A 209,241-nucleotide genomic window follows, 5' to 3' on the forward strand; every position below is an offset into this window, starting at 1 on the left:
GAACACGTACAGTACTGTAAGTTCCCTTTCCCTGTTGCAGGATTTGCAACGCACTATAGTAATTATTTGATTCCTAGAGAATGCAGAAGTACAAGTCAGTCCTGTCAAAACTAACACTTAAGTGTCTCCACCAAGTCTGGGCTCCTGCACCATTATTATAGCGCTCAAGAGAAGTCATGCTCTGTAATTGTGACAGGTTTAATTCTATGGTGATGACCTTGACTTACGGCTTCATTAAGCTTTATGTGAATCACTGTGTTCACATCACTTGTGTTCAATGCCTAAATGCTTTGGGAATTATTTGAGCATTTACCCTTACATATTCCTCTTTGTATAATAACAGTGATTAGTGGAGACTCTTGAGGTTAGAAATTCAAGGTAATTTGTGTTCCTTTGTGACTTTAAAGTCATTTCACTTAGCATTTAACTCGAGAATATGAGTGGAAGAATGTCATCCGCAAAAGAGAAAAAAGTATACAGCACTCAAAACATGAAAAAGCAGTCAATGGAAAATTCACTTATGCCAATGGTGTGAGACAATGTGTACATGTACAAGGTCAACACTGGGAAGAAGTTTAGAGATAATAATCCTTGACGAGGATTTGGCTGCTGTAGCCTGTGGGCACTGTAGATAGGTCAAATTGTTATATCAGGCAAAAAAGAATGAAGGTTATAAAATTGCTACAGAGAGCATGGGAAAGCAGACCAGGTAGAATATTATGGGAAGTAAAGATTGAAATAACAGTGATTATGTCTTCGTTAAAGTGGAAAAAACGATTAAGTCGTCACGCTTTTTCTGTAAAAACAAAATAAGTCAGTTAGCATTGTATGCATATCGCTTGTATGCATATTACAATGGTTTGCAATAAAAATTATTTAAATACTTCAAAAAGTTACTATAGTCAAAGTTTTAGGTCGATGTAGATAGCTGGTGAGACAGAGACAAGCTTTTTTTCTCAGAAAGAATGTGAAAGATATACATTACTTTGCAAAAGTCTTAGGCCACCATCCTACCATTAGATTTGTTGTTTTTGCAATTGTATAGTGATCAAATATAATTGTTTCTCAGTTTCTTTATTCAAATACAACCAGAAAATACAGGAACTGTGTATGGTGTATTAAAAACTGTATAAAAGTATAAGCTGAAGTGTCAAGTATTTAGGGTAAAATCCCCTTACACTTGAGCAATAGCAGGTAGCTGCAGAATCTCTTAAACCTAAAATTAAATCCTAATTTCTAATTCTAATCGAATGACTTCAGGGGCCTAAAATGCTATATAAAAACCATCCTACATTTGATCTTATGATCATTTATCAAAAATGCGTAAGTGTGATTCATAAACTGAACGTACGCGCAGAAAACATACCCCTTTCAAATCTACATATCGCAAATGAACTTGTGCCTAGCCGAGCAGTTTCAGATCTCTGCCTTTAAACGATGCCAATGTCATAGACATATAAAAGAGCGCTTGTCAATGTTTAAACCCAATTTTGAGCAGCAAGAATGGTTTATATTTCCAAAAATCTGCAGAAATCATACAAGCAAAAGTGTGTACGCCTGTTCAGACCCTAACGTGGCGCTAAGCACTTTTCCATATCAAATACAGTTTTTAAAAATAGTGACTTTGCCGTGGCAAATCTGTGCGTATGCACGCTTTATAAATGAGGCCCAAGGACTTCATTCTCCTCAAAAAAGCTCAAGATGTGTTTTGTGAAAAAAAAGGTCACACTAAATATTGACTGATGCCTGAAGACGACATTTAGTTCTGAAAATTGTTTTGTTTTTAATTTTGTGTATATATTTCCTGTATTTTCTGCTTGTATCTAAAAAAAAAGAGTGAAAAGTAAATATGGATGGACATTAAAACTTGGCTAAAAGAACAAAGCTGGTGGCATAAGACTTTTGCACAGTAGTGTCTGTTGTTATATATTTCAATATTTTATCATCATTCAAAATGATTTTTGCATTATTGTTTCGCATATCGTATATATACACCGTCACAAAAAAGTACAAAACTACAGAGAAACCAGTTTTGTACATTTACTGGTATACTAAACATAATACAATATTGTTTTGGTACATTACTGTACATTAATGACCAATTGTGTACCTTTAAAAGTACAAATAAATGTTTTGTACACTGAAAAAAATGATTCATTGAATTTACTCAATTTTTTAAGGTAAGTGGTTGCAATCAATTTATTTAAGCTACATTTAAACAAAAAAAGATTAGTAAAGTAAAATAAAATATAAAACTTTTGTTTAAATGTAGCTTAAATAAATTGATTGCAACCACTTACCTTAAAAAATTGAGTAAATTCAATGAATCATTTTTTTCAGTGTACCCCCGAAATTAACAGGTACACAAAAGGTCCTTAAAAGGTACACAACAGGTCATTAGGGTATAATATTGTACCCAAAAATTTGCAATTTTAAAATGACCTAATGTTGCGTTGTTGTTATGCAACCATGGGTTATAATAACCCAGCATTTGGGTTAAGACTGCCCTGATGCTTGGTTGTTTTAACCCAACTGCACACAGCGGTATGTTCTGTCCAATATTTACCCAACATGGGTCAAAAATAACTCAGCCATTTTAAGAGTGTACAACATTTCAATGTGTTGTATATCCATAAATGTACACAAAGGAACCTTTAAGGGGACCACTCCAGCGATAAAAAAAAGTACAGTTTTGTACCTGAGCAAGTTATCACATTTTTCTGTTAATATCATGCAGCTCACAACAGCAATTAATGCTCCAAAAAACCTTACATACCACACTATTTGCCCTTCATGACTATTGTGTAAACTAAAAACCAATGCATGACAAAAACCCAAAACACAACAGCCATGGCAAACAAATGTAAAATCTGTCTGTGTTAAATGGCTCCTTTTTGGGCTTTTACAACATCATAGCAGTTTTACTTTGAATAATATTGGCTTTTTCCCCAGATTGCTTTTTTGGGTTAGTGAGCAAATGACAGAGAAACTGAGATGGAGAAATGAGCGAAAACATAAACATAATAAAATAGCTATTTCAGTCTGAGGATGAGATCAATCACAATGTTGTCTTCTTATTTTTATTGGATGCTTTGGCTCATAATTTATCAACTGGTTATAAGAAAGTAAAGGCCAAAGAAATCACACAGAAAGACACGACTGTGAGATCCTATTTTGAGTAAAATACATACTTTAGCTGGTTTACTGCATTTCCAATGTTGTAGGAATGTTTGGAATAGTGCCTGACGTTTGAAGTTATAAATCTTCAACCACAAAAGTGACCCTGATAGTCTGTTCTGATTAAAGGTTTCAAACTAAATTTGTACCCGATTGATTAATTTACATGGCATGGGAACATCATATGTATTTGGAGTATTATGAACTACTTGCATTTATTATTCAATCATTACAAATCAAGGCACTACTGGTCTGAAAAACACAATTTTTTATTAAATTAAATTTTTATTTAAATTAATTTGACAAATATACAGAATTAAAGATATAAATATGATAAAATTTGGTGCCGATAACAATTTCACTGTTCAGTGCCCTAAAACACTTCATTTCTCTTGGTTAAGCTCCACTGAAATGTAAGCAGACCATTATGCACAATTTAAATCCCTAGAGATGGAGTATTTGATGCCGCCCACAACCCCACTTTTAGGGTTGAACTGCACTAGAGAACATTCAGCTCATAAATGTCACACATTTGTAGCACATTTGACCCCATTTTTTCTGATTATAGAAAAAAACGTCTAAACAACAGATGAGGCTTTTTGCAACAACAACACAGTGGTCTTATTTCTTCACATGGCTACCAAGATTCAGGACTATTGCACTCTCTAGTGTTTATTTGATTATAGCTTTTTCCATTAGACCCCATATGGTGAGATATTCTGCTACCCATACAAGCAGTCACTATAATCTGTGACTGAACTTGGATCTAAACATTTACCTAAGAGTTTTTAATAAAATAGAAAAGACAAGACTAATGACTCTGACTCAGTTGGAGTGCCTCTCCGTGTCCCTTTTGACTATGGATCCAGGTTCTTATTACACCCTCATCAACACTTGCACAATGTAAAGTGCTTTAAGGCTTCGCCCTGACACCATTCAATTTCCTTAAGGCAATATGCAATTATATCTGTGTGCTGGCGGTCAACATGACAAAACCATTTCTAGTAAAGATACCGATAATGATTTCTTCAACATGCAATTTTGAAGAATTTCTGATAGATTCATGGTATTCGCTATTAACTCTTTTATAGCCAGATGTGCAACTGTACAATGCTGATGCTACCAAGGACCTTTTTTACAACAGGTTTTTATATATTTTATGGGTCTCTTTCTAAGACTCTAGCTACAACCGGACCTCACGAATTGTCCGGCTTTTCTCAGGCTAAGCTTTGCAGGCTAAAGGTACAATCTGTAACAGCAACTGTTGCAGTTAACTACATGTGGATTTAAATATAGTTTCACAACAACACCTCCCATATGCCTCAAAATAACTCATTTTAACCGTTCAATGGGTGCAATTTCATTCATTATGATGAATACTATCATAAAGCTACAAAGGATGTGAAAATGTAACAACAAGTAAGGTGTGTGCAGTCATGTTTAAGTGTTGACTGAGTCACTGTCATTGTTTTTATATGCATTCAACCTTTCAAACCTGTACAAAGGTAAGAGCTTGTGTCACTTAACACAATATATTGATTTTCATTGTCAAAGGTGTGAAAAGACAACCTGGTCTCACTGTTAATAAGTAGTAATTATACGTAGGCTAACTTTCAAAATCACAAAATATACTTTTTTTGTACTTTTAAAAAGATGCTGAAGGGTACAACATATACGTATTTGCAACATTTAATCGTAGCATTTTCGACGTTTTTACAGCTACAAAATGTAAAACGTTTACAAATCTTTTATACCATAAAGATTGATAATTTCCCTTTAACCATTTTATCGATAATGTTACCACTCTACCCCAAACCCTTATTATACAAAAAATAAAAAATATGTAATTTATTGGACAGAAATATGTAAATTTTTGTAACAATATAGCATTTAAAATATATTTTATGCCGCTAATAAATCTACCCAAAAGAATTTATTAAAATCACGTACTGATAGAAATAAAACAAGTGTAAGCACCATTATTTTCTTTATTGCAAAATTTTAAAAGTAGTTAAAATGACAACGTGCTGCAGCTGCGGTCCTCTCTGGAGTTTTTAAAGTTGTTAATCCACAAAAACGTTAATCCAGCTTTTGTCTGTCAAGGCGGGCATTTCAAATTTCAAAAGTAAATCGAGTGAAAGATGGAAATCTGTCGCAAATCTGTGTCGTAGCATGCAAAAGCCAATGAGCGTTTGATATCACTGCCGTAAAGCAATGTGTCGTTAAGCTTTTTAAGGTGCAATATTTGAATTTAAATTCATAACGAACAAAAGATTTGACGTTTCAGTCACTGCTGAGAACTAGGATCAAGATCGCTGGATAAAGGGCTGAATTTGGATCTGTAAATAGATGTTAATAAAGTTAACATCTTTTGTGAATTTATGTTGTGTCTTGGATTAATTATTTTTGCATAAGAGAAGACTGCATATAGAAAACGCCTTTTGTGTGTCACGGCAAACAAACTAAATATTACATTATTAATTTTAAGGTTTTAAAGTGTAGTCTTGTTTTATATTGTGCATTTCTCTGAAAGCCATAAACATTTCATTAGATAAATAAGTAAAATGTCTTAAATTACGACATTAATATGAGTAAGACATGCCAATGCCCACGATTTTTATATTTATGAATAGGAATACAGACAAATGTGTATGTCTGTACAGCTGTTATAATACGTAAATAATATATTAGTCCTGTCAATAGCATCGATATTATACATTTTAGTGTGAGATCACGTTGGAAAAGACGAAATATATATGCAACTTTAAAACTTTAAATAAAATACTACCAATACTACTTGCATGATATATAAAACTAGTAAATCAAATAAAGCAGAAGAAAGTCAGCTGTACGTGTCAATCCTTTCTTATACATTGTTCAGAATGATGCAGTGTGGTCTAATATTATCTTATACCCTAAGAGATAATTTGTATTTTCCCTGTTAATTCGTACATCATTATGAAAATTACACTGAGCACAGCCTGCTTGTGGCTCATACCACTGCTACAGAGAAGGTGTGGCTCTACTTGCATTGCATGTTTCAACACATTAACTTAAATGAGCCTGGTGGTGAAAATAATTACAGCTTAATTCAGTGTTGGAATCCATATCAAATTGTGCATGGCCCTAATGTCACGCATTCACAGAACCGTAGTACACGCGCATGTTTACTGCTCTGTTGTACTCTTTAAGACCATTCAATTTGTATTTAATATATTCTTGTCAGTTTTTGTTGATTTGCATGACTGACTTGAAGCCCAACACAATGTAAGGCCTATATTATCTATTTTAGGTTTTTTATATCATTTGTCTTAGCAGCATACTGTATTCATTCAAAGAACATTGGGAAGTAAATCTACCCAGTGACATTTAGATAAAAGTATAAAACAATTATATAATCATGACAAGCACTCATAAGTGTGGCTTTAACTATAAACTGTACATGATTGTCTATAATCAAGCATTGGGTTTACTGCTTAATTATAAAGATTTGACTTGACAACATGATTAACGACCACATGATTAATGGCAGTATGGTTTGGTTTGTTTTTTAACAGTACCTTTATTATATGATGACTTTTGCCACAAACCCACAACCTGCATAAGTAGAAACCCTTCTCTGTAAATGTACTGTAATGTAGTTTCATTTTGGGTAATGTGATCACTCCTTTATCACTATAACTATAATTCATTATAACCTCATCTTAAAAGCTCTGCTTCAGAGACTGAATTTCCCTTAATATTTCTTTTGATACACATTTTGTATCTACATTTACATAAACCGAAAACATTAAATTGCTTTGACACTATTAGAGAAGACATGATTGAAACAGACTCATATTCCAAAGTTTATAACCAGATAATATAATTTTACTTTTTAATAAATGTGACCCTGGACCATACTGCAGCACGGGTGAATTGTAGCAATAGCCAAAAATATATTGCATGGGTCAAAATGATAGATTTATGCCAAAAATCATAAGGATATTAAGTTCTATTAAGATATTTTGTGAATTTCACACAATATATTAAAACCGTATTTATCATTAGTAATATGTTGCCATGGACTTTATTTGAACAACTTTAAAGGTGATTTTCTCAATATTTAGATTATTTTGCATCCTCAGATTCCAGATTTTTTAATAAATGTATCTTGGCCAAATATGGTCCTATCCCAACAAACCACACATGGAAAGCTTACTTATTCAGCATTCATGTGATGTATAAATCTGAATTTATATAAAAGACCCTTATGACTGGTTTTGTGGTCCATGGAGGGTCACAAATAAAGCTAATCACTTAAACTTTTAAATTCTTACTAAATGAAAGGAAACTGAACAATGTATTATCTGACCATGCATGGCAATACATCACCATCAAGTCAAATCCATAAGGAACCTTAACAACATTCCATCCTTCCACATATAGATAATTATTTTTAATAATAAGTTAATTTTAATACTTATTTATTTGCATATTTCATGAATAAAGTACACTGTTTCGCTTTATTTTTTTGTAAGGCATTACAGGCATTGCAATGTGTTTTTTATTCAATGTCTGGCATGTACACAATAATTTTCAATAAACAATAATACGTTTTTAAATAAATGTTTATGTTAAAGACAGCCAATATTAGGCCCTTTTAGATTAATGTAGACAAAAGATAGAACATTAAATCTTTCATTTTTGCCTAATTGAGGTTTTTTATGTATCTATTCCCAACTAGCTCCACAGGTTATTTAGCAACACTGTAATTTGCCAATTTACACTTAATCTATATTTTTGGTAACATGTTTGAAAAAACTGAAATCCCTAAGTAAAACATTTCAAATTCAAGTTGATATAAGTTATGATATAACTTATATTAATTTTTATAAAAATTGTGAAGCAGCTGTGGATCTCACTATTTTCTTAAGTTTAAATACCTTCTTTACATGAACACTTGCTGAATAAATGACAACTTTTCAAGTTTTAGGCTGTTTTAGCCTATTAATAAAAAACAGTGATGTTTTCAGACAGTTTTTTAAACTAAAATTAGTCCACTGTCTGTTAGCATTAATGTTAGTTTGTTGTTGTTTAAACATTCAGAATCAATAGGGGACAATATGAATTGAATTAATTGCCATTCAATCATACATTTTAATGCTTTTAAGTCTGTTTATAAAAACAATTGACTTGACAAAAATTACATGCTGTACCACAGCACGTCACAGTTGCATTTTAGCTGGATAAAACATTAAATTGAAAACAACAACAGTGTTTTACAAGAACATATATAAGAAGAACGAATACAAGAAGTCTTATAAATATACATTTACTAACCAGTATTCATTGGCATAAATGAACAGCCTTGGTTCTCAGTCAAATTCAAAAGGCGAATGTTTATACCCAGTGCAAAGACTGGGGGGCATACTGTTTATGAATAATAAACTAAATTAATATTATACTAAGCATATAAACATTTCAGTGTAAAATTAACAGTATTGTACTTTGATGTGAGCTGCAAAATCATAGCTGATCTTACATTGGAAAACATCACCATCTAGTGTTCATCAGTAACACATGGCTAATTTCTTTCAAAGCTTCCAAATGTGTTTGTTTACTGAAAATGTGTTTTAGATTCATAGAATGCATATGAAACTCTTAGAACATGTACATAACCCTAAGCCTTAAGTGGAACTCTATATAAATCTTAACCCTAACTATATTTACATATATACTGTAAAACAATCATGTAAATGCATTTAACAATTTTTTTAAGAAACTGCTGTAGCTTGCATATGATGAATGGCATACTTCAAAACTCACATGTGGCACCACCTAAAGATTTTAAAGTAGGACAAAATTAAAATGCATACTAAAAGTCAACAGGATTTTAATCTTCTAGCACAGGGGTCTCCAAGCTTTTTGTGAGCAAGGGCTATCACAATGGATAAAACAATCTGGGCTACCTTTTTGATATAGTATTCAAAACTTTTGACTTGATTTTATTTTATTTGTTGATATGTTTTATCATAAAAGAAGCCGAGCTAATTAAAATATTTAATAAATAAATGTTAAGATTGAGGCTATTAATAAAATAGTTACTGTAGGACTCCGTGTGGACAACCGTGAGTTGGAGACCACTGTAGCATGTTGACTTTAGGAAACTTTCATCTACACCAGGGGTGGGCATTCCTGGTCCTGGATGGCCACTGTCCTGCAAAGTTAAGCTCCAACCTTAATTAGACACACCTGAAAAATACCATCAAAGGCTGCAGGATACTTGAAAATTACATTCAGGTGTGTTTGATTAGGGTTGGAGCTAAATTCTGTCCATATACCCACAGTTGCGGTCTTGGCCACTCGACAGTACGTGTACGGGACAGGAAGTGTGTGTGCAAGACTGTCCCAAGTCCTAAAACTGGCAAAGTGCAATGCTCTTAACCCACACTATCTTGAATACCGCTTCAAGGCTAAGCATTCCCCATAATGCATCATGTTCTGGATGTAAATTGTGAGACTTTTGTCCAAACCTTGCGAGATGACAAAAACTTTTAATTGTTCGTTAATAAATGGATATTAGATATTTTGTTAGCAAAACGTTTTATTGGTGCAAACATGTATTTTGTAAAACTTCTGCAACTGCTTTTATTACATAATTAGAAACAACATTATGCTATATATATTATATAGAGACTACTGAATAAACAAAAAACTTTAATAAAGCTTCATGATCAAAATGAAGCGCTTTTTAGAGGTGCAAAGATAAGTGTAGATAATAATCTTTAAGTTCATGTGTTCATTTTATTTTAAAAATATATATATTTTAAGTAGCCTAAATAAAAACTAATATTTTTTGGTGCAAACTGCTGCCACTACCTGGATTGACATTTTTACACATGCTAAGTTTGTCCGATCGGGTGAATAATTTAACATGCACGATGGGGCTCTTTACATCCACTAGAACACTTGGGCAAAATACAGAAAAAACATCATGTAGTGGTCAAGTGCAAAGACTGCAAATGTGGGTATTTGGACAGCCTCTGCAGGACAGGGGCCCTCCAGGACAGGTCCATGAATGCCAATCCCTGATTTACACAGTAAAAAATTCCTTTTTTAAATTTAATCAATTTGAATTCACAATTAATTTCAAGTTTCTTGACAAGCGAGGAGTTATAAAAAATAAAGTTGAAATAACTTGTTGATTTGAATGTACAGTTTCACCAATTTCAAGGAATTTTGTAAGTGTTCTGTAGTAAATGAGTATTACAGAAAGTAATACAGTGAAGTTCTTACTGTGGTCTAAACATCACTTGCTTTGGCTCATCTTACTCAAGGCGAGTAATCTCTGTCTGATGACCCTGTTCTCCTTTATCATTCTCCCTATTGTCTTCAACACTTCCTGTTTGATTCGGGACTGAAACAGTCATGTCAATATACAAGTTTTTTATAATGAAAATTTCATGAACTCAGACTGTAGGCTACCAAACTCACCTTTTCATCTGTTGCTTGAGCATTTTCATGTGGAAATTCAAAATAATCAGACGAGGACTCTATAAAGAAGCATAAACAATACATGCAATAAACATTTTATGAAGTATGAAAGCTTTTTATGACTAAATGCATGCTCTGCGCGTGCACCTTCTTTACTATGACCAGTGTCTTTAACGCGCTGTGATTTCTCGCCGGTAGATGTCATCGGAGTATCTGTTGATTTCTCGACGGGCTTTCTGTTCGCCTTGGATGACCAATAAAACCTCAAAAGGTAGTTTGTTTTCGCTATTTTTGAACAACATGGCGTTATTTCAGGACTTTTGACGTTTGACACGGTTAGGGAACTCGACACACAAGTCACCCTTTTCATACTCTTGCTTAATCTGCAGATTCTCCCGCTAGGAGTTACTTTGTTGTCGGTTTGGGATTGGGACGACTGTGAGCCGAACCGCGGTATGTAAACAGATTTACGTGGAGTTGCCATTATTTATTTACGACACTTTACGAAAACTATTCAATTACTACAAGAGACAACGTACGTTTTATTTTAGTGTAATATTTTTACGTACTATATTGAATAAATTAAAGACCTCTGAATTAAAATTCGAGATCAACGTTCCCTTCAGACTCAAAATAAATGCACGCGCGCAATTCACACTCAGCGCAAAGGACCCCTGTGGACCCTTGATGGGTAGCCATTTATTTTGCGTGACAAAATTTAGCCTGTCATCACATCATATTAAATATTAAATATAGTCTTCTTCAGTGAAAGTGCTCACAACTTTGTTGCAATCGCAAACATTATATGTAAATGTAGATTAACATGAGTGGTGATCATTTACTGAAGAATTAATGAGCTTCCCTTCACGCCAAAAAAAGAAAAAAAGTATTATTTTTTTATTTATTTAATTTTTAATTCAGTAGTTGACAACTGGAAGAATACATTTATATGTTTTGTACTGTTCGCTTATTAAATAAAATCCCAGCAGAGTGTGCTGTTTTTCGCTGCAGTATTTACAACTGCAGAGTTTGGTGCGATAAACTGCAATTAACTGATATATTCAACTGATTAGTTTTTTTAGGTTATTATCATGAGAGACACTTATTGATGTGACGAGTGCAATGCATACACACAAGCATTAAAGGGGACATACCATGAAATGCTATAATTGGGTCCCCGGCCAGTGCTTTTATCAACCTACAAAATGTGAAAAAGATCAACCCAGTAACTTAGTTTTGGTAAACCATTCTCTGCAAGCATGTGCAAAATAGGTAATTGAAATTTGGCTCCCTGATGATGTCATAAGGGGATAATACAACCCCTTAATCTGCACTATCCAGCCACGGCACTGCCATTTAGTGCAGAGATCAGTTCATTTGCATTTTTGAGGAAACACCCAAAACTGGCACATTTTTGCTCACAACTACAAAGCGGTAATTTTAACATGATATAATAAATTATCTATATGCTATTTCGAGCTAAAACTTCACATATTTACCCTGGGGACACCAAAGATTTATATGACATCTTAAAAAAGTCCTTAATGTCCCCTTTAAACATTAGAAAAGTTGCAGAAAAAGGGGCATTTACTAAATGTAGTCATCTTAAAATCATAAAAGTCACACCTTCAATCATAATACTGTCATAGACAGCGTGTTCGGTATCAGACAAGCTAAAAATAGATTTGACCCCATTCTCAGTCAGTGTGCACACCAGAAGACTGCATTTCCTTTTGTGCTCAATAAGATGTTTATGTTTTTTATTAATATAGTTAAAGCAAACAAGAAACTTTTCTATTAAATCAAACTATTAAAGAGTTAATTGTGCTAACTTTGTGAAACAGGAAAAACGCAAGCCACTTCCAGCAATCAAGTTTATTCATTCCACATTTTACATTACAAATACTTTAAAATTAAGCATTCTGTTATAAATATTTAACTGCAAATAATTAGGACTACCAAAGCACGTGTATGACTAACCCAACTATAAAATGATATTATTTTTCTTTATATATATAACTCCGTATGGATTTAAAATATAAAAATTAAAACTTATAAATGACATAGCAAAAAAATTCTTCTTCTTATAAAAATCTATTGATAAATACACCTTCCCATACACATTTATAAACTATGTAAATTTAAATAAGCAGTTACATAGATAATTTTCTGTTATTTTTCTTATCCTTCTGTAGACATGAAGCACAATATAGTGATTAATAAAACTAGAAAACTAGTGTACTGATTTACTGATCAAAAACTAGAATCAAAATGACAAGTATTACATTCCAATTAAAAATATATCAGTAAATGGTTAAAACATTATTCACTAAATATTTACATTGGTTGTAATCACAGTAGCATGAAATCAAGTAGGAAAATATGTGAATACACAAAAAACACCTGTAATATATCAGTGGTATTTTCATCCTATATAAATCAGAGAAAGATGAAAGTTATAATGGCTGAAGGAGGTCTGTGAGGTGAGACAGGTTGAAATTCACGGATTTGCACTTGTCTGGTTCAAAGTATTGCACGAATCTCGCCATCTGTGTTTTGAAAGTGTGTTCAAGTAAACCCTGAATAAATATATGATTAATCACCCAAGTTTTGAACGCTTCATTTTTGTGTACTATAGTAGTACAAACAGTAAAGTGTGCACACTAGTGCATGGGTAAGGTTCATAAGACTGTGGCAAAATGTTCCTTAGACCACAATATGGGAGTGAGAGAGCGTTGCAATAAAACTGCTATGAAATCAAAATACTACTTAATTTACCTCATGCATACTTAAAAATGAAATAACCCTTGTTGCCTCTCAGGATTATACATAATAGTAAAGATTGATATTTTAACATGGAACATTCATCGTGATACAAGGTGCATCCTAACATTACCCTAATTTACATTTTATGCTTTACAGCCAATAATGAGGGAGGTATCATCATTCTCATTAATAATAGTAGTTAGGTACTGGATATGTATATATACTACACGTACCACACATTTTAAGGAGTTTTTGTCATGCTAGGCTAGATTTTTCCATTAAGACAGAAGAGAACACTGTTTGCATTTTGCAAATATTAAATCATTTGTTTCAACAATACAGTCACCTAAACATATGTGATAATTTAGGGATTTCAGCACATAAATACATAAAAGCATTATATTAGTTCTTCTCTTCCTTAAGGGATGCTTGCGCCATAACCGGATCGCTTAGTAACAAAAGATAGAAAATCTATATCCAACCAGTGAAAAACAAAACAAGTTATCACAAAAGGACTTTCCGATTGTGGAAAGAAAAGGTGATTTGAAAAACAATATTTAGAAAAGTAGTGCATAATGGTGTCTTTAACGTCCATGACAAAATAATCAGCTATAAAACAGTACAAAAATCAGCAGACCATGTATAAAATAATATTTTTCAAATTCTCTGAAATGTGCTCAGCTACTGCAATGCTCAGTTAGAACACCAATAAACCCATGGCAAAACCCATGCAGTAAAACACTATTAATGCAACACATGGCAAATTCTCATTAGTAAATACTACAATATTGAGTTAGCTTTTTACCACAAAATCCCTGACAAATAAGCTAAAGTTACCACCGTAACCTTTACAAGAAGTATTATATAATTCCTTGTCTACCAAACCAATGATGCTTGTATGCTTCCTATATCTTTTCCATTATAGGACAGTAGGATATCTCCAAGGCTCATCTTTGGATTGCCTGACCAAAAACCTGTGTATCAGACAGACTGCATTACTGGGTCTCTGCCCTCCTTAGTTGTTGCCCTTTAGGTCTTTGTGGCATACAGTATATGCATGATTACATCAAAGTAAGCATTTACTTTGTTTTATAGCATATAATCTATAAATATGCTTTAAGATTTTATAAGCGTATATCTTAAGCATCTGAATGTTGTTAGTGTTAGATACTGTATAGAGGTCTTTTCTCTAATCATAAATATGTTAAAAACCATCCATGTAAGCCACAGAGACAAAGTGAATGTATCATAGGATTTGTTGTCTCCTGCTACAAGTCACGATTCGGTGTATGTTGTTTAAATGAGTAACTTTGAATCCACATTTTCCATGCAACCATTTTGGATTAGTCAGTGAACTGCTGAACCTTGACTTGAAGTCATATGAATGTGGCTTGAATGTGCCTTCTCTTTGCGTTCGGACAGATTCAAGTGAAAACGTGACCCATTGAAAAGGACAATAAAGATAGAACAGTAATTCAGAGTCAAGTCTCAGTCTAAACATCTATATTTTTAAATCTAATGCATTCAAGTCTTCATGCGCACCAATGTAGCTTTTAAACAAAAATCAAGATTACAACATTTTCTTTTAGCATTCTCTTCTGCAAAAAAATTAAAAACTCAAGAATAAATACAATTTTAGACTTAAAAAAGAACTCTAAATAAAAAGGACTTAGCAAAATGAAAAGTGCATGTATACGAATAGCACAGCCTTGACCTCCCAGATCAATTCCAGCGGAAGGAGATGTGGCGAGGCCGATCTCCTCCCTCCTTCACCAGAGGCTTGTGAAACTCCCGTCCGGCGCGCGAGTGAATGGCTGCCCAGCAGTATTCACAGTAGTACTGGAGACAGGTGACGTTGGCGCAGAAGAAAGGGGCGAACTTGCCCCCGCAACGTGTGCCTTGACACTCATCGCACAGCTGGTCATCCAGTACATATGGCTTCACTTCCACCTGGAAAGGTAGAGACTTTCAGCGTTGCACATGTAATGATAGAATAAAAATTTATGTCAGCATTTGAGATTTCACGTGAAAAACGGTGATAGTGGAGTGCATTACTTGAGCTCCTACCCGTTTATCGATCTCTCCATGTTGAAGTTGCACAAAGCGAGCACTGATGGCAGCAATGTAGCTCTGCTGATTGGAGAAAGCCACCCGTCCAGCCCCTTTAGGATACTTTAGCTCAGGGTCAGTGTCAATGCCAGCATAGCACACCCCGCCGTAGAGTCGGTCCATAATCATCGCAAGCTCCACTGTCATGACATAATGCATCAATAAAAAAAACATGACATTAAAAACAAATGATGCTGCAACATGCCTGTATTTCTACCAGGCCGTAAATCTATTAAAAAACTATTTATTACTGTATTAACTATTTTTGTAACATCTGAAACCCAAAACCAACCAGCTCGTAAAGGTCGAGGAACACCTCCGACGAAGATAGTCTTCCTAGGGTCAAGAGGCTGAGAGCCATCCATCACAAAGTCACTGTCATTCAGATTCCAGGGCCGTATTTGAACCTAGTTATATGAAGGATAAAGCAAAACATTTTTTTTTTTTAAAGGTAAAATATCACTTGTGTTATTATAAATCCCCATCCCAATGAGTTGGTGCAAAAGTTTAGTTTCACCATTTTTGTATTTTTAGGTTATATATAACAGCACCTACTTTTGGAGTGCTCTACTGTTCTTTTATGATTCACACAAGAGTTTAAAAATAAATCACTCAGGTACAGCCAATATTCAGGCCTTACTGGTTTGTCTTTGATTGTTGGGCTAGATACACAGAGATAAAGCTTCCCATCCTCTTCCATACAGGCATCAATCAGGGCCTGAACGGAGCTCTCGTCTTGGAACAGAAGGAACGCATACCCTGAAAGAGAACAGGTTTGCTAAAGACATGCATGCAACTAGCGGTCACCTTTACCTGAAGCACTTGGAAAGGCACATGATAACGTCTTAACCAAGAGTTGAAATCAGCAAATCTGACTTGTGCATTTTTCACAATGGTAATAGGCTGCATTTACACTACATGTTTGAAGTATTTCAAATTCGTTCATGTGGCACAGATCGGATATGACCCACGAACGTGTGCAGATTCCGATATTCTCCAATCGGTTTCAGCCCTAATTCATATGTGGAAATAAATTGAATACATGCATTCGTGTCCACAATGTAATGGACAGATCAGATATTCCCATCTCAAGATGTGCCGTGGTCATTAAAGGGATAGTTCGGCCAAAAATGATATTAAACCCATGATTTACTCACCCCCAAGCTGTCCGAGTAGCATATGTCCATCGTTTTTCAGACAAACACATTTTCGGATATTTTAGAAAATGTTTTAGATCTTTCAGTTGATTAAATGTAATGCTACGGGGTCCACCTATAGTCCACGACCTTCAAGTCCAAAAAAAGTGCGTCCATGCTTCACAAATTAAATCCAAACGGCTCCAGGATGATAAACAAAGGTCTTCTGAGGGTAATCCGCACAGTGTTTTTGTAGAAATATCCATATTTAAAACTTTATTAATGAAAATAAATACGTTCCGGTAGCGCCGCCATCTTAGACTCCTCTGTATTCAGGAGAGAGTATTAGTGTAGTGAACGCACTTTTCTTAGTGACGTATGACAAATTCGGAGGGCGGGGGCACAGAGCAGCAGCAGAGTAACCTCCGTAGGCTGGATAAGCTCTCATCCTAAATGCGTACGCGACTAAGATGGCGGCGCTACCGGAAGGTAGTTATTTTCGTTAATAAAGTTTTAAATATGGATATTTCTACAACAACACCACGTGGATTACCCTCAGAAGACCTTTGTTTATCATCCTGGAGCCGTTTGGATTTAATTTGTGAAGGATGGACGCACTTTTTTTGGACTTGAAGGTCGTGGACTATGGGTGGACCCCGTAACATTACATTTAATCAACTGAAAGATCTAAAACATTTTCTAAAATATCCGAAAATGTGTTTGTCTGAAAAACGATGGACATATGCAACTCGGACAGCTTGGGGGTGAGTAAATCATGGGTTTAAAATAATTTTTGGCCGAACTATCCCTTTAAATACGTGACGCTAACAAATGACATCCACTCAGGTGGACACCACCCACGATCACATGACTGTTCTTCGCAGCACAATGGAGGAGTGTTAAGTGTAAATGCAGATATCGGATACGAGTCGCTTTTAAAAGATGATGTAATAAAACGGATACAGGCAACAAATCGGAATTGGACATCAAGATTTGCTGTATAAATGCAGCCTTGTTGCATCTACCCAAATGGCTCTCAAACTTACCTTTTGGAGGAAAGTAAGATTTGCTTTCTGCTTTATGTGGCCAGTCCACAAACAAATGTCCGAAACGCCGAAAACTGGCAGTAATTTCATCTGAAATTGGGCACATGCATGTATAAAATGTTATAAATGAAAATGCAACAGGAGAGCAATACTTCTTAATGTATGACTTAGTACCTTCGTCTATATCTGGGGGTAAACCACCAACAAAGACCTTGCGGGAGAAGCGCTCAATGCGTTCACCATTCTGATGAGGGAAACTGTGGGGTGATCCCAGCGCACTCAAGCTCTGATCAGACCGCTCATCTTCCCCAAAATTACGCTCATCCTCCATAGGAAACAAGGATGAGTGACCTGTCACACAATAGCCCCAAAATTCATTTATTAAAAAAAAACACAACTGGAGGTAGCTGCTATTAAAATCTAACCTTTAAAAAGACACATCTTTCTAGCTTTTATCTTGGAAAGTAGCAATTAACCTCCTTGTTCATTTGAATACAATGAGAAAGGGCGAAGTTTCTAAAAACAATACAAAAATCTTGCCTGGCAACCAACACAAAGACATGCTGTAACTTGAAAGGAAAATCACACAAAGAGGAGCAAAGCATAAACACGCTTCCGAGATCTTTACCTCGTCGTCTTCCGTAATTCCTCGCTGCATTTGAAACAAGACAAAATGCATTTGAGAAATGATAGCAATTTTTAAATACACCGTCCATCATGTAGCACTTTTTGCATTAAACTCTGTCAAGCTCATGAATGTTTAAGCATAAGCAGTGACCATAAAATGTAATGCTTAGACAAACAAACAGTGAAAGATCATGCACGGTTAAAAGGTTAGTGCAGTTTAAACCATTATTTAAATATATTTTTTGTTACGAATCTCATCAATAAGCTAAAAGGAGGGTATTATACGTTGAGACTGTGTGAACACAACCAAACCAGGTCTGTGAAAAAAGTACATGTACAAACTCATGTCAAACTCTCCAGTGTCTGGCCTAGATTAGGGGATATATTAGGAGAGCATCCCTATGTCCCTCTTCGTAAACTTTTATAGCCATGCTGTCTGAAAACATCATCCTATGGCATCAAGCACAAAGCTTTATTGCTAAGACGCATGTTATGATGAGACTGAAAATAGCAGCAGTTGGGCCTAACACTGATATTGGATTTCAAATCATATCCATTAACTGTATATCCAAAACAAACTGGAGTCTTGACAAATTTCCGATCTGCTGGTTAGGGAATCTTACGTCTGTGTTATGGAGATTAAAGTCATGCAATTCAGCTAATCCAATACATAAAACTATGTAGACCCGATGCAACATTCATTATGAAGCAAAACAACAAATCAAATGCCAAACGTTTTGTAACAGAAGTTAATATGCATGATTCAGAATGCAGAAGTGCAGCAGATATAAAAAGCAAAGCAAACAACAACCATTAGTCATTTTGGGAAAAAAATCATCACATGCATTAAAATACATGATCACAATTTAAATATACAATATTAGAGGGATAATTCACCCAAAAATGAAAATTCTGTAATAATTTTCCTCACTCTCATGATGGTATACATTTCTTTTTTCTGATGAACATGAGGAAAGATATTTTGAGGAATGTTTGTATCCAAACTGATCAGGAGCGCTATTAAATTCCATAGTAGGAAAAAAGAATACTACAAAGTGAAGGAGGATCATGAACGATTTGGTTACAAACATTCTTCAAAATATCTTCCTTTGTGTTCATCATAACAAAGAAATGTATACAGGTTTCTAACAATATGTGGGTGAGTAAATGATGACAGAATTTTCATTTGTGGGTAAACTATCCCTTAAGGTTTTGAATCAAGTTATAAATGTTCATTAGATTCATAGAAACCGAACTGAATTTTCTTAAGTGTAGGGGAGGTCCTTTTTTTTCAGAAACATTTTTCTTATGCTAGTTAAAAATCTGAAAATTAAATTGGTGTAAATAAATGTATGCCTTTGTGCATATGACCAAGCATAAAATGTTCATCCAATCTTTGCATTCAGTCCAGGTTTGTCTAGTCCGTGGAAGTGGACTACTAGTTAACTGTTGACACTGGTTGTTTTAAGCGGGTAAAATCATTTAAATCAGCTGTACACCAACTGTTAATCTTAAGGTAATACGATTTAATTTATGAAAGCAAAGCTTTGTTATTTGGGCAAGGATCAGTGGGATAGTTTTAATTAGCCATCGGTCTGGTGTTATTATGTAGATCTGGCAACCCGGCATGTTCCATTACGCCATGCAGACCAAACAGGAATGGAAGGCAAACAGTGACAACCCTTATATTCCTCTTGAACTGACAAAATATGGCACAAGCAAATAATTCTTAGAAACGACTATGAAGAAAAAACATTTGGATGAAGAAATGGTTAAAAGCAGAGGTCATGTGTTTTGGAGAATGTGTGGCTCTGGAGCGTGCTCTAAAGCTAGCTTCCTATTGGTAACCTCTCAAAAACTGAGTACCAACCTTTAACAACCCTACCATAGTTAAATTTTTCATTTTGAGCTTGATTGATTCAATTTGTTAAGCCTTTGTTAGAAACAGTGAATACCTTTCAACGAATCCTGCTCGGCTCTCATAATGTCAATCAGAGAGTTCTCTAGAGAGTGCATACTGAAACCATCAAAAGACCGACTACGCTCCTGCAAAAACAACAGAAGAGACCCGTGATTAGACCTTGTCATATCATCCTACAAGTATAACATGCATTGATGATGACAATTCACTTTAAGTTACATCACAGTTTGAATGAACAACATTAAAAGCACCAGTCAAAAGGCAAGTGATTTGCCACTCCCTCCCCTTTAAACTTCTACCTAAATGCACAAATTAACATAAAGAGACTGAACTGATCATCACTTGCCAATACACTGTCTTAATGCCTTGTCGGGTGGCCTAGCTTTCTTGTATGTCTATGCAACAAGCCCATTGTCAATGCTAGTTGCACTGGTCATATTATACTGGTGGTAAGACATAAAGTATGATGATATAAAACACTAAAGGATATCATTTTTGCTTTTTACATTACAAGCTGTCAATTGTAACCGTTGCATTCAAAGTAACTGTGAGAAAACATATCCAAATAGATGTCTTTAAAACCCCAGGCAACTGTGGCAAGGAACCAAATTCTCCAGAAGGTAAAGACAAAAAATAAATCTAGGAAAGAACCAGAGAAGCCAGTTTTATATGATGTAAACCAACAGCACCATTAGATAAAAGGATAAACCGATTACGGGTCCAAGAGATAAGGTAATTCCTAGTGTAACAACACCTTTTATAAGTTTGCTTGTAAAAAGACACTCATAAAAGAACACCGATGTCACCTGATTTGGTGTTTCATTTTAATGCATTGCACTATTGCATATAGCCAGGGTGGTGTTGTGAAACAACAAGCCTGTGCGTAGCGAGAAAAGGGCCTTCTAACACAATGCAAGGTTTGTTCTTGGTATTAGGCTACAAACTGAACAGGGGAGGACACACCAAGCATGTGAAACAACAGTGAGCTTTTTACAGCTAATACTGTTGACATTGTAATTCAAACAAGAACATAACCTCTTCGTGTATCAGTGCAATATAACTCAAACTAACTACACACCGCTAAATCATTCTGAATTTATAGTTCGACAGTAACTTTAACAGATAATATCCAAAGTAAAAAATATCCTTTAATGCTAGAATTAGTTGAATGATATATAGTGACCCTGGACTACAAAACTAGTCATAAGACTAGATTTATACATCATATGAAAAGCTAACTAAATAAGCCCTTTATTGATTTATTGTTTGTTAGGATAGGACAATATTTGGAGATACGACTAACTAAAAATCTGAATCAGAAATATTGAGAGAATCGCATTTAAAGTTGTCTTAATGAAGTCCTTAGTAACACATATTACTACTAATGATGAATACATTTATGATATTTACAGTAGGGAATTTACAATATCTTCATGGAAAATTATCTTTACTATCCTAATGATTTTTGGCATAAAATAATTTTTTTTTTACTTTTGACAGAGATACAATGTATTGTTGGCTTTTGCTACAAATATAGTATACCCATGCTACCGATGACTGGTTTTGTGGTCCAGGGTCACATATAAGGACTAAAGAATACAGTGGTCCAAATTTAGAAAGTCCCCAGTATTCATTTGACACGTTACAAACACTCATGACAACCCAATTATCCAGGATAAGTAAATACCCGACTTTCCAATTGCTCTCCTTGTTGCATGTGCTGTATTGTCATCCCCTAATTCTGACTCACTCATCCATGTCTTTTTATATCGGTGACATTCACAGCTTGCAGAAGTGGAGCAACAGCCCCGCGTTACTCATCCGAGCTCCGATTCAACACATTTATCTAACAAACCACATGAGCGCTTTGCCACTATCAGATTAGGTTCGGCCAAAGGGAGCAAAAATGCAACAGATTTGTTAATTCTCATCCCCACCTCATGAATAATAAAGCGATCTCTATTGTTACCTGAAATGGAAAGATGCTGTCATTACGGTTTATGTTGTCCTCCATCCAGGGTTTAGCATTGAAAGTGTTGTTACGGGGATACTTCTGTGTGGGGGTCTGACTGTTTGGGAAAGATTTCTTTAAAGGTGAGATCGAATTGAGAGGCGTTACCCCTCCATTCAGGCCTCGGCGATATTCCCGGCCCTGAGAGCCCCCCCATCCTCCGTATCCTCCACCTGGGCTCCATGAAGTTGAAGATGGGGTGGAGGAGGGGCTCTGATAGCTGCCCCAAGGTGAGGGAGGCTTGCTTAGGTTGTTCCCCAAATGGGGCAGCTGGTTGAAAGCAGCACTACGATGGGAAAACGGAGGTGGGTGGGGGCTGGCTGAGGACCTGCGATGCTGAGGGTGCTGGAAGTGGGGGTGAGGAGAAGGATGGTGCTGGGATAAAGGACTCATCTGGTGGGAGAAACTACCCCCAAATCCTGTACCGGTGTGATGAGAGAAACTTTGAAATAGCAGCGGAGCAGGAGCATTGTTAGTGGTAGCAGCCTGGTTGAAAAAGCCGACCTCTTCGATCAAAGTGGAGGGGTTCGGGGGGATAGCAGTGGACCAGCTGCTGAATCCAGTAAGGGATGATGATGAAGAGCTACTGGACTGTGCTAAAGTACCAATGCCGGATGTCTCTTGATAGTCAAACCCAGATAACACCGGAGACTCGAGTCGCAGACCCTCTTTTCCGTTGCCGTTCTCCATGGTCCCCTTCTCAAGTGGATTCTCCTCCGGCAAGGCGTTTTCCAACTCGGAAATAATTCCTGGCGTTTCTTGAGAGAGCTTCTGCTTATCTTGTCCTTCTTGACTCTCCTGCTGCGGCTGCTGAGACTTGGACGTGTCAGACTCCAAAATCTCATCTTGCACGTTCGAGTGGGTGGTCACTGCCGGGAAAAGCCAAGCAGACCCAACACTTCCACCATTGGTAGCGTTGTTGTTGTTGCTGCTGATGAAGGCCGGTGGGCTCGGTGGAGCCGTCTGGTGATGGATCGGATGCTGCAGGTGTGGATGAATTCTTACAGGGAAAACAGATTTGTTCGCCGCATTGTTTTTAACCAAGACCCCAAAGCCGTAATCCCCCATTTATGAATCCTAATCTCTAGTAAATCTTCACTCGTGTGTAATTTCCTCAGTTTCTCCTAATACCTTTGTTGAAAGAAAGGAAAATGCTTAGATATTAAAATATTAAACAGTTGAACTGGTTCTAGTCATTCTTATATGATTTTCTTTGTTCAATTTAACACTTAAACCAGTTCATCACTCACATTCACACATATGTATTATGCTAGGTTTATGCACTTTCATTTTTAATGAAATCATGAAGGGAGACGCTGCAACGAGAAACGCCATGATAAGTCAAAGGGAGTGCACGACATCGCATACATTTCTATTGTAAGCAAACCGTACCGTTTTTCAACACATCACGACATCAAGTCATTCTGAAACAGGCCACCATATCTAATAATTCATCACGACAGATGACGGATGACATTTACGCATTCATTTTAAAATCACTTCTTGCGTGAAAATGCAATTGACCTACCGGCGTTCTTCCTTATTTCAGCACTGACCTCCTCTCTCCCGACCATTTAAATACAGGAAAATGTTGATGACGTCTGTTGTGCGATATGGGTTGTGTCCCCCTCGATCCAAATCAAGGCTTATAAATTCTCCGATTTACACTGACGCGTCGATTAAATCCTACGATTGTGAGGCGAAATGCTGTGTATTTCTGTCTCACGTCTTATATCCGACGCTTAAATATGTCAGATGTCTCGGTTAAGCCACATTGACAGTGAAAACGCGTTCGTGGTCTGCTTGCTTAATGACACAGTGTATCGCATTCGGCGTTATAAGCGTTGGCAAGCATTACGCGTCATCGTCGGACAATATAACGTACACGCGACACATTTCGCCTGTCGTTGCTAAAGGTTTGTCAAAAACTAAACCGAGACATGATACAGGTTTTCTTACGTTTCCAAGTTGCAAGGACAGGCTGCAGATGACCATGGTTTGCGAGTGTTGCCACAGACCAGCCAATCCTGTTGAACTTCCGTCTTTAACCCCGCCCTTGTATAGTAGATTCTCCGCCCAGGCGTGAGTAAGCGCGGCATATGATTGGACGCGAGTTTCCAGTTCACACCCTTTTCTCAACCAGTTACTTTCCGAGAGAGCTGTACCTGCCCAGAATGTAAATAGCCTACCTTATAGGACCGGTTTTGAAATGTTAAATATTTACTGACATAGTTAAACGAAATAAAATACAAAACTAAAATACTAATAAATAATTGCATGATTAAAGTAATTAAATTACTTAAATAAAAAAGCATTCTTTATTTATGGCAGACATGTCTAAAGGAAGTCTGAGAGAAATGTGAGATAGTTATATTAACTTAATAATTAAAATGCCATAGCTTCCCTTGGTAGGTTGTAAAAGAAACATTTTCTTAAAGGTTTCAAAGAGAAACATCTGATGACAGAACACATTTTTCATTCGCTTTCATTCAGTCTGCTCGCTGCAACTACTTATGGTCTATATCTTTTTAATGATGGGTTTAGAGGCACAGGGAAGCCTTCAGTGGTCCAGTTGTAGTGATCCAGTTTTGTGCTCACTGCAGCCTGCAATCCCATTAAAGTAAGCCGCTGCTATTTTCAGCCTGTATTTCAGCTTCAGTGCTTGTTTATTCATGCCTGGACCAAATCAAAATCAATCAATTTCTCTGCAGCTCTGGATTATAAAACCTGAGCAGCATCTATTCAATGAATCCTAAGTTCTTTAGTTTGTGTGTATGTGTTTAGGTTGAGTGTTTTTACACTCAATGCCCATACACTCTTCAAAAGGTATTGGTTGTTTGCACTGATTTGGACATTTCTAGGTTAATTTAACCCAGCTGTCCCAACCATGTGTTTAAACAACCCAGCATTTTGGATTGAAACAACCCAGCATATTACAACCCAACTGCCTGGATTTGTCCCTGGGTTATTTTAATATTTTTTAGAGTATGCACAGAAAATAAGTGTTTGCCTTCTCTAATAAATATATTATATGCTTATACCTGTTTTGTTTGGAATAAATAATTAAATCTTTCTTCTATTATCAACAAAGCTCTCCGAATATAATAATTCTTCTTGCATGCAAGTCTCCTCCTTTTAATGTCATGCCATTAAAAAATGCAAATGGCAGCAGTCATAAACTGCCACACATGAATCTGCCTGTATTTAAAATGCATCTATCACTGACATCACTCTCTTTCTGTTTCCCAGAAACCAGGCAGATCCAGGACCTGAATAACCATTTGTGGTCTTTGCTTTCATCAGTCTGTCTGTGGGTCTGTCACAAGATCCTAAGCGCAAGGTCGTCTTTTACAGAAGGACGAGTACAGCGAGGGGGCTGCTCAGAGGGTTTAAAAGAAAGCCATCTTCACTTGTAGCCCACAATGTTGTTATGTCTGACACATAGCATTGTAAATGGTTTCTAGACATCCCGTAGGTGAAAACTGTTCAAGGATTTAAGAAAATTATGGTGACTTTAATTTCAATGTCACATGCAGTAAATGTGTAAGATTTCTTTACTTAAATAAATATCTAAATTCATGGTAGCAAAGATGCTTCTAAAAAAAGCAATTAAAATCTCATCTCTCCATGGCAACAGTATGACTGACACAGCTTTTGCTTTGGAATGATGGCTACAGAGTATATCACGCATGCATGTGCTCTCAAGGTTAAATATGTGAAGGACGTTAATTTAATGTTCATCACATTCCTCAGAATGTTAATGAAGCTCTGAAAAACTAAGATGGGATGTGGCTTGTTGCACACTCAATGAAGTAACATGCATCTTTACGTCAGTAAAACGTTTTGGTTAGAAAGATTCAAAAGCTCTTCTACCTCCCATTTTTCTCTTTAGGAGATCATTGGCATATATTCTTAAATGTATTCTCAAAAGCTTTTTCCACTACAAAGAACCTGAAAGGTTCTTCAGATATTAAAGGTGCCAAAAGAATGCATTGAAATATTATGTTAAATTGTTCTCTGATATTTACATGAAAGGTAAGTGACTATTTAGTACAAAAAATAGAAGCATTTTTATATCCATTTACAACCCAAGGATTTTGACCCCAGAATGAAATGGTCTATTACTTTATTTGAAAGAGTCATGAATTGTAATGTTGAGCTCTGCTCTGATTGGCTGTTTCTCAGAGCAGTTTATTTCAGTAGCTTTATGTGTGTGTAAACAGACCTTTGAGCAAAGATACAGAATTTGAGGAATAATCAATTGTTTGGAGATTGTTAATGAACGTTTCTGAGTGATAAGTTTATGTTTTTTCAGTATGGACCTTCAAAACCTTACTGTAACATCAATAGTAGAACTTCAGCCTAAATGCTAGCATATAGCATTAACTAGCATATAGCGCTAACTCGGAAGTCACAACTTTGTTTTTAGCATTGTAACAACATACTTAATTTAATGGGTAATTTAATGTTGCAGGCGTACATCTTGACTGTAATGTCACAGTCGGCCTTTTGCACAAGGTTTACATAAGAATGAGAAAACAATCGTGTTTAATCGTGTTTAAAGCTCTTATTTTTCATCTATGCCTAGGTACAGTATTACATTCTACGGCACCTTTAAAGAACTATGGAACCGTACAGCCAGCACCAGTCCTTATGGCATCAAGTAGCACCTTTATTTTTAGGTGTGTATTTAGGCCTTGCGACACAGAACTGATGGCTGAACAGTGAGCAGTGTTAGCAGAGGCATTGAGCTACAAGTACTGCAGTGTCATAAACCATGTGCAAACACTGCAACAGCTGGGAAAGGACACTTCCCTCCAGCTCCTTCACTCTGTTACACTAACAAAACACACACATGCACATTTTCTCACCCTCCCTTTCTGTCTTTCCCGACGTGTGGCTTACAGCTAGGTCGATGTCAATGTATGTAAAGGGACAGCTGGAAAGATGACCGTGCATTTCAGCAGCCAGTGCGGCAGGGAGATTCTGCCTCTCTCTGTCTCTCTCTCCTCCTTTGACCTTCCTCTGTGTCTTACATCGATTTCCCTGCAGTCCTTTATTAGGTTCTCTGTTTCCATTTAAATCTTCAAACTACTGTTTAGCATCAGATCTCATTCCCTCTCCCCAGCTCATTTTAAACTCTCCTCTATCTGTGTTAAAGGGGAGACGATATGGTGGTTGTTGACTGCTAGTGTTATGTGGCACATGCCCAGCCCATGTGACTTAGGGCTTTGGCCATGTGAGAACTTCTGCTTTGGCCTGGCAGCGGAGAGGAGAGTCACAGTGCAAGAGGATGAACACACACATGCACACACACGCACGCACACACGCATGCACGCACACACACACACACAGTGAGTGAAATGCATCAAGAAACACAGGAGTACAATGGCAGTTTTGTTTTCTGACTGAATATCCACTCCACAAGTCATGCACAGAGCAACAAAGATTTCCTTCCAAAATAGAAACAAGGCAACTACAACTACAGCTCTAAATAAGAACAATATTGTCTAAATGTGATAATATAAATCTAAAATAGTTTTTTTTTTATGTGAAACTTTAGACCGGGAAGGCAGTATATATAATTTTCAAGTTCACATTAATGTGTAATCAAATATGAAATAAAGCATTTTGGGGGAGGGGAGGGTATATTTGCCCGAACCCATAGTACTCCCCCCTTCTTACTGGGATAGATATACCAGCAGGGGGTGGGGTGGAGGAGGGATGCTGCAAAAGACACGTCAAGAGACAAATGTGAGGGACGGCCATATTGAGACCTCTTTGCACTGATTGGTTGGATTACATGACCGTGCTCCTTCCCAACTAAGCAGTAAATAGTAAAATAAACTTGAATTGTTTTATGTTTATTGACCTTTTATGCAGACACAACATATTGCAGAATAAACAACAGTTCTGCTTGTTTTAATCCCCCATATTGGTTTCCAAACTTTTCAAACTCATATAGGTATAATCTATCCCTTGCTTTGACCCATTTTTTTAATGAAAATATGAGAAAAACACATTTTACCTCTTTTATAATTAAGTTATTTTTATTTCCCTTATCATTTAATAAATAAAATCTAAATTTATTTTTAAAATATCAAAATAATTTATGGTATTTCATATAAAAATCATTGTCATTGCTAGTCAATAATTGGATTAAACTATTGTGTCTTTCACCACAACAGCAAAGTGACTTAGCTAGACCCACCTTATCCAAAGTGGGTCCCGAGTAAGTTCGAAAACCCCTGATCTAAGCCATATAAAAAAGAACATTAATAATAATAAAAATTATAATACAAATAATAATAATAATACAACAACAACAACAATTATTATTATTATTTTTATTATTATATAATATTATATTATTATTATTATTATAAGAAGGAAAAATAGTTAATTCTATTCTGCATTTACAGTTTACAGATCATGTTAAAAGGTTTGGAAAGACCTTATTAAACGGTAAATGGTAAATTAAATGGTTGTTGGTGCCAGACGGGCCGGACTGAGTATTTCACAGTCTGCTCAGTTACTGGGATTTTCACGCACAACCATTTCTAGGGTTTATAAAGAATGGTTTGAAAGGGGCAAAACATCCAGTATGCGGCAGTCCTGTGGGTGAAAATGCCTTGTTGATGCTACAGGTCAGAGGAGAATGGGCCGACTGATTCAAGCTGATAGAAGAGCAACTTTGACTGAAATAAACACTCTTTACAACCGAAGTATGCAGCAAAGCATTTGTGAAGCCACAACACGTACAACCTTGAGGCGGATGGGCTAGAACAGCAAAAGACCCCACCGGGTACCACTCATCTCCACAACAAATAGGAAAAAGAGGCTACAATTTGCACGAGCTTACCAAAATTGGACAGTTGAAGACTGGAAAGATGTTGCCTGGTCTGATGAGTCTCGATTTCTGTTTAGACATTACGATTGTAGAGTCAGAATTTGGCGTAAACAGAATGAGAACATGGATCCATCATGCCTTGTTCCAACTGTGCAGGCTGCTGGTGGTGGTGTAATGGTGTGAGTGATGTTTTCTTGGCACACTTTAGGCCCCTTAGTGCCAATTGGGTATTGTTTAAATGCCACGGCCTACCTGAGCATTGTTTCTGACCATGTCCATTCCTTTATGACCACCATGTACCCATCCTCTGATGGCTACTTCCAGCAGGATAATGCACCATGTCACAAAGCTTGAATCATTTCAAATTGGTTTCTTGAACATGACAATGAGTTCACTGTACTAAAATGGCCCCCACAGTCACCAGATCTCAACCCAATAGAGCATTTTTGGGATGTGGTGGAACGGGAGCTTCGTGCCCTGAATGCGCATCCCACAAATCTCCATCAACTGCAAGATGCCATCCTATCAATATGGGCCAATATTTCTTAAGAATGCTTTCAGCACCTTGTTGATTCATTGCCACATTGAAATTAAGGCAGTTCTGAAGGTGAAAGGAGGTCAAACACAGTATTAGTATGGTGTTCCTAATAATCCTTTAGGGGAGTGTACAGTATAATTGTATATATTGTATATAACAGTATATATAAGATTTGACACAAATGAAATTGAGGCTAATTGTTTAGTTGACAAACTAAAAACTATAACAAATATTTAGCAGATATAATTTAGTAGACAAAAATTGGGTGTAAAATCATATGTGAACCCAACCTATAGAATTAGAGGTTGCTATACAAGTAACACCTGCGCTCCTGTGGTCCATATGGTATAAAGTCTGTATGATAAAAGCACATCATTCTGAACATAAACTTAGCATAATTAAATATTCTGTCAATTATTTTTAAAGAAGGTATGCATATTATTTATTTACAATTAAACTGTGCCTTTTTCAAATGCACAATTCAGAGCTTCATTTAATTTACCAAACTGTCCTGCAACCTGCTTACTATTGTTTGCTTATTTTGTTTTGGTTACTCATTGAACTTGGTCATAATAATTCCTGGGAGTTAAATTACAATGATGACTAACTGCTTTCAAGGAATATGAATTATTGTAGTTGCAGAGGTTTATACAATCAATCAACCTCATCAGACCCTGAATGTCTTTCTATCCCTCTGGATGTTTTGTTAAACATGAGCACAAATCCTTCTCTAACCAGAGGAGACAAGCTATTTTACTTTTCTTTACACCTGAACGGGTTTCCCAGACTTCAGGCTAAACACACAACGGTCCCATACATCTATGTCCATATCAACCCAGGCCATGTTAGCAATGTATTAAACCCTGCAGATAAAACATGTGGAGTCCAAGTTAGATAAGACAGCAAACTAAAATCAAGATAATCCATGTGTGTGTGTGTGCGCGCGCGGGCGTGTGTGTATGCATGCGTGTGACATGGTGTTTTTGTTTTAGGAAGTGAAAAAGAAAGCAAGATTTGTGGTTTAGTTTTTAACTCTGTCTCAGAAAGTGCTGATATTGTCTCATTTCATTCAAGTGGAACTCAACAAGTGCTCTCATAACCACACACCTAAGCCTGAGGCTCTTATACTGGCTTAGGTTCCTCTGTTTTTCCAGTCTTGCTTAGACTAGCATGTGCTTGTGGCCTTCTTACATTGTTGGTGTCAGAAGTAGTGCAGAGAGGGAGAAGCATGCTTTGAGAGCATACTCAGCAAATTCTGGATTGAGATGTGACATGCACTGCATAAAATACTGTATAAGTGCACTTACAATCCTGAATGAAAATAAGGTGTCCCTCCCTGTAGTTCAATGAGCAGTGCATGATGCACTCAATATAAGAGTTTGATTCTCAGGAAATGCATGCATTGATAAAATATACTTCAACTCTGCTTTAAATTACTTTTATTAATAGTCAAGTCACATTTATCTAGCAGTTTATTTATATAAAAAGGTTTACATGAGAGACATAGAAAAGAAACCACAGGACTATGTGCTGTACAATACTTCAAACGGAGAAGCATGATCAAAGTGCAGATAGTTGTAGTTAAATTAATCTTAAATGCATACGTGACATGACAAATCCAACGTTTGAACATTTAAATTTGCCAGACAATTTTATTTAAAGCATTTGCTAAATTCATACAAAAAAATGAGTAGCTCAGACGCAAACGCCGCTAAATGTACCTCCATCAAAACATAGATAATGATATTAACCGAATGCTCTTGGCACATATTATGCATTCATCAAATACTTTTGCTTCAAATCTGCTTAATCCCTGCCTTAGGCCATTTAGAAATACCTCTTTGTTGGCAGAATCCTTTAAAAGTCTGATAAAATTTTTTATTTTCTAGTAAACATGTCAGATGCACTACAAGGTTTTTGAATCTGAGCTCTTTAAATGTTGCTTTACATTTATCTAATTTCATAAACAACATTAGTGTTCGTCTATAATCTGCTTTGTTTTAGTTGTTGCCTTTGTCAAAGTTTTCCTCTCAGAGATTCTTAACTGGGATCTTTACTTTAAATTTATTTGGCTATTTAAGTGGTGGACTCCTGCACAACAAACAAAAACACCACCTTGAAGTTCTGAACCTTTTGACCTTCAGATCTGAGAACAGTAGGATTTCAGCTGCTGCATGTTTTATCTCTAAACCACCTCCATTATTTATCAGACCTACATGATCACTTATTCATGGCCCACATAGATCCTGGAGGCTTTAGTTTCTATGACTGAAAGGCCTTTGATTTATGTCCTTTTTAGAGCTCTCTGTAGTATGTTTTAACAATACTCAGTTTTGCTGTGTGAGGGTGATTGTGTCGAGTATATGTGTAGTGCCATGATATTGGGTTAAAGTGACATAGCGGTCAGACCTGGATACTTAAAAGCACTGTCATGGCCAAACTAAAATACACTTGTAAAAAATGGTACAAGAAGGTACAAAAGTGGGTGGTACATTTTCATACCTAAAAGGTACATATATTGGTACCAAAATGGTACATACTCTCTCCAAGCTATCCTCCAACCCATACGATTGTTTTGGTCATTTGTCCAGTCCCCAAAAACAACCAATAGTATTACCACCTCCATCGGCAGCAGGTGAAGCTTAATATATTAGGGTATGAAATTATATTGGGGTATAATTTTGTAATGATGACGTTCTGAAATATGATTTTCAATTTAAACTGCCAGGATAAATAGTATTTTATTACACATTGCACATTACATTTTATGATAAATTGTATTTTATTACACATTACACTATTCAGGCATTTAGGGAAAATAATGTCACAACATTTTTTCAATAAGTACTTAAAATATTACAAGTGTACCTAAGTGTCTTTTACGTGTCACTCGCACGACAATGACTTAAAAATAGGGAATAAAAATGAGAAAACAATACATAAAATGACACAAAAAGAAATTTGTGCCATGAAGAACTATTTATAGAATTTCATGCCATGGACATGAATAAATTAATGAAATTCATGACTATAACACGACTTGCTGTGAAATCACTTTGACTTTGAGCATGCGAGTATTTGTCGGAAATTGCTGTGGGGAGCAGGTTATCAATATGATCTTTGTCCATTTGTGCTTAAGTAGAGAGAAAGGTCACGCAGTGACATACCGGTTTTGTACCGTTCACAACACTCCACATGATACGAAGTCGCAGGTCAGAGTTCACCAGACTTGAACTTGGCTATATGCAGTGAAATATCGTCACATGAGCTTGTGTTTCCGGTCTGACTCATTTGCTTGCGTATGAATGGAAGTCAATGAGGCGAAGAAAAGTCAAGTGTGACTGCAGCTAGATGGCGACTCTCATTCTGGCGTAATAATCAAGGACTTTGCTGCCGTAACATGGCTGCAGGAAGCGCAATGATATTACCCAGTGCCCAAAAATAGTCCCCTGATAGTGAAAGTTACCAAGGGGACTATTTTCAGGTGCTGCGTAATATCACTACACCTGCTGCAGCCATGTTACGGCAGCAAAGTCCTTGATTATTACGCCAGAACGAGAGTATAGTCCTAACCATATCTGCCTAAAAAAATCGCAACTTTTAATTTTCTGTCAGTCTTAGTTCACAATGTAACTACAGAAGAGTCAAGTTTTAAATAGGAAAAATTTCCAAACTCTTTGGTTTTTTTATAGCGCGATGCCAATGGTCTAATCAGATTCAATGGATTATGCTATAAGCTATGCTAAAAGTGCTAGCGCCAGACCCAGAGATCAGCTGAATGGATTCAAAAACGGTAAAAAATTGGAGTGTCCCTTAAATGCACAACCGAACAATGGTTGTTATTTTTGGAGGACAGTCTCACATATTAGGACGTTTTTAAAGGTTTGCACTATTGTTTGTCGCATTTTAAAATACTGGTTAAATTTAGGTACATTGAGACTCTTTTGACAGCCATCTCAAAGTCAAAAATGAAAGAAGGTCAAACATTGGTCTATCACTAGGGCGGTACCCTATAAAAATGTACACCTTTGCAGCTAAAGAGCTTATATTAGTACCTCAAAGGTACATATTGGTACAAAATGTATACATATCTGTTCTTAAATGGTAGATAGGACCTTTTAAATAGTACTGCCCCATGGTGACAGCTTAGCACCATTATTTGACCTTCTGACAGTGCATGTTTTTATCTTTAAGGACAGTAAAAGGTTTTCACATATACCATGATAATACCATGCTATATAAAGTATTTTTGATTAACATGTGATTGATAAATATGCAATCAAATGACCGGCATGTGTGGTGCCTCAAAAAATTTAAATTAAAAAGTGGTAAATAGTAAAAGACAGCATTGTCTGGAGCAATATGAAATCGTTTTAAACATGTTTATTATTGCGAACCTTGACTGATACAGGACCTTTTTGCTCAGTTACATGTAAACTTGGACTAATATAACAGATTGTATTTATAGAATGACACAGATGCCTGGTTTGTAACATAAATGAAGGGATATTTTGAGCAAACCAGGGCAAGCATTAAGCTGTTACTGTAGCTCTCGTGTAGGGAACATCTGTATTCTAAAATAGTATCCCATGTGTACTTCTTTTATACAGATGTACACAAGGGGGAGGGATGTTTCAGAAAGCACATTAGTTACAACTACTAAAAACACAAAAATGAGTTTCACTGAGCTTTGTATTTAGTTATTTGGTTGGAGTTATCGGTAAGAAACTATAGGCTACCTAATTAAAAACACATCAAGTATGGTCCAAAAAAGTATTTGGACACATAGAGTCTTAATGTCTTTTCATAGGAAGCAATCAGCATGAATATAAAAAATCTAGTAATAATACAATTTCCAAATGTATAATTTCCAAAGATCTTTGTAAGTTACAAATGTTTATGTAATATGTTTAAATAAATGAAATTTTTTAAAAGATATAGATATTTTTTGGTTGTCACAGTTACATATCGTGTTTTCATTTCAAAATCTGTTACCTCTCACATCTTTTAATACCTGTGTCAGATCTGTGAATCTGTCATGCCTGACGGAACCGTGGCTGCCATAGCAACAGAGTCTCATCTTATGCAGAATGGCGACAAGAGGACAAGTCTGATAAGCAGCCAAACAGCTGCCAGCACATGCAACACACAACCCCTCATTGCAGCCTTAAAGGGTGGCATGAGGCCTCTGTCACGTTCGCTGTTAAAAGCAAAGTGCTCAGACTCACACTGTTAATGCTAGAAAAACTGCCAAGAAAATGCTGGTCAAACTATCGGTTTATATAAAACTTTATTTACATTGTGTGACATACGGCATGCAAGGGAAAGTGATTTACTTTTATTTATGGAGTTTTATTTATGGATTTATTATGTGTGATGTCATATTGTAGCCTCTGTCACATTCTTTATTATACTTATGCAATGCTACTATATCGTTTTATAACAACAATAACTTTATTAAAATATTAGTTAAAATAAAAATGTGTATGTTGGAAAACAAATGCAAAATAATTCAATGGTAATAAAGGGCTATGTATTAATACTGCATTTATGTAGTTGCCCTTAAAGGGATAGTTCACCCAAAAATAAAAATTCTGTCATCATTTACTCACTTTCATGTTGTTACAATCCCGCATAAATTTCTTTGTTCTGATGAACATGAAGAAAGATATTTTGAGAAATGTTTGTAACCATATCTAAAGGCTACATACATTATCAAGCCTGTCTTATTTCAGAATATTAACAATTATAAAGTGGACTATTGTTCTAAATTAATCGTAAATTGTTGTAATATGCTTAAGACTTGCGAATGTAATGCTCAGTTAACTTAAATAAACCAGGCTTGATGACGTTTACAGCCTGCATGACCTCCAGGCTAGATCCTTCAGATCGAGGAACGGCCATATTAATCATGGTAGACAGCATCCTCTAGTGGTAGCTTACATAAGATTAGTACACTTGATCTAGGCCTATTACGTGCCCCCTTATAAAATGCTGCGTAAAAGCGTCCTAAATTTGAGCTTACTATAATTTCTTAAAAGCGTGGGCTGGGGACGTTTATGTGTCTTTGGTAATATTTAAAAAAATACATAGAAACATTCCTTTTTCTTTGTCAAACTGACAATAAAACAACCTTAAAAACTTTTTACTACCTTTCTATTAGAAATTTTTTCTCCAGATGTTCAATTCACTAATCACATACCCAGAATTTTACCAATACAAATCTCTGGTAACTTTTACTGTACCTAAATTAAGCACTAGTAAAATAATTAAAATACATTAAAATATTTAATGTAAGACCACTATCAATATTACTTTGTTATACAAAATATATCTGTCATATTGGTGTCATTTCCACCTGAACACTGTAATGTCCCTTTAAAAGGTTTGTGTGAAACATTGTTTAGTGTGTTTCTATGGAAATGTTCAGTGACATCACAGCACATGCTGGACTTGGAGGGAATTAAAATTTTCTTGAAAAACATTAAGGTAAATATTGCTTAATCAGTTAATATATTTATTGTACATCATTTCCAAACATGCTGTACCTTCAAGTGTGTTTTTATAAAGCTAAAATAATTAAGTTAAATAAGAGTTTTTTGAATACACAAAATGCCAAGAACTATTTCAATGCTTATTAGTGAAGCTATCTTCCATTTTGTCACAAAAGAAAACTAGAGAAATGTAATTTTACCACAGTCATTTCCACCACACTGCCCTCTGTAGTGGAAATTACAACATGTGGTGGAAATGACATTTATGGTTACAAAGGTTACAATTGATATGGATTGCAAGAGTAGATTTGTAATACTTTTTATATGAATATATTAGGATTCTTTTTATATTTATGATAATATTTTTACTTCTAAATTATATTACTTATACAGAAGTTAGGGACACACTTACATAATACCCAACCAGACCTAATCGTGCCCAAGCACAATTATTCCACCTCCCAATCCCAATCCCCCACTTTGCACACACCAACACTGTACTTTTATCAATCCATGCCCGAGCACGTTTTCGTCATTAGTATAGGTTTGTTTTTTAAGAAAACAGAAAGTAAGTTCTTACCTCTGCAAGCAGGCCAGGGCGCAATTAAGCAAATGGCGCCCGGGTATGGAGCGATTACACTAGTCAAATTAATCAGGCTTTGAGGGTCAAATACGCTTGTGCACGGTTTGGATAATATGAGTGCATCCTTGGTAACTTCAGTGTCAGTCAGTGGAGAAAAAGAGAAAAACGGATATGAGTGTGTGTTCTGAGGTTTGTAGCGTAGGAAATTGGTTGCTGATAAATGATGTTTTGTTGGTGAAATGTTTGCAAAGTCATCAACTGACTGAAAGGAAGTGGGTGAAGCCGGAACGGGACAGAGGAGACTCAAACTCAGCACTACACTAAAAATGACTTGTGAATTGAGTTTAATGACTGTGATGAGTTTAGGAATTTTTCTAAGAAATATCTCTACTGTTTCTCTAAATTCACATTATTTCATTTAGCTGACGCTTTTATCCAAAGCGACTTACAATTTCTATATATGTCAGAGGTGTGTGTCTTATCCACTGCACCATCACCATCCCACCATATTTCATTGTCATTTCCACAACACCCTGTCATTTCCATCCCCACACACATTTTTTAAAAAATATTTGAAAAGTGTTCATTACACACTGAAAATTTATCCACAATGCTTTACTTTTATAATATAATAAAAAAATCCAAGTAATTTATTTTCTTATAAGCTCATACCCAAACCAATGTTACATTTCAGAGTGTGACAGGTGAACGGGTCAGCCTTTGGTCCTAAGGGTAGTTAATTTATCCCATTGACAATGTATAATTATTGTACATTGTGGAAAAACTGGTAAAACTAGTTACATAAATGATCTTACAATTCTACAGTGGCATAAGGTATTCTGTTAACAGCTGTATGAGATGTGGTGGAAATGACATTTGTTCATTGCAGGTAATCTACGTTTGTCCTCTTACAGACCTTAAATCTATAAAAATTATTTAAATTTATGAGACTTAAATATTGCTGTGACTGACGAGTCTGGTTCTGGAAAGTCCAAATTTGTCAATGGCACACCAACTGGCTAAAGAGATCATGAGAATGAGGAAGAAGTTTTACTTTGTACGTTCTAAGATTGATGTGGACATAAATGCTGAAAAGAACAAAAAAACTTTGATCAAGAAAAGACACTGGAAACTATTCGGCAGGACTGTAATAAAGTTTTTTCTTATACTGTATCCTGGACACAGATTTAATGGCAATAATGATAATGTATTAAGCTTAATGGCTTTCTTTTAATTATATATATATATTTGGTTTGATATAAATAAGTTATCACTAAACACACTAAATTTATGATATTTGGAAATAGTCATTCAATCAACCAATGTCAGCTAAAGATGATAATGTGAACATCGAAAGGGTCCATGAAACAAAAATTCTTGGAGTGATTTTTGATGACAATGTCTGCTGGAAATCTCACATAAAATATATCCAAACTAAACTGTCTAGAAGTATTTCAATCTTGGCTAAAGCTAAGTACATTCTAAATTACAGATCACGCTACATTTTGTATTGTTCACTGGTGTTACCGTATTTAATGTATTGTGTAGAGGTTTGGGGAAACACATACCAAAATTCATTGCATAAATTATTTATACTACAAAAAAGAGCAATAAGAATACAGTAATTCATAACACAGGATATTTGGAGCATACCAACTCATTATTTTTACAGTCTAAAGCATTAAAACTAATTGATCTGGTTGAATTTCAAACAGCTGTATTTATGTTCAAGGCTAGAAAAAAGTTATTGCCGGGCAATATACAGATAAGGTTTTTTTTGAAAAAGAGGGAGGTTATGGGTTAAGGGTAATGTCACATTTTAAGTACAAGGAAAAGTTTTTGTTTATCTGTCAGTGGTGTCAAACTGTGGAATAAATTAAATAATGAATTAAAACAATGTACAAACATATTACATTTTAAAAAGATGTGTAAAGAAATTATATTTCAGAGGTATAAAGACACAGGGTGTTAATAATAATTTGAGTGTATTTGTAATAACTTATATGTGTATAAATAATATTGTGTATGTGTAATATTTGTATTTGAACATGAAGATTTACAGATTATATATTTTTAAAAAAGTAAAGTAGGGATTTAAAGGGGTAGGAGTACATAAGTTTTACTTCTTCCTACTCCCTTTGGACATGTGAATTGAGTTGTTTTATATCTATAAGTTTTTATTTTTTTGTTACCATGTGTTGTGTTTTCTCTTTTTTCTTTCTATTTTCTATTTTGTAATTGCATTTACATGTTCAAAACAAAATAAATAATAATAATAAAAAAATGTGCATGGAATGCAAATGTAATCTAAATGTATTGATCCGGCGCCACCTAGTGGTCAAAGGATATAAGAAAGTTGGTTTAAAAATGCTTCATATGTTCATATTTATGTTATATCGTCATAGATCTGATCTATTTTTATTCCTTGGGTTATAACGAGTACGACTATACCAAATATGCCATAGTCAACAATACTCCCTGTCCCCCATATTGATATAAAAATTCTTTATTAAACTCTTTATAGGCCATTTGTCTGATTTGTATGAAATAAATGTGGCATACAAATACCTTAATCTGACTTGCATTAGCAAGAAGATTAAATTATGGTTCATAAAGAAATAAAATTATGGTTCAGCTATGATAAAATCAAAACTTAACTAAAAAAAATGTGTGACATGCACCTCCCTAACTTAATAAATTAGAAAATACTTAGATGCAGCAAGAAAATAGCTCATATAACAGCACTTTTGCAAATCTCATTTTGCTTGATTAACATCATTTATTTATTCAATGTGAGGGAATCTCACCCAAACCATAGGTCAGGTTTATTTTTTCAGGATAATTTTTTAAAGAGGTGTGCAAACCAAACAGTAAACCTTTCTAATGGTGATTTCATTTGTGTTTTTGTGTCCTCAGTTTCATGTTACTGTTTGTGTAAGCTAAAGTAATTATGTGTGAATGTACAGCATCATGTTGCCACATCCAATTAATGTGGATTTGCATAATGATGACCTCACAATCTTTTGCTTGAGCTTCTCATTGCCATGAAACAATGATAAAGTTCACCTATCCAGCAGTAATTACCCCCACATAATGTCCTGCTGTAGACCTACTCCAGACTGCTGGCAGGGCATTTGCCATGATGACTTGTTTCCATGCAATTTGAGTTAACCAAGAAATGAGGTAACAGCATTGCTAATAGGGGTAAATGATGAGCATTGTAACTAGGCTTGCCTAAAAGGTCTGATTACCACATCTCACTATAGATTATTCATAAGGAGACAAAAGAAGGCTTGAAGAGAGCAGTGGAGATTGAGCACGTCTCTGTTTTGGGTCCCTAACTGCCCTTCAGCGTCACACGGGGCATTGTTAACCACAACCCTCTGTGTGTGTGTGAACGTCAAGTCCTTGGCAGTTTGATTTGAGTTCCTGTCCAAAGTTCTAGCGCTGTGGGTGACGCCAGCCTTGCCTCGGTCACACGGCCGCTCAGAGTCGCTTATTCTGTGTGAAAATTAGATTTTCATACCACACTTTGAAGGCAATGCTGGAGTGCCATGTAGCCTCTTAAAAGTATTTTCCAGCACACAGAGCACAAAAATGTAAAATATGGTCTTACTGAACATTGAAGAGTTTGCTAATTCTGCAGTACTACCGAATAGTATTTATGTATGCTTAAATGAAAAAAAATCGTTTTCCTTGCCCATAACTCAATTTGCATCAGTAGCGTCGTATGCAAAAATAAATGTGTCAAATATTTATTACAAATATTGACAAATCTAGCTTCCATGTCACTGAATGTATAAAATTAGACTACTTATTTAAAGGAGCTAGTCTAAATAAGGGACATTTTCTAAAACTAATTTGTGAGATGGATTTAGTCCATGCTTAAAATAGCAAATATTCACTGTGGGTCTCTATTTGTGGACACATTTTATATTTTTAAACCACGGATGCAGAAAATACCACTATATCTATGAAATTTGCATAGTGTTTAGAAGCTATTGCGTGATTGAAAGATGGAAATCCTTTAAATTTTTAACTGGAAATCTGTCCCTCCTATAATTTCACTCCATGTGGGCTCAGTCCTCTCCATTTTCAGCCACGGATGTAGGATACTGTATATCACAGCTGTGACAAACTATAATACGAGACAATATTAAATGCCATGATATCATAAAACACATTAAATGCGAAGCCCTGTGTCAAGGCTTCATGCAAGGTTGACTTTTGCCTGATTGAGTTTTTTTTTTTTTTTATAAAAAGGTCACCTTTATATGTAGTTTGAACATAATTATGTGCCACCTGTTTGTGCACAACAACCTGTAATAATAAAAATCTGCCCTTTTTTATTTTCATAAGAAAAGCTGTTGCCATTCTGCTCCGCTCACAACCATTACTTGGAGTGGGGGATAACAGTATTTCATGCTTTCTGACATATTAAAGGGACACTCCACTTGCTCTTTTTCCAGCTCCTCTAGAGTTAAACATTTGATTTGAACCGTTTTGGAATCCATTCAGCTGATCTCCAGGTCTGGCGGTACCACTTTTAGCATAGCTTAGCACAATCCATTGAATCTGATTAGACCATTAGCATCACGCCCTTAAAAAAAATGACAAAAGAGTTTCAATATTTTTCCTATTTAAAACATGACTCTTCTGTAGTTACAACGTGTACTAAGACGGAAAATAAATTTTCTAGGCTGGCTAGGAAATATACTATCATTTAAGTGCAATGATATTATGTAGTGCCTGAAAATAGTCCCCTGCTATTGAAAGTAACCAAGCGGACTACTTCAGGCACTGCGTAATATCATTGCGCCTCCTGCAGCCATGTTACTGACATATGTTTAATTGTTGTTTTTTGTGATAAGTTTCATTTTAGCTAGTAATTTGATGCTATAGAAACGGGACGTGTCGTTATGATTAACATTTGTGATAGACAGCTTGTGTGAGCGAACCGAGGGGCAACCTTCCGATCTCTCTGATGAAGCCAATATGGAAGTGATTTAAACTGCAATTCATCGACTGGCCACTAGAGGCTCCAAAAGGCAGTCAATTCTCATAGACCTCCATGTTAAAATGCTCCATTTTACAGTTGAAAATAATATGTTTACAGCCTGGTACAAAGTGTTTTTGGTCTGTATCAGATATGGGGACTTGTGACTTGGTGACTTGGATTCGAGTCGACTCGAGTCACTATTTTTGTGACTTGTGACTTGACTTGACAAAAAATGAAATACTTGAGACTTGACTCGGACTTGGAAGTTAAAGACTCGGGACTTGACTTGACTTGAGACACGATGACTTGAATGACTTGAGTGTTAATCACATCATGTTTTCAGTTTGAATATAAAATATATAAATTATTTTAAAAAATAAAGTCGACCGAGCTGGAGCGCAGGCTGAGAATGGCGTTGTCATGACTGAATCACGACACTATCATTCTTCATGCCCTCTCGTACCTTACGCACACCACGCCCACTTAGATCAGATATCAACATGTCAGCCGGAGGGGTATGGAGGGTCATCGCTTTTGGCTTCAACAAGATGGCAAAAGACGAACAGTGACAGTGCAAGACATGCAACATTAAAATCACAGGCAGCCAGACGGCAACCTCCAATTTCGTTCGTCATTTAAAGAGCCATTATGCCCAGTAAGTGCTTGTCAATTTGTTAATATCTGGTTAGTTGGTAGTTAGCTAATGTAATAATAGCTAATGTAGGCCTCATCATACCGTGTTGGGGACAAATGTGGGCAAAATAATTTTGATTTATTTTTTAAAATACTTATTTTTATTTTTTAATACTTCTTTTTCAAGTTTGCCACCTGAACACACATACAGAGAAAAATTACTTGATTCTACAATGTTAGGGGCGGTTCACATGTCGCGTCTTTTGCGCGCTCAAGTTCGTTATTTCAAATTTAGGCACGCGAACGAAAGAGGTGCGACGCGCTCGTTTTTTCTTGGCGCATGTTTGAGAGAGAGAGAGAGAGAGAGAGAGAGAGAGAGAGAGAGAGAGAGAGAGAGAGAGAGAGAGAGAGAGAGAGAGAGAGAGAGAGATAGAGAGAGAGCGAGAGAGAGAGAGAGAGTGTGTGTGAGAGAGAGAGGGGAGAGAAATGTAACAAAGTTTAATGTTGTAAGTAAACTGTGTTTGAGAGAGAGGGAGGTGTTCAGAGAGGGGTCTGTTGGATGTTAAGCTGTTATTTGTTTTATGGACTCAATGTGGAAAATTTAAAACACGGTTGGCAGAAGTGAAAAATAAATAATTTATGAAGTTACAATTTTGTTTGATTCCAAGATGTATTTTACTGAACATGAGTATTTACAATGCAAATCCAAATTATTGTAATTTACTGATAGTTACTTACTGTATATCTTGTCACTTTATTAAGATCAGATTCTGCAGGTAAAATCACAATAATAAGGTGACTTGACTTGGACTTGACTTGACCTACTACAGGACTTGACTCGACTTGACTTGACTTGACTTGACTTGACTTGACTTGACCTACTACAGGACTTGACTTGACATAGCCTGTGACTCGACTTGACTTGACTTGCTCAAGAAAAAAAATACTTGGGACTTACTTGAGACTTGAAGGTTCAGACTTGAGACTTACTTGAGACTTGCACATGTGTGACTTGGTCCCATCTCTGGTCTGTATAGATAATTTTGCCCTTCATGACAACTGTGAGGGGGATGATTTTTTTGTAACTCATCCGTTTAAATTATATTAAGCCTTAAAGTTCTGCATAATTAAGGGCGTGGCCACTTGAGTGACAGGTGAACTGCCACTGCTGTCACTAGAATTGACCTAGGCAGGCGTGGTTTCAGCAACCACCCACCCCTGCTTCACCCACGTCCCGCCTCTTTACCCATTTTCGGTTATCTGTCAGTGATGCACGATATGACTCAAGGCCAAGTTGGCGACGGCAGGCACTGCCTACTTTAAGCTTAAAAAATGCTCTTCACAAACCAATGGGTGACTTCACGGACGCTACGTCCATATTTCTCTGTTATTTCACACTGACAAAATGAGTTTTACTGTATTTAACTTACCTTATTTTAGCAAACCAGTAAAATTAGACATTCAAGGGGCGTGGTTGAATTGGGCGCGTGAGCGTTTGGGGAGAAGTTTGATAACGCGGCTCCACCTCCGGGCTCCACGGACAATTCTTTCTGTGCATGCTTCACGGACAATTCTTTCTGTGCATACTCTGGCTCTAAACTGATGTTTTTGCGAAAAATGGCAGCGCCCATGGTCGGACATTTTGCCTTCAATTCATTACAATGGAAAGAAGCGACGTTGCATCGTCCATCTTTTTTACAGTCTATGTGCTGAACAAATGCAAATTTTCAAAAAAGCAGTTGAGCGTGCGACAGTATTTCTGGGCAAAGTTTCGTAAAGTTTTTTTGTTACGTGACACTTCCCCTGGTAAAGCACACCCATACGTCAATCACAGTAGAGCCAGAACTTCATCACTTCACATGACAGCTTTGTTTATATCAAGAATCAACAATTACATGAAAGAAGAAGTGTGTTTTTGGATGTAAGGAGAAGAAAGCCTTGTTATGCTTACCAGGCCAGCCTTATGAAAACAATAAATATAGTTTGTATATCCAAGGTAGCAGCGGAGATTTGCGTTTGACAGACTCCGGGATTAGGTTTATAATTTAAATTTTCTTTACACAATTCATTTCTGCACGTTTATTATGAACAATGAAGTAAGGTGATTGTCGTAATAAAAATGTTTTTGGTAGAAAACAGTAAATTTGGAGGGACGCAGCTGCTCATTTGCATTTAAAGAGACACACTCAACAGCACTTCTTCCTGCATACCCATATATGGGCCTTTTCAACATCAACATGGTATAATAAATGATTTCGATATGAAACTTCACATTCTGGGGACAGCTGAGACAAATTTTACATCATAAAATTTAATAATATTATGTCTCCCTCCTTTATTATTATCCGATATCAGGCCGGGGTGGGTAATCGGGAGAACCGGGAGAATTCCCGGTGGGCCGCTTCATTTTTGGGCCGGTCGAGTGTTTTTTTTTTTTTTTTTTTTACATTTGTCACGTTAGTGAGTCTATCTTCTCTTAAATGACACTTCACACACTGCAGCGCGCAGCCTCTGCATGGGTTGTACCATGTGAGGGAGTTTTCCCCTCCCCTCCATTAGAGTTGTTTCGGTCCATAGCACGTCCAAGAAAACTTTTCTCCGGTAGGCTGGGCCGGCCCAACCGTAACAATACGCGTCTGAGAGGAGGAGGGCGTAAAAAACAGGTTGAAGAAAAAATCCATTGGAGGAGGATGCTGCTGCCAAATGTGCCAAACCTACAGATTTATTTTCAAGAGGACAAACAAAAGTGGCAACAGGTAACTTAAAGAGAAATAAGCCTAATAATGATTAGCATTAGCTACGTAATTATTCGGCTAATACCGTTGTCAAACTATTTACAAGCCAAACTTTTTTTTGTTAAAATATTACCCTTTTGTGTATACATGGCGATTCATAGACTTTGCAAATATTATGCAAGCAGCTTCTGAGCAGTCCCCGCTGAAAATGAGGAGGCCATGAGTAAACAATATGAATTAAAGTTATTTAACCCTCAGGTTGTGTTCAGAACCCTATAACACCTTTTGTTTTCCAGTCAAAAATGACCAGCCTAAAAAAGCTTATAAATCACTTGTTATGCCATTTACCCAATATTGTATTCAATATTTTTGTCAAATTGTTTTCTTTTTTAATTAGGACTTTTATATTTCTATTTGCATTAATCATTGGCCTCATAGCATTAGCAATGCTAATAATTTATCAACCTTTCCTTATGGAATACACTCTGGGTTATTTATATATTTTATATATTGGACAGAACACACTGCTGGGTTAAATTGACCCAGTGCTGGGTTGTTTAAACCCAACTGTTGGGTTATTATAATCCATGGTTGCATTAACAACAACCCAACATTGGGTTATTTTTAATCCAGCATGGGGTAATTTTTAACCCAGCATGTGTTCTGTCCAATATTTACCCATTATGGGTAAAAAGTAACCCAGCCTTTTTTAGAGTGTAGAGGAATATTTTTGTTAACTTCTTATCTTAAGTGAAATATTATTTAACTTTTACCTTATTTGTTGAACCATGATATTAATAAAAACTATAGTAAGAGCTGAACTGTTGCTTATTTATCCAATTCGAAAAAAGTGCTAATTTGGAATAACACTATGGAAAAAGTGGGCCGGTCTTGGGCCTGAAACTCCCGGGCTGAAAAGTGGCCCCACTCCGGCCCTGTCCGATATCAAATTTGAAGAAAAGATTTAAACTAAGGGTTAAAAACAAAGGTGTACATGGCATCGTACTGTAACATGCCAAAAATAAAATTGTGCTGACGTGGTATTAGTCATGAAATATGAAATATTAAACATTACAGACACATTCTGTAAACGTATATATTAAGTATAATATATTTCATATTATTCAAAGAAGATTAAATATATGAAGTATTTTATACTAGTAATAATAACAGAAATAACTCTGGAAGGCATACCTAGGCAGGAACTGTTGCTATATACATCCGTTCTGTGAAAAATATAGACATTTTGTACATAGTACATAATGTAGGAATTGTGTGGTAACCAAAACCAGCTAAGAATAAGCATGCTTAATGCATTTGGCTAATAATAAACGCTGAGGCTGAGACTAACCGTTGTGGAGTGACCACGTTTTGGGGTAGCACGTCCTGTACTGTAAAGCGCTGCACTCGCAGGGATCCACAGGGGAGCTAGTGTCCATGGATCCAGAACTTCTCCCTAATGCAGCCTGACAGCATGAGAGCCGAGCTTGTGCTCCCTGTGCCGAACTTTCTAATTGCCACTGTGACAGAAGGGCCAGCACAGAGTGCGTCTGTGTTCCCAGCAGGTCAGGCATGCTGGAGACGCTCTGTTGAAGACAGAATCATCACTCAGGTGGTACGGTCCACATTCACCGGCCCCACATAGAGCACAGCATTCATCAGCCTTTGGCTTCTGGGGAGGAGGAGAAACAGGAGGAGATGGAGGGCTGGACCAAAAGTGATGCGGATACAACAGAATCAGACTTGTGAGCGTCCTGAGGTTTGAGGTCTGAGAGTGACATTCTTATATAGATTTTTTTTCATTTAGCAGACGCTTTATCTATTTCTTCAAGACAATAGCAATAACATTTTAACCCAGAGGAAAATTGTGCTACTCAGATGTTGCTCTTTCATAGCTCAGGAGATATGATGGAGTTCTCGTTTAGGTATCAACTCAGTCGCTCACTGAGTATAAGTTATCAAAATTTTGGAAAAATAGGCAGTATTCTCTGTTCTCAGATGGTGGGGGCGTGTCCGCTGTCTGTGCTGAAACCACACCCACCCGCAAGAAAGCTGCCATCTCTCTTATTACCAACTTTCAACCTGAATGGATGCTCAAGACTGTTTTAGGGGTGGGGCCATGCTCGATGACGCACTTGAGACACCACTTTAGGCCCGCCTAAAAAATCCTGTACTCAGAAATGGTGAAAAACTGTTAAATTATCTAACTTTGCAATTCAGTATAGTCTACAGTCTTTGTGGCTTTACTGACGTGATGCGTGTGACAATCGTATGTGATTAAACCGTGCGGCCCCCTTTTTTTTTTTACTTATCATTTCCCTTTGATTTTAGGGTTCAGCTATGGTTAGGGTTGGGATTTGGGGTGGGTTTAGGTTTAATTTACAAAAATTTGGTCACTTGGTCAACACAATATGTTGCCCTGAGGACATCTCTCACAAAATCAGTTAGTACGTGCGGCTACATTGAAAATAACATATTTATTATTTTTGTTCAGGTGTGAATCAAACATTCAGGGGTGGTTTCCGGGACAGGGATCAGCTTAACCAGGACTATATAGGCCTTAGTTTAATTAGGAAATATAACTAATTTTAACAAAAATGCCTTAAAACATTACTGGCATGCTTTTGGAGCAAAACAATGGGCACTGATGTATTTTAAAGGGATATTATAAAATCTACACTTACTGCCGTCAGCTTATGGATGATATAAGTTTCCTCATGTTAACCAGTGCGCTCTCCTTCTAGATGCGTGCGTAACGTGCAGACCCATCATTCACGAAAGCCTTTACTGTTCACACAAAAGGTGTATAATAGTTTACAGATTCATTATAACAGCTCAAGTTTAAAACAAAATTAAATGAAAGCTTTTAATAAGTTCTCTACAGTGTCTTTGTAAGTATTTATGTATTTTTACCATGCATGAAAACACATTGCTCGCGTATCCTGTGCATTAGACGTGCCTCAGTCTCGTCATATTTCATTATTTCTATTGTTGCCATAAAAAGTCTCTCTCTCTTCGTCCCTCTCCTCCTTCGTGTCTAACAACTTTATCATAAGACGTCCCAAACTTGACAGTTTCCCTGATTTCAGCCAGTTAAGCATATTTATAATATATATGGAATGAATGAAACGAGTTGGCACGCATTTAGCGGCTGCAGTGCATAACAGAAGAGCAGTGCGTAGAAAAGACAGCAGCTGTCTTCTACTTGTCTATCAAAAACTAATTATAGTTTTTTATTTAAAATAAAAGCGATTACAAAGGAAATGTTTACTGTTCATTTTTTATGTATTTATTGTTTGGAAAAATCCCACTTAAAGAAACAGACCGCCATTACATTTTCCCCTTGCGCACCCCCTGGTGGCAGCTCGCGTACCACACTTTGGGAATCCCTGGATTAGACCATTAGCATCGCGCTAAAACATTACCAAAGAGTTTCAATGTTTTTCCTATTTAAAACTTGACTCTTCTGTAGTTACATCGTGTACTAAGACCGACGGGAAATTAAAAGTTGTGATTTTTTTAGGCAGATATGGCTAGGATGCTAAAAGTGGTGCCGCCAGACCCGGAGATCAGCTAAATGGATTTCAAAATGGTAAGAATCAAATGTTTAACTGTAGAGTAGCTGGAAAATTTTTAAAGAGTGCAGTGTCCCTTTAAGATATGTCAGTGCAAGTTGTTTTCAGTTTGGACAGCCCTTACATTTGTTTTAGTCTAGGACTAGTCTAATCCCTGTCTTGGAAACCGCTTCTCAGTGATCAGATTAATTAAACCACCACATTCAAACGAAGCCAGAAATGTGACCACATGGCATTTAAAATGTTGAATGTTGAAATGTTTTTGGATGTTCCTGCACAACAGTGAAGGACATAATTATTTTTGACATTTCTGCAAAATGCCAAAATGAAAAGTAATCAAATGGGTCTGAGACCCTTTGGTGTGTTCACATATGGGCCAGAAAAACAACGAACTGCGCTGAGACCCTTGAAAAGGACCAAGAGAAAACACCAATCTCACAAAATCCATTCAGGAGATATACAGTAACTGATATCCATGTTACCATGTGGTGTTAACAGTTATGTGTCTCGCCTGTTTGCTTGTGATTGCATCACCCAAGACATCTCTTAATACCAATTTGAACAGGGCCCTAGTGAGGGCAGATGTGTGTATATGTGTGTGTGTGTGTGTTTTTGCATAGTGATCCTTATGTTCCAGTGTAGATGGGAACAGAATTCTGAGCTCATGGCAAAAGGAACGCATTATAAAATCCTGGTTATGAAATCCTCAGCTACTGCCAGGGTGTAAAAACTCTCCTGTTGACAGATGGACAACGCATTCCTCTGGCCTGAGCCGCACGCCACCCCGGTGTTTGGAGACGAGTTTGCGTTTTTGCACATACATGCCTCATTTCTGTGAGTGGCCACTGAACACGTACACCTACTTAAGAGCCGTTTCGCTTCCAAAGTCAGTGAGCAGAGAATCAGGCTCAGCTATGTGAAATATGCCCAGCGGGGACAAGGATTGATTGGTACGAGCCGAAGGGTCTTGGATCCTCACCTTTCCGCCATACGCAACATTCTCCGCAGCCGGGCGGAGTGAAATACCAGCACTGTGTTTGACAGGGCTGCTCCTGTACTGGCCTTAGAGTCACCGGTTGTTCATATGCTATCTAGGTCACACACGTTTTCACACACATGCATACCATAAATAACACTGGCAGGGGTCTGAATTACAGTGTTACAGTAAGTTTGCGCCACTGCGCCAGCTACAGTAAACAGGGCACTCATCTGAGATGAACTTTAAAGAAAATGCAAAGTTTAGTGCATACACTGTCAGAAAAAAATTGTCAAAAAATGGTCCCAAGGCAGTACCCTTTAAAAGGTCCTAATATGTACCATTAAGGTACAGATATGTATGCATTTGCTACCAATATGTACTTTTGAGGTACTTATATGCAATCTTTGGTACCAATATATACATCTGTGGTACCAATATGAACTCTTAAGTACTTTCAAGCTACACACATTCCCATAACAAAAGCAGTGCATACTTTTAGGGCATAGTATAAGTAGGCGAATTGGGACACGGAGTTAGACACATAACTCATCCTTTGCTCAGAACACCTTAGCAACCACATAGCAACACGCTGACAACCACCCACAAACTTGCTAACACTGGGGTGCTGACTTTTGCATAAGCAAGCACCACAAAAAGCTACTATAATATCTGACTGTCATACAGTATGGTAGATAGATAGCATGAGAATATACATGCATGTTGCTGTTTTTACCACACAGACTTCCCGTTCATCATAAGAACATAACAGACTTTTCTTTGGTTTCTTTGGATCGGTACTCACTCACATTGGCCGTCTTTCCCATATTCCCGGGTGTCTCTGCGGTGTGTGGCTCTCTGGCTGTTTGAGTACTTATCCATGATGCTACAATTAAGGAGGTCGGAGATCTCGACCGCATTGTCAGAGAGGTCCTTGTATGCGCTAATTTGTTCCTCTCCGCCCTGTACGGGAGTTCATTTTATGTGAAAACATAGCTTAGAGACAATAGATATAATTAGGGGAAAGCAGAGCAGTATATGCAAATACTCTCCATCCAGAACTCGGCACATTGCACAAAAAAGGTCAGGACAACAGATGTCTGAGTCTCATCTTATAATGATTTCCCATGTTTAAAACTGAGGAAGGGGTAGAGAATAGGTGTTTTGTGCAACGGCACAAAGCCAGCACATGGATTGGTATAGGAAGTTGGAAAGGAGAGAGCGAGTTGTGGTAAACCTCACTGTTTGGTGTGAGAGAGCATGGGAAATGCGTGGGACCGAACACGTTCACGGTAAGTGGTTCTGGCCTGTCACTTTGGGGCTCATCCAAATATGCCTGTGTGACTGACACAGAAGGTCCTACACGCTGGTGTCTGATGGGCCACTCAGCGGACCCAAAGCAAGGAACGCCTGATTGACCGTTATAGCTTTCCAAAAACTCATCGCAGAATTCACGTAGGCATTGACTTGAACGTGGCTTTCTGTCTTTCGGGTGACTCTGTATCTTCCATATGGTGACTGACACCACCCAGCACCACCAGGAATCACTCCATATGGATTGTCTGCAACCTTAACCTACAGCTCAAGTGAGGAAGATTCACACCTAGGCAATACTTTGACAAAGGTCTTTTCATGATATATGCGCAGTGCTCTGCTCATTTTCAAACTTGACAGTGATTTTGTAAAGTAATGCCAGGAGGATGACAGGCAGTGAAACACACCTGGAAAACTTTATTTTGAGTATAAGCACAAAGCCATTAGGTTGCATCTCAAATGTAATGCAGCTGCTTTTTTTCCAGGCTGTCAATGACAAGCAGTGCTTACATATAGGGGAGACCTCATTATGAAACTAGTTTCAGACTTTTTAAGGCACCAACATGTCAAACCTGGTTCAAAATACAAATTTTGCAGTGGACATTAAGTTGTATATATATATATATAAAAATGGGTTATAAAAAACAAAAACAAGTACAGTGAAAATTTTAAAAGGGGTCATATTATGAGATTTTTTAAGATGTAAAATAAGTCTTTGGATTTCCCAGAGTGCTTATATGAAGTTTAAGCTTAAAATACGCCAGAGATATTCAATTATAGCATGTTAAATTGTGATTTTGTAGTACGGAGCAAAATATGCCGTATTTGAGTTGATGAAATGCAAACACTGATCACAATAATGGTGATTTGTTGCAATTGAAACTCAATTGTGCTGTCAGTAATTTTTTAATCTCTCTCTTTCTCTCTGCACTAAACGGCTGTGCCGTGGTTGGATAGTGCAGATTAAGGTGTGGTATTATTGTAATTTGTTTTGCTGCCAACCTATCAAAACAACCAAATTTTTCACATTCTTGCAAAAAATGGTTTACCAAAACTAAGTTACTGGGTTGATCTTTTTTATATTTTCTAGGTTGATAGAAGCACTGGGGACCCAATTATAGCACTTAAACATGGAAAAAGTCTGCTATTTTCATGCTATGACCCCTTTAAATTGTGCTTGCTTAGAAAGCATAGTTTAATTTGATCAAAAATAATATGTTTATATAACTTAAAGGGATAGTTCACCCCAAAATGAAAATGATGTCATAATTTTCTCGATGGAATTCAATGGGTGTGCTTACCATCATTTATCAAAATATCTTCTTTTGTGTTTATCAGAAAACCTAAATTCATGCATGTTTAAAAAAATCATGAGGATGAAAAAATGATGACAGATTTTTCATTTTGGGGTTAACCAACTCTTTAAAAGGTGTAAAATGTTACAGATACTTCAAATATTTAAGTTAGTAGATTTTTAAGTTTACACTATTTAATGTATTTAATTACATTGAGCATCAGAGTTTTAAAGTGTAAAAACTTGACATTTATACCACTTTTTACGTTTTTGGATATAGCCAATATGTCTAATGCAAACGAATTACTTTTGTTTTCTAGAGACAAAGAGTTTCAGAATAAATGGTCAAAATATATACCCCAGCTGTCACTGGGGCTGTACCCTTTCAAAAATTACAGCTTTATATTTAAGGTCAGTTTATATAAGTACATGAGAGGGACATATTTGTACCAAAGAGAGCTTATTACTAATACCTCAAAGATACATATTAGTATCTCAAGGGTACATAGCCTTTTGGTACCAAAAGTATACATGCAGAATCTGTACCCAATGGTACATATTTTCAAAGGGTACTGCCTGAGTGTCAGCTGGGTACATATATTGACAATTTATCTGAAGGCGTATAAAGCTGATTTAGTAAAACATCTTGTAATTGAAATGTGATGCCTTAGTTTGATGATAATGTTACTGTCATAAGTTTAAGAGGACAAGATGGTTTTGAAGAAAACCTGACTTGTGGAAATGGTTTAAGTGTAGCCACCAGGGGGCAAAATGATGTCAGTTACACACTACTACTACTACTACATTTACATTTTGTACCCCAGTGCCATTTCCCATCTGGTCTTCTACCCATTTGAATAGGTGATCAATCACAAAAGACATTTAAAGATCACCAAACACAATACTGCAAACTCAGTCGAATAACCTAAAAAGTAAATGTTTGTAAAAGTAAGTAAAAATATCCTTCACCTGATCAACCTGTTACATTCACAGAATTACAACCTGTGTCTTTCCGCTGAGTTTTACTGCCAGACTCAACACAATGTGGACTGTTTATAAAAATACCACACTTAAAGTCTAACAATAGCTAGCCAGGCCTCAGTCCAGACATTATGTGACTACTTATCACATCATATATTCATTTTTGGTCATTCATTAATTCAATTATTTAACTATTATTTCTCTCAGCTATGTGATGATGGGATTGAACACTGCTGATGGGGACTCCAAACCATCATAAATCAAAAATGATACCAATGAGTTACGACAAGCCATTAACAAAACGCTGAGTGTTTTTCGGAGTGGATAAACAAAATATAAATAGATCTTTTAGAGCACAACAACCAAATGCTTCATCAGAAATGTTTGGCATTACATCATTGCCTGTATGAGAGAAACTCTGGAGGTACGACTGCACTCTGAGCCAGCTATTATGGTTTGTACTAATGTTCTGGTTTAAAAATCCAAACATTCCCAAAGCTGTTATTAGCGCTCCGTTTTTCCTTTTACTCAGTAATTCTGTCTCTTTATCAGCAAAGTGCTTCTGTCTATAGAGAGAGAGAGAGAGAGAGATTTCACAAGGCATGCTACTGTGTTTTTGATGTGAATGGGAAATTAGTTTGTCATGTGTATTTGTATAGATGTGTTTATGCACACAAGAACAGGGATTGTTAATAAATAAATAAAGTGATATTTATGCAAATGGTCTTTGTTGGAACAAATTATGCCCATTTTTACAAGATGTAATATAAGTTTCAGGTGTGCCTAGAATTGTCTGTAAAGTTTCAGTGCAAAATATCCCATTGATAATTACAGCATGTCCAAAATGCCCCTATACGGGTGTGAGCAAAAAAGTGCTGTTTACATTTAAATGCAAATGAGCTACAGCTCCTCACTCCCTTTCGAACAGACAGTGAGCGCGTTTGGTTAAAATATATCTAATTCTTCTGAATACAGTCTAAGACAATAGCAGTGGCGGTTCGTGACTGCTCTTCCGAGGGGCGCACATTCAAAATAAGTGTTCGGCGTGTCATGTGTGTTGCTCGTGTTTGTTGTGTCATGTGAACCCACGTGTGCATCACGTGTTTTGTCAAAATAAGTGCCTGCTGCATATACGTCAAACAGTTAATAATAAAAGAGATGCTCACATTCACAAAATACATGCAAGACACTCCCTTAACCATAAACTCTGATTACGCATGAGATTATGTGAGTATCTGGCAAACACGACCGTCTCTTTTATCAAAAACCCTTTAGATGCATCTGCAGCAGGCACTTATTTTGACAAGACACGTGATGCACATAGGTTCACTCGACACGCAGAACCAGTGCCGCTGCTAGCCATTTTGGTGCCCTAAGCATAATTCCTTTAAAATGCCCCCCCGACCTTGAGATTTTTTTTTTTTTGCCAGTTTAACTTTTTATTACCAAACATATAAAATAATAGCAGAAAGTAAAATCTTCACAGCTTAAGTTAACAAACACTACACATTTGAAAGTGCAAACTTAAATAGAATAGCAAAATAAAAAATAAAAATAATCCAGACATGTTTTTCCCAAGTACAATGTCACTTTGAATAAATTACATTAAATAAACACCAATAAGTAAACAAGAATGCTCAATATTCTTAAATAAAACAAAGATTTAGAGAACTAAGTGTCACAGTAATGTTTGCTTCATATCATACATGGTGACATTTAATATTTTTATATATTTAACAGTCAGGAATTGTTAGCCTACCATGTGCACTGACTGCTAACATTAACTTATACTGAGAAAGTATTAACCATCACGTCAAAATAAACCACAAAATTAACTACTGCTCAATATCTAAAGAAACGTAGTAAAGAAAGTAACAGCTGCTGTCAGTTATTTGTAAAATGCATATACATGGGTAATGTTTTACAGTAAAATCTCAATTTAGCTTTATAAATTATAACAACATAGTTTGCTAAACATTAATGTCAGCACAGCAAGTTCGAGGCGCATTACGATTAGCAGCAGCTGCAGCACATGCGCATTTTATTCTATTCTATGTCTATTTCATATTTTAGGAGTGAATGATAAAACATGATGGATTTACCTGCAAGTGATGCACGGGCATCATCCCGCAGTTTCTTCTTTTTTCCGATCATGAGTCCTGCTGTCTTTTCGGGGCCATTTCCAATAGTTTACTGTCTGGCCGTTTCTCAATCCGAAGGCTGAAGCCTACGCGAGGTCGCATATGCAGGCTGCATACGTCATCAAGCCTGGTTTATTTCAGTTAACTGAACATTATATTAGCAAGTCATAAGCATATTACAACAATTTACGATGAACTAAGAATAATAGTCAATTTTATAATTGTTGATATTACGAAATAAAAACGTTTTGATGACGTATGCAGCCTGGAAATGCGACCTCTGGAGGCTGCAGCCTTCGGATTGAGAAACGGTCTCTGTCAAACTTCGTCAGGCGCCCGCGCGATCAACCTGCACGGACCATCAAAGGCTGGGGGGCATACTTTGCTAGACTAGAGCAATTAAATTATCTCGTTCCCCCTTTTTTGTTTCATATACATGTATAAAAAGTGCCAAATAATATTTCTACAGGCTAATGAAATTCTATCAGCATTATAATTTTTTTTCATTAGGCTATTATTTTGGTGCCCTCTCAGGACCTGGTGCCCTACGCACAGCGCGTGATGCGCGTTATGGGAGCGGCGGGGCTGCGCAGAACACATATTTTGAAATTACGAACCACACACATGACGGGCTACTTCCTTGACGAACTTGCATTGTGCGCCCTCTAAAAAAGAAATCACCGGCCGCCACTGGACAATAGTAGGCCTATATTTAGCCGCATTAGCGTTACACATTTGTGTAACATACATGCTAACCCACATTTAGAAAAACTTTGGGTAAAATTAACCAGTCTGTGTGCTGTGGGTGGGGCTTTGTTTGTGTGACATCACATTTACAAGAGAATAAAAACAGCATGTCTAATGAAACTGCTTTAATAGCAATAAAGAAAGATGGAGAGGGTGGATTTTTTTTTTCATTGTATGGTGGTTGTGTTCAAACACTGCCAAACACACATTTCTGTTCAAACACCTTGTCGAAGTGGATTTTGCATAAAATGTGCACTTTAAGCTACATATGTGTCCAGCTGTGATATATAGATTTGCTTGTAAAAGGGCATTTGTGCAATGTCAGGAAAGAATGGTCAAAAAATTGTCCCAAGCTGTCACTGGGGCATATAAGTACATCTTTGCATCTAAAGAGTTCATATATTTCCAAATGTATACATAATGTAGGATATTTTGAAAGGGCACTTCCACAGAGACTATTATTGACCATTTGTTTATTTGCATTTTCATTGATTGTTTTGCAAAAAATAGGAATTTTGATTATCAACAAAACTCACAATTAATCTGTACAAAAACAACCAAAATATCGTCTCTATACCTGACAAAAGTAAGAGCCTTGTAACAAAGACAAAAGAATGAAGAATAATACAGATGTGATCAACACTTGCTACAGGCACATCAACACATCTGACGATTGTGGTAAAAAACAGACCCTCTGATTAAGCTCGAAATAATGCTTTGATCCCAGCCCTAGCATTGAAGTACCCAGACTTCAAATGGAAGGAGTGCATGGTATTGAAATATTTTAAAGCTGAGCTTTTATACCCTCGTTTTAAAACACATGCCTAAACACTCAACTGTTTCACGCAACCTACTGTCACACCTAAGGAGCAAACCTCAGACATTGCTGTTAAGCAATGTTTTCATTTCCTATCTATCATCAAACGTTAGGAAAGAATGATGCTTAAGGACATAAAATAAATGCTAAACATCAATGTGTGCTATAAAAAGAAATGTCCTTGTGGAAATTTACAGAGGTCTCAGTGAGAAAGAACTAGTTGAACTATCTAAACACCAAGACACTGCAATATAATATGAATCATTTTCTTTTTTCCCGTAAAAGGCGCTGTAGTTTAAAATATAAAAGATGGCAGCTCATTCTTATGGTGATTTAGTGCAGTTTTAGAAGAAGACATTCTAAAATTTTGCTCTCCATCCTAAAAACCACAAATTGAGCACTGGACACTTATAACACTATGTTACTTTTTATAATTGGTACCAATGTCCTCATCTTTAACTGCACTGTGCTTTAAAGGCAGCTCCAATAATACAATTATTACTAAGCTTTTGTAGGAACAGAAAGAACATTCTGTTAAATCTTTTTAGTATTTTAGGACATTCAAAGTAACATAATGTGAAAGAAAGTGCATTTTTTACAGTACATCAAAACTTATTCAAACTACACCAGAGTCTCCGGTCAGGATGTGTGGCCTCTATATCCTGTTTAGAATGCAAACTCAATGTTCTACCAAACCAAAAGACTGGAACACAATAAAAGGTCATTTATGTTTATCATCAGAATATAAACAGTTGACAAAGTACATATTTTCCATTGTAAAGCATATCTTTGTAACACGGTGGAAACTGACCTGAATACAGCACCAGGCAAAAATGTTCCCTGTGAGAATTGGACACCTTATGTTTACGCTTTCATTGTAATCTAATGTAGTCATATTAATTTGCAATCGGAATTCAATTTGTTGTGGTTTCACCTATATATACAATTTTCATATATTTATTTCTTACATTATATATACGTTAGATATATAACGTAAGAAAAAAATATATATGAATATTGTAAATGTATTAATATAGGCCTATCAGTATAAGTGAGATAGTTATTTTAGATGTGCATGTAAAGTACTTTACAGTTCAGTATTCAACTGTAAAAATATAAATGTATTGCACTTATTTTTGACTTCATAAATAATGTTTAGACTTATTACAAAATAAAACCAACTAATATATATTTATTAAACTGGTGCAATTATACTGGTCTTTATAAGTACAACAGTATCCATAACAGAGAGTACGTAGGCTACATCCATGTGAAAATTTTGTACTTTTTTATTTTTACTGTTTTGCTTTAGTTTAACTAGCCTACTATTATTAAACTACAGTGTAAAAAGAAACAAATTGGATCAACTTGAAAAAATACTTTCAGTTGGTTATAACTTACACGTTTAATGTAAAAACACTTTAAATGAAAAACTTTAGTTGAAATAACTTACATTTTTTAGGTGTTACCAACTGAAGTAATTTGAAGTAAAGTTGATCCAATTTTTCACTTTTTAGTTTTTACACTATAGTTACTGTATTGAGAGACCATACATTTGTTTTTACCACGATGTAACTACAAATAATACAAAAAACATGGTAAATTTTCGGGGATTCGGTGATTTAATATGCCTGTATCTTACATTATTGCCCAAATTTAAATTATGACATATCTGACAGGTAACACTATAGCCTGCCATCCTAAAATGTGTTAAATTCCAGAAACAAAGTGCGACAAGTGATTTCATTTCCGAGTTCAACTCAATTGCGCTCTGCTATTTTTAGTGCCAGTTAAATATATGCTGGAATTCGCCTTCGCATTTCTCATGAGGAGCCAACCGCATGCATGTGGGAAATCAAAGGTTATTACAGCGATTCAGAGCTGCTGGAGAGAGAGAGAGAGAGAGAGAGAGAGAGAGAGAGAGAGAGAGAGAGAGAGAGAGAGAAACTGGACATTTGAGCTATCATGCCGCGCGTGGCGGGAGGTGCGGAGCGCTTGGCATGGTTAGCGCATGGCCGCGCTGCCCATTGAATGCCAATCATTTCTGAAGCTCGGGGTTGATAAACGGGTGCCGGCAAACGTCCCGGTCAGCTTCACCCGAAACCCATCGCCTGTGCACATCTGCCGCGGAAAGTTTCAAGCCTGTGTCCAATTACGACGTTTGGATTCGATGCATCACATCTAATTACTGCCGACGAGTTTTCAGCAGAAGAAGCCCCGATGAGAGACAGAGCTTTCCGTGAGCCGCGAGCTCGAGCCCTGCACGACACGTCCAGACCAGACCCCACCAGCACGAGTGGCTTGCGTGGGACGAGCAGCAGTTGTTTATGGTTTACTCTGTTTTCCTCAAAGCACATGTGTCACGCTCAATGGAAAAAGTGCAGATAGACACACACACGCACAGACGCAGATGACTGGACACTTACACTAAATATAACTGTATATCGACATCAGAAAGCAAATGCATGGAATTATAGTTCAGAGAAGATATTGTTAATTTATAAATGTTCATGTATTCTTAATTGTGAGCTTAATTTCATCCGTTAATGCATCCATCCATCCATCATCGCATCCATCCATCCATCCAAGCTGTATTCATAAGCACGGAGGTCTAAAGGAATTTGTTGAGTTCACTCACATTCTTATGATCATTTAAGAAATAGTTTACCTAAAAATTTAAATTCTATCATCATGTACTCACTCCCATGTTTTTCTGAACCTGTATGAGTCACAAATGAAGATATTTTGATAAACTATGGTAACCACATATTATTTGTTTTTCCAACTATGGAAGTGCCAACTGTGGAGTTACCATACTTTATCAAAATATCTCCATTCGAGTTCAACAGAATAAAGAAACTCATACAGGTTCAGAACAACATGATGGTGGGTAAACAATGACATAATTTGATTTTTGGGTGAATTATCCATTTTTCACTTTGTGTCCTCTAGAATTTTTGGATAGAGAAGGAAGGAATTACATTGTTCTGAATGCTGATGCTCTTTGAATATGAAATAGATATGGCTGAGATATAAATGACACAAAGGTATCATGGTAAATGGCTGTAGAAAATATTTGTCTGCAATGTTTAAAATAAAGATACATCATGCCACAGAAGAACCATTTTTAATTTATGTTGTCATTTAACATCCACAGAACCTCTCCGCAGAAGACTTAAAAATGGTAAGAAATAAATGGTTCTTTTAAAAACATTTGACTCAATGGTGGGTACCCAGAAATGGTTCTTTTATTGCATCCCTGCACGTAAAGAACCTTTTATAGTGCCTGGTTGTGGTTATAGGAATATACATTTACATTTAGTCATTTAGCAGACGCTTTTGTCCAAAGCAACTTACAATTGAGGTAAACAATAGAAGCAATTATAGCAACACAAGAACAACAATACATACTGTAAGTCCACTGGAATTAGTCTCATCAAGTCCAACACAGTATACATAGCCAACGGTTGGTTAATAATTTTTTTTATAAATGTACAGATAAAGAAAAAAGAAAAATAGAGAAAGATAGTAAGTCTTATGAGGTAATGGCGGAAGAGATGGGTTTTTGCCAATTCTTAAAGACAGCTACAGTGTCAGCAGATCGTGTTGCAAACGGCAGATCATTCCACAGTTGTGGAACAGCTCCTGAGAAGGTACGCGCTAATGTTTTTTCCCTTTTTGAGATGGCACCACAAGCCGTCTCTCGGTGACAGAGTGCAGGGATCGAGAAGGTACATAAGGCTCTATAAGTAAGTGAAGGTAAGGGAGAGTGAAGTGCGCCCTCTTTGGGTCATTGAAGACCACTCTTGCCGCTGCATTCTGAATCATCTGTAGGGGTTTGGATGTGCAGGCTGGAAGTCCAGCAAGTAGCACATTGCAGTAGTCCAGCCTGGACAGGACAAGAGCTTGGACTAGGACCTGCGTAGCGTGCTCATTTAGGAAAGGTCTAATTTTTCTAATATTGTAATGGATGAATCTACAAGAGCGAGCGGTGCTGGCAACATGTTCCGTGAAGCTAAGCTGATCACTTCCAGGTTTTTGGCTGTCCTGGAAGGCGTGATGGTTGAGGAACCTAGCTGAATAGAAAGGTTGTGCTGAATCTTTGGATCAGATGATATGACAAGCAGTTCTGTCTTTGCAAGGTTAAGCTGGAGATGTTGATCCTTCATCCAGAGTGAGATGTCCCTCAGGCATGCTGAGATGCGTGCAGAAACCGTGGGATCATCAGGGTGGAACGACAAGTGGAGTTGAGTGTCGTCCACATAGCAGTGGAAGGAAAAGCCATTTTTCGAATGACAGAAACCTGGGATGTCATATATAATGAAAAGAGCAGGGGTCCAAGCACAGAGCCTTGAGGCACCCCGTTATCGAGACGTTGGGGTTTGGAGACGTCACCTCTCCAGGACCTACCTGAGAGGTATGACTTGAAGCATAGAAGCTTTGTGTCAGAGACACCCATAGCCATGAGGGTTGACAGGAGGATGTGAGGATTGACCGTGTCAAAAGCGGCAGATAGATCCAGTAAGATCAGCACAGAAGATTTGGAGGCTGCTTTTTCCACTTGACTGAGAGCAGCGCAGTCTCAGCGGAGTGACCGCTTTTGAAACCAGACTGATTGTTATCCAGGAGGTTATATTGTGTGAAGAAAGAGGAGAGCTGGTTGAACACCACACGTTCAAGAGTCTTGGCAATGAAGGGAAGAGGGTCTGAGGTTCTCTGTAGTTCTCTATAGTGTGCAATATATTGTATGAGTCTTATGGACTACTAATAATACTTTAATGGTGTGTCTCTCTCTCTCTCTCTCTCTCTCTCTCTCTCTCGCTCTCTCTCTCTCTCTCGTGCTAAAGAAGAAAGTCCTGGATTTGCATGAGGTGGTAAGCTCATTTTAAATACTTTGTGAACAATCTGTGAGAAAATATCCCAAGGCAAACATTTCAAGGCTCATGGAAATGACTGTAATAGGAAAAATGTGTTGATATATAAAATAGGTTGTGAGCTGATATGAATCAACTTCACCATCGCACGGGTTCATCATTATCTCCACACAGCATATCAGTCAATTTTCATCCACAACTGTTTTATGGTAAAACTAAGCTGGAGCCTTTTATGGTTTAATGGTGATATCAAAAGTTTTAAGGCTCAGTTTGCTGCAGTGGGGACCTGTCCATCATTAAAATGTCTCTCCCCCCTGGGTACCAGTTGAAGAAATCGTTCTCATTTCCTCCTGCATATTAAAGCAGTAATCTTAGTGTGACAAAAAGCAAAAGTTCAACAATTGGAGCTGTCCTCTTTAAAGGACACGAAGTGTAAGCCTAAGTATGGCAAAATTTACTTCAACGTACCATTTTGACTTTAAAATTACATCATTGCACAAACCATAGGACCAATTTAAAATAAATCAGTCAATATGCCAGTCAGAGATTGAGATTTTTGCATGGTCAGAATAAAATTCAGAACGATGGCTTTAGTTTGTTTTTTCCAATTCACTTCTCATTCGCAAAAAATTCAGTCCCCTCACTTAAAACATAAACAGAGCGCTGCAATGTCCAAACATTGTAATTTCAATTTGCTGGTCCAAATCGTTACACAATATGCAGGTATTTTAGGTAAATTGTTTATTTTTTTTAACATGCTAATTGCAAGGCAAATTCCCTTAATTGTAAACCCAGACTTTGAAATAAACAATGCTGAAAAATGTAACCCACAATTATGGCTTTTAAAGATGTGGCATTTGTAAAAATTTTGCCAAGTCTGTTTTCATGTTAGTCTCAAGTTACTGCCTAACATAGCCTCCCTGAATCATTCATGAGCACACGGCCCCTTAACGTATATAAACATTCAGCGAGTTAGATGATACCTTACATGCATTGAACTTGGCTTCAACAATGCATTCCAGCTCTCCAAATATAATGCTGTCCTTAATAAATCATCCGCTGATTAATTATTTCTAAAAAGAATTGGCCAATGCTATCACCATTCATTCACGTCCAAGCAACGCTATTTTTTAGCAGTTAACTAAGATTATATATAAAAAAATGCCCTCTATATGTTTCCCTGGCATGTGCCAAATAACACAAAGCTCACTGATAGCAAAGTATACTGAAACCTCAAGCATACCAATCTGCTTTATGCTGACTCCCAGCGCTGATCTCAGGTCTTCTGGCAGAGTTGCAAGTCTACGTTTGCAGTAATTATTGGGACCAGTGGTGACTTTTTTCAAGCTTTCCCAAGTCCAAGTGTGGCAAAGGGCACCAGGAAAAAGGTGTGCTATGAATATGCATACACAAGCACATACGCGTCAAGTAAAAATAAGTTAGCATCTGTGTATTTTTAGCACTTCGATTTGTTTTCTGCTAAAAAATATCTCCATCCAGAAAAGACTCAAAACAACATAATTACAAGTAAAATTACACAGCTGTTTTTATTTCTCAAATGTCAGAATTTAGGATTTTCACAGCCAGTATTGTTCACACATTGGCATTTGCTCAGTAACATAACATTGGTTCGCTTCATTTAGCGTAAAAGCTGACATTAGCTGATAACGCAGCGTAAAGTGTTTTATTGCGTAGCTCGAAAACTCATTAAATCGTGAAAATCAATATATGCACACATATAAAGATCTTGTTACTATAAATAAAGCTGGACTTCTTCTAAAAGTGACAGACGTACGATAACATGCCAGAACAATGTCACACTCCTAAATGATTTAGTAATCATTTCAAATAACTTCTAAGTGTTGAGCGTCTGTGCTATTTCTGTCCTACGTTCAATCTTCTCCATCTATTTCGAATCCTGCTAGATTTTCAGCAAAGGCCTGCACATAATGCTCAGTCTGTGTGATGGTTTTATAGTGCCCATGGGTCTGAAGTACCTGCAACCTTTCCCAGGTTCCTTCACCATCGCCAGCGCTGTTCTGGATGTGGGTGAGTGCCAGCACAGCAAACGGGTCCGGCACAGTGCCAGTGTTGTATTTGGCCAGATGCATTGAATGCTCTGGGGTTAGCAGAACACCCAGTTTTTTGAGGAGTGCTGGCAAGGATCTGGCATGGTTGTCACACTGAGGGGTGATGATTTAGGGGCAAAAATTATGCTTTGCACTGTACTTCATTTGTTCCTTGGTGTTCATATGTTTGCGACCACGATTCCCACTTCTACAGGATCACTGCACCTTCTCAGTCTGACCATCACATTTTCTCTACAAGGCAGAGCTACACAGCACTCTTCATGCCATCTTTGGGGGGATACGAAAGAAAACAGAGATAGAGATGAGGGTCTTCTATCTGGGGACTGAGCGTAAATGATCTGTGGTTTAGTAATACTTGTGTTAGGTTCATCTAAAATCAGCAAGATACTGCTTTCAGCTTTGTATAAAAATAAATATCCCACCTGCATAGCCAGATAACTAATAATCTGTAAAAACAATCATGGATCTATACAGTATGACTGATTCGAGTCCCTATATATAACTAAGTCTTTTGAAAAGCATAAAAAATGCAATATAAAAGATATTGTACATAGCACATAAAATATATTATATTGTCTATTCAAGCCAACCAAGTTAAGCATTGGAAACATTTTATCTCTTATAAAGTTTGCAAGCCAAGCCTGCAGCAAAAGCACATTTGATAAGGATTACATTTACAGGGCACACATTTACAATGCACATCAAAAATGTCCTCGTTACTTATTCTTTATCACATTAAAACAGATCTTGGGTTAATGGTACATTCTGTACCTCTAAACTGAACAGATACAGAAGTACACAAGCTACCAAGTTTCTGTAAAATTTTTACCAAAGTCAAAAATCTTAAGCCCAGCCATCTCAGCCAAGCGCTACCTCAGGTAACCCCTCTCTTCTCTCCCTCCCCAATTCAAATGTTATACTGACATAAAAGCCAAAGTCAGGCTCAGATTTCCTCCTCAGAACTGGACGAGGTTCACTTTAGGAGAGATATTTTAATGAGTTCGCACTGATCTGCATAAGCCAGAGGGATGGGACTCTCCGCAGGGTTCCAGAGTTCCAGCGAGCGTTTCTCAATCTCCACTTGAGGCGAATCATTAGATAATAAACGAAACCTCGGTGCTCTCAGCTCTTTTAAATTTCTTATGAAAATGAAACTTTGTTTCAGAGTGCACTCGCTGTGCTGGTTGCATAATATGAGATAAGATTGTGACATGGGAATGCTACCCCGGGTAAAAATTAAATATACTTGAATGTACTAAAAATACATTTAAATAATAGCAACTACATTTGTAGAACATTGTTTTTTGTGTGCTAAATAAAATTGTTAAAGTTATACACTACAAGTATAGTTCCAATGCTATTTCATGTGATTCGTATGTATTTACGAGGTGGCTAATTCGTTTGAACTCGTAAAACATGTATAATTTTTTACGATTTGCGTTTGCCACTGTGACGTTGAGGTTAGGGGTGGGATTCCATTATTGTTTTTTATATGATAATTGTATGTTTCACATAAAACACGTACGCATTTTTGTGAGATTAGGCTAGAGATTAGTAGATTAGTTCCATTTTAATAGTATAGGCTACTTCAGTGCCTTTTAAATACTAATATTTAAATAAATTTTTAGTGTATTGAAATAAATTGTCTCTCAAAATATGTTCTTACGTTTATCTTAAAAAAGTACTAAAGACTGTTTTTTTTTTGGATATTTAGGACAAAAATTTGTGGATTAAAATTTTAAATTTACTTAACGTACATGGGCCAGTAAGAAATCTTTTCAACACTATGCACTTGACATTGATCCCAGCAATAATATCTGAAGTAATAGAGAGAAGTAGAGAGAAGTGTTATTATTAGAAGTAGTAGTAATATTGAAGCCGTAGTAGCTGCTGTAGGATCAGTATTGGCAACTCTTTTTTCCTATTGTGATATTTGTATTTTTTTTACACTGATTGAGATTATATAGACGGTTTTATCAGACACACGCACTTTACCACGGTTACGCGCCTGCAAGGTTAACTTCCTGTCTGTGTTTGTTTATCAGTCTGGCTAGTGGCTAAACTGAACTCTGGAACAAATAAGTTGTCGAAAACGAAAACGTTTTGGTTTCCTATAGACAAGGGGAGATGGCAAGCATGGATCACTGCTGTGCGAAGAAAGAATTGGCAGCCGGTGTCATAAGCAATTCTGTCCTCCCTGGCAATTTTGCCCCCTTAGGACCCGGCATGATTCCATTGGCTAAAAAAATTCCTCATGGGTAGTTTTTTTAGCGCCTTATACGAATTCCTACAAGATTGTGTTATGATTTATGCAGTTAGAACGTTGTTAAAATTACAACTGATGTCTTTTAAATGGTATGTTTCATATAGTAGTATATAAATTAGGTTATAGGTGGTGAGATCTACACACACATTGCTTGTGTCATTTTATTATTTAGATATTACTGTACTGTTTCACTCAAAAAAAATTATTCACTGGATTAACTCAATAAAATTGTGGGCAGGATTTCCATCCAATAAGAATGTGTACCCCTAACTCATAAAAAAACTGGTTCACACAATAAAAATATATTGAGTTAGTTCAACTCAATTTAAAGTAAATGTCAATACTCTATTAGTTGCCTCATCTCAATTTAGTGTTATTCTGAATAACTCGATTTAGCGTAGTTTGAATAACTCAATGTAGTGTAGTCTGAATCACTCAATTCTGATATTTTAAATAAGTTGTTTTTATATCATACTAATTAGCATAAGCAAATGTTAGCATGCTAATTATAATAACATATGATAATTTGTATGAGCGTGTATGAAGAGACTGATCTCCAAACAAGCATTAACACAGTTAGGGCTCATTGAGCGAAATATGTCACATCCACAACCTAACCACAAGCGCCACTCTTCTGCACGATGGTAACCAAACAATTTGGAAAAAAAAATTACACAAACACTTCTAAATTAATAAGATAAACAGACATTAAACACTGTTAAGTCTTTCTCTTTACCGAAAAATGCATAAAATAACACTTAATTAAAAAAATTACTCTCCAAAAGCAGTTGCATACAAAGCATGCTGGGAAATTATTTTTCCAGAACCCAGACTCAAACTTATTGTTATTTAACGCAATTAAAAAGAAATCAATAAATTATAGTAGATATTCATTTTGTGTTAGACTAATTAAATATATGTACTTACTGCTCTTAATGAGGTACTTTTAATTAATTGAAAACAATTTTAATGTGTCATTTCTAAGAAGGGCTTGAATAATATTTTTGAGTATAATTACTTATAAAGAACATTATTAGCCTACTACATAGTTGAATTACACAATTGTAATTTATTAGCCATGATTACTACACTTTTACTATAAAAAACTAAATTTTGTAAGGTATGTTAATAATTTACAAAAATAAAATTATTGTTTTTTGTAAAGCAGGTGATGACACAAAACTACTGACGTGTCTACAACATGAATATTAGTTTATTATATTATTTTTTTGTAAGCTTTTATTTAAAAAAATATTTTGTATGCTTCTATTTTGTACAAAGTTATTAGCTTGCTAGACTGCTAATGCAGACAAGATATTGCAATGACACATTTTGACCAGGCATTAGTGCTAGGTACCAGTTGGGGTCCTGGGGGACAGAATTACAACAGGGGACCGAACTGCTCATGACACCGGGCTAGAATTTATGGATTTTGTAGCTTACATTGTACACATTAATTTTACACAGTAACGTTAGCTCAGTGCAGTACTTGATACGCTTTAGCTACAATTTGAACTTTTAGTAATTTATTTGTTTTTTATTTTGTTTGTTATCAGAAACGGAAAAGTTTGGGTCACAAAAGCAGTTTGTTTATGTGGTGCCACTGAAACCGTCAGTAGCAAAAACATTTTCACCATATTCATGCAATTGAAAGACTAATGCCGTGGACACACCAGACTTCCAGCATGAAATTTCTACGCAGACACTTGCGTATATGGGCAGCAAGTGAATATGACATCACACACCGAAGTGTTGCTATTTATTCACACATCATAGATTCTGATGTAATTTCACCATCACTGTTGCTTTTGTTATAACCCTATGATACTGTTATTTTCAGCTGTTCCTCCACTTGAAAAAGTTACGCTGTAATGTATCAACTGGTTGGTCATGGCTTAATATAATATAATGATATAAATTCGCAGGTCAGAGTTCATCGAACTTTGGAACGTGTTGAAATGCAAAACTTTTTCACATGAGCTTGAGTCTGCGGTCAGCCGCACATGCATGCATATGAACGGAGGTCAAAGGCATACGAAAAGTCGGTAACACTTTATAATAAGAGTCCATGAATCATAATGTGATCATAATCAAGTGTGACTGTAGCATTACAGTGCTTTCAAGGTTTATAAGTACTTCTAGTTAAGCTACAGGAATAGTAAAACTTTTAGGGGCGGTTTCCCGGACAGGGCTTATCCTAGTCCCATGCTGAAATGCATGTTGAGCCGCCTTAATTTAAAACACCTTGTACTGACATACCTTAACATATATCAGTACCATTGTTTTGTCTCAAAATGCACACCAGTATAGTTATGTTTTTAAAAACTACTTGAATGTCCTTACATAAATAAGCCCTAGTTCTGGATTCATCTAAACCCTGTCCAGGAAACTACCGCTTGGATAACTATGTGTATTACATTAGTTAACATAAATTGTATTTTAGTAGTTATTATGGCGCTAACACAGAGGGATGCAAAACTAGCAGTAGTGAAATAAATATAGCGGTAATGAGAGTAGTATTAGTAATGGTAGTAAAAGTAGTAGGATAAGTATCAGAAGTAGTAGTTGTAGCAGTATAAATAGTAGCAGTGGTTGTCTTGGTTGGTGCTGTTAGTGGTCATAAGGCAAAGGCCAATGGTACCCGACCAATGTGGTGAGCTGAAACACAGTACAAAAATTTGAGGCTTAAATGTTGGCTGCCAAGAAAAGTATTTTAAAGCTGTTCTTGGCAACCGCACAGAGCACCTTTATGGCCACGGATAAATTATTACTTTTTCCGTAACAACCAGGTTAAGCAGACATCTACTGATAGGAACGCAACAACGCGGGAGCTCTTGGTTACATCACATCAAACAGTGGATAAGGATGTTGTGTTTTTTGCTTACAGAAGTCAGCAAATTCTGAATAATCGCAGTAGTTCCTTTATTTAGCTACACTTTCTCCTTACCTTTGATCCTTTGATACGGGGTACTTTGGATACCGAATACTGCCCAGTAAATGCCGGCTCGCCGCTCCACTAATCCACTCAGTCAAATGCTTACATCTTGGCCTGGATATCCAGACAGTGTGCCGAGCTGAGCTCCCCTTTGCCACTATCTCCTGGCACAAATCCTGCACAGGAGCCATCCGAGCCTTTACTTTGCTGCACATAAGCTGATTTTTGGAGCCTCGGGCTAGTCCTGCGGTTGGCAAAAGAAAGCCATTAATATCAACTTTGGTCGCAACGTAAAGTGAAAAATGTAGTCTTTCTATGTATGCAAAAACCTGACGGAATGAAAAGGCTGACCGCATAAGGATTACGCTTGGCTTAACATCCTTAAATGCCATTCATGCAAAAACATTTTGACAGCGAAAACCAAATTCCACAAGGATTTGGTTTCTACTCCTCACCATTGTCACTCCCAGGTTTTTAAACACTCTTTCATTACCCAGCACTGGAGGACAGTTTTTTTTAGGAAAGCGAGGGAAAAACTAAGGCACAAAGGTGTTAAAACTTTATTGAATGTACAACAACATAATCTTGGCTTTGAACTTTTCAAAACACTCTGTCAGTAGAGAGAACAGAGAATAACATGTCAAGTTTTTTAATGGAAATAAATAGGAATTTTCACAGGTTTGACAGAATATGGCAGTACAACGTCCAGAATTTATGCGATCAGCTATGTGTCTCATCATTCACCTTGAAGCAGACCATGAGAAAGTCATAAAGACTTCTCTAGAGTGTAAAAATATACGTCTTTGTTGATCAGACAGTTAAAAAAAGGATTTATTAATTTTGTGGAGTTTATTTTTATTTGTTTTCATTTTGCCAGTTTTAATAAAACCCAGATTGATCTTCCAATAATATCTCGAAACTCGAAATCTAAATCCTGACTTGACACATACCCAAAGGGTTGCCAAGAAAGCAGGCATTCTTCATTTAATTTGATTATGGCTTTGTGGTGAAGACGCTTCTTTAAGGACACCCTTTAACAGCTCAACAGATGGAGGAGGACATGGCAACAGGAGTGCGATGCTGTGTGTCACGGCTCGGCTGCTGTGACACACACAACACTTCAATGACCCAGAGCATGACTAAAAATACCGACATGAAAAAGTCTATTAATAACTTAGCCGTGAGAGGAAGGAGAGAATTACGGCAACAATAAGCCACGAGTCAAACACATGCACTTGGACCTTGAAGTGACTGGGGTACCAAAATTGGTACCAGCTGTTTAGCTTGCAAATATGGTGCTGCGGAAAAGCCAAAGTGTCCAAATGTGAGGAATTAATCATTTACTCATAAAATCTGGCCACTTAAGAAACCTCAGGCACTCTGTGTATTTGCTTCCATTTATGTGCGGTGGTTCTTGCTCGTCTCACTTCTTCAGCATCAGCTTTGCAGTCTAGTACTGCATGGGAATGTTAAGATGATGTGAGAGCTTACAGTCCAGGATGTTTAGCAGTAAATGACAGAGAGACGTTCACACTATAAATCTGCATATTGTGTGACATCTTTTGATAACATAGTTCACTGGACAAAATCTTGTATTGTAGGATGTTCTGAACAACAATTATCAAAAATACAAATGGTATGTGTAAATGTGACCCTGTCTGTACATTTCAGGTTTAAGTCTTATATTCTAATTATGAGATTTGGAGCATAAAAGTTTGATTTCACCTTAATTTTAATCTTTGACATGACCTTAGTCAATATAACAGACATCAAGGTTATATTTTTATTGAATGTTCTTTACATTATGTAGGATGATGTAATGTACAAAACAGTGAAACACAACAAAAATTACTTTTTAGCTGCTGGGTTATAATTATTTTCTGCCTAACAATCTTTTGTGAATTTTAAAAAGTGAAATGATTTAAAGCAACTGTAAATCAAAAAGTTTAAAGTGTCTTTAAGTACACTATACTGAATGTCTTTCATTATAGTCTGAATATAACGGGTTCATGTCAAGCTCTTAAAATGACTCAGAAACTGTAAAATGGGAGTTTTTCTCCTGTGTCATATGGGTCAATGATAAAACATGTTCCAAAAAAAACATATTTTTAAATATCTTACAGAAATTTATGTAATGAATATTTTTGAGTAACAATGTGTTTTAAATGTTTTGTTTATTTCAGTACACTTTAATGTTTTCTTTACAATATTTTGTTTAATATCCCAATAAAATATTTCAGACAATTCTTGTTTATTTGCCAGATTTTATGTGCTCCCTGTGTCTTCCCGATTGTTTATTTATTTGATAGGGCACTGTAAAAAAATGTTGCATTTTTGTCAAATTAACATATATTTCAAAATTAACTTAAAAAAAATAGTTTAACAATTTCAGCTTGTTTTTATAAGTCATGTCAGGTCATAACTTCATGCTGCAGTTTTTTACACTGTGGCATTTAAAATTATAATCCTGAAAATAGTTTGAAAGTGTAAAAAAACGTTTTGAGAAATTTAAGAATAAAAGTTTAAACTTAAGTATAAAAAATTACTATATTTTAAGTATAATAACAATTATAGACATCCTTATAGCTTGCATTAATTATAACTAAAATTATAAGATAAATTATTAGCCTATTAAATGTTTTAGTTTTATGTTTTTATTTTATTTCTTAGGGGCATTAATAGCAGTTGCACCCTTTGAATTTCTGGTTGCACCACCTGACCTCTGCCATGAATTTACATTTAACAGACTATGGATGCTGGTATAAGCTTTTGCCTGTGATATCAAATAAACCTGAATAATCATAAATATATATTTTAAATACAATTAAAATGTTTATGCTAAAATAGCACTTATCACAGAAAGTGTCAGAAAGCTATTTTTCCAGTATTTGAGAGAGAAATCTACAAACTTTTCATTCAGCCATGAGGTTCACTTGATGATGTGATATCTGGTTAACCATTTATACTTGTTAACTTTTTTAATAAAAGGGCCATGATTGCGGTATGACATTTAAAAACATCCAAATTGTCGGACAAAAGTTTTTCAATTATTCTAACATCACAATAACTACTGATATTCCTGATATTTGTTTATAGAGAAGGTTGAAATATAAGAATGAAATATTGCCAAATATTTTTTATAATTTAATCACCATTTTTAACAGTTGCCTTGTTGCCTAATATTAACAGTTGCGCTGCCTGCCATTTTACCAGTTGGAAATACCGTAACAAAATTTGTATTTTAGTATTTGTGTTTAAATTAAATGAGTTTTATGGAATAAAGTGACACATGTTATAAATGCATCAAGTTATTTTTATCCTACATAATGCCCCCGGACACAAAAATATGCATGTCATGTCATTGACCCACATACAGAATTACCCTATGCCTGCCATCTCAATGCCGCTGGTTTGGCTGACTTAAAAAAATACTTTACTCACTGTCGTGTCATAAATGTATAGAAATATAACTTTTACATACACAAACAAGACATAACAGCAACTGATTATGTGATTAAGCAGTGATGAGCAAGTGGCAGTGCTGTAATGTGAATATAAATGCATTATGACATGGTAATAAGTGCCAATATTCATTCTTCTAAAGAGATACTCTTTAAATAGGCTACTAGTTTAATTTAAACCCATTGTTGGGTCAAAATGGATAAACCCTGGCATTGGGTTAAAATACAACCCAACAGCTAGGTTTGTCCCTTTTTGACCCAACGCTGCACTAACCAGCATTTTTTAGAGTGTATAGCCCCTGTCATATATGTAACAGAATGTTGCTAAAAATAATAAATAGCTATAGGTGCTGCTCAATCAAACACATAGAGAAGATAGATGAAGCACATTCAGCTACTGTACATTAAGCATGGTTAACAAATCAGCACATTTTTATATTATAATCATATGTTAATAAATCTCTTCTAATTAAATCAGAGGTAGGTATACATCTGTCAATCTGATCCTGGCAGGCACTGCAGTTATATATAATGATTTACTCCTAAATATTCCTAGAAAAGCAGGCCTGACTTCGAAGAAGTACGTGTGACGCGTCTTTATTTAACCCAGGGGGTGACATGATCTCAACGTTAACTGTGGTGACTCAGTGCTTTCCCTTAAGAAAAAGAAAATGTTTCTCATGTACACACACAGAGAGACACATACAAATACACAGAAGCGTCTGTGGCCCTTTGGTTTATGGGTCTAGAGCCTCTCTGCAGTCTGTGTAACTCGGAGAGGACTCTATTGACACTACTGTTTTATAAGTCAATAAAATATCATTCAGAATCACTGGGCTCTTGTATAATTCAAAAAGCCACATCTGTGGACTGTTGATCTTTTATATAAAGCTGTTGGGAATATGTTCAAATACGACATGCTGAAGAACCCTATACCCTGGATATCTCTGAAATCTGCTCTTTTTCATTAAACCCTGTGTTAGGTAAACACAGCTGAGCGTTGCGTGAAGTCCTGTGTAAACCTGCAGGGTCTGGGTCTAGAGAAAATGACACACTGGCTAGTCCAGCATTTGTTCTGCAATGTTGAAAATTTAATTTTGATCATATTCACTTGCACCGATATTAGCCAAGAGTATCAGGGTCTTACATGCGTGTAAGCAAGCAACATTACAGGACACATATCAAAATTAAAAACCTTTTTCACATTCACACAGAGATGTTCGGAGTCTTTTTTTGCCCTCAAGGATCACACAAGATTTGCCTACTTCAGTAGTAAGGATTTAAGATGCATGCCTGATATATGTTCTACCATAAATCTTGTTTTATTGCATTTCAACAAAACACAAAAGTAATTATTGTGTTGCTAGGACTGATAAATATAACCCTCGGCACTCAACATCAAAAAAGCATGAGATTATAACATACCACAGGAAAGCAAGTGCACAGGTAAATGCAAATATCAAGTTTGATGACATCACATGCATTTAAATAATTTTTTTTATTAATGCCCTGATTACTAGACAAATAAAATAAAATAAAATAAACTCATTGTGTCTTACTTCATAATAAATAATGGAAGGAATAATGCACCAAAACATAATCCTTTTTTTTTTGCGAGATGGGAAAGGGCTTTCTCACTCTCAAGAATTTTGGTCTGGACAAAATAATAGAGAGCAGTATAAGTCATATTTGTGGATTGGAAAATAAAAATAATAATTCGGATTAAAATGCATATTTAACTAAGGCTGAATTTAGAACACTACTGTATAAAGTGAAAACAAACTTGAGATTTTATGAGCTCTTTAAAACACAGATTACTCAGAATCATTATTGAGTTATTGTGTGCAAATATTTTCTTACTCAATATAAACCGTCTCTGCCAGTCAGCTGCAGTTTTGCATATACAGTATAATGATGTTTAAATACAACATGCTTCATCATGTTCAGGGATCATTTATTGGAGGTAACTAAAAAAACATCCAGTCTACAACAAGTGGAGGAGCAAAAAGACAGCATTAGTAAAATACAATGTGAAAGAGACAAGATGTGTAATAACAAGTAACATGTAAAATGCTTAACCTGTGCTGGGTGGTTTTAACCCATTATTTGGTCAAATGTAAACATTCTCTGGGTAATTTTAACGTAATGGCTGGGTTTGTCCCTTTTCAACCCAACGTTGGGTTAAAAATAGCCCAGTATTTTTTTAAAGTGTACATTCCCAAAAAAAGTTGTAACTGGGGCGGTAAGTTTTCAAAAAGTATTGGTACTTTAATATCTGTACCTAAATGGTACATACACTCACATAAAGGATTATTAGGAACACCTGTTCAATTTCAAATTAATGCAATTATCTAATCAACCAATCACATGGCAGTTGCTTTAATGCATTTAGGGGTGTGGTCCTCGTCAAGACAATCACCTGAACTCCAAACTGAATGTCAGAATGGGAAAGAAAAGTGATTTAAGCAATTTTGAGCGTGGCATGGTTGTTGGTGCCAGACTGAGTATTTCACAATCTGCTCAGTTACTGGAATTTTTACGCACAACCATTTCTAGGGTTTACAAAGAATGGTGTGAAAAGGGAAAAACATCCAGTATGCGGCAGTCCTGTGGGCGAAAATGCCTTGTTGATGCTAGAGGTCAGAGGAGAATGGGCCGACTGATTCAAGCTGATAGAAGAGCAACTTTGACTGAAATAACCACTCGTTACAACCGAGGTATGCAGCAAAGCATTTGTGAACCCACAACACGCACAACCTTGAGGCAACTTTTGTACATTTAATTCTGAGAGTGTTCTCAAGTACCCCCAACAGTTCCTACGGTCCCTTACCTCGGTCCCTTCACACACCCCCAGTGTCGATCAGGGCAGAGATGCTTATTCTCACACCAGTAGCCTCCTGACATCACAGAGTAACAGTCTTGAACCCCAACATGTCCTCTATGTCACACAGTTTCACCGCACCGTGAATGTGGAAGCAGCTTATAGCTGCAGGGGAATAGATGACAGATGGCCATTCAGAAGATAATAATTACCACATATTTCTCACTGCTATCCATGTCTCTAATGTGTCCTCTTTTCACAACACCAGGACTCCTACAGAGAGAGAGAGAGTAGACAAAATAAAGAAAGAGATGGATGGATACATGCAGAGTCTGTACAACAGGGAGCAAACAAGGTTTTCATAAACCTGGTGACGATCACTGGTACATCTTGATATTTGTATAGCTGTCAAAAAAGGGAAATGTTTTTTTACAAAGGTCATTAGTAGGGCGGCACAGTGGCTCAGTGGATAGCACTGGCTAGGTCAGGTGGCCTTTGTATGGAGTTTGCATGTACTCCCTGTGTCAACGTAAGTTTACTCCGGCTACTCCTGTTTCCTCCCACAGGCCAAAAACATTCAGGATAAGTGAATTGATGATGCCAAATTGACCCTCCCTGAACATGTGTATGGATTAACTTGTGTGGATCAACTTGTGTATGGATTAACCAGTTATATATAGCCATGGATGCTGGACTAGTAACAAGAACAAACAAACAAAGATCATTAGAGAAAGTATATTTTGAGGCACCAGTGCAAGTTGATTTCAGTTTGGACATCTCTTACATTTATTTTAGTGTAAGACTAGTCTAATCCCTGTCCGGGAAACCGCCCCATTATTTTCCACATACCGTACATTTTTGTAGCTCCAGATTTCCCAGTCTTCCTGAATTACATGGATTTTGTAAAAAACTGTCCATGATTGGCCAGTCCAATCTGTACGTTGTGATTGGCCTGAATACCTCTGATGTCAGCCGGAAATGTGACACTCCTTACAATGTTTGAAAGAGTCAATCACAATGCAATGCTAACTTACAGGCTGTGAGTCTTCTCTAAATCACCAATCCCAGGAAGTAAACTGTTGCCTACAATCTGTGTGTTTGTTGTAGTCCAAGAAAAGAGATTTACATTGGAGACGATGGGCTCTATCTTACACCCGGCGCAATGCAGCGCAATGCGCAACGCAAGTGTCTTTTGCTAGTTTCCACCCTGTGCAAAGATCATTTTCACGTTTAGCACCACGTTGTTTAAATAGCAAATGCATCTGCGCCCAATTTTGCACCCATGGGTGTTCTGGTCTGAAAACAAGGTGTGTTCAGGCGCATTGTTGGCGCGTTGCTATTTTGAGGCAACTAAAATAGACTACGCCATTGACCAACAAAAACCTGCTCTAAAGTCTAAAGTCAATGGCGCAATATGTTTTTTGTTATTTAAAGAGCACGTTAGTAATATGCGCCTATAAATGGAACGACAATGCGGGTTTGCTTATCACATACATGAATGTGCAGCAGCACAAAAACACTTTTAAATATGAAAGATTAAAGGATTGAATGTAAAAGATTATTATTGAGTCTTTTGGACATAAATGAGGACTAATTATGAGACGTTAAAAGGCACAAAGAGCTGCTTCACCTGCAGCCTGGTAAGTAAATAAATGCTTTGCTTTAAACAAATGCATCTGTTTTTAAATGTTTTTTTAATGCTACCTTAAGGATTTATTATATATGATGATACTGTACCTGTGGAAATGGTGAGATGAGAAACATTTTTAAGTAATGCTTTAAAAAAAAACTGACGCTGTCCAAGTGCTGAAACGCTCGGAGAGCCGTTTGTAAATTCTTTATCTCCTGTTTGTTACAAATAAAATATTTTTACAGTACAAACCTTTTCTTACATACTTGTAAATAATTTTTTGATGATATTGGATAGCAATACATTTAAGGCAATTAAAAGCCTGCTTTTTTACTTCCATGACTAAAAGAAAACGGGGTTTAAAGGTTTTAATTTCAATACAAGTTAAAAACAACACAATTATTTAACATTAATCTTAAACTGGGGATCTTCTTCCTTCGCTTAGTTTTTCAGCTTACAAAGTCAGTCATCTAAATAGGGATTAGACATAGCGCTAGCGCACTGGCTATTAAAGGGGATGAGAGCTGAGACTCTCATTGGTTTATTGCACATTACGCCCAAAACACACCCTTTACTCATTAAAAATCTATATATAACTCTCTGGAAAAACATTATACATTTCCAATAATTTGCGGGAGATCGTCTTTTGGCAGCGTGAAAAAAATACCAGAAAAACAAAACGCTCAACCTGTGCAACAATGTAAACAGTCTGTGGTACAACTAACCCCTCGTTAACTGTTGCCCTGTGCTCCCCTACTAATACACACTTACAGACCAAAGGAAATGTAAAATCGTGAACCATTGGTGCTCTTAAGTTACTGCATTTGCACATCTATATGTTATGTTTGGCTGCTGATGTGAACCAATTTTGCTGAGAAGATTAATAAAGTATTTGTCTGTCTGTCTATCTAAATCTATTTGCTATTAACTTATGTTATACCACGGGTCTTTTGAATGCTGTATTCTGATTGGCTGAGAAATGTCCTGTGGGTATGCATTAATTTCTGATAACTGCACACCTAACTTGTCAAATGTCTTAAAAATAGGCACCAGAGCAATGTTTGTGGTAACCGTGGTATAAGAGGAATAATTGACTCCGCTTCGCATCGTGCCGCATTGCACCTTGGCTGTGCATTATTTTCTTATAATTCAATGGCCCGTCATCAATTATTTCTTACTTAAAACACTGAGATTCCTTTTAAAACTTTTCTTTCTTTAGATGTTTAAAGTTCAGTTGTTCAAATCTGTGATATATTGCGAGCATTTTGTCTTTCATCCTCTTTGGATTTTGCAGCTTTGTGCATTTATATTCCTATTCAACTTCTGTTTAAATTTAAGTCATATGGAAATAATGTGTTTACCTAATGGTAAAGGAGGTCTATTTTTCATTACAGATTTACAGAATTGCTCTGATTTGCCAATCCCCTCTCTTAAAAACATTCATGTGAAAAAATGTAACTAAAAATATCGATTCTTGGCATAAAAATATCAATATACTATCTTGAGCTAAAATATAATTTTTCCGTATTCTACGCTTTGTGGGAAGAATTGTGGGAACAAGAGCTTGGAATGAGGATCGCTGAAAGCTCACAGAGCTCTGAGTTTGATAAGTCCCATACGCCTGCATTGTTTTACAAAACCAATGAAGCCCAATGATCCGCTCATGGCAGGATGAGACCTCCTATGTAAGTTTTCCACAGAAGCTATGATAGATGATGAACTATCACCTCATGGTCAGAAGACCAAGCGACTTGATCATGTCAGAATTTGCTCTTCTTGATTTATGTGGCATCTGATATCAGAGTTGTCGTTTATCAAATCCCTTTCAGAAAGATGCTGATAATGCAAACCAACAACCCTGACAACAAAAGAAGTATCTCTCCAAATCTGTACTACCACACTGAGAAACCGCATGCAGTAAGTTTTTCTGACCTAGATGGGTTGTGGCTTTAAATTTCTACACCATCAATTGAATCCCAGCTTTTGCCTGTCCTCCTGGTGGCATATTTCATATGCCTTGCTGGGTTTGTGATCGGACACCAGTACAATGTGGTGAAAATGAGGAGACAGAGGCAAGAGCACCTCAGATGTCATAATTATGAGGTAGCATTCCCAGAATTCCTCTGGAACGTTGCCTCTCTGGGATCTTTGTATCTGTCTCGATGTCCAAGCTTGCTGCCTTCGGAAAAATACAACGTGTGCCAACAGAGGAAAAAAGATATACAAAGGTCTGGGCGATCGGGATTACAGAGTCAATTTCCTCAAACCCTAGTTAAACACTCTGTAAACAACATCACCACCATTATTGCAAGGATGTCATACTTTTTATTGCACCGTTATATCATTAGGGTGTCTTGTGATACATTTCTGAATCAGGCTGATATGACTGACCTATCATTATAGAGAGCCAGTCTGGACTCTTATCAGGACATTTTGCCCATCATGAATTGGCATACATTTGATAAATTCCCATCCATTATGAAATTACAACTCTGTGTGGAAAACATTCCTGAAAACGTCTGGTCAGAGAGCTGATGTGAAATGTAATGATTGTGCCAGCACATAAGTGTGGGGAGCTGCAGGACTATAATATGCTTGGCTCTCTGTTTTTTTACTCAGGCTTTTGTATACCAATAGAAATCTGTGTGTTGAATCTGACAAACTTCATTTGAAATGGCTGAAAGGGAGTCAGGAGTTATTGCTTACCTTATCTTCAATAAGCAATCAGTATGGTTTTCTTTGGTTGCAGGCCTGTCGCTACACAATTTTCGAACGATAAGCCCAGTTCTTGAGAAGTGAATAAAAACAACATATTTTAACAAGGGGGCAAACAAGGGTATATTTGTTCTGAGAGCGCAGAAAAAACTCTTGAAATCAGTTTTTGAATTTCTGGGCTCAAGTGAACAGCAAATTACGAAATGTTACTTTAGAGAGACAAACGAGCTGAACAGTTTTGAAGGCTACACCACACACCTTCAATTTAAAAAATATATTATCACAATACCAAGAGTTCACCTTGCCATTCAGTTTTAATACAGCTAATGGTAAATAAATTTGTATTAGGGTGAAAGAAGGATTTATAGGGTCATACTGACTGAAAGGACAGAATTATGAGACTTATCCTTGCATTTAAGACTTCATTTAAATGCCAATATCTGTTTACTACAAAACATATGTTATGTTCTCAGAAAAAAAGGTACAAAAACTGTGAGGATACTCTTTCATAAAGTACACCTTTGTAGTCTAAATGTATGAGGGATATGCATCGATGCATCGCGTTCCCATTGAAAAGACATCGTAAAAGTCGATTCTGAATCGTAAGGCTCCGATTCAGTGTTTCATGCACAGCTTGTGCGTGTACTACGGCTCCGCGATCAGTAGGAAGTCCTTATCAATCTAAAATCACTATGAGTTCGACTCGTTTATAACGAGTATTTAAGAAAGCAATACTCGTCAAACACAATCATTCAATATATTCTCTATTATCATGAAAATACCTGAAACAATCTGAAGAACAGCGATATAAATATTCCTGTAGACATTTCCTGGAATAGTGTTTGTAATGAAACTTCTTCTGTGGCACAAATGGAGTTTCTGCACGAAAGCGCCCCCTGGCTTTAGAATGTGGCGGCATTTCACCGTAATTCATTCAAATTCATTCATTGAGAAAACGCGCATTTGCCCGATTAATTGTCACAACCCTAAAATGTATACATATCTGTACCAAAATGGTACATATTAGGACCTTTTTTAAGGGTACTTTCTCAGCTTTTGTATCATTTACTTGAAGAGGAGTATAGATTAAACAATACTTGTATTGAATCATTTAAAGGAAAACACCACAGTTTTTTTTATATTTTATTATGTTCTTACCTCAACTTGGATTAATTAATACATACCCATCTTTTTTCAATGCGTGCACTTAATCTTTGTACAGTGCGTCGTGAATGTGTTAGCATTTAGCCTAGCCCCATTCATTCCTTAGGATCCAAACAGGGATGAATTTAGAAGCCACCAAACACTTCCATTTTTTCCCTATTCAAAGACTGTTACATGACTAGTTACACAAGTAAGTTTGGGGGTACAAAATAAAATGTGGCGATTTTCTAAGCGGAACTATATTGTATGGCAGAAGAGCACTTAGTTTGCACCACTTCGACCTCAGTGCGCAGTAACATTATCACTCATGACTACTCCTCTTCTCGATCAAACTTCCGTCAATATAACTGCGCCCGAGGTCAAAGTGCTTCCATTTAAGTGCTTTTCCGCCATATAATATAGTTCTCATTTTTTATCCGCATAAAAAGACCCCACGTTTTATTTTGTGCCACCATATAACTCTTGTAACTCATGCAACTCATGAAATCGTTTTTAAATAAGGAAAACATGGAAGTGTTTGGTGGCTTGTAAATTCATCCCTATTTGGATTCTAAGGAATTAATGGGGCTAGGATAAATGCTAATTTGAACAAAGTTAATTATGCAAAAAAATGCTTTTATCACAAAAAAAAATGTGGTCTTACGAATTAATACAAATTAGCCACCTCGTAAAAAACATACGAATTGTATATAGCGTTAGGTGTCCATGAATAAGTTATGAGAGGGGGAAGGCGCAGGACACTGAGGATCATTCAACAAAAGGCCTGTAGGCCTTTAAACTTATTCACCCCTGCCTCCTGTCCCTCAGGCAGACTTTAACCCCCACACGCATACACACTCCTATTCACATAGGCAATGGTGGCAACTGAGGAGACCTCCATGTTGCATTACAACCTACATAATATAAAGCTATAAAACACACACTTGACATGCATGACCCACATCTGGGCTGAAGGGTGTAATCATGACTTCAAACGACCTCTGTAATAATCTCTGCACCGTCAGAGGTTAAATTAGCAAATTTTGCATGTTCAGATGTCTTTATATGTTACCAATGCAGCTGTCGTGAACATTATAAACCTTGTTTGAACAGGTTTGGTGAAAAAAAAACTAGTGACTTACAATATAGCATTTGTTCACCTTTTTTCTCTGGAATTTCTGCAACCTACGTGGAAAATGAGCGGAAAATTACACACAACTGTTTGGATTCGTGTAATTTTGTCACTGGATGAATGCGAACAAAACTAAAGCTGTGCTTTCAATGACAGAGAGAGAGAGAGAGAGATGCAATCTTCCCTGAGCATTGTCAATTATTTCCCTATCCGATGGCTACCCATCAGTGGGTCATGAGGCACACAATCTTCTCATGATTGACAAAGAGTAAATACAGGCTTTGGGGAGAAGTTTTAATGATCTTTTGCGATCTCAGACCCACCACAATGTGCTATTCATCTCTAATGAGGAGTAAGTGTGTCACAGTGTGTTGGCTTGTTGTCTTTGGCTCTCCACAGGGATAAATTTAGCATCATTTGGATGCTGTGTTACGGGATCAAAACAGCAGAGGTCTCGAATGAAATCCAAATCTTTCCTTATATAAGAAATGCAATTTTGTGATTCATGACACTGACCCAAATCACATTTTTCCTCCGGTTCTCCAGGTTCCATGCTCGTTACGGAAGTCCAGAGCGCATCATTAGTCCCTTTCACACATACAGTCTTTACTGGTAATTTACTGGTAAATTGCAGTTAACATGTCATGTGTGAACAGAACCTTTCCGGTAAATCAGTGCTCCCAATTTACCAGTAAGACAGGTTGTAAGATTAACGGTAATTTGCCGGTAAGCGCTGTGTGTGAACGAAAAATATAGGATTACCGGCATTTAGATGACGTCAGACCGCGCTGACAGATCGGGCGGGCCAATCAGAAAGTTTTTTATACAGGTGACGCGGTTTCCCCCAGAATGTTTACAGACGTTTCCACACACATGTTGCTTAAAAGTCGAGCACACCTGAAGTTAACATCCACATTTCTTCACCAAAGTTGTTTAAAACCGCTTACCATCTAATTGCCAAATTGCCGACGTCCTTAGCACACCATCTGTGAAGCCTAATGTGCAAACGCACAGGTTCCGTTTGACGCCGCCTAACGCAATGTTGTTTGGTCACGAGCAACTTCGCGACCGCTTGCCACAGATGTGAAAACAACAAAATACGGACCGTGGATATTAAGTCATAATCCGCCGTTTACAAATACGACACGGACGGAGCTCGCCGGCCGCGCGCCACAGGTAACTTCCGCTTTCTCTCCGAGTTTACCGGTATTTTGATACTGATGTGTGAATGATGTCTTACTGGTAAAAAGACGGAACGTCACTGCATGTGTGAACAGCACATTTTTGTATTTACTGGTAAATTCATTCTGGTAAATTCATGGTAATTTACCAGAATTACTGTGTGAAAGAGGCTATTGTCCCGCCTCACACACCAGAAGTTTGTCCATCCAAAACCCAATGACATTAACCTTCTGATCAATAGTGCAACCAAGGTAAAGGGTCACATGGAAGGTTCAGCAGCAGAGCTCTTTCTTTTCTTACTAAGTCTATTGTGGGAAAGCCACATGGACTGTAATGAGCTGGAGGGCTTGGCTGTAATCAGCCAACACTGCTGCAATATAAATCACAGCATAAAAAGCACTCTATAATAGCACATTGTTCAAGGCCAGTAAAAGCAGGGCACTATTTTCACACGTTTGGAATGAGAGTGCATTTTTGGTGGATTGTGCACGCCTTGTAAAAATACTCTTTTCACGAGTCAGGTGAGTTTACGCACCAGCTCGCTTTCATGTTTTCGAAGACACAGTCTCTCTTTCCAGCATAGTAGTGAGAGTGCTGACGTACACACACATGTGCACGTCTGTGGTGTCACTGTTCCTGGAAGAAGCTCTGACATTCCTGGTCTTCTTCATTTCAAGCACCCTTCTCAACAAGCTTCCTGTGCCCTCTCCATTTCCCTTGGGATCACTCAGAGCCCCCTGGAATGTGGGATTAATGGCCTTGTGCATAGTGCAGGCACGGGATATATGAGATGATGCTTCTTACTCCGGCTCTTTGCAGCACATGTTTCCTTAATATGACCCAAATCATCATGATGGCACATTTGAAAGCATATTCACTTCAATTTGTTTTGAAAGTGTGTTCGGGTAAGCGAAACACAAACTGATGCATTTTGATATATTTTTTTACAGAGCACCACAGCCAAGTATTAATAAGCACTCTTGGTGACAAGCCTCGTGCAATCTGTGAGCAATGCTGGCATTTTCCAGCAAGACATAAATTGCAGCATGATTTAAGACCTCAGAGATGTTTATGTATTTTGCGCATGGTTTGCGTCTGGTCTCGGTGTACACGGATGCGATTGCATTTAATTATTGAGAGGCATAATTATTGAGAGGGATCTGATAATGCGAGATGACCGTGTGTCTGCTCTAAAATTATGATGGCATTAAAATAAATATATCATTTTGTTCAGCAATACCACATTTGGGATGCCTCTTTCTCTCTGAGACGCGCTTTCAGGAATCTCAAAAGTAGCAAAAATAAGGGTAAATCATCAGCACTTTTTTTCGGCGCTCCAGTCGTCTGTGGTGACACGCGTCATTACGAGGTTGCGGTCTGTGAGCGCGCGCTGATTGGTGGAAACCGAGGGTGTGCGCGCATCGTGGGCTGGATTTCCTACAGACCTTGATTCAGTAATAGGACAGTACGCGCTGAGAGAGGTGGACAGAGACTTAAAACCACCGCACCAAAACCTAAACGTCTTTTTGAGCGGGCTTCAGGGCAGGCAAGAGCATACTCAGTCACTCCTCAAATGCCATATATTCTCGTTTTAATGGAGCATTGGCACGTGGTGCGCCTCTCGAAGCCATGAAGTTATGCCTTCTCAGATTTCCTGGAAAGCAAAGCTCGGGGAACTGAAAATATATATAAAAGGATATTTTGCTATAGGCTTTCTGTCGTAAACAATCATGCCAATTGTATTGTTCGTGCCTGAGAGACTGTAAAGCTTTTGACAGTCTGGTTTTATTCTCCTCTCAGCACGACAGCGCGTTGATCAAATATTTGTCTCGAGCCACGCTGTTCATCTCGTTCGCCTACGGGTGGTCGTATCTATAACCAATTCAGTTCACAGTTTCTCAGTAGCTCTGAATTCATGAGGATGCACTGCATCTAATTTAATCCATATTTCTCTCATGCGATGAATCTGAATGATTTGAAATGTATCCAAAGTACTACCAAGTCAAGCTAGATATATTTGTATAAAATTAGGCTACATTCATCTAATTTAGGAATTTAGTGGAATAATACAGTCAGACAAAACAATTGGAAACAATGTGAATGCCATATATTAAAATAAAATAAAAAATTGCTGAACGTTTTTGGTACAACTAGTCTACATTCCAGATTCAATTGTGTCTATGTGTCAGTCAGATTTATTTCTGGCTTTTGTGTTGCTTTGAGAACGGTATGTCTGAAGGGGGGTTCAATGATGCAATCCCTCCCATCTATTATCAAAATTTACGATTTAAACATTATCTGTATTTTTCTTTTTATGTTTATATCCTTGGACACCTATTCGTAATGATATATGTGATATAAACTTTTCATATACTCCTCCGTAATTAATCAAAACGAATAATTTCAAAATAATTATTCAGTACTGTTGTATAATGAAAATCCTTAGGGCATAATAATTAGGGATTCACAAGAAAAAAAGATAACACAGATATCGGCTACATAAAAATACCATAGCTGCCTGTTATATATAAGGCATTGTTAGATGATTGCCATTTATGAAGTTGATTGCCAGACATTTATATTGTACAATAAAATAAATCACTCCTTAAAAATGTATCCAAACAAAACGAGAGAGTTTACATGATTTGCATGATGTTGTGCTTACACAGACAGTCTGATAGCTCACATTAAGCACTTGTAAATACTCACCCACCCTTACACATTTTACAAGCTTAGTTTATGGCAAGTAGAGACAACTTTCGCCAGACACACCCCTAAAACTTGGACGTGGTGGTCTGCGTCTCTGATTGGTCGGAAAGCACGACTGACAACACCTGCTTAACTCCTTCATCCAAATTGACACCCAGACTCTGGGAAATATATCCAGCATCCATCCCCGTTTCCATTCTCACACACACTCTCTCTGTCATCTCGATCACTATTCAGATCCGACACCGGGGGTGACAGCTTATTATTTATCGACTGTGATATCAAGCCTAGAAATGTTAATCAAATTTGCACTAGCCGCTCTGCTTCTCTCCGTCTTTGGTGAAGTGGTGGGAATGGATAATGCTGATGTTCACGAGAGTCACCCCGAGAAACCGGCGGCTCAGAAAGGACGTCTGTCGTTGCAGAATACAGGTAAGCGAATTGAAGCCGTGAGCTGTTAATCGAGCCTCGATCGTAAAGGCTGTACTGAGTCGCGTGCGTGTCGGCACGTGCTCCGCGTATCCGCGCCGACAGAGGTTTTTTTTACGCCAAATTCACCTAGTCGAGCGCTGCGCTCTTCGGTATCGCCAAGAGATGATATATCGTCAATACGCACTGGGAGAGAGATATCCAATATCTTCGTAAACTATTTATAGCGTGGCACAAGGTAGGCACTGATAGGTAATGTATACCGTGAAGGCTCATGCGTGCGTATGTGCGCGTGTGCATATCTTTAGGGGTACAGATTTGTGTTTATATTTTGACGTCCTCGTGTATAATGATAGTGTAAAGTAGAGAGCGTGTACAAGGTGTCTAAAAAGTCCCTAACTTTTATCGCAAGCCAGTAATGTGGAGTGATGCAATGGCTCTACATGTTGCACCGGAGGTGGCCAAACCTCACCTTTCCCACGAGAGCTAGAGGCAATTCACTACGATAAAGGAAATATTTACGGGTTAGACTTACGCCTATGCGTTCTTTATGCGTCATGCGTGACGTTTAGTTACCTCATAAATAACTTGCCTAGTACATATGAACCCACGGTAGGGTTGGATAGTGGGTCACACTGCTGTGTTAATCCTCGCACCATCCAAATACCTATGCACCTCCTTCAGTATCCAGAAAAATTCATTGGGACGCAAATGCAATCAAGTTTTCACATCCTTAAAGGACATGCATCCTGTACATGTGCTGTAATCTTGAAATCTTTAGGAATAGGCAACTAAAACAAAGCTTTTCTGAATACAATGTGCAATCATGCTCTTTATCTTATGGTTTTTGGTGTTGAATTCATGTGTTTGTGTGCAGAATATATGAATATACAATTCGTTTATGTGTCATTTTAATACATAAGAAGGGATATGAAGCACAGAACACAGAAACTGGATAATGTTTAAAGTGGTGTAATTTAAAATTCAATAGCTTATGTTTATAATTTTATGGTTATAATTTTATGAGCTATTGTTGTAGCTTTTCCTGATATAAAGGAGTTTAAAGTTCATGTTTAATTTGAACCCTAATAACCATTCATCATACATTAGGGTAATAATAAGGAATATCAGTTTAACTTATTTGAGATGTCTCATTCAAGATGCTTTGTTTCTTTAAAATGAAAGCCTTTAAATGTCAAGTACACCAAATGTATTTATTTGCCCTCTGGTTTCAGCTGTATAACTAGAAATGTTTTGTTGATGGAATTAAAATGAAGACTGACTCGGGACTCGCAGGCAACTGGTCTTTTGGCACGGGACATAACCAGCAGACACATCTTAAACTATTTTGTAAAGATTGCTGAGGGTTTGTCCAAGCATTTGTCCACGCTGAATGCCAGGAATTCCGAGCCAATGCTGAATATCCTACGTTTTTATGATTCGATCTAATGTGTCTATATCAGAAAATAAGCTATTTGGAAAAGTGCTCCTCTGCAGTTTAGCAAATTGGTTTATTTAATTCTGGATTTGCTTTTGTGTGTTAGCACAATTTATATAAAAATTGCCTTTGTGGCATAAACAGAGGATTCTTTCGAATATCACATTCAAAGATGTGCGAATAAAAATAAGACCCACAATGCAACTTTTAATTTTACAGAGCAGATTAAGTTGGACTTTTGTGTGAATGACACTTATATTGAAACTCATTTTAAGTCTAAACTTTACAGCATGGTTGCAGTTTTGTCCTGCCCTATATACAGTTAACCTTGCTTTCCCGCATCACATGCGGTTACTGGAAGATGTCTCCCATAGACTTTAATAGCATACCTTAATTACCACAGTGCTCTCTCTGCTAAATTTGTTCCCTAAATACAGTTCTTCAATTTTTACAGGGGAGACCAAGCTAAAAATAAGCCTCGTGCGCATTTATATGTGTACATGATGTAAAAAAATTTATATTTCTATAACAACTTTATTAACAATGAGAGTTTTATATAAATTTAGGGATTTGCTTTTGATTACCGCTAATCTGCATTACATATATAGAAACAAAAAAATAGTAGAGAATATATAAAAAAAGCTATTTCTTGATGTGATGAAATGATCTGTTGTCTCTTTCCTTCATCCGGTGTCACAGCGGAGATCCAGCACTGCCTTGTAAGCGCAGGAGATGTCGGTTGTGGTGTGTTCGAGTGTTTTGAGAACAACTCCTGTGAAATCCGAGGCCTTCAGGAGATCTGCATGAACTTCCTGCACAATGCTGGCAAGTTCGACTCGCAGGTAAGAGCTTCATCACACGTGGTTGCCCCAGTCTCCCACGGGGTTCATGTACCTCTGATGGAGCCAAACTGAGCTAACTGGCATTGCCTCCAATGCAGCTCCTGTTTCATGTGGAGCAATGGATTTTAAGCTTGCATGTAAGCAGTCATATCTCTACAGTTTTTGGAGACGTAGCTTCTATAACCAAAATCTAACATGCCTGCCTAAAATTTACAATTAATTAAACCCTAAGACTGTGATGTGAGATTATCTACACTGGGTGTGTTTTATTAGAATTTAATCTATACTTTGTTGGAAGGTAGGTCTGTGGGAGCAGGACCGAACATGTTTAAAACAATAATAATTATGTTGCACGAATCTTCACAGGGCAAGTCTTTCATTAAGGATGCACTCAGGTGCATGGCACATGGATTGAGGCACAAATTTAGCTGCATCAGCCGAAAATGCCTGACTATAAAGGATATGGTGTTCCAGCTTCAGCGGGAATGCTACAAGAAACACAACCTTTGCTCGGCCGCTAAAGACCACGTCAGCGTCATGGTGGAGATGATACATTTCCAGGACTTGTTTCCTAAAGGGTGGGTAAGACGCTCAGCGTCACACCTTTCGGTACGTCTCACCGCCTTTGTTTGCAAAGGCCGCCGCACTATACGGTTACCAACTTGTGTGCATTAGCATTCTAAAAGTTTTTGTACACCAAAGCTTTTAAACGCGTCTGATACGCTTGGAGGACTCCAAATGCCAGCTGTTTTTTCAGCTGAGCACCATCTTTTTTTAGCTAAGCACTTTGGTTGGTGTGATACATAGATATGTACACTAGATGTCGCCTTGGCTATGGCAGTTCATTGCGTCAACTAGAGCCGTCATCTTGAAACAGGGGAACCCGGCGTCAGCGTCATTGTAGGTAATGGTGTAACGGAAATAAAATCACCATAAATCGTCATGAACGCGATTTTCTTGATTTTCTTTTGGTTCGTTTCAACACTCAGACATGTAGAGGCTGTTTACACTTGGCATTAACATGCGTTTTCGTCGATCGGATCACAAGTGGACGACGTTAATGCCAGGTGTAAACAGTGTTCAAAACGTTTTGAACGCGTCCACTTTCGACCACTTTCAACCACATCCAGAGGTAGTCGAAACCACTTTCGATCGGATCGCTTTGGAGTTGCGGAACGCAAATGTGGTTGAATGTGTTCGAACAGCCACACGCGACCGCCTTCTCTCCGCCCATTTATCTAATTTGAGGTATTAAACACAAGTTTTATGTCTTTTTTTTACTTCTGGCGTCAACATATGGTGAACAGCGCTATTTTTAGCCTTTCATTGATAAAACTACTGCGGGTGTTCTCCGTAGTTTCGTTTTGAAAGCGTGAAAGTTGCGCAATCCTATTTCATCAACTGCGCTGAAAATTCAGAGAAAGCTCCAACATATAAACGTACAAAACACTGTGCAGCATGTATACTTGCTAAACAAGCAGCAGACTCCGACATAATATTAGTTTGCGTCCATACAAACTCATAATTACTCCCGCTCGCGTTTGAATGACAGCAAAGAGACTCGCCCACCGTCTCACGGACCACCCCTCACAGTATTCAGGACAGAAGCGGTCGAAAGTGGACAAAAGAGATGGATTTAAATGCCAGGTGTAAACGTAATGTGTCTCTCTCGTCCACTTGTGATCCGATCGGTGAAAACACATCTTAATACCAATTGTAAACAGCCCCGTATTTAGCATTGAATCCAGAAAAAAATAACGTTTTGATATTATAAAAATTTACTTTTTCTAACTATAATGCATGGTGCTAGTAGGCCTAACATCAATACCCAGCACAAAAGTCCGACATCATCCATGAATTCGAAGTACAGGCGGAGATAACGGCTTTACCATAGCTCCTTCCTATGACAAGACTCCTGTTCTAAGATGGCGGCACTTTTGATGCATGCTTAGAACCCCAAGGCGATATCTAGTGTATATATCTATGGGTGTGATACTTCTGCTTTGTTTATCTGTCGTATATGCCGGTTGGTTGTTGTGATATTTGTCCCGCCTCTCCTCCACTGTGATTGGATGGTCATGTGAGAGATGACATTGATGAGCTGAGCTTTTCGACTTTCAGCGCGGATAAAAATGCTAGCTGCTGGCTTTTTTGAAAAACTTAAAAACGTCATGCGTAAAAGCTTTGGTGTGCACATCCCCTAAGTCTATTTATAGAATAATCGTTTTTTAAACAGCTAATGCATTTTTCCGTTCTTCCAAAATAGTTATGTAAATTGTGTGCCAGCGCACTTTATTAATTTTTTGTATGATTTATGAAATTATGTTATGGTGTAGTTTAAAGGAGCAGCTGTCTCATGAAAAATCATTGTATTGACAAATGGCAACATTTCAGTTCAGCCTTTTATAGCACTTGCTTCCACCTCTTTTTATTTGGCACAAAACCTACTTAACCTGTGTCAGCAATAAGTGGTCAGTAAAACAGGACCAACATTAAAAACTTAAGACCTGTCAGCATTTTTAAAGGGGATATATCATGAAAATCTGATTTTTTCCATGTTTAAGTTATATGATTGGGTCCCCAGTGCTTCTATCAACCCAGAAAATGTGAAAAAGATCAACCCTGTAACTTAATTTTGGTAAACCATTTTCTGCAAGCACGTGAAAAATTAGGGCATTGAAATTTGTCTCTCCTTGTGATGTCATAAGGAGCTCTTATTATAATAATACCACGCCTTAATCCGCACTATCCGCCATTTAGTGCAGAGAGAAAGACAGAGAGAAAAAATAATTGACAGCACAATTGAGATCAGTGTTTGCATTTCATCAGCTCATTTGCATTTTAAAGGACACACCCCAAACGGCACATTTTTTCTCACACCTACAAAGTGTCAATTTTAACATGTTATAATAAATTATCTATATGGTATTTCGAGCTAAAACTTCACATGAGTATTCTGGGGACACTAAAGATTTATTTAACATCTTAAAAAGTTATGCATTATGCACTTTTCATGACTGACACCTCTCATCCCATTTTTTAGGCCCTACGTAGAGCTGGTAAACATCTTGCTAAGTTGTGGAGAGGAGGTTAAGGAGGCCATTACCAGGAGCGTACGAATGCAGTGCGAGCAGAACTGGGGAGCTTTGTGCGAAAGCCTGAGCTTCTGTTCATCTATCACCCAGGCTCCAGCATCAGGGCCCTCGGGTGGCCTTGAGAGACGCCCGGCAGGTTCATCTCATTCAGAGGTGGAGCACCCCAAAAGCCCTCGACAAGGGGACAAACCGGGTAAAGGCGGCTTCAATTCTCACACGAGAAGTCGGAGCCAAAGCCATCGCCGCGCCGGATTGGATGCTGCTGTCGCCGAGCAGGAAGATTCAAAGATCAGTGACATTCGAAGGTGAAATGACAGGATCACGATCGTGACACCATTAAACCCGGTCGGCAATTTAACAGACTGAGCAAATGAGAGCAGACGTCCTAATTCAACCCACCCTATATGTCTACACATCTTTAACAGTCATTCCAAAATTCCCGAACTGCACATTTTGAAGGGTAAATGCGGTGTAGGTTTTTTGATACAAAAGATTATACGACAGAATGTTGATTTTGTGGAAAAGGAGTGCTTATATTTTAAGTCTAATATTTCTCAAGTCATATCCTCATTTAAGATACAATCACTTCGATTATTTATTTTATGCTTTATGCAATGTTTGAATATAAAACACATGTACATATAAATTTATGTATATCTATATTTATATTAAACGTGTCTAAATATAGCCTCCTTATACAGTACTGATATACTATATGTAATATAGTTCAAAGAATGCTTGCTGTTGTATTAGTAACGTTATTGCATCAAGTACGCATCTGACTGTAGATATGTAAGATAGGTTTGTTTCATTTGAAGTCGATAATATGTGTGTGTAATAATTATTTGAAATACTTGATAAACTATAAGCTGTACAGGATTAAGGTCCAGGTCTTGCACATACGATGATTTGTGCTTATTAGACAAAAAAAGAAATGTAGAAGTTTATTGTGCCTTGAGAATGTTACATATAGAGGCTTTACCCCCGAAATAGACTGCAGAAACCATGCATCTCTATTACATAAAAATGCCCAACTATATAGTCATTTTCAGCTGTATATATAGATGTGCGCTTAGAAATGCAATGAAATATAAACACACGTCCCGGTATGATAAAGAGTCTTGATTATATCACTAAAGTTTAATGTGTATGCTTCACAAACATATTAGTTCAACACTTTAGTACATAGCGTCTTATGGAAAGCAGGCCCGCCTGTGTCTGACCAGGTCCAGAGACAGTCGCTGATGTTTCCAAGTAAAAATAGCAGTTTTCTCCCAGAGCCACTGAGAAAAACCAGAAGCTGGAACCATAGTCGGCTGGATTTAGACCCAGGTTCTAGTACAGAAGGAGCTCAGGGTATTCGATTGAGATTATTGTTTACGGTAGCTATTAAAGAATGTTGTCCTTGCCACGTTATTGGTAAAATTAATGAAATGGTTGGAACCGATAGTCGGTTTGAGAATAAGTGAGTGTAGTACTATTCATCCACCTAAAGATGACAGTAGTTACTTTGACCAATCATATTTTTTTTATTCACTCAGGAATTCCAATAAACGCGGGCATAATGTGATTATAAGCTTTGCATTTAACCCATTTTTTTTTTTTTTTTGTTACAAAAATAGAAACAAAACTATTTGAATAGCATTATAGATTCCATGTCCATAGCATGTGTTGAAATTGTTCCAATTGAAAAATAAATATTAGAGCTCATTTCTTAAACAGATGTGTGGATTTGTTTCGGGTTTTTTGGGGATACATAATTTCTATGACATGCTGTTAATGAGTAACCTTTTGGACACTTTTTTTTTAGATTTTCTGAGGTATTTACATTTAAGTAATTAGCAGATGTTTTTTTCAAAGCCATTTATTAAGATAAGGAAACAATCAAGTAATTTGTCATAGGGAGGCAATAATATGCAATAAGTTTTCACTTTTCAGAAACCGTACCTTTTGAGAGAGAAATGTAAGTAGTAGTATTTAGTTTTAAGGTATGACAGCAGTTATGTTGTCAAGTCAACTTTTATGTGTCTCATAGTTCATTTAGTTGCTTAATAGTGGAAAGATTTTTGTTGGTCAGGTTAAAAATAAAATAACACTCAATACTCCATAAAATTGATTTGGTTGTGTATCTGAAATATATTTGACAATGCTGTACATTCTAAAAGAAATGCTGTGTTATTTGTAACCCAGTGTTGGGTCAAAAATTGACCTATGTGACCCTTTAGGAGGTAGTTTCAACCCAGAATGCTGGGTTGTTTTGACCCATTGTTGAATCAAATATAAAAAAATTCTGCACTCCCAGAAAAAAAGGTACAAGAAGGTACAAAAATTGTACCTGGGGTGATACATTTTCAAGAAGTACACTACCTAAAATTGTGCATATCAGGACCTTTTTGGGTTACCGTCCCGGTGAAGCTGGGTTTTTTATCTTTTTGACCTAACAGGGTGTTAAAAATAACCAATTTTTGGAGTACATTGCTACTGAAAATGAAATACGAAAGAAATGTGAATTTCATACAACACATATTTCAATTTTTAAGCACTTTATCAAATTCTGTACCTAAACCCTATAAATTTGTTTAAAACAGTATTAATTTCAGTCTTGTTGAAAAAGTAATTATATGTATTACATACCAAATCCCTTTAAATATTAAGAAACAAGAGCTGATATATACATTATCATTGCAAACAAGCATTTTCTGGCCCATGAATTGCACCGTAAGGCTGATGAAGACTATAAATCACACAATAAAACCTGTAATACAAAACAACCATGAAACCGCAAGTTTCTCTAAAAGAAGTAGAAATCCATGTTATCTGGAGCCAGTACTGGTGATCTGAAAAACACGCATAAAGCTGTCAGGACTTGTTACATGTGCTGTAGCGGTCACCTTAACCAGCCTCCTTCAACCTATATCAGCATTGGGAAAAATGCTGTCTGTCATCCAGTATACAGGCACCCCTACGCTCTGGCCCAGACTCTCCTGTCACAGGGCTGAAAATCTATAAACAGGCTTTATGAGACCCTGATGGCTGTGGTCAAGTAGCAGGCGAACCAGTTCTCAAACTGAGGCCCTACACCTAATGTGTGACAGCCGAACACCACAACAAAGTGGCCATTCTGAACGCTGATGAATTTACTAAGCTGAAGGTGTGTGGGTGATCCAGTCAAATATAGTCAAAGATGTGTAATAAGGCTTCCAGAGATCCCTGCAGGCCAGTTTAAGAGATGGCTGGCACATACATCATATTACTGGTGTACACTGTTCATTATGACTAAGACATCATAAAGTCCTACTTCACAGAGAAGGCCACTGCCAAGCAACTGGTACTTTCCATCTGAAAAGAAAGATATGCTAAACCTTTCCCAATGTGAAATATACACCTTTAAGTGTTTAACTTACATTCTCACAGTCTGCCAAGTTGCCCAATGCCCAGGTTTTAATGCAAATGAAGAGAGGTGGGGAATAATGAACAATTATCAACAAAGATAAAGACTTCAGAGGCAGACACACATCCAAATAATTGTAACTGAATAACAAGAGCTGGCTGTCAATACTGTCAATTTTCCCAATTTAAAATTTTCAGTTGGATATGTAAAATAATAATAATAACAGTAGTAGTAATAATAATAATAATACTTTATTGGATTACTTTATTATTATTATTATTATTGTTATTATTATCATTATTATTATAATTAACAATACATATTAAAATAAATCACTGTCAGGCACTTTTCTTGGATGGACTCTATCCTCGAACTAAAGCATTGCTGCCCTCTAACGTTTATAGTTATTATTTACTAGTCGTTTATATAAAAAGACCATAGAAATCAAAAGTCGTTTTTCGAGTTTGTGGGAATTTTGGTATTTGTTCTCCATATTTTGAGCAAACCTGATAAAGACACTGAATAAACATTTCGGCCATCTTATTGGGTGAAATGTTGGCTACATCTGGTTTTCTTTAATAAATGTATTTCTATATTTAATATAAACTGCCACACGATTTAGATCTAGATATATTTTTTTTTTTTCATAAAGAGATTATGAAGTAAACTTGTCTACTTTATAGCAATGCATGTATGCATGTATAAACTGTGCATGCAGTAATATTAAACCAGCCAGCAGGGGGCGCCTAAAATTCAGTGAAATGAAACAGAAAAATTAAGGTAAAATTAAAACTCCAGTTTATGCATTCAAATGTAAAATAATTATTAGTCTGTGTTAATAATTGAATGATAATGTTAAAGGTTGCATTATAAGGAATATATGGTCTCATATTTCACATCCAGCGACACATCCGTGAGCACAGCGGGTGGATGGTCTGTAAAATCATACGGGAGGGACCAGCTGCAAAAGTCCTTTTCAATTATGATTGATATAGCGACAAACCCTATGAGAAATATGAGCATGAACATGGTTTCAATGGGAGCAAGTAGTCAAAACTATTCCGAGGCATCTAAAAGAAAACAGGTCAACTCACTCCCATAGGGAGCAATCATGTTACTTTGTAGACCTGATTTATCCTCTGCCAAATCTCTGAACACGAGTTAACAAAGGAAATTGTTATTCCCTGAGAAATAGAAGACAAATTATGTGATGACAAAAAGCACTGCTTTAGAATTACCGTAATGTTTTTTTCTTCACCCCTGTGCCATTTGTTTTACAGATCATCTCACATAAACTACTGTATGAAATATAGCTGTCATTATTAATCCTATCCTAAGTTTGTGAGTTTTATGACTTGATTCTTTAGAGGGTGACCGGTTCCCGGCAGAGTTTAGATTAATTCAAGACTAGGCCTTATATATTAGGACATTAAGGTAGTTTTTACAAACACATGGTGTGCATCTTCATACAAAACAGTGGAACTGATAGGCCTATATTAAGATATGTTAGTACAATGTGCTTTTAATATAAGGAGCTCAAAAGTGCATTTTAGTCTGGGACTATGATAAAACCCTGTCCAGGAAATCACCCCTACATGTATTATAACAGCTTTAGTTTCAGTTCTTATTGAATTTAATATTGAAATCAATATATACAGGTTAAATACAAGCATAAGAAATTAATACAACACATCAGCAACAGATTTGAAAGAGAAGTCCATAAAAAATAATACCATAGTAATTCCATTTTGTACACATCGAGCAGGTTACTCTGAACGACTACTGTAATTCGAGTGTACTGCAAGGTCCCAGAAAAAAAATAAGTAGGGGTGAAAAGTTGATGTGCACCTTCAAATGAATATAAATTTGGGATTTTGTTGGTCTAATATTGGTCTTGTTTTAAAGAAGACAATTTAAGGTTTATCACTGAAGTGTCTGTTTAAACTTATTTTAATAAATAAAATAATGCAATAACATATTCATTTCATAAATAAACTTATAAAAATGTAGCCTACATGTTTCAGGAAAGAAATGCTAAATAAACGTGAAGCCATGATTCGATCAAATTTACATCCAAAATATTGAAGTAAATTTATGCGTGCGTTCACGGAACGGGTGATAGTTAAGGGGTTAATTTCCTGATTAATATATAAACGTCTTATATGCAACTGTAAAATGTAATAAACTTCCTAAACATTACTGTGACAATAAAGAATAAATGGATACCAATATAAGCTAACATTTTAATATATGTAATATACATGCTTATATTATATATAGGCTACATATAGATATATATTACACATAACCTATTAAAGATAAACACAGTATAAATACATGCATATGTCATTATTATGATTAAGAAATGTCATTTTGTATCAAATGTATTTATTAACATTTATATAAATGATTTTTTTATTTATTTAAAATATTTAGTTTATAGAAGACTAAATGATTTAAAATGAACAAGTAAAAGAAATGGAATGATGACGACGATGACGATGAAAACATAAAAAATATATAATTACAAAAATATATAATAAATGTATGTTATGTTGTTGTAGATTTATGATGTTGTCTTGTAGTTGTGCCTGTATACTTGCACACTGAGCATTTGGGTCGAGAAACCAATTTTGATCTGCAAGCTACACACTTTGTTGTGTGGTTAAAATGACAATAAAGTAGGCTGCACACTTTGACATAACCAATCAAATAAGTCACAACTGCCTCTTCCTCATAAAGGTGCCACATAACCCCGTTTTTTAAATTCCCCAAATCTCCCGTCATGACCTTCCATCAGGGAGGTGTTAAATTTGGAAGTGATTGACAAGGATGAAGAGTGTCGGAAAGACCCATGCAGGTCTTGCTTTCAGTATGCATCCTCTCATCACTGCAGCAGGGACAACTCATTTAGATAACACACATCTCACCCCATTGCCCCAACATTTCCTAAACAGGTCGGCCTACAGGAAGTTTTCAAGAACGCTTATCCAACTCTTTATCTGCTCTAAATGCGCTGCTGAAAGACAAAACTTCAGATGCCGTTTCTTAGCTCGTGACGTTGTGTCTTCTCCTCTCGACCATGTAGTCTGTCATAATATTTATTTCAGAAATGCATCAAACAAGACGAATTATTCTGATTGGTTCGGGTCATCTCTGTTTGTGAAGAACTCTCGGAAACATTTCAGCTCCATCCGTCACGAGGACGGTGTCTCGTGCAGTGGCGCACAGGGGATGGAGGAGATGGTTAATAAATCATCTTGATAAAAAGCAGTTTCCATAAGCTGTGCAGGCCGTTTACTTTATTTCACCAATTATTGCAGCGATGGACAGGGCTGTGTTGATTCCCTCATAGAGAAAAGTGCTTACGTTCATTTATCAGGGACGCGTATCCTGGGACTGAGGCGCACCAATTTTCTACACAACTATAAACATGAAGCTCTAGAGAAGACACGGGCACCATTTACTCTGCAGCATTAACTGTTACAGATAAAACAAACGATAGTGCTGTCTGTCTCCTTTGCACAAGCACGACCCATGTTACATGATGACTAATACCAGCTATCGTTCCCATCCAGAGGAACGGTGCCAGTCTTATTCTCCATTCCCATGTTGTTATAATCTTCAGTACACTTTACATTACAGTTGTCATAGTAATTACACGAGTGCTGAGTAATAATGAAGTAGCCTAATAATGAATTTTGTTTAAGGGGAGAACCATGTAAAATTGGCTATTTGCGTATAAGTTGCCACATTGAAAAACAAAGCTTGTTAAAGCTTAAATGTTCGTTTTACCAGTTTTTATGTGTAGGCCTAGAAGTGTACAGAAGAAAAACGCACAAAAGGGAAGGTACCCTTAATAAAGGTCCTACAATTGGTACAAATACGCACATTTGGGATGATAATATTATGCACTTTTTAGGCACAAAAGTGTACTTTACAAGAATGCAGGGGAATTGCTTTTGTGGAAGTACTTGTAAAATTGTAATCGTAGACAAAATAATAAATGCGCTCTCATCAGCGTGGACACTGCAACGTGTGATTAGTTTTAACAAGTAGACGTAGGTGCCAATTTATAACTAGTATCACAGGTGTAATGAAGAAAAACTTCCGGTGTATGAGTGTATATTTTGGATTAATTACCATGTGTCCTTCTTATTCCGCGGCTGTTCGGCGTGGGTGGGTTTCTGGTTTGTTGTCATCTGTTATCACGTCTTGATAACAAACCCAGTGGCACCAAAATCTTTCAGTGGTAGACAGTTGGGATTGTCATTGCAGGTTTCAGGTTCCAGCTATGGCAATATCTAATGCCCTGGAGGAAAATCTTCTTCTTTGGCTGTTGGATTAAACAATTAGGAGAAAAGCAAACAAATAGATTTTATGCACAAAAGGGCCATTAGCAACTAATAATTTAGGATAAAGTGGTGATTTAAATATAACATATATAAAACTCAAATAGAATAAATGCATCTGTCAGAGTTTAAATGCAAAAAGTGGTTGGTGGCACTGTGATAAAAGAACAATTACGCATTACAAAACTGAAAATATGTCATTGAAATCAGTAGACTATTAAAATGTAAAAAACTTTTAAAACAATCTACAACTTTTTTGGATGACAAAAAAGCCATTTGAATGCGTCTATAATTGGTGGATGTTTTTAATGCATGGACATGTATGGATGTCTCACTCGAAATTATAATATAATGCGTCATTGGAACGTGCCTGGCCAATGAAACGTTGTAAAATGCTTTGCTCAAAGCTGGCCCCGCCCTTCTGCCTCCCCACAGCATGATGACCTACCTTAGACCTCAAAAGTGCGTTATGAGGGGTCTATTAGAAAGATGAAAGTGCGTTTATACCTCCAAGCACAACAGATTATCCCCATTCATTAGGCGGCAAGACATCCTGATAAATGCCAACTGGATAGCCCAGACTTAAGGACTCTGATTACTCCATGGCAATGTTTTCCAGCCAAATGACTTCAACTCCTTTCTCAGTGCGCGATATATTGAATCTGGAGCAGAATCAGGGGGACCTGGTCTCTCTGGACATGTCTCAGCGGCTGGACACTACTCTTATTCCCACATCATCCTGCATGCTGTCAACTTTTAAACAAGAGCAGTTCATGGACGTGCCATCCGGAGCCTCTCTTTTCAGTGAAGACCTTCAGGACGACAAAACCAACAAAACCGGCTCTGTGAACTTCAATGAAGCTGCCTTTTATGGGAAGAATTACTTGGAAATGGACTATGTTAAAGCCGCAAAGACGGATGACACGTTTGAGGATAAAGAGAAAAAAGGTGATTATTTCCTTAAAGAAAGTATTTTTTGAGGAAGAGGTTTCTTAAAGTTAAACATTCATATTTATTGATTAAAATTCTCAACAAATATCCGACTTTAATACAGATTCCATAAAAAATTAGACATCGTCTTATTGTAGTAAAAGTATAGAAACCATCTTGCGTAGCATAGTTCACTTTTTAGGTTATTAATGAGTACTAACGCAAAACAATCATAAATACGAGGTAACTGATTTAACTAGAAACACTAAACTATGATACTATGTTAAAACTATGAATGTAAACGAGAAAATAGTATTTATACATTTAAGCATACTTATTTAAGTGTAAAATATATTACAGGCCTACTATTATAAATTATAGAGGTCAATAGGCTACGTGCCGTTTTATTTTAGTCGTATTATTAATGAAATAATAAAAAGAAACCGGTTACATCATTTATCCATGCTAAGTAACCACATATTAATCCTGGTTTTGCTACAGTAACCATGTAGTTTTATCATAGATTTACAAATGGCAATCAATACACGGTACTAAATTTTTACAATAATAAAACCATGGTTATTTTCTGTAAGGGTTAGTCATTAATAAGTGTTCAATTTTAGGCTATTTATTTCTTTTCATTTTTGGCTTTGGTCCAAATAATAAAGTGCCAAATCTAAAAACCCGTGCAGACAACTTTGAAGCTTTTATTATTTTCAGCTGGTAAAACAAATTTTATAATTCTTTCACAAAATGTCATTCCTTTTCCCAACTTGTTTTAATTCATTTAAACAATTGTATTTGGTTTTTAGACATCAACTGTTCACAAGAAGAGCCGAGTGAGGATCTAAAGCTGGATGATCCGGATCGCCCCAAACAGAGGAAACGCAGGAAGCCTCGCGTGCTCTTCTCTCAAGCGCAGGTGTACGAGCTCGAAAGACGCTTCAAACAGCAGAAATATCTGTCTGCACCTGAGCGAGATCATCTAGCCAATGTGCTCAAGCTCACCTCCACACAGGTGAAGATCTGGTTTCAAAATAGACGCTATAAATGTAAGAGACAGCGTCAGGATCAGACCCTGGAGATGGTGGGCATCGCACCTCCAAGACGCATCTCGGTGCCGGTTTTGGTTCGAGATGGAAAACCATGCTTGGGAGACACGTCCACTTACAATGCTTCTTACAATGTGGGAATCAATCATTTCACCTATAACACTTATCCGGCGTTTAGTAACTTCCCGAGTCCAGGCAACACGAACTACTCATGCAACTATCCATCAAGCATGTCGAGCATCCCCTCCTCACAGTCCAACAGTAACTACATGAACTTTGGAGTTGGGGATTTAAACAATGTCCAGGCATCATTTCAATCCAGCAGCGGGGTGTCATCATTACATGGGATCCGGGCTTGGTGAAAGACAATAAAAGACGAAATTTACTGCATGTTTTATTTCAGTATTATTGGCATTGTTAATGATTATTTGTAATATACTGAAAGACATCAAGGCTGGGATGGTTTTGGTTTAGGCCTGCTTGTGAAATTAGCTATACGTTCATTTTTACGCTTTAATATCTATACTTTATTTTCATTAAACCATGTTTAAATAACTTGCTTGCACTTGTGTTAAATTATGAGAAATTAAGTACACAACATATTGCCTTATTTATGATTTTCACCAGATATATTCTGAGGCCCGCGTGCAACCTACAAATTGGGCAAAGTTATCAAGGTTGCAACATTTTCTTTTCCCATTTTCCTTCTTTCTTTTCCAGTGAATATCTTTTTGGTGTATCACATAGACTGAAACTTTTTCATACAATAAAAAAGCATAGCAAAAAAGCATAAATTGATCAAATATAATTTTTTGCATCTGAATGCAAATATTTTCGTTGTGAAAATAAGCAGAAGGCATGCATTTCGAACGAATATGTCAACATTTTTGTTATTAATTTGTCTGTGTAGGTTTGATTTGTATATTTTTAAGAAAAATAATAAAAGCTTTGCAAGAATGTATGCATTCATCATTTGGTTTGTATAACCTAATATTGGTTAAATATGAATATATAATTTAATGGCAATACATTAGAAAAATACGTTATTATACATTCATAACGTGATATTTACGAAGCTGTGTCGTAAAACGCGTAATAACAACGACAACAATAATAATAGTACATAATAATAATAATTTAGTTGTTATTATTATAATCATATTATTATTATTATTATTATTATTCTCTGAAGCAAAATCAGTACAATTATTTTTGATCTTATAATTAAACTTATATCGGTGTCTACCTTGTTTCGGCGCCGTTTAAAAATCGAATTATCATGCATATTTTATGTGTAAATGTGCGTTTATTTGCTACTTATCTAAGATTTTAAAACTACAAAAAACAATAAAACAGTTTTAAAATGTTAAAAATAATATTATTTAAAATTTCATTCCCGTGTTGAGTAGCACATTTAAAAGAGGATTTAAACTTAATCCCACAAGGCAAATATTCCACCATGTCGGGCGACACATCACGTGAATTGATTTGACGGGTTTTCAGATTAAACATTTTGACCTCTAGTGTGTTTCGGGTGAGAAATTTGTTGACTTTGCAGTGATTGATGGATCAATTACCTGCTTGATTAACTGAAGATTTATATATAAATTAATCCATTAATCCAACATATCGAAATTTCCAAAAAAATCTAATTAGTAATACCATTTAGCCTATACAAAACTTTTGTATCATTTTAAGACCTTAGTTTGCCCCTGATTGACAACACAAAAGTGCTGTGCTTAGTGTGTAGAATGGCACAATTTGCTTAACATAGAGAGGTAAGGGTGCATGGTGGTGCATGTGAAGATCTTTATGGAGTAGGAAAAGAGATCCAGATTTGTTGCCACTTAAAATGAGTAATAGATTGTCCTTGTGCATCTCTCTGGCCTCTCCACACGTATCCCTAAACACAATTCCTTCTCTCTATCACATCTATCTAATAAATGCAATGCATTTCTACCACCACATAGAGGTTCCTTAATACTTACTGTGGAAATAACCATAATTTGAAGTCAGATATGAGGCCACTGAGAGGTAGAGAGAAAGGTCACGCAGTTACAATAGTGGCCCACTCCTCAGAGGCGTTGAAAAGAACAAGTCAGATAACATAGACACACATCTCTAAAAATAACAGACCTTGTCCTCCAGCCACAATAGAAGGAGAATGACAGAGAGAGAGAGAAAGGCAGCGAGAGAGAGAGAGAGAGAGAGAGAAGGAGACCAGGGATGGAATAATCAGCCTTTCCGGGTCTTATCGGAGGAAAGACAGGGTTGCATGCCTTTTTATCAGTAGAGCTCTGATTATGGCCATAGCTTTTCTGAGCTTTTCCCCTCTGTGATACTCCAGTTCTCTCCTGAGCAGCATAACAGCTGCTGGTTCATTGCTGACCAGGATGTGAGTTTAACTCACCGAAATTGCCTGTCATACTGTAGGTGTTCATGTGACAGCATCCAGTGTCTTAGCTGGGTTCAGTACAGACATGGAAAACTGGAGAGTTGGAAGCAACACTAAGGGTTAAAATCTCATGACAAGAATTCAGCTTTGTCTTTTCACAAAACAAATATTTTGTTAAGTTTGTTCTTTTAATTAAAAATACTTTAAAATAAAAATACTATTTACTTTTTAAAGATACTAGTCTTTTTAATATATACTTTTTAACTAAAAATACTAGTTTTTCTATTTAGGGCCATAATCAATGGCAGGGATTTTCAAACTGGGGTCGGAGAACCCCTAAGGGGGCCTCTAGAAGGTTTTAATGTGTCCCCAGAAAATTTCAGTGCAAAAAAGACAAAACAAAAATTGCAAACGTCTATCCAGTATTATTAAAGTTTTATTTCTATAATGATCCTATTAATTTCGAAGTGTTTTCATTTCGTGGTACGTAAATACTTTCAAGGGGCTTGTAAGGTAGCACAGTTTAAATGTTTCTTTATACATAAAAATATACAAATATTGATATCTTAGGAAGGGGTCCCTCACAAAAAGTTCATCATATTTGGTGGTCATTGACATCATAACGTTTGAAAACCCCTGATGTACTGTAGGGAAAATATGCCTGTTGAATATCTGGACTCCTATAAAAGGGCATTCTGAACATAAAACTATTTTACTTTTAAGCATTAAATACACATTTAACAAAACAAAATCTACTGCCAATGTGTTGATGCAGAAAAAACATGCATCATGGACACTCAATCTTTCAGCTTCTTTAGGAATTAAAAACTTTTTAAAAACAAAGTTATACAGTAACATTAGTTGTCTGTTTTACAATTGGTTTAGGCTAAGGAATATTTTGAAACTCAGATATGCTATTAAATATTCAAAATTTTTAACTGCTTTTAATAAAGACCTTAACCCCTTAAACTCTGCGGACCCCCTGGCATATATAAAACGGCATCATACATTTTTTAAATAATATTAGTTATGGAGCACCATTTACTCCAAATTATGTGGGTAGATTACGCAATTCAGGCATGCCAAATTCTGCAAAAATTTTGTATTTGTATTTGATAATTATATTATCACTGTGATAAATACAACGTCAATGTAAATAAATATATTAAATATTTATTTACAGTAATAACGAGTTATGGTACATAAATTAAAGAATGACACATATGACATCCAACTACAAGTTAGTTACAGATTTACTAGTAAAAACTAGATTTTCTACTTTGTGGTGACTTTATAGTCTCTCAGTCCTTTAAATCATAAAGAATAAAGCAAAATTTAACAAAAAAAGAAAAAGCTTAAAAAGCATAGCTCACCCATTAAGTGTAACACAAGACGCTGGTAAATAAACTTGTACGTTGTTAAAACAACATGAGGGTGAGTAATGATGACATGAATTTTCACTTTGTGTAAACTATACATATATATATCAATGTGCAATTCTCTTCATTTTGAAACGATGTGGACATTTAACCTGTACTGTCATATACAACATTTTATGCATATTTTGGTTTTTTCTCAAAAGAAAGGGAATAGTCTTTTCTTCAGAATGTACAATACTGTAGCCAAGAAGAGAGCGAGAGCCAGGAAAATAAGCAGCTTATCTGTAAGTTCCCGCCGATTGTACTTAATGATGAGTTTTCGGCCCAGCTGTATGGTTCCTGACATAGCTTTAAACTCTTCGTGAGTTTCCTGCACTGTCCTTGATGAAGTTGCTACAGGAAAACAAACAGTGTATTAATATTCAGAAAATATATTAATCCAGGAGCTACCTCTTGAACATTCAAGGTATAGATTTTAACACCATACGTTGGCTGGGAAACAAACCTATGACCATTAAGCTGCAAATGTGATGTTCTATCACTTTGAGCTACAGCAACACATGCATTGAAAGTAGGGTAGCCACTGGTTAAAGGGACACTACACTTTTTTTGAAAATATGCTAATTTTCTAGCTCCCCTAGAGTTAAACATTTGATTTTTACCGTTTTGGAATCCTTTCAGCTGATCTCCGGGTCTGACCGTACCACTTTTAGCATAGCTTAGCATAATCCATTGAATCTGATTAGACCATTACCATCACACTTAAAAATAACCAAAGCGTTTCAATATTTTTCAGATTTAAAACTTGACTCTTCTGTAGTTACATCGTGTACTAAGACTGACGGAAAATTAAAAGTTGCGATTATCTAGGCCTACATGGCTAGGAACTATACTCTCATTCTGGCGTAATAATCAAGGACTTTGCTGCTGTAACATGGCTGCAGGAAGCGCAATGATATTACGCACTGCCCGAAAATATTCCCCTTGGTAACTTTTGATAACATCATTGCCCCTGCTGCAGCCGACTCCTTGATTATTACGCCAGAATGAAAGTATAGTTCCTAGCCATGTCGGTCTTAGTACACGATGTAACTACAGAAGAGTCAAGTTTTAAATAAGAAAAATATTGAAACTCTTTGGTTATTTTTTAGCACGATGCTGGATGGAGATCAGCTGAATGGATTTCAAAATGGTAAAAATCTAATGTTTACCTTTAGGGGAGCTGGAAAATTAGCATATTTTAAATATTTAAAAATTATAAGTCTATTTGCATGGTGTTTATAGCCACAGTTCATTTGTGCTGTACTTTATTATTTGATAAAGGATAATCTCAGTTTATTTACATGTTGTCTTTTGATCTGAACTTACCAAGTGAGCTCATGGTCTCTTCACTCTGCTGAACTTGTTGTGACATCATCCGACTGATGCTCATCAAACTCTCGGTTATGTCACTGGAGGTCTGAGCCAGGCTCTCTTTTGTCATTTTTCTGAATAAGCGAAAAAAGGATTTCAACATATCAGAAATAGAATAAACATTATTGTTCTTCTGTAAGCATTTCTACTTCTAAATGATTACCTGTGTCTTACAGACATGTTCTCTGAATTTAATAAATCTTCTTTCTCCAGTTTATCGATGGACAATGTACAGGCAAGATTTGCCTTTCTCCATGCTGTTTGATTACTGCAAAATAGACATTCTTCATTTAGGATGCAACACATTCTTTTCTATGCTATTTAAAATAAAAGCATGCATTTACACTTGTATTACACTGTTAAACAATTAAAGAAGCAAGAGCGAGTACTAGGAAGAAAATCAATTGCATTATGGGCTATCAGGATTACCTAAGCATCTGTTTCTGATGTCTTTCTACTTTATTGAGAAGGGCCAGCTTGTCAGACTCTTTGTCTTGTTCTTTTCCCATTTGCTCCAGATCCTGTTGAAACAAAATGCCATCCAGTTGTCATTATCAAACTGATTTTTTACAGATTTTGAAATAAAATTTATATTTTATGAACCACACATTTATTCTGTCTTACCTGGATCCGTTGTCTGAGATTGTTAAATTTTTCTTTCACTTTATAATTTAAATCTGTCAGTTTGCTTTGTGGTCCGGTGCATTCACTGACATCCTGCAATTGTAACACTAATAGTTATTTTAACAATTTCAAAATTTAAACACAAATGAATGTATCAGTTTGCTATACTGGATAAAGGGGACAGACTGGAGGAAAAATAAAATAAAAGAGCTACATTTTTTTTTTATTTAACACTAATAAATTTAGCAGGAAAGAAATATGTTATTTATTTATTTGCTTTGTATGGTGAGAGATGCTTCCTGTAATTCATTCATTTCACCTGCATGAACTGTCCTAAAGTGATAATAACATGACATCAGGCATACTAGTTTTGCTTAATAAATTTAAAACCTTTAGATTTTTTAAGTATTCATACCTGGATGAAAGCTTTTATTTCTAAGTCATACTTGATGATTTCTTGCTCACATATTCGTACGTGGACATCTGCAGAGGCTGCCATCATCACTGCAGTCAGTGAACACTTATGACTTCCGGACACTGAGAGTGATTTTCAAAATAAAAGTCCGGCAACATTTATCGCAAACAACATGCCACTATAAAATAATATATATAACGTGGACAATAATACAACGTATAGCTGTAACTGCAATTAAATTTTGTTCTAAGATGCTTCAAAAAGAAAGAAAATATTACGTAAAGTTGAACAAAACAATTAAAACATTAAAATATGCATATGCAAAACAAAATGTAACGAGCCATAGAATGTACTATGTGTTGTGTAATTTACGGCAAATTAAAGATTGCCAAAAAGTATACAATGAACCGAAATTATTTAATTATGTAAAAAGTGACGATTAATTTATATGCGACCACTTGTCTTGTTACTTAGCGCCCCCTGCTGTGGACAAATGAGATCATCCTGTAGAAATCGTCTATTCAGCAAGTGGATATAGCAGGGGGTTTTATTCGCTTTGGTACTATTTTAAACAAGTACTGTGTATATTTTCAAAACCAGCAAGCAATGCAAGATACAGGTTTCAATTCGACCTCAGAAGTGCGTAAATTAATATGCTACCACAGTAATATAAAAGACAGATTAGGCTACACCCTGCTGAAAAAAAACACCAGCAAGACCAGCATATGTTGTGTTTTGGTGCTGGTTTGCTAGTGAACACCAAACTAAACCAGCATCAGCACCAAACCAGCATTAGCACCAGCATCCCATGCTGGTCATACCAGCAAGACCAGCATATGTTGTGTTTTGACCACCAGCTAAACCAGCATAATCCCCAATGCTCATCCATGGTGGTTTTGTAGTGGAAGATTTTTATTTTAATTTTAATTATAGTTTATGAACTTATAATTGTTAAATGTAAAATCCTGTTCTTCTGTTCTAGTGAAAGATTTCTGTTCTTTCCATCTGTTCAGTAGTAAAATGTCCAAAGACATTATGCAAAGTCCTACCAGATAAAATAAAGGGGGGCTAGTGAATGAGATAAGTAACAAATGATGAACAAGTGAAAAAACTCAGTAAACGGTAGAGTTTCACTGAGAACAAAATAATTTCTTCTATTTGACCAGATGTGCTTCAAATGATATGTTTCTTAGTCATTGATAAATTGAAGGTTTATTTTAGTGACGCTGGAACTAAGATGACGATCTTTGGTTCATGGGCGGAGATGGGATGACTGTGTTTTTTAGTATCTTAATATAAATATGTGCTCAACCTTGTAAACAGGGCTCTCGGTTTTAAAACTTCTGGCACCAGGTAGTGAGAGCTTATTCTATAGAATATATTAAATTCAGACAAAGAAAATTCTGTTGACAGTGTGTCTGTGTGATCCTTGACTTTTACTCTTAGTGAGTATTATTTGATGCGGCTAAAATTCCACGACAGTTTGATGCTGTTTTTTTCAGCAGGGCACAGTTTCACTTTAGGCAATATAACCCAAAAAATAACCATCCTATTGGCGATCATAGACCTTCCACTTCCATGCTGAAAAAAATCCTCAATAGTGTTGAGGAAAGGAGAGTATGGAGGCAAGTAGAGGGTCATGAATTGTGGATGGGCCTGAAACCATGCTTGAACTACCCCTGCGTGGTGGAACCTGACATTGTCTCACACAAGTACATAGGTGACCCCTTCACCTTGACAGGCCGGCTCAATTTCATTGAGAAACTCAATAAGATATGCAGCATTATAGGAGCCAGGTAATGGCCTACGTCCTACAACACCATCTTCAGAGATAGCTGCGCACATGGAGATGTTTCCTCCACGATGTCCAGGCACTTAGACAGTGGCCTGTTGGCCGTTGTCTGACCTCTCTGTTGGTGCCCATGCACACTTTTCTGATAGATCCCTTTTCTACAAGCTCTTCCTATTTTTTCCTCTCTGCTCCATGCTGAAAGAAATTGCCAGTGTTTACACCCCCACTATTATATCTAGTGACCAATTGTGGTTACCCCTATATGAAATCAATTAGCAATAAGAAGTATTCATCATGTGTGGTTACCCTTATTTTATATGTTCGTACAAACACACATTTTATTTCGGTAGATCTCAACTTCCATATACTGTATATTGCTGAAATGAAAATATATAACGGTTCAGTGATTAACCATTAAGATCAGTTGGATTAAGTGTTGGTCAAATGTATTTACGTAAATCAGATGAGAAGCATATCAAAAGTATTGTGAGCATTGCGAAAGACAATTACTTCATAATGTATGTCTTTCATGACACTCTAATTAGATGTGGTGAAAAAGTGAACGTGTAATGTGCGTTGTACTTACGCAATTGAACATGTGATTACATGTCTGAAAAAACCTGACTTTTTGATGGTCTGCTTTGAGTTTTGTTCTAACAGTTTTTAACAGGTTTTACCACATACTTGCGATAATAGTACCAAAGCAAATAAAAAAACCCCTGCTGAAAGCCCTAATGCTGTTTGAAACCAAAAATTATGCAGTCATGACTTAAATTTTGCATTTTGGATCCATAACCTAACTCTTTGTTCATTTAACTTATTAACTTAAAAATAAAAGTGCAATTAACCTAAGATTGTCAGTTAAAAATGCTGTGAGGAGGAATTGTCATAAGCCCTTGGGCCTCAAAATTTGAATGTTTTATCTTTGGTACAAGAGTTTACACTCTAAGAAAAAGTTTTTTGTAAATTAGACTTTTTTGGTGATGTCACCGTTGAGGTGATCAGTGTTTCCTTTGGTATGCATGCACCACATTTAAAGGGATAGTTCGGTCAAAAATGATATTAAACCCATGATTTACTCACCCCAAAGCTGTCCGAGTTGCACATTTTCTGATATTTTAGAAAATGTTTTAGATCTTTCAGTTGAATAAATGTAATATTACAGGGTCCACGACCTTCAAGTCCAAAAAAAGTGCGTCCATCCTTCACAAATTAAATCCAAACGTCTCCAGGATGATAAACAAAGGTCTTCTGAGGGTAATCCACGTGGTGTTGTTGTAGAAATATCCATATTTAAAACTTTATTATCGAAAATAAATACCTTCCGGTAGCGCCGCCATCTTAGACTCCTCTGTATTCAGGAGAGAGTATTAGCGTAGTGCACGCACTTTTCTTATTGACGTATGACAAATTCGGAGGGCTGGGGCACAGAGCAGCATGCACTCAAAAAATTTTTTTTTTGCACCTTGTCTAATTTACTTAAATGAAACAAGTTAATACAACACCATTTTTTATTTTTTTGTCTCAAGCTACTTTTATAATGTTCAATCTGCTTAAATGTAAAAACATTACATGAACTAAATAATTTTATATTGGGACCACATTAATGATTTTTGTTGCTATTACTTACTGGGCCGTGAATCTGTATTTCCCAGCATGCTTTGCATACAACTGCCTTTGGAGAGTAATTTTTTAAATTAAGTGTTATTTTATGCATTTTTAGGTAAAGAGAAAGACTTTATAGTGTTTAATGTTGGTTTATCTTATTGATTTAGAAGATTTTGTGTTATATTTTTACGAATTGTTTGGTTACCATTGTACAGAAGAGTGGCGATTGTGGCTAAGTTGTGGATGTGACATACGTACTTATTTTAAAAAGCACTAACTGTGTTAATGACTGTTTGAAGATCAGTCTCTTTTCACATGTTCATCCAATGTGTCATTAGCATGCTAACATGTGCTTATGCTAATTAGTATTATATAGAAACTGATAATTGGTTTAACTAGACTTTTTTCTTGAATTAACTTGTTTTGTTTTTGTTGAACAGACCAGAAATAATTGCGTGGAAAAGTTTTCCTTAACTGAATTTAGTTTATTGAACAAGATATTTTTATGACCAATATAAATATATTTATTAAGTTGGTGCAACAAAAGATTATTTGTTTAAATTAACTTATTGTATTCTTGTTGTACAAGCCTAATCTAATTTCGTGGAAAAGTTTTCCTTAATTCAATTATGTTTATTGAACAAACAATTTTTTTGAGTGCAGCAGAGTAGCCTCCGAAGGCTGCGTAAGCTCTCATCCTGAATGCGGATGCGACTAAGATGGCGGCGCTACCGGAAGGTATTTATTTACGTTAATAAAGTTTTAAATATGGATATTTCTACAACAACACCGTGCGGATTACCCTCAGAAGACCTTTGTTTATCATCCTGGAGCTGTTTGGATTTAATTTGTGAAGGATGGACGCACTTTTTTTGGACTTGAAGGTCGTGGACTATGGGTGGACCCCGTAACATTATATTTAATCAACTGAAAGATCTAAAACATTTTCTAAATTATCCGAAAATGTGTTTGTCTGAAAAACGATAGACATATGCAACTCGGACAGCTTGGCGGTGAGAAAAACATAGGTTTAGTATCATTTTTGCCCGAACTATCCCTTTAACTTATTGTATTTCTTTCCACTTTAATGAAGATACACGTGAACAGTGCAGTTTGTTGTATGCTTCTTTGGATAATTAAGTTCATTCATTCATTGACATAGAGTCAGTCCTGAATACCTTTCATTACACATTGTTATATAAAGTTTAATGACAATTTAGGTTCAGTCTTTATGAACACTAAGTGAACTTAATTGTTGAAGTGCACTGTACAAGCTCCAAGCTTGGTGAACTTAACAATTTAAGTTCAGTCTATGTGGCCACCAAGTTAAGTGAACTTAAATATACACATATTTGGGAGAACCATTACTTAATTGAATTGAGGAAATGAGTTTACTCAATCAAATGAGTTCAGTCAACTTATTATGGTTTTCAGTGGACAGACAAAAGTCGTGTGAGGTACACATGTCCAAAATGTATTAAAAAAAATGCATTTCTGTTCTGAAAAATCTTAAATGCATTTTCCGAACACACATACTGATAAACTTGTTCCAAAAATGCTTAAAGCATCAGTCAAAGCATAAAGGTAAATTACCTGAATATTAACTAAATGAGGAAAAGGTCTGTAAGGGAGTTTTTAATGTGAGGAGTGGCAGTAATTGTTTATTTATTTTTTTGAAGAGGTGCTACAGCCTACAGGTGAGGTGGGGAGTTCAGACCGCAAGAGCAACAGTACTGAAATGATCAAACATCTTCATGCATCATAGGTAAGTGAACTGTTTTGAAACATTTTACTGAGCAGTGCATTACAGGTAAATTGTTACTCTTGAAACTTAATAATGGATTAGATTTATATGAGTATGAATGGTAAGTATAAAAGTTTGTAAATGTAGTTATTTCTAAAAGGAGACTTGTTTGTGCATTTATTATTATAGACTAAAATGATTGATGTTGTATATTGTATTTCATTTGTGGACAAACATTAGTTATTAATAATCAGATACGTGGATAATCAGCATTAGATTTCGTATTTATTTGTAAACTGACTAAAGTACGATATATTAAGCTACCTTTGAAGAGAAGGTTAAGATGTATGATACGTATTCATTTGCTTTATTCATTTTGGATAAATATGGCATAAATATTCATTTTGCTCCTGATACAATCTTAATCGCATGTCTCTCTTATTGAAATAATTAAAATAATAACATTAATTGAAATCATAATGGCTTCAAAAGGTTATAGAGTTCATTCAATTTATTTTACATTGCGTCACAATTTAATTTTGATTGATACTTTTACTATCCTGACTGGTAGCTTCTTAAACCACATTAATATTTTTTTACAATATACAAATTGCTGGGTTCGCCTGGCTAAATGAAATACAGACAAACCCAAACATTGCTTTAATTTACACTCTTAAAAATAAAGGTGCTACATAGAACCTTTACCATCTGAAGAACCTTCTGTTTCACAAGATAAATAATTATTTTGAAGAAATGGTTCTTTGAGGAACCAAAAATTGTTCTTCAATGACATCGTTGTGAAAAACCATCGAAGCACCTTTATTTTTAAGTGTGTACCTAGAAAGTGTCTGTATTTTTATCCAACCATGGTTTAAAAACAACCAAGCGTTTATAGAGTTTAGGAGTTTGGATAACAATTTGTGACATCATTGAAGTTATCACTTTTACATAATGTGTTCCTGTAGCGTTGTGTTAATAACGTAGATGTATTTGGTTTCGATCCATGGGAAACAATTTGAATGCACATTGTTGCTTTGGATAAAAGTAACTGGGAAATAGATCAGTGTAATAATTATAATAATTGTATTTGTTGTCAAACAGAGGATGGGCCATGTTTACTCAGTTCTTAATTAATGTACATGATCTCTAAATACTTTATTGTAAGGGTGGAGTAAGGATCTCATTTTTTTGTACTGTTTTTCATAACATGCTGCCTGTCTTAAGGGATTAGTCACAGCATTTAGAAAAAGGATCTGCATCCGTGGGACGTACTATTTGTTTTGTACTTAAAGTACGACTTTTTGTATAGCAAGGGATCTCGGTAACCAGGGCCCCAGGATAAAATTGCAAAGGTTACCCGATTTCTAACTTCACCTCTCCAGACACTGAATCTTGTGTTTTGGTTATTAAGCAGTGATAACGTTTCATTGTGTTATGTAGAAAAATATGTTTATGTAAAAATCATGGTTATTTAGCAGATGCTTTTATCTAAATGAAAACTGTGCACGGTGTTATTATGCCTTCAGTTGCTACACCACGAGTGTATTATATAAACATGCAGAGTTGATTCCGGATTATGATATTTACTTTTCAGTGCTTGCTTGCATGCAGTTCAGTTCATTAATTAAACAAGTTAACATAAACAAATACACCCATATGTACTAATAATGCCAGCACTGTACAGAGTTTACTCTTCTCTTGTGTATCTTTTTGTCACAGTTGTACTAGTCACATGTTAAAAACAATTTATAGAGATTTTATCATAGTGTAAGTAAGTAAATGCTGATAAGACGTTGAATACATACACATTCATGATTTATTCAACCTTTACACCATTGAATGAATAAATAAAGGAAAGAATAAACATCTTATTTGTCTACAGATATGCAAGACATCAGGATTCCTGAAGAAGTTGAAAGTTTTAGGCCTGGATTTTAGCGAACATTGATAATCTTATTGTTCCTGCCTTCATCCTCAGTCCATAATGAACATCAGCACATTCCCTCTGAATCTCACCAATTCAACAAATGTGACAGATGTACCTGTCATCGGTGCTCCCTCGTGGACAATGGCCATGATGACACTGATAACAGTCCCGCTGTCTATCATCACAGTCATCGGCAACATCCTGGTCATGATCTCATTTCGGATCAACCCGCTCTTGAGGACAGTAAGTAACTACTTCCTCTTGAGCTTAGCTGTGGCTGATTTGACTTTGGGCGCTATATCCATGAATCTCTACACTACCTACATCGTGATTGGCCGCTGGACTTTAGGAAACCTGACCTGTGACATCTGGTTGGCCGTGGATTATGTGGCAAGCAATGCTTCTGTTATGAACCTGCTGGCCATTAGCGTTGACCGCTACCTTTCTGTCACAAGACCTCTGACCTATCTGGCCACAAGAACTCCCAGAAGAGCCATAGTGTTGATTACCCTGGCATGGACCGTGTCGTTTGTGATTTGGGCACCAGCCATTCTGTTCTGGCAGTATATAGTGGGTGAAAGGACCGTTCCAGAAAATGAGTGCTCGGTGCAGTTTTTATCTCAACCTGTGATCACATTTGGAACGGCCATCGCTGCGTTTTACCTGCCAGTGAGTGTGATGGTTGCGCTGTACTGGAAAGTGTTTCAGGTGACAGAAAAACGCTCAAAACAGCTGGCTGGACTGACAGGAGCACAGAGGAAAGACACGGGAAAATCATCACAGGTAGGCCACAAATATATTTATATGAATGTACACTGTTAGACTTAACTGTAATTTCTACAGTTACTTACCACAAAATGCCCAGTAAAATAACATCATTTTCTTTTCCAGTTCATTACTGTAATATGCATTGCATTATGGGTATTAACATTTAATTTACAGTGATTTACTGTATGTTTTGAATTTGCAGTAGACTGCTGTAAAACAACAGCAGTAGTTCTACTGTGGTTATATAAAATGGAAAAATAAAATATATCTATGAAATTAAATACATTTTATTTTTTATGCTTTTAGCAGTGAAGCAAATTTCAAAATGTGAATTGTTTTTAAGCATTGTAAATAATTTATTGAGAATTGTAGATAGAAACAAGAAGGGGATTATGGATAAATGCTTGACCGTCAGATTTGAATTTTACCTCAAGATTTCAAAACACTAGTGACGCCAAGATTTCCCTCAGGAGAGTGACAGAAGAGGCTACTTGGGGAGTATAGCGAGAAACCTTTATTAAGTGACTCTGCGGCACTGTGGTAGTGTTGCAAACCTTAGACACGGGTGATTTTTTATCCCTAACTAGGTTACAGTAAGGGTGTTATACTGTAAAATGGAAATGCAATAAAGGCATCAAACTGTAAAAAACCTGTACAGTTACAGTACTGTAATGGGGCAGTGTTGCCAGTGAGTTACCGCATATATACAATAAAAAGTCTTACTGTGTATATAGACTCTAACAGTGTATACAGCTGTATTTCTGTTTATTATTATTTGCTAATCGTTGTGATCTTTTCCCGGGCCCTGCCCATACGCCATGTCCAGAAGTAAAGAGAGATCGTTTCGAGGAGGGGAGGAGGTTTGCATTTTTGAATAAAGATTATGAGGGCACATGAATTTGTAAAAAAGTCATTTGTAAAAAAATACCACACTATCCCCCCCCCCCAAAAAAAATTCAATTTCATTGTGAATGCATTCATTCAAATTTTGCACTTTTAGGGCAACACATTGTAAAAAAAAAAAACTTAAAAAAGTAAATTACCTGGTTGCCTTAATTTTGAGTTCATTCAACTAAAAAATATTAGTTGACACAACATTTATTTTTTAATGCAACTAGGTAACTTACTTATTTAAGTTGAACCAAATATTTTCTTAACAGTGCACCAAGATGTAGATGGTCTCAGCTAACCAGTGTACAGTTAACCAGCATAGCGAGTTTAAAGGCCAAAGTATAGTCCATTTTTTACGTGTCTGCACACAGAGCTTGTCACGCAGTTTTCTTCATTTTCATTCATTGCAATATGTGCATTCGACCGTGTGCGTACCTTGGCATACACTTAAAAAAACAGACATTGGGTGTCATTCACTTAGCATGTGTACGCACAAATTTGTTTGTAAATTGTGCATACGGACGTTTTAACTTACAAATCATGATTCAACCAAAACTTAGACCACACGTGCGAAATAATCATGAACAAGGAAAAAGAACCCTATAATATAAATCTGTGTTATATATTTTTCCTTTCGCTTTTGCATACATTTAAAACAAATTTTAGTATGAAATTTTTAGGTGAATCATTATTTGTAAGTTAAAACATTCGTATGCACATTTTACGCACGCATTTTTGCGTAGACATGCTTAGTGAATGAGACCCAATACTCCTGGCTTAAGGCTCAGTTTGTTTGACCAATGGCAGTTTGAAAATAAAAATTTGGTTTCAAAGTTTCAAATCACATTTTTTTTATCCTATACTTTAGTCACACTAGTTGCACAGAAATTATAAACTTCACTTTAAAGTGATTAATACAAATTTTATCTAGAAAATCTAAGGGGTGGTTTCCCAGACAGGGATTAGACTAGTCCTAGACTAAATAAATGAAAGAGCTGTCCAAACTATAAACAACTTGCACTGACATATCTTAAAATACATCAGTGCCCTTTGTTTCGCTTAAAAATGCCCACAAGTAATGTTTTTAGGAAGGCATATTTGTTAAAATTAGTTATATTTCCTAAGGCCTAGTCCTGGTTTAAACTATCCTGTCCGGGAAACCACCCCTATAAATCTTAATGCAAAATTAATATAGATGTACTTTTTTTATTTATGCCTCCCAGAGATGTCGTTGTGCTGATTCCAGCTGTGGAGATGATGTCGGAGACCAGAAGCAGAACAGCAGGAGAACCATCTGTCCCACCATCACCCAGAGAACAGCAGCATGGTGGAAAAAAAGAGAAAGAGTCAATACACCCAACTCGGAACAACAAGACCAAGGAACGGATCAACAAGATGACAAACGCATTCCACTTGTTCAAATAAAAAACAATAACATTCCTGCCAGCCCAAATACAAGCAATGCTACGTCCACACAACCCCGCCCTCTTAAAGTGAATGCGGGTGCCCAGTGTCGAAAAGCTCGAAGCTCATCGGTGATGAAGGAGAACAAAGCGGCCCGGACCCTCAGTGCCATCCTCCTGGCTTTCATTGCGACATGGACACCCTATAACATCATGGTTCTGGTGTCGACTTTCTGTGATAACTGTATTCCTGAGGGACTGTGGCACCTGGGTTACTGGTTATGCTACGTTAACAGCACGGTCAACCCCCTGTGCTACGCACTGTGCAACAAGAACTTCCGGGACACGTTCAAGGCCCTTCTGCTCTGTAGGTGGAAAGAGCATAAAAAGGGAATAAGATGGAGTCCAACAGGAAATGCTTGAAATATTCAAACAGCTGAATTATTGATAAATGAAATGAGAGGTTTAGCACCTGAATTAGTCTTTTATAAGGTCAAAGGGTGTGTCGATTATTCAAGATCTAAAAGATGCACCAAATGTATCTTAGGTTGAGCTTGTCTATGCTTTGTGAAGATTAAAGTATTCAGGTTTTAAGATTTCTCAGCAAAATTGAGAGTTACAAATGTAGCACAGAAAATAAAATTCAAAAAATGGTCCCGAGCGGTCACTGGGTCACCATTTAGGTACAGATATGTATACATTTGTTATGAATATGTACCTTTAAGGTACTTATATTCCAATAATATGTAACTCTGAGGTACTAACATGACCTATTTGGTGCAAAGGTGCCACCACAGGGACAACGGGATATTTTTTTCTGACAGTGCACAGGTATACTGGATCAAGGATAAAAAATTTATTTACAAACATAGTTTTGTAGTCAACCAGAAGTTTTAAGCTGTGATATACATTAATCCATTTCAAATAGTTTTTTAACTTGTTGTATAACTACTATAAAGCAGTTTTAGCATTGAATATTTGTATTTTAGATTTTTTTATTTTTATAATTTGATACTTTTTTCTTGCATTAATGACAGCATGCACTTGGACTGGCATGGACTCGACAAAATGTAGTGCACAACATAATGGATCTTATATTTTCATTAACTTTTACATCTTTTAGGGGCATTGTCCTGTAGATGCGTTTAGCCTGGTCCCAGACTAAAATGCATGTTTGAGCTGTCTTACCGAAAGATATGTTTGTAAAAACAACATTTATGTCCTAATAAGGCCTAGTCTTGAAGTAATCCTTTTCAGGAAGCCACCCTATAGAGCAGTGGTTCTTAAACTGGGCCCCCAAAAGATTGTGCCAGGGGCCCCCAGTTTTATGACATTTTACAAAATACATTATTTAACCATGAATTCTGTGTAATTCAACTTAAAAAAATAAATAAGGCTACTAACCTACAGCACTACATTGTATAATTTGAGATATTTTGTTTATTTCAAATTTTATGTTTTCAAATGTTTATGTCATACATTTTACTGGGGGGGCACCGTACACAAGGGAAAAAGTTCGGGAACCACTGCCATAGAGTATGACTCCTAGATTTTGATTGTAACCTTCTAAATCCTATTCTATACTGTATATACTGCACACTATTATATTTATATTATCCCAAAACCATGTTCCTATCATGATTGAATCACATGCACACTCTTTCAAATGTGGATGTTTCACTTTGAGTTGTTATGATCTATACATACACTGATAAATCTACATGGTTTTACTGTACTGGCAGCTGTAAAAAAAACATTAAGCTAACATCTGTTACATGCATGTTTATTATGGAAAGGGCAATATGAAAAATGTAAATAAAAAATACAGCAAAATACATTCAATACCAATTACAAACCAACATGAATTACCAAAAAACTATACGGTACTGACAATAATTCAATATAATTAGTCGACAGTAATAGATATGGGTTATACCATATACAAAATTCTACTACAAAAGATAACCCGCCTTATGAGAGTGTTTTGTGTGATTAAAACAGATACATGAGTGAATCTAGAGAATGAAATAATATTAACAATAATAATAATAATAATAATAATAATAATAATAATACAGCACCATCTCCCGGTTTTTAAATCTGGACCTTGACACAATTACTTCCTGAAATAAGGACTTGCAAGAAATAATTACATACGACAAAGATACAGAGATACATTGCTTGCACAACTAAATGTTTAAATCAATAACATCCTTGGAAGATCAGGCCATACGTTCACTTTCATGTAAACAAATGTGTTTTAAGTAAGCAGAAAAGAAAAAATATTTGGCAATGCATAAACAGATGCCGAATCATCTGTACCATTCGGACCAACATAATGTGGAAATGTTGCAAATAATGCATGTAGTACAAATAATCTATTACATACTTCACCTGTGTGTACTCAGTCCATTGAAAACACTCTTTGTGATGTGTAAATGTGTAAGTCACAGTGAAATAAAAAACAGGGCCAATAACCTCTTCATGTCCACCACACTGTAAAATCGTACCACAGTACAAATGGGTTTCTGTGTGTACGTGTGAGGGATACAGGCTCGCCTGTTGTCATGGTTACGCAGTTACTCCATCGAGTTGTTCTGGCTCTGATAAATGGAGGCCTTGTCCTTCAGCAGAGCCAAACACAGGTGACAACTCCAGCTTCCTGTAAACATGGTAAACAAGCCTTGTTATATACAATATCTGTGGTTTAGCATTGCATTAGCAGTGCAAAGTTGGTGGATTCGATCTCAGGGAACATGCAAACTAATAAAATGTATAGCTTTGGATAAAAGTGCCTGTAAATGTAAATCCATGTTCATACCTTCTGGAGGGTCAGACATTGGTGGGCTGAGGCAATACATGTGATATCCTCGGTCACAGTCATCACAGAACAGAAGCTGGTCCTGGGATAAAGGATTTATGAAGTCAGCTACTATAATACTTGCGGACAATTGCGTACGTCAAGCATACATATACAACACCATAGCGTGGCGACATTGTATTTTTTATTCTTTATTAACATGGAACTACATACTGACAAAGTGAGTGATAAATTAAGAGGTACCCTTCCCCCAAATTCAATTACTACAGGACGTAAGTTCCAGGTGTTAACAACAGTGATCTGCATTAATGATGGTAAATAGGCCAAAGTAAACAGGATACTCACATCGTTCTCCGATGTGCCACAAACATTGCAGCACTTGCACTCGATACACTGCCAGCGGTAGGTCTTTACAGCTGCCATCATTACGGCGGTGAACTGCAGACATGATGGATGTCCTGGGGAGGATTTCAAGAAATGCTAGGTTAACGTTTTGAATGTGGGAGCTTTGACTTTACGAATAAAGTCTTGGCATCATACCTGAACGTCCGCAGTCGGAGCAGGACACCAGCTCCTCAGACTGGCCTGTTTTCTGGTTCATGTTGGAATCACCCAAGCAGAAGTCACAATAGTCATTGGGTAACGCAAGGCCATTTGGACCTTTCTTAGGGGCTGCAAAAACATAAGATCAGATATTCTGCTACAATCTGTGAAAACGACTAATGAATGAAGGAAGAACGCTGAAACTCACTCTTGGTTTCCTCTGGTGGGGGAGGTGGAAGAATCTCAGGTTCTTCTCGGTCCTCTCCTTCTTCATCAGCCAGATGAGAGTGTGTATAGTGATAACTTAAACCTGGTCTGTTCTTGTAGCGCTTTCCACAAACTGATAAATAAGAATAAAAATTTTTTTTTAGATAGCAGCATAATTTAAAGCACCCAACCACAACTGTACTAAATACATGTATGAACATGGTTCAAAATTTTTGTGATTGCATCACTTGAAGCACATATGTAGTTAAAAAGCACATTTGATGCTGGTTTGCCCGTATCTTTGCTGGTAACTTGGGCTTGGATGATCCAGAATGGATGTTAATAGGAAGTACATGGGGCCCCACAGAGATTTAAAGTATGGTCAGGTGTAGCAATTCTCCTTAGTTTCACAACTCAAAGCTCCCTCACTAGTCGACAACAAACATACGAAACAAAGCTACAGACACGGCCTAGTCAAAACTTGCCATGGCATTGACATCACAATCACAAGTGCATTAACATACGAGTGCCTGTGTTTACGTATCAACACCCATTTATTATTCAGCGTTAACTACGCAGACACACAGGCACTAGCTAATCGGAGATCATTTACATGTAGACCAGCAAGGTTTCAAGAGAGGAGAAAATCTTATTTCAAAATATGTTGTTTTGTTGATAAAGAAATCTTCACTAACATTATACAGTGAGTAGATTTTGTATAAAAAACATAATATATAAACAAAGTGGCTTTAATGTCCCCCTGTGGTGAAAGTCTAGTTGTGCCTTAAGAAAACCCCATGTGCAAATTAATCATTCAACACCAAACTGAATTATATTACAATTTTTTCCGGTCTATAAGTCACACTTTTTTCATAGTTTGGCGGGTCCTGGAACTTCTAGTCAGGTGCGACTTATACGTCAAAATTATTTCACATGAACCAAGAGAAACCATTACCGTCTACAGCCGTGAGAGTCCGCTCTATGCTGCTCCTGTATTTATTTAATTCAATGGATTCAGTGATGTGGAATGATTTTGGGACCTTTTTGAACTTGATTTGGCTTGTCGTGTTAATTTAGCCTATTCAGCCTCTCAGGTATGTTCTGTATGCTATTGTTAATCGTGTAAATAACTTACTTTAACCCATTCAGCCTGCTGTTCTGTGCTATTGTTTAGTTGAATAACTTGCCTTTCCAGATTAAATATATTTTCTTCGGCTAGGATTTTGTGAAATCATTTTCTAAATAAAAGTGAGATGTATAACATGTAGACTTATGTATGTTTATTTCCTCTACAAAACGCATTTTTAACTGATGCGACTTATACTCTGGAAAATACGTATATTAAAGGCAGACTGAAAAACAGTTTAAAATCGCCTTGGCTTCCTACTACGTCACATCAACATGAACAAGTGGATCAGTAGTTTGAGCCATTGGCCTATTTCACACAGACATTACGGAAAATACACGGGATATGCGTCTGGGACGCATTATGGTTCATCCACACTGCCAATGATTTGCCAGAATATCCCGTAAATATCCCGGAAAGACACGTGACGTGAAGTCCTGCACTTGGTAGTTTTTTCTCCGCAGCGTATATAAAGTTTGCTTATTATCCTTCATTTCTCTCTCCAGAAACCACTTAAATGCATTTTTGTTCATGACAAGATTATAAAGGGGCGCATGACACGCTGTTCTAGTATGCTGGTGAATGATCTCAGTCTCAGAGTTGGATATTTGATGAGCCCCCTTCAGTCCAGTTTGCAGACAATTCTCATTATGAATGTAAGTATGCATAAAAAAAAAAAAACGTTTTGAAGGGCCTGAATGATATATATTGTTGCGGTGATGCACAGGCTTTTTTGTTTATTATAAGGTCATATAAGCGCATGACATGCTATTCTTTTATGTTGCTGGTCTCCGCTTCAGCGCAGAGAGTGACGAGCTACCAGATATCTGCTTCAGTTTGCAGACATTTCTCGTCATGTATGTTAATCTGCATGTAAACTCCTTGTTTTAAAGAGCTGAACCATAACTTCATGTTGCCATGACACGTGCGTCCTTACTACGACACGCCCCTTATGGCATTGTTTCTGCATCTTGTTCACACTGAGGGCTCTCCGGGTATCTCACAGCAATGTTACTATGTCCTCTTTCCAGGAGCAACCCCAGAACATTTACGGGACGTGTTTGCGTACCCACAGAAGCTTGTCTGCCAATTTTACAGGTATTTCTGGGACCAAAGTGCTGTGTGAATGAGGTTATAGATGCATATATGGATGCATAGACTGCAACACTGCTGGTTCAGCTCTACTTCTGTGACGTGAGCATGCGCGGCTCACACATGCAGTGTGAATGATCTAACCTGTTTACATCAGAACTGAAATGCACATACGCAGCAACGCACATATGAATCGTGAAACCGAATAAAATGTATAGCTTGAATGCATTGTAAGTCTTGTCTGTCAAATGTATAAATGTAACTCACTATCACAAGCATACGGTTTATCCCGATCTTCCTGTGCCGCAGCAGCAGCTTCCAATTTCTTCTTTCCATTTCCTACCCCACGGCCCTGTCAGATGAAAACATCATCATACCACTGTCCATTCTAGACCAAAATAACCCATGCTTAATAATGTCAGTTAATGCACAGGTTGGTATGTTACCTTAGACTTTCCTTTTCCACGTCTTTTTGGAGTCTCTTCCTCAAAATCTTCATCATCCAGATCATCCAGGTAATCTTCTGGCTCAAGGATTCTCTAAAAATGACAAGAGACGTATCACTCCCTGCATTCATGTAGTAGCAACATTCATTTACGAGCACAGTTTAGATTATACATTTTCTAAAGAACCCAATAGACAAAAACTCTACCATATACCTTTCTAACACGTGTGGAGCCAGTATGGGTGCTGGGGGCACTGGGTCCGGTGACCTCCGCCAGATTGGTTTCTTCCTCTGGTTGAGGTCGGAGTTCTGTGGGTACTCTTTTATCCAGGGGTTCTCCTTTTAGTAAGGCTTCCAGACTACTTCCATCCAGAGGGCCCAATACATCTTTCTTTAGGCCCAGTTCCAGTTCAGCTTAGGAAAGAGGCACTTTTCTATTACTTTGATATATTTGATGGATTACTGAGATTTTATTGCTAAGTGAAGATAAACAGACATTTGGCTGCATCTCTAGTAATAAGGCAGGTTTTATTAGAATACCAGTTTTGATTGGAGGAAAAACCAAAGCAGGATCCTCTGGAGGATGAGCTCTTCTTTTCTTCCTCCAGCGTCGTGCAGGATACGAATACAGCTGTCCTGGTGCGGTCCCTTAAAAGACAATTGTAAATTGGATGTTATTATTGAAAGGGTACACAACAACTGGAGTTTAAATTGGGGAAATACTGTACCTGCACTTCTGTGTCTCTTTTCCATCCAGATGTAGCAGTTGCTCTGGGCAACTCCAGTTTGGGAATCCAGGAAGGGCATAAGGATACTTCTTTCAGCACACAGCCGGGCATTATAACTGTGACACTGTTCAAGAGCATCTTTATAGTACTGCTCTCCAAGCCTGTGGTATACAACAAAGAATTAATAAGATAGAGCAATCCCATCATGGCATGATATATATTTTTAGCCAAACAAAATTCATAGGCTTTTAAAACACCTCCCAATGATTTACTTCTTTAAATATTGTTTTAGAAAAATAACACACTGGCATTTAGGGTACTGTTACGCTTAGTGCGGAACAACGTGCTGATATGCAAACAATGGACATCAATGGTGCCCATTTTTCCTTCAGCGTTTAATAGTAATGAAAATGAAAGACAGTATAGAAAACATAAATCTACTTACATAGTTGTACAAAGAAGTGCGCAGTCATAAACAACATAAACCCTAACCAACTGGTGTAACTAATTTTTAAAGAAGTCACGTTGTAGCGCGCTTTGATGTCACGGAAAACAATGAATGAACGAGGTGCTCGTTAGCGCTATTTAACTAACAGGATACCTTATCTGAAGTTAGCTCCGATCATCGAATACAAAATCATCTCAGTTCAGCCATTATATGAAAATACCAAAGTAAAATCGATTGAAGTGGTTAAAAAGTACATGTACTTACACTTTAACGATATTCTCAACGGCGGTCGCCATTGTTTTGTTGTAATGTGCTGTTGTTGTCTTTACTGCGCGTGCGCGTTGAGCATCTTTTGAACTGGACTTGGAGCCATCTGTCTGTTAAAAAAACCCGAAAGATTTACCCTCGTTGCATACATGAGCACTGAATCGACTTAAGAGAAATGTGAAGTGGTACAAATATCAAATGAATATGAATAATCGATAGTAAAATTATATAAAAATGACTGTAAACCTTTAGAGCGCATTCCGCGGTGGGCGTGGTTAACTTTGCATGACATCATCTGGTCGCACCGCCGCCATTTATATATCGCCGCCATTTTATACGAGCCTAACCTCGCGCAGATTAGATTACGAGCACGACGGCAAAATGGAAAACCAGCTCTGCAAGCTCTTTGTCGGTGGACTTAATGTCCAAACTACGGACGATGGCCTGCGCACGCATTTCGAGCAGTTCGGAAACCTCACGGATTGCGTGGTGGTGCAGAACCAGCAGCTGAAACGTTCTCGCTGTTTCGGTTTCGTGACCTACTCGAGTCCGGAGGAGGCGGACGCGGCCATGTCGGCCCGTCCTCATGTGTTGGACGGGAATAACGTCGAGATCAAGAGAGCCGTAGCGCGCGAAGATGCCGGCAGACCCGAGGCCCTAGCTAAGGTGAAGAAAATATTCATCGGTGGCCTTAAAGACGACATTGAAGAGGATCACCTCCGCGACTGTTTTTCTCAGTTCGGTGCGGTGGAGAAAGCAGAGGTGATCACGGACAAAGAGACCGGCAAAAAAAGAGGCTTCGGCTTTGTGTATTTCGAGGATAACGATTCTGCCGACAAAGCCGTGGTCCTTAAGTTTCACATTATTAATGGACATAAAGTGGAGGTGAAGAAAGCCCTGACCAAGCAGGAGATGCAGGCTGCTGGTAGTCGCGGTGGTCGGGGAGGCCGAGGAGGCGGACGGGGGATGGGCAGACCGCAGAACGGCTATGGCGGACGAGGCGGCGGATACGGCAGTTACGGAGGCGGCTATGGAGGAAGTGATGGTGGCTACGGCGGAGGCTATGGAGGCGGATACGGTGGCGGGTATGGGGGAGGCTACGGCGACCAAATGGAGAGCTACGGCGGGGGTAACGGCTACAGTGACTTTGGCAGCGGCTATGGCCAGCAGTCCTCTGGCTATGGCCCAATGAAAGGTAATTACTCGGGCAGAAGCAGCGCTCCTTACTCCCGAGGTGGTGGTGGTGGTGGTGGTTACGGCAGGGGGGGTTACGGAGGCTCATATTAAAAGCAAGCGTTAGGTCTGATATTAAGAGCAGCCCCTTCCCCAGGCCACATCACAATTTTGACCACATGTTATATTCAGCAAAGTAACCAGAACGAGTCACCTTAACGTGGCTTGGCATTGACTGAAACAATGACGCTTCAATTCGTTCAGGAGTTCACACAACTAATCCAGCCTAGCAGATCATAGGTAGGGGGTTACCTATCAAACGTTACCTCTCACAGCTGTTACAACACACCCTTTTGCTTAAAGGCACCCGTCATATCCCTAAAATACTAGGGAGATTTTTTTCAGCAAGACAAATAGGACGACTACTCTGGATTTCTGCTTATTATCAGAACTTGCATTTGCCAAACTGTTTCTCACGTTTTGTGCATTTGAATTAAGATTAGTATTTTTGCTTGTTAGCATAGGCATGTGTTTTCTCCTTTTTAGTATATGTATTGTATTTTTGATTGTCTTTTGTTTCCTTTTGTTCAACGACGTATTTAAATCTGTCGTTTAGAGCCAATCACAGTGAATCTCTGTAGAGGTCTGATCTCTCATTGGTTGGTTAAGCGCTTCACGTAGCCGCGTGATCTTATAAATGACCCTCGACGGTCCAGCGTGTTGGATGGATAAACATTTGTTCCGTCTCGGTGAAAATGAATCAAAGGGATTAGTTTCGGTGTTCATTTTCTACAAAACTTCAATATTTCGTTATAGTAACAAACGTGTATCTCCAAACTAGTGTTTTTGTTAAATAGTTCAGATTTCATTATGGAAATATTGTAATTGGTGTTACAGTGAATTTTTGAAGTCAAAGCTCTTGTAAAAAAAACAAAACAACTCAAAATCACGCCTTTAGTTTAACCTATTAGTGAAGGATGCATTTATCTCATTGTATTACTGCTCTCCAACGAAATAACCTATTGAATATTGTTTATTGCAGACACAACTGAACTGTATGTATTTCTATTAATAAAAGTTATTATTATTACGTAGCCATTATGGTTTATGACTAGTTGAGCTTTATTGAGTGGTTTTGACGTGTATGAAGCCCGCCTAGTAATTCTGTTTTGCCCTCTAGGTAAGACTAAAATTTGGAGGCAAGGATAGCGTATGCTGATCCTTTGCTTCTATCAGGCATTGGTCTTAGGGCTCCTTATTAACTCTCTATATCAGTCGTGTGGGGATGTTAACGTTTTCCCAACCATGAAAGATATGTTGTCTTTATTCTTAAAATATGTTTAGAGCTTTGTTCCAATAGTCTTACCAAATAAGACGGATCTATACCTTAGCTGTGTCCACTACTACGTCATTGGATTCTCCAGGGCTACTCCAGAGATGTAGAAACCCAGCTGAAAATCCATAGGATAATCGCACCAGGTTTCCAGGTTTGTAGAAATACTTTATACACAAGACATTACATCAGGTGTGTCTTTAACATACTGTGGAGCCACCTGGAACAGACTCCTTAAATCAGGTATTCGATAGTGTAAAGCGTGCATGCAACTTCATTTCAGCATTACCTAAATACAAACTTATTAGTGTTACCTTGCGGTGATCATGTAAAATAGAGGAGAAGTGGAACATGGAATATGCTCTGTAGTCCAATGTATGTGAAGCTGTGGTGACTGTGGTCTATGTAGTTATGTCTTAATCCAATATTTTAGACAATTTTCAGTTTAAGGTCAAACCGAAGAATGGGGCTTATAGTTCCTGTTTACTTGATGCATTAGTTCCAGATATTAATGACATCAAATGCAAAGGAGATCAGCATATTTTGAGCTCAAGGTTTGTGATTTCAGTTATTTACTATACATCTAATCAATCCCCCTCCCCTCCTCATCTCGGTGTCTTGCTCGTGTTTTGTCCTATTACATTTCTGGTTCGCTGAGAGGACAATGGATATTGTTCATAATTCAGTGAGATGCAACGGTTTAATTTCATAGTTTGTATGCAAATCTGTTTTAACTTGATTTGGTCTGGCCCTTTGACAAGTGAAATGTACTACTTGTTCAACAAAAAGGACAGCTCCAACATAGACCTTTCTTAAAGGGATCGTTCAGCAAAAATGAAAATAACCACATGATTTACTCAGCCTCAAGCCAACCAAGATACAAATGTCCATCATCTTTTAGACGAACGTAATACGAGTTATTTTAGTGAATGTCCTGGCTTTTCCAAGATTCATAGCGGTGGTAAACGGGCCACAGCACAACTTTAGTAAAGAATGCAGGTGCAAAACTTAAGTCATGGACTCTATTTTCCACCAGTATAAAGCTAGGAAGAGCTAGTAAATTTTCTAAAATAAATCCAAAATTGTGTTTTTCTGACAGATGATGGACGTGTATCTCAGATGGCTTAAGGATGAGTAAATTGTGGGGTAATGTTCATTTTTGACCAAACTATCAGATTTACACATTTGTGATTGTGTTTAAAGGGATAGAGTAGTGTCACAGAATGGCTGTATGGTTGGATGTGATAAGGAAAGCCATGACTTGATTACGTGACACTGAATGTATTTGCATCTTGTCGTCTTTTCTCACAGAGGGAGAAAATAAAATCTCACTTCCAAGTGTGGCTGGTTGATAACCTCTGCTTCAGCTGAGAATCCAGTAGCCCTAAAGGACAATACGAGGACTTCTTCTGGTGAGCAGTTATTTTAGGTAAAATTTCATAGAGGTAACACCACCAAATATTTACACGTTTTTAATAATACTTTTTGTTATCTTGCAGTGTTAACATATGGAATGCATACACTGTGTGCCTGGGGACCGCCTATAGGCAAGATGCCTTTGGTAAGATTTTGTAGTTAAAACCAATAAATAAATAAATATATTCTGTTTACAACAGGGAATGGATTCCTTTGAGTCTTTGAGGGCAACAAATCTGAATCCATTTAATAAGATGATATTTTGTAAATTATTTGTATGTCGTTTTATATCCTGATTATACTTTTAAAAACTTAAACATGTTGCATATTGCTTTAGAATTTACAGAGATGTCTTAAAGTAACAATTCACTCCAAAATGATTTTGTATTTGTCTTGTCACTGAAAACCACTTTTGAGGTAGCAGATCACTATATTTTGAAATATGTGTTGAACTAAGCTGCATGTCCTCCTTATATAGCCACTTCCGGTGAAGATGATGCCTTGATGACGTCAGGTTGAAGATCAGCTGGCTGGAGTTTATACGTGTATAATGTTGGAGTTGAATGAAATTTTACTTGTACACATAAATGTGTTTTATGTGATTGTGAATTCAATAAAGAAAAAAATAAAGAAATACATCTGGTGTCTGTTAATGTATGACTTGAAGTGGGGTCTTACTTGAAAATAAATGGGACCAATAAATTATTTATGTAACTGAATTGAACTAACGTAAATGATTAACCCATCATGTAGCTGATGAGGGAACAGCAGCATCTGTTAAAGCAGCTCTTTGGTTAAACCAATAAGTGACCTAGCTGATTTCGGAGCAGTTGTAGCACTGTTGCTAGGCAACGCGCTGATGATGGAGTACCGTTACGACGGCTGTAAGCTAGTGAATCCAGCAATGACTGCCCGATGCTAACCAGAGAGATTTCTTTTATAACACATTTTACAAGACGGCACTGTCCAGAAAACGGCCGATGAAAACATTCAGCAGTCGACTGGAAGCTTTGAAACCTCGCACACACCAGTGAACATAGTTTGTCCTACGAAAACCGCATGAAAATGATGTAGCAAGCTAACTTTAGCCAACTGCCTCGCGCGCTACTCAACATGGACTGTGACGGGTAAGTGTTCATTTTAACGCAAAGGGATGGATTTTACAAGTAATGAGTGCTTGTTTATAAAGAGAAAATGAAGAGTAAGTTATACAATCTACAGCTGATGTTTAAACGTAAAATTAGCAAGATAGCGCGCAGCGTTGTCTACAGCCGCTAAGTTGCTAACTGTAGAATGTTTAGTCTATTTGCTCATTTTCAACAAGTATTTTTAAGGTCCTACTTTGTATTTAAGTGTTATGTCTAATATTACATAATATATTGGTTAACGACACATTAAATCAAAGCTGTAATAACGTTAGAGGGTCTTTAGTTGAGAAGACTTTAAAGCATTATCGTGTTTAGCGCAGCAACTTGACTCCCTATAAACGGATGTCTACTAACTTATATAAACTGCGCACGTTTACATTTATGCATTTAATTCAAAGCGACTTATTGTGCAGCAAGCTATACATTCATTTCAGTAAACGTGTTCCCTGTGGACTCGAACCCAAGACCGCGAAGATATGCTAATGCTCTTGTCTTGTTAGTTGCGCAACATTTGTATGTAATAATGACATGATGCTGCTTACGATCTGAATGTTTTGGATTTAGGTGTGAAGTGTCTTGTCCCCTGCCTAGTTTGGATTCGGATGCTAAAGAGCCAGGGCTTCACTCCTTCAGTCACATACACATGAGAAAGGCCTTTCGGCTTATGAATGATTTGAGAAGGTTGGTGCAGAGTGTTTATTCATGAATACATACATATATTGGTGAATATTTCAGTGTTTTGCATGCTTATATCAATGTCCATCTAACACTGTATTCATTTTCTGTGTGACTACAGCCGGAGGATGCTTTGTGATGTTCTGCTGGTGGCGGGTGAAGTGGAAATACCAGCACACAGAGTCGTTTTAGCATCCTGCAGTCCTTACTTCTGCGCTATGTTCACAGGTACTTGTTTAACTGGGCACTTCATATGATAGATGCACAGCAATGCTAAACCCTGAACATCAGACCAGTCTACAGCGTCTTTACTGTTCTTGAATGTTGTTTGCAATGGTTTAACCATTCAGCGTTATGGGATAGCTCAAGTTTGTTCGCTATTAAATCTGTGTTGTACTTGTGTCAAGGTGACATGAGTGAAAGCAAAGCTCATCATGTCGAGATCAGGGATGTTGATGGACAGACGTTCCTGAAGCTTGTGGATTATATTTACACTGCGGAAATCGAAGTGTCTGAAGATAACGTTCAGGTACGTTAAGACGCATACACACCGTACCGTTACAAACATACTAATGATGACTGTGACTGATGTGTATTTGGTTAGTCTTTCTGTGTAATCTATTCATACACTCTTTACTCTGGTGTTGCTGCTATTGCAAGGCAGCATATTTCCTCTCATTATTAAGAGAGGAAATGAGCAAAGAGCACAGGAAGTCCTCTGAGATGTCCAGGATTGATGCCCTTTGCCCTCTTGTTGGTCTTCTTTTGTCCCTGTGCATTCTGTTGTCTTTTGTTTTCATGTGAGGAATACAGCAGTAGAGAACAGATGATCTGAAAGGCTTGTGTTGAAGCCACGCTAAGTGGACAGGATGGGCAGATGCTTCAGAGGGCCAGAAGCTGTTTATGGCTTAGTAGGTCCTTGGGGGTTTCAACAATGGCATGCAGTGGGCATGTGTTTTGTGTTCCCATATGTCATTTCTTATTCTAAGGAAATGTTCCTACTATATACTGTAAGTGCTTTAGTTGTCTTATAGCAATTCATAGTTTTTTTTTTAATACCAGCCATATGTTATCCTTAACCATTTACTTGTTTATTATGTAGATAATAAATTTATTTTATAATTAAGTATCTTTACCTTTATGTGCTTCTATCCTTTGCCATTTTAAGCTGCATGTAAACGGATAACATAACAGCATTTTAATTAAGGCCGCTAACAATTATCCGCAACTAATCGTTTGCAGAATAAAAGTTTTTGTTTACGTCATATATGTGTTTGTATTGTTTATAATAATTATGTATATATAAACACACACACACACACACACACATGGATATTTCTGTTATATATATTAATACTTTTTTTGTTTGTTAAAATTATACCTGCATGTATGTGTATTTATATATACAATTTTATTAAAAACAGTACACACACATATATGATGTAAACAGTTAGTTGCGATTAATCATTATGCAGCCCTAATTTTAATATAAAATTATTTGTTTGTGTTCAACTTCATATACATCTGGGAAGGCCTGAGTGTGGGTAAATAATGGGAGTTTTCATTTTTGTTTGAAAATATACTTTAAAGGGACAGTTCACCCCCCAAAAAATTCTGTCATCATATACTTACTCTCATGTTGTTACAAACCTGTATAAATGTCTTTGTTCTGCTGAACACAAAGGAAGACATTTTGAGAAAATAGTGTAACCAGACAGATCTGGGGCACCATTGACTTTCATAATATTATTTTATTCTACTATAGAGGTCAATGGTGCTGCAGATCCGCTTGGTTATAGACAATTTTTCAAAATATCCTTATTTGTGTTTAGCGGAAAAAAGAAATTGAGGGTGAGTAAATGATGACAGAATTTTACATTTTGGGTGAGCTATCCCTTTAATACATGGATATTGTTTCATCTAATGACTCGTGCATATAAAATGGGCAGCATTCCGATGTAACACATGCTCGAGCGTTATTATTTTATCTGCACATCATGGATTCATTGCTTGGGTCATTATTATTGCTTATCGTACAAAATAGGATTGTGCAGTACCCTCCTGTTATTTTAAGTGTTTCCCCCAACTGAAAAACACCGCTTTGTGATCTATCTAGTATATATGAGTCACACGTCTTAATGTGAAATTATCTAAATTCTGTTTCTGGTTCGCAGGATTTGCTTATGTATGAAAGGACGTCAATAGACATGAGTCATATTACTAGCTACATAGTTATCCAACATAAATCAAGTCCTCTGTCTGTCAATGTAAAGTGTGCATGACTTAAAATAACCAGTGTGTATATTTTTATCTTGCTGTGAATTTTTTTTTATCCAGGTTCTGCTCCCCGCTGCCAGTCTGCTGCAATTGATGGATGTTCGGCAGGTTTGCTGTGACTTCCTGCAGGCTCAGCTCCATCCCACCAACTGCCTGGGCATCCGAGCATTCGCCGACCTTCACGCCTGCACAGGACTGCTCAGCCTGGCCCATGCTTATGCTGGTGAGCTCTATAAACTTAGCATACACAGATCGAGTATTAGGTTATGGATTTACAACATATGTTACAGTGTGTTTTTTCTCCGTGTATATTTTGAGCAGAGCAGCACTTTACAGATGTCATGCTCGGTGAGGAGTTCATGGCTCTTTCCTTGCAGCAGGTGTGCAGTCTCATCTCCAGTGACAAACTGACTGTGTCTTCTGAGGAGAAGGTAACAGCTGTCCACTTTGGAACTGAAGATGATGTTTCTAAGTTTAACCATCTGCATATTGTGCTTTTCAATGTCTGTATGCGTCACATCACTGAGTGGGTTTGCTTTGGTCAGCTTTGGATGATTTGTAGACAGCAGAATGATGGCTGTGTTTTTCGATCTGTGTGCTGGAGACGAACCATCTGGCAGTCACAAAGTCACACTTCATTAGCTGCTCTCTCTGCTTACGAGTGACTTGCGTTTCAAGTCTGCGCCTGCATGCACACTGGATGGCAGCTGTCATGTGGGCAGTTGCACAGGCAGTGATGTCAGCGAGGAAGATCAGGAAGCCGCCCAGCACTGATCTGCTGCTTTTACACCCCCAGGTTTTTGAGGCTATGATTGCGTGGATAAAGCACGATAAAGAGGCCCGTTTGGAGCACATGCCAAAACTAATGGAACGCGTTCGACTGCCACTGCTATCCAGAGATTACCTGGTTCAGGTATGGCCATTTGTGAAATGAAATACCTGTTTAAATAATTTTGTTGAGCATCGTGTTTAAGATTCAATTTATGTTTGGACAGATCGTGGAAGAGGAACCCTTAATTAAAAACAACAACACATGTAAGGACTTTCTCATCGAAGCAATGAAGTACCACCTTTTACCTGCAGATCAGAGGCACCTTATAAAGACCGACAGAACCCGACCACGCACGCCAGTCAGTCTGCCGAAGGTATTTACACACTGTATGTCAACACTTTACAGTTTCATAAACGCATCCTGATGGATTAAGTAATGGATGGATTTGTTTCTACAGGTGATGATGGTGGTGGGGGGTCAGGCTCCAAAAGCCATCCGCAGTGTGGAGTGCTATGACTTCCAGGAGGACCGCTGGTACCAGGTGGCAGACTTACCGTCCAGACGCTGTCGAGCAGGTTGGCTTTAATTCTGCATCTCTTAATCGGTTTTCGTTTCTTGCTTAGCCTTAACTCTCTGCATGCATATGTGTGTCATTAGGTGTGGTTTATATGGCCGGTAAGGTGTATGCAGTGGGAGGGTTTAACGGCTCTTTGCGTGTTCGGACGGTGGATGTGTACGATGGGCTGAGGGATCAATGGAGCTCTCTACCCAGCATGCAGGAACGCCGCAGCACTTTAGGTGCAGCTGTACTGGGGGATCTGCTGTATGCCGTCGGGGGCTTTGATGGAAGTACAGGTACATACCTTATTTTATTACTAATGTGCTTGGATACACAAATAGAATGCAGTTTTCTATTGAATATGGTGTCTAAATTTGCCTTTCTCTCTGCAGGCCTGTCGTCGGTGGAGGCTTATAGCCCCAAAACTAATGAGTGGATGTTCGTGGCTTCCATGAACACAAGGCGCAGCAGTGTAGGGGTGGGCGTAGTCGATGGTAAGCTTTTTGTGTTTGAGCAAACATGATGCGTAACTTCTGTATGGAGCGTTTTAAATGCCATCATGATGTTATGATGAAGTTGCAGGTGTCTGTTAGTATAGTTGTTAGGGCTGTCAAAATTAGCACATTAAATTCATTTTAACAACATTAATTTGATTAACGATTTCTTTTTGACCCTTGGCATATAGCTTGCTGATGCATAAATTGAGACGCAGCCTTAGACAGTAAATAGTCACCAAACATCTTAAATGATCTATATTTGTACATTTTCGGAGAGGTGTACTGTCCTAAATGCTTAACTAGTACAAATGATGCGTGTCCATCCTCGTGCGCTTCTGAGATTTTTGTTTCGGTGTTAAAAATGCAGGAATTAGAAAATAAAGTGGAGGTCTTGCTTGATGTTAAAATAGTTATTAAGATATATAAAGTTTAGGACCTGATTGATGTTTAAAGAGTAATTAAGAGTGACAAGACTCGAAAACGATCTTTCTCGCGCTGAGTGACACATCTGAAGCATGCACACAGGCGGGCGACCCCAATTTTTACACATATACAAAGAGTTTTGACAAGAATTCATGCAGATATAATCTTATGTCTTAGGTGAATGTTTGATTAAGTGTTGAGGAAAAATATCTAATGTAACATTATATAATATTAAATCTTTGCATTATACAGTAAATCTTAAAGCTGTCTGTCTCAATGTCAATCAAATAATAAAAAATTGAACATATATTAATATTGTTTTTGACTTTATGTATGCTAAATCTATTAGTTTTACCAGTGATTTTAAGGTATGGATGCAGTCGTTGTTTTTTTTTTGCGGTTACATTTTTTTCAAAATAATTTTTATACTCCTTCACTAATAATAAACATACATTTGCATAAAACATCCATATTTGTCCATGCCAATGATGATTAGAATATTAAAAACTTGAAAAGTGTTAAATTAAGGTAAATATAGAACAAATAAATGTGCAATTAAGTTGAGTTAACTCATGAAAATCATGTGATTAATCTAGATTAAATATTTTAATCGATTGACACCCCGTACACTGCAAAAAATGATTTTCTTAGTATTTTTGTCTTGTTTTCAGTAAAAAAAATCCAAAAAATTCTTAAATTAAGATGCTTTTTCTTGATCAAACGACCAAAGAAAAAAGTCTAGTTTTTAGACCAAAAATATCAAATTTAAGTGATTTTGTGCATAAAACAAGCAAAAAAAATCTGCCAATGGGGTGAGAAAATATTTCTTGAATTTTTCTTGAAATTAGTGTTTAAGAAAAAATTTGCAGATTTTTTTGCTTACCCCATTGGCTGATTTTTTTGCTTGTTTTGTTCACAAAATCACTTAAATTTGATATTTTTGGTCTAAAAACTAGACTTATTTTCTTTTGAGTCGTTTTGCTCATTAAGAAAAAGCATCTTAATTTAAGAATTTTTTGATATTTTTACTTAAAACAAGACAAAAATACTAAGAATCTTTTGCAGTGTAGTAGTTATTTTACACAGTGTGTTATCTTCTGTGCACAGGGAAGCTGTATGCTGTCGGAGGTTATGATGGAGCGTCCCGTCAGTGTCTGAGTACTGTGGAGGAGTATAACCCGGTCACTAATAAGTGGAGCTTTGTGGCGGACATGAGCACCAGACGCAGCGGAGCAGGTAAGATCCTTAATATTTGGATTTTTGCATTTTATGGCTTAATTTATTTATGGGCAGGAATCTAAAATTGGTATGTTTGTACAGGGGTCGGGGTGCTCAGTGGTCAGCTGTACGCTGCAGGTGGGCACGACGGTCCGCTGGTGAGGAAGAGCGTGGAGGTCTATGACCCAGCTTCTAACACCTGGAGGCAGGTGTGTGACATGAACATGTGCCGGAGGAACGCAGGTGAGATTTACCTCCCAAATCTTTCACCATCAGAAAGATGGGTTTCATTTTTAAATTGCTAATTGAAATGTGTCGTCTCCAGGCGTGTGTGCTATTAACGGGTTACTGTATGTTATCGGAGGAGATGATGGGTCGTGTAACCTGTCCTCTGTTGAGTACTACGACCCTGCTGCTGATAAATGGAGCCTTATCCCAACCAACATGAGCAACGGTCGAAGCTATGCAGGTACGCATCACTTCCTCATATATTTTTTTTGTCCAGATATATGCACAACCACATGATGTTGCTTACGACTTTTTCAGGGGTGTCTGTTATAGACAAGCAATTATGACTAAAAGTCCTGGGCAGTGAGTCTTCGCACACCTGTCCAGGGATCAGCTGTGATAGACAAACTGTGATCTGAAGCAGAAACCTGACGCTGAAATGTCTCAGAAGAACCTCGCCGTCTGCTGGATCCTCGTGAACTCACGCGTACAGAGACCTGATCTCTCCCAAGTCTCCAGAATGTGCCATTTAGCTCTGTTATTTTAAACGGAGGCCACACGGCTCCTGCATATGATGAGTGTTGAACAAGCCCTCATTTAAAGTGACCAGGTTGGACTAAATGACCGGACAAAGAACATGTGAGTGCCGTGAGAAACTAAATGGGGGCAGGTACAGATTGTGCCAACGGAGATCTGCCTGCTTGCTTTACTACTGAATTACCTACGCAAAAACACTCACATAAGCAGATTTATTATGATGTCCCAGCATTTTTACAGATTAACGCTAATCGCACACCTTTAACTGGATTCTGGATCAGGGTCTTTTGCTCTGACCGTATATCACAGACTTGTGTTTTTATTTTGTTACAGGGATACTTGTTTTATGTTTAAGTGTATAGGAACAAACATGAACACTAGTTTGAAAATAATTTTATTTAGCTGCTTTGTGCCATATTGTATGTAATATTAAGGATGTTGAAATTCCATATAAATCTCGCAGGGTAATTGCCAAATGTAACACATAATTATATAAATAACACTATGTTATATGTATATATGCACTTTTATGACGCAGTTTAGGTGTGTAGTCGTCCATGTTGGACACACAGACCGTAAACATCTTTTTCCATTACAACTCTGTCTATAAATGCATTTTCCCTGAAATTGCACTGGCTTGGGAATCTCTGCCAAGCGTAACAGAATCTTAAAGCAACACTATGTAGTTTCCATGTAAAAATGACTTACAGCTCCCCCATGTGGTTGAAAAGCGCAACAGTGCCTGGTATCAGACACTCTTCTGCAGGCAGGGGGAGGGTCGGGGCTGTGTTTCCTACCCTCCACCGCCACTTTCAGAGTGTGCTTGTAGCAGCTAGGAGGCTGCTCAGGTTGCAGTAACAGTACAATTTGTCCAGTTAAAAGTTGTTCTATCACTGAAATAATTTTAGAGACATTATTTAAAGGTAAAAAAACTACATAGTGTTGCTTTAAGTAACTTTTTGCACTGAACATCATCTTTATACAGCAGAGCTGGTACTATTTCAATTGCAGGTAAGCAAGCAACCTGGCACAGGTTCATATTTTTAAAGCACAATTAATTTAAAGCACATTCTGTATCATGAATATAGGCTGAGTATTTGAATCTATGAACAGAACTGGAAATTAAAGACTTTAAATAATGCTAAGACTGTCATAAAAATGTTTGAATGTGCTTTTCCTCTATTTTGAGTTCTGTAAAGCTTTACTTTTGCTTGCTGTCAAACATTCCTGTTTACAAGAATTATTGCTCCAATTAATCTCCCAAAGATTCACTCACATTTAAACAACCTCATTTGTTAATGGACATATTGATATAACTTCACACTATGCAGAAAGACTTAACAAGGCTTGACATGAAGCAAATATGTTTCCGGGGCTTAGAGCTTATTTTGCAGGATGGCAGATACAACAGCTGCCATATACCTTTGATATCTATAAATCATGTAACACTAAAACTGACATTACAGTATGATGCGTTATCTATAAATTATGGACAAATGTGGTTTGTGAACATAAGGTGTTACTGTATGTCTAAATATATAATAATAAATTAACTACAAGTGTTGTTAAAATTGAATTGTGTAACTTTTAGAAGGATCTCGTGACAGAAATGCAATATAATATACATAATTATATTATCAGTGGTGTATAAAGATCTTACATGATTAACTGTTTTTTTTTTAACTACCTTTCTTTTACTGTCTATGGTCACTAGCTGTCTCATACTTGACATGTTTGTCCTGTCACGGATACCGTAGCTTCTTTATGCGTTTTGATGGTCCTCACTCATAGACAGTAAAAGAAAGTCCTCACTGCGGAACACAACATCCAGGGGGCGGGGTTGGATCTAGATCCAACTCATCCCACTTTATATACTTTGTTCCGCCAAATGAACCAGTATATTTGCGTTGTTGCAGCCCGCAATTAGTTGCAACCTGTGGTCGCCAACGTTTGCTCTTATCAATTTAAGTGTACGTTTGATTAATGATATAATTGAGAAAGATTCATAAATTAGAAAGTATCACAGTTAGGTGTAAGGTGAGGTACGGTCATGTTCCCGACAGTTTGATATCACTGAGGGGATTTATTTGTACAATATCCCACTTATAACACAGTTATTCCTATACGAGTAAATATAAAAACAAATTTATTTGATATATTTTATTAGCAAATAAAAAAAGTAAACCATCTACGAGGGAAACCTTTTTCCTAATGGCTATAAGCAAAGACGCGTTAAAACAAGTTCAAAGTCCATATATATCTATGCATATTTATACTGTAGAGAATCAGCTGTCAGTTGTAGCCACAGCCAAAACCTCGCCGGATAAGCAATGTTTTCATCCTAATCCTAAACCCAACATTTCTCTGGATTTAGGCCGTAGCTGTATCCTGTCTAGCCAATACCCCAAAACCTAACCTAACACTCAACATCTCGCGAGATTTGTCCGTAGCCGTATCCCCTCTAGACATGTTTAGGTTTGTCTCATGACAGGCGGATGACGTCATAGCACCGCGAGAGCAAGGCAAAATTGGATGATCTCTCAAATCGTTCTCGCGGTACTTTGACGTCATTCGCTTGCGGTTCTTGCAGTTGAACAAGCTTATTATTTTCTGATGAACCGCCATTGGAGGGCATCAGTGAGTCATGAACGCTAAAGGCGAGGAACAAAAGCAAAAATGAAGGATGCTTGACAGTGAACAACTCTCGTGTTAATATAGTATACTTAGACACTAACTTAAGTATTTTTACTTTCTACAAAAAAGTAAATTTTAAAGCATCAGTGTTTTTTTTTTTGAAAACATGCATTCCAAAGCAAATTATAATTTTTACTCCACTACATTTCATAATTGTAAGTTTTTGGTTTATATTTAATATTTAAGTACATTTAACATCCAGTATTTTTTTACTTTCACTTAAGTAAAAAGTACTTTTTGTACTTTTACTCAAGAAAAGTACACATTTTTCTGTAATTAGGTATTTAATAATTTTTTATATGCAATATAAAAGCAATACACAGTATGATTCTATGTTTTAGAAGTTACTTTTGTAGTGAACATTTTTTATTAAATAATTTTTTCCCCAGGACAAACACTGATAAAGCACAGATGCTTGGAAAATGTACTTAAAATACTCAAGTAGTGTCCGCCTCTGCTTGTTTCAAGTGCACTAAGATACTACTGAAGTTGAACTATACTTAAATAGTATATTTGTAGTGTATAACTTTTAAAATTTTATTTAACACAAAATTACAAATCTGTTTGCTGATATTTAAGTATATTGAAATACATTCAAGTATACAAAGCTGTGGAACATATTCTGTCTGATGAAGAGAAGCTTCTTGCATTTATGATGTGTAGATTAGATTGTTGTTATGCTCTGCTGGCCGGTTGTCTTGCATCCCCAATAAATAGGCAACAAAAGTGGAAAACACTGCTTCTTGCCAGGGTACACAAGTTTGATCATATAAACCCAGTTTTACCTTGCATCATTTACAAACTATTGCTACTCACTTATAAAGCCCTCTAAATGGTTTTACAAGCACCTACGTATTTAACACAACTAATACAACCCATCCCGCTCCTTAAGATCACAAAACTCCAGACTTTTAGTAGCTCCTTAGGATAGCAAAATCCAGCAAAAAAGGCAGAGCTTTTCCTCTTTATTTGTTTTAGGAACAGAAATATAAGCTGGAACTAGATTTTTACATTTCATGAAGAAATGCGAGTAGTGCATGTCTGTGCAAAACCAGGGTGTTGTGCGTGGTTGCCAGTGTTTTGTTATTGCATTGCTAGAGCTTAAAAAATTTGGCTTCTGAAGTCCTGAAAGAGTAGTACTTTAGATAGTTTGCAACATGTCGTAATACCTGCCCCAAAAATCATAACGTGACCAAGAAAAGTAATCAGAAACAAAAAGTGAATATACTCACAAGCAGTTTATTGAAAATGCACATACTGGATACAGGAGGTCTCTCATTCCAATGCTATTGACCTCATTGCTAATTATTGCTCATTTTTTAATGGCACAAAAATAGAAATACAAATTCCAGCCATGCAAACTCACTACTAACAAGCTTATACAAAACAAGACAAAGCAGTTGTGTCACTAATATACAGAGGAATCACACTGTCAAGAGATGTACTGCAAAAGGTAAGATGATAAAAAACTAAAGTACAAAACGACCGTAATAAAAAAGGACATCACAATAACACGACAGTGACTGTCAAACAACCTTCACACACAAGCAGTGCTTGAATAAACAATTTCAAAAACAAAAACAAAACAGGCTGCATTCCCAGAATGCTGTGCAAATAATCTCCATCGTCTCCTTTAGCGGTCACAAACACATCCACTGTGCATGCTGACATAAAGTTACATTTTACCAGACTCATTCAGCTCACCTTTGCAATAAAAATGCATCTTTATGACCGTGACGATCCATGCCAGCAACCGTACTTCTCTCTTTATCAGTGATCGAAGTTAAAAACATCCAGTGTGCCTTCATCTCTTATCTATTTGATAAGACTTTATGAAATATACTGCACAACCGACTGCATAACAAAACAATTACACTTGATACCAGTGGCAACCACGGATGGGTCGTAAAAACTGATACCGTTATGATACGGGCTGGTGGCTGAAAAACAATCACGATGGATCGGTGTTAAAATGACTCCTGACACAAGGAAGAAAACCGATCCCCAAAACAAGCTTGTATGCAATGGTCATGGGTCACACCGCGTCTTTATATTCCTTAGTCATCTAATGACATTAAAATTACTTCAAAAAGTTTCTTTTATGATGCTTTGCTGAATATGGATATACTGGCAAAATTCCTTACAGTAAAAAATCCAACCCCATCCATCAAAAGTGGGTCTATCTATAGTGTCTTTGAAACCATCGCTGATATCTGACACTGACAAACCAACTACAGCTTAGTTTGGCATTTATCTTCACTTTAATTATATCGTCCGAACGCATATTATATATGTGAGCTATAAACACGGTAAGAGTTACATACAGAGTACTACACATAAAGTTATGTATCATATACATATAAATCAGTGATAGCAAGGTTTACAGCAATAGCTTGTGACAGTCCAACTGCATTTGCTGAGTAGTTTCAGTCAGTCCGATCCGCTCCAAACGTGTAATTACAAAAAAGGAGCACCACCGTAAAACAAGAGTCCTTTCATTTGTAACAAAGAAGCTGAGGGACGAATACACATTATTCAATTCAAAAAACACATACCTACTTATAGTATAGATTTATACAAGTGTACATAAATATAAACTGAGCCATATCGCACTCTTTAAACAGTATCCCATGAATAACGGAAGTGGAGGATCATGACATGGGTGCTTGAAATATGAAGAGCATTCTTGTGGTCTGTGAAAGAGTTCAGTAATGTCTATAATGTTCACCCAACTCAGCACATAACCTCCGTTCACTTCTCAGTATGAGAAAGCTAGAGGTTAAACTGAGAAACTAAAGTCTGAATATCAAACTTAGAGAAGGAAAGACGAAATATTCCTCTAAGTTAGATGACAAGAGGGCATCCTCTTTAGTGAGAAGGGGCAGCAATGCAGCAGGTGATGGATGCGGCTACCGTCACTTTAACTTGAAAGGGTATTGGTTGGGCCTTTGAGGTGATGCAGGGCCCGTCCGATCCGATTGGCTCCAGGCCCCGGGAGCTTTAGATAGACTTGGATGAATCCTGTTTGCTGATGAGGACCTCAAGAAGACGCAGTTTGGCTTTGATGCGTTTGTACTCTTTGTATTCATCCATCATAGGCGTACGGTCTTCCTTTTGAACAGTCCTGTGAGAAAAACATAGCAATGCTGTCATCTTACACAAAATGTAATGCATGTAAGACGCGCTCTTTAAAGGGCACATATTATGCACATACTATACCCCTGTTTACAAGATGTAATTTAAGTCTCTCTTTTTTTTTCAAATACACCACACTTTTGCAGCATAAATTGCAGTTTTCTATGTGCAAAATATGCAGGTTTGCATGATTCCACAATCCCCGCATTTTCGTAGCAAAAAACACATATATCTTAGCAGAAAGTTAAAAGATGTTGCATTAACTTTACACAAGCGCAGCCTTGTCCCATGTTGCCATGGGAACGTTATAAAGTGAGGTGAATATGCAAACAGTTTTTGCAAGTTCCTGCAATTTCATTGCATTAATATCCCGCATATTCCATCGCATTTTTTAAGAGAACGTGCCACAAGATCGAGAACAACATCGAGTGCAACAATCACAAAAAAACAACTCAGCGTTTTTCTGGAAGGACTGCCCTTTGGTTTTATGGGGATTAAAAAAGGAGAGACATTTAATATTTAAAGATGCAATTTGTATAATCCGCGCCACTAGAGGGCGGCAGATCAAATCAATAACAATGACGTAGATTAATGAAGCTCTGAAGCAGCGTAGACTGATGGGATTTGTTGTCTTTAACTCAAACGCTGATGGCCATCAATCAGACAAGAACGAGAAATCACATGAGGTAAAGTAATAAAGTTGTTTAAATGTTGTGTTTGATGACATCGTTTTTTTTTATTATGTAATGTTTCATGTAATGTTCAAAACGCAATTGTTAATCAATCAAAATGAACAAACTTACCATAAAAAAGCGAGTGGCCTGACAGGCGCTATTACTTCCGCTTTTGTCCACAACACTGTTGTCATGTGGTTTTTACGTCAGTAAAGGCAGTAACAAAGGGTAACGTAGATATTAACGTCATTTACAGGCGACTGCACTGCCCCGTGTCACTGTTTAAGGCAGCAATTTTCTCATAATTTACAAGTAGTTGAAAACATTAGAGATAGAGATAGTAATCAGCTGGACAAAATATATAACACCGGACTAGTGGTTATTGGAAATTTTACTGCAAATATCTTACAAATTGTACCTTTAAGTACATGAACGTACTTTTTCTCAAGTAAAAGTACACAATTTTAATGTGATTAGTTATTAAATACATTTTAATATGCAATATTAAAGAATACATAGTATGATTTTATGCTTTAGAATGTAGAAGTAATTTTTTCCCAAGACAAACACCTTAACAAAGCACACAAGCTTGGAAAATGTAACTGATGTAACCAAGTGTTGTCCACCTCTGCTATCAAGTCCAACTAAATTCAATGTAAGCTGATAATAGTCAGTTTTACTGGCATTTTTGCAACATCCGCAATGAGAAAACCAGCCATTTTGTTGAACGTTTGCCACTCGACAGGGCGAGTTCCGGCGTGGTCACATGGAAAAGTGACGTCAATGCATACCCTCTACTGTTTCTCATGTAAAAAAATATATTTCCATGCCTCCTCCCCAATAAAACTCATGCATTTGGATGAAGATACATTTGCGGTGGATGTGTGAGTTTTTATTCGAAACGCCTTATAATGCGCTGCCCGTGTGGTTAATTACACGATCATTCACATGACCAGGATACTTCATTATATGTATATGGAATAGCCTACTGTTGTTTAACTCTTTCACCGCCATTGACGAGATATAAGTTGCGGAAAACGCACTTCCGCAACTTATACAACCCGGAAGTAGCGCCTCACGTGAAAGAGAAAGAACTCCGTGTATGTTTTAAATATGGCTATGCATCTGATCTCTATGAAAAGTCATTCGCAAAAATTGAATTATCTCAGCTTTTTGCTCAAAATTGGGTGTTTTTGAAGAAACCTACCCATGATTGAGAGGTGATTACAAGAGAACTAATGAAGGTAGGATGAAACGTTTTTTTTTTTTTTTGAAAGCAGAGGTTCTGTTCTTTCATCTGATACAGTATATTGTTTGTTTATATATTTAAAGAAGAACATTTTCTGGAAGGCATTAAACTTTTGTGAAAATCATAAAAAATGCTGGCGCTGGCTGGCAACTTTTTTTTTAAATGCTGGCGGGGAAAGAGTTAATTGAATACATTTTAAAATTGTATTTAGCACTTGTTGCTGCTGCTAACAGACATTTTAAAAGTTTTCGTGATTTTCTTCTCTTTATTAACAGCTATGAAAGATTGTGCCCATTATATCAGTTAAGAAGATGTCAAAGTTTAAAATGCTCGCAAAGAAAGACGCATCTCTGATGCAGAATAAACGCGATTCACATTACCATACCGTGCTTTTTAGTGGTATAAAAGGAAGTGCAGAATTAATTTTGCATTAATCCCCTTTTATAAACTCAAGAGTTATGGATTCGGACAGCAATTACATTACCACACGACCTTGGTTTTGGTCAAAAAACTGTAGGTAATTCGGAGGAGAATTTTTACGTAGGTGGTCAGAGGAAAAACACAGACATTCTGGATTCAGTCAGCAAAAAAATCTGTGACTACCCCCTGTATAAGATTAAAATATCTTACATCCCCATGAGATACAATTACTGTCCGAATAGGGCTTTATATATAAAAAAAAAATCATGATTTCCTGTAGTCCAAATTAGTCTTGCAACCAGCTGTGCTGACCTTCTGTCACACATGAAACGATGAATTGTGTAACCCACCTGCCGTTCTGCTGATAAAATTCATCTTCGAATTCTCTGATGGTCTTCCTCAGTTTCTTCTTCTCTGCTCTGGCCTTCCACAGTTGTTCCAGGAGTTCGGGCCTATGGGATACAGGTGCCATTACGCTACTGGATGTCCATAAATGGAGCTGTATTGCTTAACGCTCTTAACACCATAGCAACAGGAAACAGTAGTCAGGAAACCCACATATGCTGCCCTGAGCAGGAAATAACCTTTATACAGCATTTGACGAGTACAGCTGGTTAACTCGAGTTGATAGCAAGGTGACAAGGAGGTCTGTGGCACCTGATACGGCACACTCGACTACACCTGGCTGCTCAAGCAGTTGTTTTTCTTCATAATGGATTAAGGCTTGATCCAGGCCACAGACTCTCCAGACCTGTGCCAGGGACTATAAATAGATCTCATATGACCAGAGCAAAAGTCCAATGCTACGGGACGGTGTGTGCATAGATGCACGTGCACATGACAATCAAGTTCTCAGTTTTTTGCTCATTTACATTTTGTACTTTTTGGACTTGGACTTTTTACAATCATCTTGTAAGTCAACATTACATAAGTCACAAAACACCCAATTACTTTGTAATTTGGTGACTTAGACAGATAGGAATATGAAAAGAGGCAATACTGTACACAGTTTGTCCGAAGACTTACATAGAGGAGGCGTTTGAACTTGACAGGCGCAGATCAAAATTGAGCTTCCCAGAGCTCAGGACGGTCTCCTGTGACGGCTGCTTGGAGCTGGTCTGGGCCACGGGGTCCATGATGATCTCGGACCCCTCGTCCTGCATCTCTTCATTTTCCTGCTGCCCCCTGCTCTCGTCCTCCTCTTCTTCTTCGATCTCACCGCAGAAGTGGGCGGTCTCGCCCTCGATGATGGGCTGTAACATCTGATTGCGCCGTTTGCTGGAGGGAGATGCCTGCGAGAAAGAGGAGAAGATTGTTATTTTGGTTTCTCTGGCCGTGAGTCAAATATACACAAATTTCTAGCCAATGTACACGACTCTAAAAGAATTGACATAATGGTTCAAATTAGGATCACGGGGTCTTACTATGATGGGTGTGATGCTGACACGGGTGAGCATCTGTTTGACAAGCCGATATCTGTCATACAAGTGCTTCACAATCAATCGTTCCTCTCGGGTGACCTGCAGGAAAGCAGTTTTGTTAGCCAGCGTGTACGTAGTGCGCTGTGTCGTGGGTTTGTGTGTTTGAGACACTTACAGGGCGCCCGTGGAATCCCTCATAATACAGCAGGTTCTTCTGCAAGACCGTTTTCTCACAAAAAAGCTCCTCCTTGGTCATTTTCTGTATGGATGTATGTTATATTTTAGGGCCTTTTCAAGGGACTCCTTTGAATAAAAGCATTACGCACATCTATGTAACTCACCCTGATGTCCTCCGGCCAGCCGTCCTCTTCTCTCTTGGCTTTGATGCGTTGTTGAATGATCTCTAGCGTCTCCTCTCGGGTTGGCCGGTGACCCCGTGCCTCGCTCTCCGCGGGGCCCTCGTGAGCCGGCTGCTCAAGCGTGGAGCCGAAACTCTTGGGAAGAGTGTTACTGCGTGGACGCGTCTGTGTAGATAGCTCGCTCTCGATCTTGTGTTTGGCATCTGGGTGAGAGAGAAAATTAAAAGTTGAATTTAAAAGGTTTGCAACGACTTGTGGCCACACAAAGTGAAAGAAACACAAGTGGTTAAACTCATAAACAATCCATCAGTAGTGTACTGACAATCACATCTGAGGAGAGCGTAACATCTTTGGGCTTTGAGCCCTGAACCCCATCACCTTTCAAAATTACATTCTTTAAAAAAATAACACACACTTCAGATGTCTAAGGAAGCTGAGACACGTGGTTGAGAGCGTCCCGTAGGGGGAATGCGTCTGCGAGACCTCGGTCAAAGAGACAGTTAAGATAGTTAAGAGAGAACAGAGAGGGTCAAACTCAAGTCTACTTACTGCAGCTCATGTGTACTTACAGAAGAGGGGTGCCTGTCTAGAGGCATTGAGGGGGCGTGACAGTGTAAAATGGGGTGTGTTCGGGACGGAGGAAGAGGACGAGTGGCGTCTGAGTGACTGAAGCACAGCCTGGTGCCTCAGGGAACCTTTGGGCAAGGGGTGCTGTCGTCCTGTCGGCGCGGGCCGTCCGAGTGGATTTAGTTAAAGAAAGAGAGAGACTTTATACGACAGTGCACCTCTGATTGGGGGCATCAAATGGAAATGGATGATGGGAAGTGTGGGGGCCAATCACAATGGACCAATACAGTGAGTGGAGGGGTCTTCAGTAGAGTATGAGGGTGGTCCCATGAAAGAGAGCCCCGGAGCCTCTACAAGCATGCAGTGATGGGTGCACTCCTCCCCTTTACCCCAGTGGGGATAGGGGAGCAAGCCAGAACCAGGCTGCCCAATGACACTGGCTTAAAAAAACCCAGACCCAAATACTCTAACTGCTCACACGGCCGCTCATTGCCTGGACTCAGTGTGGTGCTTCTTACCTTTGAGCTGCCTGCGGATTTTGGTGAGGTCGGTCATCCACTTGAGCACCTTTGGATCAGCTGCCCTTTCAGCGTGAGACGGCTGCAATTGACAAATGGTGAGCATTTAGTTTTTTGTCTTAATATAACAGTGATAGACTTCTATTCATGCATTTGTTTTACATTCAGATTTTTACACTTTATGAAGTACACATGAGTTATGCTTGTTCAGAGGTGCTACATTGAAGTGCCGGTGTGCGGTTAGTTACTTTCTAGTGTATACTATATTCTTATCTGTAGACAAGGCTTTGGTGATTTTGGTGCCATGGCAAAACTCAGAAAATATTACAAATATTACAATGATGCTAACGTGTTAAGCATGATTTATAGTTTACACATTTTTTACATTAACACAATTTGGCAGATGCTATTTTCCAAAGCGACTTACAGTGTATTACAAGGTATACATTGTTATTTTTATCTTTATGCTAACATGAATTAACATGATGTTAACACGATTTAACATGATGTTAACATGGTTAAGCTGGATGCCAAGGCGGTTTAGCATGCCGCCAACGCGGTTTTGCATGTCGCCAACACAATGCATGACTCCAACACAATTTAGCATGACGCCAACACAATTTAGCATGATGACAACACATTTTAACATGATGCCAACACAGTTTAACATGTTTTAGCTGGATGTTAACATGATTTAACATGATTTAGTTGGATTACAACACGATTTAGCTGGATACTAACATGATTTAACATGCTGTTAACATGATATAACATGACGTAAAAGTGATTTAACATGATGCCAACGTGATTTTGCATGATGCCAAAGCGATCTGGCATGACGCCAACACAATTTGGCATGACGCCAACGCGATTTAACATGATGCCAATGCAATATAGCATGACCCCAAGACGGTTTAACATGAAGCCAACATAGTTTAAAATGAAGCCAACACGATTTAGCATGCCGCCAACGCGATTTAGCATGCCGCCAACGCGGTTTGGCATGCCGCCAACTAGGGCTGCATGATTAATCGAAAAAGAATCACGATCTCGATTCATACATGTATGCGATCTTCATTTTAAATGACGGCGATTCACTTGCATATACAGTATTTCCTTGTATTCAGATTCTGCGTTTACGTGTTCACGTATTTAGATTACAATCCAAGAATATCAGTCAAACTTGCTAACACACACTCATACAGGGTAAAACCAAACCCTATTCATTCACCAATCAGACCCGATCGTTTCTTTCCTCTCTCTCATCTCATTTGCGGCGTTCCGCTGTCACTCGCGTGACGTATAACAAGGCGGCAGACCTAAACACAGTCGATTTGGAGCGGCAATTTTCACCAAAAAGAGAGGATTGACGAGCGTCATTGTGGAAAATCCTGGTGGCGACGGAGAAACTGAAGATGCAACAACAATGGTTCCGAAAGAAGGCAAGGAAATTATTTACCTCAGGACCTACCTAAATCGGAAGGCTGGAACCTCCGGAGGTCGCATATGCAGGCTGTATACGTCATCAAGCCTGGTTCATTTGAGTTAACGGAGCATTACATTCGCAAGTCATAAACATACTTCAACAATTTATTATTAACTAAAAATATTAGTCATCTTTATAACGTTAATTGTTAATATTCTGAAATTATGATGCGCAGTTTAGAAATGCGACCTCCATAGAGGCTGCAGCCTTCAGATTGAGAAACGGCCTCTGTGTCACCGCCACAAGTTCTCCATTAGAAAGGGTTTTTAGCATGAGGGGAACATTGTTACATGTCTGCGTTTCTCTCTGATGCCTCAAAATGTTGATCGTTTAGTCTTTTAAAGGTTTAACGTTAGTGTTTTTAAAGTTTTAAGGTTGGCCAGTTTGATAGTACAAAAAGCACAGGTGCAATTTAGCAGCTAACGTTAACAAATTTTAAATTACTCTAAATTTTAAGGGGTCTAAAATAAGAAAGAGACTTTTAAGACACGTTATTATACTGAAAGTTCTGTAGCACGTTTTTTTTAGTTAAGTGCATAATAAATGTTTTTGTAAAAAAAAGAGAATCGGGTGAGAGAATCGGGATCTCAATTCCCATGGAAAAAATCGTGATTCACATTTTAGCTTGAATCGTGCAGCCCTACCGCCAACGCGGTTAAGCATGACGCCAACGCGGTTAAGCATGCCGACAACGCGGTAAGCATGCCGACAACGCGGTTAAGCATGCCGCCAACGCGGTTAAGCATGACGCCAACACGGTTAAGCATGACGCCAACACGGTTAAGCATGACGCCAACACGGTTAAGCATGACGCCAACACGGTTAAGCATGACGCCAACACGAATTAGCATGACGCCAACACGAATTAACATGACGCCAACACGAATTAGCATGACGCCAACACGCATTAACATGATTTACCTGGATGCTAACACGTTTTAAGCTGAAAGCTAACACGTTTTAGCTGGATATAGTACATATAATTATTATGCAGTTTTAATAAAGTGAGTCGACTAATCTTTCGAACCTTGTAGTTTCTTTCCTTCTCAAACTGCTCCTCAAACTGCTTGATTTTCTTCTTTAAGCTCTGGAGTTTCTTGGTGAGCTGATGGGTGTCTCCCTTCATACTGTCTTTGAGAGTGAGGGAGGCACGGCGAGGCCTGTGAGATGACACAACCCAAAGTGTAAGAATAACAATGAATATAAATAAAAAATTGAAACCGTTGTATTTTATGAATGGACATATACAGTCCAGCTATAACATTAAAATTCCTTCGTCCCAATTACAGTTGGTGTCTTTACATTACATAAAAAACTAGGCTACATAATATTTGCCCCGAATTGTTATAAAGAAACATTAATCTCACCCAAGACTGGAGGATACTTTGAGTATAGGCACAAAGTTGTTCAAGTCTAATCTACATACAAAGTCTGCAGTTTGTGGTGTGGTTTCAAATAACAAACAATCAATACTGGTCTATTAACTAGTTTATCTAAATTTAAGGGTGAGTGATTTCTGTACTCGCCTCCCACAGGACAGCGCTTTGGTGGAGGATGTGCCATCATGGTCCTGTTGTAGGAACCTCTGACTGTGGCCAAAGTCGAGGAAGCGTCGGTCCAGTAAGGGTTGGGCATCCTCTTCAAGAGGAAGGGGAATCATGCGAGCCGCCAGCGGAGACAGCTGGGCTTCTCCTAACTCGGTCTCCTCTTGCCATGACATGAACACTGGCATGGGGTCTTCCAAAAACACAGAGAGATGCACATGTTGTAATGAACTGATTTAGACATTATTAATCACACCTTTAACCTTTAAAAGAGATTAATTGCAACCCTAAATACAACACCAGGATAGAAACACCTGGTCTGAGAGGAGGGTCAAAAATGAGTGTCGGGGTGCCCAAAACACTACACTGAGGACCTGGTGAGTAAGCTGCAGAAAACATTACTGTGTGGACAGGGATGACGCTTGCTGTGTTACATATGGAGAAATGGTTATACAATACAGTGTCACGCACATAAGCAAACACACACATTCACACAAAAAAAAGTAAAAAAATACATTTATAAGATGCTTCATTGCTTCCGAATGAGCAATGGTAGCGATGGTTATTCGTCATGCCTGATGAAGGAAAACATGCTCACAATAGAAGTCACATGGCCCTGGAATTGGGAAAGACAGGGAATGTACTGGATGAAAATGTAGCTGAGAAATATCTGGATTTCTGACACGGTGGAAAATAAAGTAAATTGATGCATTTGCTGACAGCTGGTAAAAAACTGGAGCTAGCTACAACTAACTGGGATACGTTCAGGTTTTCACACAGGGTAAATAAATCACTATTATAATAGTGTATACTAGCATAATCGCAGTGTTTATTACTGCATTAGTAAGTAATAAACTGCATTACTGCATATAGAATAGTATAGTTTATGGCCTTTCTTATTGCTGCTTATCTTGGCAGATTTAGCTTTTGGCAGTCGCAAGTTTCATTCTGCCGTGTTACATTCTAGTAATAAACATGTAGAAAGAGTGAAAAAGGTGAGTGAAGCAAGGCTTTTATTGGATCGTTGTCTTAAAACAAGTAGCAAGTCGCAACGGTGTGCACGTGTTGCAAACGTACTGCGGCACAGAGCCAATCAATGTGTAAAAGGAGACCTGTGGTGTAAAGGGAGGGAGTTGGAATCGAATTTGGGTTCAGACCAAGCAATTAAATCATGTGTGAAAACAGCCTGACAGGAGCAGCAGGTAACAGATGAGCGGAGGGGCTGTGGAGAAGACACTTACCGCTCCCTTCTCTCTGCAGGTGCATACATGTGAAGTCAATGAGGGGAAATGTGGCGGGGCATGATGCTGATCGGGCATGGGACGAAAAAGAGAGAGATAGCACAGAAGAGTGCGGTGAACTGTCAGCCTCTCACACACAGACATATTCACATTCACACACACAAAGCTTTGTTTTACTACATGAGGACATTTTCTCACACTAACCTGTGGACAACAATACATTTGAAGCAAAAACATAGAGGTACTAAAACATAAAATAATGTTTTTGAAATTTGGCTTGGATTATTACACCAGAATGAGAGTATAGTTCCTAGCCATGTCTGTCAAGAAAATCACAACTTTTAATTTTCTGTCGGTCTTAGTACACAATGTAACTACAGAAGAGTCAAGTTTTAAATAGGAAACATATCAAAACTTAACTTTGGTTGTTTTTTTAAGTGCGATGCTAATGGTCCAATCAGATTCAATGGATTATGCTAAGCTATGCTAAAAGTGCTACCGCCAGACCCGGACATCGGCTGAATGTATTCCAAAACATCCCTTTAAGCATTCAGTTTTTGCACAGAAATATTTTTTATGCAAATGTTTTTCATCATTTGCAAATAATAAACATTGAGGTGATTAATAAATTGAGTTTACCTTCCTGCTCAGTGTCCATAAACATGCTCTGGCTCAGAGACTGAGGGTCACCGGTTAGCTCGGTGGGCTCTGTATTAGCGTTCAGGTCACACCCGCCGGGCTCCTGTGAGTCATTGATGGGGTTTGGTTAGAGACTTAACCTCTCAATATAGAAAAACAGACAAGAGTTGTGTATTACTCAAATATACTCACACAGGTGGCGTCTTCAGCCTGATCCATCTGCTCATTGTCTGGGTAGTTCTCCAGTCTGTGTGAAGATGAAACAGAAATGACTGTGACGTGTGGTGATGACAGTTGTGAGTGTGACCAGTGAATAAACCGAGATACTCCATGCAAACTCTTGTCATGTCTTTCACGGAAAATGTACAGTAACAGTCATGTGATTTATCAATAGGGGTGTATAACAGGCTATTTCTGTACACGGAGCACACAATGTGGCAAGATTTATGTGCATCTAAAGTGTACGGTTTCATATTATACAGACTTACAGAGCATAACTATATAATGTACACTTTCAGATACAATGGGGTACAAAAACTGTCACTGGGATGGGGACCCTTTAAAAAGTCCTAATATGTACCATTTAGGTACATTTATGTATACATTTGGTACCAATATGTACCTTTTGGCGGTTTTCCATTGCATAGTCCCCATGGTTTAGTTTGGGTCGTGTCGGGTCAGCTCACCTCACTTTGGCTTGGTTAGCTTTTCCAACGAGTTTAGTAACACTTCGTAGTGGGAGGGATTATAGGCGTGTCGTTATATTTATTTGCGCTGCCTTCTGCTGTGACATCATACAAGTAAGAGCGTCGTTCATTCCCATACATTCATTTATTTCTCAGTCCGCCACAAAATTAAAAGTGACCACCACAAATAGATGTTTGCACCTCGCGTTTATCGCTACCACTGTCTCACATGACAGTTTCTGTACAAACACCCATGGCGTTAACCAACGGCGCTCCGCTGAGCCTCATTGAAGTTGCATTTAAGCATTTATAATGCTGACGTGCTCGTCGCGAATGTTCGCCACAAACTGCAAGTCTGGAAAAAACAGTTATGCTGTCTGTGGATGTTTTTCATCGCTAAAAGGGAGTTTGGGAACTTATAGCAGAGCACAGATGACAACAGCTAATGCTAATCTTTTACATTATAGCGATGACGCTGGTAGTTACAATTCTCTCAGACCAATCAGTGATCTACAGTGTTTTCGAGTCAAGTTTGGTATCGGCTCGGGTCGCTTGGAACCCCAACCGAGGTGGTACGAAAAAAGTATTGGGTACCACGTACTGCACCTAATAAAAAAGCTCCCAAAAGTAAGCTGACCCGACCCAAACTAAACCAAACTGTGGGGTACTATGCAATGGAAATGCGCAATTATACAGATTTTTTAGGTATAAAGATATACACTGCAAAAAATGATTTTCAAGATAATAAATTTTTAGTATTTTTGTCTTGTTTTCAGTAAAAATGTCAAAAAATTCTTAAATTAAGGATGCTTTTTCTTGATGAGCAAAACGACCCAAGAAAATAAGTCTAGTTTCTAGACCAAAAATATCAAATTTAAGTGATTTTGTGAATAAAACAAGCAAAAAAATCTGTCAATGGGGTAAGCAAAAAAATCTTGAAAAATTATTTTAAACATCAAATTGAAGAAAAATTTAAGAAAAATTTGCTTACCCCATTGGCAGATTTTTTTGCTTGTTTTTTGCACAAAATCACTTAAATGTGATATTTTTGGTCTAAAAACTAGACTTATTTTCTTGGGTCGTTTTGTTCATCAAGAAAAGGCATCTTTATTTAAGAAGTTTTCTTGAAAATAATTTTTTGCAGTGTACTTTTTGAAAGAGTACCACCCCAGTGACAGCTTTTGTACCTTCATTTCTAGGCTCAGTTTATGAAAGTATTTTGTTTTTACAAAAGCATGATTTGAAATTTATTAGCAGAAAATAAGGCATTTCTATTGTCATACGGCATATATAAAGGATTTTGTATATTCTCTCATAACAAGTTATAAGAAACTTTTAAATTAATAGATTTCCTGCTTATGATTTGTGGTTTACACAGAAATGGGCATGCCTGAGTCTACCCACATACTTTGGAGTAAATTAATAAAAATTATAAAATTGTACAGAAAACTTTATTTATTTATTTATTTATTTGCGGCATACGTTAGAAAATAAAAATATGTTTAACCCTTTAAACTCTGTGGATTCGCCGGTGGGGTTAAAAAGTACATCACATTTAAAATATATGTACATGGGATGAGGAAATTATTTTGAAATTAGTTCACATTTTTTGTATAAAAACTAGACTAATTTTCTTAAGTCATTTAGCTAATCAAGAAAATAAATCTTGATTTAAGATTTTTTTTAATGATTTCTACTGAAAACAAAACAAAAATACTAGTAAGAAAGTCATTTTTTGCAGTGTAACTACAACATTAAATGTTTTTTAGTTGTTAGGTAACAATGAATTCATGTTTTGAGTCATGTTGTAGTTAATGATGACTCTTCATTAGTTTCTGATTAGTACATGCCTTAACTAAGCATTACTTCATATTTAAGTAAGAATTAATTTAAGTATTAGTTTATTATGATTCATTCAAGTTTACGTTTGATGTATTTAAAGCTATATTTGTTTGCGTTTACTCAACTGGTGGTCTGACCTAAACAAGAAAGGTTCATATTTCTGACACATTTTAAAGGACAACACTGTGTAAACTTGAGCTTCTGTAGCGACAACTGTTCACACACTGACTGTGTTTTCAAGCAAACATTTTTAAGCTAACCTTTCTGTGTTGAGATCATCTGCATCTACAAGAGTCTCTGTGTCAAGGTCCATTCCAGAACTTTCCTCCGTGGCAGGACTGCTGATCTGAGAACCTTGAGATCCCTGAGGGCAAGAAAGGATTCACTATTATAATGAGCTCCTTAATATCCATTATATGCAAGTTCATACACAAACAGTGTGGAAACTGGAGATACAGCCAAATGCTCCTGAAGTCATTTGAATGTGTGTTCAGACAAGAAGAAGCTTGCATGTTTACTGACAACTGCGTCTCAAGGTTGGCAGCCGATGAGATTGTTTTCTGAAAGAGGGGGGCATTGTCATTCCTCAGGGTTTCGCTATAAAGGGAACATGACCCAATTCCTATGTCTGTAACCTGTGGCCAGGCCACAAGATCTCTGGGGCATGTGTGGAGGTTAGGGAGGCCTCCCCCAGAGGCTGTTATTCAGGGTTACCCGAACATGAGACACCTTTTCACATTGCATTGCCTAAAGAGAGTCTCTTTATCTTTAGCTCGGGCAACGGTTCCTCTGTACTCCTCCAGTGAAATGCCATCATCTTGTTACTTCATTAGAAAGTGCTGTATCTGACAGTATCTTAAACACAGGAAATGATTGCTTGTACCTGTTGAGAACACAGTTCATCTGACTAAGAACTGTTTATCTAATATGCAAGTCCTTGTTTCTCACGCCTCCACAGCAAAAAAAAGACTTTCTTACTTAGTATTTTTGTCTTGTTTTTAGTAGAAATATCAAAAAATTCTTAAATTAAGAATTCTTAAATTTTCTTAATGAGCAAAAGAATCCAAGAAAATAAATCTAGTTTTTAGACAATAAACACAAAATCGAAGTAAACATCAGCTTAAACATGCAAAAAATCTGACAAAAGAAAAATTTCTTGAAATTAGTTATAACACTTAATTCAAGAAAAAATTGCTTACCCCATTGGCAGACTTTTTTGCTTGTTTCAAGCACAAAATCACTTAAATTTGATATTTTCTGTCTTAAACTAGACTTATTTTCTTAGGTCATTTTGCTCATCAAGAAAATCCACTTTATTTTAAGAATTTTTAGATATTTTTCTTGAAAACAAGACAAAAATACGAAGTAAAAAAATTCATTTTTTTGCAGTGTCTGTGGGGGAAAAGCTCTGCTGCACTGCAAAAAATTATTTTCAAGAAAACATTTTCTTTGTGATTTTTTCTTGTTTTCAGTAAAAATATCTAAAAATTCTTAAATTAAGATGCTTTTTCTTTTCAATGGGGTAAGCAAATTTGTCTTGAATTTTTCTTGAAATTATTGTTTAAGAAAAATGTTCAAGATTTTTTGCTTACCTCATTGGCAGATTTTTTTTTGCTTGTTTAATCCACAAATTCACTTAAATTTGATTTTTTTTGACTTATTTTCTTAGGTTATTTTGCTCATAAAGAAAATGCATCTTGACTTGAGAATTTTTAGATATTTGGGGTTGGATACAAATATATTTTTTAGAATACCCTCCTTGTACTGTATCCTATGTGATATCCGTGCAGAACAAAAAATAAATAAATAAATAATTAAAAAAAAATAATTAAAAAATTAAATAAAACAAGACACAAAATACTAACTAAGAAAGTCATTTTTTGCAGTGTACTACCAGACCATTAAGTCTGCAAGTTCAAGAACGATTCAAGAATGAATCAATCTGATATGTAAATGAACATTTCAGTCCAGTTTAGCTTAATAATAAAATCTAGTTTGAAGAAAACCTCCTTTACCAATCCAGTTTTCCAGATAGCAACTCACTTTACTGAGCTTTTTTGTTTTTTTTATGTAATTTCTGAATCTATACAGATATGGTAAATTTGTTGTAAACTATTGGTTTAACTCCTTTTACCTCACTGCTCTCTGAGGGCAGGCCATCCTCGCTTGTTTTCTCCGGGAGAGGTTCAGTTTCGGCATCAGATTCAGACTGCACATCTTCCTGATCCTCTGGTGTTTTCGGAGTAGGGCTGTTTCTGTAGAGGCAAACAGACACAGATTTGTATCACAAGCCAAACAATGTTGTCAGGTTTAGCAACACGTAAATAAACATCAGGGTCAGCGTCTCACCCCTGGATGGGCTGGGAGTCCAACACCTGCCTCTCATAGCTGCTGAGCTCCTTGTCAATAGAAGTTTGTAGATCCAGGAGATGCTGTTCAACTGCAGCGCGGATGGTCCTCTGGATTATACTGCAAACAAACATCAGTGTTTGGCGTGAGTATAAAACAAAACAACTACCCACTGCGAACGGAACCCACGGTACCCTATCTAGATTTATCAAGTGCGCCCAGGCAGCAAACGCATCAAGGTCAGCCAAGAAGCTGTGACTTTAAGCTCAACGTTTTAACAAATAAACTATAGATTATCATGTTGTCGTGTTTTGAGCTTACTATTATGCTAACTTTAAGTCTCTATGTCAACATGACACATGAAAAGTAGTGCCCTAAATAGCTGACAGCACTGGTCAAGTCCAGTGTTTATGTGCATTGTGTGGAAGCATGCCACAAGGAAACTTCTCTGTTACACTTAATAGTTAACATTCTGTTCTTTTCAACACTATAACAGATGGTTTATTGGCACTCAGTATTTTTATCACATTGAAACTAAATATTGAAATTTAAACTTTTGAATGGGAAAATCGCAAAGCTAGTCCCAGTTCCAATCGATACTCGATACCCAAGCCTAAAATTCAAACAATAAATCGTTGGATGATGGCTTTGTTTGTGATCTGCAACTTACTGCTGAACTGGTTTCTGTTTAGATGCACGTGCGTAACAATGCAGCGTTTCAGGGCCAGATGCACTAGCTTTGCATGACTTCTTAATATATTAATGCATTTCCTGATCCAAGGCCATTTATAAATGACTTCCTGTCCACTAACCATGTATTAACGCAGCAGGGTTTTATCTGATACACCATTCACCAGTATGAAACTGAAAGCTACGCTTTAAAAAATGCTTTGTCTGCTGCATCATCAACCGAAACATCACGTCTGTCTTCTCTGTTACACTGATGCCATTTTATTTTAATGGTTAACATTCTGTTCTTTTCAACACTTTAACAGATGGTGGGATCTGTTGTTTATTGGCACTCAGTATTTTTATCACAAACAAAAAGCTTTTTAGTGACACATCCATTCATAAGCAGTAAAATGTCTTTGAAAATGAAACTATGCCGTTGCATGTTTCAATTCTCCTTTTTTTTTTTTTTAAAGCCACTGTTCTCACGACGTCAAGACTGTCTCTGCACTGGCAAGACAGCATCCTATACTTATCTGCATTTAGGCACCTAATTACATTTGCTTAACTTAATTTTGCCATCTGTATACCTGTTTATTGCATACTGTGCTCTATTGAGGTTACAAATCTGATTTAAAGCAAAGGGGAATTTCATATAATCCAAATTAATGTCACTAAATGAAGTTCAAATAGCCTTCAATGAAAATTGACTTGTTGGTCAATGTCAGGCCTTGTTTGTTCAACTCAAAAGTGAAATTAAACAAAAGACTTTATCATAAACAACCATATGACTCTTTAGAAAAATTGCAAATAAGGGATAAAAATATATATGACCCTGTCTTTTAAATCCATGCTAAATTCTCATGAGATTTGGAGCATTAAAGTTTGATTTCAATCATTGTCATGGCCTTACTCAGTTGATATAAGATATCCGGGTTATTTTTTCACATCAGTAAAATCACAAAAAAAAGACTTCAGCTGGGTTTTCACAGACAAATGGCAAAATATGGCAACTGGAAAACGGTGACTTACTCAGTAGATCCTGGAAGGATGCTGATGGAAGCGATGTGTGAACTGCAAAGAGAAGAGAAGGAAGGGAAGATTAGACGATGTTAAATGATCTTAAGCATCGCTTTGAACCCTCACAATAACCCTAGATTAAGCAATCAATAAAAATAAATCCATCTAGGAAATGATTTGCTTTTTGTTTCCGGTAAAGGTCACAGTAAACATTAGAAAGGTCAAGAAGTCTGCTTCTGAGAAGAACTGGCAGTTGGCAGCCTCAAAAACAAATTCAGAAACGCTAGGAATGCTTGCTTACATAACACTAGCCGCCCGCCGCTTACCAACGTTGTTAGCACCCGTGTCGAATTCGGGGGTTAGTACAAATCAGAACCTGATGGCCACAACAGGTGCTCTGCTAAAGATTCTGACACAGCACGGAAACAGCCACACAAATAAACGCCTGCAGAAACGGGATGGGTGTAAGTTTCCGATTGGCTATGAAAGTCTTCTGTGTCACCCCGGCTGTGCTGTTTGGGGTACAATGTTCTGACCTCTTTAGCTTTCTGGGCTGTTAAGAATATTTGTGACCAACATGCCATCACAGAGCAAAACAGACACCCGACACCTACAATATACCATGTAACCACACGTGTAGTAGATATATGAAGGCAGTTGAGAGTGCCAAAGACGCGCTTTAAAGCTGGATGAGGTCCAAATATCAGATGACTTTGAATGATGACCGACCTTGGAATGAGACTAAAGCAGTCTGAACTGTACAAAACTTACAGAAAAATATATATAAAAAAATAATAGTACTTTTGACAAATATATGTACAATGGTACACTGACATGACTCTAGTGATCCCAGAGGTGTGTTTATATTTCCTACATAAAGTTTGAGACCCATGTTGAAGTCACGTGACCAGGTTAATTAAGGCCCAAGTATACTCTGTGCTTTTACGTTTCCGCATGCATACAAAGATACAGACTTTAAAGAATAATCAATTATTCAGAGATTGGAAATGGATGTTTATGAGTTTGTCTCATACTTTATTTTACGGTATCACTGTTACAGTGTAATTATACATTTAAGTACTAAGTAATAATCATTAACAACATGTACTTACTATAGGACTGGGGTTAGGATTAGGGTTTGGTTTAGGGCTAGTTGCATGTAATTATGCATAATTAACTGTAATTACAATAATAATTGTTTTTAGCATTGTAACAATATGTTGGTGGCGTACATCTCGACTGTTATGTCACAGTCTGCGATATATTAAGATTGGCCTATTTTCCAGGTCTTCTGCATGCACAAGGTTTACATAAGGAGGAGGAAACAATCGTGTTTGAGGCTCACATGTCATTAATATGTAAAGAACTCTTATTGTTTCACATTTTATGGTACCTTTAAAGGGGACAAAGAATGAAAAACCATTTTTACCTTGTCTTTGTTAAATAATGGTAGTCTACCCGCATTCACAAACATACAAAAAGTGCTAAACATGCTAAACATCTCAGTCTCATAGAAATTCCTCTTTTAAAAATGTTAGCCAGAAAACGGCTCAATCTGAAAAACTGATGCTTATGACATCACAGGCATCTCACTCCCCCTCCACTTTAAAATAATTGGCTACATGTTTTGAGTGGCAGCAAAGTCAACCAATCAGTAATGAGATTGCAAGTTAAGCCAGTAGGGGGGCCAAATAGGTGCAAAACCACTTGTTTAAAATCCCCCACCCTAATAGAGCTATCTGAGAGGCTGTTTACACTTGGCATTAACATGCGTTTTCGTCGATTGGATCACAAGTGGACGACGTTAATGCCAGGTGTAAACGGTGTTCAAAACGTTTTGAACGCGTCCACTTTCGGCCATTTTCAACCACATCCAGAGGTAGTCGAAACCACTTTCGATCAGATCGCTTTGGAGCTGCGGAACGCAATGTGGTTGAATGTGTTCGAACAGCCACACGCGACCGCCTCCTCTCCGCCCATTTATCTAATCTGAGGTATTAAACACCGTCCCCTCACAGTATTCTGGACAGAAGTGGTCGAAAGTGGACAAAAGAGACGGATTTAAATACCAGGTGTAAACGTAATGTGTCTCTCTCGTCCACTTGTGATCCGATCGATGAAAACACATCTTAATACCAAGTGTAAACAGCCCCTGAGAGAGGTTTTTAGGAAGCTTCTAAGGCATTACAGACCCCCCAAAAAAGTGTCTACATGTCACATCACAGATCAAGGATAAATACCCCGTTCAATCGTTCTATGTCACCTTTAATTTAGAGGCATTTAGACAGCAATGTGTAACGTTTAGAAGGAAATGCAATATAATCTACATAACTATATTATCAGTAGTGTATAAAGACCTTACATAAAGAACTGTATTGTTTTTATTACCTTCGAATGAGCCGTTTATATCTGCATACACCGCAGGTCTTCTTACTTGGAAGATGGCGTCATGTTTCTACAGTAGCCCTAAATGGACAAACTGCTCTACAGAGTGTGTTTCGTCCCTACTTTGTACCAGCATGACATGTTTGTCCTGTAGCGGCTACCATGCGTTTTGAAATATAGGGGTGGTGAGCTGGTGGTTGCAATTCGCAATCTCAGCAGATGCCACTAAAATTTACACACACCACCTTTAAAATGACCTTGACCATTTAACAATAGCATTGTTATTAAAAGAGGAAGTGATAGAGAGAGAGAGAGAGAGAGAGAGAGAGAGAGAGAGAGAGAGAGAGAGAGAGAGAGAGAGAGAGAGAGAGAGAGAGAGAGAGATGTAGGAAACAGCTGGAACTGACTAAAAAAGAAAAATATTTCCTTATGTTCCTGTTTTTTTTTTTTTCATTTTGAGAGATGTTCAATATCTGCCCACTCACAGGCTATATTAATATTTACCATTACTAATAAAGAACCTATTGTACTTTCATTTCACTTATTTCCTCTGAAAGACATTTTTTTCCAAACAAACCTCACAAAACTTCTGACGTCACTTGTTATGAAACACAGAAGAGTTACAAAATGTCTTTACGCATCCGAGAAGCAAACGAAAACTAGAGACATGTGATATAACCGTTCTGAATGATACAGCTAATATTTACCTTGTGGTAATTCCTTAAAAAATATGATTCATACCCATAATGTAAACAATATTTTAGCTTGTGACCAATCAAATAATATTGACAAAGTTAACACTAGATAACGAAGCTCTTTTTGAAAAGATCATAATAGACCCTGTTTACCTCCACAATAAGCATCCATGGTTTTATCACGCATGATTGCTCAGTATATGCATGCTATTAGAAACACGATTACACAAGCCAGGAAAAAATAAATGTATCTAGTATATAATATGATATTAAAGAAAAATATTACAAAAATATGCCATATATAAAACAGCCATAGTGGTGTATTTAACTTGTAGGTGGGTGGTGCTTATGTAATACTAATATGCTGTTTCACTATGAGATCAGCAAAAGCTTTAAGATAGGAGACAAATGACTTCCTCTGACTCAACACTTTTATCAGCAGCAAAAGCCAAAACACACAATGGCAACCCCTCCCACTACACACACTTGAATGTGCAAGTTAAATGCAGTATCATGCAGTGATTCATCAGTTACAAAATGCTCAAGATATCAAATTTAGCCTCATCAGAAGTGTTACACGAGTAACTGCTTTCCAAAGCACGCTCTGACTAGACATCTGAGAACTAGTGAGCCCTTAGTATGCAGACACATCTGAATGTCACGCGTACCATAATAAACACCTCCAAAGCCGAGCAAGACATTCAACAACAAATCAATCGACCTCCCGAATGAAATCTTTTCACCATCTCACAGCTATACGACTACATCTCTACTGTTTATGTTTTCTCTAAAGCATTACCTGTGAAGAAGCACTTGACAAGCCATTTTGTTTTGGTTCGTGTCGTCGAGCCGTTTTGCTTGTTTTAGTTGGGCATGTGGTTATCCTGACTGGGCACTTTGGGGTGCTAAAGTCTGGATGAGCAGGTCAAAAAGCAAACACAGACTGCCGGCGCTCATTCTGCGGAGTCCTGTATAAGCCGTCTGCCTGCGTGTGGGATCGGGGCACTCTGCTAAAAAAGTGCTGCAGTGGATTTGTTGGACCTCGGCTTAAATACGCGGCCGTCTGACGCAGGCTTGTCGCTAGCGCCCTGAGCCAATCGACTCACCATTCACACACAGTTCCCCTCCCTTGGGGCAAAGTCAAGCCTGCGCAGCCAAACACCTGTTAGACCTTTATATAACCTCATCACTAGCCACACACTATCAGTATTTACTCTCATACTGGACTTTTACAGTAATGGTTGACACTGGCACTTATGATGGATTTTAAGTGACATGATCTATCACCTAACACATTCGAACCGGCTACAGACTGGTCTGAGCTGGTTGCTGTAGAGATATCATGTTTCCACATGTTCCAAGAAAGTATCAAATAAAAGGTCAGACAAGGAACCAATGCAGTGACTCGGTTATCACTCCCAATGTAACGTTGATGAGATAATGTGTAAACTACCACACCGTGGGTGGTAGAAAGACACAGACATTGTTTACATGATAAGAACCTTGCATCCTTGGTCACAGGGAATATCAAATTCCATATCATGTTGTGCATGTCACTGGACATAATATAATCGGATGGTAGGATGGGTGTGCATCGAGAGAACGAAACCCGAGAGACGTAGCTGGACGCCTGAACTAACACTTTAAAAAGAGGACTGGAAATGAGTTATTGCACGTTTTTCCAATCGGAAGACTGCATACGTCATCGAGCATGGTTTAACTTAACTGAGCATTACATTCGCAACTCATAAACATATTACAACAATTTACGATTAACTAAGAATAATAATCAACTTTATTCTTGATGGCGTATGCAGCTTAAAAAATGCGACCTCCGGAAGGCTGCAGCCTTCAGATTGAGAAACGGCCTCTGTATCATCATCTAGTTCTTTAAAGGTTTCGTGTTTTAAAGTTTTAAGGTTTACCAGTTTGATTAAAATAAATAGCACCTGTGCTTTTTTTGTACAATTACTTTTATTTATTATTGTCAACATTCTATTCTTTATGCTAACAAATTTTAAGTTACGCATCTTCTAAAATAAGGAAGAGACTTTGGGGCTGTTTACACTTGGTATTAAGATGTGTTTTTATCGATCGGATCACAAGTGGACGAGAGAGACACATTACGTTTACACCTGGTATTTAAATCCGTCTCTTGTGTCCACTTTCGACCGCTTCTGTCCCGAATACTGTGAGGGGGTGGTCTGTGAGACGGTGGGCGAGTCTCTCTGCTGTCATTCAAACGCGAGCGGGAGTAATTATGAGTTTATATGGACGCAAACTAATATAATCTCGGAGTCCGCTGCTTGTTTAGCAAGTATACATGCTGCACAGTGTTTTGTACGTTTATATGTTGGAGCATTCTCTGAATTTTCAGCGCAATTGATGAAATAGGATTGCGCAACTTTCACGCTTTCAAAACGAAACTACGTAGAACACCTGCAGTAGTTTTATCAATGAAAGGCTAAAAATAGCGCTGTTCATGGTATGTTCATGCCAGAGGTAAAAAAAAGACTTAAAACTTGTGTTTAATACCTCAGATTAGATAAATGGGCGGAGAGAAGGCGGTCGCGTGTGACTGTTCGAACACATTTAACCACATTTGCGTTCCCGCAACTCCAAAGCCATCCGATCGAAAGTGGTTTCGACTACCTCTGGATGTGGTTGAAAGTGGTCGAAAGTGGACGCGTTCAAAACGTTTTGAACACGGTTTAAACCTGGCATTAACGTCGTCCACTTGTGATCCGATCGACGAAAACGCATGATAATGCCAAGTGTAAATAGCCTCTTTGAAGACACTTTATTATAACTAAAAGTCCGGTGTAGCACATTTTTGTTACTTGAGTGCAATAAATGTTTATTTTTGTTGAAAATATGAGAATCGTTTGAGAGAATCGGGATCTCAATTCCCATGGAGAAAAACAACAATGATAACAAATGTTTTGGTTTCCTAAAAACATGGGAAATGGTGATTATGGATCACCCCTATGTGAAGGGAGGTTTGGCAGTTTAGATTGTATGCATTATATAGTACAAATTTGTACAGTAACATTAGCTCAGTGCAGTTTTTGATATGCTTTAGCTATGATGTTGTGAACTTACTGCTTAAAGTGGAGACGGTCGAGAACGAAAACATGCGCCATATGAATGATATTTTATACTGTACCAGACTGGGTACACACCTTAAGATTTTTTACATCTTATAAGATTTTAGTTATTTCAGACTACATATAAGTTAAGACTACAAGCATGAGTATAAAAAAATCCTAGATTTCACCGTTTTGCACCTATAGTGTTTTCAACCAGAGTATCGGCTGTGAACACAGGAAATCTCACAGAGATCTCGCAATGTCTCTCGCGGCCAAACGTGACTTCAAAGTAAACAAACATGGCGAACAACGGGTAAAAAGAAATGACATAAAATGTGCTTTTGAACATCTCTGATTTGAACATCTTTCTTTGGACTGTGCCTGCTGTGCCATGACTGTAGTTGTTATGGTTTCGTATTACATCAGCTCGGTTTTTGATTGGATATTGTTTAGTTACACCTGATAATCTCAAGAGAGTGCGCATTTGTCCTCGGGTTTTCACCCACACATAAGGACTTCTTATCATAAATATTAAACATGTTTAATATTTACGATTCGTGATCGAGGCGGAATCGTAAATATATTATAATCATCATTATAATTAGAGATTTTAAAATTGATATAACTCGATTTTCAAACCACTATGTTTAGTTTTTGAACACACTAATTGACTTATTAGCCATAACCACAGTGATTTAAATGAATAGTTTACATAATTATCATTACTCAACATTATACCTTTCAAAAATTTGAATGGCTTTCTTCTGTGCAACACTAAAGACAACATTTAATCATGTAATGGTGCTAAATAGGAGCTAAATTGTAATGCTCAGAAAATAAAGAAAGTGTACAAGTCATTTATATGACTCGAATGGCTTATGTCTGTTGAAGCAGTACATTAATTCTTTATGATGAATAGACTTTAGGCTGTTATTCACTCTTCAATCAAATAAATGTAATTTTAGCTGTACTATTCCTTCGAGCAAGCCATTTAATCTCAAGCTGCTCTTTTAACACAACTAATAGATCATGCTACCAGTGCCAAGTTAACAGATGTTGTTGGTGCGATTTTATAAAAAAAAAATCATTTAAGCAGATTTAAGAAAGACATTGAAGTGAGGATAGGAAATGCTTCTATAACCATAAGCTTCACTGTCAGTGCTCCCGTTAACTATGTGGTATTTGCTCATGACACCTCAAACTGACAGCTTTCAATAAAAAAGCTTTATCACTTCAGATCGCTGACAGTGTGAACACTCCCAAACTCAAACTACAGTCCAAACTACAGCTAAATTTTAGTAATATGGGAGTTACATTTTCAACCCAGGGGAGAGTGACTGGATATAATTGTTTGCGTAACAGAAAATTTCTGATTATTAAAAATATGTACTTATCATCAGTTTTGAAGTGGTAAAGATCTTCTTATGCCCCTGTGCCGCTGGAGTTAGGGGTGGGATTTCATTATTGTTTATTTATTAGGGCTGTCAATAGATAAAAAATTTAATCTAGATTAATCGCATTTAACTCACGATTAATCGCTAATTAATCTCACATTTTTATCTGTTCTAAATTAACCCTAAATTAAAAAAAATGTAATACTCTAATCAACATTGGTGTGGACAAATATAGATGCTTTATGTAAGGAATAATTGACAACGGGCTATTGAATTATAAGAAAATAATGCACACCCAAGGTGCAATGCGGGATTATTATAAAATTATTATTTTCAAATTCAAAGCACCGGAGTCAATTATTCCTCTTATACCACGGTTAGCACAAACATTGCTCTGGTGCCTATTTTTAAGACATTTGTCAAGTAAGGTGTGCGGTTATCAGAAATTAATGCATACCCACGGAACATTTCTCAGCCAATCAGAATACAGCATTCAACAGACCCGTGGTATAAGCAAATTTATGTTACGCCAGCCTGTTTACATTTTCAACAAAACCATCAGCCATTGTGTTTTATACGAATTTTCTTTCTGAAGACTTTTTTTCTACATTTCTGTTTGTTGCTGCATCGTTTGTGAGCTGTGCTGACAAATTAAGTCGGAATGAGCAAATTTTATAAAATGAGTGTTTTATATTTTGACATTCTCTATTAAAAAACTTCAAAACAATACATGACTTGTTTGAATCTTCAACCTGTTTGAGGTTGACAGAGTCAGCAAAGATATTTTTAAAGCTGTAATTTTGTGTAGATGCCTACATATCGGGGTCGCGCAAACGCACTATTTATTATATTAATCATATGTTTTTGTATGAATAACTTCTTACGAATTCGCAAACTCATAAAATGTGTACGAATTCTCATGAGATCTTAATTTTTCCAACTACATTGTAGAGATGCCACGATTACCGCTTTAATGGTTAACTGCGATAAAAATGTTAAACGGTTAATGTTACCGTTTAATTTACCATTGTTTAATTACAATTTAAAAATACCAGAAAAACAAAACGCTCAACCTTGTGCAACAATGTAAACAGTCAGTTTTACAACTAACCCCGCGTTCGTTTTTGCCCCGCACTCCACTACACCCGATTACTTTCAACATACTAACACATTTGACTTGCCGATATGTTCTGTGTTTATATGAAAATCTGATTTACTCACTTTATCTGAACGACCCCAAATGTGCCAAGATTAATGTTATTTATTTGATGTTTATGCAAATAACATCAGTTTATGCACTTACATGTCAAATCAATTAAAAATTTAAAATTTGGGTTTATATTAGTACTTTTTTTTCATTTCTAGAAATTGTTCACAAAACCATGATAAACTTGATAACCATTGTGTTTTTGATCACTATAACCATACCATTTCAACTCTACTACATTGATATCAGAATCTGTAAGAAGCAGATTTAATAAGCAGACCCGGACTCAGGAAACAATACGATTCAAACAATACCTAGTTACAAAAGTACTTGCACTTACTAGGAATTGTGCTCAATAGATGCTGTTTTCGGGGTTTGAATTAGTAACCTAACTTTCACCTACATCAAACTTATTGGTGTCAAAAACTGTTCTGACATTCCAGCAGCCAAACAACATGTTTCAAGAACACCATTCTGTTGCCGCTTATTTTAGGGCTGCATGAAAAGTATTTTCCATAGCGAGTGAAGGATATATTGCATGGGTTATATTTAGCTTTATTTGCGACACCCTTTCAGATTTCACTGGGGCACAATGGGGGCGAGGATCATTACTCCAAGACTACTGCCTAAACAGGTCCAGCTGGTCATTTGAAATATCTATAAACATCCACGATTGTACGTTAACCTGTTCTGCCCAAGTATATGAGATCATATATTTCTGAGGATTTGATAAACATGCTAAAATTAGGTTAAATTGCAATAAAGCTAAACATGATGATAATTATATATAATTAGAAACCTGAGATACAGCATAAATTATAGCAAGGTGGTTATAGCTCTGTTCCGGGTAAATTACATTCTCTAAAGTTAATAATTGACCATTTTCAATCCAGAAAGAGCTAGAATGCATCTTTATTTCCTTGCAGCATATCATAAAAGGTCATAAAGACAATCTGTAACTGCTGTGAATGGCAGGCAATTATAGATAGCATAAAAGCATTAAAAATAGCACTGCTACCGCATACTTCTGTTGTGACCAATGCCTTTAAGGTTGCTTTACTATTTAAAATCCACATTTAGTGTTTGGGCTGACACTATAACAACATTATCAACAACACTGATCTTTGTGATTTGGAAGCAAAATCAATTTTCTAATGGTTTAAATATAAAACTAAATGTATTCATGCTGAATAGCGCTTTGTACGAACATTCAAACCAATTGGCACTGGTGAAGAGCTTATTAGGTCCAGAGCGAGGAGCTGGACATGAACAAATTAATTTGAAGGTTTACTCCATTTACTTCCCGCCTGATCAGGTTATTGGCAGGGTAACTGGGTGACTGGCTTGAACATTTAAGAGCAAAAAGGATTAGCAAAGTTTACCTAAAATCTTTCCTCTGCGAGATAGAAAGGGTGCTTTGCCTTATACAGAAATTGATCTGGTTTACTTTAGTTATGTTTTGTTTGTAATGCACACAATAGCTTTATTACAAAAATCGAGCAAGAACCGGTCCGACAACAATTTATAAAGTGAAGCATAAAAGTCACACTCAGATGAAAGCAAACTGTTTTAGTACAGAAGTAACAACCACGGCTAAGCCAAAACATAACTAAATATTTCATGCATTCTTTCCACAAAGCCATGACTCGCTTCAGTAATATCAAGGATTTTACCAGTGGATGTTCTTTAAGGAAAGTCGCGCCACCATTTGCAATGCATCCGGGCGGTTATTTCAGTCATGCAAGTCTAACTTCCTAACTATTTGAATAGGGAAAGACAGATTTCTCCAACAATTAAACAAGACACCAACTGTATACCATATAGTGCTGCCTCACGATTAGTCGAGACTAATCATTTACAGAATAAAAGTTTGTGTTTACATAATATATGTGGGTGTACTGTGTATAATAATTATGTATAAACACACACCCACACATATAATTTAGAAACATTTGCATGTGTACATGTTATATATAATTTAAATATTTTTTCTTAAAATTATACATTTATGTGTGTGTATTTATATATACACATAATTATTATACACACTACACATTATGTAAACAAAAACTTCTGCAAATGATTAGTCACTAATTGTGAGGCAGCACTATTACCATAACTTAAAATTGCGCTAAAAATTCAATTTTTCCAAATCGCTTCAGCTACCACGCATGCACACAGGTTGGCAAGCGCATCACGCGAGTCTGTATAGATCATCAGTTTTTATCGATCAATGATTAGTTATTTTAACAAGAAGGCGGGAATTCTGTCACCAGATTGGCAATATTGACCATTGCATTGTCCCCTGTTCATATTATAGCAGTGCTTAATCTTGTTATATCATTTGTAATATTGTTGATGTTGTTCTGACACAAGCAAACTCTCATGGCTGTTTATTGGGATAAGAGGTTGAAGAATTTAATCTCATTTAAACACTGAGCAATTTATTTTAATATTCCTGACATCACATGAACTTTCCTTTCTCACTCCATGCATGTAAACATCTATTCAATTCATTCGTCATACAGAAATGCATCACATGCAACTAATCTTATCGTCCTTTTGATTTGTGTTACCTTACCAGACAGATCTAGGCAGGCTGCCCAATGCCTCATGGGAGGATTTACAAGTTAATGATCGCTATAAATCATGCTTTTTACACCCTTACTTAACATGTTTAAAATCTAGGACGTGTCTATATTAATCTGCTACAAGTATGACACCACTTAACAAAATTCTGATCTGTTTGTTTGGCTGCCCCAACTTGATCCAGACATAACAAAACTAGCTCGACCAATGGCATAGTGACGCAAAGATTACACACTGCACTTTTATAAAAATGTTAGTCACATTCAATTAATATGGGGCTTTGAAGTGCCAGCTTTATAATGTGGCATAAAGGTAAAGCTGTCTGACATTTAGGACTCTGGTGTTTGAAGCCGGCCTCTGAACTAAGTACTGATCAACTTCAGAGGGCAGGTGTACAGCAACAAAAGCCAAGAGAGATCACGGCTCAGATGGCTAATAGATCAGCTGTTGTCTAGACCCCTATTCGTCTTCAAACATGTTATCATCCTTTCAGCTCAGTAGGTACAGGGGGATAAGAGAAGCGTTAAAAGAAATAGAGGGAAAACTGGACCAGCCATGATATAAACTCAATGGGTCATAAAGAAGCAGTTTTTATTGTGCTACTTGTTGGAAAAGGCATATAAAACTTATTTATGTTCATTTTATATTACAAACAGGTGTTTGAGAAGCACATATCAGAGATGTTTTAAAACTGGGGTTGCTTTTACCTGGAAGAGGGGGCGACGTGTTCGTGTTTTGGCGACAATGATGAAGGGCCGTCTTCGCTATCTCGCGGGAGTTCCTCGCAGGCCTCCAACTTCTCTTCCTCCAGGAGCTCGCTGATCTGCGGGGAGAGAGAAAAAGACACTGTAATTGATCAAGTACCACCTTAGCCATGTGAAATCGAACTGCGAAATTCATCAGCAGCATTGTATTGCATGTCAACATCTTGCACACGGCCCTGCGTGATACATGCATTATGCAACGCTCCACACCTATGCAGATTATCCGCGGAGAGTGTGGATTAAGCCTAATTTACACCCCTGCGTATTAAAATCACAAACACTGTTGACTCATGACATTGCACGGACACTGGTGTGACTGTGGGATGTTATATAAAGCTGCCACGTAATTCTGATAAAACAGGATAAAAAGTATAATTTTTTTAAATAATTCATAATTTACTCGATTCAATTATACAATTGTAACCTATTTATTTTACTTTGCCTGATAATAAAATAAGTTCATGTTTTATAAAAATGAAAGCATCCGCTTAGCAGTGAAACTCAAACCACATACTGCTCAGGGCTACACAGACATCTGTAAATCTATTTTACAGTATGTATGTAACATCACACAAACTTTGGCACCAGCATGCTTCTCTACTCTGCATCTGCTGCAGTATAGCTGCCATGTTACCATAGCAACCGCATCTCTTGGTATCTGATTGGCCGACTGTGGCTGCTGTTCAGCAGGCATGCAGATATGAGTCATAAGCAGTGTGCAGAACGTGTGACCGGGCTCGGAGGACCATCCTTTAATATAGCTAGAGTTACTTTTCTTTCATATATCTCTTAGACATTTGAGACTTGATTTTTTATACCTGGATCCTTCACATGCATTTACAGTATACAAATATATATTCATGGGTGTTCTTATTACCATTCATTTTTCAGTATAACAAGGTTTTCTTTAATGGATGTTGCTTCAAAATTATGCACGAGGTAAATAAGACGTTATAATATGAGCTGTGCCATTTCTGCCGTGGGATGCACTGAGAAACATAAATCAGACTCGGCATCGCCTTTGTTCAGATTGTTTACTGCAGAGAGGATTCTAGTTAACAAACAGAGGATGTGACCACAAAGAACAACACAGCAGAGAAAAAGAGCTAAGGTGTTGCTTTACATTATATACCGTACGATGTTAAAGTTAACTATCCAAATATAGTATGCAGTAGGTGCTGCACAGACAAAAGGCCATTGAGATTATATGACTTTTATGCAGAACTAAGTGGGTTGTAAGGGGGAGGTGGGTTGAGAACAAAGGAAATTTTAATTAAATACATCTACATTGTTTTCAGATTTTATTATGCCGGTGAAAGATTTTGTTTTAAATGAATAGATCACAGACACTGCTGCTAAAGTGGGAAAACATCCTTACGGGTTCATCCGTGCCTTTTTAATTCCTCCAAGAAGCTGAAGCACGCAGAAAATGAAGCGTTGTTTGGTCTCCCATGTTGTGCTTGTAATATGCGTAAATCTGCATACAAACACCAACTGCAGAGTTGACTGAGACTCTAATTACAGACATTCTTCATTAATCAGTACAAAGTGCTGTCGAGCATACACACACGCATGTAATCCGAATAGGAAAACAACCCACGTGTGCAAAACACATCTCATGTTCTCTCCAAAAAAGTAGGCTCAGCAATTGTGAAGATGTGTGTTAAAAGACCTGCAGCCATTTCAGGCTGGCCCATTTTATTTTTGTGTGGTCGCGACAGCTCTCAACAGTTTCTGGGCAGAAACAGGGACTGAAAGAGGAATAGGTTCGTCTGAGAGTCGAAAGACACCAGACATAGTATGTTGGTCATAATGAGCTATTTTACTTAGATGGGAAGGGCATAAATCTTCTGAAAATAATATTATTATATGGTAGGTAACTAATCAGTGCTTTAGAGAGGTCAGGTGTGAAAGAGAGTTGTCACACCTACATAAACAATGCATGCTACTTCCTCTTAGTAAACAAATTAAACCTTTGCATGAAAAAACAGCCTTAGGATGTTTAATATGTTATTTAGAGATGTTGTTCTACAGTTTACACATCTAGCTTTTTACATTGTCTAAAAACACTTTCTGTGCAAAGTGACAGAGGCTGGGTTTACACAACCATAAAAAATCAGATGTTTTACTCACATCTGACACAGACCAGATATTGATGCACATGTGTACACAAAAACCTTAATGAGATCGGTTTCTTTCACATCCAGTCTGAGCCACTTCCAAATGTGGTTTTATGCCGATATAATTCCGATATGTCATTATCCGACTTCTGTGTCAACACATATATATGTATCCCGTTGATTCTGATATCACTGTTTAGCACAACAAAGAGGTTAAAGGCCAAGCAAGGCAATATTATTAGAAAATATAAGGTGCAAAAGATACGTATGCCAACAGGGATAGCTTTTCTTAATGGGGCGTCAGAATACACTGCAAAAAATGACTTTCTTACTTTGTATTTTGGTCTTGTTTTTTATGTAAGTGAATATCTGCCAATGGGGTGAGAATATTTTTCGAATTAAGTGTTTAAGAAAAAATTATTTTATTATTTCAAGATTTTTTTCTCACCCCATTGGCAGATATTTGTGCTTGTTTTAAGCACAAATTCACTTAAATTGTATTTTTTTTGTCTAAAAAACTGCGAACGATATGAAAAGCATTAACAAATTACGCTCTGCAGTACAAATACATTTTTTGCAGGATTGACCATGCCTAAATTGAAAAAAAAAGTCATCTACTCACATAATTTGGAGTAAATTGATAAAAAAAAATGTGTCTTATTTCACAGAAAACTTTGTGCTCCACAACTTTTTTTTAACTTCTTTGAATGCAGTTTATGGACCCGCCGGCGGGTCCGTAGCCTTTTCTCTTAATAATCACACACAGACACACACACACCAGGGCTCCAGACTAACTTTTTCACAAGGAGCACAGTGGCCCCCAACTGAAAATTTTAGGGGCTCATCCAAAAAATTTAGGGGCACACATCGTAAATCAACATGCTAATCAAATAATGACATTTCTACAAATTTCCACTGTATTACTAATAAATACTTTGATGATAGATGCAGAAAGTACAATGTGCTGTTTCAAATTCAGTGTCACGTCACAAAAAAAGGTCAAATTTACTGGTCGCACATGTTCGACTAGATGTAAAATTCAGTGGCACACTCTCAAATTTTGGTGGCAAAATGCCACCATTTGGGGGCAGTCTGGAGACCTGCACACACATACTTTTGCAGACTTTTGAAATGACAGCTCAGTCCACCACTCACTCAAAACACTTAGAGAAGCTATGGTAATCGCCTCGGGACAAACATGTTGTCACCTGAGACAAAAATCAGGACAAAAAAAGGAAATGATCAAAAAAGCAGATCTGTGCATTAAGACTTACTATACTACTACTATAAACAAAGTACTATAAACAAAGCCAGACTGGGTACAAGGTAAACGAGTTGTATACAATTTTTGTAATAGGCAAAACAGCCAACTCAGGCTCTTCATCTAAAATAAACCCTAAAAGTGAGACATGATTTGAGCGTAGGAAAATCTACCCAAGAGAGAGATGCTAAAAATAACTATTTCTGATTATGCTTGTATTTATTTCAGCATACGTAGGCCTAATATCCAAATTCCCACTACTGCTTGAGTTTTGAGCTGCTTATATAATCCCGCCTATTGTCTACTATAAAAACAAGACATCCCTGGAGACCGACGCAGGTGCCAGTACAACTTACCTAACTCAGTTATATAACTTGGTCATTATTGTCTATGTACAAAAGGTGTGCTCTTTATCTTGCCATCCTGACACAAGGGAATGCAGGAGAAGTCACATGGAAAAAAATGTATGGCCTATTATCCACTGTTTCCTGTGTATATGAGGAAAGCAGATATGTAAAGCCAGAGACGACTGGAACTGTGGAAGTCATCCGTTTGCTTAAACTGTGCAGGCCAGAAAAGACAGACGTCCTTATAAGGACATAAGAGTCACACATTCAAGATTTAAAACAATCATGCCTTTTGAATGAGAGAATCTGCAGTCTGCAAATACGCTCAAAGACAGTGAAGTGAGACACGCCTTTGAATGCTTTTCTGTGCATTACATAACACTGCAGACATCATAACCTTCTAACGCTGCTTCTCTTGCTCTGCTTGTTTACAACGCTGCCTGAGCTTTAAACACACATGAAAGGATAAGCACAATCACCTTTCAAATCTCAAATGCAATATCACAACTGTGAGGTTTGGGCGAACATCGCAAAAGGCACAAAAAGGGGGTATTAACTTACGCTAATCTCATTCATGTATTATACAAATACACAATCACCACAGAAAGAGTATTTGTAACCAATCATTTGTAATCAAAAGTTGTACTGTTTTGGAAATTCAAACTCTTTAAACAAACTCAATACAGACTTATGTGCTTTAACATTTTCTGTTGATTTGGTTTTGACTGCCGCCACTTGTGTTACAAGTGTACTTACATTAATAATCACATTTCAGTCGAACTGTGCAGTGATTAATTTAAATGACTATAATTATGGATGCATGTTACAAATTAAACATTTTTATTTTCCTTTTGAGCACCTATGCAATGCACAAAGAGTGCCGACTTCAGAGAAAGCACTACATCATACATTACTATTGACTGGGTGTTATTGACATTGTATTTGGGTTTCATTCAAAATGCAATTTGGGGTATTGATGTGTCTGAGAGTTAAGACGAAATAGCAGCGAGTAGCGATCAGTGCCCAGCTGACTGGTACATCTCAAATGGTCACCAACAATAAGAATATCACAAAATACTGATAAGCAGTGCTAATTTAGCTAACAGCATCAAAGCAAGAAACCTCACCTGGTCATTGATGGAGCTGTAGTCATTAGTGTTGGAGATGTCGTCCTCCTCTGCTTCGAAAAACTCCTCCTGGTTCTCCAGCAGTTCTGCCAGGATACGGCTGACAGACTCCTGTTCCTTAAGATCTTCAACATCTGTATCTAAACTGCAACGGGAAGGGAAGACAATCAGTTTATTAAACTTTACCGTCATGACTAAACCTACATAGTCTGCGCATGCACAAAAAGAGCTTTCCATAGAATTGAAACGTCTGTCATGTAAAAATCCCCCACTTCCTGTTCATTTATTAAAAGTCCTATAAAAGTCTAGTAGTCTCCGTTCAGTTTAACACATTTTTCAACTTTCATTTTCCTCCCACCAATCCGGAAATGTAAAAAAAGCTGTTCGCTTTTTCAAAAATATATTTGTTTGTGCTTATCTTCCTCCATAATCTTCGTACCATTCTAAACGTTACTGAATAATTGCTATTTTTATTTTAAATAATCAATAATGGTATCTATAAACAAAGAATTTATTATTGTTAGTTTCAACTATTACTAATTCTTACTGGAAAATGTCTGGGCCGAAGACGGCAGCGAGAGCTCCTATGCTCCAGCTCTCCTCCTGAAGAGATGCCACACCCGACAAAAAACGGCACAGGAAGCGGAGCAAGCTGTAGTTGACCTGTGGCAGCTGTTGAAGGAAGTACTTCATATTCCTTCCCATCTCCTCATCGCTGCTGTAATCTAAACAAGAACAAATGATTCGGACATTAATTTAACACCCTGATGCAAAAGTGGGAGTTTTGCAAGCTGGATGATGCAAAGGTGTGAAAGTGTGGGTGTGCAAGTGATGATGCAACTATATTACTGTTGGCAAAAGTTCATCGGAGGCCAGTATGGGCACAGTTATGAACTAATGTTTAAAATAAAGCCACAATGAGTGTTGAGAAATCAGCAGGAAGAAAACAGGAGATTCACACACCCTGATAGAGCTGCAGTATTTGTGCCTGCAAGCCTGCAGGGATGATGGGCTCTGGGAGCTCCTGCAGGAAGAGGCGTAGCAGGCTGACAGCAGATGCCAGGTCAGCCTCCTTTTCTAGATCCACTTCCTCACCGCTGTCATAGCGCTGCCTGAGCCATTCCACGCGCTCTGCGTTCCCGTTCACTAGAAACAGACCCTCCAGGTGCAAACCTCCTGCAAAACAAGCAAACACACCTTACTATGCCTGACTGGTGTCCTGACATTTCATCCGACCATCAGGGCTTACCCAAGCAGGACTTATCATGCATGGGCACATCAATATTGCATCATTTTTGTCAGGCTGAACAAAACACCCCACATGTTTTTACTATCTTTACGTGGACATGTCATCCTAACAAAATCCTCTGTTAACCTGTTTTTACATTTTTTATACTGGTAAGACAATCTGATAAAACCCTCCTACTATTGGCTAATAAGAATCTTAGGCAAAGTTACACTCGAAAAATGTCTGGGTTATTGTTGACCCATAATTGGTAAATATTGGACAGAACACACGGCTGAGTTAAAATCAACCCAACATTGGGTCATTTTAAACCCAGCATGTGTTCTGTCCAATATTCACCCATTATGGGTCAAAAATAACCCAGACATTTTTCGAGTGTAGGCTGATAATTAATTTATGTAGAAGCAGAAACCCGCAGTAGGAATTTTTAATGTTGTGGGATGTGAGGGTGGGCGGTATAACCAAAAAAACAAAACAAAAAAACAGGAAAATATCTGTTTATATATAGATATAGAGATTACAATATGACAGGTGCCATGAAGTGATGATTTTTTTTGAGGAGGTCTTGTCGCTCTTTACTTTCTTAGGCTCTTTCTGAACAAAGATGTTTGTAGGCTACTATGACATAAACAGAGTTTTGTCTTAGCTTGCATAAAGTTATGAAAACTTTCCAACAATTAACATGTGCAGGAAATGTTATCTTTTTCTGGCGGCACAACTCCATGCGTACGCCTCTGGAGACCTCTGCACAAGCACAGAGACAGCAAGTGAACAATTTTTGCGTCACACTCAGTTCAGTAGGTTTAGTATGCCGGAGTGCAGAGTTGGCAACGGCCACTTATTTACATTTCAGACACGGAAAAAAAATCTGTCACATCTGACATTTTATTTCATGGTAACCGAATATACCACCATACTAGATAGATAAAGCTATAATTTTGCACTAAAGGTAGAAATAAAATCGACAGAATACCTTATAAACTTTTAAGGTATATAACACTTAATGCATAAGCTTAATGCATTAGCTGACTAACAATGAAAAAATCTTTCAGCATTTATTAATCCAAGGTCACGTTGATTTTAGTTAATGCACAACAAACTAACATGAACAATTGTAAATTGTATTTTAAAGTAACTGCTAATTAATTGTATTTAAAATAAAAAAATAAATAAAACAAAAAGGTAAGTCATTTGTAAAAAATACATTTTAGTTTTTTAATTTCAATTTTATGATGACTTTAGTAAATGCATTAGGTAACATGAACTGACAATGAGAAATACTGCTGATTCTCTGCATTTTTTAAAGTTAACAAATACAATCTTATTTTAACGTATTAAGCACATTTGTATAATGATGCATGATCATTTCACAGAACAGATTTCAATCTAGCGGCCAATCACTGCACAGAGCAGCTGACTAATCAGAACAATTGCTTGTTAAACTCTTAATCCCTTTAGTCAGATCTGTTAGTATGACAACATTGGCGACACTTCCTCCGTCTGCTGTGTCTAAACTAATGAAAACGCAGGCAAAAATACAACAAAATGTGCCTCACTTGAAAGTGTCATCTACATTTAGGTTTATTGCAAAAGTAGTTTACATTCTCCACCCTGAATGTTATGATTGATACAAATAATAGATACTTTTCCGTTTGACTTTCCTGTAAACATTTTTATTAAAGCATTTGAAAAACGAACACTCTTTCTAATGCTAGTTTAAACTACACGTTATTATAATGCCGGAGGGCCTCTGTGTGTGTGTACACACAACATCTTACTGACGGCAACATATTATTCGCTGTTTTTTCTAAGCACCGCATATTAAACAGCATAGGAGAAATGCCAGTGAGACACAAACTGAGAGCTGGTGTATGGAAATGACGGCAGCAGCTAAAACCTTTCAAGCACTTAACAGTACTGCCAACATATTTTTAATATGTACAATATCTCCTGATACAGCTCCAGTTCAAACATAGGGCTCCAATCACGAAATCACTTCAAAGGGCAAGCAGGGGAATTAAAATATTCTTGCTGCCTGCTTTATGTGCGTGTGAGAAGTTTAGCGATTCGCAAATAGCAGTAATTAAAAAAGAGTAAAAAAAGAGAAGTTGGCACATACTGTATGCACGGCAGTAAATAATAGGTAAGAGACTTCCTCTAATAATACATTGTCATTAGGCCGAATAACATTTCTCTTTTCAGTCTTTAACTATGGTATAGGATTAGACTTTTGTAATGTGGCACTATATAAAGAAACGGGAAGAAAAGAGTACAGGCAGCCTCACTTATCATCCTATTAAACCAAACAAAATGTTTTGCTTTATCAGATGGAAAACGACATGCTTTGGAAACTGCGCAATTAAAAATTATACAAAAGAGACAGGAAACCACTTTGAATGCTACTTTTGAATCATTTGTTGCACAACCTTGCCACAAGTTTCTAATAACAAGGCTTTTTCTGCTAAGGATAAGTCAAATATACATCAATAATTGGCTGTTAAAAAACAAATTTAAGAAAAAAATATTTTTTTAAAATGCAATGACAAATGTCACGTCTCTAAATATTAACATATACTGTACATTCACAGCTGAACGAGTTTACATTGAATTTGTTTAAAAACAATCTTCCCACTGAACATTCTGAATATTATTACAACTTATTTTAGAAGAAAACACTAATGAAGATGTTTAATCTTGCTTTCATTATATACAGTCTTGTGCAAAAGTCTTAGGCCACCACAAGCTTTGGTATTTTGGCAAAGGTTTAAAGGCGGGGTACATGATTTTTGAAAAACACTTCGGAAAAGGGAGACTGACCGAGTACCAAAAAACACAGCAGTAAGGGGGCGTGTCTACCAGATCAACATTGTTGCCTGGGTTGGGTATATGTGGGGGCAGGTCTATCAAAAGAAGGTCCAGATTCTATTAAGGTAGGGGCGTGTTTGTTTAGGTGATTTAAAATATCAACATTGGCTTTCAGAGATCTTTAATGTGCAATCATATGAAATAATTGCTAAAGACAATTTGCTCTCTTTATTAACTCTTTCCCCGCCATTGACGAGATATCTCGTCAATCAAGAGAAAACGCTTCCCCGCCAATGACGAGTTTTTCCGTCTTTCCGCAATACCACTATTATCCAATAGGTGGCATTCTGCAACTTTTTAAACCCGGAAGTATTGCCCTATGGCAAGCAGCTGCATGTCCGTGTCTGTTTTAAAGATCGCTCTGAATGGGATCTCTATGAAAAGTCCATCACAAAAATGGAATTATCTCTGCTTTTCGCTCAAAATGTGGTGTTTTTGCAGAAACCTACCCATATTCAAAAGCTGATTACAAAAGAACAACTGAAGGTAGGATGAAAATATTTTTTTTTTTTGAAAGCAGAGGGTCTGTCCTTTCATTTGGTATATTGTATGTTTATATATTTAAAGAAGAACATTTTCTGGAAGACATTAAACTTTTGTGAAAATCATGAAAAACACTGGCGCTGGCTGGCAACTTTTTTTAAAACGCTGGCGATGAAAGAGTTAAGATCCAATCAGAAAATATGTACAAAAACTGTGTGCACACCAAATTGTTTACACCGTAGCCAGCGTCTTGTTTTCAATGGAAGCATGCACATCGTTCAACACTGATAAACAAAGCAATAGCAACCAAAACGTTCAGCTAAAAAATGCTGGCAAGTGCCTACATTCAACGTCCGCCTGGCTGTTTCAGCCGCGTTTACACGTTTTGGTGTGCACATCCCCTAATTTTTTTTTTAACCAAACGGCAAAAGTCTGACCTATATAAGCACATCTTGAACTCTTTTGAAGAAACTAAAGTCCTGAAGTCAGGATTAGAAATTAGGCTTTCATTTCATTTCTGTGTAAGATAACCTTCAGGTTCCTGCCTTTGCTCAAGTGTAAGAGGAGACACACTAAATACTTGACACCTTATCTTATCATTTATTCTGTGCTTTTTCCTACTGCATACAAGATTGGTTGTATTCCAATAAAGAGACTGAAAAGTAATTATATAATCTCTTTATATCATTGCAAAAACATATCTAAAGGTGACCTAAGACTTTTGCACAGTATTGTACAAAAACATGTACGAGAAGTCACTGACCGTGCTCTTCGATGTACTCCACGATGCTCCTGACCAGCAGGGGGACCTCATGTCCTGGCTGCCCGCTGTGCTGCACCTCCTCCAGGGGGATCCCGAACACTCTTGCAGTGCTGAGGGAGTCGCTGAGGGAAGTAGAGAGGCTCTTCCTCATCGCCTCCACAGCCAGGCTGCTTCAGTCCGTCTGCACACAAAGACGTGGAGAGCAAGGTCACGACGGCGCCCGACTCGACACCTCCCTGCACAAACACGCTATCATGGGCGAGGCAGGAGCTCAAGCGTCAAACTCAGGACAAAAACAACAAAACAAGCTGGAAATTGGAGCAGGACCTCTCCCACTTTTGGAAGCTGTGGTTCTTGTCACATGAGATGTGGGGAGCTTACATAAGCAAAGTGACTGTCATGTGCTGTCAAAAGCAGCACGCTGATTCTGGTGATGGCAGCAGGTGGCTATGGTCTAACTAAAGATGGACATTAAAAACAAAAATCTAATAATGCTATCAGCTAATGCGCACAAGCTGTTAATGATGTACAGGAAAATCACTAGATGTGACTTGCGTGCATACGTGCACTTGATGTCCAGACGCGCACATGATAGTGACAAGATAGCTGGTGATGCATTGATGACAACTAACAGCTGGGCTCAAGAAATCTTATCTTAGTGTGCTATCACATTATTACAAAAGCACAGTGTCTGTGACTCACCTTGTTGTACTTCAAACACCAAGATGTTTAGTTTATCTCCTGCTCCGCTCACTAACGGTAAAAGAATTGGTAATCTATGGCTGCTTCAGGTTATGGCAGAAGATGAGCCTGTAGTTCCTCATTGACAGACCGCAAATCCTATTCAGGACGTCAGTGGTTAAGCTGAAGAAAACAAAACAATATCAGCAAATGCATAATAATTAACCAAGGCAAATTTACAAAGCTCTTTTGAAGTTACTAGACATCTGTGGCATCTGAAGTTTCATTTTGTTGGTTAGAAACATGAAAGGTCTGGTTATCCTTATGCATATGGGTCACATGCACAACATTTTAACCTAGAAATGGTTTCCAGTCATGCTACTGGAGGACTTGGCAATTCACTTTTATTAAGGTAATATGCAATAATGCCAAAAAGCAAACTAGAAAATATAAATAAGTAAAATTATAAAACTTGAAAACTACAGTTCCGACAATTTTAGTTCTTGGATATTTTACTGACAACGTGTTTATAGAGGCTGTCGCACCGCCTGAACTATTTACCCGAAGTACCTAATTTTTGTTGTGTTCTGACATGGGAGTGCAAAAACTGGAAATGATTTTAGTTCCAGAACGATTTAAATTTATCTCCTTCTTCGGAGTAGGGTCTTAACCACAACCTAAACTATTTGTGACATAAGGGTTTGTTTATTGGCCAAAAACATGCCACACAGAAAACTAGCAGCGACATTTTCAAAAAGCCTTGTAAACACAGTTTTACTAATTCTACCAACATCTTACAAAACATAAACATAGATAAACATGTTATTTTCTCAGCCTTGATTATATTTATAACACTGCAAGTTGTCGTAGAAGATTTAATCTCTTTAAATCGCATAACGTACTATAAGTCTAAACACACAAAGATCACGGCACTCAATATATCTGATATCTAAGCACTATTTCATGAGGATATTGCTCTATCAATAGTAATACTCACATTCATAGCGGCACATACCTGATAATGAATTGAAATGTGTTCACAACGTTATTATGAAATGCGTCAATCATAAATCCAGACCGGCTTGTGCTGCTTGTCGATGCCAGATGTTCAATAACATCCATGTGTAGTTTTAGTCTACAAACGTAGACATAGATGAAATATTGAGATATCCTCCTCTGTTTACATGGGATGTAATCATCAGTCATGCTTTTCAACAAAGTATGCAGACAGCGCACTATGGTAAAGGCAATCTGATCCGTTACGTCTTGTAAAATGAGCACACGTACAGATTTCACAAAAACGTGACAAGTTTAGTCTTGTACTACTGTTGTTATTTTGCATCAACTCCTTGCATACATTTCAGCCTCTAATCCAGTGCTGTGCATGTCGCCTTTCTGTCACTATGCAAGTATTTGAAAATTCGGGCTGCATGATAAATGCGATTGTCATGGGCATCTCGTCAGTAAAGCTAGCAGGGCTCGCAAAATCACTAATCTGACGTCCCGGGGCTTTTTGCCTAGCAGTCAGGCTTCCAAAATGTATCTCTGCCCTGCCAGTCGGGCTATCTTGACTAATAATAAGAAAAAATATATTTAAATGCTTATGCATTCTCTCACATATTTGGAAGAGTAATTATGAAGTAATTCAGGAATCGCGTTTACTTTCACTTTAGTGCAAAGCTGCAAACTTTACAGGAAGCAAGCAGTACTGATTTGTCATTGATCTGTTGTGCAAAATTTCCTCCAATGTCTAATTTTGCAGCTAATATACCAAATTTGTACGATTAACATAAGAACATCTAAGTGTACACAACTGTGTTATTCAGAGACACCATTTATTTCAATACACTTACAAATTATTGTTATTACATTATATTAAAACAATGTGTTATTTGTGTTTTGATAGATGTTTTGTGTCAATACTCTAGATTAAAATTAATGTCTTTTTTTATCCGGGCTACTTGCATTCATTTTGGGTTACCAAAAATTAAAGCGTGCCTGCCCAAAGGGCTCACATGGATTTAGAAATTTTGCAAGCCCTGGCTAGGCAATATCGCATTTATAATCGCGGATAATCGCCTGGGATATTACCTAGCTTTGCAGTAAACTATGGCTCCGTGTAATAAATGATGCTCCATCCGAAAGCAGGTGATGGCGATTTATCACTTAATCAAGAAACCGGCATTCCTGACAAGACGTGCATGACAATCGCATGCGATTTATCGTGCAGCCCTATTGCAAATGTGTATTATACAAACACACACTTATTGTTTGGGGCAGATTGCAGTTTTCTGTATCACCCATCACTGTGTCAATGCTGCTGCTATGTGTGCTGATTTCAGATCAGCCATCAATACGAATATTACACTGAGTACATCACTTCAAAGTCCTGACTGGCGGTGCGAATACTACCAGGAAAATAGTGGGAATATTCAGTTCTCGGAAAAGCATCCCAGTACCAGAACAAAAGTGGTCTGAAAGCAGCTTATTACACAACTTCTTTCACTACAGACTTTGCAGACACACTGTTACAATTCATTACATCCGTTTCATTTACTTAAACTATCACTTATACAAATAGCTTTTTGAGATGTTTAGATCATTTTGTGCTGCCAAATTATAAACCTTTTCTCACTTAAAGAACAGGAAGAATGTCCCTCGAACCCCGAAAGGAATTATGTGTGAATTGAGCTCTAGCAGCAGACGTCTTTAGTTTGCAGACAATAGACAGCAGATATGCTATGAATCCCACATATCAGCCATGACGACCTTTCACTTACAATGTTCACCATTGTAAGAGAAGTTCAAAACAAACAAAATTAAAAAAAAAATGTCCCACAGCACTGAGATGCCTTATGTGTTTTCGAGATTACCTAAGAGTGCCACAACTTGCATGACAATTCCTTTATGTCCTAATTATACAGTATTCCCATTGTTTGAAGAACACAGCAAGGCATTTACTCAATCTTCTAAGCTCTGAAGAATACATAAAGGGTATTTGCTGGAACTTTCTACAGCCGAATCTTTCGGCATTTCCTTGGGGATGCTGTTTGTAAAGCTTAGCGGCCTCACTATGGTTACCATGCTCTCGGTGTCATGGGATAAATTTGTAAATGTGGACAACAAACAGAGTCACCGACGGTAACATTCCAGAACGTTCACTGGAAAGAAAGCATCATGTAGTTCTCATGAAGAGATTTTGAGCCCACTTACAGACCAAATCTCAAATGCCAATGATTAATTAATAACTCTTGATTTCTTTAGGGCTTTTTAAAAAACTACGTAGTTGAAGCAGGTCAAGGTCAGACAAGTTCTGAGTGTTCTTCCTGTAATTTAAGCAAAACATATGATGCCTTACTGTATCGAATAGCTTAAATCAGGGTCAAAGTCGCGTCAAAAAAATTGGGAACCTCTGGCTTAAATGACAGACTTTCAGGAGTACTGTATTGAATGTTATACAAAATTTGACCTTCATGGCAGTGATTGAAACCCTTGTAGTAAACTACATACAAAACTGCAACTGGTCATCTTCTTTGTCCTCATTTGCATACTTAATAGTGATTGGGTTAATATAGCTGTTGAGCTGGTTTTAGCTGGTCACCCAGCTTGGTTTTAGCTGGTTCTGCTGGTGTAGCAAGATGGTCTAGCTGTATTTTGGTCACTTTTTAAGCTGGTATAGCTGGACTTAGCTGGTCAGGCTGAAAGTCCAGCTGACTCACCAACTTTGCCAGGCTGGGAGGATCAGCTTAAACCAGCTACTGCCACCTAAAACCAGCTAAAAGCAGCTACCAGCTTATGCTGGTCTTAACTGGATTTTTCAGTAGGGCGAGCAGTTCTCAGACGATAAATATTTTCAATCATACAAATAACATTCAAACTGTACAGTGTGGTGTCAGATCCGCAGTTCATGTGTCTTATTTTTTAAAGTACTTATAAGGGTATAAATATTATGCATATGAAATGTTTAGTTTCACCAAATGTCTGTTTGTCTCTCATTTACTGTAATTACACATCGACCAATCAACCACATTGCTTTCTGAAAATCAGTATCGGCATCGCCCATTAAAAAAAAAAAAAAATCTTCTTTTTAGACATAGCTAACAATGGCCTCTTAATAAGAAGCAGAACTAACAAATAAAGGAAAACCCTAAGCCCAAGTTGGTCATTTCACAAGGTATATACGAGACAGAATTTTCCCATGTTCTGTAAAAACTGGACGAAGAGTAATCATGTGATTTCCAAAAATGCTATGTCATTTTCAATAACAAAGCCTATAATAACCATGATTTGTATTTCAATAAGTAATAATGAAATGATGAAATGATTCATGAATAAATAACTGGTCAAATAAATGAGTCCTGACACTTGAACTTGAGAACAACTTGAGCTTGCCTTTGACATTGACGTTATTGATCAAGTGTGTCCTACCTCGTTCTGCTGTGAATGGAAATTTCCAAATGGCTATACTGACCCACTGAACATTGAAGCATGAAGCTACTCTAGCAATGTGTTGGTCCCTGGCAACACAAAACTGAGTTTGAATCATTAGGATGCAAACAAGAGAAACCGCTAATTGAGCTAATCATCTGCTGACAGCATTCTGAAGAGACTCAGCAGTAAGGGTCAAAGCACAGATTAACTACTTAACAAAACAACTTCATTACGTTTATGTCTATCCTAGCCTGAAGAACAGTGAAATCATCACACAATAGTATCGGGGGGCGAGGCAAAAGTTTACTCTTGTTATTTATTTGTACATTTTTTAAGTCACTGGATAGGTGGACAAATAACAGAAGCTGAAGTGCAGATGGCAACACTATCACGACTGCAACCTTCTTATGCAGGGTTCACACCAGATGCGGTAGAGGGGGCAAGGGCGAATGATTTACATGTTTAGTCAATGCAAAGAAGCGATTAGACATCCTGCAGCGCATTCCACGCAAATTAAGCATTGTCGCGGGAAACACGCAAGTTAAAAAATCTGAACTTGGGCGGATTTCCGCGCCGCATTAATCAATCAGGACCTTGCTGTAGTAGTGACGTGATTACAGAAAGCGAGCAGAGTCTCAGCGAAGTCGCAGAAGCCCCTCCCATGACACGAATTTCCATGTGAAAGTCTCAAATGACTCGAATTTCACACGCGAATGAAGCGAGTAAACTCAAATGTTCCAGCGTCCAACTATGCACAAATAACGGATTTTTTCCCCCTCTACCGCGGCTGGTGTGAATGCACCATTATACATTATGTAATTAATCCGAACAATGATGCCCAGGTGGTCTGAAATTTCCTGCATGCCAGGAAAAATGAAATAAAAAATAAAACTTTTTTGTGTTAACCCACTAGCATTTAAACCATAAACAATGCACTTTAATGAACATGAGCAGCACAGCAAAAATAGAGCCAACGCCGAAACGATCGCAGCACCGCTGCCTTAGCACCACTCCTGCTACACAAGTACGCGATGATGACACAAGCAGTGTGCATGCTTTGACTTGTAAACATGGGCGCCAAAAAAACACATGCCGCTTACACGCTTGTGGTATTAAACCGACGTTAGACTGCCTGAGACACTGAATGCGAGAATTAAGGCTAGCAAAATACCACTGATCACTGATTATTTATATATATATCATAAGATCACTCACTCAAACTGTTTTTGGTCATATTCCCCACCACCCAAAGAAAACAATGATATATATAACCCAATACTGACATTTATTTGTAGTTATTTGTAGTCATAGTTGATGCACTTTCTTTTATATCATAACAAGACAATATGCTGTAGGACTTCAAAAAAAACTTCAGACTCATTCTTTTCCAGCAAGCGTGTAGAAAACACGCTATAACATTCTTGATATGGCATAGTTCAAAAGAAAAACAAGATGAACTTGAACTTGAGTCAAAAATTTTGACTGAAACTCTCCAGTAACACCAATAGCTGTCTCATACACTTCTATCTTGGATAAACCTTGGTTCTTTTAAATTTGCAAGCATTGATAAATATGGCCAGCAAATACAAATATGATGGATATACATACCCCTCCATCATAATATTTTACTGTTACACAAGCTAATTTACAAAATGCAAATAGGCTACTTCTTCAAAATGACTCACAGCTTGTGCATTGGTTTGGTTTTTGTTTATTTTCTACTCACGGCACCGTCATACAACAAAACTGAAATGCTTTTTTAGATCCAATCATGTAGCTCCTATTTCGCTTCTATACAATTCACACCAGTCATAAAATATGTACTTTTATCAAGGGATTCTTTAGCCATTCACACCAGAGGGATTAACTTCCACCAGATTTATCAAAAGACTGTGACCATCACCACAGTAATTTTCATTCAGTTCTGTACAAAAAAAAGCAAACACAATTTTTTGCAGTACATTTACTGCAATAGAGCAATAATGAAGAGTAAAATCTAAAGAACGCACGTCACTGTATTCTAGCTCACATCCCATATGGTGCGCCAACTGTTTTTATGACAATCTGCTGGATAAATCAAGACAAGTCTGCCGCTTACAGAGGAGGCCTGCATAACATGCTAGCAGTAGCAGTAGTAGTGAAATCTCCTCAAGGACAGCTGGGTTTAGCTGTAATCCGAAGAAGACACTATCAGCATGTTTGAAAGAGCAGGTCATCTTATCATCGCTCCATAGGTACAAGGGATAAAGCCCCATGGTTACCCAAGTCTTTCTAGTGCCCACTTTTTAATTTTGAGAAGTAGCGACCAGCCAGGTTTCACACGGGTGAAACTTTCAGACATCCCGCCCGTGACTTGTTGGGTGATCTGATGTGTTTGGTTGAAATAAGACTTTCTAACAAAACAGGGCACCAGGATTTACATTTCAATTGAAGTTAGTATGCATGCCTCCACAATTGCCATTACAAAAGCACAGAAAATGTTCATGTCATAAACCGTAATAAGGATCTAATATTTTAAAACAAAATAAAAATCACACAATGAACAGTATACTACAGTGGTTCTCAAACTGGAGGGCATGAGATGGTTGCCAGGGAAACCAATTTATGGCTTTTTTAATACATTACTTATAAATTTGGTGAAATTAAACCTCAGAAATATGTAAGGAATACGATGGGACGTTGAATTATTCAAAAATAATACACACCCAAGGTGGTAATTGGGGGGGTCAAATAATTTAAAGGACTGGAGTCAAAGTTACCACAGACATTGCTCTGATGGTTATTTTAAGACATTTGACAGGTTAAATGTGCTTGTATTGAAAAATAATGCATACCGGTACCTGTGGAACCTTTTTTACCAATCAGAATAAAGCATTCAACAGCCCATTGGTATTAAAGGCTATAACCAACGGCACTACGTTGTATAATCTAATAAGTTTTGTTAATTCAAATTCATGCTTTTTGTCCATTAAAATTTTTATATTTTTCATTATCTAAAATCATTAGTATAAATCAAATAAAGATAACTAAAAACAAAGTCAATTAATTAGTCAAATAAATGTATTATTAAACAGTACAATTTCCCCTCAGCAGCTGCTCTAGAAACGACTCTATGCAGGATTCAAGTTTCACATCCCAATTAAACGAAACTAAAGCTATTTTAGGAAAGGGCTCCTGTTCATTTTTAAGGACATCTTTGACTTTGACATCCCAAAAATATTTAAGAATTGACAATTAATTCATTACAAAGGATTTATTTTACTTCCTGGTATGTTTATTTAAAAACGAAACCTTAAACTGTCATTTATTTGACCGAACTAGGCATCATCTTAGCTCTGTTTGGCGAAAATACGTTAAATTTATTATATATGTACTTCATTTGCATTCGTAATAGATGATGCAGCTGTGTGTCGGATCATACACGATTCAAGGACAACTAATAAGCAAATACAGGACTCGCATGAACCTAATTTCGTAGAAATTATTGATTTGTACGCGATCACGTTAGCTAGCTAGCTTAGCACTGTCAACATTTATCCCGCACATCAGTCAACGCAAAAAAAGCTTTGCAGCCACTACAAAGGCATCTTGAACAATCATTAAATAAAGTCAATAAATGAACATATAAGTATAAAACGCATTCAAAACATCATTTGACTATAAAAGTCAGCCAGACGCACTAAACATGCTTAAAAATTTAGAATGAGTCGATCTCTCATCTGGCTAACCCGACAACTAGCATCCGCTAAAGTCACTCCATCCAATAACCATCCGCACTTACCAGGTCAAAGCAGAAGACAAACGACGCCAAAACGATTATTTTAACTAGTCCTTGTTTCGAAGTCAGGCGATACTGATGATAATATACAGTAACCAGCTACAGTGTTGGGCTGGCATGGCCAGTTTCAATTTGAGCCGTTGGTTCGGTGGAGCGGAGACAGGAGTGATAGTTACACACCCACAGGCATGCCAAAAAACACACTGACCCCGCCTCTCTCTCTCTCTCTCTCTCTCTCTCTCTCTCTCTCTCTCTCTCTCTCTCTCTCTCTCTCTCTCTCTCTCTCTCTCTCTCTCTCTCTCTCTCAGCATCTTCCCTCAGTCCTTCGAGCTCACACTTCATTCCAGAATATTCTATTGATTTTAATATGCTTAAAAATACATATTTCATTTATCTTAATTCAAATGGACGTGATATGAGCTTGTACATTTCCCAGTTCCAACATTTTACGCCTATTGATTGTCAATTTATGTCTGTTGATTATCATAAGTAGTAGTAGTAGTAATATATTGGTTGTATTTACTGTACATTTGTAGAGATCTGTCTTGAGGTGCATGCCAATAAATGCATACAGTAGGCTTAGGCTACAGTTGTGTGGTTCTTCACAAAACCAACAAGGTGATTAATGTGTACATTACAAATACATTACATTTTATAAAATAAAAATAATTGCTTCTAACTTATCTCTAACAAGTTGTTTTTTTACATTATACATGTAAATGCTGTGTAAGCCAAAGCTGCACCCTGTTAGTTATTGCTTCCTATGTGTTGCACTGTTTGTTTTCTTAGTTTGTAATTGAACCAACTTAATTGTTATAGTGGTGTGTATTTCTGTGTCTGGGGGCATTATGTACTATAAAAATAACTACATTGTGTCACTTTATTCTTTAAAACCTATTAAAGGCAGGGTGCACTATCTCTGAAAGCCAATGTTGACATTTGAAATCACCTAAACAAACACGCCCCTACCCCAATGGACCTTCTTTTGATAGACCCGCCCCACACATACGCAACCTAGGCAACAATAGAGACAGTGTTTAAAGACCTTTTTATAATGTACCATTATGTTTTTATTACCTTAGAATGAGTCGTTTTTATCTACATACAAGAGGGTCCCCTTACGTGGAGGTCGCCATTTTGTGCCGCCATGTTTCTACAGAAGCCCATAACGGACAAACTTTTTTACTAAGTTGTCTCCGATAATTACATGTTTTTCTGGTGGCGGCTACCGTAGCTTCTCTATGCGTTTCAAAAGTGAGGGGTGAGCAGTGAACTGAGCCGTTGGTTGCAATACGCAACCTCACCACTAGATGCCGCTAAAATTTACACACTGCACCTTTAAATGCTGGGTTTTACAGCTCGACAGCTTATAAAAACTTATTTCTGCTTTTTTGGCTTGTTAGCTGTAGACCTTGCCACACAGCAGCTTTTAGGCATTATTTTGTTTTTGTTATAAGCCAGAAATGACAAGAAGGCGGACTCTCGCAATACAAAGTCAATGGAGACGTTTGGATTGTTTTCCCCCCGGTGGGCGTGGTTTTCAAATTAGTATAACTGCGCTCTGTCTCTGGGTGTTTCTCAATGTCAAGGTAGGATCCTCAGAAGCCAGAATTTCGAGGATGTTACATCATCGACATCAGTCAAAGGATTGTTCCAATGTTGAGGATCCACGAAATTTCAACTAAGGACTGAGTCCTTCGTTCGAGAAATATCCCATATACAGGAAAGGATGCATATGTGTAGCCTTCGCGCTCTTCACGCTCTGAAATCACCCATAATTCTTGGCGTGCAGCGCTGAAAACACACCTTTTCACTTACGTAATGACGCAATGACGTGCACATGCTAGCCTGTTCCATTTACGCGTTCTCCGAATGCTAAAGAGGAGCCTCGCCTAGCCTCTGAAGGTAGTGACTTGTAAGGACCAGTCCTGCCAAGGAAGTATCCTTGACATTGAGAAACAGCTTCTATAATGGTTAGTAGACACGCCCCTTACTGCTGATTGGCCACAAGTGTGTTTTGGTACTCAGCCCGACTCTCTTTTCCAAAGCGTTTCTCAAACATTGTGCATCGTGTTATTGCTTTAAGTGTAAATACATTTTCAATATTTTTTGGTATCAAACAAAAAAAATTGTATTGTAAAAAAATTATTAAAATGTACTGAAATTATGTTCAATAAACAAAACTTTTTAAACACTTTGTTCCTGACTTAAAAATATGCATGACATCCTTTTTGAAAATATAAAAAATATGTTTTTAGGAGCTTGTTTTGTCAATTGACTCATAAGTCATGTATCTGCACACACACCACATTTACTAATATATGTGTATTAAATTTTTCTATTATTTTATTTATCTTTACTGTTTTACTTTCTTCCTACTGCACTGCTGTAGATCTTGTGCACGTGACAAAAGCCCCAACATATAACTTGGTAAAACCTCATATCATGGAAGTGAAAACAGCTTGAAGCTTTAAAGTCATTTATGAGACAAGTAATGCATTGAGCTACAGCGCCACCCAGTGTTTGTTCTCAACAAATAGGCTTACTGGGTTATTTAGCTGTGCTGACTTTTAGATTTCCTTTTGAACGAACTTTTTCTTACATATATATTTTCCATATTTTGTGCTATTCTTTGTTTTCTTTGATCAGTTATATTATGTAAGGTTGCACCTAATGTAAAACATTTGTTATTAAATGTTTAAGTTTCATAAAGTCTTAAAATATGATCATAATAACTCCTACTTTACAGTGTAGACTAAAATATTTATGACCTCATGTAATTAATGGCAGATATACCAGATCATTAAATACGAGACGTCAAAGGGCTATGTCAAAGGATGTGGAATCAGGCTGCAGGGTTATTGCATGCTAGAATAGATGAAAACTCAATTTTAATGTATCATTATAAATGATATTTGTATCTTACTAAGACCTTCACACAACACTTATACTGTATAACTGGAGGCTGTTTATTATGTAGGCTATGGAAACGTATTTATTAATAAACATTATTAAACATTAGCACTTCAAGCAAAGCATATACCATTGAATACCAAATATACAGTATATCATCATCATCTGTCAAATTCAGCATTTGAGGTCACTTTCTCCCCCCTAATATAAAAGATACACTCAATTCTTTCTTTTCATATTTATTCAAACTAAATATTTGCAATAGGCTAATAATGTCCTGCAAACGTAGACCCTTTTACAGCCCACGTGATCAAATAGCATGCGCGCGCATTTTGGCAACGGAAGTGGTGTTGTTTCCCAGTAATTCTTCTGTGTTAGCGACTCAGAAAGTTTATCAAAATGGTTTCCCAGTTCCAACCATCAAAATGTCTGGTTGGTGCACTAATATAATATACGTTTATATGTAATAATAATAATAATAATAATAATTTGTTACATTTATATAGCGCTTTTCTGCAGACCTCAAAGCGCTTTACATATGAATGGGGGAATCTCCTCGACCACCACCAATGTGCCTGGTCACTTTAAATTTGGCCATCTGCCAACGTCTTCTATCCACTCCACTATAGTACACGGATCTGGCAGCTGTGTTGATAAACTTTTTAAAATAACTTTGTCTGTGTTGCTTCACTGCTGATTCTTGCCATACTTCCGTTGCCAAAATGAGCGCGCATACGTTACGTTGCCACGTCATCATTGTGTACAAACAGTAAAAGGGTCTAGGAGCCTACGTTTGCAACATAACATGTGCAATAATTTCATCTATTAACATTGTTTTATATATTTAAGGGTAGCTTTTCTAATTCGTAATTGTGCAATTTCAGTTACTGTAACTGTATACTATTACATGTGTATAAGATGTGCACGGTATGCTTATAATAAAGTGTGACTAGAATACAAAACACAGACTTTGATTTATTGAAATATTTATTGCTGTGCTTAGAAGATTACACTTCTTGGATTTGACTCAAACATTTCTATGATTTATTATTTAAATAGTAAAACAACAATTCTGTGATACAATACATAGGCCTCACTAAGAAACTCTGAACAAGCTACACTAGGCAAGGTGGTTTATACACAAGAACCTATGTTGTGTGCTTATACAGTACATACAATTTGATGTACAAAGAGACAAGAATAAACAAGTGACAAACAACAGCTTACAAAACCTGCACACCTCATAGAGGAAGCACACATAGTTCATAATGTGCCGATAGGAATGCCAGTATGATATAAAAAGCTTCATGTTAAACACTGCAGGCCCCGGCACTCATGCAGCTTGTAATGTGGCAGTATATGTCCATTTAGGAGTAATGTATGTGTGTAAATATAGATTATACCACGGGCCTGTTAAATGCTTTATTCTGATTGGTTAAGAAATGGTTCATGGGTGTTGATTATTTTTCTGTAAAATGCACACCTGTTCTGTCAAATGTCTTAAAATAACCACCAGAGCAATGTTTGTGATAACCGTGGTATAAGTGAAATAATTGACTCCGGTCCTTTGAATTATTTGAAAATATAATTCAGCTTAGCGTCGTGTCGGATTACCACCTTGGGTGTGCATTATTTTCGAATAATTCAATGGCCCATCGTCAATTATTCCTTAAGTAATATCTGGGTAAGTTAAATAAAGTTCCTCGACTAAATGTCTGTTTGAATAAAACAACTTTGCCAAATGATTGTGGATGGAAAAAACCATGATGCTTACTTTTCCATTTGAATGTTGGCATATCACACACTTTTTTCAAACCAGACAATATCCTATTGTAAGTGTCAGGAACCCTTTGTATGCAACAACACAATGAATCCAGAGCAAGAACTGATACTTCAGAAGACATTGCAAAAATGTAAAGATCACTTCTTATAGATGGTGCTGACTCACAGGGACTTTTCTCCATATAAACACGGTATAATAAGCTTTTTTGTCCGACTATAAATTATTACACATTCATATAAATTAAACCGACTAATAAGCATGACTGGGCATTTTTGTGCTTGAAAATTTGGTCCTCTGGTCATCCACAATTTACTGGTAGTGTTGTGCGCCCCACAATGTTCTCAGCCTTGTGCATATTGTACGTTTAAGCCTCATACACCCTACAAAGGGAAAAGAAGAGAAAAACAGATATGAAGTGCAGCATACAAGTATACAAAAATAGACAAGTATAGCCCACACTGCAAAATTCCTTGTTGCACTTAACTTTTTAAGTTTAATTAATTTAAAAATGACAATTCATTTAAACTATTTTGATTAGAGAGGAATTGTTATACAGTATAAAAATAAAGTTTATAATAATAATTTAAGCTAATTCAACTTTATTTTTTATCATTAAGCAATTCAAGTTAAATTAAAAAATTGCAACATAGAATTTAAAATAACAATTTGACATTGTTATTTTAAATATTTAAGTCAAGACAAAATCAAAAGAGACCCTATTTCCTTCATGCATATTCCTGTTCTTGTTGTGCACAAATAATGTTTTTCTTCACTTTAAAAAATCTTGCTTAAACAAATTTTTTTTTAATTCTTTAAAATGTCAACTTTTTATAATCCAGTCAATTCCTGGATAAAATAAACCTTTTGTTGCAATATCATGTTGCACTCTGTGAAGTAAATATATGTTACACACCGTTTCATGTTGACATTTATATGCTAGTAAGCGGTCATGTAGCCTACTCTTAAAGGTGCAATGTGGGACTTTTAGGTTGATCTCTTGACAGAAATGCAATATAATATAGATATCTATTTTATCAGTGATGTACAAAGACCTTACAAAATAAATTTTATCGTTTTTATTACCTTTGAATGAGTGAATTTTAAACTACATCCAACTTACATGGAAGTCTTCATCATTATTTCTATCATAGCCCTAAATGTTATATAGTGCGTGTTTTGTCACTACGTTATCTCAGACGATGACATGTTTGTCCTGTGAAGGCTACCATAGCTTCTCTTTGCTTTAGAAAAAGAGAGTGAGCTGAAGGCCATTTCTCAATCCGAAGGCTGAAGCCTCCGGAGGTCGCGTTTGCAGGCTGCATACGTCATCAAGACTCTGTTATTTCAGAATATTGACAATTATAAATTTGACTATTATTGTTAGTTAATCGTAAATAGTTTTAATATGCAAATGTAATGCTTGATGACGTATGCAGCCTGCATATGCGACCTGCAGCCTTCAGATTGAGAAACGGCCAGACTGAAGCTGTTGGTTGCAATTCACATTCTCAACCCTAGATGCCGCTAAAAGTCCTAAATTGCACCTTTAAGCAATAGGATGATGTGACAATGTTGCTATTTTCAGTGATTATTCATTAAACTCACCTGTGCTTGTCCTTCCAGATTTTGAACAACTTGACAAGGTTCTTAGTGCTCTGGAGTCTGGGGTGCAGGCAATATTCCTGACCTTTGAAACGCGCCACATTCTCCATGGTGACACTATAAAATATTCACGGAAAAACAGAAGAAAAAAATAATCACAGATTAGATGATGGGAAAGGGGTACAAGCATGTAAATAAACAAGAGTATGCAATCTTAGACACATACACAAAGCTATCAATTTAATGGCATTTACTATTTTATTAGGAAAGGTAATTTTTTTATTGGAAGCAGTACAATTCTTCAAAAGTGCCATACATACATACATATAGCAGAAAAAAAAAACAAAATATTGCCAGGTTTTTCAAAATTGTGCTTTATATATTGAAGTTCCTTTGAGCAACAGCACACTCTGAGAAAAGGTACAGAAGCTTTGACGGTGCAGTAGACCTACACTTTAAAAAGTGCAAATTAGTACCTTAAAAAGGTACATTTTGGTACCTCACAGGTACATATCTGAACCTAAATGTTAAATATTAGGACATTTTTCTACTGCTACTGCCCCAGTGACTGTACCTTTTTCTAAAAGAGTGTAGGATATCTGAGGGACTTTAAGAAGATGTTTGAAGGGTTTTTTGTTCCAATCAGAGAAAAAAGCTTCTCTTATATTTTATAATGCATACAGTAGCACTCACTGTCAAAAAAAAGGTACAAAACTGTACCCTTTTCTGTCACTACGGGTGGTACCCCAAGGTTCTGTTTTGTACCTTTACAGGTACTAAACATACAATGTTGTACCTTAAGGACCTATTGTGTACATTTAAAGGTAGAGTTAACCGTTTTGTACACCTAAAATTTAACTAGTACAAAATTGTCCCTTAAGGTACACAACAGGCCTCATAGGGAATATTATTGCACCCCAAAAGCTACAACGTGTTGTATACAAAAATGAACCTTTAAGGGGAACCACCCCATTGACAGAAAAGGTACAGTTTTGTACCTTTATTCTGACAATGCTCTCGAGGTGAATTGCATTGGAGTTTTACCTTGGAATGGCTAAGGGATAGTTCACCCCAAAATACTGTCATTATTTACTCACCCTCAAGTTGTTCTGAACCTGAAGGAGTTTTTTGTTCTCCCTACTATGGAAGTCAATAGGTACCGTCAACTATGTCATTACCATCATTTACCAAAATATATTTTTTGTATTCAACAGAAGAAAGTAACTCATACAAGGGTGACCAAATGATGACAGAATGTTCACATTTTTTGTGGGAATTATAGCTTTAAGTGTCTCAAAGCATGGATAAATTGGTCTGGCTTTAATCCATTATTACATCATTACATATAATTTTTAGGAGTCACGGATAAACACCCTAGATGAATTAGGACGTTACTCAGAGTCCCTGTTTTTATCTTGACTGGAATTTTATTATTCACATGTCCAGTCAAAGGATGAACATAATTATTTGTTCACTCTAAACTTTCAGTTGGGCTCATAAAATGGTGCAGGAGCTCTTGTGATACTGGAGAAGCTGCTAGAATGTTAAACTCACTGACTGAATCCTTTGCCATGTACTGGAGAAAATAAACTTTCTTAGCAAGGTCAAAGGATTTGTTTTGGAGAGGTAAAAGCACACTAATTTAGACAAACAATACCAAAAATTGTGTTGAAAGACAAAAACATGGTTTATTCAACTATCTATTTGGCTTTGAATTTAATAATCTTCGTATTAATATAGACGGCATCTGAAACATGTATGTTTGAAATGAGCAATCAATACGTTGTTGCTAACTAATAAATATTTTTAAATAATGTATTTCTCTTAAACACTACAATGTAATTTGCAAGAATTTTTAGCTCTGCATGTAACATATTCAGCTGCAATTTCTAAATCGACCAGCAGATGGTAGTGTAGAGTAATGTTTTCCATCAAAGATGGAAAAGGCTTTGTTTCCGAGAACCTGTTTGGATCTTTTACAGGTTTTTAAAACAGAACTGATTCTGGCAACAGAACCATGGTTAGGAATCTGTCTTGATTGTGCAATATTATCACTAAATTGTGATCAGAAACAATAAGTAAGATCCAGAACCTGGAGGCAGCTTATTTTACTTGTTTTTTAACCAATCAAAGTGGGTCATTTGCTGCCATTAGCCAGTCTAAGGTTGTCCAAGCTGGTTTAGATTCTTGATTAGCTGGACTATAACCCCATGATGCTTAGGTCAACCCTTAGGGCTCTTAAACCACCTAAATAAACTCGTGCAGATGTGACGGAACTGAACAACTGTGTTTATGGCCTGTTTTTCCGGCAAGTTCCAGATGCAGCCGGAGCGTTTATGTAATGCACCGACATTTACATTGTTTAACAACAATGAAGAACAACTATAATCAACACACGTGACAGGCATAAAATGTATGTTTTAATAAAAATATATATGCAAATACATGCAAATTAACTGTCACATTCTTTGGTTTAGTGTTTTGGTGGCATAACCGGTATAGCACATATGCTCCATTTTCAATACAGCTTAAAGGGATAGTTCACCCAAAAATGATCCAAGGCAACTTTCTGATGAACACAATATATATATATATATATATATTTTAATAAATGATGGAAAGCACACAGTTGATTGTAACCATTGACTTCCATAGTAGGAAAAACAAATACGATGGAATTCAATGGGTACCGTCAACTGTGTGCTTTCCATCATTTATCAAAATATCTTCTTTATCATTTATCACAATACTTCAATAATATTTGTTTTCCTACTATAGAAGTCAATGGTTACAATCAGCTGTGTGTTTACCATCATTTATCAAAATATCTTCTTTTGTGTTCATCAAAATAAAAAAAACTCATACAGGTTTGGAACAACATGAAGGTGAGTAAATGACATAATTTTCATTTTTGGGTAAACTATTCCTTTAACTTCTAGCAAATATTATTGTTTATAAAGTATAAATAATTGCTAAACAAAAATATACTGTCAGAATGAAGTATAGGGTATGCTGAAAACACTAAAAGTTATCTAATAGTTTGATTAACATTACTTTAACATTTATCTTCAAGCAAAACATTCCTGAAACATGAAACAATGTGTTGATATTAGCGATGATGAGACAAAAAAAAAAGAGTGCATTCAACTCACAAAATCATCTTTTCATGGCAGTATGGATGTTTGGGTTTTATCTCCAGCTTTTGCACATCTTTGTATCGAATCTTCGGTCCTTTCCTTGTGCACCTGCACTTATATGCTGATAAATAAATAAAAAAGATTACATTTTCAAACATACATACAAACCTGTCAACACATATCCAGGTCATATTTCACATCAAAGTCTATAGAAAACTTTTAAACGTTTAAAAGAAAATTGAAACTTTTGTTATTACGATGAAGACTTTTTTTTGCACTGTGATATTGTTTTTAATGAAAAATAAATACATTATACTGGGCGTATAATACTATATTGTGTGTGTGTGATCTGCATTAGTGATGTGACAAATTTTATAAAATTTTATATAATTCAACATCATGGTAATTTTTGTTGTAACTGATGTTGATTTGTAGGGCTGCAACTAATAATTATTTCCATAATCGATTTGTGTATTTCTGCATATAAAAGTGTACTTTTAAAAGTGCAAAGCCACAAACAATGTTATACTAATATAATCTTTTTGATTTTGATATTTTAAGTCTTAAAAAACGTTTGTGCAGCCTTTAAAAAGTAAAGCATCTTTAAATTCAAAATATAAATAAACAGTTACAAAAAAAAGTCAAAATGTGAATATAAAGGTCCTAAAAGGCTATACATTTCTGAATGCAAAACATAATTCTTTATATTTCCCCCAAATTTCTTCCTGATATGCCCTGAAATGCTTTCTGACAAACTCTAACTTTAAAGATATACTGTTTCTCAAAACCACAACACTAGGCAGGACACTGGGATGGTACTTCATTAAACTGGCATTTAGGCTTTTTAGTTTCTTCCAGCACGCTGTCTATACAGCAGGTGAGCTGGTAAAAAGACGTGTGACCTACATCTAATCCTTCATCAATCTAGTCCTGCTCCATTCAGCATCATCTCTAAACAGCCTCTCAGGACAGATGCCAAACCCAACTCATCCAGAGCGCGAGACAAAAGGGTGCTATTGACTATCACTGGCCAACTTTAACAGAATGAACCAGATTGTCTGAGAAGGAGAGAAGGATGTGTTTGACAGTTGGACCAGCATGGTGCTATATGTCAGTGCAAAACAAATGTCCTGCTGCTTAAATGGAAGAGCATTGTCGCAAAAGGTTGTGGGTTCGATCATAAATGCATAGCTTGTATTCACTGTAAATAGCTTTGGGTGAGAAAGTCCGTCAAATGCTTCAATGTAAACATGTAAACACTATTTTTACTTCTGGCCTTTTTGATTGTAATTTACATTTGCACTTACAAAAAAGACGGCAAATGTCACTTACCCTCTGTGTTTAGTGAATAAACTGCGATGACGAGCAAAAGTAAAGCAGCCGTACAGCGATTCATCCCCAAATAGTTTGTTTTCCTGCAGCCTTCGTCTGTTTGCAATAGCTACTCAAATCCAACAGTCGAGATCTTCAAACTGTGTCAGTATTGAACGATGAACCCGTGTAAATAGTCTCTTTCCCCTTGTGGTCACTTTGTTGACAGTATTTGACAAAAAACTGTGCAGGTTGAATGAGCTCCCGACAAGTTGCGTCCACCGTCGCGCGCTGTGCTCTTCAGTCTGAGGAGACAGTCGTGCGCGCGTCTATAAACACGCGCTCTGTTGCGCCTCATTGATATGCACGAGTCGCTGACGAATTAACCGAGCCCGTCTCGAAACGTAGCGAGTTCCCTAACTAGACAGCATGATTGCCCGTTATTGACGCTTTTGAGGCTTTAGCTGGGAAGGTAAGCTAGTTTTGAGACACTGGTCTTTATGTAAGCCAAAAAGAAGTCCAGGTTAAAGAGAGATAAAAGGGTAAATTGAGTTAAAAAGTTTATTAGCAGAGCTAGTACGTTGTTAGGGGATATAATGAAATTGGCTTTGATGCCAACTCGCACTTTAACAAACTCTTTTCATTCTTTTTAGGAAGTTAAAATAATTAAAGTAATTTGATCGATCAATTCTTTGAAGCTGAGGACATTATTAACTTTATAGTCATCTCTCAAATTTCAAAAATCACCTTTAATATACCATGCTTGGATTTTAGCTGGACATGTTTCTGCTAAACGTAAGTATTAGCCTTGGGATATGTAATAAAAAATATAAAGGAAAAATGCCATACATATTTGCCATAACAGCATATATCCTTCCTTACCAGGCCCATTCATATTAATCCTATCAATAATCAGGATGTATCTAAATTAACATCATTTTAAATGAATCAAACCTACTATATGTTGGTGAAGTGCAGGTGTAAAAAGAGAGAGAAAAAAAACAATTGTAATGTGTCAGTTTCCCCCTAAGCAAGTAAGTTTTCAATCAGGTGCTTCTAAATGGTGCTTATGTAAAACATCTAGCATATGTACAATTGCATCATGTTGGCAGTCGTTCAGATCTGATACTATTATACACCCTTATTTCCAGTCAACATTGGCACTTTATCAAATATTTTACGTACAATAATAGTTGGAAATAGTTGTCGTGACTTGTCTTTACAGTAGCCTATATTCATTCGCAATAGGGCAACCTGTTTTGAGGGATTTAATGTATGAATGAATTTATTATATTCTACTGCCAAGCTCAATAATACACTTATTGAATTTACCTTAACACTTAGGGGCAATTTCCCAGACAGGGTTTAGATAAATCCAGGACTAGGCCTTAGTTATATAAGGACATTTAAAAAGCACCAATTGTCCGATTCACGATTTTACATTTCCTTTGTTGTGTAAGTGTGTATATACTCTAAAAACAAACGGTGCTATATAGCACCAAAAGTGGTTCTTTGCTCGTTATCATAGAAGAACCATTTTAGTGCCATATAGCACCGGTGAACCACCTTTGTAGAACCACATATTGCTATGTAGAACCATATGGGGCTATAGAGGGGCTATATGGCCCCCATATGGTTCTACACAGGTGCTTCACCGGTGCTATATGGCACTAAAAACGTTTCTTCTATGATTACGAGCAAATATATATATGGCACCGTAGTACATGTTAACAATATGCAAAAGGTAAAACCCCAGAGAAAACGAAGACGCGAGTTATCATCTCAAACGTAAATCTCTTTTTTTCTTTAATTCCAGGGATTGGTGATGTAGACAAGACCAACATTATCATAATTCCTCCTGCATGGACTCACAGACTGTAAGTTATCTCCTGTTAGCAACCAACAAATTTCAAACATGGTAAGGAGCGTCACATTTCAAGCTGACGACTGAGGTATTCAGACCAATCACAATGTACAGATTAGCTGGCCAATCAGGGACAGTTTTGTAAAAAATTGTGCATTTCAGGAAGACAGGGAAATCTGGAGCTACAAAAATGTATGGTATGTGGAAAATAATGTATTTTTTTTAACCATAAACCTCGTAAAACACATTGTATAATACCAAATACACAAAAAACTTTGTTTTTTGACAATGAAACAGGTGCCTTTAAGTATTTTTTATAAACATATCTTACAAAAAAAAACATTACTGGTGTGCATCTTGAGACAAAACAATGCTGATATATGTTAGTGCCAATTTTTTACTATACCCAAAAAAATCTTGTTGCATCAGCTTAAAAAAATTACTTCAATTGGTAACACAGAATTTTTTAAAAGTTATTTCAATTTAAAAACATTTAAAGTGTTTTTCATTTAAACACTTTATTTTTTAGGTGTTACAAATTGAAATATATTTTTTTTAAAGTTGATCCAACTTTTACTTTTTACAGTGTAAGCTTTAAACCTACTACAAAAGTTTAATAAACTTAATGGATTAAAATACAAAATGTTATGAGGAATAACCATAATCCTCCAAATTATTTCAAGTTTCAAATTGGAATTTAGTGCACTGAACTGTCGGAAGAGCTAGATTTTGTAAACTAAATTAACTTTAATTAATTTAAAGCAACAAGTTTCCTCAATTATATTTATAAAAGTACAAAAATAAGTTTTGAAGATGCATTGTTAGGTGTTGGCCTATTGCAGGTTACAGAGCATGCAAATCCTTTATGTTCAGTCTCCAGTGGGTTCCTCTGTTAGAAAGATTCATTTAATAGGCAGATCTGGGTAAACCATCAACTACGGATGCACCATACCAAAAACAACAGAAGGTTGCTTGCTGATTTGATTCATCTAGATGATAAAACTGCTTAAAATTGCTTTGTTAAATACACCAACACTTATAGGATTTCTATGAAAAATGGGTAAAACTACCTTTCTTCATCAGCACCGTACAGTGTTTGGCTTTGTAAAAATGATACCCCTGAGAAGACGGTTTCTGGTTTTCTCATGCTTGGATGATTGGAGGGCATGAAGCGAATCATCTGAGTTACTGTGTCTATGGACAAGGGGCTCATCTCAGCTGTCATCAGTTATGCCTCAGTTGTTGTCATATCTGTCTGTGGTTGATCCAAAGGTCTGGAAGAACTGAAAAGCATGCAAATCATATGTCAAGTTGCCCTACACTCTATCGCTGCAGATTAATGTTATCAGATGATATCAATGCCCCATTTAAACCAAATCATCTCACATTGTCCGTTGCAGTTTATTTTGTCTGTTAAATCAAGAACAGAACAGATTTTGTTTTGTATTTTTTACCGTTGCATTGTTAGGTTCAATGTAATGTGAAGTCATGTTCAGGGCAAATTTCATTAAAAAAGTACTATTTATGAAAAACTGGTTCTTTAATCATATTTTAAAAAAACAATTTACCAGTTACCACCAAAATCAGTATCAGGTCAGTATTAAAAATAAATTCTAAATTTGTACGCAAAATCTGATATCCGCCATGTTATTCTGTCATCGTTTCTCCTTTTTCCCCAAAACGCAATAAACGCCACTCCTCCTTTTCTGCAGAATGCAATAAACCGCTCCAAATCACAGCGCACCATTCCACGCATTGTAAACAATACACGCATTGTTGAATACACACGGAATCCTAGTTTTCCCCATCTACTTTGCTCTTCGTGATCAACAAACAAACAAAAACAAAATAATACTTTTGATGGCATTGATAAACCTGTGGTGGAGAAGAAATGTAAGCCATCAAAATCTAATAATTTAAGCGAGAGGCACTCGGGCGACAGAAAAATGTCTAATGTTGCTTGTTCTCACACGACAGCATCAAGCTTCTGTCATGCTAACACATTGACCCCAGGGGATCTTATGAATTTTTTTCTTTATTTCATTTTTCAAAAATTCATTATTTTACTCAAAGTCAATGAAAATCGAGCAGGACCAAAACATTTTACAGCTGATCGCTGTCAAAAAAGATCAGCAACGACTTCCCAAGGATGACAGCAGCAATGACAGTGTTCTTAATATGACAAAGTAAGTGTTTTGAGTAATGCCATTAATGTTTATTTTTTTTATCAGTGTATACCACTAGTCAACTAAATGAATATAACATGGCATAGATAAATGCACAGTTATATATTGATTCAATAGATTTAGAATAGCATTTTGAAAATAAACTTGTCATGGATTTATTAAACAATAATCAGTTTTTATAATAAATAAGTGATGTACCGATGTATCGGCCGATTTTTGATGAATTTAAAAACCATTAGCATATCGGCAATACGAGACAGGCCGATACCGATTGTTTATTAATTAACTGCATAAAAAATCCATTATAATGTAAAAAATGAGTTAATGTTGTTAATAAAATAAATGCTGAATAGCAAAAACCACCTTTGAAGGTTGTCATGCTGTCTTCTTAATATTTGTTTTAGCTTAATTTTTGCCTCTCTTATTATGTTGGTCAGTTAAAAGTTAATTAGATCCAATCCATGTTCAGTAAAAATAATTTGATGCAGAAATAAACTAGCTTATAGACCAACTGTATAGTATTGTATACAAGTGTTTAATATCGGTATCGGCATCGGCCAGAAGTTGTCTGTGTAAATCGGTATCGGCCCAAAAAAATCCTATCGGTGCATCCCTATAATAAATCTTTGAAAATCTAATTATGGACTTTGAATTTTTATGTTATTATAACCTAAAGATGCTATGTGAAAGTTTGTAACAGAAAATAGTGGTTTTCATCTTGGCACTTTCTTTTTACCGAAATTAGTCAAAATGTATTTATTGCATTTTGAAACCAAACTCTTCATATGTATGTTGGAATTGAACAGACAAAAGTATTTGGACACTTTAGCCAGATTTACAAAGCATGTTATGCGATTGCATGCCATAACAAAATATAAACCATCAGAGAACAATTGATGCTAGACATGCTCGCGCAAGTCACAACTCTCCTAGCCATTTTTGCAATTATTTTAGATTTATAAAATCAATTGCTCTGAACTTTTCACGGGTGCCTTAACAGATTAAGTAATCACATTAACTGTGACTATACTAAGTCTGACTAATAAAAATTGTCTAAATTATTAGGAACAAATCATAATTTTAAACAGTCAACACTATAAAAAAAATGATGGGTTGTATGAGTATAATATGGACAAATCTATTTATATTAAACTACACTCCACAGTGTACACTCCAAAACGTCACCTTTAAAAAAAAATTTTGGCACTTGGTTAGATGTAGATATTCTAATGCAGTTGTTTCTAATGCAATGACAATCCATAATACATTTTAATGTGCCCCTTTCGTTTCCAAATACCTTTTGGCACCTTGGGGCCACTATATTCATAGTCTGTGTCAGTCAACAGAACATAGCAGATTCAACCCGTCATCACCAGAGAAATAGCTGCAGCGTCTCTATATACAGCATACTACAAGCAGGTTATCTAAATTAGGACCCGACATGCACATATAAGGCCTTAAGGCTGGTAAACCAGAGGACTGAAGTGTGGAGGGTAATCTAAAATAAACATTCCCAGCTCTCGAGACAGCTTTAATGAATCAAACCTGCTACTACTTTATTTGCCCCAGCCACCTGCTGACAAAAGTGCAAAGCCTGATACCTTCAGCCTGACCTCTTGTCTCTGTGAAGACACTACAATATGCAGTTCATTTCAAACAAGCATATTGGAGCAATTACTCTTGGTATGTTTACAAGACCTATCTAGACCAAAGGCCAGTTTTGCATATGGTCATTCTTTCTTCCCTAAAAAATGTTTATTTGCAAAAGTAATCAGAGAAAGAGTATCCGGAAGGATGACCGTATCTCTGTCATCTTAAGATTGTCTGGGAAAGGAAGACCCATAGATGATCCCGCGTTACAATTACACAAACAGGCCTTTATTGCATGCACGTGATAGCGTGACTGTGTGTGAAAGTGATGTATTAAAAAATCCACTTTACACCCACACAATCCTTTATGTTGTTCTTGCGTCGACTTCTACAGTCAGACCAATCTATACATCTGTGAAGCCCGATGACGTAAGTTATCAGTCTATCATGTAAAGCAATATGTTTTTTTTGTCAGTATATTCAATACAGACTTGTATCAAAGGGAAAGCGGCATAACACAACCAAAACAAACAGATCAGCAAGTAAGCGTGCATCAAAGCAATCCTCCCTCTTTCCTGAGCAGACATGTCAGTGCAAACTGTTGCTACAGAAGGGTGGTGTTTGTAATTGCACGTAATGATTTTAAGTCAGGTTAGCCAATGGCCCGCAGGCCCTTGGATTCATGATGTTTACTCGGTCTGAGCAAAGCTCTGGGAGAGAATGTGCTGGATAGCATATGGTATTATTACAGTCTGAATGCACGGGAGGAATCAAATGTCAAACAACATACATGCGAAGAGTAGCATTGTTTGTTGCATAAAAGATAACAAATCCCAAAACAAAGAACTTCGAAAGGTTTTGTAAGTTCTTTTCCTGTCAGTGATGAGATAATCAAATGATTTTACATTGATTTCAATTTTAGACATGACCTTCCTCCGTCAATGTTAAAGATATCAAGGTTATATTTTCAATGAATGTTCTATACATTATAGGATGATTTTATGTAAAAAAACAACAACAGCAACAACAAAATGACTTTAGCTCGGCTTTCACAGATTTTAAGGAGTCACAAATAGTTTAGTTTCATAATTGTTTATTTAAAAAAAGCATTTGCGACATAAACCGGAGGAGGATTTCTATATTTGTCCCTGAGAGCTTCATTCTGGTTGGCATGAGTAGATAAATATGTGATGAGAACACTAATAGCTGATAATGTTACATAACTGTGTCTCTGGAGCTGCCAGTTTATTTATCACCTATCTGTGCTGGATTCGTGAAAGTTAAGTATTTTGAAAGTTATTTACGGCAGGTTTGTTTTTTGTGCTTATGTAAGGCTCAGAGCAAATCTAAAAATGGATCACATGCTTTTGTAAAAGAATAAAGAGTTTCTGT

General features: G+C 37.1%; 10 protein-coding genes and 1 long non-coding RNA gene across 26 annotated transcripts; 5 read left to right on the top strand and 6 right to left on the bottom strand.

The window, feature by feature from the left end:
• Positions 1-10,509: 10,509 nt before the first annotated feature.
• On the bottom strand, positions 10,510-11,334 carry LOC135751599 (uncharacterized). The gene is made up of 3 exons (XR_010533026.2): positions 10,801-11,334; positions 10,654-10,712; positions 10,510-10,576 (listed from the first exon to the last, which is right to left on the bottom strand). It is a non-coding gene; the product is annotated as an uncharacterized lncRNA (long non-coding RNA).
• Positions 11,335-12,513: 1,179 nt separating this feature from the next.
• Positions 12,514-27,448, bottom strand: cpeb4a (cytoplasmic polyadenylation element binding protein 4a). 7 transcript variants are annotated; one of them, XM_065271273.2, is made up of 10 exons: positions 27,175-27,448; positions 22,228-23,400; positions 20,293-20,383; positions 18,339-18,362; positions 17,885-18,061; positions 17,711-17,800; positions 16,169-16,287; positions 15,821-15,935; positions 15,487-15,668; positions 12,514-15,384 (listed from the first exon to the last, which is right to left on the bottom strand). In XM_065271273.2, the coding sequence occupies exons 2-10, from the start codon at positions 23,335-23,337 to the stop codon at positions 15,142-15,144; spliced, it is 2,151 nt and encodes a 716-aa protein (XP_065127345.2). In that variant the 5' UTR covers positions 23,338-23,400; positions 27,175-27,448; the 3' UTR covers positions 12,514-15,141. The 7 variants fall into 7 exon arrangements, with proteins under 7 accessions (XP_065127345.2, XP_065127344.2, XP_065127343.2 ...); XM_065271272.2 differs by having other exon boundaries at positions 27,141-27,448; XM_065271271.2 differs by lacking the exon at positions 27,175-27,448 and adding an exon at positions 24,229-24,434.
• A 58,534-nt stretch (positions 27,449-85,982) lies between these two features.
• On the top strand, positions 85,983-93,427 carry stc2a (stanniocalcin 2a). Its single transcript, XM_065271286.2, has 4 exons — positions 85,983-86,336; positions 88,471-88,613; positions 88,980-89,191; positions 91,657-93,427. The coding sequence occupies exons 1-4, from the start codon at positions 86,198-86,200 to the stop codon at positions 92,015-92,017; spliced, it is 855 nt and encodes a 284-aa protein (XP_065127358.2). The 5' UTR covers positions 85,983-86,197; the 3' UTR covers positions 92,018-93,427.
• A 6,626-nt stretch (positions 93,428-100,053) lies between these two features.
• nkx2.5 (NK2 homeobox 5) lies at positions 100,054-101,795 on the top strand. The gene is made up of 2 exons (XM_065270051.1): positions 100,054-100,399; positions 101,194-101,795. Exons 1-2 carry the CDS (start codon positions 100,054-100,056, stop codon positions 101,793-101,795), a joined length of 948 nt encoding a protein of 315 aa, XP_065126123.1.
• Positions 101,796-104,985: 3,190 nt separating this feature from the next.
• bnip1a (BCL2 interacting protein 1a) lies at positions 104,986-107,771 on the bottom strand. Its single transcript, XM_065266555.2, has 6 exons — positions 107,660-107,771; positions 107,245-107,337; positions 107,050-107,141; positions 106,784-106,888; positions 106,576-106,694; positions 104,986-105,600 (listed from the first exon to the last, which is right to left on the bottom strand). Exons 1-6 carry the CDS (start codon positions 107,744-107,746, stop codon positions 105,404-105,406), a joined length of 693 nt encoding a protein of 230 aa, XP_065122627.1. The 5' UTR covers positions 107,747-107,771; the 3' UTR covers positions 104,986-105,403.
• A 4,956-nt stretch (positions 107,772-112,727) lies between these two features.
• chrm1a (cholinergic receptor, muscarinic 1a) lies at positions 112,728-119,205 on the top strand. Of its 2 annotated transcripts, none has more exons than XM_065271315.2 (3): positions 112,728-112,824; positions 114,686-115,513; positions 117,613-119,204. In XM_065271315.2, the coding sequence occupies exons 2-3, from the start codon at positions 114,788-114,790 to the stop codon at positions 118,213-118,215; spliced, it is 1,329 nt and encodes a 442-aa protein (XP_065127387.2). In that variant the 5' UTR covers positions 112,728-112,824; positions 114,686-114,787; the 3' UTR covers positions 118,216-119,204. The 2 variants fall into 2 exon arrangements, with proteins under 2 accessions (XP_065127387.2, XP_065127393.2); XM_065271321.2 differs by lacking the exon at positions 112,728-112,824 and adding an exon at positions 112,841-112,924 and having other exon boundaries at positions 117,613-119,205.
• Positions 119,206-119,576: 371 nt separating this feature from the next.
• On the bottom strand, positions 119,577-125,847 carry dpf2l (D4, zinc and double PHD fingers family 2, like). Of its 2 annotated transcripts, XM_065266602.2 has the most exons (12): positions 125,716-125,847; positions 125,467-125,579; positions 124,755-124,915; positions 124,567-124,674; positions 124,241-124,440; positions 124,028-124,120; positions 123,849-123,933; positions 121,365-121,496; positions 121,154-121,285; positions 120,959-121,071; positions 120,614-120,695; positions 119,616-120,454 (listed from the first exon to the last, which is right to left on the bottom strand). In XM_065266602.2, exons 2-12 carry the CDS (start codon positions 125,496-125,498, stop codon positions 120,372-120,374), a joined length of 1,221 nt encoding a protein of 406 aa, XP_065122674.1. In that variant the 5' UTR covers positions 125,499-125,579; positions 125,716-125,847; the 3' UTR covers positions 119,616-120,371. The 2 variants fall into 2 exon arrangements, with proteins under 2 accessions (XP_065122675.1, XP_065122674.1); XM_065266603.2 differs by lacking the exons at positions 125,467-125,579; positions 125,716-125,847 and adding an exon at positions 125,200-125,411 and having other exon boundaries at positions 119,577-120,454.
• Positions 125,761-130,024, top strand: hnrnpa0a (heterogeneous nuclear ribonucleoprotein A0a). The gene is made up of 4 exons (XM_065266604.2): positions 125,761-126,664; positions 129,287-129,387; positions 129,475-129,536; positions 129,870-130,024. The coding sequence occupies exons 1-2, from the start codon at positions 125,851-125,853 to the stop codon at positions 129,325-129,327; spliced, it is 855 nt and encodes a 284-aa protein (XP_065122676.1). The 5' UTR covers positions 125,761-125,850; the 3' UTR covers positions 129,328-129,387; positions 129,475-129,536; positions 129,870-130,024.
• Positions 130,025-130,180: 156 nt separating this feature from the next.
• klhl3 (kelch-like family member 3) lies at positions 130,181-138,870 on the top strand. Of its 4 annotated transcripts, XM_065271290.2 has the most exons (15): positions 130,181-130,518; positions 131,104-131,220; positions 131,336-131,442; positions 131,622-131,743; positions 133,552-133,714; positions 133,813-133,922; positions 134,288-134,404; positions 134,487-134,636; positions 134,721-134,838; positions 134,921-135,118; positions 135,215-135,316; positions 136,850-136,978; positions 137,063-137,203; positions 137,286-137,429; positions 137,507-138,870. In XM_065271290.2, exons 1-15 carry the CDS (start codon positions 130,505-130,507, stop codon positions 137,533-137,535), a joined length of 1,761 nt encoding a protein of 586 aa, XP_065127362.1. In that variant the 5' UTR covers positions 130,181-130,504; the 3' UTR covers positions 137,536-138,870. The 4 variants fall into 4 exon arrangements, with proteins under 4 accessions (XP_065127362.1, XP_073668186.1, XP_073668187.1 ...); XM_073812085.1 differs by lacking the exons at positions 130,181-130,518; positions 131,104-131,220 and having other exon boundaries at positions 131,416-131,442; positions 131,622-132,224; XM_073812086.1 differs by lacking the exons at positions 130,181-130,518; positions 131,104-131,220 and having other exon boundaries at positions 131,416-131,442; positions 131,622-132,125.
• Positions 138,871-141,638: 2,768 nt separating this feature from the next.
• On the bottom strand, positions 141,639-191,654 carry fam13b (family with sequence similarity 13 member B). Of its 5 annotated transcripts, XM_065266595.1 has the most exons (25): positions 191,467-191,653; positions 184,270-184,389; positions 183,276-183,437; positions 182,574-182,754; positions 178,180-178,392; positions 177,764-177,941; positions 177,217-177,361; positions 172,305-172,420; positions 160,251-160,292; positions 158,550-158,669; positions 158,335-158,455; positions 156,461-156,564; positions 153,865-153,919; positions 153,673-153,775; positions 153,034-153,099; positions 151,775-151,985; positions 151,276-151,408; positions 148,763-148,844; positions 148,247-148,396; positions 147,660-147,880; positions 147,494-147,577; positions 147,322-147,417; positions 146,924-147,189; positions 146,248-146,349; positions 141,639-143,543 (listed from the first exon to the last, which is right to left on the bottom strand). In XM_065266595.1, the coding sequence occupies exons 4-25, from the start codon at positions 182,722-182,724 to the stop codon at positions 143,420-143,422; spliced, it is 2,883 nt and encodes a 960-aa protein (XP_065122667.1). In that variant the 5' UTR covers positions 182,725-182,754; positions 183,276-183,437; positions 184,270-184,389; positions 191,467-191,653; the 3' UTR covers positions 141,639-143,419. The 5 variants fall into 5 exon arrangements, with proteins under 5 accessions (XP_065122667.1, XP_065122668.1, XP_065122666.1 ...); XM_065266596.2 differs by lacking the exon at positions 184,270-184,389 and having other exon boundaries at positions 178,180-178,389; positions 191,467-191,654; XM_065266594.1 differs by lacking the exon at positions 184,270-184,389.
• A 3,679-nt stretch (positions 191,655-195,333) lies between these two features.
• On the bottom strand, positions 195,334-202,535 carry cxcl14 (chemokine (C-X-C motif) ligand 14). Its single transcript, XM_065271401.2, has 4 exons — positions 202,231-202,535; positions 200,914-201,019; positions 197,765-197,878; positions 195,334-196,539 (listed from the first exon to the last, which is right to left on the bottom strand). The coding sequence occupies exons 1-4, from the start codon at positions 202,292-202,294 to the stop codon at positions 196,524-196,526; spliced, it is 300 nt and encodes a 99-aa protein (XP_065127473.1). The 5' UTR covers positions 202,295-202,535; the 3' UTR covers positions 195,334-196,523.
• Between the last annotated feature and the right edge of the window lie 6,706 nt (positions 202,536-209,241).

Source organism: Paramisgurnus dabryanus, chromosome 16 (assembly GCF_030506205.2).
Source record: "Paramisgurnus dabryanus chromosome 16, PD_genome_1.1, whole genome shotgun sequence".
NCBI classification, from domain to species: domain Eukaryota; kingdom Metazoa; phylum Chordata; class Actinopteri; order Cypriniformes; family Cobitidae; genus Paramisgurnus; species Paramisgurnus dabryanus.

Bases quoted from the DNA above. Each gene is read 5' to 3' on its own strand.
- nkx2.5 (XM_065270051.1), top strand. From the start codon at position 100,054: ATGGCAATGTTTTCCAGCCAAATGACTTCAACTCCTTTCTCAGTGCGC. The intron at 100,400-101,193 runs GTGATTATTTCC...TTTGGTTTTTAG, and splicing joins TGAGGATAAAGAGAAAAAAG to ACATCAACTGTTCACAAGAA.
- cxcl14 (XM_065271401.2), bottom strand. From the start codon at position 202,294: ATGAATCGCTGTACGGCTGCTTTACTTTTGCTCGTCATCGCAGTTTAT. The intron at 201,020-202,230 runs GTAAGTGACATT...TTTATTTATCAG, and splicing joins TTATTCACTAAACACAGAGG to CATATAAGTGCAGGTGCACA. The intron at 197,879-200,913 runs GTGAGTTGAATG...AATATTTTATAG, and splicing joins TGCCATGAAAAGATGATTTT to TGTCACCATGGAGAATGTGG.
- stc2a (XM_065271286.2), top strand. From the start codon at position 86,198: ATGTTAATCAAATTTGCACTAGCCGCTCTGCTTCTCTCCGTCTTTGGT. The intron at 88,614-88,979 runs GTAAGAGCTTCA...GAATCTTCACAG, and splicing joins CTGGCAAGTTCGACTCGCAG to GGCAAGTCTTTCATTAAGGA. The intron at 89,192-91,656 runs GTGGGTAAGACG...CCCATTTTTTAG, and splicing joins CAGGACTTGTTTCCTAAAGG to GCCCTACGTAGAGCTGGTAA.
- cpeb4a (XM_065271273.2), bottom strand. From the start codon at position 23,337: ATGGGGGATTACGGCTTTGGGGTCTTGGTTAAAAACAATGCGGCGAAC. The intron at 18,363-20,292 runs GTATTCACTGTT...TTTCAAATGCAG, and splicing joins CGAGCAGGATTCGTTGAAAG to CGAGGAATTACGGAAGACGA. The intron at 15,385-15,486 runs GTAGGAGCTCAA...CAACGCTGAAAG, and splicing joins ATGGAGAGATCGATAAACGG to TCTCTACCTTTCCAGGTGGA.
- klhl3 (XM_065271290.2), top strand. The intron at 131,744-133,551 runs GTACGTTAAGAC...TTTTTTATCCAG, and splicing joins TGTCTGAAGATAACGTTCAG to GTTCTGCTCCCCGCTGCCAG. The intron at 134,839-134,920 runs GTTGGCTTTAAT...GTGTGTCATTAG, and splicing joins GTCCAGACGCTGTCGAGCAG to GTGTGGTTTATATGGCCGGT.
- fam13b (XM_065266594.1), bottom strand. From the start codon at position 182,724: ATGAGGAAGAGCCTCTCTACTTCCCTCAGCGACTCCCTCAGCACTGCA. The intron at 177,942-178,179 runs GTGTGTGAATCT...GTTCTTGTTTAG, and splicing joins AATACTGCAGCTCTATCAGG to ATTACAGCAGCGATGAGGAG. The intron at 158,670-160,250 runs GTAAGTCACCGT...GTTTGTTTGCAG, and splicing joins ATCCTTCCAGGATCTACTGA to TATAATCCAGAGGACCATCC.
- hnrnpa0a (XM_065266604.2), top strand. From the start codon at position 125,851: ATGGAAAACCAGCTCTGCAAGCTCTTTGTCGGTGGACTTAATGTCCAA. The intron at 126,665-129,286 runs GTAATTACTCGG...CTTTTCTCACAG, and splicing joins TGGCTATGGCCCAATGAAAG to AGGGAGAAAATAAAATCTCA.
- chrm1a (XM_065271315.2), top strand. From the start codon at position 114,788: ATGAACATCAGCACATTCCCTCTGAATCTCACCAATTCAACAAATGTG. The intron at 115,514-117,612 runs GTAGGCCACAAA...TATGCCTCCCAG, and splicing joins ACACGGGAAAATCATCACAG to AGATGTCGTTGTGCTGATTC.
- dpf2l (XM_065266602.2), bottom strand. From the start codon at position 125,498: ATGGCGACCGCCGTTGAGAATATCGTTAAAGT. The intron at 124,675-124,754 runs GTACAGTATTTC...TTGTCTTTTAAG, and splicing joins AAAGAGACACAGAAGTGCAG to GGACCGCACCAGGACAGCTG. The intron at 121,497-123,848 runs GTGAGTTACATT...CTTATTTATCAG, and splicing joins TAAACCGTATGCTTGTGATA to TTTGTGGAAAGCGCTACAAG.
- bnip1a (XM_065266555.2), bottom strand. From the start codon at position 107,746: ATGATGGCAGCCTCTGCAGATGTCCACGTACGAATATGTGAGCAAGAA. The intron at 106,889-107,049 runs GTAATCCTGATA...TCTATTTTGCAG, and splicing joins CATCAGAAACAGATGCTTAG to TAATCAAACAGCATGGAGAA. The intron at 105,601-106,575 runs GTAAGTTCAGAT...GTTTTCCTGTAG, and splicing joins AGAGACCATGAGCTCACTTG to CAACTTCATCAAGGACAGTG.